The 275,173-nt window shown below is 43.7% G+C and overlaps 7 protein-coding genes across 17 annotated transcripts; 2 read left to right on the top strand and 5 right to left on the bottom strand.

The window, feature by feature from the left end:
• Positions 1-2,130: 2,130 nt before the first annotated feature.
• Positions 2,131-11,698, top strand: LOC137147589 (myb-related transcription factor, partner of profilin-like). Its single transcript, XM_067539915.1, has 3 exons — positions 2,131-2,198; positions 3,755-4,731; positions 6,723-11,698. Exons 2-3 carry the CDS (start codon positions 3,762-3,764, stop codon positions 6,929-6,931), a joined length of 1,179 nt encoding a protein of 392 aa, XP_067396016.1. The 5' UTR covers positions 2,131-2,198; positions 3,755-3,761; the 3' UTR covers positions 6,932-11,698.
• A 5,349-nt stretch (positions 11,699-17,047) lies between these two features.
• Positions 17,048-43,234, bottom strand: LOC137147591 (somatomedin-B and thrombospondin type-1 domain-containing protein-like). 4 transcript variants are annotated; one of them, XM_067539919.1, is made up of 5 exons: positions 40,043-43,234; positions 27,031-27,216; positions 24,998-25,088; positions 21,342-21,500; positions 17,048-20,032 (listed from the first exon to the last, which is right to left on the bottom strand). In XM_067539919.1, exons 1-5 carry the CDS (start codon positions 40,296-40,298, stop codon positions 19,927-19,929), a joined length of 798 nt encoding a protein of 265 aa, XP_067396020.1. In that variant the 5' UTR covers positions 40,299-43,234; the 3' UTR covers positions 17,048-19,926. The 4 variants fall into 4 exon arrangements, with proteins under 4 accessions (XP_067396020.1, XP_067396021.1, XP_067396019.1 ...); XM_067539920.1 differs by having other exon boundaries at positions 27,031-27,213; XM_067539918.1 differs by lacking the exon at positions 40,043-43,234 and having other exon boundaries at positions 27,031-29,974.
• Positions 43,235-45,981: 2,747 nt separating this feature from the next.
• Positions 45,982-78,565, bottom strand: SLC25A1 (solute carrier family 25 member 1). Its single transcript, XM_067539916.1, has 9 exons — positions 78,377-78,565; positions 53,951-54,058; positions 53,513-53,612; positions 51,653-51,791; positions 50,208-50,292; positions 49,470-49,574; positions 48,518-48,633; positions 47,723-47,796; positions 45,982-46,851 (listed from the first exon to the last, which is right to left on the bottom strand). The coding sequence occupies exons 1-9, from the start codon at positions 78,486-78,488 to the stop codon at positions 46,737-46,739; spliced, it is 954 nt and encodes a 317-aa protein (XP_067396017.1). The 5' UTR covers positions 78,489-78,565; the 3' UTR covers positions 45,982-46,736.
• A 13,187-nt stretch (positions 78,566-91,752) lies between these two features.
• On the bottom strand, positions 91,753-141,856 carry LOC137147587 (clathrin heavy chain 2). 4 transcript variants are annotated; one of them, XM_067539907.1, is made up of 33 exons: positions 141,669-141,856; positions 131,495-131,702; positions 125,849-126,117; positions 125,294-125,455; positions 124,039-124,152; positions 121,414-121,587; positions 119,976-120,173; positions 119,214-119,414; positions 118,917-119,069; positions 118,009-118,131; positions 116,976-117,113; positions 116,476-116,640; positions 115,695-115,875; positions 115,109-115,272; positions 112,949-113,074; positions 112,250-112,392; positions 110,212-110,446; positions 108,070-108,192; positions 107,344-107,489; positions 106,610-106,793; positions 105,837-106,029; positions 105,118-105,275; positions 104,788-104,952; positions 104,044-104,151; positions 103,289-103,456; positions 103,043-103,192; positions 101,780-101,911; positions 101,234-101,344; positions 100,275-100,445; positions 98,714-98,935; positions 97,113-97,133; positions 94,681-94,756; positions 91,753-93,181 (listed from the first exon to the last, which is right to left on the bottom strand). In XM_067539907.1, the coding sequence occupies exons 1-33, from the start codon at positions 141,708-141,710 to the stop codon at positions 93,066-93,068; spliced, it is 5,040 nt and encodes a 1,679-aa protein (XP_067396008.1). In that variant the 5' UTR covers positions 141,711-141,856; the 3' UTR covers positions 91,753-93,065. The 4 variants fall into 4 exon arrangements, with proteins under 4 accessions (XP_067396008.1, XP_067396010.1, XP_067396012.1 ...); XM_067539909.1 differs by having other exon boundaries at positions 125,849-126,114; XM_067539911.1 differs by lacking the exon at positions 141,669-141,856 and adding an exon at positions 140,864-140,883.
• A 17,986-nt stretch (positions 141,857-159,842) lies between these two features.
• Positions 159,843-175,421, bottom strand: SNAP29 (synaptosome associated protein 29). Of its 4 annotated transcripts, XR_010918252.1 has the most exons (8): positions 175,224-175,421; positions 173,691-174,084; positions 170,224-170,420; positions 167,686-167,771; positions 166,351-166,455; positions 164,200-164,385; positions 163,416-163,505; positions 159,843-163,302 (listed from the first exon to the last, which is right to left on the bottom strand). XR_010918252.1 is itself a non-coding variant. In XM_067539906.1 (7 exons), the coding sequence occupies exons 2-6, from the start codon at positions 173,940-173,942 to the stop codon at positions 164,228-164,230; spliced, it is 798 nt and encodes a 265-aa protein (XP_067396007.1). In that variant the 5' UTR covers positions 173,943-174,084; positions 175,224-175,421; the 3' UTR covers positions 159,843-163,505; positions 164,200-164,227. The 4 variants fall into 4 exon arrangements, 2 of the variants coding, with proteins under 2 accessions (XP_067396007.1, XP_067396006.1); XR_010918251.1 differs by having other exon boundaries at positions 163,416-164,385; XM_067539906.1 differs by having other exon boundaries at positions 159,843-163,505.
• A 213-nt stretch (positions 175,422-175,634) lies between these two features.
• PI4KA (phosphatidylinositol 4-kinase alpha) lies at positions 175,635-265,227 on the top strand. 2 transcript variants are annotated; one of them, XM_067539903.1, is made up of 55 exons: positions 175,635-175,872; positions 180,680-180,796; positions 182,026-182,119; positions 183,768-183,856; positions 184,393-184,465; positions 184,837-185,096; positions 185,809-185,875; positions 188,074-188,222; positions 188,880-188,945; positions 190,801-190,897; positions 191,327-191,518; positions 192,811-192,911; positions 194,067-194,196; positions 196,171-196,300; positions 197,177-197,272; positions 198,045-198,228; positions 198,754-198,857; positions 201,644-201,812; positions 207,465-207,515; positions 223,578-223,686; positions 224,363-224,499; positions 225,384-225,517; positions 226,769-226,851; positions 228,330-228,400; positions 228,519-228,643; positions 229,389-229,470; positions 230,197-230,280; positions 230,634-230,723; positions 232,073-232,192; positions 233,680-233,772; positions 234,265-234,421; positions 234,707-234,834; positions 235,867-236,025; positions 236,283-236,434; positions 237,460-237,567; positions 238,279-238,406; positions 238,490-238,609; positions 239,250-239,329; positions 239,486-239,679; positions 240,428-240,518; positions 242,726-242,893; positions 243,531-243,584; positions 244,847-244,967; positions 245,255-245,384; positions 252,797-252,867; positions 254,762-254,834; positions 255,198-255,268; positions 255,911-256,020; positions 256,685-256,789; positions 257,221-257,346; positions 257,662-257,782; positions 258,976-259,135; positions 261,297-261,386; positions 262,292-262,375; positions 264,538-265,227. In XM_067539903.1, the coding sequence occupies exons 1-55, from the start codon at positions 175,741-175,743 to the stop codon at positions 264,587-264,589; spliced, it is 6,282 nt and encodes a 2,093-aa protein (XP_067396004.1). In that variant the 5' UTR covers positions 175,635-175,740; the 3' UTR covers positions 264,590-265,227. The 2 variants fall into 2 exon arrangements, with proteins under 2 accessions (XP_067396004.1, XP_067396003.1); XM_067539902.1 differs by having other exon boundaries at positions 196,168-196,300.
• SERPIND1 (serpin family D member 1) lies at positions 210,475-222,827 on the bottom strand. The gene is made up of 5 exons (XM_067539904.1): positions 222,567-222,827; positions 219,489-220,372; positions 213,682-213,955; positions 211,898-212,042; positions 210,475-211,473 (listed from the first exon to the last, which is right to left on the bottom strand). The coding sequence occupies exons 2-5, from the start codon at positions 220,354-220,356 to the stop codon at positions 211,282-211,284; spliced, it is 1,479 nt and encodes a 492-aa protein (XP_067396005.1). The 5' UTR covers positions 220,357-220,372; positions 222,567-222,827; the 3' UTR covers positions 210,475-211,281.
• Positions 265,228-275,173: the final 9,946 nt, after the last annotated feature.

Here is a 275,173-nt window from a genome sequence, read left to right as displayed (position 1 = left end):
GTGAGAGGGTTGGGAATAAGCACAGGAGCTGATTCCTTCTGAGAACATATCACATACACAAAATGAGGGCGTCCACAACTTTCCTCAGCATCCCTCTTAGTGGGAACTATAGTGAATGAATCTCAGGCTGACTGACTCTCTCTTCTTGTCTATCACCTATATTTCAATGAAACATCTAAATCCTCTTTAGGGAAGTGAAATACTTAAAATACACACTCAAAGCACCAGCCATGGCAGGAAAGCGTTAGTCTCAAAATGTTTTGGAAATAACATTTTTAAAGCTTGACATTCAGATTAAGAGTCCGACATTTTAAACAACATTAGGCCATTTAAATTGAGAATTAAGGACAGGAAGGACTGGAATTGAGAACTAAGGTCTGGAAGGAACCTCCCAGGACATCAAGTCCAGTCCCCTGCTGTCATAGGTAACCCCATCATTTCACTTCCCGACTCCTTATCCCATTTATATGGGATCCAAGGTGCCAACAATTCCATTCATAAAATATAATCCCAGTCATAAACTAATCAAGCTCCATTTTAAAATTAGTTAGGCGTGGTCTACCCAACAGAGATAGGTCAATTAAAGCATTTGACATCAACCTAATTATGTCAGTGTCTACACTACAGCCTTGCTCCTGCCAACGTAGGTGCCCTACTACACCAACATAACACCACCTCCACTACAGGGCTTATGTCCTTGTAGTCAGGGTGAGGCAGTGTCTGTGTAGCCACTGCATTATTTACATCTGCTGCTGTTCTTGTCAGTTTCGAGGCTCCCCGCTGGAGCAGTTTTAGTCTCTTCTCATAGGATTGGCCCTCCATTCCCAGATCATGCTAGTGGCCCTTCTCTGCACCTGCTCCAGTTTGTATTCAGCTTTCCTGACCATGAATAACCAGAATTGTCCAGTTTTTCCAGGGGAGATCTTTCCAACTCCTGGTACAATAGCATTTATACATCCTTATCTCTCCTTGAAATACCTCACCTGCTACATCCTAGGATCACATTTGTTATTTTTATGACTACAATATGTCATTGTTTCACAGTCGTCCTGTAATCAACCAGTACACCCAGGTCTTTCTCTGTCGTTCCCAACTGATGAGCTCCCATCCTATAGAAGAAATTCTTTACCAGTCCCTAAGTGCACGACCTCCCACTTTGTACTATTGAATTTCACCCCACATCTATTACTATAGTCCTCTCGGTCAGCCAAGGCTTCCTGTATAATATCCTGCTCGTCCTCTATATTGACACTGCCATCCAACTTTGTGTCATCCGCAAAGTTCATGAGCGCACTCCTACTTTTTGTGCTCTAGTCAGCAGTGAAAATAGTAAAGATCAGTCCCAAGCCAATCCCTGCAAAGCCCTAACACTTTTCTGAGTTCCCCTTACGTTATCATCTCTGCTCCATCACAGACACACTCACCCCACTAACCCCTGAATGGCATTTGCTGGGTCCTGACAGACAGACAGACACAGACCCCCTTGCCCACCAGGATTCCCTTGCTGTTCCCTTTGCTGCTTGCGTGCAGGTCCCAAGCATATTTTTTTCGGGCCCAATACAAACTTTTAACAGGGCCCCCCTCCCATAATGGGGGGTGCAGCCTGGGCCGGGTCCCCCAGGACCCTTCCCCCACATGTGGGAGCCCTGCTTGTGCCTCTCCCCGGTTTCTTTTCCCTCCTGCTCTTCTCCCCCCGCCTCATTCTGCATTAAATAAGTGTTGGATCCACCCCCCCCCCCCCCGCTGCCGTAAGGCCAGAACACCGCCTTAGCCCAAAGAAAGTGTCCCGGGGAAGCGCGAGGCGGATCCAGAGGCTGAGGCTCCTGCTGAGAAACGTGGCCGGGTGGCAAAGGAAAACAAAGGGCCCCTGGGGGCCAGTCACCGCCCCTCCCGGTGCCCAGCTGGGCCGTGCGGCTCCGGGCCCGGCCCGCCCCCCGAGCGCCGCCGCACAGCGCCGGGGTTGGCCGGGGGCAGCGATCAGCAGCGCGGCGGTAGGAACGCCGGGCCGGGCTGCTCCGGCGGCGGCCACGCACCGTAGCGGCGGGGGGCTGGGCAGGGGCGTGGCCACGGCCCCGCGTGTCACTCACAGGATACGTGGCAACACCCCGCCGCTTCCTGCTGCCGCCTGGGCCGGGCTCGGCCGCCTCCCGGCCCCGAGTCCCCCCGCTCCCGGCCCGGCATGCGAGCGCCGCAGGCAGGTAGGTGCGTCCGAGCCGGGCCGGACTCCGCCCAGATGGGCTAGTGCCGCCCGCCGCGCCCTGGAGCCCGAGGCCCAGCCCGGGCAGAGGGGGCCGCCCGCTCCTCACCCGGCATCAGCCCGCGGAACTCACCGCCACTAGCTCCGGCGGCGGGACAGCGCAGTGGGCGGCCGACTCCAGCGGCGTAGAGCAAGGGGTTAGACCAGCCCTAAAACTAAGCGGAGTGACCGTCACCTGGAGAGAAAGAGAAGGGATCGCAACCCCCCTGCTTCAGGGCATCAGCCAGGCACTAGGCGCAGAGGGTCAGGAAGAAATTTCCCCTTTCAACGGGTAATTGGCCTAAATGTGCGTTGGAGGGGAGCTTTCGTTACACCTTCCTCTGGAGCCTTGGTGCTGGCGCCCGGCAGAGTCGGGACACAGGGCCAGATGGACCCTGCATGGGGAACCAGCAGAGCAGATCCAAGCTCCCAGCTTTGAGCTGGTGTCCTCGTGGCTCTCTTTGTGGCAGGGGTGCGTGTGGCGCTGGCGTAGTCCCTGCCCCGAGGACTGTATGCTACAAAACAATAGAGAGCCACCGCACCTCCAGAGCTGGCTTAGGGACACAGGCAGCTTGTGATTCTCCAGCGCAGAGTCACAGCGCACTAAGTGCCCAGATCCAGCCTTCAAAGACAGCTGGTGCCCGTGTGAGCTACCCCTTCTTGATCCCAGCAGGCCCTAGCCCCTGCAGGCTATATTTCCATTGGGGAACTGGATTGGGAACCAGGAGTCGTGGGTTCTAGTGCTGGGCTTGCTCTGTGACAGACCAGTTGCTTCATCTTCCTTTGCAGGCATGTAACATGATTAATTATATTTACCCTCCCGCTCCTTTCTGAAGCACCGTGACATCCTATATTGCTGTGTCAGGCAAGTGCCTTATAGCAGCAGTTGTCACAAAAGGAAGGATTTTGTGCTCTGAGATGCAGTCTCCATGATGGGCCTTGCTGGATCAGGCTGCAGCGTTGCAGGCCGGGACCTGTGTTCTGCCAGGCCTCTCCTTGGCATTAAAGGCCAGCATGGCTGCAGTCAGCTCCCTTGTATGCAGATCAGGTGCACCTCTTAACTGTGGCTGTTTGTCAGTGGGGCCCTGGGTTAGGTGAAGTTCAGCCACTGCTGAATGCTGGCACCCAGATGGATCTGTGGCTAAGGCACGTCTGCAGGTTATCTAATCTTAGGGTAATCTTATTTATGTGCTTAAATCACCTTCACTGAAAGCTGCAGAGGGTCCTGTGGGTATTTATGGTTGAAGTATAGTTATCAACCACTTGATTGCTGCCCAAAAGCCCAGACTTGGTACAGTGCAATAACTGCACGTCAGGATTTAAGGTGCATTTGCAAGGCAAAACAGCGAGGATGGAGTCGTGATTCCCCTTGCACAATATCCTCTTCTCCCCCCATGGGTTCAGTAGAAGCTACACGCGTGCAGGATGATCAGAGTATCTGGGAAGATATCCTTGCAGTACAGTTAAGTGGGATCTCATAGTAAATAGTGCCATAATGTGACTGTCATTGAATCGCAGGGGCAACATGACCACAGCCAAGCCAAAAAGACTCAAGTTTTCCGAAGAAGAGAAGTTCATCATCCTTGAAGAATTCAGCCTGCGCAAGGATATCCTGATCCCGAAGAGCGGGCGCTACAAGAACACGATGGACCGTCAGCGAGCGTGGGAAGAGATCACTGCCGCTGTCAACTCCCTCAGCCCACTCGTGCAGCGCACGCCTGACGAGATCCGCAAGAAGTGGCATAACATGGTTATTGACGCCCGCAAGGAGCTGACCACGGTGAAACACCCCTTGCTGAGACAGCGGCCCCAGGAGAGGCTCTTCCACAACATCTTTGCTCTCTTCAATAAGACAGGGCCAGAGTTGGCAGAACCGTTACTCCCGGGCTCTGCTTTCAGAACAAAGCCAGCCAGCGGCCCGGCTAGAATCACAGTGCCTGTCTGCGCAGCTGGGGTGATCCTGGAGCCGTCGTCAGACTTGTTCCACAGCCAGAACGATGGACTTCAGCCTAACCAGAGGCATGAACTGCTTTGCAAAAGGGAGGTCCTTTTGGATACAGACAGAGAAATGGCAGCAGGGACTGCCTCTCCAGGAAATAGTCTCATCCAGGCACCAGGGGAGCCACAGCCCTGTGAGGACACTGACTCCAAAGAGGATTTGTGCCTGGGCGAACCTCAGAAGAGCGTGGAAAAGAAACTGTTGGGCCCCAGTAAGGACCCACCGCTGACCTGTGCCCCCGGAGCTGAGACACCCCCTGTGCCAATCCACAGGACTACCTCGCCACTGAGCCCTGGACCTGAGGTGCTTGCTCCTGGCAGGACTCCGGTGCCACTGAACTCCTCACCAGACTTTGCACTGACCTATAAGATTAAGAGCCCATTGAGCCCTGTATTAGAATGGCCCTGCCTCGGGGTCACGTCAAGCCCAGTCACGCAAAGCAGCAGGACTGACAGCCCCAGCTCCGAAGGCATCCATGCAGCAATGGATGATAATGGTGAGAGCCACACTCGCTAGCCAGGCCATGCAGTGCCGGGTTCCCGCCTCCTTCCCAGCAGAATTCTGTATTGTAATGTGTGTGTGAAAGGAAGAGGATGGTAGTTACTGGCAGTAGCCTGGCATCGGGGCCAAATCCTGCCTTCTGTTACACCAGCATATATCAGGAGATGCTACCTGCAGTTCAGCAGAGTTACTCTGGATTCTTATCAGCGTAACCAAGAGCAGAACTCAGCCTATTATGAACAGGTGCCATGTAACCTCTGCCAGTAACTCTCAGCCCTGACTAGTCACCGCTTTGGTCCTGTCCGGGGTGCAGATTTCCACAGTGCCAGATCACCTGGTGGGTGGGAAGAGGCACCAATCTCATTTCACATGTGACCTAAGCCAGGATTTGTACTTGGCCTTGCCAAGGTGATGGAGCCACCTGTGCCGCTCTGCCCTCTGTTATGGAGTGCCAGGAATACGCAGCACCCCTTCCTAAGCAGGCCATTCTTGCCCCTAGAGCAGCATGTTGTTATCAAGTGACCATTTATAACATAGTTTAAGATGCACAGAATTCCTTTCCTCGCAGCCAAGTAGTTTGGGCCAAAAACGTTTCCCCTGAGAATGGCTCTGAGTCAGTGAGCAATGCCCCCAGGAATGCAGCTCCGGTCTGTCAGTGACCATTTTTCTTACCACCACTATTAAGATGCCTCTACAGAAATACAGCCCTGCACTCCCCAGCTCCAGCCATGGTAGCAGTCAAGTGACAAATACTATTTCCATCCCAGGGCCCAGAGATGTAAACACCTTAGAGCCATCTTAGTTCCTTACTATTGTAGCAAGAGAGGAAATGTGGGTCAGCTGGAAAAGGCCAAATCCAGCAAGGAGGGACAGCTTACTTTCAAGCTTTGAAGAGAGTGGGCATACAACTTGAGGGAGGGAAGAAGTTGCCTGTGTCCATTTTTGATGTTACTAAACTCTTCTAACGCTCCTGATCATGTGTAGAATCTTGCCACAGATCTGCCCAGGATTCCCACTCATTCTCCACTGACTGTCCCTTCTTTGCTGTCTCTGTGATCTAGCTCCAGCCTGAAGCCAGAGTGCATTTGACGTTGGTGTTAACGTATCACTTGCTCCCTTCAGCCCACTGCAGTGAGGGCTTCTCCAGCGCTGCCTCTGTCCATCATCCCAAATGGTTGCTTACATCTTCAGCACAAGTTGGCAGTGGTGCGCCCTGCCCATGTTAACAAGCGCCCCATTGCCATGGCCCGACAGAAGCGGCTACTCCTGAAAGGAGGCATGCTCCCTCTGGGAGGGCAGCTGCAGATCTCCCATTACCATTAAGACAGCCCTGTCCTCAACCTTACATTTGTTGGGGCAGCTTGAAAGACCCTTCATCTGGTTCTCACCACAGAATCACGCCCTGAGTACACAAACCCATGTCGACTGCTGGACGCTCATCCCCTTGGGATTGCATGGGAGGCTGTCCCATGGCCTGGCCCACTGGCAGCACTAAGAGAAACGAGGTGTAAGGTGCCGGTACAGCATTAAATGCCAGTTTGTAGCATCAGACCCTACAGGCATCGCCATTATTTGATGCTTGTTGTGACTAGCGCTTCTAGGGCATGACACCAGAGCTACCCCATGTCTCGTGTCTAGGCAAATTCTGTGGGTGATGGGGGAGGAGGGAAGGAGGCCAGAGGTAAGCAGGGAAAGACACGAGAGTAGCCAGGAGAGTCTGGGTGTTGTATCAGAAAGGGCATCTCTTGTAGAGCTGCTTCCCGTAGCCTGGACTAGCTTTCCTGGATGCAGGATAGGGCAGGGTTAGGTCACTGGTCCTGGTGGACTGGGGCATGACCCTCATTTTGAGGCGGTTGGATCCTGCTGTTGGTGGCTGGTGGGAATTGCTCCACGGGGGCCAGTTTCTGGGAGGAACTTTGCATATCTGTCTTCTCTTGACTCCATTTGCGTTAACCATTTTGGGGGTTGTTGTTTTGGTTTGTTCAGCAAGCGCATCTGTGACCGAAGACTCGCTGCTGGGCCGGAGGGGTTGTGTCGGGCCAGCCAAGGAGCTTTGGGAGAAGCACAGCCAGCTGCACACAGAGATCCTGGAGCTGCAGAAAGAGACCTTGCAGCTGCAGAAGGAAAAAATCCTGCTGGAGAAAGAGAAACTCTTACTGGAAATTGTCAAACTGCGGCGAGAGCTGGACACATGACCATCTGCCAGGGAACAATCTGCACCTGCCCAGCCAGGGGGCTCAGAGCCCCGTTTGGAGCCGCTCGGCTCCAATTCTCTGTTCCTTGGAGCTTCATGTGCTTGAGCGAATAAAGAATTGCTTGCTCCTCCCAACGAGCAGGAGAGAACAGAGCTGATGCGGAGCCTCACCGACATGAATGGCAGGGACTCTGTTTCCTGTGCAGAAAGGACTAGAGAAATCACTCCCCAGACGCTCTTAACCTGTGCTGAGATCTGCACACAGGACATGGAGGGGGCACGTGTTGTGGCTTTGGCGGCGTAGTATAAAACTCGCACAGGGCCACAGCTCCAAGGAAGTAGCTGTCTGGGCCTACGGTGGGCCCCTCCCTTAGCGGGGTTCCAGAGCAGTCCACAGGCTGGGGAAGATGGGCTGTATCTGCCCAATGCCTCATCTCGCTGTGTGCGCTTCACCTGCCGTATCGCACGTTGCGGAGAAGACTCAACATGTAACAGCATCTTTGCTTCCTGCCTCTGTGGGTCCTTCTGCTTTCAGCCACGAGCAGGGAATTTAAAGCAATCTTTTCCTTTTTTTCCCACGTTGATATAAACTTACTCACTAAGTAGGAAAGCAGCGTAGCGGCCCACTCCCTTTCCAAGCCAGTCCCCATCCCTGTACTATCCTTGTACTATAGCAAAGCCAAAGGGTCTTTCTCAAGGCAAATTCCTGGTGAAGGGAGCGGGAGTTTGACTGGGTAAGAACTTAGGGTTTGGCCTTTAATGGTTAAGTATCAAGTTAAAATAAACAAGTGAGCACAGCCAGGCTCATTCCCCATTGGCACTGCCTGCTTTTCTGCGCTTTTCTCTGTGTCAGAGGCAACCGGAACCTGAGTGCCAGGGGTTTGCTTGCTTTGACCTACACTTCTGAGGATTGTCTCATGCCTAAGATGAACTGCCTGTTTTCTCCCAAATACCCTATGGGCACACCTCCTCCTAGCCACGTCCTCTTCTCGTCCAGCTGGTCCACAGTTCACAAATGGCCTTGTCTGTAGATTATTTCTTAGCGTTAACTTTCATGCTTGGGAAAGTGCCTCGCTATGGACACTGCCTAGAGCCAGACCCGAACCAAACAGATGCTGCAAGCTTCCCACACAGCCCTGCCAAAGAATCTTCACTGTGGTCTGCATCAGCTGTGCCATGATGGTACCAGTCCATCACTTCTGCTAGGCCCAAAACACATGGTGGTTTTGTGATGCAAAGCAAAAGTTCCAGAGGACTAGCTCTGAGACCAGATTTATCCGTGAGGACCTCTTTTCATCTGGGCACTGAGGCATGCAGAAGTGAAAGGTCATTGCACTAACCTCCTGCAAGCACTTCTACCATCTTATCAACAGGGGAAGGTTCTCCCGCAGGTAAAACCTGCGCTCGTTGCAGTGGGAGCGTTGCCTGAGTCCAGACCTCAGGATTTGGCTGGCTGAGCGGTGCAGCCAGCGTGCTCAGCCCTGGGACAGGAGATAGTGAGCACGGTGTTGGTTTGATGAACCCAGAGCAGCGTTGATGGGCTCTGTTGCAGGTCTTGCCCAAGCAGGGGAGGGGAGTATTTTAAATGCTGGGCATGCATGTTTCCCTCGAGTTTGGCTGCATTCCACGCCCTGGCCATTTGGAAACCTGATGACTGCTGTAGCCTGTGAGGTTTTTTCCCCCCAGCTCAGCTAGTGCTCTGACGAGCAGCTGTACCAGTACCTGGGGTGGGTGCCTAGCTAAATAAATTTGATCTCTTCCAAAAGAAAAACCTGTGAAACGTCTGGGGTGGGTTAGGCCAGGTGTCCTTACCTGCACACTGGGGAAAGACTGAAATCTTACTTCATTGCTGAGATTCACAGAGATAAAATATGTTCACTGCACCACGGATCTCTTCCGATGGGAGCATCCCCACGGGAAAGACCAACTGTACAAAGCCAATTAATTTTGTAGGACTCTGAACATCTCCTTTGCCCTGCAGAGGGCACTAGTCCCTAGGCTGATGTCACTGACTGGCACTTAGGCCTTGTTTACACTAGTGCTTATGCCTGCAAAAATGTTGTCAGTCAGGGGTGTGAAAAAACACCCCCCCTAGGAGACGTAAGTTTTGCCAGCATAAGCACTTGTGTGTACAGTGCTAGGGATAGCTACCGCCGCTCGTTTCGGGGGGAGAGCTCTCCCCCACTGGCATGATGCAGCTAACGAGTGTGCTTACTGCAGCCCAGCTGTAGCGGTGCAGTTCTCCACAGATCTGTAGGCTGGCAATACTGATGCATGGTTTATGAATCCGTCTTTATGGCAGCACCATTGTCTGAACAACACGGACAGTCTCATGCTGTTTGCCTTAATCTCCATGCACAAAAGAACAACGCTTGTCCCACCTGCTTGAGAGGGACGCTTGGGAGGAAAGGGCTTCACAGGCAAACTATGACAAATGATGGAAACAGGTCAGTTAAAACCATCCCTTCCTCCATTGCCCTTTGGAATTCAGAGTCCCAGCTGATCAGTGAATTAGGGATTTCATAGGCTCCATAGACATTTCATGCCTGCCCCTCAGTTTACACAAACAGACCCTCTCCACCCCTGAGAGGGGGTGTGAAAGCCCCTCCATGTCTTTTACATTTGCTCAACGTTCTCTAGGCCAAGGAGCTGCGAGGGCCATGGCCTGACCACTTTCAAGCAGCAGTTCCATACTAACGTGCATGGCTGCTGCCAGCCCAGCCCAGCCCAGCCCATCCTGGCAGAGCGGCAGACAAGCCAACTTTCAGTGCCAGCGGGTGTGATCTGGCACATGGGATCACAGCACCAAGCCCAGCTGGCCTGGCCACTCCTCGATCCAGAGGTGGCTGGGCCAAGTAGTGCTACTGCCTGGCACACGGATTCGGATTCGGTTCAGCAGAATGCAGGGGAGCCTGGCGAGAACTCGACTCCTGGCAGCACCCGCTCCGATGCTGTGCAGGTAGGGCAGAGGGAGGCTCCCCAGCCCAGGAAGACCCATGACCCCTGGGAGGGAATGAGTGAGGACAGGAATGGGGTGCCTGCTCGAAGGGGGGGGACTGGAATTTGCTTCCCCCTCCCCCAAAATATCTGACTTGGCACCACTGGTTCAGACTCAGGATCTGAAGGTCCCTGGAGTTCAGAGGAGTTTGGATCAGCCCGACAGTCCACAGAGGGCTCAGCCAGAACCTTTGGATCCAGATTTGTTTTCTTATGAATTTTCCACCATTCCAGGCTTTTGGCTCAGATCCACATTTAGTGTGTGTGCTGAGTGAGGAGCAGTGGCCCTGTCTCACACCTCTTCTCAGCTGCACAAAGCACTCCTGGCACATTCCACCGTGACAGCATGAAAAACATGCCTGCTCTTTGCCCACAGCTATCAACATTTGCCTGGAAAGCCATCCCAGCTGAGAGGTATTGTCCACTCCCCAAACAGCTGGTACCAGTCAGACATGCTAAGCCAGTCCCACAACTGTGGGAGTTAAGCAAGCATTCAAAGCCTCTGGCCTAATTAATTCACAGCCTAATCTTGGCATAGGTTTGTCACATGAAAGAGACACTGGACGTCCCTTTGTCGACAAGCAGAATGAGTGAATCAGACAGAGGGGAAAGAAACTCTCATGCACAGTTGTCTCTCTAAGCTATATTCCTATTACCTTTGATAAGTGACTGAGAGAAACCGTCCTGCTGGATTTCTAGGTCAGCTTCTCAAAGCAGAAATGACTTGTTTTTGTGTAGTTACAAGACAAGGTGCACTGCCCTGCCTGCTTTCTACCCTCCCATTAGCCAGCCTGTGATAGTGCAGAGGAGCACTCAATTGACACCAAAAGGCGCGGGTGTGTAAAGTGGGTGGGCTAAAGCTATCCTGGGTGTAATTCCAGTGGGGCATTGCAGCAGGAATGCATTCAGCCCAGTGAGTTTTTGGCAAGGAAAAGCATTTAGGAAAAAAACAAATGTTGGCAACTTCAGGGAGCAGCTTGGTCACTAGCACAAAGCAGCTGGGAAAAAGCACCACAGTCTTAGCCAGCTCCCAGGAGAAGCTAAGGAGACTCACCAGTTCAGAGGGAGAAGAAATGCAGCAACCGGTGCAAAATGGCTCCATTAGGGCTCCAGGTGCTTGGCTCTGCCCTATTTAAAGGGCCAGCCAGTGAAAGGCATGCTGGGAAAAGGCTCCACTAAGAGAGCAACCCTGGAGTGGGGTGCATGAGTAGGAGACAGGGTGCCACAAAGGAAGAGGCCTGAGGTTGCTATGGCAGGGTGCGTCCAGCCGAGCAGCCATGGTGTTATGCCACATAGTACTTTGGCTCTCACGCACTGCGCAGCCTCAGGTCAATGGGCTACGCTCCAAGCAGGAGAACAAGGTTTTTCTCCCTCTGAGGAGCCAGCTGAAGGGAAATCATTTCTTAGCCAGAGCCCCCCACAGACCAGGACGCAGGCTGCAGTAAGGGCAAGCACGTGAACTAGGCATGGTACCGATGGGTTCCTTTAAGGCCTGACTCTGTGCGGCCCAAACCCCTCTCGGTAAGCCGGGCGGAGTGCAGTGCCCTTGGTGAGCGGGTTGGGCCCACTCCTGCTAGCCCCAACCTGTCAGTCTCCGGCTCCTCGCACGCGTCAAACTCCCGCTCCGAGAAGCCCTGTGGAGTTCCTGGCTCTGCTGAGGCTGCTTGCTTGTCAAAGGGTCGTTCACTCCGACGGGGACACCCCCAGCAGGGAGGGAGCTGTCCTGTGTAAAAGGACATGCCTGGGATGCTAATGAGGTGCTGGGATAAGTCAGGCTTGAGTGTCTCTAAACCCCCAGCTTAAAGACCCTCTATCCCGTCTCAACCTGCCAGCTGCGGTCTGGGCAGTAGCTAATGCCCTCGCCCCTGGCATCCACAGCACAGCCAACGCATGCAGGCGTGAGCATTTGGCGGACACAAGATGGGTGCTGGTTCCTGAGCACCGTTACCCTCTCGGGTGCTCCCCTCTGCCCTGCAGGAAGCCCTGGGAAGGAGTTGGGCCTTTGGGGGTACAGCCACGCTGGTATTTAGGTGATGCAGCTCCTAGTGGCTCTGCTGTCTGGTGGGATGTTCAGCCCTCAGCTAGGGAGCCCAGCTCCCCCGGCATTGCATGGGACGAGTCAGGCACCTAAAGAAGGGAGGCAGAAGCCAGCAACCTGAGGATTTGTCTGCTCTGCCATCGGGGGGGAGGGGAGGAAGAGGCTGCAGCTTGCACAGCTGCATCCTGGCATCGAGCTCGCCTGGCAGCACGGGCTAGTCACACTGGTACAGCCAAGGCCCTGGGCGGGCTGGGTCTCAGGAGGCTAGCCCACGCTGCATAGCTACACGGGATCAAAGCTAGCTCTGGTATGTCCGCAGGGGCTGCAGTCACATCCCTGTTGCAGTGTAGACATACTGCAAGGGGGGAGCCATATACATGAGCCCATAGGAAATGCTGTGGAGAGGCTGCAGCCCAGCCCTGCCAAGGTTGTTAGGTGCCTGACAGATAGGCTAGCCCCTAGGAGACACCGATCGCTGCTTGCGTTTCTCAGCTGTGCGCCCTCTTCTGGAGTGAGGCACTTAAGTCAGGGCCACCCTGTCTCAGGGAAAATAAGAGCAACCCACCCCCACCCCCTTAGAGCCAACAGCCCCGCACACGCAGCTGGGATGTGGGAAACCCAGCTTCAGAGCCCTGCTCTGCCTGCTTTGGAACAGGGACGTGAAGCCACGTCTCCCTCCTCCTCAGTGCGTGCCAGGACCACCAGACTATGGGCTACTGCAAGGGGGTACCTCTCTCAATCAGTTCTGGGAAAGCTGGACTTTGTATAAATAATTAAACAGTTACCGAGCGGAGGTGAGGGCATATCTGTGACACACAGGCATTTCCCTGGCTCAAATCCCTACTCCAAAGCAGGAAGAGTGGAGATTCAAACCTAGATCTCCTACAGCCCCACTGAAAGCCCTAACCCGGGGGCTATAGACAACACCCACCCCCTCTCTAGCTTCCCAGCCTGCTTGCTCTTAGCAGTCTTGTGCATGGTAGGCATGTTCTGAGGGACCGTGACGTACCAGATGGCTTTGCAAAGCCAAGCCCCATGGGAGCTCTGACTGGCGGGAGCTTTATGTGCTGTCATAATACCAAGCAAGATAGTTAGAACTAAATTACCTGATAGGCAGCTGCGTCTATCTCCAAGCTCTGGGATCCGGGGGAAACTGAGGCACAAAAAGGTGGAAGCCCACGTTTTCAAACTTGAATGCCCACCACAAAATTCACACAAAGGCACAAAAATGCACCTAGCGCAGGGGTCTGATTTTCACAGAGGCCTGCATTCAGCTTTAAGAGCCTACAGCTGTGCATCCATCTGAAAATGTTGGCCCACGTGCTCTGTAACTAGTGTTTGAATAATGTTCACAGGTCCTGCTGTGGTGATAGTTTCAGTTTTGTCTGGGAACACGGCCCTGTTAAATGGACTGGAATGCTGGACTGGCTGGAGCCCGTAGGGTCATCAGCCAGTGGGACTGCCAGGAGAGGGATGTTGGGAGTATTTCCTCACCTCTTCTCCCACCAGGCTTTATGAGACCTTGTCTCCTTCACACGGCCCATGTCTGAGGGAACTGCTTTTGGTTGGAGCGCAATTATTTACTGCTGGAGACAGAAGCAAAAAGCTGCCCGGCTATCTGACAACATAAATCTGCATCTCTCTGTGATGTGTCGCACGACCCGGCAACTTTGCAAACGCAGATACGAGCCCCTGTGCAAAGCGAGCATCAGGGAGAATCCCGTGTGCGTGAGAACCACTGATGGGGGGAAACCCTGAAAGGGACGGCAGCTGGGACTGGTTCTGCATGTGTACACCACGCAGCCACCAGTCCCCCACACGCTTGACTTTCCTGGTCCATCCCTTTGAGAGGCCGACTCTGCCTGGAAATCAAACATGCTTCTCAGACACAGCCCCCTCTTGGCTTCCCCTCCTGCCAAGGTCTCCCTTCGCTTTGTGTTTGTCTCTTTAAGATACTTGATTTCTGACATCCCACTCCCTTGTTGTTTCCTGTGTTAGGACTCATCTCTCTCTTTCACCCTTCTGCACTGCCCTCCGCCATCTATCGTCCCTCCTCCCCTCCCCCCCCCAGCTGCGTACGTTTCAGTACACAAGGGGCTAACCCAGCTCTCTGACAATGGCCCTGAGGACGGGAGTGTCCCCTCCCCCGGTTCAGTGCCACTGATCCCAGCAATCCCAGCTGTCAGGGACAATCAGGCACTGAGCCAATGCCAGACAGGTTGACCTTTTCCAAGCCGGAGACAAAGCCACGGTGAAGGTGATGGTAGGCTCAAGGGGCACAGTTCACACAGTCCGTTCTGCCAGGGGCCATTTCCGGGCAACAAAGCCTTGTGCGGAGCTGGCCAAAGCAGGGGGAAGCCAGATGCCATTTGAGTGGCGTGTAGAGCCCCACGTGCAGGGCGCTCCGAGTGGTTGTGACATGTACACCCTGGGGGGCGGGTGGTTTTCTTACTGCACATGGCTGTGATTGAGGGGGGTAGTGTGTCAGATATGGGCTAGCAGGACGCATGTGGCCTTGTCTTTGCCTCTTTCCCAAGGGGGAAAACACAGCACCTTGCTAAAGCCAGATCTGGAAAGGGGGACCTCATGGAGCAGCAACCATCCCCTCCCCCTCCCCGAGGATACTCACTGTAACAGACCAGCCCCTTTGGCCTGCAGTAACCTGAGAGGCTGCAAAGGACTCTCCCCCAGCCAGGGAATCGGGGGTAGCGGAGGCCTGCAGTGTTGTGGCGGTGACATAAGGTGCCTGGCCAGGTTTGAGTCCGTCGAGGACGTGGGCTCCCAGGGCCGCTGCTCTAGGCACAGAAACCCAGCGTGGGGAGTCTAGGTCTCACCCCTCTCAGGAGCCTGGTTGTAAGCTGCAGCACAGGCTGGTTAATGCTGTGGATTCATGTCCTTTGCACGGTGTTTTCCTCCCCGGCTGCCATGGTGCCCTTAGGCTGAGAGCAGCCAGCTTGCATTCTCCAAGACACAGGGACGCCCATCTATGAGCCCCTTGGTGACTTCCATTCTTCTCAGCTCACCTCCGTCATGACTTGCCTTTCCTGGTCAGCGACTGAGCCCTGCCGCCTCATGGGCTGACCTAGGAGTGCACACGGCCCTTGGCATGGCTCAGCTCGCCAGGCTTACAGCCGAGGGCTGGGCCATTTGTGACGACAACACCTTGCTCTCAGAGCTCACTCCACTTCAGAAAGTCACCGAGCAGCTGCCTCAACCGCACGCCCTGGCAGGCCGCTGCTCCGGGCTGGAGTTGCACGGGTGTTGGTGGGGGCAGCCCACAGCTCTCGGCCTCCCCCTGGATGCAGGTCCAAGATCTGGCACGAACGGGTGTGGCAGGGACAACAGTCGGGTCTTCTCTTCAGTTAAACACAGTTGCCATGGGAAGCAAAGGGCCCTTTCTGCGAGCAGTGTCAAAGTCAGGCAAGGACCCGGGGCCGAGAACAAGCCTAGAATTAGGCTCCTATGTACACATTTAGGCATCAAAATAAGGGGCCTGATTTTCAGCAGCGCCAAGCTCAGAGTGCAGCGGGCTGCTCTGAACATCAGGTCATTTATTTAGAGCCCACAGGCCATACGGGCCACCCAGACCCTCTCAAAAAAGAAGGGCTGGTACTTTTCCTCCCCCTCCCCTCTTTGGCTTCCTGAAGGCCTAGGACTGGGCTTCCTGTAGGTGGCAGACGCATACTGACTTTTTGGTTTTAAACTTCTTTAACCTTCCTCTAAGGGGGCGGAGACCCCAACAGCAGAGCCAGAGGCCTGTGCTCCGGCCTCAGGGACTGGAGCAGCACCTGTCCTCTCCGCCGGGGAGCACTAGAGGTGTACAGCCTACTACACCACGCGTGATCCCAGGCACACAGACATCCCAGCACCAGAGTTGCACTGGGACTGGATGGACACCAGTATGGGTGAAGAAAAGATTGGATTACAAGAGAATGTTAGTCAGAAAGAGCTGACTAGGGGCTGGACGGTAACTGGTTCCACATGCTTGGGTCATGCTGGAGGGTAAATCCATTTGAGGATGAAGTAATAAATAGATTAAATGTGGTCTGGAAACTGGCATCCCCTAACAACTCATCTGATACTAGGAGATTTTCAAGGGCTTGACAGTCTGAACGGACCATATAAAAATGCCCTTTTAAAAGCAATAGCAATTGCAAAAAGAATAATGCTGCATAATAGCGCTTGACGATCACAGTCGGGTGCCAAAGCAAAGCAAACAGGCGACTTTCGAAAAAACATTTATGATAAGCCAGAGGAGTTATGCCCATCCCTTCTCTGCACATACCATTGCCATCACGGCACTATTGCCTAGCAAAGGTGTGACACAGAGCTATATTTATGGCAAAGCATCCATGTTGTCAGGATATAAAACATGCACCTGTCATCCCCATCCCGTAGCCTTTAAAGAGAAATTAAATCAAGGTGGGGGATATTTAATAAATGTTATAATAAACCCCAAGCCCCATTTAAATGAATTGAATTATAGGTATTTCCCATAGGAAGTTACACTTCAGTAGCAGTAATTCAGTTATAAAGTAACAAACATACCTTGTCTCTATCTCTGCTCCTTTTGAAATCATCTCAGAAAGCAACATGGGAGAAATCCCATGGAATATCAAAAGGTTTTACTTTCACCTGGTGATCTAGGGGTTAAATGTAATTCAGATTAGATTAATCAAAACCTTAGGGGTGTGCAGTTTAATTCAGGCAAAAAGCATTGCTAGCGCAAACTACTGGACTAGGCAAATCTATGCTCTGCTCTAGCACTAGGATACAATGGAATAAATTATGATACGGGCTGATTGGATTAGTTATGTTTGAGAAACAAGTCAAGAACTTGCGAGGAACCAGCTAAGTGACTAGTGAGATGGCCTCTAAGAAAACCACATAACAATAGTTGGAGTAAATTGGCATTTTCCTAAACTTCCAACATTAACCAGAATTCACATACAATATTTTCCTAACATGGCACCCTCTAGATCGGTGCCATCTGCAGTCACATGATCCATCTTTATCCTAAGAAGAAAAGGGATAACGGCCAAGAATATTAATCCACCTGTGAAATGTATCCAGCCATGAATCTTAGGTTTCTACTGTCTTTATTCCAAGTAACTCAATTACATGTTGTTGCACAACAGCAGACATATGGCATATGATATGGCTGTCCATACATGAAGTGATAAGGTTCAGAACAATTATCACAGCATTCAAAACTGGAAGAAGCCATTCACACTTTCACCCCACATGCTTCTTGTTTCACTCCAGAAATGTTGGTTGGTTTGTTGTTTTTTTTTTTAAAATTAAAAGACATGGAAGCAACACTGTGAATTCAAAATGCCAGTTCTCTGGTCCATACAGAAATGGAGACAAGCTCTTGTGCTATACGGATCTCAGCAGAGCTTAGAGCAACAGGAAAAGCCAGTGGAAGTATAAGCAGTCTGTTGGTCAATGCTTAAAAATATAATATTTGGTCGAGATGGATGATAAGGCAGGAAGTTGGATCATAATGGTCCTTCTGGCCTGAACATTTATAGCTGGGGATTTCAAAGGAGCCGAACTTCCACTGAAAGTCAACAGGAGACTGGCGTCTAATTCCCTTAGGCTCCTTTGAAAATCTCTGCCTATGAACAACATCCATGGAGGCTCAGGTTCTGTCATCTCAAGACATGGGGCTTTGTGGACCTTTTCTGGTACCGCACTCAGATTATACAGTAGCTTTCCGTGGTCATGGGGTGACAGTGTTTGATAGTTGGACCATACAACCAAGCTCTTATTAAGGATTTGTGGCATAGAAGAAGTGGCAGCCCAGTGGCAGGTTGGAAGCATATACATACGTGCTTTCTAGGTTGGGTTGTTTTATTTTACCTCTAGTTTGAACCTGACTTGACGAGTACGGATTTCACCAGCACACACAACTGCGTTAAAAAATGAACATGCCCCCTGAATTGGACACGGACAATATGATAGAGGAGGATTTAGGAGCCATCAACTCAACTGGATGAGGTGAGCGAATATCAAATGGACAGACAAAGGGAACATTGCCATCAGATAATGGTCTCACTGCTACATAAACAGCAAGGCAAAGCCAAGACACACATTGTCAAAGCAGAACCACTGATCCTCGGATAATGTTCCACTGCAGTAGTCTTATTTCTGTTATACCAAAAGACTAGGGGATCATTTTATCTGGTATGGAACGGATTCAGTGAAGGGACAGCAAAGAAGTAAACACAGGGCCTGATCCAAAGCCCCCTGAAGTCACTGACAGCCTTGACAAGGACTTCAGCAGACGCAGGATGGGCCCAATCCTGTGATATTAATGAGTGTGAAGGGTGCTCCGCATCACACAGAATCAGGCCCTTATCGTGCTACTCAGACAAGTCGAAAGCAGCGCATTTGTAAAGCCAGAGGTTGTAAAAGGCCAACTGTGCGTGTATGAATATACTATGGTGCAGCTAACAATTGGTTTAAGAAATGAGTTCTCTCTGAATAATGGTTCGTTATCCAGCTTCGGATTGGCTGGACTCTTCCCATCTGGTAGATGTTTTATTTTTCAAACAACAACTTACATTAAAGGTAATTTGCAAAAAAAAACAAAACCACCTTTTGGACTTTTGTTCTTTCGGAAGAAGCAAGCACAGTATGCCCTGGGGAATAAAGGTGCATTGTAAAAAGCCCACAGAGTGGAGGGAACTAGGTCAGGAAAAGGATCAAGGAAGCATGCTGGAAAAGGAATCTGATCCGGGAGAGTAACCCAGGATTCTGTAGGTCATCACATGCCACCTAGGAACCAAAAATATCCTATATTGTTTTTCCAGACATAAAGCCAACCCAAGCTCTCAGTTGTAGTTATTTCAAAGTTCCCAGGCTCTGGGATATGATGATCCATCATCAAAAAAGCAGCAACTGGAGTCCTCTATTAACCATCTTCCTTTTGCTTTTAATGTCCTCTGACTTGGGGGAGGCCACTCTAAAGGCTTCAGAAACTCAAGACCAAAGTGCACTTAGGCCTATCCCTATTCAATAAATAGAAAGCTGGAAAGTCCTGCATAGTGTGTTACCGTCAGCCAAAATATGGGGCAGAAGCAGAGGATGCTGGTGAGATATATTACTGGGAGAAGAGATCATATATATATTTAGATATAATATATCACTCAGGTTAAAGCATTAAAAACAAGTGGAGAAAAATATGCTATTTTCTGGACTTTTCACAAGACAAAAATCCAGATTTTTCATGGTCTTTACTCTGACTGAGTAGAATCACTCAAAGTGTCAAGAGAAAAGCAACAATCAACTTTAAAAGCTTGGAAACACAAAAAGAAAAAAAGTGGCATCTTTTAAGAATTCGGCCAATCCTAAATGTGCTTGTTTCATTCATGCATTCCTCTCAAAAAGCAGCTGAAGGACTCGTATTTTTGGAAACAATGCCACAGATAACTATGACATCATTCCCATGTCATCCCAAGTAACCATGACATTACTTCCTCTCTCAGATTTGGCCTCATTCCAATGTTCTTCCATTATTAACTTTGGCACTGGGATTCTAGCAAATTCCTTCTCTTTGTGTTTAAAAAAAAAAATCTTTAAAAATGGGGATATTGCAATTTTCTTTTTTGTTAATAAAATCTGCAAAAATAGTGGAAAACACAGAAAAAGAGTGGTCTTCCATTCTAGCTGCAATGTTGGGAGGTAGGTAGCAAGGTTTCAGAGGTATAAAGTTAAAAAGAATGAAGACATTCTTGTGCTTTGAAACAATACATAGTTATGTGGCCAAAAAAATAATTGCATAGGAAGTGTGAATTTTTAAAGAAAGTGATATGAGGTAAAAAGTGTAGCAAGAACTTCATTCAGAGTTGGTTCATTCTTCACTTCTGCCTGTTTTCTAGTGATAGCTGTGTCATCAGCTTAGATCTGCCACTCTCACTTTCTCTGTGAAGGTTCATGACCCAGGTTGACGAGGGTTACACAAACATGAGCGACAGCAGAGGACACACACAGTTTTCTTGCACGGACTCCTGGATCCACGAGCCCTGGCACCCGGCGATGGAGGTAGCAGTCCAGAATGTCCTGAAATTGGAAGCACAGCCAATGGCCAGGACTGGGTTAATCTTCCATTTCTCAGAATCCACCACAGCTCTCATGAGCAAGGATGGCCCTTGAGTGGCTCTCCCAGCATTGTCAACTCCAGGCATTCAAAAAAATCATGAGCCAGACCCCCCAAAATCACTGGTTTAAAAATAATAAGATTGTAAAAATTAGTAAGTTTAGGGATCTTTTTATTTGCCTTCTGGTTTTTGAACACTTTTAGGAGTCACATTTTCAAGCTTTTCTCTGCAAAAATGAAGGTCAGAAGTTTACGTTTCTTAATGAAAGCTGAGAGTCTCGTGTGATCACCTGACTCCAGGAGCTGGGGTTTTGAGGAAACCACCAGATAGCATGAGACTCATGATAAAGCCACAAGAGCTGGCAAACACTCTCCCGCACAGACTCCCACACAGCACAACACGGGTCAGAACAGCTGCTGAGATTCCAGATGTTGAAACCCTGGGGCGCTGAGTGGAACAGACAGGCTCTAGGGGCACAAGCGGCATTCAGCCCTACTTGGCTGGGGGAGCGCTGCTTCACTTCTGGGCAGGGAAGGGAAGGGAAGGGAAGTCTAAAGAGGAAGATCCTCGAAGGCTCCCTGCAGTAGTTAACACAGGCACATTTCCAAAGCTTTTCCCTGTGCCGTGTAGCAGGGATGAGCCAGCCTCAAGCTGGGAGCATCACCCTCATCTTCATTCAGGGTCCCCTCCATGCCCTGGGCTGCTGAGACAGGCACAGTCTATGCATGCTGCTTGGTCTACGTCATCCCCCTCTTCAGATGCCCCCACTGGCTCCCTGCTGCTTTCCAGGTCCAGCTTAGCTTCTCGTCTGAGCCATCAGGCCTTGCATACTCACAACCCTTCCCTCTGCCTATGCATCCTGCCTCCCCCCAGCTGCCCGTCCTTTGTGCGTAGCTTGGGAGCATGATCCCAGAAACACAGCTCTGCCATGAGGGGCTGGCGTGTGCAGGGAGCACGTACCCCCGCCCCCCACCAGGACAGTGCAGATGCCCACTCTGCAAGGAGTCTGAATTCTGCGCAAACCCTGGGCAGGGCCCAGCGGCCAGGACTAGGGCAGGCGCAGGGCACAGTGGAGGTGTCTCCTCACTCTGCCCGAAGGTAGTTTGTGATTCTGGCCTCAGACTTGGGGGCCTCCCAGCTGGACAGAAACTGGGGCAGAAGAGAAACCAACTAAGGACAAAATCCCTGAGTCCTCAGCACTGACAGTCCCTTGGGCTGAGCTGACTGGGCGACAGCACTGATAATCACTCCTCACTACCCCGGCCACTTACCTGGCGCCCTCTAGCCCGTCACCCTCGCATCGGCCCCTGCTGCCCACAGCTTCCCTCTGACACTCCACACAGACTCTCCTCTCTCGCATCAGCTGGCTGCTCCAGAAGTGCAGGCGGCAGGCGGCTCCCACCTGCTTCAGGCGGAAATAGACGCAGTAGCTGGAAAGAGAGAGGGAAAGAATTAGCCCCAAAGCCAACACACCCCTCTGCAATGGGTTTTTGCTCCCACGGGGAGCGGAGCTGGCCAGTGGTGAAAAGAGAGGTTTGGATTTGCTGGGGAAATGCTCTGTTTTCTTAGAGGCCCAGAATGCCAGGGACAGGCAGTCTCACTTTCCTATCCACAGGGGACATCCATGAAACCCCTAGACTTCAAACCAGCTGCTTGAATAACCCGACCAGGATCCATGCTCCACAGGTGCAGACAATAAGAGGAAAGAGGCTCTCACCCAACTCCCCGACTAGCAGAGGCTCGATGCTAAAAGCAATGTGGCAGCCTTGCCAAGGAATGAGAAATCGCAGGGCAGGATGGTCACCCACATCCCGCTGCTGCCTCTCAACCTTGCCACACGTCCCTGTTGAAAGGGCCTCGTGCTCAACCTTAGAGGAGCCTCGCCTGGCCTCTCCCATTGAAGGGGATTGCATCCCTGCCACTGCCCGGCCCTGGGCCACGCCTGAGCAAAGACAACGGGACTCCACAGGGTTCTGTCCTGGCGTCTTGTCTGGCCTGGGCTTCCGCAGTCAGGCGCCCACAGTCCTGCCCTGGGTGCGGGATTACCAGGAGATGCAGAAATTGCCAGCTCCCCTCTGGTGACCATGCGATGGCACCGCAACTGGGCATGGGAACCCACTGCCACTTCCAGCGCCATGCGGGAGGAGGGGTGGCCAGGTACAGCCACCCCCAGGACGGCTGACCTGCGGCTCGAACTTGTGCCCAGGGCCAAAGCAACCCCTGAACTGGGGAAACACAAATGTTGCCAAGCCCCTAGAAGGCAGCATTTCCTTTTGTGCAATGGATCCACAGAGATGCCCTAGTTGATCTACTGTCTCTATGAGTAGCTGCTTCAGCAGAGATCTGCTCAGGGACAGGTGCTCAGGTGGGGGAACAACTATTAGAGATTCATCACTCCCCAGGGAATTCATTATCCAGCACCTCTTATTTGGGTTCCCTCTGCTTTTGTAGTTTCCTATTTACTGACGAATACCAGGCAGAAGAATACACCAAAGAACAACTGACTACAGAAATGGCTTCTAGGTTGTGTCCTCTTTATCCTCCGGCAGAACATGGAATTCTCCCAGGGACGACTTTTCTCCTCATGGCAGCTTCAGCAGTTCCATACACCCAGGCTGCTCCATAGCTCGAAGCTGAGAGCTCCGTGCACACCTGAACCTCAGCTCCGATGGTGCTGATCTTCTGGGTGAGCGCATTACAAATTCTGCCCTGTGCCTCCATTCTGCAGGCCAGACCATGGGTAAAACAGACACAAAAGGACCCTTTGTGGCTGCGCCGCAAAGATCGGCCTCCCTGCGCTGGCTGTACGAGCACAGCCCGGCAACTGGGCCAAACATGAAACCCGGGGCCCAAATCACAATCAACGCTGAACTTAGTAAATGCGTCACCTTGCGACGGGGGCTGCCTGCTCTGCGCTGCCAAGTCAACGGAGCGCACTTTCCCCAATGGCGACGAGACACAGCGCAGATCCAGCCTGCGGCTGGGGAGATGCGTCAGGGCGGGAGAGGAAAGTAATTCTCCTCTCAATAGAATCTTTGACGACTGAGCCTGCTGTGAAGTCCAAGCTCCATTGGCTAAAGCTAGGGAGGGGGCTGGTGCGGGTGGCAGAGAGGAAAGCCCCAGGAAGCCAAGACGAAAGAGCAGCCCCAACACGTGATGAGACCCCTCTCTGCTGGGACAGTGACGCATGCCAAGAGTGCAGGGCTGGTAATTAAAGAGTAGGACGAGATGAAGGCGAGAATGGGGAATACTAGACTTGACTCTGACTAATCAGATTACATCACTGCGGATGACATACACTGCCTTTCTAGCATGGCAGACCCTTCTGCTCCAGTAACATGCAGAACTGCAGAGAGAGACTCCAGCGGGGAGGATGCAAAGGGCACACGGATATGGTAGCTAAACGCCTGCCATCGTGGTACAGAAGTGACCTGGAAGGTGCTCCCATGGGTTCTGATGAGAAGAATGAAGGATTTAGAAGCACACCCATGGTCTACACCTGTCTGCCGGGACCCAGAGCGTAGATAGGTTAGATTAGCAGTCCTGGCCCTGCTGTATAGAATCACAGAAATGTAGGGCTGGAAGGGACCTTGAGAGGTTAGTTAGTCCATGGCCCTCTGCTGAGGCAGGACCAAGTAAACGTCGACTATCCCTACCAGGTGTTTGTCTAACTTGTTCTTAAAAATCTCCAGTGACAGGGATTCCACAGCCTCTCTTGGTAACCTGTTCCAGGGCTTAAGTTTTTCCTAATATCTAACCTAAATCTCCTTTACTACACATTAGGCCCATCACTTCTTGTCCTACCTTAGACCTCCGTGGACATGAAGAGCAGTTGATCACGGTCATCTTGATACCAGCCCTGACATCTGGAAATTGTTATCAGGTTCCCCTCTCATTCTGCTTTTCTCAAGACTAAACAGTCCCCAGGTTTTTAACCTTTCCTCGTACGTCGGGTTTTCTAAACCGTGGATTATTTTCGTTGCTCTCCTCTGGACTCTCAGTAGAAACGTGGGTGGAGGCTTGAACAATCTCCTTCTCCAACATTTTCTAACACAGGTACCTACAGTTCCGCTTCCACAGCCATCATCTTTACCTGCCTAAAGAAGTGGGCTGGTTTTCAGAGACGTCGAGGACTTTTGACTCTCACTGACTTCTCTGGAGGCTGCTAGGACTAATCTAAGTGAGTCGCCTCTGACAAACAGGCGACTAACTTCAGTGCGCAGTGCCCCAATTTAGCAAAGCACTTCAGCACCTGGCACCAAAATCAAAGCAGACTTAGGCACATGCTTAGGTGCTCCACAGGGCTGGGACCCAGATATCAATCTAGATGCCTCACTTGAGGCACAGAGAGGGAGAAAGCATCGACCTTCCTCTCCAACCTGGCTGTGTGCAATGCCTCTGAAGACACCCCTCAACGAGCATCATTCCTTTTCACAGAGGGAAATTCATGCAGCTGTATTTCCCTGCAGGTCCCTGAAAGAAAGGAGGAGGGATTTGCTCATCTTTTCCCTAGTTTAACCCCATCACATCTATGGGAGCCCTAACTCTGCCCCACTAATGGCCACACTCACAGAAGTTAGACACCTATTAGCTTATCTAGTCCCTCTCCCGGTGCCTGCTGCAGGATCGGTGCCTGGGACACATTTAGCAGAGCTTGTCCAGTGCATTTTTCAATGTTCCCGAGAAGAGCACAGATCCAAGATGGGTTTCCCAGCAGAGGAGTACACGGGGAGGATTTCAGTGTCTGTCACTCTCTCACCCTCTCTGTACAGGAGAGGGTGGCGGCGGCAGCCTGCTGGCATTTACTGTACAGTTCTCACTTAATAGATGGGCAGAGCCGAGTTAGCAGCGCTTGGCACAGAAAGAATCACCCTGAGAAGGGGACACGGTGTGCACCATGAGCGCCTCAGTAACATGCCTCACCTACCTTGGCTGTTTCTCTTTCGCCAGCATGTGAGGTCTTCTCCAGGGGTCCTTAAAGTCCCTTTTAAAGGAATCTGGCAAAATCTTAGCCACCTCTGTCAAAAGAGCAAAGGGGGTGGGGATGGGGGGATGCAGAAGATTAAAAAACAATGCCCGGCAGAGGGGTTCAGTCACAGAGACAGAGCTAAGGGGGTACAGAAAGCTACTTATGAGGAGCACAGCCTGCATGTGCACTAACACTTACAGCCTGCTCCCCGGCTCTGGGCAAGTGGGGAACATAGACCAGAAGGAGGGGAGGGGATAACACAGATTGCAATTAGCTTTATTAATGCTAATAGTGGGCATGATTCAACGCTCACTCGTGTCAATGGGAGTCTCCTCACAGGCTTCCTCGACTGAATTTGGATCAGGCCCATTTTTGTTACTGGCATTAATAACAGTTTGCACTTACACCGTCTGGCAAATCTCACAGCACGTCGCAAAGGGGCTAAGTATCATTATCCCCATTCTACAGATGGAGAAACAGAGGCATGGGGAGACTGCGTGTCTGGCCCAACGTCACACAGCGAATCAGTGGCAGAGTCAGGACTTAAACCCATCTCTCCTGACTCCATGACCGCTGCTCTAACCACTAACACATTCCCCAGCCTAAGTGTAAAGACAAATTCTCAACAGACCTGCCAAAAGGAACTGGTCTCAAAGACAGGAATTCCAAACAGAGTGAGGGAAACAGATGCTGCGCGGACATGAATCCATTTCCCCTTGGTACGTTTGCATGATGCGAAAGTAAAGGCAGGATGGTCTCCAACAGAGGCCACCTTCTCCATATCCCTGCATGTGCGACATCACAGTCACTCCCATGACAACATACTGCAATGTGATAGAAACTCAGAATCACTGTGGCTCCACCAGAGCCTTGGCCTACCTGCAGCTGGAGATGCAGGCTCTCAGCTTTGTGCCCACAGAGGAACTGCAACAGGAAACGTGAATGCAAAATTTGCAGAGGCACTAGTGTTTGGCCCGACTTGGGCCACGTTAGCCTAGAATCTTAACCTTTAAATGTGGCCCACAAATTCTTTAAAGAAAGTGAAATCTGGAAAAAGACAAAGGGGGGTGGGTTGTAGAAGGTTTTAATAAAACCAGGATTTTCTTGCTGAAAACATGTTTTCTCTTGAGAGGAACAATAGTCCAGTGGCTAGATCACTAGCATAGGACTCGGGAGACCCAGCGGCGAGTCCCTACTCCTCCACAGGCTTCCGATGTGACACTGGGCAAGGCATTTAGTCTCTCTGTGCCTCAGTTCCCCATCTGTAAAAATGGGGATCATGATACTGACCTCCTTTGTAAAACACATTGAGATCTACCAATTAAAAATGCTATAAGAGCTAGATATTATTAATTATTACTAATACTAGGGCTAAAGCCCTTTTTATCCAGTTAGAAGGAATACAGTTAAGGTCCCATCCACACTGCAAATTGGAACTACTGTAACCAAGTCAGGGAACTAATTTGCTGTGTTATAATCAAGTGTCTTGACTGATCTGTAATTCACAGCATCAGTGGGCCATATCCTACGGTTTTCCAGTTTTGTTTTAACACAGGTTTGCGATGTCCAATGGCCAGGCAAGCTGTGTTTAACCTGGGTGCTAACAGAGACCATTTTTTGCCCCATATTAAAAACAGTGTCCTCGCACAGCTAAAACTGTCGTCACTCCCTCACGGGGACAGCGCTGTGATCGCAGAGTGCAAAGCGGCTGCTTTTACGTCTGAGCTGTGCTGAACGTCACAGCTGACACAGGACCGTGGGAAAGTTCTATACAGCTCCTTGCTGTAGCAAGGATTCCATGTGTCCTGCACTTTTGATCTCCCATCCCTGCCAGCAAAGATAAGGAGAGGCTAAGGCCAGTTCCTCAACGGCCTTGAGGACTGGTCACGAATTTTCCTGACAGACTGCCAGGATTTCCAAGAGACAACCAAGTCAGATAATACACACATGCAGATGGGTGCGGAGACATTTTCCCAAATGCTTTGCTTTACCTTTAGCTGTATCACAGATCTGGTTCTCCCCAAAGCACCCTCTCCGCTGCTTGAGGTCTGGACAGGGGGTCCCTCCGTTTCGAGGTGGGACTGTGACTTGCCGAGTCCTGTCTTTGCTACCAACTCCACACAGGGAGCTGCACTCACTCCAAGGACCCCAGGGACCGACCATGCAGTGGATGGCTGCTAGAAAGTGAGATAAAAGGTGGGGAGGTGGGGGGAAGGGATGGAGAATGAGTTCAGGGAGTGAGAGACAGTGGGGAAAAGAGTCAGATGGAGGGAAAGAAAAGGTGAGGTATGAAATAGGAACAGAGCAAACCAAAATGAGAAAGAGAAACTTGAAGAGTAAAGAGTGACAGATGAAGAGAGGGGGAACGAAGAAGTGTGTGAAAGAGGAACAAAGAGGGAGAAAAAGAGAGTGACGAAGAGAGATCAGTAGGGCAGTAAAAGTTGACATAAAACATTTCCCATCCCCCATCTAACAGAGAGTAGAAGCCTTACTTTCCTAGCAGCATACTTGGTTACCAGCTCATTTCTGAACCAGACAGCACCATACAGAGAGGCAGAAATTAAAACCCTACGGATTTAGAGGCGGCCGAACAGAGCAGGAACCCAGTCCATCAATAAGTCTTCTGTCTCCACTGGCAAAACATGCTAACTTTCCTTCCTTCTGACTCACTACATCCATCACGCTGCATCTCTCCCCTCCCTCCGACTGTTCCCACTGCGCTCAGCCCTCCAGCCTAGTAGAGCTCCCCTCGGGTCCCACATGGTGTGTAATCTTTGCCAGGAGACCCCCTCCCCAGAACATCCAGCGGTGTGAAATGGAAACTCAGGAAATATTTGCCTCCTAGCAAAAGCTTGCAATGCATCTCAATTCCAGAGCATCAATTAGCACTAATCAACCCAGCAGGCATGGGACCTGCCAGCAGTACCAAGACAGGAGGAGGCAATAGAACTGGAAATGGTCACACACAATGCAGCAAATCCAGGAGTCAGTCAGTAGTAACCACCATGTCTACTCCCAGATGGGAACAGCTGTCCTATATAGACAGCCCCTTGAGGACCCATACAGCAGGAGTCCCCTAAATTCAGATCTATCATGCAATTTACATGGGGGGAGGGGAAGGTTTAAAAACAGTGCTGCCAGCTCTCATGATTTTACCACCAGTCTCATGATATCTGAGGATTTTCTGAAAGCCCCAGCACCTGAAGTCCTGTGATTGCATGAGACTAGCAGCTTTAAAAAAAAAAAAAAAAAAGTCAACATCTAATCCTCATGGCTGCAGAGAAAAGCTTCAAAACGTGCCCCTGGCAGGAAACGACACCAGAAGGCAAATAAAAAGGACTCAAAAGTTATTTCTAAAAATCTCATGGGCGGGGAGGGGGGGGGGGGAGAAGGCTAACTCATAGTTCTGGATTTAGGAAGAGATAAATAGGCCTACCTCAGCGCTGCATTACTTTCATTTTTCCTGTGAATGCAACTGAATTATACTGGTGTAAAACCACGGTGGTGAATCAAGCTCTATATTTGTAGTTGTTGATTGTATTAAAAACTGTGTCTGATTCTCTGCAAGCGTAAGTGGGCACAGCTCCATGCTCCCCTGATTTCAGTTTAGTTGTGCCCATTTACCCCAGCAGGGAATTTGTCTCCCAATCTGCAGAAACACTGAACTAAGCAAGTGTGGTCCATTTGGATGTTCCAGACAACATACAGCGTGAAACTGGTATGCAGTAGCTAAATGACTGTCAGACACTAGGCTGTGTGTTATTAAATGTATCATACACTACCTGTCGAACACCCATGATGGTGCTGAAGCAGACATTAAATGACAACTGTACCATCTCAAATGATAATGAGGATAACATCTCAAATGAGACTTGAGTTGTTAAACATTGAGGAGAAGGAGATGAAATTGTTATGGGAAGGCCTCAAAAGGTTCTGTGGCTCAGTCAACTTCTCATGATATAAAATGAGAGAGAGAGGCAGGCACACAGAATGCTGCAAAAAAATAACCTGAATGTATGTACAAATCTGACAACAAACAGGTAACTCAAAACACCTAGATTCCCTCTGACTGTAACAAGATGCAAGGAGACCAGAACATGTCCCCAATCCTGAAGTACTAGCTCAGATTAACTATAGCTTCCTACGCCAGCTCTGGAGATCTGGCAAATAATGGAAGAACGAATAGTGTATCGGGGTTTCTTTCAGAGGGTGCATTGAAGAGAACTCTCAGTTGCAAGGGCTGCACAGACAATTAGGTGGTTGATTCTCTGCTGAACTTAACCTCTGGGTGTGTGTGGAAAATAAACTGTGCAAACTTTGCCTTCATGCAAAATTTTTGGACGAGATTTTCATAGCTGCTTAAGGGATGGACATCCCATTCCCATTAAAATTAATGAGAACTGGGCACCACATCTACATGCATATAGAAATCTCAGCCTTTATTTGATTTTAACCAGTCTGAGTGTGGGGAATGCAAATCCCCAAACAAGGCAAGACTGCTGTGGTCTCATCTGATCTCACAGCTAAACCACAGATATGAGGTATGCAAAATCAAAGGGTCTCATACAGCTGAGCACAGGTTCTCTCAAAATGTTTGAGAACCAGAGTGAGTGTATTAGTGAACCTGTCTCAATTTTGATTTTGGTAACAAATCCCAAAACTACCAGCTCTAAGTCTATATTATTTTAGCCAGGCTAGTCCATAACCTGGGATTCATTTCTATAGGTCCCCCTGAAATCCAAAATGCAGTTGTTAGCTTGAACTAGGCAACTGTTCCCATGTTGTGAATGGGGGAATGTCATTGCAGTTCATGGCTCTATGCAGGGTGCACTTGGAGGCTATATCTGGCCTGTGCGTTTCCATCCTACCTGGGTGTTTGCTGAGGAAGGGACCTTGCTATATACATTAGTGTGTTTCCTGGTTAGAAATTAAAAACAAACAACACAAATAAAAAACTGCTTGCCCCTTCTGCATTCATTCCTCCACAGCAGTTACCCAGGAACGCTGTGCTTCTTAGATCGCCCAGCCAGTAAGATCATGGCATCTCAGACCCTCTCATCACCTCCTCACTGTCCTTTCAGAGATCACTTGCAATGTGATAGCCACAACAAAGCCTCTACTATGACAGCTGACTTGCTGTGCCCTTTCCTTCCCCCATGGTCACAACAAGGCTGGAAAGGGGTGTGTGGAGCCTGGTTGGTGCCAGCTGAGAGGCTGCACAGCCTGAGAAACATTCTCGAGTCATGTTCTGCCACCTCCAAGAGACCTGCTATCGCCCTGGCAGGTCAGCTGGCCAGCAAGGAAAAGCTGGCTTTCTAGGGCATGGAAGCTGCCAATGCTACATCACGTCATCTGCAAAGACTTAACCACATGACTCCTTGAAGCCACACTCCCGCCCCCCCCCCCCCCTCCGATTCTGCTCTGAGCGGCTCTAGAGGGTCAGATGTGGCTGGGAGCCTGCCACGGAAAGCTCCTGTGCTACAGCAAGAAATGCTGAGATTCAGCAGGTGGCTTTCTTCTCTCGGACCATTCATCCAGCGCCCTAGTTGGCTGGCAGTGGCACTGCTGCAGATGTGTGAAAGTGAGCAAGATACAAAACCGAGTCCAGGAACCCTCGCTGCCAAAGCTGTGGTGTTCGAATTGGACCAGGACACTGGCGTTAACTCAAAGAATTTCACTCACTCTACCTAAAAATGTCACTCGTGGTTTGAAACAAATATGACTAATTATTTGTATTGCGCTGGTATCTAGAGGTCTCAGCCGAGCTCATCATGCTCCATCATGCTGGGTGCTGTACGTATATACAGCATGAGACAGTCCCTGCCGAGAACTTACAATCTAAATAGACAAGACAAAGAGTGGGAGGGGAAACAGAAGCACAGAGAGGCAAAACGACTTGCCCGGTCAGTGGCAATGCTAGGAATGGAACCTAGGTCACAGGCTCCCAGGGCAATGCCCTATCCACTAGTGGTATCTTCTTTACTTCCTGTCCTAAACTGTTGTGCACTGATGACAGTGGCCATGTCTCACCCCAGGAATGGGTGCATGTCACTGTTCACTGAGGTGATCCCTACAAAGTACATTATACACACACGCACTCTCTCACACACACGTGCTGTGCACAGAGTTTGTAAGTCACTTCGTAGAGAATCATGAGATCCTCCCACAAGACGCTGTATATGAAACTCTATATCAAACGCAAGTTATTCATCCATCTCTATAGGACAGTCATGAGGCTACAACTCCCAGAGGACTCTGGGAATTTACTCCATAGCAATAGGCGTCTAGCTCTCCCCATTGCGATGGGCAGTCAACTGCCTCCCCCCACATCACACACACAGTTCTTGAAAGGCACCTTAACTCTGACATGCAAGACAAGCCTACAAGTTACTGGGCTCAAGACGGGGTAACTGGGTGATATTTAATGGCCAGAGATCTACAGGAGATCAGACTAGATGATCGAACGGTCCCTTCTGGAATGGCCTTAAACTGCACGAATCTGTGCCTTGTACTCAAGGGGAATGAAACGCAGCTAATAAAGCTGGGCAAAAAAAGTCCAGAGGAAGTTTTCTGTTGGCAAATGCTGATTTGACAAAGCAAAAATGTTCCGTGGGAATCTATAATTTAGTTGAAGTTTCTGGTGAAAAGTTAATTAAGTACTTAATTTCAGTTAGGTCAAAGCACTTGGTTTTGACTTTACCATTTGGACTTTTGCAGTATATTAAGTGGAAATGAAGCACTTTGATAACTTCATTAAAACTAAAGTGTTTGGAACTTTGTTTCACAGGAAATTTAAAAATGGTTGACTTTCCATTCCGATTCAGGACAAAACAAAAAGGAAATTTGGAAATGTGAAAATTTCCCACGAGATAGAAATTCTGGTTTTTCCCAGCTCTGCTGCTAACACACCTCCTTTAATCCTTTGCTATTCAGCCTTCGACAAAGACTTTCATTCCTACCAAATTGCTTGGTGGTTTGAGTGCAAGGGGCACAGTCAGCTGTGAGGATGTGACCTGACTGCTAAGCTTGTTTCACTTCAGATGCTACACAGTGGTAAGCCCTCCAGAGGTGAAAGGCTGTAGATATGTAGTACACTTGAATGGTGTGGTCCCCTGCTGGTGATGCTTTAAATGCTGCACCTTAAAAGCCTTTTTCATTGTTTACTCTAACTGCTTCTCATCAGCCCTAGGCGAAAGCAGAGGGGTTAAACACAGGAGTGGGAATAAGAGTCACCAGGCAAATAGGACTATAGATTCTGCACTGTGAAAAAGTTAATGGTTGCTTGGAAAATGCAAAACCCTTGATATGGACCTAGTTATTGCCCCAGGCCTATTCATTATGGCCATCAGATAACCACTAACAACACTGCACATACAGATCACAGACCAGCTATTGAAGGGTCTCAAAGTCCTGCCTTGCTGAGTTCCAAGTGAAGCCAGTCAGCCAGAGAGAGCCAGAGTCCCTCACTGCCACCCCTTCAGCCTACCTGTGCCTGCCAGTGCCTCTCCAGGGCAGGCAGCCTCACAACGGAAGAAACACTCAGTGCCCTTCGAAGGAGAAGGGCATATTCACCCTCACACATTGGGAGTCTGACCTGACAGCCCAGCCAGGGGCACATCCCAGGCTGACAGCCGTTTAGGCCTAGCATGGACAAGGGCGGAGAAAAGCAGCTCCCTTTCCCGCACCCCTTGCGCGGCTGCCTCCATAGGAACCAGCTACCCTGAGGTTTCTTTTCCCCTCAGGGCTGGCAGGTTGGGGTGTGACTCTCCATTGATTAAAGGAGCAGCTAACAACTCTTTTAGGAGCAGGGTGGTTTGATTTCCCACTCAGCAGCATAGGAACAGCTCGGATGGGACAGGAAAGCCTCTCGGCAGCAACCCCAACCATTCCTTAGGCTCTGCCCCTTTCCGAGGCCCGCCGGCCAGAGAAGCGAAGAAGAGTCAAATCCAAGACAGACTGGAACAGAAAGCTGCAGCGGCAGCGCCATGGGAGGGAAGCAGGAGCCAGGGAGAGAGAGGGTCTGTCTGCACTACGGCTGGTAGCGTGCTTCCCAGCTCGCAGGGACAGAGATGCACTAGCTCCGCTCGCGCTAATGCACGAAAACCAGCAGTGTGGCCATGGCGCCCAAGTACACACCCACCCAGCCCCCTGGGTACCTGTTCTGGTGGCCAGCCCTAGACACCACCCAGACTGCCCTGGCCACAGCATGCTGGCTTGAGCTGAGCTACCATGTGTCTAATCACACTGGGAAGTGCTCTCCCAGCTGCAGCGGAGAGGTACCCAAAGAGAGGCAGATGGAGTGGGAGCTAAAGAGACAGAGACCAGAGAGGAGAAGGGGGAAGAGGGCACACAGGCTTGTTTTTCTTTCTGCACCACTTAAATATGCAGGATGGAGTTAGTTGCCAGCTGTTTTGGGCCCAGATTCCATTTTCCATGTGGCTGCAAGGATCTCTGCCCAGCATCTTGTTTATCCAGTCAAGATATTTCTGGCATTACCGCCAGAAACACCACCACTGATTAAGAAAACACTAACAGCAGGCAACACTTGATGTCCAGAGTCTGCTCCAGATGGACAGAGCTGGAATTCAGGTCACATGGGCTTCTCCCAGGACTGCAGAGTGGTTCAGGTAGGCAAGAGCATCCCCCAGCCCCTAGGGGAGGTAGTGCCTTTATCAGAGAACCCAGCTCCTCCTCCAAAAGGAGAGGTCCACCACCAGCAAAATTTCCTTGCAGAGGGATGCTAAATAATCATGCTGTGGACTTAGAGAATCCTGCTGCAAGACTGGGTCTAGCATCTTAAGCCTGTACAGTGCCCCAGTGACTTCACATGGTGACCCCCCGGACACCCCATGCCAGGCCCTGAGATGGGAGGCCCCAGGCTTGGGAGCATTTCCAGGAGCGCTCCCTCTCCAGCAAGAGGAGGGCTTCCCTGAAATGAGCAGAGCCCAAATTCAGCGGCTCACAGCTGAACTGGTCAAACCTTTTGACATCCAATCCCTTTCTAAACCAACAAGGTGCTGATACATTGTTTACAGTTTCCTGACTCTTTTATTCTTGGGCAGATGCCATTGCTCTGTAATCCAGCTGAGTTGTGACTGGGCTAATCTCCATGGAGATTAGGGGGCACTTATTGGCACAATTTTCTCCCATGAGAGCAGTGACTGACATGCCCAACACGGGCCCTTGCTCCACCCCTCAGACAGCTTTGCATGCCTGGGGGAAGGAGGGGAAGGGCTCCCCTCTGCTGTGGGTGGAGTGGGGCGGGGGAGTTGTGCATCACCGCAAAACGCTGCATTAACCGTTCACCTCTGCAGGCCTCTGCTTAAATCCCACTGACTGGTGCGCTCAGCCTCCGGGCAGATCATATTCCCTTCCCAAGGCCCGGCACAGCTCTCAGTCTCTGTTCAGCAGACCGATGAGATTGCGACAGGAGAGGGAGCGCTCGCAGGGCATGAATGGGGGGGAGACAGCCACCAACCACCATGTTTATTCCATCCCGCCTGCCACCCCTAACACTGCCAACGCTGGGCCAGATCACATCCCAGTGCAGCAACCAGCACACGGATTTCTCTGAAACACCCCCTAAGGTTCCCTCTGTGCCCACTCTGGAGCGCCCATTGTTACTTCCCACAAGGGGATGAATTAAAGTCAACCCCCCCCCACCCCCTCAACACTCCTTCTACCCAGTGAACCACCAGCGTAGCTTCACTCACAAATCTCCCCAGCCCTCACCCACTTGGACACATGGATCAGCCTGCAGTGTTTGGGCCTCTACAATTCCACACCACTTCTAGTGAATTTCTTCTCTCTCCCCCATTGTTCCCCACATTCATCTCATTGGGGGGTAGAGACAGTGTTTGCCCAAACTGCCACTACTGCCTGTTCTGCACTTGACGCCGTCCTCTGTCAGCGTGGGACCCATGTGCGAGAACCAAGCTGCTAGCCCACCGCATGCCATTCACCAGCTCTGCAGAGACCACTGATGGGCCGGTGAGGGGACGAGAAGATGGGAGGGTGGGTCTTGGGAAAGAAGGCAGCTTGGTGGGGTGAGGATTTCACACCATGCAAGGACTAATCGCACAGCTGAGGGGGGCAGGCCAGAATACATGGTTGCAGCAGAGGGACCCAAAGTAGCAGGCAGTGTTGGAGGGGAGGGATTATTCCTAACTCCTGGCCAAGCTTATACCCCGAGCTCTCCCTCTCCCTGGGTACCCAGGAGCATTACACACTACATGAAAGATAAGCTTCCTTGAGTATTTCTTCAATATGGTGCCAAGCCTGTGCTAACCACAGTCCTCACTCTTGATATGACACAGAGCTGCCAGGGGAAATGCTCTTGACTTATTCTAGCTATGGGGCCCTCTCATCCTCTGTGCCTTTGTCACTCTAGGCAACCCCTCCATCCGATTGAGAGGACGGGTCCACTTCCATCTGCAGAGAGTCCAGCTCCCTACCCAGCCACACTGTGGAGCAACTGCCTTCCACACCAAGCAACAGCACAGGCTCTCCCCTCTGGGAAGCTCCTGGCTGACTGGCACCAAGCATGGCATAAAGGAGACATTGGGATTCAAATGCTCACGTTCCAAGAAGAAGGCAACGTAAATGTGGCCAGGGTGGGGTTTTTAAACTTGTTAATATTGTTTGTAACCTGAAAACTGTGAGCATCGGCCTCCTAGTCAGTCTGTCAAATCAGAATATCTAACAAATATCTCCTGTTTAGACATTGGGGAATGTTTAAACAAAGGGCCCGCCTGCCTCCAGCCCACTTGAAGACTTTTTACCATGTTTGGTCCCACCGAAGCCAACTGAAAAGGGAGCTCAGGCTCTTTATATAGCTGTGAAACTTGAAAAGACACAGAGAATAAGCATCAGGAGCGAGTGACATCAGAGGGAGGAAAACAGAAAGAATTCCCAATTGCTGGCAGCTCTTCAGACCTGCAGGCAACTGCAGCTCAAAGTTTCACTCCAAAGCAGGGTGCCCCTGTGTTGGTCACATTTCCACTCTCAGGAGGGGATGTTCTTCTCCCACCAAATTGTAACCCTGGGATCCGTTTCCCTCCCCAGATTCTGAAGACAAGGGGGACTCTTGACACAGACTTACTGTATGCCCCCAGCCAAGCCACTTCATCTCTCAGGGTCACATTTTCAGAAGCACCTCAATTACTAAGTCCTAATTTCAAAAGTGATTTAGGTCACTCAGTCATTTCTGAAAATTGTACCCTATGTGCCACTGTAAACTGGAGAGAATAGTACTTCCTACCTCACCGGGGCAAAGGGAGGATAATCACACACTGCAGACTGTGAGGCTGACAATGGCAGCCATGTGAGTAACTTACACAGATTCAGATACCCCACCACTACAGTGTGCCTGTGTGCGCACGGTGATCGTGTGGGTTACAGGCACTGGTGCATCTATGCTAGAACAGGAACGTTAGCAGCGATCACCAAAGACAGCTATTGGCAGATTCAGGCTACTCTGCTCAATTCAGGCATAAAAAACCACCCCCACAAAAAACAAAAGTCTCTCTTGCTCTTTGGTTACAATACAGAGAAAGCCATTGGCTGCCAGTTCATCCATTGAAGTAGTCACAGAGAAAGTAAGACTATTGCTGGCTAGTCTCTGACAAAAGAAAATAGCTTAAACTTCAGCACCAGATAGACCTTTTCAAACCCCATCAATAGTCTCACCCTGTGGTTCAGTTTAAGGTCCCACTGTGATTAATTCAATGAACACAAGAAGTTCCTGCACCCTCATTCATTCATTCATTCATTTATTTATTCCTCCTCCTCCTCTCTCCCCCTTCTTACAGTCTCATTGAGCTCCATTCTGCTCTCATGCCAGTGTAATGCCATTGACTTTGATGGAGAATTAGTCTGGGTTTGCACCAGTGTGAGAAGAATCAGACCCAGTCTCTCTTCCTCTAACACCTCTACAAGGACAGAGCTCCTACCCAGATGGTCAGCTTCCTGGGGCTGGGTCCTGTTGCCCTTACTCATGTGAGCAGACCAACAGGGCTACTTCCATGAGACAGAACAGCAGGTCACACCCCCAGTTATGCCAGCACACTTCAAACAGGTTTAGGGCTCAGATTCTCACCAGGTGCCTGATACACAGTGATTTAACCAGGATCTTGGCAGCCTTCCTACTGGGGTAACAGGTGCCTGAGACTTTCTATTATCCAATTTCTTCTCTCCCCCCAAATCCCTCTCTTGAACTTCCTGGACACTGTGCAAAATCATCACCTGTGCTCAGAGCCTGTCCTCCTCACAGGCCAACAGAACAATGCCAGGACGTACAGCCAGACGTACAGCTCCTCTCACTGTGCCCATGGGGAACAGACCCCCAGCCCCACAGAGACACCCTGTGTGGAGCTCCGTTACAGTGGGACCTGCTTAGAGTGAGCTGCGGTAGAGGGTAATCTCCAAATCCCGATGTATTTCTTTGCGCCAAGTCCAGTTCCAGCTCTGCTGTCACCCTCTGCTCGCAGAAAAGCTGGTCTGGGGCATGGACCTTACTAGGATGGGCATCCTGCAGTAAAACCCACCCTGCAGCTGCATTACCAGGTGCATCTCAGGAATGTGCCACTCCTGAGCTTCCAGTCTAATCACTGGAACCAGTGGCCCATTGAGAACAGCCTCCACGCTGGCAGCGAAGAGCCTAACAGGAGAAAATGGAGCTGGCGTGGGGCAAGGCGCTTGTCTTTTAAACCTGTTTATTCCATTGTTCGGTGTTCCCTGACGCTGGTTCCCTTCGCCGGAGCAGCAGCCGTGGTTCTGAGCCCCTGCCCCCTGGTGAAGGCATTGCAAAGGCGGTTGGCCCCCTCCCTGCCCGCAGCTGCGACTGCCCACCCTCCCCACCAGGGGGTGGAGACAATGAAAACCAATTAAAAATAAGGCCTGCAGGCTTTTGTTCCTGCCTCCTACTCCTAGATGGGTTTGTTTCTGCACGCCTTCCTACTAACACTACTTTGCCCTACACCACCACCTTCAATCAAGAGATCTCAGAGCACGTTGCAAACTTTGAGCCTGACAAACTCCCTTAGCATCACCTGCTCTTACAGATGGAGAAACTGAGGTACAGCCAGGGTAGAGCCCAGAAGGGGCTCCCATTTCCATGTTTGAGCCACTAGCACACACTTCCTTTTGCACACTTCCTACCTCTTCCTACACTTCTACAGCCTCAAGTGTCCCCTCTCACCTCCTCCCACTTCTGCTCAGGTTGTCTTACTCGTTGCTGAACCTAACTCAACTCCATGGGGCAAACAGCCTGAGAGAAAGCAATTAAAATACCATTGTAGATCTATAGCTTCTGCCTTCAAGTTTAGGACCCAGATCACTGTAACTAACTTGCAGTGAAGCCTAGTTAACAGCATTATTACATGTGACGTAAGGTCACACAATTTAATGCTACTAAGGTACAAGGCTTTGATTAGCAGCCGTCTACTTCATAGACTGTAAATTCTTCATGGCAAGTATTTTGGCTTAATATTTACTATAAGAGCTTAAATATAATACACAGTGTAAATAACTTATTATGCTGGATAATCGTTAATAATACAGTTTTACTACAGAGACTACCCAGTAATCAGAGTTTTAATTATACAACTAGAGTTACTAAACCATTACAATTCATGTCTTGCATGATTCTCAAAATGCAATGCACTAAAACACCAGGATATACAAAAGAGAACCTTAGTAGAATTTCACTGAGTTTTTAAAAACCTTGATTATGAGAATTAAAATTCAAGGGAAAACAAATACAAAGTGAGACATCACCTAAGTGGGAAAAGGTTAGGTTACTCTTGCTGAGATGTGTGAATAAACAAAAAAGCAGCATATGTTACAAGAACAATTGCCACAGGTGAAATTCTGATTCCCTTACTCATACTGTTATATATTAACTAACTATTTACATATACCTAGATAAAGAGCAACAAATAGTATCTTGCACCACTAGTGTAACTGAAATCAACTGGCCCATTAGTAGAGTAAGGTGTATTTTGGGTAGTAAGGGATTAAGATTCAGGATATAAATGTATTTACACTTTTTCCATTTTAAAACTGAATTCTTTTAATATTTCAATTTAAAAATAGATACCGACCAACTGAATTCTGCTCTAACACACTATCAATACTGGATCAAGCCAATGGCCCATCTAGTCCAGGGTCCTGTCTTCAACTGAAGACTCTGGTGCTAGCCTCAGTGGAAGAAATCCCACAGTGAAATAAAGCACACAGTCCACGGCAGATATTCTAGCGACTCCACTGTGATGAAACCAGAATCAATGAAGTTTTAATGCAGTCTTGGTCCTGGGAGAGCCCTGCCGTTTATGGCAGGAATGTCCCTCCTAACCAGTCAGCCCCCCTCGGGAGAGACTCTCGAACTTCAACTTTCCTCTTTTCTAATGTGCAGATTCTTCCCCCGAAAAGCCAGCGTGCCTCTATCCGCACCTACCACCAGTCCCAGGTACCACAACCAGCCGCAAGGGATCAGTGCTGTGCCCTTCGTTCCGGGAGCCGGACAGCCACAGTCACTCCCACGCGTGTCCCCAGCGGCTCTCACCAGCGGAGCCCACAGATGTTCTCAGGCGACCGGCCCCTGCCAGGTGACTCTCCCAGCGGCCGGGCAGCAAGGACAGAGGGGAAAGCCCAGGCCGGGAGCAGGGCTGCAGCCTGCTCCCACTGCCTGAAGCCCGCGGGAGCGGAGCTATTGACGGCAGGCGGCGGCAGCATCAGGCCCCCAGGGAGCAGCAGCGAAGCACAAGACGCCAGAACCAGCTGTGGAGCCCCATAGATTTAACACACCCCACCTACACACACACACCCGTGCAATGCACGCAGCGCGGCGCTGCTAAAGCAGCTGGAAGCCAAGCCCGGTTGACACGGACCCAGCCCCTCACAGGGAGCGGCCACGCATCTCCCCAGCGACGGCCTGTCAAAGCCAGGCCCCCTGGCGGGCTCCAGGACTCACTCCGGAGTCACCCCGCCCGGGGAGGCACTCACCCGCCCGCCGGCACACGCCGGGGTAATCCGCGCAGCAGTCGCCCGTCTTCTCGCAGTACGCGTCGCAGTAGCACGGGGCCCCGGCGCCGCTGAGACCGGCGCACTCGTTATTCCTGCCGGGGCAGCAGCGGGGGCTCCCCCGCCGGCCGCAGCCCGCCTCTGCCCCTCGCAGGTGCCCGGCCGCCAGGAGCCCGGCCCAGCCCAGCAGCAGCAGCCAGCAGCAGCCCAGGCTCGCCCCGGCCCTGCCCCCTCCCATGCTTGCCGCAGCCCTGCCCGAGCCTGGCACCCGGCTGCTCCGCTCCGCTCAGCTCAGCTCAGCTCTGCCGCGAAGCCCACGCGCGGCCCGGCGCGGGCAGCTGCCGCATGCTGGCCCCGCGCTGCTCGGCGCTGCGCTGCGGACCGGACGGGCCGGGCCGGGCCGGGGGTCCCTCAGCCCGCTGCCAGCGTCTCGCCTCCAAAGCGGCCGGGGCCGGCGCGAGCCGCTCTCAGCCGCGCGCGCACGTGGGCAGCTGAGCTGAGCTCGGGGACTCAGGGCTGGAGCCGGGAGCGGGACTGACACGCCCGGCTTCGGTGTCCTTTATAGGAGCAATTAGCGCCAGCGGTGCCAGCCCGACGGGGGCCAGGCTGCACCCGCCTATTGGCTGCACCCTGGGAAAGTTCCTCGCGCTAGTCTGTGTCTGTGCCACCTACTTGCTCCCCCACCTTCTACCAGCCGAGTGGGACGGTTCCTCCTGGGTCTTAAAGCCAGCATTTCCCTCGCCGCCTTGCACAGATGTGCTTTGGCATAGCCAACAGAGTGCGATGGAGGAGTTCATCTGAACCAAAGGAATTTAAAAACAAAACAAAAAAAAAGGAAGGAAGGAAGGAAGAAAACATTGAGGGGCTGAGGCCTGATCTGCACTACAATTTAAGTCAACCCAGCTAGGTGCCACAGGGTGTGAAAAATCCACATCCCTGAGCAACACAGTTACACTGATTTAACCCCTGGTGCATGTAGCACTGACTCAGCAGAAGAATGTTTCCCTAAATGTAGTTACTGCCTCGTGGGGAGGTGAATTACTGATGCAGATGGGTGAAACCCCCCCACCCCGGCCCTGTAGGGAGTGTCTACACTGAAGCACTATAACTGTGCAGCCTTTTTAATAACATGAGAATGACTTTGACCCAAGCTGAGTGCTTAAAATAATCTCCACATCTGTGGGTCCCTGAAATAAAGTGGCCAAATCTTTCCAGATGTTGAGCATCTGCACCCTGTCAGGGGCATCAACAGGATTTAGGAGGGCTGAGCACTTTCATTCAGGTGCCTAAATATGGATGTAGGAGCCCACTATTTGATACCCACGTTTGTCTGTTTTAGCCAGTGTGAATGCTTTGCCCAGATGATTTTATGGAAAACAGGACTTATCAAAGAGATAATGAATTTGAGTGATAAAGGTAACTGTATCGATGTAATATACTTACACTTTTGTAAGGCATGTGAATGAGTAGTGCATGCTATTCTGATTGAAAAGTTACTGTGATGCACTATCAATCAAGCACCCATTCAGTGGATGCAGAAGTGGCGAACTGACCCATCTTAAAAAGTAGTCGTCAATGGGGAATCATCACTGAAAGGGGGGAAGGAGGAAGGCAGCTTTTCTTGTAGGGTTCTATAGGGAGTGGTATTAGGCCCACCACTATTCAACATTTTCATCAATGATCTGGAAGTAAATATGAAATCACTGCTGATAAAACCTGGGGATGATACACATTAGCAGAGTGGTAAATAATGAGGGCAGGCAGTTATACAAAGCACTCTGTGGCCCTTGGTAAATCAGGCCCATTCGGACAAAATGTGTTTTAATACAGCCAAATGCAAAGTTATACATCTAGGAACAACGCATGCTACAGAACCATAGCTACAGAATGGGGGACTGTAGACTGGAAGACAGCAACTATGAAAAGGAGTTAAGGGTCATAGTGAACCAGCAACTCAATGAGTTCCCACTGTGATGCTATGGAAAGAAGAGCTAAAGCCATCCTTGGCTATATAAACAGAGGTGATTTCACCTCTGCATATGACTGTTCTGGTGTCCACATTTTTAAAGAATGTTGACAAATTGCAGAAGATGCAGAAAAGACCCACAAAAATTATTTGAGGGCTGGAGAAAATGTCATACCATGGTAGAGGTAGACTTAAACTAAAGAAATTGAGCTTGAGCAAAGATTGAGGGCACGTGACTACAAGGTATAAGTGACTTCATGGGGGAAAAATATGGTTAGGTAAGTTACAGTGGTGAAAAACATAACAAGCACCAATTGCTGGCAGCTGAACCAGACCAATTCAAACTTGAAACGAGGCACAACTTTTTAAATAGGGAGGGTGATTAACCATTAGAACAAACTAGCAGGAAGTGGTGGATTCTCCATCTCTTGCTGGCTACAAATCCAGATGGGTGCCTTGCTGGAAGATGTGCTTAAGCCAAACCTAAGTTAGTGGGCTCAATACAGGGGATGCTGGGTGAAATTTAATGGCCTGTGGTATACAGGAAGTCAGTCTAAATGAGCTCGTGGTTCCTTCTTGCCTTAAACTCTAGGACTATATATACACCATCTTCTATGCCAGGATTTTTGGACTGGTGTTAAAGGAGCTGCCCTGTTCAATAGGGCTGTCTCTCATATAATGTAGGAGCTAAGATTGCAGCTCTGGCACAATTCAACAACGAAGAGCTTGGTTTACCCCTCTGCTCACTTCCAAAACAAATGGTCACAGGCAAAATATAAAGTTATTTCTACAGAGCCCCCCCCCCCAATTTTACCTCACAAGGATTTACATCCCCTCCAAAACTTCCCTATTGACTATTACACAGGAACATTTCAGACCCTAGCTCTCTGAGGTGCACACAGCAGCAGGGAGATGGCTGTGTCTCTACTGCAAACTTCTGGGGGTAAAAGGACAAGCAACTGCAGTAAGCACCACATTCGCCATGCCTTTGTTCATTTCATGCTGCTTCCTTGCTCTGCTAGAGATGCCAAAGGCATTCCCAGTTAGATAACTGAAAACCTACCACGTCTAGCGATTCCCTGGCAAAAAAGTGAGTGTTCAACAGTACAGCGGCTGGCTGCAGCATGGAGCTCTGATCAGCAGGCCAGACTACTTAATCAGCACGTTTCCCACTCCAGCAGGGTGTCATGCTTATTAAAAGGATTGCTTTGTATTCTGAACTTTGATCCTCCGCATACTCCATTCTTGAAATTAACCAGCACTTTGACTCCATGCCATTCAGAGGCATCTATGACAGAAAGCAGATACACAAGACATCCCAGAAAAGCAAGTACAGGAGCCATCCAGTTTGCAGCAGGTTTCAGTTTATTACGTAATCTCTGAATGCAGTAAAACCTGAGAAAGCAGCAGGGGCTGATACAACATGTACAGAAGACAGCCTTGCAGAGAGCAGCGCACAGGGACTCTGCCAAGACAAAGGCAGAGACACAACATAGTGCACACACTCCTCTGCTGAGCTTTCTCTTAGCTTTGGCACCTCCGGAGGGATAAGTGTCGGGCAATGGCCTGCCCTGCACCCACAGAATGACACTCCACAAGGAGTCTGACCTAGCGCAAGTGAGTAAAGGAAACAGTGGCTCCCACCTCCCAAGGGGAGCCCCGTGGTGGCAGCAGTTCTCGGCCTTGCATTAGGAATCTGTCTGGTCGCGTCTCTTTCTAGCCCAAAGGCAGCTTCGGGAGAGAGCAGCTCCCCCGAAGAAGGCAAACAAGGAGAAGCAACACAGGAAATAATTCATTGGTCCTGGAGGAGAAGCCACTAACTAATATCCAGTAGACAGAGCCTTTCCCAAACGTCCTCTTCCACTCCCATTCAGCATCCACCCCACCCCGATTTTCATTGCACTGGGCTTACAATTTTAGGGCACCATCTTTGCTCCCCTCATTGAAGTCAGCAGGGATGAGGAACCCGGCCTGGCTTTCAGTCTCTCACCACCTGCACCACAAACAAGGGGTCTGTTCACGTCAATGAGGGTTTTACAAGATCAGAGCCAGAGGCATTTCCACTGAGCTCAGGAAACGGTCCAGTTTAGTTTTTAGTCATTCAGAATCTCATGCTTAACATGTGCTACAAGAGCATCTGAGAAGTGTCAGGGACATCAAATCTCATTCCCTTATCAGCACAGTGCTGAGGCAATGGATTGAATTGGACGGTAACGCACAACGGGAAGTTCATGGCCTGTTCGGAGCCTAGTGATGACCTGTGCAATTCTAGGGTAAGTATCCTCGAATCAGAAGGGAACACACACTTGGTTATTTCTGCATTGTAAACCAGACTGCAGCATACATGGGCTAAAGTGTCAAATGATCTGCAGCCAGCATAAGGGAACAAGTCATCATTCCTGGGTAGCTGCAATGTAGCTAGCGGCATTGACGAAATGCATTCAGATATGGTTTGGGACTGGATCCCTTTGCTCATCCCGACTGCAGGGAGGGCTCTCAGTGGCAGAAGGGAAGTGAGCAAAAGGCTTAAATTGCAACAGACCCAGGCTGCCTTTGATGCACATGGAGCAATGGAGACTTTGTTAACAGGCAACTTTGGTTTATTGTTGGGGTTCTCACCAGAGAGTCCCAATTTGGCCTTGAAAATGGCAAGTCACTCCAGTATCCAGCTTCAAGCACAAGATTAACACATTCTACCCAAGCCAGAGAAGAAACCCTGGGACTCTAAAACATTAGCCGGAATGAAAACAAAGCAGCTGCCGGCGTGGTAACCACAAAGTCCAAGGCACTGCCTGGTCAGCCATCCATAAGATTCTGAACAGCAGTGGTTGGGGACAGCTCTTTGCCTTTCTAAAGGTTACAGCATAGTACAATAGGGGCCACAGACACTACAGTGAGACCATGGTGAGCTGCAGGGTCAGGGACTGGTACTGTAGAATATTATAGTAAACCACAATATTATAGATCTACACATCAGATATACACTCACATGCAATGTAAGGGTGGATTGCTGGCTTTACAGATTCTGGTTCGATTCTGAAGAGTGTTCTAAAGCAAGGCTCTTATTTTATTCAAGTTGCAAATGCAATAAACTTAATGGCTTCCGAGCAGAAAGACGGAAAATGACTCTCTCCTGTGCTTTCCTTCTTCACCTGCACTTACGATAGTGTTAAGGCTGCATTTGTCACGGACAGTACAAACAAACAAGAACACCACCCCTGTATCTATTATAGACAGACACTTTTGGCACAAATCTGCACTGGAACCATTATAAGCTCTTGGCACTGGGCAAGGACAGGGCTACTGTCCCCTGGGGATACAGTACAAGTGTTAATAACTCACTGTGAAGTTCATTTAGTCTATCTAAGTACCTGTCTGGCCGCCAGCACTGGACTATCGAGTTGAGGGCAGTTGGGGTGGAGAGGCAGAGTGGAAGGAGGCACAGTTTAATTAGAGAAAGCATTACCAAGGGACTCACTCAGGGGGGTCGAGTGGCAGGCAAACACTTCTCCCTGTCTCTCACTCCCATCTCCCATGTAAACACGGTCTCTGTCAGAGGGGGGAGGAACCTGGTCATTCTAGGCTGGAATTTCACTCGCCTGGGAATGGAGTTTCCTCAGCGATGAAAAGGAACACAAAGGCGCCACAGCTGAGAGCAGGGTCTGCGCTTCACCCGCACTGCCAGGAGCCGGTGCAAGTGGCTGGGATGTAACTGCCATGTTCTGGGCGCTAGGTGAATTTCCTCTCCTCCAGTGGAGGCCGCTGGGCCAGCAAAGCTCCCACGGGAAGGTGCACGTGCGGACCCATGGGTCTGGCTCATACTATCTGACTCAAGGAGGCAGAGACAAAGGCTACATTGCCTCCCCCCCGCCCCCCGGGGTCTCCACGCAGCTTTCTGGCTTAAATCAGGGGGTATCCGACACAGGTCAATCCTTCACAATCAATCCTCTCTGGCCCAGCGACTTCCACGGGAAAACGCTGCGACGGAGGTGGCTGGAGCTGCTCCACCGCCAGGGCTCCCACACAACCCCCGCTAGTGACTCCTGCTTCTCCAGACTGGCTCAGGAGTAGCCGTGAGCTCCTCAAAGCCAGGGCTCCCACCCCATTCCCTAGGGGGCTCCGACAGGTAGAAGATGGGACTGGAGTAGCAGGTGAGCTCCCCACGGCCCAGAACATCCCCACCATTGCAATCACACCCCTGCAGCCAGCAACAGCCCCACACTCACTGCAAGGCCCCTGCTGGCCGAGGCAGGAGGGGGCCGTGAGCTCAGTGGGACTCTTTGCTGGCTTGGCTCTGTTTTCTCAAAGGCAAAAGGAGACCTTGACTGAATTCTAAGCTAGCCGGAGAAATCGTGGCCCCTCTTCTCACTCATGGGCGCTGCGTGATCCACCTCCCACCCCTCGGCCGGCAGAGCGGGCCTTTGTGAAGTTTGTCGATAGATTCCCCCACCCCTCCCAATCATTTTAGCACATGGTCAATAATTTAAACTGCTCCACAGTTCGCTCCTATAAATAAAGGTTGTCAGGGTTTGAGATGGGACCGACTTGCTGGGCCCAGGACTAGCTCCCTTGCTTTCACACAGGAGGGAGACTTAAACCTTGGCACCGCCCATGGTGAAGTGTCCGTCTTGATTCAGCCGGGGTTGGTCATCTTTATCCAGCTGCTGCCTGGTGGCGGTGGAGACGGTGCCACGGCCCCGGACGGCAGGCTCAGTCGGTTTTCCACACCTTATTGAGGACCTTGACCACTTCATCATAGATGACAAAGACGATGGCCACATCCAGACAGACGCGGCCCAGGCGAGGGACGGTGCCCTTGTAGAACCTGCCAGGGGGAGGAGAGGCGAGGGCTGAGCAGAGCGCCCCACGCAGGCCTGGGCAAGGCAGAGTGTGGCCAGCTGCGGGACCAGGCCCACCCCCAACGCTCTCTGGCAGGGCAGGCAGCCTGGTGTAAAACAGCGCCGATGCCCTGCAGTCATACCTGGTGATGCTCCCACTCCACACCCAGCACGAGCACGGACCAGCCCAGTCTCCGCTGGAATGAAAGGGGCTGGGGAAAAGGCTCCTTCCCGGCTAGCGAATCCCGCACAGAGACCCCAACTTCTCAAGATTCCCAGTCAGGGCTTTCTAGTCAACTGCCCCTCTCCTATCACAGGATCCACTCTCCACACCTCCTGCTTCTTCAGATGCCAGGCCAGCTGCTCAGGAGGGGTTAGTCACCGTTGGCTTCCTGACTTTACACTAGCTGAGGCGCTGGGCCTGTGCTTGTGGCATTTGTAGAGAGGCTAATAAAATCCGCACAAGTCTCTCCCCCTGCCCCCTTCTCTTCCCAGTCCTCCCCTCCGTCATCTGTGCATCTCCATTCCTCTCACAGCCAGGCCTCGCTGCTACTCCTGCTGTTCACTGCCTTTCCTACGCCATCCCTTACGCCGGGGGCGGGGGGGGGGAGAGGAGAGAGACACACTCTCTCCCTCGTGTGCCCCAGGTCCTGCTCCCCCTTCTGCAAATCCTACCCCAAGGTGCCTTTCACACAGGATGGCGACAGATCTCTTTGCCGCCTACGGCACTGCTCCCTGTTTCACAATACGTGGCTGAACTGCTTCTCCAGCACGAGGCTGCAGAAGAGGAATCGTTCCTGTTTCTCTACGTTCACCCAGCCCTGAGCCCCCTGCATGGAAATGAGATGCCGGACTCACGCGATGGGCCCTTCGTATTTCATGATCTGGTAGGCGCAGTCCCAGGTGCTCTTGTACTTGTGTGCCTCGAGCCCCTATAGGAAACAAAGAGAAGGGTCACAGCTGTAATGGTGGCATCTATGCCACACAAGCAGTGGCTCTGCGAGATTCTGGAAGGGCTCTGGAGGGCTTCTGTTTACACAGCCGGAGCCGTCACAGCAGCAACGTCCAGGCTGACCCCAAGGTAGTGCTTAGACGTGGCCTAATCTGAATGGCAGTGGCCATGCCTGGGTCCCACAGCAGATATTTCTGGGTGGATGCCAGGTGTGTTCAGACCACTAAGGGGACTGCAAGGAGAGGAACACGCCAAATTCCTCTAGTGTAGGGGAGCCCTGGGCCTAGGAGTGAATCGTTTGCTATTAACTCAGGTACCCAGAGGGCAGCGTGACCACAGCCACGGAGCACAGCATTAGGATGGACGTGGGGCAGAAGTAGAATGGCCTGACTCCGGAACAGCATGGCTAATGTGGACATACGGCCTCACTGGGCCCTACAGTGGGGCTGCTCTCCCAGCAGGCCAGTCAACCCGGAGGTCATTCTCCAGGGCAGGCAGGGCCTTCGTGGGGAGCACTCTCTGTGTCAGCTCCTGCTCCTCTCTCAGGAGAGGCCATATGGCACTTAGCTACGTCCCCATTTCGGCGCTCGACCGAGCGGCCCTGGTCTCGATGAGGCCAGTAGACGTGGAGCGTCCAGAGGTGAGAGGCGACTGACGGGCTCACAGCAGAAGCCCAGGAGTGACGTGACCCCCTGCCGTACCTGCATTCTGGTTTTCACCACGTCCAGGGGGGTGTTGCCAAAGACGCTGGCAGCTCCGGCAAGGGCCCCAAATATCCCGGTGACAATGGGATTCAGGACCTTGTTGGGATCATCCCCTGGGAAGAAGGAGAGCAACACAAAGGGGCAGCAAGAGGTGGAGGGGAAGAGATTGGAGAGCCACAGTGGGACAGAGCCCGAGATAAACAGAAGGGCGGGAGAGTGCAGGGATGGCAGCGAGTCGCACCGCATGGGAGAGATGCCAAGGTTCCCGCGGGCTGGGGGTGGTGAAAGGAACAGGGAAGGGCTAAGGGGGCCAGAGATGAGCTGTCGCCAGGCGGGCGCCGGGAGCAGAGGGGCCAGGTCGGCTGTTTGCCGCCAAGAGTCATTTGCAGAGATTTTAAAGTGAAGCAGTCTCTTCAGATCCCACAGCTGTCAGGCAGGGAAGGGCCAAGCCTGGGCCAGTGCTAAGCCTAGCAGTGAGTGGGTGGGAAAGCGCCCCCTGGTGGCTTAGTTCTGAACAGACTCATGTGTCAAAAGGGGCAAGGCCCCCGGGTGCAGGGCCGGGGGCGTTAAGAGGGGGTGCAGGAGGAGATGCACCCGCCTGCTGCAGCACATGGGTAAGCAGGGGCAGAATGGAGGAGACGCTGCGAACAGACCCTATTATAGCCTCCGCTTACTTGCCGTCTGCATCCCACTGGGCTTTTAACCTAGGCTTCCCTTCTCCCCAGCACTGCCCTGCCCCGGGCCCTTCCACACTCTCGTGAACATGAGCAGTGGTGGGAGCGTTTTCCTCGGAGGGAAGAGCAGCAGCTCAAGTGAGGCTGGAGAAGCCAGAGCCCGGAGCCCACCCTTGTGCCGTAGGTGGCTGTGCAGCACGGGTCTCGCCCGCAGCGGTGCGGAGAGGCTGGGGCCAGGCGGCAGCGTGCCGAGAGAGGGGGCAGAGCGAGGGTACCTTTGTACCAGTTCCTCAGAGCGGTCATGACGAAGAAACGAATGGCCTGGTTCGATCCTTGTTTGAGGACAGTAGCAGTTAAACCCTGGTAGGTTCCCTTCAGACCTGCAGCAAGGGAGAAGAGGCAGCGTTAGAGGAGGGAAGCCGCGTGACACCACTGACCCCGAGCCCACGGGACAACCATCCCCTTTCCTCCATGCATACCCCCACCCCGGCAGGGTGCACAGCACAGAGCCCAGCTACTCCCCCAGCTCCTCCTCGCGCTCCACCCACTTGGCTCACACGTTTATTCAGCAGTAACAGCACGGGGGGGGGGGGGGGGGAATTTCCCCATGTTCTCATTGGCAGCGGGTGAGGCCTGCCCTGCATGACTTCAGTGGCCTGCCAGAAAGCTAGAACCACCCATCTTTTGGCCTCCCCTCCACTCCCGTGGACACGCTGCCCTGGCTGCGCTGCTTTCCCCCAGCCGGGCCGTGAGAGGAAAGGAGCTGGGGCCTGGGAAGTTGGTCTCCCAAGAGCCGTACCACTGGAGGGCCAAGCAGACACTTGGGCGCTGCTGTTTCTGGAGGGCCTGTACTGCTGGCTAACTGGACAGCTCACACACGTCTCCCACGCTGGTGGGAGGAGGCAGTTCAGAGCCCAGCCCCAACGGCCAGCATGGTGAGGCCCTGCACATTGCGTGGGAGGGTAATGCGGAGCGGAGGTGCAGGGTAACGCTGTCATGCCCAGGGCCCTCACCCTGGTCACGGATGATCTCCCGCACACCGTGGAAGAAGCCGCGGTACTTAGGTTTGGGGGAGCACTGGTCGTGGATAAACTTCACCTGGGGGGAAGAGAATGTTCGGACTTGTTGTTAATCCCAACCTGCAGGTGAAGAGACCCCCACCCTCAAGGTACAGGAGCCCAGTCAGATGTCTGGCAGCTGGGCCCTGCTCACAGATTCAGCAGCGAGGGTCGCTGTTAATCTGGGGGAGCACTGTACTGATGCCATTCCAGAGGGGAATGAAAACCCTGCCCAAGGTTTACCTGCAACTGCATGTGTTCACTCTGACTGCATGGGGAGTGTGCTAAAGGGAAGGGACCCGTGCAGCCTAGGGATTATTGGCCAGATGGAGGAAGGATTGCAGCTAGGAACACTTGAAACTCATAAGGGTCGGCACTTCGAAGGGGAGAATCTGGGAGTCCCAGGCTGGGACCAGCAAAGGGCCAGCAAAGCAAGAGGGTATCCTTCCCAGTGCTTCATCTGTTGGTAACCTGTGAGAGCGTCGAACTTCATGTCCATAAATCACAGTCCCATCCCCCTTACCAAGCAACTTTCAACCAAGGATCTCAAAGCATTTTGCAAAGGAGGGGCCATATATTGGTCCCCACTTTGAGGCACAGAGAGGTGAAGGGACGTGCCTGGGGTCAGGCAGCAGATCCGTGGCAGAGCTGGGGACTGACTTCTGCGGCCCAGTCTGATGCTGCTAATGGCTCTCCGCCACCTCTCAGGACTACGCGGAAGAAAATCATGCAAGTGGAGCCCAGTTTTTCAGCCCGCTCCCCGGTTCTAATGTTACACTGCGTAAGAAGCATTTGTGCCCAAATGTCACTCACTGAGGGCAGCACATTTTACAGAGAATGAAACAGGGTGCCCAGGCCATGCCTCATTTGAGAATCTGGGCCTGGGGGTTATAAAGCAAGGAGAAAAAACTGAACAACACAGGGGAAAAGAGCCGAGATAGTGAAGTCATTCACTGCAGGAGATACGGGCTCCAGGAAAAATCAGATCCTGTCTGATCTCTGGCTGAAGCTTTCCACCCACAGGAGAATCCAGAGGGAACGCCCATGTGCAAAGTCTTTCCCTGCACCTCTCACCGTTCACCACTGGGGAGCACTCGCAGCCCGTGGACATTTCGTCTGGGGCAGAGCACAAGTGTTCCCCCTCCCCATGTGCCACCGGGGGTGGATGGAGCAGAGGCTGTGCCCAACGAGACAGAGCCCAGCCAGCTTAGCTCTAGGGCAGAAAGCAGGCATCAGTCACCCCCAGAGCAATGGGGCTCCCTCCATGGCTTCCCCTGCCCCCCAACTCTGCCACACTCAGACCAGCTCCAGCCAGCAGAGAGCTTTTCTCCACCCCGAGGGATGGGGGGAGGGGAAGGAAAGAGGGCAGGCGACAGGAACAGGGGGCATGGGGGTGGTACCTTGATGGTCTCCATGGGACACACCACCACCACGGCCTCGGCCACCCCTGCTCCCAAGCCGCACAGGAGGCCGCGCTTGCTGTCCAGCTGGCCCTTCTCATCTCTCATGTGGTTGCTGAGGAACTCGAACATGCCGAACCTGTCAGGGGAGAAAGGCAGCCCCTGCAAGCCACCGGACGCCGCAGACGCAGCGAGATGCATTCCTGGTAGCCAGCCTCTAGCCCAGCTGGGCCAACCCGCAGGGCTGGCAGCTCCCACAGCACTCCACGGGCAGCTCGCTAGAGAGCCCGGGGTCTGGCCTCTGGATCAACCTCCGGGTGGGGCCGGGAGCACAGCGCAGGGATGCAGGAGTCGAGGGGGGAAAGTGCACTTCTGTGCCCCCCAGAGGCTGGTGCGGGGGCAGCACAACTCAGAGCAGGCTGGCTGCACTCGTTCCTGCCACACCAGGATGACTGCAGAGGCTGCTGTGGCTATGGCTGTGCGGGAGAGCGCTGGGGACCCCCCAAAGGAGGGGGAAGGGCCTTGCGAATAGGACTCGCTCTTCTCTCCACTTCCCAGTACCGGGGGGCAGGCTGCCGCACAAAGTGACTCCCCGGCTGAGCCCCTCCATCGCTCCTTGGCACCAGACACACCCAGTTGCCCTACGCCCATCTCCTGCACTCCCGCTGGGCTAAGCGCAGGTGCCCACACGCCATGCCCCTGGTGCACCTCCTGGGAAGGCACGAAGCCAGAAAGCCAACGAGAAGCGGGGCTGGTGGTGCCCAGGCTGGGACTGCTGACAGCTGTTAGCTACTGGTTCTTCTCTGGCGAGGGGTAGAGAGAAGGCAGCAGAGCAGAGTCTGCAAAGCCGCTCTCACCGGCCCTGGCATCCCAGCCATCTGCTCGGCTCGGCTCCCGAATCATCCCCTCATGCTCCAGAGAAGAGCTGATCTGCCAGGGCTCTACCTGCCACCCCCACCCTCCTGAACTGGCGCTGAGGGTGGGGACCAAACTGCTCAGAAATCACACGCTTTCCTCTGCAGTGGCTCCTCGCTGGAGCAGCTCTGGGCAGCAACGTCCCCCCACTCCCTACAGGGCCCTGCTGCTGGGAGGGGCTCAGGCTGGAATGGCTGGGCGCTCCTGGAAGAGCGGACTCCTAGCCGTGCCTTGGGGCAGCTCCCCACAGCACTGCCCACTGGCAGATGGGGCTCTCCTCTCACAGCATCCCTTAAGGCTGGTCCTGATCAGAGCCGGATGGTTTTCTCCGTCAGCCCCAAAGGTAGCAGCCAGCCAGGGACACAATCCCACCCCTTCCCAGGGAACTGGGCACGCTGTCCAGTAATGACTGGCCAGACCCCAGGGTCCACCTCCACGGTGACCGTCTGCAGATGGATACCAAACCTCCTTGCCCTCCAGCGGGGCCGAGCTGCCTCCTCACTTCTCCAAACATTGGCCCCACACGTGGGCAGAGGCAAGCGATGCCCCACACTCCACAGCAGGCAGCCCTCAGAGAGGGTCGCTCAGGGTGTCTCTGACTAACCCTGCACTGCGCTCCTGTGCAGGAGGTACATCCTGGCTTTCACGGCAGGGCCGTTCTGCGGAGAGGCCGTGCGGGACGGACCCCCAGCCTGAGTGATGGAGACTCCCTCAGCAGCGAGCGGAGGAGGAGGGGTCACTCCGGGAGGGCTCTTACAGGGTTTCTCATCCACTTGTTTGGGGGGCTGGCGGGCGTCAAGGAGCAGGACAATCACCTGGGCTTAGATTGCGCGTCTGCAACTCACAAAGCCTAACGCAGGCTTTCCTATGGACAACGCGTAAGACCTCAGCACCCCCCCGAACGCCTCAAGGGCGAGGCCGGTTGTCACAGCTGGAGCACCTTACCTCACGGCAGCCTTTGGGATGGAGCCATAAACCAGTGAGCTGAGGCCTCGATAAAGCCCCTTCACGCCATGGCCTTGGACAGTCTGCCTCACGCAGTCCGCTAGGGGAGAACACATGGAAAGGGGGGCTTAGCCAGCTGGCCGTCCACCATTCAGGCTCTCCCCGGGCCCTGCGTTCCCTGCTGAGCTCTGGGTCTTCCCCAAGGACATCGGCCAGGACCGAACAGCTGGGGCGATGTGGTGACCAGGCTGCAAACGCACCATCGGAGTGAACGTCTCAGCCCACTTGGAGCTGGCAGGGAACTACTGGGGGAAAGGAGCCATCCCCACGGGTGCTGTGCCTCCCCCAGCCCCTGCCGCCAGGCACTGATCGCCAGCCCCCTTCTGTGATCCCTAGCCCAGTCTCTCTGCACACGCGGCTGCCAGGCTCTGGACTTACCGATGCCTTTGTACCGGGGTGGGTTCGCTTTCTCATCCAGCTGTAGCTGAGTCTTCACGTACTCCGTAGGGAATGTAATGCAGATCTCAATGCCACCGGCAATACCACCTGTGGAGAACAAGGAGGGGGGAGATAGCGATGCTGTGCTGTTATCCCAGCCGCAGTAGCATCTCCCCAATGGGGACCCCCCCAGTCCATTTCTAATGGTCCAAGCCCCACCTTGCAGCACCTGGAGGCAGACCCTGGTTGGGCTGGGCTCCCAGGTGGGCACCTGGGTAAGGGCCAGATGTGCAGACGTGCCCAGCAGCCAACGAGCTCTTTGGAGCATCTCTGCACTCATCTTGGCGCCTACATGGCAGCACTTCTGAACAACGGCTCCTTTGCCAATCCGGCCGCTGGGGCTGACTGCTGGCTCCGGTGAAAGACACATTCTGCCCTCCTCTTTCTGTGCTGTCTGGACGGACAAGGCAGGGACCGGCTCTTCCTGTGTGTTTGTACAACGCTGAGCGCCACAGGACCCTGCTTTCAGTCAGAGCCTCTAGCGGCGACGGTCACACAGTCAGCATGCTGCCAGCAGAGGAGCATTTAGTGCCATGATTTTATAGCGCCAGATGAGCTTTCAGTCTGGCTCTGAGCAGTACATGGCAGACCACGGACGGTGCAGGCAGGGGACAGACAGCCACACACCAAGTCATGGACGAAAAGCCCGAATGCTGATCTGGGAACCAGGAACTCCCAGATTTCAACCCCAGCTCTGGCCACAGAGGGAGTCAGTGCTAAAGGCACGCCATGTAATCGCATCCCGCCTTCCCCCACAACTCGCAAGGTGGGGTGATGGTAATTGCCTGCCTCACAGGGTGGCATGAAAAGTCACGAATGTCTATAAAGCACTTTAAAGATGCACAGTGCTGTGTATGCAGACACCTATCCCCCCCTCCTCCAACTCTCTCCTGCCAAAGCCCTGTCCCGACTTCAGACCCTTCATCCATGCCCAGCTTCTTTCATCCCCCCTCCCGCCCTCTTAGAACAGTTTCCCCCTTAGCGCCCCTCCCCCCCCACCTCCTCCTCCTGGAAGTCCTTCTGCAGACACACTTGTGAAGCAATCTGGCTGCAAAGCACATATCCTGCTCCGTGTTTGCCCAGGCCTGTGCCTTCAGATTGTGAAATCCTCAGGCCAAGCATCCGTGCAGCTCAGCTCACCAGTTATACAGCCCTGTGTGCTTACCGTACTCCCAGTGTCGGGACTTGATTTCTAGACATGGAGACAAACTAGCACCAGGAAATTCTGGTCACTCTCTCACCCCCAGGCCAGTAGCTGTATTTGGTGGGCAAGTAAAAATGTCTGTGTTTCAATCAATCACCATGCGGGAGGAGGGAGCGGGGGGGCAAGTAGATGTAGGGTCTGGGCTGACATTTCCACAGCAATTTCACAAGGCAAATAGCCACCAGCATCACCTTTGGGTTACCGCAGCACAGAACTGCTTGGATTTTCCCTACAGTGTTGCTATTACAGGAGTTTAAAGTCAGACCCCGCATACACACTTAGCACCAAGTCTCTAGCACCCCAGTGCCCCAGCCTGAAGGGACGGGGCCAAGGTTCTAGATTAAGGCCACAAGCGACTATTTGATCATCTAGCCTGACCTCCTGTGTATCACAGGCCACAGTTCTTCACCCAGTTACCCATGCGCTGTGCCCGGTGACTGAAGCAGAGCTTCCAGAAAGGCACCCAGACGTGATCGGATGTCACGGAGACATGGAGAATCCACCACTTCCCTTGGTTCTTCATTCCAGTGGTTAACCCCCCCCCCCCTTGCTGTTAAAAACTGGGGCCTAATTTCTAATGGGAATTCGTCTAGCTTCAGCTTCCCGCCATAGGTTCTTGTTCTCCCTTTCTCCGCTAGATCAAAGAGCCTTCAGTACCTGGAATTAACAGATTAACTGCCCCCAAATCAGCACTCCCCCCTAAAAGCAACACGTTAATGATAAAATCTTCCCGCTTGATTATAAAGCAGGGCGGTCTCCTCCTAAAGACGCCACCTGGGCAAGTCCCTGCCCCCAAGATCACCTGCTGCCTGCACAGCTGGCTCTAGAGATTTTCTTGCCCTAAGCAAACGTCCATCCCCGTTGGCCTGCAGTGACCCACCCAAAGGGCTACTGAGTGTCCCTCTGCCCTAGGGAGCCAGCATGGGAGAGCTGACCACGCCTGCCTTCCGCTCACTAGCCTCACGACACTGGTAAACCCCTTGTCTGGGCACTTCTTCTGTGGTTGGGATTATTCTCTGGCAGGGGCAGGATTGTATGGGGATGTTTTACAACAGGAAAAGCCTGGCCCGTGATTCTTGTGGAGGAGGCAGGGTTGAGGGACAGCTGAGATTCCACAAGTGCCATTTAAATACAATATGCAACAAATGCTTCAAGGGGAAAACCTGCCACACCTGTTGTAAAATAGAGGCATTGAAAGCAGGAAGTCCGGAGTGCTAATTCTAGCTCTGCTACTAACCCGCTGAGTGTCCAATGTTCTTCTTTATTTCTACTAGGCTGATGCTGAGAGGCTCCACCTGAGGTCAGGGCCTCATTGTGCTAGGTGCTGTACAAATACACACAGAGCCAGGGGCTGCCCTGAACAAGGCAGACAAAAAGAAGAAGAAAGAGATAGGGAGATGGGAAATGAACCACGCCAGGTTGCACAGCAACTCAGCCACCAGACCAGGAACAGAATCTGGGTCTCTTGACTCCCAATCTGGTTCTCTACCCACTAGGCCACACTTCCTCTTCTACCCAAGTCACAGCCTCATCTGTGCCTCAGTTTCCCTATCTGTGCAAAGAGGATAGATATCTCAGTGCCCCATGAGGTAGGTAATTAGTGGCTGCAGCATACTGCTTAGTTGGAAAGTGACAAATAATTACTGCTATCTGCCAAATTGCAGAATGATTAGCTAGGTCAGGACAAGAACAAGAGAAGCATTAAGCCAGAAAGAACCCAAAGAAGAGTGGCGCAGAGAGCTCTTCTCCAGACACAATCGTTGCAGTAAAGCGTGAGTGCTGGTGGGCCCCGGCTCCAGCCCATCCACAGCACCAGGGAAGAGATCAGACTATGCTGCTCAGGGCCCTACTTAGAATTCTCCCCATACTCAACACAATAGGGGCCACGTGACCGTGAAATCCTCATGGCAATCACGAGCCTTGCTGGGACAGGCCAGTTTTCTGTTCCCTTCTCTCCAACACTGCGCCAGCCCGCACATCACAGCAGCTGTGCTTCGTAAATGTGACGAGAGCGTAACACTTTCACACAACAGCTTACTGCAGCTCGCCCACTGCAGCTCAGGCTGGCCTCAGGGAGTCACATACAAAGCCTGAGTATTGACTGATACAGAACGTAAGGGGGTGGGGGAGGAATTCGGCAAAGGAGAAGGGTGTTAGCAGCTCAGATCTGCGAGGAGATGGAGTGAGTGAGGCGGAGGGATACACTGAAGCTGTAGCAGACAGCAGGCAGTGCAGGGAAAAAGGTTCTAGCACGCAGAAGTGGGGTCAGAGAGACAAAGAACAGGGAGAGAACAGACAAAATGTCCCGTTCACCACGGAGAGGCCTCTGACTGTCCTGGGTTAAACTCTTGCTTCGCTGTTTTTAAGACTGCTGGTGTTCTATCGGCACCTGGGAACTTAAACGCCATCCTTGGGGTGCTTTTTATTTTTGTGGTTTTTGTTTAAAAGGTGAAAAGGGCCTTGTCAAGTGGAAGTTTTGTGTAATGCTAGCCTATGTACAGTGATGTCTCACTCCTTGTTTCTGGTGGTAAGACGTCTTTTACACTATTCCCGCTCAAGTTTTTAGCCTGCCACCCCGAACGGCGCAGACTGGGTATTCTTTGTACCACGCGCTCTCACAACCCCCTTCGCTTCCCAGACTGTAAGGTGTTGAGAGCCCTGCTTGCCTCAACACACTGAATGATCCCAGACTGCCATGCACACCCCGCAGTGCTATACAAGTGATCAAATACCACAGCCCCACCAAGAGCTTGGAGGCCAAACGCTGCCTATGGAGCACCTGTGCAGCTCTCACGGCAGTCAATGGCAGTTGCGAGTACATGACGGAAGGCAGAATTTGGACATCCAGCAGGATGTGGGAAAAGTGCAGCTCCCTGCTGCTATGTTTTTAGCATTACAGAGAACGGGAACCTTGCACTCAAGTTTGGCCCCCAAGTGCCATGGCTGATGCAGATATGCAGAGCCAGAAGGTCAGTGTAACTGTAAATAAGCCTGCACAGCCTTTCTGGGGTGAACTGGCATCGAGAGCAGTGGGACGTTAGCTTGCTTTGAGTGGAGTGGTTTGAAAAGGGAGTTTCCCTTTCAAGAAATTCCACAGACTTCAATGTGAAGAGTCACTGACATCCAAGCAGCTTGCGACGAGAGAATTTCGGGTCAAGATACATTTTTCACAGACCCCTAAACTCTTCTGGAGAGAGTCAGCAGATCCGGCTTCCATGCAACATAGCCAGGTATTTTCGCAGGCTGATTTAAGCAGGGCGAAGTAGACCGGTTGAGGATGAAGTGTCAAATTTCACCCTGAATTCACTGGATTGTTGGCACTGTGTGTCACAACTGGAACAGCTCTTTTATTACTGAGGAGTATTAAAATAGCTATGAAATGGCTGAAGAAACACCCCAGAGTAGCAGGGGGAAGGGGAAAAAAAAGAAAAGAAAAGAAAAAGCAAGCCTTTCACCACTGCCCAGGGGCAGCAGCATATGTATAAAAAGCATCTGCAGTATTTTTCCTATAATAGTGATTCTCCAACAAACAACCTTAAAAACGAGCCTGGCTCAAGACACAAGGACTCCTGTGCCTGGCTTAGTCACCACAGGCTTTGCATTCAGACTGCACTATGTCCCTTCAGATGCATAAACAGACACCCCAGCAAGCCTGCACAGAACCGAGCCTGAATCCACATGCACTCCCTGCCTCTTTAATTTGGCTCTTTTCAAAAGGCTTGGTCTCTGCTTGAAGTTTAGACTGACATAGCTACATTGTTCAGAGGTGAAAATAATTTACACCCCTGAACACCAGAGCGATGGCAAACTAACCCAGTAGGGAGACAGCTACATAAATGGCAGAATGCTGCCATGACTAGCTACTGCTGCTTGGGGAGATGGAAAGAGGTTTTCTGTTCCTGTGGGTGAGCCATTGCTATAGGAAGCGTCACGGTAGGACTGCTCCAGCAGCATACCACAGCACTATGGCATGCCACTCCAGCGCCCGGAGCACAGACAAGCAAGGAGCGTAATTTGACTCCAGACTCCCTTTGCACAGAGTTCAAGATCCCCAATCACATTCCAGCTGTGAAAAGCATGGAACCAGACAGCATCCAGGATGGGCTCACCCTTCCCTGGCTTTCACTCCCCTTCTACACCCCACTCAAACTACTAACTTGTCCACTCGCTCTCCTGACTCTGCACAGCTCTGCCCCAGCTGCAACTTCTCCCTAACCCACACCTACTCCCTGTGTCCCAGACAAGCTCATCTCCTCACCAGGCCTTCCATTTCCTTCGCCTGGTCAGGATTTCACGCCTTCTTCTGTGCCAGCCTGTATGCCAGTGGCCTCAGTGATCTTCAAGCATCCTCACTTCCTGCCTTACTCCTGAAGGCTCATCTGTCCTCTGAAACGACCCTGACTCAGAGACCCACCCCACCCTGCCCCTGCCCCTTGTGCCTTCACGCTGCAGGCTCATTTGTGGGGCACATTTTACCCACTGCACAATGCCATGTGTGTCTAGGGGCTGCCCTCAGTTACACCTGGCTCTGTGGGGCATGGCAGCAACACACCACTTACCCACGACTCCGAGATACAGAAATAAGGTATGGGCCCCCCCGACTACCCGGGGCAGAGGATGGGAATATCACAGACAGTGCAGCCAGCGAGCTACGTGGGTGGGAGCTCCAGAACAAACACGCTCCTAGATGGGGGAAGAGCGCGCCCGTGAAAACATATGAAGGGGCACTTTGTCTGCACGCACACCTGCAAGAATGAGGAAGTGTCTTATCAGCCTGTCTGAGGTAAGTCACAGGGAGACAGAGGAGGAGGAGAAACCTAAGAGCCCTGCAGATGTGGCCCTCAGCCCCACAGTGTCACTCATGCTAGTGAGAACGCTTGGGGATCAGCACTAGGACAAGTTAAACACTCACATCTTTCAGCCCTGGGGATCCATGGAGATAGACCCACATGATGGAGACTGAACACTGCCCGACTCCGCCCCCCCGCCCCGCCCCACACCAGCCAGCGGTGTGCACACCCTTCAGGTGGAGAGGGGGCCAGCTCTTGCTGCTGGACTCCTGGCCTGATCTTTGATTGACTCAAGATTCAAAAGGGCCCAAATTCAAGCTTGCAGAGTCTGATGAATGGCCCGGGGTGGGGTCACCCCGGAGATGGGCATGGTCCTAGGTGCTTATTTCTCCTCCCCAGCTTTGTGTGAGTGGAGGAGGCTGTGATGTGCCTACACAGCTCAGTCCCACACCCTCTCTCTCTCCTGCCGGGGCAGAAACCTAACTTCCCTTAGTGCCCCAGTCACTTCCCCAGGTCCCTTTCAGTGCGGCTCATTCACAGAGAGCAGCTACTAAGCATGACTCAGCAGAGAGGGGCACTGCCAATCACTGGTCGACCAGCTGACCACACAGACAACACCCCATGAAAGGAACAGGATCTGCTGTGGCTGGGTAGTTGCGAAGTCAGCAGGGATTTGGCACGGCTCATGATGGACACGGTCATGAATGGCCCAGAGGGAAAATATTCCACAAAGAGAAACTTCTCTATGTGGGCTGGCTCTGATGGCAAATTTTATTCTGCTCTGCAACAAGAATAAGGAACTTGAGGTTCGGTCTGTGCTTATTCTGCTGACTTGGAGGAGAGGCAAACAGAAGGCAGACATCCAGTGTTAACAGGACAGGGAGGTAAGGTGGGTGTCACAGGGTTCAGAAGGCTCCCACCACTGTTTAAAGTCACTGCCTATAGCAGAGCAGCAGCTTTCAGCCTTTCGGGACAACTGCAGTAGACAGTGCCCTGAATCTCCCATTCGGACGTGTGGTTTTCTCCCAGATGAGAGTTTAAAGCAGGCCAAGTTCTGTAATAAAGTAACAGAACCTAGCTCTTATACACGGCTTTTCAGCTTTAGATCTCAAAGCACTTTACAAAGGAGCTTTGAATCATTATCCCCATTTCACAGATGGGGAAACGGAGGCACAGAGCAGTGAAGTGATTTGTCCAAGGCCACCCCACAGGCCAGAAGCAGAGTTAGGAGTAGTCTCCTGTCCAATGTTGTAGCCACTAGACCACACTGCCTTCCCTGTGGCAAAGAGTCTGCATTGCTGAGCAGGGGCAGGTTCACTGCTGTGGGGCTCAGCACACAGACTCGCCATTAAAGGTGGGGAAGGGAAGCACCAATACTGGAACTATGGCTCCCAACCAGTAGCACACATTTGAGAGAGCACAGTGCTTGAAGGATTCAGTATTCCATGTACAGTGCAATTCTTCCCTCCATCTGAGCATCACTGCAGACTTCATAGGCCCCGTCCACCCTCTTCTCCTAGACTTTAGGGCAAAATTAGAGGCAACTTTTGAAAATTCAGCCGCAACCTCAGCAGCGTTACATTACTGCCTCCCTCACTGACAGGCTTAACTGATCCAGATTTGCCAATTCCGGGGATGTTTGGGTTTTTATTAAAGCCCCAGCTCCAGGAGGCATGGGATTACAGGAGACACTCAGGTTTTTTTTGGTTTTTTTTTTTTTAAATGTAGATTTCCAGCCCTCATGACCTCAAAAGGCTCAAAATCCAGAAGGCTGATAAAGTAGTACTTCAGAGGTTTTAAAATCTTGGGTGGGTCTTTGTGTTTTTTTTTTCTTTTAAGAGAACCTCTTGGTTTCTAGAGCTGACACATGATATGGGGCGCTGGGGGTTGGCAAAACTGCCCATTCATATTTGCAATGTGCTTCGGACTCCTCAGAAAGAAGTTGCTCTGTCAATGCAAAGTATTGGTATTACTCCAGACATTCCCCACAAGCTGACATGCAGAAATCAAATATTGTGAGACTCATGATAAAACTACATGACTTGGTAACACGGGCAAGAGCCTTAAGTGTGTGCCAAACCTCAGGCCCTACACACTTAGGCTGTGGTTCAGCCAAAGATAACTGAGAGCTTAAAGCAGGTTACCTTATCTTGTATCTCTTCCAAGCTAGAGTAACTAGAAGAAGGGGACGGATCCCCTCCCAGAGATACCGACAGAGTCACGCCTCCCTGCATGCACAAACTCACCCTCTTTTTAATTACCGGAGAAACCAGTTTCATACTCAAACCCGCAAAAGTACAAGCTTCTTTTCCACTCACCCAGGAGGAAAATGGCAGGCAGTGCCTTTCAAACAACGAGAGGAATGCAGCACAGCTATCCCCTGGAGATCAGCCCCCCAAAGTCTCTTCCCTCGGCCAGGCAAAACCTGCAGTAGGAGGAGCACCTGCTCCTGAAATCAGAACGGTCAGATCCATTGCTGGATCTCATCAGCCAGGGGAGAAGTGGACTAGTTTGGTTCATCGTGGACTACAGGTACCTGGAACCTCCCTTGCTAAAGTAAGACAGTCTCCAAACAAGTCTTGGGGCCATAGTTAACTTGTGCAAAACTGCTTGGAGTCTCAGCTGTTTTGGGATAGCGATCGTGTGAGCCACTGCTTAACCAGGAGACTATTCATGCACCTGGCCCATTCTGCCCATTCTTTCGCACCCCGCACCGGATGGCAGATTAGTGAAAGCAGCACTGTCTTCCCACTTGCACCCATTTCCTGACTGCCCCATCCCAGATGTGTGCCTTGCAGAGCTGTATGTCAGTACTGAATTTGGCCTCCACATCTATTGTTTTATTAGGAAGTCATGGGGACATGTTTCTTGGATAACACAATGGAGAGGGCCCACGCAGACTGATCCCCAGCCTAACTCCACTCACGTTACTCTGGGGATGAACTGGGCACAGACAGCGTCAAAAAAACCCCAGCACATGACGGCAGCCTGGGAGGTTTAAGTCTGTCATCCTACAGCCTTCCTGCTGTCTCCCAGGGCTGCTGTTTACCAACTCTGCTGCTGAGTTCAGAAATAAACACTGCTCTGCCTGACAGGGGCCAGACAAAGGCTCGTTTGCATCCTCCTCCGAGAAGTCCAGGGAAATGCAGGGGTCCAAGGATCTCCTGCCTTGGGCTATGGGAACACTGCAGCAAGTCCCCCGCACAGCCCTGCTGAGGCTGTTCACTTCTCTCGCTGGGGAGAACGTCCAGCCCCCCCCCAGAGACCAGGCGGGCGAGGTGATCTCTGATTGCACCAACTTCTCTTGGTTGGAGAGACAAGCTTTCGAGTTTCCACAGATCAATTCTTCTAGTCCAATAGCAGATATTACCTCACCCACCTGGTCCCTCTAACATCCTGGGACCAACACACAGCCCTGTAAAGCACATTGCTGGAGAACTCTGCTCTGACTGCAAGAGACAGCAACAGACGCAAAGGTTCCTTGTTTCCTTCCAACTCCCCCCTCCATCCACATCCAATACGCTGCAACTACAAAACATGCTGAGGTGTGGAAGGCAGACATCCCCAGACTGCCCCCACCTGGCTTAAAGGACTGCTTCATCCACCGTGGCTTTAGTTCACGGGAACAGGTACTGAGGAGGGATACCAGAGACTCGCACTTACCAAATGCCTTTCACCCAGCGCACTCAAAGCATGCCAGGAGTCCCATTTACAGACGGGGCAGGAGCGAAGCATCTTACCCAAGGTCACCTAGGGAGTTCGTGGAAGAGCCAGGAAGAGATCCCTAACTCTCCAGTGCCATGCCTTGCCCACTAGGCTCTACTGCCTCTCAGGGAAGGCATCGATTCCCACTCCCAGACGTCCAGTCTGAGGATGCAAATACTGAGGTCATGAGACCCAGCAGCAGAGTCACTGGGGTTTGCTCAGCCTGGGCTTTCAATGACTTCAGTCAAGTCCAACCTAGGCTTTCAGGGCCAGCTCTACCTGGTGAGTAGCTCCCCGTGCAAGGAAGAGAATAGCAGAGTCCTACAGACGCTCATTAGTTTAGTGGCCAACAAGGGGAGTAGCTAATGGCGTTCCACTGTGCCAAGGAGCCATTAGGATGCACAGACTGACTGCGCTTCAAATGCCCCCACTATCCCGGCAATGAAGGAGCTCTGCACAGCCAAAGTCACCCTCCAAACCCCTCCCCGTGAGCCAACGACTTTGTCTGGCACATTTTAAGAGCCATGAATCATCAGTTCCCAGACACTCAACAGCCTCGATTCCTGCTGAACTGCCAGAGTGAGATTAAAAATGCCAACCAAGGGGTTGGTTGAGAGAGCTGCAGCCCATCTGAGCTGACAAGAGGAGCAGGCTTTTTGTCAATTCCTTGCTGGATTTCCTGCATTTCCAGGCAGCCTCCGGCATCATCAGGAAGGGAACGACACTTGCTATAGAACTCGGTACATCAAACTCTGTTACTGAGAAGAGACTGACATCTTAACTATGAAGAAAAGAAAGAAAGCATGTGGGCTGGATTCTGGTCTCAGTTACACCAGTGTAAATCAGGAGCGACTCCACTTGGGGTCAGTGCAGATACTCTGGATTTACACTGGGATAACAGAGCAGAACTTAGCCCCATGCACTGCAATTCTCCCGCAGGTAGAAGAAACCTCCTTCCTGAGCTGAGAGCTTCTTGAGAATTTGGGGAATGCAGCCAATATCTTTCAGGATCAAAGCCATGCTGTCAGGATGGGACTCTTGACAGACAGGTGGGCTCACCCAGCCAGTGGCTCTTCCTGCTCTGAGAACCAGGCAAACTAAGAACAGCTGTTAGCATCTGGGCACTGGGTAGATGGGCCACTCCGCTGTCTGTCAGCGAGAGCCCTCAGCTAGAGCAGCAAGAGAACGAGCAAACAGGGAAATTATTGATTTGGTTCATCCAGACTTCTGTGACCCCCCCCTCATAAATATAACACTTAGTCCCAGTGCATGTTCTTGCACCCATGTCTCACTAGAATGCAGAGGGGAGGGCTGGAGTAAACAGATCAAAGCATGATAAAGGAAAATACAGGACAGTATTACAGGCAACAGCCAAACCTCCAACACTGAATTGAGACCAGAGGGCAACGTGAAGCAGCAAGAAATGTATGGCTCAGCTAATTGCAGGCCTACTCTGTAGGGGCCAAACCGGCTGGGGGCAGGAAGTGGATGAGAGCTCTCAGTGGGTGAAAAGCTGCTTCTCCCCCGAGGCAGCAGCTTGCAGAGCTTCATCTGCCATCGTTTCGGCCCGACTGCTTCCCTCGGCCCCACCCATGTGGGAAAACTGACAGCAACTTGCTACATCTGAAACCACCACCAGGCACAAGCCAGTCTCTGCACTGCCTGGCAGAACATCCACCCACCAGCCCCTGCACAGGCCGGGGAGCTGGTGCTTGTCAGCATGGCACCCCTTCAGCTGCCGCTCGGATTGGCCACCCAGTAATACTGCTGCCCGCTCTGTGGGACCCAGTGAGCCAAAGGCCTGTGGGTTGTTCAAAACACCACCCCTGCGTCTCTCAGGTTGAGCAGAGGATTTTCCCTTAGGTGCACAAGTGAGCCACGCTACAGAGAAAGATGAACCCACACCCCCTACCAGAAAATACACATGAAGGTGGCAGGCGTAGGGGAAGCATCAGACCTTCTTCACTGCCCATAGAAACAGGGAGGAGAGCATAACCCGAGAACGGGGAAGCTGGAGTGGATTTTACACACGCACGCACGCACGCACACGCTTATGCTATGCCCTACAGTGTATACACCACAGGGGCATCTGCACTGCAAGTAGAGGAGTGACTCTTATTTCAGTAGCTCACTGCTGTGGCAAGTACTGGATTGACAGTCCTGCAGTCTGGGGTGCTATCTACTGCCCAGGACACCTACAGCATGGGCAGCTGCAATGCCAGCTTCCCCCAGAGAACCAAAAAGAGGTGAGCAGTGCTGAAGACATGGGGTGAGGGAGGTCTGATAGTCCAGTTCCTAGTGCACAGGTGTGTTTGAGGCCACCAACTTACTTCACAGAGTACACTATACAGCCACCCTGTGGTAATGAGCGAGTCACCACAGGCCATCGCTGGATTCAAGCTGGCGAGCAAGATGCAAAAGGCTCCATGTTACATAAACAGTCACCTGACTGGGATAAGCAACGCTGATACCTCGTTAGCTGCAAATGCTTTTATTCTCCGCTGGCTGCAGCAAACAGGATCTGAAACACGCCTACAGAGCATCAGGTGTCGGAGCACCGTGGTGCTATGAGTGGGCCATCAGAGCCAGACAGCTGCTTCACAATCAACACCACGCTGCTAGGAAAGTGCCACGCAGTAAACAATTATGATGCTCACTTTTGGAATATGGAAGGAGGAGAAAATTCAGCTGTGTTGTTGTTCCAGTGACGCAAGCTCTTCTGTTGTGGTTTCAGTCGTCTCTGGAACGGCTTGGTGAAATTAGAGAGTCTCATATAAACGTACTGCTTACCCGTCACTCTTATTAAGGATGGCTGTCTGTACCAGGTACACATGGAAGCCTTTTCTAGGCGTACACATCCATGAACAATGCATGTGGGGGATGGTGCCGGAGAGACCAGTTGCCTCTTACCTACCGGATCCACTTCTGGGGTCTGTTAGCAAAGCCCCTTTACTTTGCCTAACCTGGCTGAGGTTCCCTCTACAAGGCCTGGTGGAGGTTTGCTTAGCAGTGCTTGTTTTTCACTGGCTGAGTGAGCACTGAATCCTGGATCCCAGCTGGTGGGGAGAACAGATCGGCAGCTCTAGAAGTGGCTCCTGAGTTCTGGGGAAGAGTTCCCACTGAAATACTTGCAGCTGGACAGAGGGATGGGCAGAGGGGACATACTGCCCACCAATGATGCGATTGTGCCGTGGTACAGACACCGACCATTAAAACACTCTCCTGTCCCTAGAGGCCAACCTATTAATTGGGAGGGAGGCAGGGAGGGGCTAAAAATAAGGTAATATTTACAGTGCCCTCCACCTCTACCATGGCCTCACCCTCTCAGCATGTGCCACTTTATTTATGCAGGACATTTAATTCTATGTGAATGAAGGGCCCCAATGCCCAAGATAAGCCAGTGCTTAGGCTTCAGGCCATTTCCAGATCTCCCCCTCCTTTGAGGTGCCAGTTGCCAGTGAGGTTGCAGACGGCTCCGTAACCTGTTTACCAGGACTTTAACCCCGAGATTCAGTCCTCGGAACACTGCAGAATCAGCAGCAACAGAGTCCACTCTTCTCTAATCACCTGGGAGCAAAAGAGCAAGCCAGAGCAGGGGGAGGGTGAGCGGCTTGGACTCTGTACCAAGGCTCTCAATCATTAGCTGGACACAATGGAGCCAGAGGAGAGAAAGATCACCCCTTCGGTGAAGGTCACAGCTCCCCCACTCCGGCAAGCATCAGTCAGGAGCAGGGACAGTTGGTGCCTTTCTTTCTGGCAACCCAAGGGATTCCCATTTCCCTAGCTGGCCAAGCAATGACATCTCCCAGTTGAAAGCTATGGGTAGGAGGGGACCAGGCACCAGCTGGAGGACGACTTGCAGCACATCTCCCAATAACACGGAAACTCCTTGGTTGAAAGTGGCCAGGGAACAAGCCCCCATGGCAACCACAGAACTAGTGCGTGTTGGGAAAGGAGAGTCCCTCCCTCCCCCAGGAAAACTTAGAATTGTTGTTAAAAAACCCCAAAAGTGGGTTTAATTTCTCGATGGGCTGAAATACCGAGAAGAAAGTTATATGACAAGTCTTCAGGACAAAGCTCTGACTTTTATAGCGCATTGGCAGGATGGCAGCATTTTGCCAGGGTTAGGGCTTTAATCCAGCTGTGACTCATGTAACACACACAACAGCACACGTGCACAGGAGATGTCCCATTTGTTTTTAATTAGTGGTTTTAATGTGCCCAACACTGTGGCCTCTGGGCACATGAAGCAAATTAGGAACATGCAACTCATTAAACTGCCTGCTTGAGACTTCACCAACAGCCCCCACTTGGCCTGTCCCAATCCATGAGAACCTCCTAATGATGGCCCACAGAGAAAACATTTGTTTGACCAAGCGGTCACCCCCTGAAGGTCTGTAACCTCAGCCTGCAGCTGCAGGCGGGGACAAGACAAGCTGGAGTCCTACGGGCAGGAGAAGTGTGTGACACGTGATGACATCTTGTGCTCATGGGATTCCCAAGTCGGGGCCCTAGCAGCAGACACGGAGCTTAGCGTTTAACACAATGTTGACTTGTGGGCTGCCAGACAAACTCAACCATCCTTACAGTTGGTGTAATGCTTCTTCCTTACGCCTCGCTAAGAAGAGGTTGAACACTCATAAATGAAATACACTGCTACCAGTGTGTCACTAGTAGGAACCAGTACTGTGGTTTGAGTTCTAGACATGGTTTGCAATCACATCAGCTAATCACAGGGCTCTGTTTAGAAGAGACACCTATGCCCTTTGGGAAGGTGAGGACATCGATGGCTCTGTGCTGTAACCACAATTCTCTGGGTCATCTAGTGCCCCAAACACATTCTCTCCTCCTTGCGGATCAGCAAGTTTCCTCAGAAAGTCCATTCAGGCTAGGGGAAAAACTAAAATGCTAAGACATTTTCAGGACATGCCAGAGATCAGCTGAAAAACCATATTAGGGAACCAAAGTAGCAACTCCAGACTTCATGCTATAAGACAGTTTACATGCTAAGCCTCATTTGACCCCCCACCACTCTGATTTCCACAGAAAAGCTCCTTTTGGCTTGAAATTTCACATTGTCCATTAAAGCCAGAGGAATTGTTTTTTAAAGCTTTGAGATCAAACTAGGAAACTAATACTGGGCCACTTCATGAACATTAATTAAGTGGGCCTTAAAGACAGGAAGGATTATAACTATGTAGTGACGGCATCCATTCTCTTCAAAATGGATTGCCAAGTGAATTTGATGTAGTTATTTTTTGGGGGGAGGGAATAACTTAATACCAAACCACAGTCTCCCTCAGAAAAGTGTCCATCCAGTTAGATGCATCATGATTAGATGGAACATTTCGTATTTAGCAGCAAGCAAGGATAGTGCTGCATGTTACATTTCATCACTTTCACTGGTAAACAACCCTATGAACACAGCCACATACACAAGACCATATAGTTGGGACAGTAACATCCTCGTACTCTGTAGCAGGGGAATACACAGAACTACAAATATTTGATTTCACTATTCTGCACACTATGTTGTCAGACTGTAAATAGCGCTGTGTAAACAGAGTTGTAGATAAAACCATGGAACGGGATGGAGTAATTTGTCCCCAACTTCACTGGAACCATTGCCTCAGCAGTCCGCCATTTCCCAACAGCATCGCTTTCAAACTTTAACGAGAAAATAATCTGCTGATAGTGAAGTCATTTTATAAGATTCGCAGGCAAGAAAAGGGGATAAACATTAAACTTAAGGACCATAAAACCTAAAGCCCTGGAAGACTCAAAGGGACAATTTTATGAAGCTTTTATTGTTTATAAAGACAACAGAAAGGAAAGGACTGCCTTCCTCCCCAGTTTCCCACACCTCAGTAAGAGGAAGAACTGCACAGGTGGCTGTATTGGGATTCCAGAGCCGCTCCTGACGGTACCGCGCTAGAACAGAGTCTCTTAAACCAGGACAGACTTAGCAAGACAGGGATGTCTTGTACAAAAGCCACTTCCCTGGGCCAGCAGTTCTGGTCTCTGCGTTCCATCTGCCTTTAGTGCAGATTTCTCCTTCACAGCCCATCTAGCCCAGCTCCTTTCTGTTGGTTTCCACAGTGAAGTCCTACCCCAGTGACGATGACATCACTCGGTTGCCCTGGAAGCGACACTGCGATGCCACCAGTGCTGCGAAATGGCATCAACACATGATCAGCAAGCGGAGAGGCAGGGCATGAAGGAATCGCATCGTTACGTTGCTTTAACTTGCCAAGGAAGTTTCTAAGCAGCATGAATGGTAGTTTAGGTTCAAGCCTGGGGGCTCTGAGCATTTCCCTCAGTGTGTTCTTTAAGCAAGAGCAGCAGGAGAAAGAAGGAATTTAAAAATAATCCTGGATGAATGAAAACACGAAAGATGTTGAACCTCTTGGGGGAGTCAGGTGGGGACTCCTCCCAACGCCCTACAGGCCAACCCGATACCATTCATCCCTCCCAAACGCTACATGAAGAACTGAGGGGCCCCATGTATTTTATACCTGCGACTGAACTGCAGTGCTGTTCCTCACACAGCTGGGAGAGCACGGCCCTCAGCAGAGCACGCTTCCTCCCAGCCGCCCTGCCAATGTGCCGCCATGTCAGTGTGGGGGACGCCATCTTTAAAGGCCAGAGGGGAACTCAGTCGCCAGGGCCCACTCTGCCCTTGGCCTATCACCAGGAAAGGCATTATATTAACGTGGCCAATTTTGTGATGCACCTACATACCCACCAGGAGCCAGACTGAATCCACCATACATTTACCAAGCGCACAGGAAGGGATTGATACTGTTAGTAAGAATGAGCCAGAAACTGGATTAAAACAAGCACTGAAAGGGTTGAGTAAGATTTTACAGGAGACATTCTTTGTTTGCCCAGCAGCCAATGAAAGGTACTGAATCCCGGCCTCCGTAAGCAAACAGATAATGATATACCGCACATGAATACAGTGGCATTTGGCCCAAAGGACCCCAGAACAAACAAACTGATCTACTAACTCCATCCAGGAATCCCTTCACCCACCACCACAATGCAATCATCCCGCAGGGCTCCATTTTACTGGGCAAGACTGCTTTAGCTGACGTTTCCTGCAAAGCACAGCTCTGAGAGTCGGTGCAGAGAGAGAAAACAACAGCATTACCTAGAGCACACAGTGCCTTGGCTAATTCACTGCCCTGCTAATTCACTAATGCAGAGCCAGCAGTTCTGATTTGTCCCTCGTTTTAAACTGGATTTTCCAGTTGTTTCCAAAAAGAGACTCTCTCTAAGCACCTTGTTTTTATGTCCTGGACAGGGAGCAACTGTGAAAGCTAAAGATGAAGGGAGTCCGACTACTGGGGTGCAGGCTTTGCTAATAGCTGGGATGCAGTGGTAGAAAAGAGGCTCCAAAATGAACTCCAGCCACAGGATGAGCCCAAGATACACTGGACTGTAAATCCAGGGTCACTATTCCCCAGGCAGGGGCAAGAATCATACCATTTATATTTACAATGCAAAGCCTTCCTGAGGGAGCGGGAGGGAGAGAGAGAGAAGCTGGTAACATCACTCAACTGTCAGCTGGAGGTACTGATTAACTCAAGGAAAAGCCACAGCTTGTTCCACACATACATAAACAGAGAGAGAAGTGCCCTGCAGAATACAAATTCAAGTATCGGAAGCATACAAAACCTCACAATAAATATCTTTAAAGGGCTGGGTTCCAAACCCCACCCACTGTTCCCCCTCTCTTCGTAACACACACACAATCAATCAGAATGGAACTGAAGCACTAGGAAGTTCGGTTGGGTGCAGCTAATCAGCCAGTTGCAGCTCCCCAATCCTGGGGATTTTCTGCCAGCCCAATCCTCAGAATAGTTTGGAGCAGCCTCAGGGCTGCTCTAACCTACACTAGCTAGCAATGGTCCATAGGGGCATGGCTGCTGAGTTCTGGTGATCCCCAGTCGGTGAGCTGGCCTCTTTCTCCTGGCCACATCTATAAACACTGGAGACAGTGAGGGGTCTGAAAGTGGAGTCCGCTACACCAAGTGGGGACAACCCCATGCCATGGAAATCCTCAGCCACGCACAGACCCTGCTCTTACAGCCACCTGATGTCAGTCGGAAGGGTGGGGGAAAATCTGACCCAGTAAGATTTGCTGGATTTCCTTCCCCAGACCTCAGTGCCTTGCCTACCTCCTTCCCACAGCTCGACACCGAGCGTATCAGGAAATGCAATTTAAAGCCCCCCTGCCAACCCCAGAACTGCACAGCCTGGGCCTCTCCCTAGCTGTGATTTGGTGCTAGCGCAGTGACTTTCCCACGTGGGGGTGGAGCAGGCCATTTTAAGCAGGCCTTTGCCAGGTGTTGTTGCAAAGTGTTTAACAGCATGAATGAGCCCAGAAATGACGGATGGAGTGTGTGGTGCAAAGCCTGGCTTTGACTCGAGCAGCTGGCTGGGACTCGGTTTCTCCATCTGTAACATGAGGATAAGACTCCCTTTCCCCAGACGTGCTGTGCAGATCAAGGGTAGGGGAGGTTCACAGAGCCCTACAGCCTCTAGAGAACTACCTCATCCTCCCTGGAGAGCCACAGGAGGATGCTTCACCCCCCAGCACAGAGAATCCCACACGCTAGCCCAATGCTGGGAAGCCATGCGTGGGATTAATCCTTGTCTATATTAACACTAGCAGAATGTTTTACTGCTTTAAGGTGGGACGTGCTTCTGTTCCCAGCGCAGACAGTTCTTGCTGAAGGGGATGATTTGGAGGTCCTGGGCAGGATGCTTAGTTACCTTTTTACACTAACAGAAAATGAAGTGGTGAGAGAGCTAAGCAGTCCGTGGCTCCCTGTGGATTACCGTGCATCACGTGCAAAGGGAACACACTTTTCCAGTGAGAGCCCCTGAGCGGGAGCCCCTTCCTCTTCTCTCAGCAGAGATGCCCCGCATGAGCCGCAGGGCTGTACAGCCAGGTCACACGCATCACTAGAGAAGAGACGTCTATTTCCCAGTGGAGTTTAGCATTGGCGCGAAGTGCCAGATTGAGAGTCCCAAACACAAAAGGTTCCCATATATCTCTGAAAGAAGCATCAAGGAGAACATCCTCAGCAATGTGCCTCCATCCAGGCCTGGGATGATCACTCCTAGGGCTCAGAGAGTAGCTCTTTCTCCATGGCATATCCAGTCTTTGCCCTCTCTGCTGTGATGGCTAACAAGGGAGCCAGTCAGTACCCAGCGATCGAAGGCTGCTGGTAACACCTGTAAGTGGGTAGGCGAAACCGACACAAAGGTGCCCTCAAAGGCTGTTTGTGAACAGCAAATAAGAGATCACATTGCACCTGACCCAGCATTGGGCAGGAAAGCCTACCCTGAGAAGCTCCAGCTCCACTGGCTGGAGTGCAGCTGACAAAGGCATCGGTCTGCTCTAGAACTAGATGAAGGCCCAAACTATTTTGCACAGACCACCACCCAGCCGTAAATCCTATCAACTTGGGCTGGGTTAAAAGTGATCTGGAAGCGATATGGGACATGGAACCTGAATCAGGAGATTGTTTGATTAAAAGGAGCATCATTTTAGCTGATTTTCATATCAGGTGCCCTGATTTCACCACCCCTACATCTCCCCTGGGACCCCAGCCATCTGTGCATCAGCTGCAGGGCTCCCCTTCATTTCCAGCCCACTAGCTAGCCAATGTCTTCAGTTAAGCCACAAGCCAGTGACATGTGAAAAGTGGTTCCAGGGGATGAAAACACGATAGATGGATGCTACCGAGTGAATCTAGCAAGAGGAAGAGGTTAGTTCTAACGGATGAAGCCTCTGCTTAGACACAAACACCCTCACAATCCACAGCAAGGGTGTGCGGGAGGAATCGGAACAAAGGATGAGAGAAGTGGGAATTGGCTTTATTAAAAACACACACCACAATTTTGTTTAAAAAATGTTTGCATGTTGGGAGTCTCGTTACGATTCATAGCCGGTGCTGAGATACTGTGGTGACAGGGCCTTCAGACACTGCATCCGTCCTCCATGGGAGCAAAGCACTCTGTTAGGAGGAGATGCTGACAGGAGTAACTATGATGGAAAGCATAGTGGAACTAAGCTCCCAGGCCAGAGAAGCCATTCCAGGATCTTGTTTCCATCAGGCCTGGTCTATAGAGCTTGCGTACCGGTACAGCTATGTTGATCAGAGGGGGTTGTACTGTTTTAACTATACCTTCCAAATGACATGGTCTAAGTAAGTCTTTTCCCATCTTTAACAGCCCCGTTTAATGGGTTTTGAGGCTACGGAATGCAATGATGTAGTTTATCAGTACCTAATCCACTGATAAACCCTATAAATATCAGCTGGCACCTTTAATAGCACAGGCACCCATGGGCCTAATTATTTTTCCTGTCTAAACAGACAGATGACTCCGTGCTGGCAGAAACAAAGCAGAGTTAGTACCAGGCACCATCCTGATGGATCAGCTTATTTAATGCAATTATGTCCAGGAAGAGGCTGGCCAGCACTGCCTGTACATTACAGATCATTTTAATTTACTGCATGCGAGAAGGGGCCAGCATTTCAATAGGGCCTTTCTTCCATTTCATTTGCTTCACGATTACGAAACTGAGAGCTCCTCCAGACCAAGCAATATGTAACTTCAGGCTACATTAGAGTCTGACCCCGACCAAGGCTGTAGGACAGACACCCCCCCAAACACATACTTGTAAAGTTCTATGCACACCTGTGCCAGGTAACAACTGCTTTCCTGGGACCCAGGATCCACTACACCTTGACAAACAAAGCCACGGATTCCCCAGTGATCTCAGGAGGAGCCCAGGGAATGGCAAATGCCTTTGGCAGGGGTATATTCACTGTGCCATGCAACCTTTCAGAATCCTTGGACTTGACTGTGGAAGGCCCTCAGGCTTCCCCAGCCCAACTTCAAACCCTACAGCCCTGCACTGTGGGCACAGGTCTCTCAAGATGCCTGACATGGGGCCAGTGCCCAGACGGCTGTTTCACCCATGCACGGAGATTTGCAGTCTGGGCACAGCTGAAGAGCTGCGTGCACAGCAGCTCCCAATGGAGTCTGAAGGAGTTGGGTGGGGCTATCCAGGGGCAGGAAATAAGCTGGCCCACAGTGTATGACACAGTTACTTTTCATAAGAACAAGCTGGTAGGATCAGGTCCCTCCCATCCGCCCCGCCCTCCAAGGTTGGATGAAACTCCATTTTCAAAAGACAAGACACACTGAACTATTATAAGCAGATAAGAACCAGCATAGCAAATCAGACCAGTGACCTACTCCAGTAAAGGTTCAAGAAACCCGACAATGGACACTGATGGAAAAGCACACCTTTGGGACAGAAATCTCTTCCTAATTGCAGGCAAACAGCTGCTGGCTTATGCCCTGATGCGTACGGGTTTATGTCCCATACAAAATGTGTACCCTTCCTATCGAACTGTGGCTATCACCACCGGTCCTCCTGCAGATAACCCTGGGTGAACAGGTTAGTAAGAAACTTTTGCACTAGCCAGTTAATTTGAGGCTGCGGCTCCTTGTCATGCCTCACAAAGACGACTCCCTTTGTATTGCAGGAGCTGCATACATTTCATGCTGCTTGAGTATTGATTTCGAGTCAACCTTGCATTATTTCCAGTGGGTTTTCTTTACGACAGGAGTGTGCAGGCATCAGAGAATGTGACATTAACTAATGCATCTTGACTGACAGCAAAGCCAGAGGTCAAGGATGGTAAACAGAACTTGACTGGCAGCAGGCAATGGCTCCGGCAGTCATGCAGAAAGAGAAAGACTGCGAGGCTCACGCTTAGGTCACTGTTAAGCTAAACCAGCGCCTTGCTGTCAGACTCCGAGGAAAGGTGGATAGTCAGCTGGATGAACAAAGGGGTGGACGTGCTGGGAAACACAAAGCTCCAAGGGTGCAGATCATGTCAAAATGGCCATATCTTGTTAAAGAGGAAAGACTTCCATCTCCATTCTGGGAATCTCCCTGGGATTGGGCAGAGGAAAAGTGAGCTAATGAGCCACTACAAGTGAGTGCTACAAGCCTTGCCTAGCACCACTGGAGCCTTGGTTGGGTTCCCACTTTTCAACAGGGACAGCTGTAATGGGCCAAGTTTATGCTTGGAGTAGCTCCACTGAGGTCAACGGAGTTCAACTAGAGAGACTTCGATCCAACGGAATAATTCACCAAGTTCCGGAGAGGAGGGACAGCTGCAGAACTGTTGAGAGAACTCATCAGTGGGAACCAGCCTGAAAGCTGTTCCATCACATCAGGGAGCAATCAGGCAGCAGAGTGGGAATGAACCATGAGGAGAATGACAGTCTTAATCTGTTCTCTTCCCCCTCCCTTTCATTCGCAATGTGATTTATAAGCACCATGTGCTCCCCCCCATCAGAGAGCTGGGTCTCTCTTTTGTGCAAACAAATTAATTTCTAATCACTGATACATTCTGCTAAATGAGTTTGTCCTTGTAGATGAAATAATTCTAGCAAACCTATACAAAGCCTGTATGCTTTTGCCTGTATATTACTTGAACAGGGATCATTAATATTGTAACGTCAAAGTCACAGTTCAGTCTAGACCTCATAGCTATGTTAACTGGAAACCAGCTTTCCAATGACATATGTCAGTATCATTGGCTTGTTACAGTCTACAGGGAGCGGGCATCCAACTGACGCATTCATTTAGAATGCCCAGATTATGTGCAAAGTAAATCAAGAATCCCTGCCCAGATTGGGTCACCCCTTCCCGGCTGCTGTTGAACCACCAGTGTGTCTCTGCAACAGGTTTAAATGCAACATCCCCACGGACGGAATGTCTGGCTGTTTGTTACGTCCAGCCACGCAGAGCTAGTACACTTCCTGGATGTACCAGTTGCATCCTGGAATTCACGAGAAAGAAATCAAGATGTGTCTATTCGGCTCATTAACACCACAGAGGCTTGAAGGGAACATGGCATCGGTAGCAGTCAGACTATACTGAGGAAGCGGGAGATTGAGGCATGCTGTTAACATGCCACCCCACCTACACACCTTTTGGGGAAAGCAAAGAGCAAAGCCCTGATCACTCATCCGCCTGGGGCTGTGCAACTACTCCCCTGGAACTGAACATCCACCTTTCCAAGACACTGAGTGCCAAGCTCATCTCTAGCATAATCAAGCATCATTCCCATTGACTTCGAAGGGAGCTGCGTGGTCCCCCAAGAACTCCCTTCCTGTATTCTTTGTCACCAAGAGACCCCCCCCCAAAGGGCACAACAAACGTGAGCCCTCCCATTTCCTGCAGAGGCAGGAAGGCTATGTAAGTCAGAGGTGGATCGAGGTGGCCATAGAAAGCACCAGCTTGGGGGCTGAATCCAGGCAGCACTTGCGGGCTCTGCAGTCACATTTCTGTGCCCCAATCATTACTTCAGTGGGAACAGCCCAACTCCTGTTCCCGCTTTGGAACATTTCAGTGTGTTTACACGTCCTTGCGTTCCTCTCACCCAATTATCAGCAGATTGTGGATTTAGATAATCAGGAGGGAAAACCTTGTACTTGGAAAGTGAAAGGGCCAGCAGGGTATCAAACCCACAAATTCATGACTGAGCAGACCCTAAGAACAAGGAGCTGTGCGAAGAGCACTGCAGTGACCCTTGCTGCCCCCCAGGGGCAGTGCTGAATACATAAACCATGGAGCGACAGATCACCAGAAGGGGTAAACAGGACGCTCTCTTGCCTGGTGAGGAAACTCCAAACCCAAACTAAAGTCCGGCTCAGCCCCGATCCAAACCATAATCTAGAAGCAGGTTAGAGTTAGGTTAGCAATCAGCATCCTGGTGCAATGCAAACAAAGGTCCCACAGCACCCAGGGTGCCACAGTCAGTCCCAGGATGCAGTTCTCCCACCGCTGTGGGTGGTGGTTTTCCTTTAGACACTCCCTTTAGCTCTGCACCCTGAACCAGATCTACCATCGCCTCTCCAAGGAGGAGATCTATCGCTGCTCCAGCGGCCCGGAGCCCGGAAGAACTTTGAAAGACGGCAGCAAGACATGCCATGAAAGTGGCAGGGCTGCAGTTTACAATTGCATCAGACATGGGCACAGCTGCCACGTCTCTGTCACCATCCCAGAGTACTGCCCCTAGAAGAACGAGGTGGGAGCACGGCCGTAGAGAAGTAACACTTCCAGGGAGGGAGGCTGGGAGGGAGCCGTGCCAAGTGTTGCTGTCAGATAAGGAGCCGCACACTCAGTGGGCCAAAGTTCAGGGCATGCACACGCCACCCGCAGCTGCTCTTTCTCGCAGCCCCGGAGAAACTCCCAGCAGGACCGAGAGCTCGGCGCAGCCAACCGGACAACTCCCGGGGCTGCGGCAGTGCAGCCAACGGGCTTCCCCCGGCCGGCCCACGGGGCAGCCGCCAGCGGGAAGTGCCCGGGGGAGGGGAGGGGAGGGTTGCTCCCCCTGTCCTACCAGTTGCACTCGGGCGAGCAGCGCTGCCAAAGCGGAGCAGCCGCGAGAGCTTAGTCACGGGCGGACGCCCCGGCGGCGGCAGCAGCAGCCGCCAGCCCGATCCCGCCCGTACCCGGACAAGAGCCGGCACCGCGCCCTGCCCCGCTGCCGGCGGCGCTGGCTCCAGCACGCGGCTCCCCCGTCCCCTGCGAGAGCAGCAGGCGGCCGCGCCGGCACTCACCTGCCAGGATCGCCTTGCCGGGGTGGGTGAGCTTCGCTTTGCCGGCCGGGGCCGCGGCGGCCAGGCAGCGGGGGCTGGGGAAGGGGCTGGTGAAAGCGGGGCGGGCGGACATGACTGCGGCGGGGAGAGGTAGCTGAGCCCCGGCAGCGTGGCGCTCCTCGGGGGCCGTTTAAGCGGCGCGGGGGCGGGTCCCCGGGCAGGGCGGGCAGCGCTGGGGCTACGGGAGCGGGGCGGGGCGGAGGGGGCGGCCGCAGGCAGCGGGGCGGCGCGGCGCCCCCAGCGGGCGCCCGGGCTGGCTGAGCAGCTGTCGGGCGACACCCCGGCCCCGCCCGCGGCAGGGGCGGGCCCGCGGCGTCACATCCTCGTGGAAACCCACCGCGCTGGAGGAGGAGGAGGCGGGGCGGCCGGCCGGGGGCGGGGCGAGTAGGGCCAGCCCGCCCGACACGCTCCGGTCGGTGGGTTCAGCCGCTGCCGGCCCCGCCCCAGGGCGCGGCTCTGCTTGTGCAGCTCGGAGAGCGCGAGGCGGGCAGGGGCCGGGGATTTTCCGGGGAGCCAGAGCCCAGCAGGGCAGGGCAGGGCCGGGCCGCCGCCGAGCAGGGAGCCAGGCTGCGGCTGTGCGGGGCGTGCAAGGAAAAGGGAACCAGCCCCCCCCCCGCGCCGCGCCGGGCTGCCGTGGGATCGCTCGCTCGCTCGCTCGGCGGCTCTGCTCTGCCGCGGCATTGGTGCAGCCCCAGCCCCGACTCCTGGTGGATAATTGTAATGGGAGAGCGGCCGGCGCTCCCGCACTTCGTTACTTTGCTAACTGCAGCGGCAAGCGCCGCGGTGCCGGCGGGGAAGTGCCAAGAATAGAGCTGCTGGCGCTGGGTCGTGGCTCAAATTAAAGGCTGGCCTTACTGCATCCCCCAGCGCAGCGCCTGCTGCTCCACAAGTGCGGAGGCAGAGCTAGGGACAACCTGGGTAAACCCCTCCCCCTCCTCCCTCCCACACACAATTGCTGATGGGGGGAGACCTGGGCACAGTAAGATCCGTGCGCCAAGCTGAGGTGGCACGGCCTAGTGGATAGAGCACTGCAGTGGGACTCAAGAAGCCCTGGCTCTGCTACTAGCCGGCTGAATGATTCTCAGCGCAGCCCGTCACACCGCTTTCTCCATCTATAAATGTGGATTATGATAGTGGTAACCTCCTTTGTAAAGCAGGCTGCGAGCAGCTCAGAAAAGCACTGTGAAAGGTCCTTTTTATTAAAAATGGATAGCTGGGGCACACTGATCCAATCCTGTGCACCTTTATTAACTAGAGAAGGTATTTAATGGATAGGAAGGGTTAAGGACAGTAGGCGAGACTGATTTGAAAAGGGGGAGCTAAGGTTCAGTAGCCCACTGACTGTTTCCTAACATTTTTTGGTTATAGAGAAGCATCAGTCCATTCTCTGGTATAAATGCATTTATAGTGCAACTTTTGTCCCACAGGATATGGTTCACATTAAGCACCTCAGTAAGTAGATGTAGGATAAGGACATTAAAGATTGTATATATCTATAGCTACCTCTGTGCACACATATCCCTACCACCTTAAGGAATCACTTCAATGTCCTCCCCCATCAACATTTTCTACCACTCTGTTACTCAAACTCATTAATTAAGGTGACAATTTAATTCCAGCTCAGCATTATCATTAAGCCATTCAATTGTGCTCATGTAGTTTAATGTCAGCATCTGAGGTCCTTGATGAACAGGGGGGGTGAGTTACATTTCTCCATGAATTATACAAAGAAGGTACTTCAAGCATAGCAGCAGCTTTTTTTTTTTTTTTTTTTTTTTTTTAAAGTCATGTGTTTTTCTGACTACTACCTGTATGTAACCTCATAAAAGCTTAAAAAAATAAGTCATGGTGCCTGCTGAATTTTCCTCCTTGGGTATCATACACAGGTTGGTTTGTGAGTGGTAGCAGTAGCTAATCAAAAGAAAGCAGCTTAGTATATATTAAAAAAAGGAAGAATTACATCTGTGTGCCAAGGCATAAAAAAACCACCACCCCCATCAAATTTGTGCCCATCTCATACTGGATGAGCTGAAAAATAAGGATTTCTTCCCCCCCCCATTAAAAAGGTGAGGTCAGAGACACACTGTGAACCTAATACAGGGGCTGCCTTAACATGCTTTATATACTGCAGTGAATCACTAATACTTGGCTGAAAAGAACACTTGTGAGGCCCCCGCTTGTGGGGCTGAGTCTTTTACCAAGAACTAGATTCAGGCCAGTAAAAAAAGGCTCTTCCTCTGGTAAGATAGGTAGAAACCCTAGCTAACCCCCTCTATTTTAGTAAGAGACCACTAAGATTTTCACATCAGCCACTGAATGGCTCTCAGAGGAGGGTACAGTTTTAGCCTATTGACCTTAGTTGAACTTGAAGGGGTGAGTTAGATATGAAAGGCTTGATTATATCCCCATCATCCTTTCCCTTCACTAACTTGTCCTCCTTTCTCTCTATTAAAAAACAAGGCAATTAGCAGAAGTGGTGGTTACTACATGAATACATTGAGAGAAGTTCACTTCATAACTAGAGCAGACACTGACTTTCCTAAGACAGGAGGTTGAAGATCCAAGGTTCTGACTGAGTCCAGTTGAAGCAGAACAAAATCCAACAAATTCAAACTTCACTTTGAAGCTATTCCAAAGTTTACAAAATCACATCATAAAAAGGGCCCTGTAACTGACTTTTCTGCAGAAGACCTAGGGAATTCCAAAAATTTGCAGGGACACCCTGAATCCCCAGAGATGGACTGAGTCACCACAAGGAGAAACTGGCTCTTTGCCATGCCCAGCTGCAGGAGAGGTTTGGTTTTATAGCACCATGCGTACAAATGGGCTCAGTGACTGTTCAGTGTGCAGGTTCCAGCAATAATGGCTGGGGCCTGCTGATTGATTTCAACCCAATCACACAGAGTCTGCCTTTTACTTTGGCTGAATCCACTATGGTGCCCTGTCCTCTCTTAGTATCCAGTCTGTTGCAGGATTTCTCAGCACTAGTAGCAAGGGTACATTCAAAAATGCAGATTAGTGGTAATGTTATTAACTACCTTAACATGAATCTGTGGGCTACAGTGGTTTCCTCAGTCTCTCATTCTACATGTCACCAGTGCCATGGCACAAAGCTGAAGGATGACTTAGCTTTCTAAAGGACTTGTTTTTTGCATCAATATCCATCTTGGCCTCTTCTCTCCTTTGGGCTCATCTCTCCATCTGCTTTTATGAATTATTACATTCAATCTAGAGGAGCTTCTTGGAAAATGAGATTCTGTATTTCACCTATTTTAGTTTAGCAGCTTCCATATAAGAGGTATTAGTGGAGAACTGAGTAAGATGGGAAGCTCAGAACAGGTTATAATTTTATGAGAAAGGAGGTTAGGAGTCAGAGGCCAGACCATACCATCAGATTCCATCCGCTACCTATAAGGAATGGTATAATCCAACCCTCTCTAGAGGAAACACAGTAGATGAGCATTTATGGCATGGGAGGCCAGGCAGAGACAGAAGCAACACTGGAAAGATCCAGCTTTCAAATTCCTGTGCTCAACTCTCACGTGCCCACTCATGGTCCAAACCTTTCATCCCTATATAGGTAACTAGACACCCAGAATCCAAATCTTCCATTTTCCTACTAACCCCCCCCCACTGACCCCAGCGGAGGAAGGAACCATGATATACCATTAGTTTGGTGATGTTATTGAGATGACTTTCCTTTTTTTCCCCCCAATTGCACACTGCTCAGTAGCTTCCACCCTGACTCCCCACATCCAGCTCATGAGTTTACAGTAGCCACATGAAAGGTGCCATGAGCACCGCTCAAGCCACACTCCGGATTTTCTCCAGTTTGGATCTGATAGCAGAGACATGAGGGATGACTACGCATCAGTCCTTTTCCTCCCACAAACCTGACTCACAGCAAGGAAAGAATATAGGCACAGTCATAGATTTGGGGCAGCTGTTTAGTACTCTAGTTAACAGCAATGTTTGGGTGGTAGAAAACAAAGATTGTAAACTTTCTGAGAACAGCAAGAGATTTAAACTGCTGGTGACTTATGATGGATCACCACAGCTCTGTGCTGGTCATGGCACTAAGTTATTATGGCATTTACAGATATATGCCCAGTGCTACTGTGGATAAGCAGGTCACATGCTTTACCCAATCCTCACTACACACGGACTCTCCATTAAGCAATATATTGGCTCTTTTGGGACCTAACTCATCAAGTCAGTTAAGCAATGTGCATCATCTCACCCCTATTCAGCAAAATACTTAAGTGCATTGTTAACCTTAAACATATGTTTACATTCCATTTAGGGCACTGAGATTTAAACAGGTGCTTAACTTTTAAATATTTAATTAACTCCATCCCTGTTCAGCAAAGTAATTAAGTACAACCCAGATTAGAAGCTGCTATACAAGCTGGCCTCTAAGAAATTATACCCATCACCAGGAAGAGAGCAGAGGAGAAGAGTATTCTGTAGAGAACAGCTGACCTTTGAAATACTAAAGGCTATAGAATAAGGTTTAAAACCCATAGGCTGTTTTTACATGCAAGTTTCTGCTACTATCTGAAGCCTACAAGAGTACTCTCCTGGGCTGGTGCATAAGCAAACTTAAAGGTAAAAAAAAAAGAGTTAACTTAAAATTCTACATCTTAAAGTATTGCCTCTTATGTTTGTCAATCCAACAATTTCTACGGAAGCAAACCATCTGGTAAAAACAAAGTCCATTTCCATTATCAGTGGCAAGTTCTCATCTTTGCTGTCATGGAAACAAATGCCAGATTGTCACAAATGTGGTAGAGTGCGCTAGAATAGCCTTTAGTTTCCCTCCTTATGTTTTTGTCCCCTCCTTCACAGACATTAATAAAACTGCTGGGGACCAAAAAGGCAGCTGGCTGTTAGAGTGAGACCCTGTGGATCTCTAATACTGAGTGGGAACGGAAAGCTGCAAGGACTGGTTAACAAGCATTGGCTATAGACCCAAAAAGCACCTCAAGTCTGTGGCCCTTCAGGTGGAAAGATTTTTTTTTTCCTTCCTACTCTAAAATGATCATTTTATTTTTTAAAAGATTCTTTAGAGGCCAGGGTATTTGATAAACTGACAACATGCTTGACTCTGTGTAAGACAAAATGGAAGACAACCCCAATCCTGCAGAATTTACAATATAAACAAGATGGTCACGAAACGCAGGATGTAGTGATGCTAAACATGCGAATAGGGATTTTATATTATTATTGCTGACACCTCCCATGGGCACTGAATGTTTTCAACTAGAAAAATACGTTCAGTAGCATGGTTTTACCAGAAATCTTTAGGTGGGTGAAATGCACCCAAACCACGCTAATCACCTAACCACATTATAGCGCAGCTACTTTAATTATGCAGCAATTAGAAAAGTGTGAAGCCCTGCCTAAATATTAAAATTGGTCAAGATATGCTACCCAGAAATTTACCATTGCAAGCCCCTCTACCTGTTACAGCAATACACCAATTTATGCTATGATGAGGAGGGAGTGAGTTGTATTTCTTCTTTCTCCAGCAGTGAAAGTTCACCAGTACTTCAAAAAGGTTTCCTTACATCAGGTCTACAGTCTCCTACATGTGATCATGCAGACTGAAGATGTAAGAGATGTTACATTAGGGTTTTGCATCAGAGCATCCAGTCAGCTTTAGGTGAGTCCTAGAACCAGCAGGATTCTGAGGACACTATCGTACAGCGACTCACAGGGCCCCAGTTTGAGTAGCATTTGTGAACAAGAGTCTAATGTGGGCAACAGAGATTGAATGGATTTCCTTCCCACACCACCCTGTATATGGTGGCCCTCTAGGGCTTATAACCCTCAAGTATGGGTAGAGCTCAGTTGCTGATCCAAGGGCACAGGCCCTCGAGCAATAGAGCTAGAATAAAATTCTTACCATCTTAACACTTAAGCAGGCCTGACTTCCATCCAGGAGAAGATAATTGTGACACGTTCTAGATAGGACATTACAAGTTGTCACCACTCCACCAGACCATGTTAAGTGCATTCCCCAGGGCATGATCTATGTTGTTGCTCAAACAAAAACAAAAAAAGCCAAACCACAGTTAAAAAGTTGAATCACCATGACTGTACTTACCCTGAATGTGTCCATTTGTACCTTCTGACTCAGAGGAAGGGGAAATCTCGCACAAAAAACAGCATTCCAAAAGATTTAAAAACCCTGAACTTCTTAACCGGGCAACCCACCCACATACTCCCCCAATCCAACATCTTGGGTTTCTTTGCAATCATGCTTCAGAACCTTGCTACAGAACATGCCAGAGGCTCTGCTAGTCTTTTCTGGTTGCCCTTTTTCCAAAAAGGATTAGCATCACTCTCTCAGTTTGAGATTTAAAATCTTTATTAAAAGTCCACAAAATATTTCTCAGCTGGGACAATGAAACACTGCGGAGAAAGTTTGATAGATGGACTTAGAATTTAAAAATAGAATAGGAACATTTCTAGTGGTAAGGCTTGAAACAATTGTTATATTTTACAACACTAATTCTAGATCAGCTGGTTTAAGCCTCTCTTTTTGAGCAGCGTAGGCCATTCATGTATGCAAACCTGATTTTCAGGAGTTTTAAGTACAACAGCTCCAAATGAAGTCAATGGCGCTTAGTACCTCCAGGGTGGGTGTAGGGGGGAGCCGATACAGTGCCTTTAAATTGCCAGTTTAAGTTGAGGAAGCTTCCTTCTGCTCTGTTCCTTGCAATTGCCTAATATTGCAACAGTCTTTGTTCTTACAGGCAGTGTTCAGTGCTCTCAATAATCTCACTGAGGTTTTGGTACAGTTTTTCTAGCTCCTAAATTTTAATTTTCTTGAGCACAGAGATTATCTTCCACCAGTCCTGATCAAAAACTAAACACAGGATGCAGCACTGATGTGTTTGAGCTTGGTTGACAGATCAGATCAGTTTAAAAAGAACATGCTGCTAAGGCGATGTCTACACTATGAGCTAGGGGTGTGATTCCCCAGCTCGTGTATACATGCTTGCAGTAGCTCAATGAAAGCTAGTGCAAGTACACATAACCATGTAACCACAGTAGCGCAGGCAGCAGCAGCGTGGCTTAGCTATGCTAAGTACAAACACTTCTGAAACCGGAGGATACACTCAGTCCAGCTAACCTGTGTCACTGTTGTATCCCTGATAGCAAGTGCAGCTACATCACTTTATACTTGTACTAGCTCTTTGAGCTACTGCAAGTGTGCATTTGCGAGCTGGGCAAGTCACACTTCTAGCTCATAGTATGAATACCTCATAGCCAAAAAACAATCACATGTAGGAGTTCAAATCAGATTTTACCACTGTACTGTCTCCATTTCACATTTGGGGAAAGAATATGCAAGGAGAATGTCATGCTCCTACTCGTCATCTTCTTTGCTAACATTTAACCGTCCCCACTTTCTTCTTCCTCCCTCCCACCCTAAAAAAAATTGTTGAAATGCCCATTTTAGGCTCCAAATTCAAGTTTGTTAAAAAAAAGCAAGGCTTTACAAACATAAGGTCAACAAAATGTTTCCATGTTTAGGCAGTTTTAAAAAAATTCAGTTAAGACTTCTGTTTGGATTTAAAGATTCCCTATACAGAATTTGCAACCCAAAACACTCCAGGATTGTGCTAGTGTGATCGTGAAACTGGCTAGAAACAGAAGTGAAACTAAATGGGCTGATTCTTCACCCATATTGAATAAAAATCAGAACTTTTAAAAACGAACAGTTAAGATGTTAACAAATTCAGGAGTTTTAAAAAAATTAAGCTGACAGTCCCTTTCATTCGTTACACATGCATGGCATCTTTTCCTCAGGATCCCAGAGAAATGTCATTCTCATTCCATCTCTGTGAGGTACTTTGGTGAAGTATCCTCATCACATCCATGTTCAGTAATGACCCCAAGCCAAAGTCACCCAGTAGCTCTTCTGTGATCAAGCTGGCAACTAGTTAGTTACATTAGGCAAAATTAGAGGAATACCATGAAAGCATCATGTACATTTAGGAGTCCTATGGTCTTATATTCTGGCTCTGAGCTCTGTTGTACAGCTGAATCTGCAGAATGTGGTATGGCACCTTACTGGTAGTTAGGTGGCTGCTATGCAAATGACTGATATGCCATGTTGTATTGTCAAAATCAGATCATGCACATGCACCGTTACTGATCTGATGTTACACATGCAACTTCCCAGTCACCTTGGGAGCTAATTGTGCGTTCAGAAAGGAGAACCAGAGTACAGCTCACACACACCCCACATCAAACATGAAGTCTGCTTTCACATTCAGGACACAACAAAGCACAAAGAGAGGTAGTAAGGGCTGACAAACCAGATGCTTATTTTGCCAGTTGCATGCCTTTTCTTTGTACAGGCTTCAGCACCCAAATTAGGTCATCCTACGATGAACAACCTTTTTACCACCCCACTCCCACGGATTCCTCCCAGGGGCACTACAAGAACTTAGTGTTGCCAACTCTACCAGTTTTATCAAGACTTTTCTGCTACCTGGTGTTTTTCTTAAAGCCCCAGCTCCTAGAGTCCTACGGTTAGATGAGACTCTTGCCCTTCATTTAATAAAATTCTAGTCCTCATGATAGAGAAAATATTGGGGGGGCGGGGGGGAAGGAACAACCCCTAAACCTTAAAGGCTCAAAAATCAGGAGACAAAAAAGAATCCAAAGTGCATTTGTTTTAAAAAAAAAATCTCATGATTTTAACGCCAATCTCATCATTTTTGGGGGCCTGACTCATGATTTTTGAATGCTTGCAGTGGACAATACTGGTTTAGTGCAGTGCACTTCACTTCAAAAAACAAAAAAGCCCAACTCCTGGCTGCTTCATTCAAATATTTAAGAGGCTCCAAAACTCAAGTTCTAGACAGGAACCTTGAAGAGTTTAAATCTTGCTTCTAAGTTCATTAAGGCAGGATCTGTGCCTACCTCATGAGCACACAGCACCCAGCACATTGTGAATGCGTGAGAATTGACCGCTAGCTCAGAGTCATTGTACTTCAACGTTCTTTGAAAGGCTGAAAGTTAGCTGCAGGGGGAAGGTACAACAGAAAAAGAGACAGTACATAGAATTACCATCCATTATGCTAGCAAGATGCCCCCGCAGCTTGTGGTAGCAAGTACAAAGCCATGTTCCACAAATTTAAAGATATACTCCAGTGCTATAAAGAATACTCCCATTATTCACACACAGCTATGATAAAGCACCTCATCTATAATTCACAGCATTTTTATTTCATGTTAAAAATGCCCTAAACTCCACTCCCTGTGGGAACAAATGTGATTCAAGCAAGCACTCTCTTGAAGTGTGTTTTAGGGTGAATGTACAAACATATTTAGATTGGGAGCAAAGTGATGACCAAGCTATATATAGCAGAATATGGAGATTACAGCAATGTAGTAGCAAATGCTATAAATGAAACGGGCCCACATTCCATTGTATAATAGTTTCCACTGTAACCTTTAGAACTGCTAGCTGCATGGGACCTGCTGCATGTGGGTTTAAAACCTCCAAGATCAGATTGTTTTCTAAACTGTCATTTTGGATCCGATGGCCTTTTCAATGCAGTTTGGACCCACTGAAACACTGTTTTTAGTAACAGATTTAGTGTTCCTTGTTCTTAATCAAGAGATTAGAGTGGTCAGACATTAAGGGTTAGCTATAAAGTAATTTTAGTTTTCCTAACTGGCTTTACCCAGCTACCCTCATTTATAAAGAGATACAAACAATTTAAAAATGTTCTACATCATATAAATAAGCATCAGAGGACATAAGAAATGGTAAACAACTCTTGCCTATGTTTTTTCCTTTCAATACACTATAGGTCAAGGATTTGTCAAGCTGTTTTTGACATTCTTTCCTAAATGCCTGTTACCAATTGGCTAGGAAAGGACAACAAGCTATTTTTGCCAGGGTTATTTGCACAGACAAAGTTGCATATTGGGTTAAATACTAGCTGTTTAAGTGTCAGAACTGCAGTGGCTAAAGATAACATTTTATACAGAGAATACACTAAACACAGGTTGAAATGAACTCTGGTACCTGGGGGGGTAATTACTCCCATTTTATACCATATGCCTTTGGAACACTGCCATAACAAACATTAAGTCAAACAGATCTCGTCTAGCTGGAGTTCTTCCGTATGTACATTCTGCATTCTCCACTAGAAAGAAGCACTTAAGGGCATTGTGGCATGGCTTCTGCATGACTGATATTCAGCTGTGCTGCAACTGTTGTACAACCTTGGAAGAAGTAAATAAAGCAGAGCAGCTCCCGAAATAATCAGTTCTGTATAGCCAAGAAAAATGGAGCTTACCATTCAGAAAACTCAGGAAGACCATTTCTCGTTTAGCCCACTGTTTTGATGCCAGAGCAGACAGCTGGGCCTTAGAGGAGCCAGCCTTCAGGAGCAAACTTGTTTCTGCACAGGAGGCATCCTTCCACCTTCTCTCTACCTCCAGACTAGGCAGAGCATCAGTTTGTGACCTTCTTGGGACCAGTCAACCAACCTTCATGGGAGGGAGCAAAGAATAGTGATGGTAGCTTCAATGTGAGCAGATGCCCAGCTAGCCCACCCCAACACAGGCCAGATTTCTATCAGGAGCACAGGGAATAGTACACATACCTTTGCACCAGCGCAGGTCCCTTACAGACTTGAGTAAAGTGGACTATTTCCACCTAGACTGGTGAGTCATTTAACAAACAAGCTGTAGTGCTTGCAGGATCCCAAGCACCTTAAGCTAGTCTTTCCCTGCTGAGCAGGAGTAGGGAGAGTATGTCTACTCCCTCTCCTATGGCCTGTTAAGTGGAGAGGGAAACAAAGATCCCATGTGGACTGATGTGTAGTCTAGGCTAATTGCAATGAAGGAAGCCTATGCTCAGATGCTGGGAGAACAAGGTGACAGACACATTGTGAACCCTCTGTTATGCATCATTTTTTCATATCCTCCTGAAACAGCCTCCTCCTCTCATCAATTATTTGTTATCTAATGTGACTGTATATTCCCCTAAAGCAGTAACTGCTGATGTTGCTCTTCAGGCTCTTCACCCACTTCATGTAACTTAGGTGACAAGGAGTGTGAGCCTATTAGAAGAACAGAACACTTCACCCCTTCCTTTGCTGGAACTTTATACATCACAGCATTTTTGGTGCAACTGTTGTAAGAGACACATGGGCACTAGTCATTACTTCCTTTAGAAGAGCACTCATCCCCTGTACAAGATGGGCAATGAAGCCACAGTCCTGCTGTTCCCTGCCTTGCCTTTTTCCCACCCCAAAATGACATGCTTTATTTTAAGTCTAAAGCACTGATCAGTTCAATTTTCTGTACTTCAGCCTCTTTAGGGCTTGGGGGGGGAAATTATTATATTGGAACCTGCACATGACAAACTAAAGACCTCACTAATTTATTCTATTGCTGCTGCAGATTGTAACAAACAGTGCAGGTCTCTAAACTGTAGGGAAAAACAGACATTTGAGGTACAGGTAGTGAAACAGCCTTATAGCATGCACGGTTGTCACATTTACACTGAAAGTGCAGTTATAATGGCTGGATTTGAAGAATAACCCATTGTACATCAGGCACCTTCCAACAGCAGCAATAAACTGTCAGCTTTATGCCCAAAGGATCATAGTGCATCTCTGGAGCCATACTAGAAACAGGCCTTTAGTCCCCTCTCATGCCTGTACAATTGTTGGTAATTTAAAAGCAAATACAAGCATGCCAGGACTGCATTTAAGAGATTACAAATAATCCCTTTCCATTTACATCTACAGAGCATTTAAATTGAGGTTCCCTAGTTTAGGTGCTTGTCCTGCAAATTTTTGCCATAGCAGCAGTGGTAGGAGCTTTGTTTCCAGCAATCCTGTCAGCTCAAGGCATCAGAGCTCTAACTGGAGAAAGCGCAATTCGGGTCTTGGCAGGTATATAAATGTTTGTTTTAAGTGTGCGTTGCTAGTTTAAAATCTTACAGGTTTTTGGCACTGTTAAAGCATAGTTCCTCTCTCCATTTCCCTTGCCCCAAGAACTGCACTAGTTCTATCTTTCATCTAATATTTGTGTTGATAGCAGGTCAATGGGAACTTTTTCCAACCAACACTACATGCGAGTATAGCAACCAGTGATACATTTTGGTTTTCAAGCCCTCTTTCCTTCCTCCCACCATTAAGCCAAGGTCAAAAGCCAGGACCTCCTGCCAACAGCTACTATCACCTTTAATACACCATGCAAACTCAGGGTCCCACTCAAGCCTTTCTCCGCACACATAATCCTGATGACATCAGTATCATTGCTCACCTGAGCTCATACCTCTGAGCTAACCAAGTCACATATAGACCAGCTCTGAAGGGACAGCTACAGAAAACAGCTTAATATTGTGGTTCATTTCCTCATGAGATCTGAGTTCCTAATATCTTAGTTTTAGGATGCAGTGTTTGTGATGTCTTTCACTAAAAGCAAGATCTGGTTTGGTCACCGCCCTAGATTCAGTCCAGTAACAGCTGATTGCAACAAACTTCTATAATGGCACACTTGTTAAAGGGTACTAATAGCTAGGGTTAAACCTGCGATCTACTAAAGCGCTGCACTGGGTTTTCAGACTCCAACACGCTCTGTTTTTGAAGGATGAGACGGGGTAGTTGTGTGCATTATATCCTGTTCTAGAATACTGGAATGTGTAGAAGTGATGGGGAGGCAGTGCTCCAAAATGCACTGAATTACTTACAGTTGAGGATGGTCTGCTAGTTATTTTGGTAGCTTCCAGAGGTTAAGTTTCTCCTTTACTTAGCTCTACTTGGTTTTCATAGCTTCACTTTGTGGAAAGTGATTTAGGACTCAAAAAAGCCCAGTGAAAGGCTAGAGAACAGGATTTAGTTAGGCTGGCTCTTACAGTACAACTGAAGTACAGTAAAGAATGCAAGTCTAGACTGTGAATAAGTTTGTTCAAGGTGAGAATGAACAAATGCATTTACAATTTGCATAGCAGAGAGATCAGAGGAATAAGTAGTTTTGGTCACTGTTCATAAGAAGTTATGTAGTTTCACATGACTTGCAAGATGTGAACTCTGTAAATGGATGAAGAATTGTCTGATATTTGGATTTTCCTCGTTCATCCCTCAGAACATACACTGACCTTTCCCAGTCTAGGGATAGTTTCAGAGCACTTTGGACTAACAATAGTATGGTGCAGGCAATGTAGAGGGCAAGTAGCAATCAAATGCCTAGTCTAGCTTTGACAGTTGCCATTTTGGTGCCATCATTGTTGGTAACTACCAACACCCTCTGCCAAAAAATATCAAGAATACAACCACAGTGTACACCAGTTTTACATTTATAATTGGACTTTTATAATATTCATGATTAGCACAAGGTTCATAACCATAAATTATACATTGTTATCTAATTTCAGTACAGAAAACGTTAATGATATATGTATTTAAAGAGTGGCATGAAGTCATACAGCCCTGTTGGCATTCTCAAAAGAAAAAGGTGTGTGGTGGATGCACCATTTTACTACTGCAGCACAGCAAAACCAAGCATCGCCAAACCCTGTCAGATTAGATGACATTGCCTCTAGTTGCCAATCAGGGTCATGAATTTGAGTCAGCACAACAACATGGTGTAGCAGGAAACTTCAACCCCAGCATTATAATTAATAAAGGTGCAAAACCAGGATTGTATCCCTCCCCTATCTCAAGTATTTCAGCAATACATCCCTCCCCCATCCTGACACCAAATTCTTAAAAAAAAAAAAAAAAAAAAAAAAAAAACTTTGCTACCTTAGTGTATGCTCGTAGTACTTTGGCAACCCATGCACACACATTCCTGTCATGTTCAACTTGCCATACATATAGCGGAAATTTCCTTTTGTACCATTTAATGTCAATGAGTAACATGCTCTCCCCTCGTTAAACAAAAAAGCATCTGGGAAGTATTAGCTCTCTGGTATGATCAGATTTATTTTCTTTCAGTAATTAATTCTCAAACCTACTCCAGAAGGTATAGAACAGGCTCAATCTGTACCCAATAACTTTCTGCAAAAAAGGAAACTTTCCCCAATATTCCTCCAAGCCATTTGCAAGGTACTTTAAATATTCTAAAGCCCATTTTCCTTTTTGTATACAGCGTTGCAAACAAAACGGAGTGGTCAGATTTAAGCAAACTGCTAACAGTCCACCAGTAAGATGCTGCTGAACTCAATTCTGAACATCCATGCTATCTACTTAATAGATTCAAACTACAGTACTTTAAAGCTTTAACGACTTGGAGCCAGGTGATTCCCCGGCACAACCACTGCCGGCAACGGGTTTGCAGCAAGGAACATGCTCCTTCCCTCTGGCCTCAAGCAGTTATTGCTATATTCTGAGTTTTAGATAAATAGTGCCTCAACTTCAGTCAAGAGTCTTGCAATATAATTAACAAAAGCTGCCTTTGAGGTTGAAATGTAACTGGACAATAGCAATAAATAATGGTAACAGGTATCCTCTGGAAATCTCCTCACTGAGTGGGGCAGCAAGAGTGTTCAACCAACTGAGGGGTCATCTGTGCCTTTAGGACCATTGTAAACTTCTCCAAGAAGTTAGCAGGACAGGAAGGGAGAAAAAACAGAGACAGTGTAGGTCTGTCAAAGAATGAGTTACATGTTGAAACCATAAACAGGCGGCTGGGTGAATCCTGGAGCCGTGTATCCATACGGGAAGTTGGCCTGCGGAGGTACTGCGCTGGGGCCTGCTGTTAGCATTAGCTGTTGGCCTAGAAACGGAAGAAGGAGTTTGCTTAAACAAAGTTTTGCAAATGCCTGAAATGAAAGCAAGTGATACATCTATGTTAAACTGCTAGCGTTCAGAATGGCTATATAGGTTCTCCCTTCTCTACATGTCATAATACAAACATGCTTGTTAATCTATACTTTAGAGTCTTCAATCCACTTCCTCCATTGAGGAGAGTGGACACATCAATTATGTGAACAGACAGGCCATGTAGCTGTTGTTGCCAGACAGATTTAAGACCAATTAACAGTACCTAGAACTGGGTGAAATTCTCACCAAACTTCAGGGAGATGGGGGGGGGGGGGGGGAAGGGACGACGACACACGACGGACGGACAAAAACCTTAATGACACCAAAACATTGTGAATGTGTGTCCATTTGTTAATTTAGAAAAAGCCTACAAGAATGCCAAAAACCCAAATGGTTTTGTTTCAACATTTCAGAAAAATCCATTATCTGCCCACCACTGCCAGTAACAAGGTGAGGTAGACAGTCTGGGTGAAAAGAGTATCCACTGAGTTTGAAACAGCTACATAGCCTCCCAATAATACAGATTTTCATTTCAAGGAATCAGTTTACATTAAGAAATGGATATTGTTAGGACTCATGCACGGTCAAAATTTTGACCAAAGTCAGTCAAGCTATTCATTTCAGCAGCATGTGTACATGTAACAACTCCAGAGATTGCAAATGCATCTTACTGACACCAATAGCGCACATGCCTCATGCAGTCAGTCAATTCAGGTATAAAATATCCATTAGGCAGTAGCCAGTCATGTATTTCCCTGCCTCAGAGCTGCTTCCAGGAGGTGCTATGAGAAGAATCTGCCTTTTCACAAAACAATCTATGATGCAGCCTTCTTTCACAATGGACTCCACAGACCTTCCATTTACCTGCCCAACACAAGGTTTTCTAGGATAGGCTATTTAAAACAAAGCCACTTACTGCTCAATTTGTCAAGTGGAAAGGCAGACTTCTAATCTTTGAAAGGTACATCCTGTCTGTTACTACTAGGAGGAATTTGTTTCAGCTGGAAAGCCAGAAGAGACTCTCTGGGAGGCTAGAAGCCATGTATATTTGCATTCACTCAATAGCCCCTACCTCTCCCTTCCCCCACCACTAAAAGGCTTGGGATTTATGATTTGTCTAAGGGAGTGGTACGGTAAAGGGAGGAAAAAGCCAAGCTGGATTTTCTTCATCTAAAGCTTTGCTACTCATTCAAAACGTTTAAAACTTAAGGTGTTGCACAAAACTCTAGCATATTAAGTATAACTCTTGTTAGACTTATCCAGGATAAGGGCTCCATGTAGCGTTCACTAGTTGGTGAGAAAACAAACTGCTTCAAGTTGACGGGAGGTGGAAGATACTAATATTACAGATTGTCACTTTCCTGTGGCCTAACTGATGAGAATATTTTGCTAGCACAAAAAAAAAAAAAAAAAAAAAAAAAAAAAAAAGACCACGCCAAGTCTTTCACCTACCAAATACTATTGGAGTGGGTTCAGCTACTTGTTCCTCTTCTTTCCTTAGGCTTTCAGAAGCATCAAGTTTATCCACCTATGTTACAAAGTGAACAGGAAAGGTGTATGAAGGCCTTGCCCAAGTCATGTGTCACCTCTTAGTGGTATGTCTCATACCAAATACTTGAAGTATTTGAGTGGTGCCTTGCAAGTCTATTTTTGAAGCCACAGAACGTGTGTTCCAAGTTGTCCATAGGGTCTAAAACCCAAAAGAAGAGGGGAGACTAATTCTGAAATAAGCATGAATATTTGCTTATCTGATACAAAGAGGTCCACTATTTGAAGTGCAAACGTAATGCTTATTAGGACTAGCTCTCCATCCACTGATAGCTTGTGTTGCAGCCATAATGTTGCCAATTTCATGTAGAATTTGACACTGAAGCTCTGAAGACCTGTGTTTGGCAGACAGCTACTGCCTAACACCTTCAATAAGAAAGTTTCTGAAAATACTTGCCTTCAGTATGTTTGACCATGAAAACCATACATCTAGCCATTGTGAAGCATGGTCTGATTAATACTCTGTTATACCTGGTGTAAAGTGAATAGATCTAGTACAGCAAATAGTAAGCTGTTTACAATTGGTCACACCAGATATGATCAGCTAACTTTTAGGAATATGCTACAGAGCCAGTACTATAGGTATATTGCTTTAAAATATTGTCTTACTTCAATTTAGGAGTATGAGCTTATTTGCATTAGAAAGCAATGCAAGCTCCTGGAACTTCAATAGGAAGACAACTTCAGCCAGTTCCCCCTCTAGAGCCACACTAAACTAAGGGTGCAGCACAAAGTGTTTATTTTGCTCTATATAAACCTGGTTTGGCCTTCGATATTTTAGACAGCCTCTACTTATCACCACAATACAACTGCTAGCACTCAAACCCCTAGATATTAATTCTGGCGACTAGGAGAGGATAGTAGAGGGTCCTCTACTCTGGAACTAGGAACTTATTTTTTACCATATAGATTCATTTACATGTGCTACAACAAGGGAAGCAAGTCTGAAAAGGTCTAGTCAATTAACACCCATGCCCCCCCCAAATCTTTGATGGCCTACTGAAGTATCATACCTTCAGAGTTTCCATCTCTGGACTGAAAAAGGACCTTCATTGAAGACAAAATGTTTACAGCTTCCTTTTTAATGCAGTCCTTAGCATAATTAACATCTATCCAGAAACATGGATATTATTTCCTCTAGAGGGCAGCAGCAACAGTGTTCAGCCAGCAGGAGTCTGCTACTAAAATAGTAACACTTGCTCAGCCCACTCTCTCCACAATAGTTGTCTCCCCTCACTGGCTCATTAGCCCAACTGTCTAACTTGTTACTAACAAGAGTTGGCATCTGAATGCTTAAACTGGTGCCAAATGGCTTGACCCTTCAGAAGGAGTGGGGTATTCCTCTACACCAGTGATGGAAGCTATGATCAGTGTATATAGCAGGAATGAACTGGCAAAGAGGTACACATCCTGCTGATAAAGAACTAATCTATAGGGATCAAGAGACTGCTTTCCAGTTAGAAGTGCCTACATGACAGGAAGTACAGAACAAATTTAAGTAAAGGAAACCCATTTTCTTATTTCACATTCTCTGTAGTTAATTCCACAGACTAAATTAGTTTCACTGCACAGACTCACCATGCATATTTCCCTTCTGGAAAATTATCTAATATTTAGTAGATAATGGTCACTTGTAAATCCAGCCAGCAGTTTAAAATTACTACTTAAACCCCATATTCTTTTAATTTGGCAAATCCACTGCACCACTCTTACATGCAAGTGGCTTAGTTTTAGGATTTGAAGCTGTTGTGCTGAAATGGAGAAGATTTTGCATACAAGATCAGTCGAAACCAGCTTCTGAGCATGCAGACATGCTTTGCCCTGCCAGATCAGGGGCCATCACTTCTCCAAAAAGCAATCACACTACTCTGTATGGTAAACAAGTCTAGCAGCTTACATGTAGACTGTGGGTAAAGCAGAACACTTGGGAATATCAATTATCTGGAAATTTCCTCCCCCCTCACAACTGATCCTGTGACCTTCTGGTTTACTAGGCTGCAAGTTCCTGATAATGTAGTACATCAGACAGAAGTTAAGGATGATAGAACTGGTGTTTTTTTTTTTTTAAGACTCATTAGCCCAAATGTTTATTAGATGTGTCCTTCAATTAATAGTTTTCCCCAGCTAAAAGTGAGCTAAGTCTGGCTGGATTCTCAAGTGGTGTGTGAGCAGCTGTGTTTCTACAGCATTAGATGTGAATAGGAAACAGAGTTAGACAAAAAGCTAGATTACGTTGTGCTTCTGGCAGAATCTACAAGTAGGTTCCAGTAACAGAATCCTAGGATATATATTAAGGGACACAAATGAACACAAAGTTTAAAATCAGAGACTGTCACCTTATTAAACAGCCCATCAACCTGCAAGAAAGTTCAGAAGGGAACACTTATCAAGTATCGACTCAAAAAACATCTGAAGCAAAAAACCACATCAACACACTGGGATAAGGCAATAAACACTCAATGCTCTAAAAATATCTAAGAAAATTAGGTCACTTTTTTTACAGTGACCAAGTCTCATTTAAATTATGTACATGATTACAATACTAAGTAAGCAGTGATGTCTAGACAGCTACTTATTTTAGCAGATTTGGTAATTAAACATACTTATTTACCATATATAATCTGCTGTGGTTTAAGACATACATTAAGTCGCATGCCATTTACATAATAAATGTAATTTCTCCACCAGTACATAGTATTTGCCATGTACTTACATCATTAATTTTCATGCAAAGATAGTATTTGCATATTTGTGCACTGTAAAAAACACATTACCGAGGTAGAAAAGGGACTTCCACCTTGTTGTGACTGTCCAGTATGAGGGCATGTATCTCCATGTCTACAGGGCAGTAGCACTTATTTTCTTCTAGCTTTATATCTGTGGTAAGTCAGGTTTGATTGATGCTGTGGGATTTAGCAGCTCAAGATTTGCAGACAGATGGTTAAATGATTATGGACAAGATCCTCCACCCAGCTGCTATAAGTCATAATTGCACCACTTCAATGAAGCTATGCTGATTTACATCAGCTGAGGAGCTTGCCCTAGCTAAACATTAGTTCCCCTAAGGAGATAAAATGAATGGAACTTCAGGCTTTAACAGTGGCTCCTTAGCCTCCTGACAGTTGATCACATAAATACGTGTATTAGCAGTCTCAGGAACATTGATGTTACAGTTCAGCAAAATGCTGGAAGTTCACAAGATTATTCATATAGTTTAACTGATTGTCAGACAGTGTATATATACACACACAAACCTGACAAAAGATTCTGTAGTCCCATAGGCCTACACCTATGAGAGAGTTTACATTATATATATTCCCATAGTTGCTGAAGTGGGAGGGCTCCAGAAGGCTAGCTGCTTCATGAAGTACTACTCCCACCATTCCCATGAAGAGATCTAGTTATGCCTCAGGCAAGACGACCCTGGCATCCTAAATTAAATTGATAAAAGGCGAAGAGCTCATGAGCTTAAAGCACTAACTGTAGTTTTATGTATAAATTTGAAGGCAAAAGCTTGACTGAGTTACCTAAGGAGTCAAGGAAATGGTTAGAATGTTGTAGAGAAATAGACAACCCTTATATTCAAGAAAGCAACATGCACAATATTAGCCCTTTTTGCTTGGAGTCTAGATTCACATTCTCAGAAGTATAAATAGCTAGAGAAGGAGAGTTTAGTTTTGTCTTTTCAACAACTAACTGTTATAGCCTCAAAGCATCATCTTTAATTTTGATTGGTTCACATTGTATGTGCTGTGTAACATGATCACGGAGGCATGCTAAAGTTATGTACCTGCACCTCAAACTGGTCTTTCAGGAACAGAGTTCAGATGCTGAACAATCCATGAGCATGGTCCAACCTGAGCTAAGCAAGATAATGCTAAACATGGTACTAGTTTCTTGCACAAGTAGTAGGTGTTTCAAAAAAAGCAATACTCACTTTGGTAAGGTACTCCCTCATCACCTGGATGAAGTAAGGCATTGCAAAGTCCATGATATTATGCCTCCATGCCAGCTCAAGGACCACATCTGGGTGCAGCAAGTCGTAGCATGCAAAGAGAGAGGCTGCAAAACATTCCTGTTTGCCTTCCTCCAGGAACCACTGGAGCAGTTTCTCTGCCAGCTCTGCATCTTTAGACTCTGCAGCATACTGCATGGCATCCTGCAAGTGAAATGTCACATTTGAAGAGTTATCACCTGGCCCATTCAAACTCGACTTCAAATTAGTTTTTTCCTTAGTAAGCCAATTCTGCAGATAGTTTGCCTGATCAAGGCAACAGAATGCCACAGGCTGCAAAGCTATGAATATTTTTAAATAAAGGCCGCTGGTTCTCTGCACTAGTGGTCATAACGCCTGCCGTATCTACCATCATTAATAGATGTCAATTAAACTAAAGCACTTATAGGATAAGCCAAGAATGCCCAGCACAGCTGCACGTACAAGAGGCCAGGTATTCCATGACCATACAAAAACAGACGGTCACGGAGATGCGCCATTCTACCTGGCATAGGATCATAGAATGCACACCTACAGGACAATAGATTAGCTAGGATTATCAGTATCCATTTTAAATCAGATTTGGTTTGCCAACTTAATCCATCAATTAATGGGATTAATGACAATAAATACCATCTGCTGGCATTAAATGAAGCAAGGCAGATGAGATTAAGGGACTTCCTTCAGGAATCACAAATGCTGTGTCAAAGTGTATGGGCATGAGTAAATCTTTTTAAAAAAAAAAAAAAAAAAAAAAAAGCAGTAAGCCTTTGTTTCTGGCATCTCACTGCAGTCTGTACTGGCATTTTAAAATAGGAAGGACTCCAATATTAGGCAACAATGCTCCCCAATATACAAAGTAACTAATATTAGAGTCTTCAACACAAAAACTAGAAGTGGCTTAGCTAGTCTATCATTAGGGTTGGTAGGTTCATAGGGCCTTCAAGTGCATCCTTCTGGGATGTCCTGCCCTAAAGAAGCTGACGAAGCGATTAATTCCATCTTGGATCCAATTCCCAGAAGACAAAGCTATGTCCAGACTTATGCTTTTGAGACAAACTAGTGTTTTTTCCACTTAAGTTATATACAGTGGTGATGGAGGTACAACACAAAAAATTCACTAGCATAGCTATCCACATCACCTACTCGGTTTTGCACTTAGCTTTAATGGAGGCTAGAGCCTCAGTAACTACACATTGATTTGGCTGCATCATGGCTCCCCATCTGAACTATGATACAATGCTGCAGTGAGGTCTCATTTTTACAAGATACTTTCTGTAAAAAGAAAGTACTTCTGTTAAGTGAGCATCCTAGTCAGCACTAGTTTATGTTCCAAGACAACCACCTATGAAAACAAAGGTTCTCATGTGAAAACTCCTTTAAGAGACAAAGTTTGTAGCAGTTTTGGGAAAGCAGGTGCAATCCATGCTGCAGTGACAGTAGGGACAGCTCACTTCCTCTTTTCCTTATCTCTCTTTTTTTCCCCCTCCCCCCGATAACTGACCTTATAGAGACGATCCTTCTTGCAGAGCTCCACACTCTGTTTCCAACGATTATTACCCTTGTACAAGTAGGCTGCGATACGCCTAAATTCAATCAATTCATGTTTCTCCAAGCGCTGAGCTAGTGTGATGTTATCAAAGTTATCATATGCATCAATAGAAGCCCTCAAGCCCTAACGAGAGAAAAATTCTGTTAACTATCAGAACAGGCAAGTTCCTTGCCACTGGAGAAACAGTTCAGAAAAGTATTGCTCGCATCAATTAACTTGGTTTTGAGGCTGCTGGTTTAGGTTATTGCAGTAAGAATGTGGCTGCTTTCTAGCTGCTCCTATTAGGAAACTCAGAGTAGTGGCATTTGCTCCAAAATTACTGAATGTATGGAAACATGGATAAAAAAGTGCTAAGTGTCCCTAGTAGTAGACAAGTTATGCAGCCTTGAACTGGTCTGTTTGCCTTGTCCACTTGACACAGTCTACACAAGGAGTTTTTAAATGGAGCTCCATATAGAGGCACACATTTAGCATGCCAAGGTAATTCTATTCTAATGCTATCCAGAGAAAAGTAACTTTAGGAGTCTGCTATTTACGCAAGGGCTGCTGTAGAGTATTTCTACCTATCACATATGCAGAAAGTGTTTGCTTCATTTAAGGGATCCTTATGTCAGCACATTAAAAAGAGGTACCCTTCCACTTCATCTCTACCCTTGAAGTCTTTGGTCACAGCTGCTGTTCTTCCAGAAGAGCAGAACTGACCCTCCTCCCCCCTTAAAGATACTGGCTGGAATGTAAGTGAACAAATGAATAATTCTTACAATGCATGAAGGGTGGCTGAGTAACAATGAACTCAGATGTGAAGGCTAGAGAGTGTAAATTTGCATACCAGTGTGCAAAAGTAAGTGTCTGCTCTACTCAGATGCTGTAGGCCTACTGTTACTTAACTGTTTTCTGTATGGAAGACTCACCTGATAATCCTCCTCCTCTGTCAGGAGATTGTTTAGAGCCTCATTGACTCCCTTGTTGTTGTGGTTCTGGACTGAACGCAGGTAAGGCTTCACTAGAGGCAGCTGATTAACCTGGAAGCAGAGAGTGGCAGTAAGGACATGTTAGATTAAAAGTACTGCTTTGAAGGCCATAATTACTTTAGACAAACAGGCTCTCCAGCTTAGCACTACAGACTAAGTTTAAAAACACAGCGCAAGAGTCTAGTATGGCTGCCAACAGCTCAGATGTTTAGGCCAATTTGATCTTTTAACAACTGGCATGGAAGAGGAGCTAGACAATCCAGAATACCTTACTTAAATTTAATTCTGACCTATTTCCCATCACCATGTGGACTATATTGACCGTGGGACAACCCTACTCCAAGTGATTTGAGGAGCACTAGCAGCATGCTTGCTATTGCAAGGAGGCAGAGACATCTCCTCTGACTCCAAACTCTTTATGTGAGAAGCCAAGAACAAGATAAATTAATTTATATACCTGACCCATTTGTAATGACTATTACTGACCTTTGAGAAAAAGCTGACTGTCCTAGTATGATCCAGCCGTGGAGATAATACCAGCAGAAGATCATTGATCAGCAGAGGTTTGTAGTCCAAATAGAACTGCAGAGCTTTGTAATACAGCTCCACATTGGCCACCTGGATAGGGGAAACACTGATTAGATCAAAAGTTGCATCTTTGCATCTGAAAGTTTAACTACGTTGGAGGGAAAGTAAAGTAAAACATAAAATTTAAAATTTGCAAAAAAAAAAAAAAAAAAAAAAAAAAAAAAAGTTGAAACATCAGGTTTCTATTTGAGTGCCAGCCATGTACACAGTTACCTTCTAAAAGCAAACGTCTCACTTAGAGGGATAGTACTTGTACAGATACTTGGAAGCAAGAAGCTGACAAGATTCAGGTCCCAACATGACTGAAGTATTTTATTAACCCAGTTACAATTGGGAGTTGGAGGGGGGAGAAGAATCTGGTCTCAGGAAGCCCAGATGAAGCCAGTTCAGCAGCTTCCTGATTTCAGGAGTTTGAACAGGTACTTGGAACCTTGTAGCTGTAAGATTAAAGCTTTTATTGTTTCAATTTCTGCTTTGTAGTCCATTTATAAAGCTAATACAACAGCACTGGGATGTTTAAGCCTCACATTTGTTTTATAGGGTCAGTAGCATTTCAAGAGCTCTGAACAATGCAACTGCAAGCCAGTATCCCTGACTAGCAGAAACTGATTTAACCGTTACATTTTAACATCTTCCATTGGAATTTTCTAAATAAGGCCACACATCTTTGAAAGAACAGATAGCAAACAAACATTTTGAACACTGAGCTATAGTCCTTGAGAACTATGATTCAGTCAATTTAAAGAGGGTGGCTACTTTAACTCACTTGCCTCCGAATGAAATTTTATACAAATCCAGTAAAAGTTTCAGCCAAATAAGATGGACAATGTTTGATTTGGTGTCTTATTTGTAAAGCAGACAAGAATTAAAATTAGTGTCTGAGAATTATCTGGTCTTAAAGCAAACAGAAGTGACCTTTCAATTCTGGTAAGGCAGTAGAGGGACTGTTTACATATTGCAACTTACCAATTATCAGACTTGAAACACTTTACAAATAAATCTTTTGTTACAGCAAGTTATTTTGTCTGTTCATATTCAGTTAAAACTTTAAACTAAATGTCATAAAAAACTAATTACTATTTGGCCCTTCACAATTCCAGAGTATGAAGTGTGTAAATTGTCAAAGCTAGCTGGTCCACTAATTAGATCACAGCTATTTACCTTGGCAATTATGTCTTTGAACTGCCCTTCTTTCCATGCATCAGTGGGATGATTCATCATTGTAATTATTGCATTGTCATACTCTTCATACTTGTCATAAAGGAAGACCAGTTCTCCCCAGAGGTGAGCCTGTTCCGCAGCTCTGAGCACCTGGGGATAGAAAAAGGATAGAAGTGCAGTATTAGGAGTTGCAGGTTGCTCAACACTTGCCTAGCTGCATAACAGTTCAACACAGTTAGTAGCTACCTTTGGAATGTTTACTCTGGACCAGAAGAGCTCTAGATGTTCCCTCATCTTCTGAGGTTTGAATTTGGAGTATAAGATGGCGAGTTCTGTGAACATTCCCATGTGAGCACGCTCCAGGCCCAAAGCAGCTTCCAAGAGTGCAATCAGCTCTTCAAAGTAGCCACGATCCTAAGATGGAGACAGTCAAGATTACTGATTGAACAGCCCTTTTCAAAAAAGGGTCTTTTAGCAGCACAGTAGGGGACAGCATAGCAGGAACAGTGATCTGAAGTCAAGTCTGAGACAGGGGTTCAAAGTTGAGGTTTCTGGGATGTACTAGCCCTTTAACTTACTCCATTGCATGGTGAAGATGCTCTCCAGTTTAAACATAACTCCCCTGTTTAAAAAGCTGAAATACCAAGAAGCATGCAAGTTTTTCCAAGACCAGCACCAATAAAAATGGAAAAATTCTTAGTTGCTTTGTATGCAGTAAGTCACTTACATGTCACCCTTCTCCTTTCCCCACTATTGCACAAGTTTCCTACCCAACACAAAAAAGGGTTCCATTAAGGAAGCTTAGTAGAAACTGAGCTCATTTCACGAGTGGTGTTTAAAGAAGTCCTCAAAGCGATTTGTTAACATTCTGGGAATGTCCATTGTTACCATGGCACTAGGAAGGGTCGCATAGTTGCTTCCATCTTAATGATCACTACATTAGCAAATCCGGCAAATAGGGAGCCTACAATTATTTCCTTCAGTCATTAAAGCAATCTAACCTGATAATAGCTTATCAGCTCTTCAAGTTCATCTGCATGGATTACTATATGCAAACCACATATCTGTGCCAGGCGGAACTCCTTTCCATCCACACAGGCAAAGCACACCTGTAACAAGAGAAGATTTTAGTCAACATAAGCAATATTAGACATCCAGACTAATGCACTGCGTTATCCAAAATGAATTAGAGAACCGTAAGACTAAAAAGAGTTCCTTTATACATAGATCAGAGATATTCCATTTATCAGATGTAGGTCAAATAATCAAGGTATTTGGAAGCAGACTGGAAGCTGTAACAATTCAGTAGAATTGGTCTTGCTCCACCAAAATAAGAATTATCCCATTTAAGACTTAAAGATTCTAAAATGGCCATTGAGGCCCTGACTTCCATAGTGTGGACCCTATCTTATGCACATTGCTCTTGTGAAAGCTCATCTTATTTGTGATGGCATAACACGGCAACTAAGAAATTGCTCATATGGAAGATATTGTGACAGCATATTGAGTATTTTGATGTGATCTAGTAGGTGGAAACATGGCAAGCCAGCACCACATGACAAGCAAGTGCTCTGAAGGCTAGTAGTCCAGATTGGTTTAGGAATAAGATAGCAGTTCAAACTAATATGAAATCAGACATTTCTGGGAGAAGGAGCACATTGTATTCTCTCTAAGTAGCACCACATGCTGAAAGGGATTCTACAGAGAGGCTTGACAGCGTTTAAGCTAAAGCCAAGATTAATTACCTCCTTCCAAGTCCTGGTACTGTTGGCTTTGCGGCCACTGTCTACAGCTGCCTGGTACTCTCCAAGATGCACCAAGGTAGATGCCAGACGGGCAAAGTTAGATACATTGTTGTATAGCAGCTTTGCTGCATCATACATTGCCTCCTCATAGCAGCGATCTCCAACCTAGGAGATAAAACCAGGATAAATGGGGTTAGACTAATGGGGCAGAAAGGGGAATGAGCAAACTTTGAAAGCTTGTCTGGTTTTCTTTGAGAGTGTCAGGAAATTTCTGGACTGACAAAGCATTTGTAAAGGGCCTTCCTATTTTATTAGGAACATAAGACATACCTGCTGGATGTGGGCATTGTTAGGGCCACTGACAAACTCTTCCAGCTCTGAGAGGCGGTTGGTTTTTGCCAAAGCAAAGATCAGTTCAGTCTCTACGTAGGACTCTCTAGCCTTTTTTCTGGCCATTTGCAAGAATTTAACCAGGTCCTCCCAATTATCTTAAACAGAGAAAAGACAAAAGCTTTCCTATCATACCACTTTAATTCTGATTTCCCATTGTCTGAACTATGTTCTCTAGAGTAGTCACTTAAGGAATGAACTACTCTGCAGGAGGCTGAGACACGAAAGAGCCATGTTGCCCAGCTGAGACTGGCTGACCCCACATCCAAATAAAAACCATTAGATCAACGCAAGGAATAGTAACTAGTCTTAACATTCATACATCTCTTCTAGATAATGATTACTCAAAGATGAGTTGTGTGCAGTTAGTATTTGTTCTCATTTTACGTAAAGATTGGAGAATTTAAATCAGTGAAACCACTTGACCAGATCCCATGCTGAAACACTGGATCTAAAGACTTCACATTAGTCATTTGGGACACTGACCAGCACAGTTATATTTATTAGCTTTGAAATCCTTTGTTAAACTGGTTCAGTCCTCCCACCCACTGTTAGTCCTTCAAAAGTTTCCCCAAGAATTCCTGTTACTCAAGGTAAACCATGTTCTCATTACACAACAAACCATGCCTAACTGCAGAACAGATGACGCCTAGGCTTACTGTTTCTACTAGCTGCTTGAACAACTTCCATATAAGCAGAGGGATCATCCGCCTTGATATAGGAGTCAATGGCTTCCTTCACCAAGTCCTTCTGGAGCTGTGCTCTGGCCAGTTGGCTCCATACAGCTGGTTCATTACATCTCTCTGCAAATTCATAGGCCCGGTCCAGGTTGCCAATGTGCTCTATCAGCACCTGTGATGTTAAAAGATAGTTACCAAATATTAAGTGCTGACACTCCAGTCTTAATCTTCAAATGCCTAGAGCTCTTTCCCATACCTAAAGACATGAGAAAGCAAAAGTTTCCCCACAATGATATAAAAGTATACAATCCGGTATGCTGGATTTAAAGCAGTCCTTTCAAACTCATCTGTAAGTGGTGGTGTTTCAAGATGAGAATGTCCTTAACATAAAACAAACAATCTCCTTAATGCAAAGACAACACTGACTGATTAAATTTACTCTCATGGAAACTTCAAGAGATTGTTATCTGAATTCTTCATTAAGATGATTAACTAATATGTTACCCACGTTTAGATTCATGATTTGTCTTTCCCTCCCATCCCCAGCCAACTTTCAAGTACTTCAAGAGCAGCTTTTTCCACAGTTTATAACATACATGTTGGTGGTAACTACTGTAGTCTTATCTACATGCAGACAGAATCTCTTTGAGAAGTCTACCATGCCCTAGAATTATTTACTTTTTTCCACCTGTCCCTGTGACCTGTACTTCCACAGAAGGAAGAATAAGTTCATAGCATGACTGCACCCTCACCTGTATTGCAGAAGTATTAACATCAAATTTCCTGAAGATAGCAAAGGCTTCTTCATATAGCTCATTGCTGATGGCTATGTTTGCAATATCTGGAGCATCATAGTTATCCAGACGATTGATGTACTCCATTACACGAGTGCGATCAGCTTTAATGGCAGTCAGGATCAGTAGATTCTGGAGGTTCCTTTAAACAGGATAAGCAGGACAAAAACTATGTACATAAAAAGGAGGCATTAGATGCTACCTACCATTTAACCTAAAAATGCCACCATCTGGCAGTGAAGTCCAAAAGTAAGGTTTTGAAATGAAAGTTTTACAGAAGTCTAGTAGACTGAAAGTCTTTCTCCTGCAATAGCAAACTGATGAAATCTGATTGCATTTCTCTCCTTTTGGCTATAAAAACAGGCTAGTTACCAGTTAAACTTTATCAATTCACTTTAACCAAAGAGTCAGTGTTCCTTTGTATTAATATACTGCGCCACACTGCTTAAGTTGTATTCAACCATATGAATTAAAATCCTGGAGAATACCACAATTTAATCACTACTGTGGCTGCTCACCTTCTGTAGCCGTATACATCACCTAATGCTTTTTAGCTGTGCAAAAATTAGATCTAGCAGCAAGATTGCTCTACAGTCTATACTATCTTTAAATGGCTGTCAGCTATTAGATGTTTAGGGGACAGTATTCCTCCCCCCCACCTCCCCAACAAAATGGCACCACTTTCCACCTACCTATGCTCACTGAACACTGAGTTGTCCAAGACAATCTTCTCAAGCAGTTCAATTAGTTCATTGGGCAGATCAGCAGTCATGAAAGCTTTCACAGTAACAGAAACCTCTTCAGGATCCTGTGTCTCAGATAAGGCTGTTTGGACAACCTAGTTTTGAAGACATTTGGAAGGAGCAGTTGGAGGGCTTTTCCTAGTCTCAGTTTAGATTAATAAAGAAGTTCAGTCCACTGAGGTAGGACACAAGTCAGAACCTCAGTTTCTGAAACACTCCAATACCACCACATTTCTTGTCAGAAGAGTCTGGCTACCAACGATTCCATTCAGTTTATTAATGACATGCTTTGAAATACTGATTAACTAGTATTTTGTGATGTTGGGCATTTTACACTAATGTAATGAAGCATACCACTGCACTGGTCTTACAGTATGACTAGTTAAAACTAATGGAGACTATCCCACCTAAGATTCAAATTGCTTTTACAGCTAATATTGCATTAAAAAGAGACCAGGCAAGTGCTAATTATACTGGGCACCTTTCCCTCATGAAAGATACTGTATAGAAGATAAGTCTACACTGAAGTAGAGGGGCAGATGGGACAGGCACAGGTATTTTAAAGGCAGGGGGGGGTGGGGGGGGGGCAAGAAGGATTCTGCAGTCATTCTGAAGTCAGAAGATACCAAATAGCAGCTTTCATTTCTATTTGTGGAGCCAGTTACTTTACTGTACCTGATCAATGAGCTGTCGTCTGAATGGACTGTTTTCCTCAAGAACAGTTGCCCAAAGTTCTGGGTCCTTCCTGCGTACCAAATAGCGAGCTTCACTCTTGAACAAAGAGTTCTCATTGCAAACCTGAAAGAGAAAAAACCACGAACACTAAATATACTTATAGGTAAGGGAACACTTAGAAAGAGATCCCACCCAACATAAGGTTGGCTTTTTGACATTAACCATGAACCATGCTCAAACAACAAATAGTTGTGACGACGACTAGTTTTTGGCCATCACTAAGTGCCACACTCAGACTCAAGCTTGGATTCTTACCCACTCTCTGATCTGGAAGGCTCATGACAGACAGGATCTCTTGCAAAGTTAGTATTTCTACGGGGCAAAAGCAAGTACTAGTATGATAACTTCTCATGGTAGTATTTCTACTTCTGTCTGAACCACACAAGCTTTGACAAATCTCATACCTAGAAAGGGATTCATTTTGGAGTGGATGAAGTTAAGGTCAATTTTATTTTATCTGAATTTTTCACTCAGGTTCATGGTCAAATGTCTTAAGATAATGAGTGTCAAAGAAGCACCAGTATGTTTCCATTTTGTAAATCTGTTTTGAATTTCACAGAATGTTTCCACAGCTAGCAGCTTCTAAGTAACTATTTGTGGGCTACAGTTTTGCCTAATTAGGACATTTTGTGCAGAAGTTTATCAGTGATAGAGGAAGTTCCCATAATGGTTTTGTATGTTTTACTGATCCTAGTTGCACAGTTTGGGTCTAGTAAAGTCACTTTTGGTTACATTTTATCAGCACCAGCTTTAATAGACAGCAAGATATATTTTGTTTTTCCATCCATTTTAATAGGAACCTAGAATCCATTCCTTCCTTCCATTACTGCTTAAGACTAGGCTGTTACTTAGGAACCTTAGGTACTAACTAATACCAAGGTTAACACTTTCTGACTTTATAGAGTGCCTTGCCTTAAAGGGACACCAGTCACAGAACCATTTTAACTGTAACAGTTGAAGTCTACCCAGAGCTGGTCTCAAAGTCATGAAAGTGCAGATACAGCCTGGCTACTTCACCTCTTAAAAGCATAAGTGCAGAGAAGATAGGGTTACATTTCATTTCTATGCAGTTTTCATAGCAGTGAGCTGCCCAAACAACAGATGGCCAGAGTAAGATTCCCTGTTCAACCTAGGAGAGGACTTCTGTTAGAAGAATCAATTTCCGTAGCAGAAAATTTGACTGTTGAAAGATAAAAGCCCTTTGCAGAGCCCATCGGTTAGGAGAAAGCAAGTGCACCAGAGTTCACCTTGAATACAATACTGAATTAATCTATTAAGACCGCCACTTGTGGCCATGCTCTCCCTTCCATACTCCCCTAAGGCAATGTATAGTAGAGTCTGGACACAGTGGACACAGCCAGCTTTTCATGCCGAGTCATTAAACTAGTGCAGTGCAACACTTATAGGAAGGCCAATCCTTTAAGAAACTACACCACATTCTAGTAAGCAGTGATTCCAGGCTGGGATGTGTTATGGAAGTGTGAACTATAGGATGCTCCATATGCTGATGCTACTCAGCGGTTTCCAACACAGACGTGGCTTATGCACATGAATAAGTGATCAGTTTATGAAACTAGAAGATGGATGAAGTTGAGTTGGTTGAGGCTTAATCCAGATAAAGTGGTGTTGATGAGCTGGCAGAAGCAAAGGGAAGAGCTGGCAAATGATAGATCTGTGCCACGGTAGATGGATTCCATTTTCATTTGGAAACCAAGACAACCTATCCAAGGCCACCAATAAGAGTGTCAAACGTATTCATAGGCCTTTCCAACTGCACCTGGTACCTTTTCCACTGTGGACTCTGACTATACTACAATAGTAGTCTTTACTTAAGGCTAGTCAAACATTAATCTCACATCAGCCGTTCCAAAGCTTAACATTACATAGCCATATTTTGCTAGCTTCAATGGGATTTTAAGTCAAGAAACTTAGGACTTGGCCAGTGTTAGAAAAGCTCATGGGTTAAAAAAAAGTAAATCAGAAACTTGATTACACCAATATTGACTTTTGAAAACACCACTCAACCCTCTTAGCATTAGAATACAGCAGATATTTGTAAACACAAAAGCAAGTTTTGCTAACCTTGATGAGTTCAAGGTCACACTGCCCCCTCTCATAAGCAACACAGGCCAAATGAGGATCCCTTTTTTCACAGTATTTGCCTACAACACAACTGTCATAGTATGGGTTCTCCCGAAGAAACCGCTCAGGGTTATTATTACTGTCAATGTAGATTTTAGCCAGAGCATTATGGGTGGCAGGTTCTTCACAGCCTTCATGAATTCTAGATTCCAGCCACGGCAGCAGCAACTTAAGCCTTTGGGGGGAGAATAAAGTTTGTTAAGTTTGCAGACAGACATTTCACCAAATGCACTATTTAAGTTTTAAATTTTATTCCCAATAACCCTCAAGGCCCAACTTCAAAGTGCCAGCAAGCTTTAAGATCAAGCTTGTTTCCCCAGAAGACTGATGCCACTATATTGGTCTTCTGGACCAAATCATTCTTACCTGAAAGCCTGACTGGTCTACAAAGTAATTCATTTAAAGCTTTAAAATGCCCTAAGCTTTTCATTGTTGTGGGGCACGCAGACAGACTATTTGGAGTTTCTCTGATCCTTTCCAAGAAAGTCTTGATAGGAAGGACAGAGGGGAGAGACTAGGGGAAATCAAGTCAGAGCTCAAATAAAGACCATACTACTGGAGCCAAAGGAGCCTCAACAAAGCTTGCTTAGAGTAAAATTTAACTGGAGTAGAGCAGAGTCTGCATACAGGTGGTGTGCGCATAGTAAGTCCCTCAGAGGAGAGTTCACTTTAAAAATGTGAAAAGTATAAGTAGAATAGGGCATGTGGAACATATACATCAACTAGAAAACTGCTCCAAGGAAAGTGTTAAAGGGGCTGCATCGGGAGAGCAGAGCCAGAAAAGCATTGGTAACTCAGGAAGTAGCAAGGGTAACTGTACACAAGTGCAGAGTAGCTTCAACCTCAAGTTTAAAATTGGGAAAGCTAGAGCAGAAACATGAGAAACAAAAGCAGTAGGAAAGGAAGTGTTTTAGCATCTGACTTTTGGGTGAAGGACTACTGCAACTTCTCCTGAGATTAAGGACAGAAGTTACTAGAGCAGTTATTTTCAGTGGGGTCAGATCAGAACAAAATTAATTTTTGAAGTGTTAAGAATGACAGGATTTAGTAGGAGAGAAGAATAATTTAAGAGTGAAAGGCTACTTCATGGATTCCATGTTTATAGCATTGTAGAAATAGTTTGTGGGAGTTTTCAGAACAAGAATTTAGCAAATTCTTGCTTGTGATTAAGTGTCCACTGGGCTCAAATCAGATTTTTATAGCCAGTGCACCCCTTACTGTATTAGTCTCCTGGTCCCACTACTGACAGAAAACTGCAACAATAAAAAAAAAAAAGTGTCCAACTGGCAGACAAACAATGCTCTGCCATGGCTTTTTAGGCTTCCCTGTCTTTTTTTTTCCCTCCCTTCCCCTACTTAATTTTTCCTGAATTTGAGAAAGCAGGACAGAGAAGCCCCATTGTCCCAACATTTGCACTATCTTGCCTTCTGCGTTCCTGTTCTACTAAGCTGATCAAAGTCACTGGGTTTTTCATATATATTTGCACATTTGTAGGCTCCTGATTTCTACCTGTATACAGGCATACAGTAGCTACAGTTTGTTCTCATCAAGCACTTGTGTCAAAACCCAAGTCTAGATACAGGGCTGTTTTTCCCTCCCATTACACAAGGCAGGGTTATCTTCCTAGTTCCCATATTCCTGAATGGGACAAACAAGTGAGCTATGCTCAGATCTGGAGATTTCAGTACATGGTCTGAATTATTAGTGCATGTGATGCTGTGAAGCCCTCTTATATGCCACACTCATGTGTTCTTGAAGATTCCACAAGACTGGATTCCTTCACTTTCCCTCATATTAGTGAGCACCATGGAAGGCATTAATATGATTTTTACTTCAACCTTTCACAATGTGATCAACTTATAGCAATACCCCCGGGGGGGGGGGGGGGGGGGGGGGGGGGGGGGGGGGAAGGGGGAGCCTTTTATTGGAGCCAAATGGAATGACTTTATACAAGTACCTTTATATTTTCTATTCTTACCTATTTCTTTTTTCCACTTCAGCCACCAGCTCATCAGTTGAGAACTGGCCTCTAACCACCATGATCAAGTTCTTAATAACATCTTCAGAACAATCCACATCAAGAAGCCCTCCAATCACTGCTGGTATACGGCTTGGATTCACCTAGAATAAACCACCATAACAATGGTTTCTTGACTGTCCCATAACTGGAGAGATTTTTTAAAAAGTTTATTCAATAATGTTTAGAGATGCAGGCAACAGAAGGACTATCTAAATTATTCTTACGTGAGACTTAGCAAGTACAAGTTAATCACTTTACTAGCAATATTCTATAAAAACCACCAAAAGAATTTCCATAAGTTACCTGAGACAGGCACCCTCTTCTCCCCAGAGAATCAGGAATGTACTTTAGTGACAAGCTTCCCCAGCTTAAGTGCTGGGGAAACAGCACTCCTTGGTTTAATATATCAGAATGATCAATAAGCCTAAATAGCTTCTGCACTGCAATAGCAGCGCACATTTTTTTTGATGAATTAAGCACCACTTTATTGAAATCTTAGTGTTTCATTCTGCTCCATTCTCCAATAAGAAGGTTTAAATCACTTATGGGGGCCGAACCACTTCTGAACTACAAGAACAGAGCCTCAGTAAATCAATGGTCTCACCATACATGCTGGGCTCTTTTGCCAAGTTTATTCCTTACAATATTGTATTTTACCTTCTGAACATAGATCTCAATGTACTTCTGCAGGTTGTTGCGGTATAAGTAGAGAACCAAGTCATGAACAAAGTCAAATCTGTCACAAACAATGATCAGAGGAAGCTGATCTGTGAGCTTGGCCTCCTGTATTGTTGGGGGGAAGAGGGAAGAAGAGAGAGAAAGGAAAATGGGAAGAAAAAGCAGAAGTCAGTCACTCTACAAAATTATGCAGGTCAGCATTGTTTTCCTAATTTAAGAACAGCAAAAGGCTACCATGCCAATGGTTGCACATGCTAAATTGACCCATTGTACTCTCAAACTTAAAGCAGAAGTGCACCTGATTTGGCTGTCTAAGGGCAAGATTTTTTAAGTAGCGACTAGCAATACCTCACTCTGTAGTTTGATGAGCTCTGCCCCCACCTCCTTGGTCTGGCTTGGGAATCAACTACTTGGAATTGACATGAGCAAGCACTGGAAGAAAAGATGGTTACTTACATGTAACTGGTGTTCTTCCAGATGTGTTGCTCATGTCCATTCCAAGACCCACCTGCCTACCCCTCTATCGGAGCCAACCGGCAAGAAGGAACTTGAGGAGGTGGAGGGGTTGGCAGGCCTGCTATAGAGTGCCATAGTGGTGTGACTCCAGGGGGCACCAGGGTCAACCCTGTGGGTACTTCTGAGGGAAAACTTTCTAGTGGACTGTGCACAGTGCATGCACACCTACTTGGAATGGACATGAGCAACACATCTCGACCACCACTTACAGGTAAGTAACTGACTTTTCCAGTGACTCGCTTTTTAGTAAAAATCAGGCTTTGGTGGTCATTCTGCAAGAATGAGGATATGCAACTGGGCTAAGCTATATAAACTTCACTTTTTCCTTTCTTGCTTGAACATTGACTTCCAGATTCTTAACCTTGGTTTAAGTGATTCTGGATATCCAACTTGAAACTTCTTTTAAGGGGCCCCCCGACTCTCAAGTGCTGAGCATCCACTCTCAGCCAACTAAAGACTAATTCCATTCTTGGGTGTATTCACAGGTGAATATTCATATTCATATAGTGTGGTATGCAAGACATGGAGATAGTTGTCCTGCTCTATTTGGCACTGGTGAAGCCTAGACTGGAGTATAGTATCCATTTTGGGCACTGAACTTTAGGAAAAAATGGAGAGTCCAAATGAGAGCAACAAAAATATAGTCAGAAGCCTAGAAAACTTGATCTATGAGTTAAGAAAAAAGTCTGAGCACATTTAGGCTTAAGACAAGACTGAGGGGGTAACCTTATAACAGTCTTCAAATATGTGAAGAGAGGTTATGAAGAGGATAGTGATCAATTCTTCTCCAAGTAATCAGCTTAGTCTGCAGCAAGGGAAATTTAGATTAAATATTAGGAAAGCTTTTTAACTACCGATCGGTAAGCACTGGAACAAGCTACCAAGGAAATTTGTGAAATCCTCATCACTGGAGGTTTAGGAACAGGTTAGACAAAAAACAGTTGTCAGGGATGGTCTAGGTTTGCTTGCTCTTGCCTCACTGCACAGGGCTGAGCTAGATGACCTTTTAAGGTTCCTTCCAGATCTATATTTCTATGATCAAGCTCCCACAGGAAAAAAAAATTTAAAAGGGAGGGAGAATTTGGCTAGTACAGATTCAACCAACATGAAGGTTCGAGACTAAATGTGCATAATTTAAGAAACTGTTCTATTAGTGTTTATGCCAAACCAAAATTTGATCACATTTGGGAGGAGATATACAGCCCAAAATAATATGCAGGCTACTTTGTCTTAAATAATGCTGCCTTGTCATCTCCAAGAGTAGCCCTCTTCAGGTTTTAATAACTTCATATTTTTTATATGAAATAAGATTAGTTTGCACAGCATCTAGCACAATAGTCCATCCCTAGGACCACTGAAGCAACTTACAAAACTAGAGCTCAGCTATCTTTGGCAATGATTCTGGTTAAACATTGAGCACCTCACTGCTGTGTAGAATTTATCACCCAAGAATTTAGTACTCCTTGTGAAAGGGAATTTGAGATCCAAAAATGGATGCATCTCTTGTACTTTAACTTAATTCTGTAAGGACGGTATGATTCTTTGAGACCAATACCTGCACTTTTAGCTAATATTTTGGTCCCTGTTCCATTGGCTAGAATAATAAATGGCCAGGAAAGATACCTTCAGAAAATTCTTCACACGTTCTGGGTTATAGCAGTTACTTTCACGGCAGATCCTTTCTACTTCCTTAATTTGACCAGTCTTGCAGGCTGCCTGGATATATTTGAAGTGGACATCTGGATCCTGACTGAAGTTCACAATAGAACCCAGGAAATAAAACAGTCCTGGAAAGCAACAGAGGTTATGAATGTTTAGAGTTGCATCATCTAGCTGATACTAAATACTGAGTCAAAGCATATAAATGTATGAATCAGGAAGGAAGCCACTATAAACAAGCGGTGAAACAGGACAGGTGAATTTAAAACAGTCCCCCAAGAGTCTCCTAGGAAAGCTGCCATCAGAAAGACAGATTGTGGGCTACCTATATGGTTGCCTTCCTCCACCCAGATATGAAGCGCTGTTGGAGACCACATACAGTAACTAGATATCTTCTACAAAAATAGTTGCAAGCACCAGCCTATAGTAAAATCTAATGCTTGGTTCTAATGGAAAGGCTGAGTACTAGTACAGAGCTAGTACACCACTCAACTCTATCTCCAAAGAGATAGAAAGCAAGCCCCTCCCTTAGAACATAAGAGCACCTCACCTTCATAACTTTTGAAAGATTCAAACAGCTCCACGAGTGACTGGGTGCCAAGCTGCTCATGGTATTTAGAAGCTACTTGCACACAGAGTTGTAGGTTTTGTCGGATGTTGGCTGATAGCATAGCACGCAGACATTCCACAGAGTCCTCAACTGACAGAGAGCCAAAGAAGTTTACAAGCCACTAAGAACAGAAGTTAAAATGATTTTAGTAGTTATATACAGTCACTCAAGTTCAGTAGGGGAAGTAGTAGTTCCATTCTGCACTGTTGTCAGGTGGAAACATATGTAATGTTTCAGATGGGCAAGAGGAGGGAGAGTGTATTTGGAAGAATTCAGGAACAATAGTGCTATCTGATCTTTTTAACCCTCTGAAAAATTAATGATTGCAACAAGGATTCTGCCACACATGACCCCATAGATCATTAAGTCAAACACTCGGTTTTCAACATCTATGTGATGTTCCCCAGGTAGGTGTCTGAGCTGCCAAGCAATTGATTTCAGGTTTAAAATGGCTACTGGTAATGTATAAAGTTTGAATTTAGGTTTTTCTCAAGTTAATTACAGATGCATGGCTGAATAACTATTGGCCAGTCTCTGAAACAGCTCATTTGAGCAGGTCTTGGGGATTTCATTACATGTGCTTGCAAAAGGCATGTATTACTTTAAGCTTTCCATCTGAAAAGGGGATGGAATGTCTCCTACCATGTTGCTTATAATCCATAAGTTAGTCAGTCAGTTATATTTAACCCACCAAGTAAGATTCAGGCGCAAGTAGTCTTACCTCAGGGTTCAAGAGGTGAGTATGAACGACAGCACGTTTTATATCGTAAAGATCAGTGTAGTGCTCCAATGCTCTCTGCAACAAGCCTGCCTTTTCACATAACTGGGCAATGTGAGCACGATCATAGTGTGTAAACATTTGGTTTCCAAGGATGGCATCTGCAACCTAAGAGATAATACAATTCGTTAAGCTTCCATCGACACATTTGCAAACTACATAAAGAGTTTCTGGGAACTCAGACCACAGTGAGTAACAAAGTCAGAAGTGCTATGTAACTCTATAGATGTGTTTGTTCTAAAAATATCACTTTACAATAGGTATCTGTGCATCCACATTTTCCATCTCCACAGTAATGCTTCATCTCAACTATGCTTGTAGCTGGAGACTGCTAGCATCAAAACATTTATGGCTCGAGTTCTAAAAATATGCTTGTTAAAGAAAGGGGTGAAGGAAATGGTGAGAGATTTATTTTAAGGAGAGCCTAGGTTGAGGAATCTTACCTGTGGTGCATGAATCAGATTCATTTCCAGCAGACGTGTCTGAAGGTGTCCTTCAGCAGGGCGATTATTCTTTAAAGCATCCAACAAGAAGGAAGTGCACTGCTGAATGAGACTGTTCTCCATGAATACATCAACAATCTGAAGTGGACAGTAATCGAAGTCAGTCATTCACCCACATAAAATTCTTATAAAATTTTAAGTATGTCAGGAGTCTTTCAGCTGATTGTCAAAGACGCATCTCATGACACAAGCACTTCTATGTAACCAGCTTGTTAACATTCATTAAAGCCCCAAGCACTGTACTACTGCAATAATCTTGTTTCTACTTTACATTTTACCTTTTGAGAGCCAGTGTTCTCACCAATTGGCTTACTATCAGTGAGAATAAACACATTAAGGTGATTTCAAAGTTGTACTTTTAGTGTCTGAATTTGACATGGAAGTTACTTTAGCTGATGTGTCAAACAGTAAGTGAAGCAAGTTTGATGGAATACTATGTAAATGTTAGACTTATTTACCAGTTAAGTATTCTATTTACACACACACACACACACACACACACAAAAGCATTTCCATGTCAAGTGCCCATTTGTTTTATAATAAAAACCTAATCCAGATCAGCCTTTGGGGACTAGTTTACCCAAAGAACTGAAGTCTTTCTCTGAACATGCTATCCTTCCCTCTTCTCCCCCAATTAGGGAGAACAGCAACCTTCATGACTCTGAAGCTTGGTAGTCCATCAGTCAGCATAGCAAACTTGTCCTAAGAGATGCTGCTCTCTTTGTGAAAGCCAAGATCTGCAGAGCTCAAACTTTGGAATTGGTTGTAGATGATACAGTAGTTGCGTTAGCAGACCAAGAGCAGGCGACATTGCAAGAACTATTATTAGAAACACTGTATGCCCATAAACCAGTCCAATCAAGCTAATTCACATACTAGGAATATAGCAAAGTTAACTGGACTGGACTTTGTGTTACAAACACTATTAGTTTCAGTTCAGAGTACATGTCCATTACCAATTGCAAAATTTTACCTGGTTAATATTGGCCAGGGGCTCCTCATCCTGCACCAGCATCTGAGAGAACTGCAGGCCTTGTTCTGGGCTGACTCTCATCACACTTCTCAACAAAAAGATCCAGTCTGGTGTATAGCCAACCTGGAACATTACAGTTTCAGTACAGACAAAGCTCCCTGGAAGTGTTCAGGAATTTACAGATTTTGCTTAAAAGCTCATACTTGAGACTAATTCAGTGATACCTGTTGCTTACATGTTTATTCCCACCACCATGCAGCCTAGTCACACAAGATTATCCCCATCCCAAACGGGGAGAAAATAGTGACTTTAAAGTTTCCATAAACCCTGATAATTAAGATATATGCATTTTAAAAGCTTGTGCTAGCCAATACTGTTATGTTCTCAACCAGGGAAGACACAGACACTCAGTCTCTACACCTGAAGACTAGCTGGTGGGGAATGCTTTAAATCAACTGCTGTCCACAGTTTAAGATTGGGAGATAGCAAAGGACAAGCAAATTCCTGTATTTGTGACCACACAAATAAAGCTGCTGACATTATCTTTCAAGTTCAGTCTCCATTATGTGGCTGGTCTAAGGCCATGTTCTCCAATGTTCCAAAATTGAGAATTTTGTGAGTTCAGATTCTTTATGGGCTAAACTGATGCTTAGTCCTGCTGCGTGACAGACAGAATTGTATCATGGTTCATTTAGAAAAAAAAAAGTGTCAAGACAATTAAGAAAATTGAGCAAGGTAGATCTCAACTGATTATCAGCTTTATGGATTTTAGAACATTTAAGGCCTAGTCTTATCTCATAGAGATACCCAGAGTACATACAGGTTAGAGTCCCGCACACAGCTACATATCAGAAGTCTAGCAGTAGAGAGATATTACACAATTTTACACCTTTAACAAAAACATTTACCTTTTTGGCATAGAGCACTATTTTCTGGAATTGACCCGTTTCTGCAAAGCACTGAATGACTTTGTTTGGCACATTAGCACGAAGGTAAACACTAAGTGCAAGGGTTGGGTCAGCTGTCTTCACCAGGTCTCCTAACTCCTCAGAACACTCCAGCTGAAAGCAGAGAAAATAGCATTTGATGATCATAGAACAGAGTGCAGATGAACAAAATAGTAATTCATTAAGTAAACAAACATGTAGCAGTCTATTGGCATAAGACACTCCCTGCAGCATTAAGTTCAACCAATATTTGCCTACCTTATCCTCCTTCAGCCACTTCTCTAGGAGCTGCTTGCGCCCTTGTTGCAAGACAGGACGGCAGAGTTCTAGAGATTCAAATTTGTTCAGCTGTCCTTGATCAAGCAAGATACCAAAGTACTGCAACAAGGGAGAGGCCTGCCCAGGCTGGGCTGGCACACTCTGGAACTTCCTGATAGTATCACTGGTACGCAAGATTCCCTGAAAGGCCAAAAGGAGAAGAGACCCAAGACATTAAAAAGCAGTTTTAGTTACATCCATCTGGATAACCCTTGCCTTTTTCTGTACTTGAACAGTGTGTATGTAGTAGCCAACTCAAAAACATGCTGGTATCTTGAGTATTTTTAATCTGCAATCAGTTTTGATCCAACAAAGGGTGGCTTTTGATTAAGCTCATCAGGATACTATGCCCAACCCAGAATGTAGCTATTAGTGAAAAGCTATTAATCTTTTGTAGGGTCCACAAAAAAAAACTAGATTCCTCAACCAGAAAAAAACCAGAACAAATAAACCACCAACCATGACCACCAAACATCTGTACCACTTTATTCTTTGTACATCAAGTTTAAGCCATGATCATTTGGTTCTCTTTACCTCAAACATATTTGACTGAAAGTATAGTAACTGCCAAGTTAGTTGGGTATTTGGTTATTAGCACAAATATTTTGTCAGAATTTTAACATCTGTTATGAGATAGAGAAAAGTGAAAGATGTTTATTCCAACATGCTTAATCCTTAGTCTTCAGCTTTGAAAGCACTCACCTTCGGTGCAGATGCGGCTACTTTAGCAGCTTCTGCATAGCTTCCTTGTGCAAAGAGTGTATTGAACTTTCTAGCAAACAGTTCCTCTGCCCCAGCTAGGTTACTGCGAACAGCCATACGCAGACCCAGGTCTGGATTCTGGAGAACGTTAGTAGCATAGTTCACAATGTTATCTTCTTCGACACAAACTGAAAGAACCTGGAAAGCACAAAAAAAGCCTGACAGGAGCATTCTGTTGAAAACAACAGCTCAAAGTAATAGAGCAAAGGAATAGTGCCCAAGAAGCTCATAAATAAAGTAGATAGCAGCAGCACTATAGCTTTTTGTGGTGTCTCAGACTTTTTTTTGTTTTGTTTTGTTTTGTTTTTTAGATTTGTTGCGTCTTTTAGACAGTGGGTGGACTGGCAAGCTATTTCACCACATTGTTTCTTCCTACTATTCTGAAGTTTTATGCCTTTTAAGGCTAGATAAGCTCCTCAGGGCAAGGAGCATCTGTTTGTACAGTGCCCAATGGTGCTGAGGCCTCTAGCATTACTAGAGCGTGTAATACTGCAGTGTGTAATACTAATCTGAATTGAAGTTTGCTGAATGCCCTGTTTAGGTCTTATGACTCACCTTGCAGGTGATATTAAGGTAGGTCAGAAATGAACACAATCACCAACACTATTGTGGCAAATAAGTGTTAGAACAGTTTCAAATGCTAGATTTCCTTTAAGATTTAGTTAATGGAAGTTTCACATCCTAAATCTGGAGATTCATTTTCTCAAAGCAGCCATTCAGTGACACCCCTTTTGCACATTAAAAAGAACTCTTCCATTCCAAGTATATGCTAGTGTTGCAAGTTGGCAGGCTGAGTGCCTTGCCCATGAATTGTGGCAACAATTTTCAATACATACATTATATATGATCTAAATACAGTCAACTGAAGTCAAGGCAAGTTTCCTTGCCATTTCCCATTGCACTAGAAAGGAAAGGAGACTGAAGTTGTTGTAAAAACCACTTCAAGAAAAATAGTGACCAGATACAGGGAATGTCATTGTGTTCACTAAAGAAGTTCAAGGTGCATGCTTTAGGCACTTTAGCTGCCTTATGAGAACTGCTCTACCAGTTAAGAAGATTGTTTTACAAGTTCAGCAAGGAGTTGCAGGGAACAGAACATTCTCCTCTGCATTTAAAGATTGTATTCCTCCTGAAGGAGGACACAAGTTTTACTACTTCAAAACATTGTTGCACACTTTTTCCTATACCGTTGTGACAGTGTAAATCAGAGGTCTGAGATCTTCACAATATGTCAAAGAACTGTTTATAAAAAAAGTGTATGGAACTCTTGATTACATAATGGTATGAATTATGCTTTTAGTTGTCCTGTGCAGAAGTCACTAGGGTATTCCTGTGCTCAGTTCAAAGTTTAAGAGGCTCAAGAGCAGATAGGACTTACCTGTCCTTTTTTGTTCACACCAATAATGCCAGAGGAAGGTTCATAAGGAGCAGTTACAAAAATAGTGTCAGCACTAATACGGTTCATGTAAATGCACACTCCAGATTCTAAGTCATACATGTGAATGTATCCATACTTCGTGATCAGGTAGATAACGCCATGCTTAGTTCCAATCTGCCAAAAGTGAAAAGACAGTTAAGAACCTTTGAATAGTTTCACTGAGCAGTCAAAAATACAAGTTACTACAAACTTAAAAGCAGTGTCGTGTAGCAGGAGAATATTTTCACTACCCTGTTTGGTTGGCAAAGGTGAAGATGTAGCTGTCAGCTCTCAGCTTGCAAGGAAGGAGTGTAACAACCCTGTTGGTCAGTTACAGAGCTGCAATTCCATACTAGTGGCAGGCAGAAGTTAAGATATTTGTCTCCAGGACAGAAATTAGATATCTCCTGCACCCCAAAAGAGTAAAGGTTGCAAGTGAAGATTCTTTGCATGGCTAAGCTAGGATGTTAATTAAGCAAGCTTTAATATCTGCATTAAGAACTGCAGTTATTAAACAGGAAAACTAGTACTACAATCCCATTGTTTTTTGTTTTTTTTTTTAGGAAGGCCAGCCAGATTTCAATAGCTAGAAGTCAGTCAACTAAGCTAAATCCTAAAGATTTCAGTGTAGTTGTAAAATTATGCAAGTCAATTGAGATATGTTAAGCAGGGGTGTTTAGATGGCTTCATGACTGAGAGTTTCAGTGGAGGTAAAGTGACCAGCAACACACTATACAACTGCTCGCTGAAATCTTTAAATCCATTGATCCTATTAGGCCAAGAGGCAGCTCTTAAGTCTATCATTACCCAAGATCATACAGCCAAATTACTCACTACAGCTTGTCATCTGACATTAAACAAATGTCTTCTGCTAAAGTTGGACTACAGTACTAGCTAGGAATTTCACATCTACAACAGCCAAAGCTGTTATTTTAGTGCTTTTGTATTTTGCATTATGCTGTTAGGATATACCTTATTGCTGAAAACTGTATATGTTCAGAAACAAAAAACCTCATCAGTCAAGAGATGATTTTTACTCCCCTTATGCAAGTTCTCAAGTCATGAGAACTCTACCGGATGTACGGCCCACTTCTTATGTTAAGAGTAGAGATATTTAATACCACCCTCTAGGAAGTCAGAGTCAAGGGTAGTTGCTTATTTATTTTTGCATTATTATGTGCCTATCAAATCTCTAGGTGCAGATGTATGTATTTGGCCTGTCAGCAGGACACACTAAGCGGCCAAGAACTTATTCTTTGAGACCCTCTCTCATTAACTTAAATCTTTGCTATGAGCATTGTTTTCCATACTGTTCATATCTCATTACCACCTTTACTCCCACTGCTTGTTTTGTCTACCTGTTGTCTCTTGAAGACCTTGCAATGTAAGCATATGACAAGACAGAATCCAACTTTGTACCATACCTAATATCTAGGGATCCAAATCCTAGATCAGGGCCCCATTGTGTTAGCCTGAGAAGATTGCTATCTGTACTGCATTGTTACTGAAAGTAGTTACTGTAAAGTTTATGCAGCCATTATACTGAAGCTAAAAAACGAGATCCAACTTCATCATCTTGAAGTTGACTATAGCACTAAGATTTCGACTTTCTACTAAGGCCCAAAACTATCCAACATATTTGTAGGTGTAGGAACAATACTGAATGACTCCCCATCTTAGAGGAGTAAGCATTTGACCCGGCTCAGGAAGCAAGACTATCAGAGCCAGGATTAGGGGTCTGCAATTCTTATTCCCAGCTCTATTGCCAAGTCACAAAACTACAGCTCATTTCAGCAGACTTTATAGTATGTCTAAATTTGGACAGGTAATAGAATTTCTGAAATAGAATACATGTATAACAGCAACTTGAGTTTTTGTATCCAGTGAGTCATTTTTTATTGCTAGTTCAATTTTTACAGAAGTGGGCTGGAAGCAGTTTCAGAATACTGAAATGTAGGTACTGACCCACGTGAGGTGGTCTTTCCCCATGCTGCACTTTGGATCTCTCTACTTTCAGTGTGATCTAGGCTTCCAGTGCTGGTTGTGTTTGGCTGATTTGCCTGTGACATCTATGAAGCAATGGTGAAGTCACACCCTTTATAGGGAAGGCTCTGACTGGTAATATTTAACTTAGTTAAGTGAGGTTTATGATTCTTAAAGCAATCATAATTAGTTCATAAAATGGAGAATTAGATTTTCCACACAGACTGAAATTTTAGCCAAAAGTGTGTTTGGTCAAAGTCTGTTCTTGCTCAACTTAAGTGCTCTGATTTTTAGAAGACTGAACATTTGGGGGTTTGAAAGCAAAACAAAAAACCACCCACCAACCTTTGAGTTCCTTGGAAAACAAATGGGTATTTTTCAGGCAGTTCTTTATGTGCAAGTCTACATAAAAGGGACTACCACCATTGAAAACATGGCCAGGAAGTGAATACACCTTCTTGGACCAAGAAGAAGAGAGGTCATTTATTCAGAGAGATATTACAACCACCTATCCTTCACCACATAGGTATGTTAAATACATGCCTTTGTTGGCTAGTCCATGAGTAGCTTGACACAGGTTTAGTGTGCACTCAGATACCTTACCTGCATTGCCACAGGAAAATCTGTCTGAGCCTCAGGAGGGAAAAACACATCAACAGCTTTCTTTACAAAGGGCTGGTTTCCAGCAGCAGGTTGACCTACTTCAATTATGTGCAGCTAGAAAAGGAAATTGCATGTCACCAAGACAAAGTTCATAAGGAAAATCATGCTAAGGAACAAGTTGATCTCGATCCACTGAATGCTTCCCAAACAGGCTATAGTTAACTGCTTCAATACCTTTTGTGCAACTTAGCCTCGAAGATTCAGCCAATATTTATGATTCTAGAACGCCAAGTACTTTTATTAAAACAAGCATCTAAGGCAATTCTAGAGGATGAGAACCTCTGTGCTTTTGATAAAAACTGTTTATGAACTAATGATTTGGAAAAAAGTGAGAAAGCACTGCCCAGATACCACATACTAAAATTGTGCCAGCCTTGTTCTAAGAGATCACTGCCACCACAACTTGGATCAGGCAGTTTCAGTTGTCTTCAGTCTGGAGCAGTTCAATGCAACAGTGAAAGGTTCGCCAGGGACAGACTGCTTTTAGACTGAAAACTTAAAGTGCTTGCTTTAAGGGAGGCTGTATTTTAAAGATCTTGAAATGTTTTCAAACCCATTAAAACCCAAGTAGTTATGCCACGCACTTGCTAAGCTGTCCTATAGTGTAGAGAATATCTACTGTATTCTGTCATCTTTTAGAAAGTTTTATCTGAACTATCAACTTTATTTTAAGGCACAAGAACGAGAACTGAACTTCAGAGTCTCAATACCCGAGACTCAGTAAGGTTTTAACTTCACCAGGGCGCTATATTTATTCCCACCATCAATGCAAGACCTACAAGAGACAGGGTGAGCTTGTTCAACTGAGAACCATGCTATAAGATGCAATAGCTTTATTCACACTGGGAGTCAAGACCCCTTTAAATGCAGATTTCACTGCCTTCTGTATTTACATTAAGTTTATGAAGTTCCCTAGAAAAGCAGAAGATTACTTCACAATAAAACAACCTTGAATGAACAAACAGCACCCACTTTTTACAACTACCATTACTCAAAAAAATGAAAGGGTTAACATTCTGCCTAATTTCATCAGTGCACCCCTACTGAAATCAATTGCATTAACTGAATTAGAAGAAAGCCCAGGAAGAGTATTTAACTGGTTAAATTTGTAAAGCTTTAAGTGGGAATTGAAAGATTTAGATTCCTGATAATTTACATTAGCATAAAGGTGGTCAGTAGCATTTACAGGTTTTACCTTGCCTCCTGCAGGGCTCCGCACGGCAAAACAGAAAAGCGTGGAAGGCTTGGCATTTCCTTCTATTTTGAATTCAGCAAAGGCTGCTGCATGCCCCTCTATTGGTTGGGAAACCTTCCTATCAACTGAGTACAACTGCATTGCACCAACCACACGATTTTGCTAAGGGACACAATGGGGCAGGAGAGAGAAACAGAGAGAAAAAGGGGGTTTATGTTGACTTCTCCAGGTACTTAAGAGTTGCATATGAATCACGAGCATAGGAATCCACCCACTAACACTTTCAGCACAATAGAGAAGCAATAACAAATTTTTACTAAGCTGTACATCTGTCTGAAAGGGAAGACTGGAAAGCATTCTTGTGGAAAAAGGTCTCCCACCTACTGCAGAATGTTCTTGAAATAAGGGGTTGCGTTAAACATAAGAAACTACAGCCACTATAAGAAGCAAACAAGTGCTTCCTCCAATTGTGTCTCAGCTTCCTGCATTGCCCTCAGATTTACATCTGCATCCATAATGTACTTTTTCTGCATACTATTCTGAGGAATCCCTTACCTGGGCAGAAATTCCTATTAGGAGTAGCCATTTTTGGTGTTCATCTGTCCTGTAGTTGATGATTTGGCAACCTGCAAGACTGGCATGCCTGTCAAACATCTTTTGGGGCTGAGATTCTCCCTCCATGCTCCAATGGAAGACAGCTGTCTCCGTCACCAAGGCAACTGTGTTCACGGATATCCATTTCCAGAAGATCACTTCCTCTGCCATAGTATGGGCTTTCATTTTACTTTTCATCTCAATGTTAAAAATCTGAAGCGTCTTCCCTGCTGGTATGGGAGATACAAAAGAATCACAGACCTCTGGACATTAAATGATACTCAGCCCTCTAATTTGCATATACTAGGAGGCATGTTTAAGAAAGTTGTTTAGCTACAATAAGCTAGTTCTGCAGTTTAAACATTCCCATAAAGAGTAGATTGAAATCATTGTTAGGGCCAAATGATGGCTATTAGAGCACAGGCCATTTCAATGACCTTGTGACAGATGCTGCACCACACAGATTTAACATTAGTTTCTGCAGAGGCAATGTTGATGTAAAGTGTCCATGTTTTATATTTAAACACATGCAAAAAAAGTGTAAGTTTCCTCTTTATTTGGTCCTAGAGAAGAGTCAATGGAGAAAGAAAAGTCCTGACCAATGAGGTAAGACTGGGAAGACCAGATAACACCTTTACTTCAAGTGATTGTCATTTAATCTTGATGAGGTAGTTAAGTGCCTATAGCTACATAGATGTGAAGTTACACCCCTGTATACATGCATATTTCTTTAAGTGTGCTAGAATACCCAGTGAGCAAGTAGCACTGGAGTATCAAGATAGCCAATAATCAAAATTATGAAGTAATTTCACTAGACACTAGGTCAGATGTGCGGCCTTCCAATTAGCAGGTGTCAGTTTATTTGGTATTTGCTCACATTGGAAAGTTCAGAGTCAGCATAGATGCAAAGGTTCTGACACTACAGTAAACTAAACAGCTACTTCAAAAGGTAATCTTACTTTAAGAGAAGTTATGCAGGCTCTCCATGTGTTGTTTAAGTGGTCAAATTAAATATACCCAGTTTCTCCAGCTCCATATTTCTCATTTATATTCTACACTAGTGTTTGCCCATATTCTACTTAATAGAAATGTTACAGGTTCTACAAGCTGAAGTCACCTGCATCTTCCCTTACATTTACAGAGTCAGCCTTGCTCCAAAATGCCTATTTATAAGAGCACAATAGTTGGATGGGCTGCAATTAGTATAGAATGCAAATATTTTAGCTTCTACCAAGCAAGAACAAAACATTGCCAGTTTAGGGAAACTGGATTTCTAGGACAGACCTACTACACTAAACTGACTTGAGGGGGCCTTAGACTTTTAGGAAGATAAACTTTCATGCAGAAGTCTGGTAGGCCTGGTTTTATCTTCATTCCAAGAGAAGCAGATGAGACATTTAATTTCTTGTTTTAATTACGATACCATTATGGAGCTGCAAGTTGTTTCCCATTCCACTAAGAGGGTTAGTTGTATTTAACTATGCTATTAGCTAGTAAGCAGCAGTTAAAGGAAAATTTCCACTTTAATTGCTGTTTAATATGTGAGGAGCCAAGACAGCACTGTCTAAGACAACCTATTGCATAAATGTGGGTCTGTTGGGAACAGAATATCAGATATGATTATCTAGGGACTAGAAGTTGTAGTTTAATAACTGGAAATGGAGTTATTTTTCCCAAAAATGAGATAGTGGGCTTCCCTTTACTCAAACCGACACACAACACAAGATTCCAAAACACAAATGGCACCTTACTGACAAAGCACCCCTAACCATTTAGAATGGAAGGTATTTGAAAGCATGGCAATATTGTCAAACAAGGCATTACCAGAAAGACTTGCCCTACTGCTTACTACAAAGCTTAAAGACTTTGTATTTCAAAGCTTTCTGCTTAGCTACATATGACACCTAGACTGAATTAGCCTAAGTCACTACTGAAGATACCAGAAGCTGTATAGACTACAGCAGCAGTTCCCAACCTGTGTGGTCTGCAGACCCCTGGTGGTCCACGAGGCTACTACAGGGGATCTGTGGAAAAGAAAACACATCCTCACCAAGGAAACGTATAGTTTTATTTGAAATTATTAGCATGTGGTGGTCCTTGAAATGTTTGGAGGTTGAAAAGTGGTCTGCACACTCAAGAAGATTGGGAACCGCTGGACTAGAGAGATTTCAGGAAGCGGAACACTGCTCCATTATCTTTTGTATGTATGTTAGAGAGCAGCTTCTGCCAGAAGTGGTAAGTGGTTATGAAAGCATCCTTCTCTGGACAGGCCCCTTCTGAAACTTCACATTTAGGAGGGCTACAGAGACATATGAATTGCTGTATCCTTAACTGAAGATATTAGTAGGATTAAGGCAAACTGGTTTTGCTAATGGAGTCTTCATGTATCATGTACAGAAAAGGACACCCCGATTTTATTTTCTGTGCTTTTAAGTTTCCAGCTGAAATCTTTGCATCACTAAATCAGAATGAGGGGATCTGTATCAGTTATGTCTAAAATTCATTTTTAAGGTCTACTTCTAGAAGCAATTCTAACTGCTATGCTCGAACATTTGAAACAGTACTTATTTAGAAGTGCAGACTACTTAGCCAATAGATCTCTGGATCTGACAGACAGATGAAGAATTAGGAGTCATGGTATTTATACTGTAGCTTTGAAAATTTCCTTTTAAGAGTTTTCTTCCACAGACCCTATCACAGTGGAACACAGACTTGTTTAGGAGAGCCTCCTCTTCTTGTCTTCAGAACTGCACTAAGGGGCAGCTTGTAGCAGGGTGTTACAGTTTCCACTTACGATCCAAGTAACATTTATTGGAATGGTTAATGTTCCGCTACAAGGGATTAGAGTAGAGGCAAGTGTTATCACAAGATTTTTACTTTTCTACCCTAATCTCCCATGACTTGGAAGAAAGACATTAGTTTACTTATCTAGGACTCTGACAATTGATAGCCTCCTCAAAGGATTAGGCCAAAACTCAAGTTTTAAAAACTTAATGTGAGAATTTTTTTTAAACCACTATCTGCCATTCAGTTGCACTTTTTAATGCAAGTCTGAATTTCATTAGTGTACTTACAGGAAAAGTTTTCTAGTAGTGGCAGAAGAATTTAAAATTTCTGTAAGACTAGAGCATGAAATTGCATTTTTACATTCCCATGATTAACGTATGAAATGCCTTCTGAAATGATCCCAGGTTACTGGGGAGTGCTCTTGTGGTACAGAACATAGCAAGAGAAAAAAAAATACATGGATACAAGGAAAAGAGTGTCATACTTTGTACACTGAGGAATGCCACATGCAATCCAGAAATGCAATTTTTATGCACTATACCACACCCCATAAATTGCTAATTTTAGAAATATTTCATTTCCCATTGGAGACAGATTGTACACTGTTGCTCATAATTTGAGAATTAGTGAGCAACTCCCAGTCATGGCGCACACTTTTATAAAGAGGCACAGTACATAACAACTTAGACTGCAGTCTCCACAATCCATCAGCAGGGAAAGTTTGATGTGCTCCACCCTTTAGTCAGGCAGCCAACTATTAAATGCTGGAGAAAGTCTGAACTAGTCTACATTTTTGGGAAACTGAATTTTTTTGCAAGATTCACATTGCTATAATTCCATAATTTATACACCATTCTCCAAGGATAGCTAAGCAAATGACAGTATCCCTGGGCTTTAAACATTCCTTTTCCTCCCCTCTACCCACATCCATTCTGGAGATACTGGATCTCCTGCCTCACTCAACAGGTTTGTGGGACCTTGACATTAACAGATCTCTTTATTTAGTACACTGGCATCACATATTATTTAATTACATCTCTGGTAAGACTACATTAGCTCATACACTCTGCAACAGCAGGACAATATTGATTTTGACTAAGTAATGTTGGTAAAAAAAGCTAGATTGTTAGAAGCTGGATGACACTGAACCTGTTTTATAATTAGTAGGTTAGTTTCAGTTCTGGACAGGCTAACAGTTTTCCATTTAAGTGCTGGATGAAGTTTTATTAATAGACTGGAAGCACTTTCCTTGCCAATAGGTTGCTTTACAGGGGTCCAAGATCATGATTAAGGAGAGTAGACTCTAATCAATCTGGTATTAAACCTCAAAAATAGTTACAATTAGCAGTTTAGGTTTTGTTCAGCACTTCTGCCCAGCTCTCACACATGGAGGCTTTTCATAGCAGCCTGAAGGAAATGCATGCAACAGCTAAAATATAATTTGAGCTGGAGTCAAAATATTGCTTGTTTGCTTTAAAAACCAGCCTTGACCTCGTGTCTAGGCTGGTAGGTTCTAGGTTTTCTATTCCAGTTTTGAAGATGGTATTTTAGAGAGATTTCTTGGACCCCTAGATAATATCACCATGACTTTTCAGACTAAATACAACACTTAGGCAGAAATGACTGGCACACAAGACATCATGCTAGCAAAAGGTCTCTCATAAGAGTACTGAGACTCAGGTTTTGTCTACCAACTGTACTACAGTTATACACATTAATATGGTCTCCTTTAGTTGGTACAGTCAATAGTCAAAGCAACCAAGTGGTCAATGGCACATCAATAAAGAGAGAATGTTTTCTTCCCACTGCAGTTACTAAGTTGAGGATTCAAATTCCCAATTAGTTGTAGAGTAAATAGGATATCTGTAAAGATTTCAGTACTTTTTATGAGATTAGACCATTTTGTACCATTAAACATGAAATGTCAGGACAAGTTAACTCACCATCTGTTTAAGACAAGAGTGCAGGAAGAAAAGTACATAGTAACAGAGTGAAGCAGTTATTTCAAGATTAAACACCAATGAGTTAGCAAGTTATTCTGCTTTTCTGAAAGGCAGGGAAGCTTTTAGTCATGGCGCTCAGGTAGCTCATGAGGTAGTACCCAGAAAGTCAAGAGCAACTTAACTAGCTTATAGTAGTTTTTGTGAGTGTCTAATATATATTAGACATTCACAAGTTTTAGCTGCAGAGACAATTTCCACTTTAAGTCGTGTGACCTCTGCCAACTGAAGTTTAAATGTCTATTAGACAAGTATTTAAGCTTACAATAAGCTACTGGCTGTCTTTATATGTGATTTAAACAAACATATTTCCAGACACATTTTAAATATCTTATATTTTAAGATTAAGACATTAGTACACATTTAGATTACATATTAATAAAACACATTACAGTGGGCTTCACTCAACACATTCATTACACTGCAATGGTAGTAAGATTTATTCTCTATACAAGTATGCTTTGCAGACCATAGTACGCTGGTCTTGATAATTGGAGGTATTTACAAAGATTTTTTTCAGCAAATTTGTTGAGAAAGAAGAGCTCAATGTTTATGGACTGTCCAAATCCAGTGCCCCCTCCCCCCGTTTCAGGATGGAACTTAGTCACATTTCTACAGGGAAATTAGCATACTACCACTCTGTGCATGCAAATTTAGCTCAACTTCTTAAATCCAAGACCATACAATCAAGAAACTTATGAGAAAGTGAAGTCCTGAGTAAAACTAAGTTTCACTAGACTCAGAGCTGCCTTTTGGACGAGTTTTGCAGTACATTTGGGTGCATGGTAGCTACTACTGAAGAACAGCATTAACAACTCACCTTTTAGAGCAATGACTTTAGACGCTGGATTCATTATGGCACTTTCTGCAGAAATTGGACGTCTGATGGGTGTAGTTGGATCACTCATATCAATTATCACTACCTGTGCTTGTTCCCCTACTTTCTCTCTGATGCAGATGAACTTATCAGATTCCATTGTTAGGGTGCTGAATCCAATGTTCGCTGGGTTAATTCCCAGGTTTTGGAGCTAATAAAAAAGAAAGTTGTTTATGCTTTAACAAGTACTTTATTAAATAAGTTGATTGCTTGTATAGCTTCTCTGAAAGATTTCTCTTTACTCAAAAAGAATCTGAAGGCTAGCACAAACTAAACAAGCAGAACACTGGATAGAGCAGGTTGAAGAGAATCCCCATTAGCTAGGGTGGTTTTGTTGAAATTTTCAACAGGAAAAGACTGATCAAACACTATTTCAAACTGACCTTTGAAAATAAATCAGACAAAGGGAGGTTTCAACTGAAACTAAGATATCACTCAAATTTCCTCTATTACTGAATTGTCTAAGGCAGGGGTTCTAAGACTTTTTGCTAGGAGACCCTTTGAAAATATTTCAGGCTGTGATGACACCCCCCTCCCTGTCATGCCATAACAGCTTTACCAGCATGCATGGGGGCTGACACCTTGCAACCCCTGCCATAACCACTTCATGACACCAAGGGGGGGGAGAGGGGGGGTCACAACCCCCAGTTTGAGAATCCCTTGTCTTAAGGAAGTAGGAGCCTCAACACTTCTATTTCAACCTAGACTGAACAATGCAGTGTAGTGCAGCTAATAATTCTGCACCATATCTGGGTAAGGTAAATTAGTGTCAATCAATGGGCTGTGTGTCTGGGACAAGGCATATGTACACTTGAGCAAAATCCCAGTCTAAGTCTTAAGGAGCAGCAGCTCACTCCCCCTATCAGCCTCAAATTAACTTTCAGGAAAATATTAGCACTAAAAAGCAGATAGCCAGGCTCTGAAGTTTAGTTGCCAAAAGCATGTGACAGTTGTTTGTGTCACTGAAATTCAGTTATGTCCAGTTATGGATCAGTTATGTCCAGTTCTGGTTTAGTTGTAGAGAACTGAAAAACCCCTTCAGTGCGAGAAAATATCAAATCCAGAGAAGCAGTAACTGCAGTAATTGTGGTCAGTTACTTGATTATGTACAAATTCATCTTCATGCTACGTAGTTAAACCTATCCAGAAATGACACAAGATTTTAGGTTATGTACTTTAAGTTGCCGATAGACTATCACTAAAGTAAAGAGTTGAACAGAGACCAGGAGCCCAGAACTAGTGATAGTTTGGTTAAAATAAATCCCAATTTGAGTGATGGTTTCCGCTCTGCTAGAACGGCCACCTATAATTAATGTCAGTCAGTCATGGTAGAAAGGGACTGTTTTGATAGTATACATATTTAGTTCTCCCTTTTATGGTTCCCTGTCCAATGACTCAGGTTACTATAAAGCTGAGACATCTCCTATAGAATTGGTTTAGGGATAGTTTATAACATTTGATGCCTTCTGTTTTCTTCTTCAGAGCCCATCTTTTTGGAAAGGTAGCCTTCAGCAAGTTTAGTTTAATTCTCATTAATATGCAAATAGACAAAATAATTTTGGTCTGTATCTGAATTTAAGTGGAGCAAACAGCAAGTCTTATTGTCTTCACTAGTAGCTTTGCTTATGGATTTTTAAATCTTATTGCTAATCTCTTAAAAAGCTTCAACTAACTAATATGGTTCCCTTTCCGACTGAATAAGATTGAAACCAACACCCTCTTCTGATTGTACTGGAAGTGAAAAAACTCCTAGAGCCAAAACACTGGGGGGATACCATAACCAACTTATTGTTCAGGCATTAAGCCCTCCTCATCCATTCCAGCAGTGCTTTTACAGGTCAGACTAAGATCACCACAGCAACAAACTGGTCACATTGATGGTGTCATGTACACACTATTAAATATGTTTTGATCTGGTTGATCATAGCTGGCAACAATTGAAGTGAGACACTCAGTGAGCCACACACTGGGTATGTAACTGACAACCTATTACATTTGTGTTTAGAGATCTCAGCTAAGAGGATGGGACCTACAGATGCCTCAGGATTCACCTCTGTACTCAGATTAAATTGTTACAATGCAATGCTGAAGTGCACTGCTGTAGTTCTGGGCTATTCCTGACAGACCCATGTTTGCTTCAAAAAGCTGAGATGTAAAGCAGAAAGCAATACAGGTGTAAAGACTTCTGGAAAGTCATGGAGATAGAATGGCAGTTGCCATTCTAGGGATGACACCCCATCATGTACATGAAAGCATAATATCTAAATATGTTCAGGTAACAAATTAATGTATGCATCATGGGTCATTCATTCCAAAAGGTGTTCATGCAGAGTTTAAGCACTGGCAGCCTCTTTACTATGAAGTTTTGGAAGTTAAGAGCTATAAGAGAAGCAATTAGAGACTTTAATGCATACATAAGTTGTGCACTCAAGTCAGATTTCAGGATTTTGAATTACGAGTTTTGAGGAGAGTTCTGTGTATGCAATTAGTATACTTGGCAAAGTATAAAACTGTAAATGGCAATCAGTTGCCAGTGTAATATGCCAAGGCCATGTTATCTGTAATAGAGATTTATAGCATTAACTATTTGAGTCTTATATTTGCCATTCAAATACTTTACATTCCATGCATTTCAGACATCACTTCTTACAATAGCCCTGTGAAGAATTACCACCCTTTAATAAGTGGTAAAGTTACATAGCTTGTGTTCACCTGTGTGGCCTTTGACAAGAGCTGGAATTAGGACTCAGGAGTTCTGTTCCTAGTCACATGCTGTGACTTGGACTATGCTCCCCTTAGTGTATAGGAAATGGGAGTGAAAGTCATTCTACATAGATATCCTGTTAAGTACTTTCCTAACTTGTAGTTTAGCCATCATATAGATTATGAAACTGACTATTTCTGTGCATACAGAGACTCTTCAAGACATACGAGCTGATTTAGAAGTAATACTCCTGGGGATTTCACCTCAAGCCTCCATATTTAGCCATACCAGAAGGGTTTAGGCCAAGTCAGGTGCCAGCTTTAAAAATGGTTTTTTTGGGACTCCATCTGTTATTTCTATAATGTTCATTGTAGCAGTAAGCCAGCACTGAATTTCGTGTCCCCCTATATTCCCCTTCTTCCCATCCTCTTGGAATTGGTTTTGTATCTTGTAAATTTACTTTATTCCACTGTTCACCATTTTTCACAAATGGGTTTCCTTTGGCCCTCCCCACTTTGAGCATATTCTCCATGAGATGCCTTCCATTAACAGCATAGACTTCAAGAGACATTTTTAGTAATTTGAATTATATAGGCTTTCATATGCTGCATGTACCTGAGTCAATAAAGAATCATGCCCATGGCTTTGATGGAATGCACTGGTTTAACTACTGTTATTCAGCAATCACATCACCAATTAGGTGTTCTTCCTTCCACACTGCATACCCCTGTGCCCCAACAGCCCTCCCTTTTAATCTTTAAGTCATACACCAGCTACTGTAGAGAACTCTTGAAATAAGTGTTCAAACAAAACTTAACCCAAGGAACTAGTCACTATGAGAATCGAGTAAGTGCTTGCTCGAATTTTGTCCCATCTTTCTGCCTTGCCCTCGAACTCTTGACAGTAACTGTAAATTCATTTAGTCACTTGCCCACTCTTTCAAGATGATATTTTATTGTCTAGATATGAGGACTTCCTCCTGCAGACTCCCATGTGGAACCTGCAATGCTAAGTGATTATGGTATACCTTCTTTAATTTTCACCAATGTATAGTTTCCCCAAGTCCAAGTTACTGGTATTAATATTTTAGTGCTTTAGAATCCAAACGAGGTTTTAGACCTTAATAAAAATATTTCTACTGTTCTCAAATGAAGCCCTTATGAAATTAACAAAATGCCAGATATCTCCTCTTTACAATATATACTTACTGCTTGGCAACAAGGAACACAACCTCCTACAGGAGACCTGCATCTTCTTTTCAGAAGAGACAGCAGTGAACTAAATCTGTCCCTTTCTTATCCAGGATACTCTACTTCCTAACTAGGTTAGCAGATCAGTTTTCATTTTAGTCTTATCACGACATTTCAAGACTCTTGTTAGGGGACTACTCAATTAGCATTTGGGTTTTTTTGCTCTACCTATCCATTCACCCCGCTTACACTCTAAGCGAGAGCAAAAGCCCCTGCTGACTTATTACTCTCTATCCTTTAGTATATCACCCTCCTCCTGATTAGGCTTTAATGGGGTCATTTATACAGCTTCTCAGCCTCTCATTAGTGTGATTTCACATACAAGATAAAAGACTCCTAAAGACTTTGCTTACTTTTTCAAAATCAGCTTTCTGAATTCCAAATTTGTTTCATCCAGTACCACCTTTCATTTGAAACCTGCTGGGTACATGTTCTCCCCTGTTCCACAAGCAAATGTCCCATTATTTCCAATAGATCCATGCTCAGATTAACTGGTGTTCACTATCTCCTATTAGGCTGCTTGATACTGTCTAATTCAGCTTCCTAATTCTTTAAAGCATTGCTTTGTGACTTAAATAAAAAAAAGCAAAAAGGAGTTGAGCTATAAAGTTATTCAGAAGTTTACTCCTCCTCTCCCCACCTCCTGCCAATGTTGATCAAGAAAGTTAAAAATACTTAGCAATGCTAAACTCTGGCAAATCTTAATGAAAAAAGAAGCTTGTGATGACCTTGGTAATCAGTCTATAGCTTCAAGTACAACATAAAAATACATAGTTGTCTAAGCCAGAACTTTTTCCAAGGTTCTTATTTGAATGCCCTTTCATACATATACATTTTAATCTTGCTTCAGCTGCCCAAAGTCTAAATCATTCTTCCATGCTTCTGCAAGTATTCCGTTTAGAAAATGGAATCCTCATGTCCCCAACCCACCCTGAGGAAGAACAAAGATAGTTTAACCTAAAAGGTATGATTCACACCTATTCAAGTCATAAGGAAACTCCTAACCTGAGACTATTTGGCAGAAGGCAAAGGACTGCTATGTACCAGCTTGTAAACATGAAATACAATGTTTTTATAGGCTTGGATCTTTGAGCAGGCTTTATACAATGCCAACAGATACAATACAAGCCAGCCTATATCATTCTGCCACTGGCTACAACTCACTATACGTTCAATCCTAACCTCTTCTGCAAGGTGACCATTCTATTGAAATGCAGTATTTCTTATAAGTTGATGCAAGAACTTCTACTTGATTGTACCAAGTTCACTGCTTTACTTCTCTTGTGGCAAAACATCCCACTTGAGCCCTAACCTTGCAAGAAGCAAGGAAGTCAGTCAGTGAGGTAATGCATATCAGAACATGTTTAGCTGCTATATGTAAAGGAGCACAACTTCCTATTTTGCAGAAAAGCACATTAATAGAGACAAGTGTGATGAAAAGGGTGATCATACTAGTCAACTAGTGGCAGTTTATGCCTCTAAGTTACACCACCTTTGGAGGAAAACCTGGAAAAAGTTACTTTGTCACAGTCTACTTTTAGTTAAGCTGTTCATGTTAAAAACCAGTTAGCTTTTCCTGAGAGAGTGACTTACACCACACCAACTGGTAAGCCTCCTCTCACATTTCCTCCCTATGACAATTCCATTTACGAAATATGGTACAAGTCACCTGCCATTTATATGCTACCACTTAAGGCAATATGCATTTTTACACTACAGGACTGACAGCTAAAATGCAACAAAAGGAACCGCTTGACAGACTTCATAAATGCTATAAAGTAATCCAGACCCTAGACTAGGCTCTTACTGGTTCACAATTGGCAAGACCAAGTTACCTGGGGTTTCAGAGTCAAATTCTGATTTAAGAAGTCTTTACCTTCTGCTAGGTTTCTTCAGACACAGCTTTTTAAGTTGATTTTATATAAATCCTGTCTTAGAAGGTGATATAGCTACAAGTAAATGCCTAGAGTTTTGTTGTATACATTTGAAAATTTTTGCAGTTTATTTTGTGTGGTGAGAAGTGTCGGGTTTGAAGAACTCACATGCTAAGTTATATTAATTCATTTTTTTCTGCTTCTTACAGCAATGGAAACTGATTGTGTGATCAAAGTACCATTATTAAAATATTACTTCCCCTCTATTATGCCAAAAACAGGATGCATATAGTTTAGTAGCAAGTCACACCTGTCCAAATAAAAAAAAAAAAAAAAACCTCTCACCACTTAACTTCATGACACAGCATAATGGAAAATATACGCTATTTAGGTAAGAAATGTAGAAGCAGGAAAAAGAACTCTCAGACTTGAGTTATGTCTACTCTTGCCTTATTTGATGCATGTAAAGTATTTGAACTAAACTAGCCTCTATTAGCTACCTTGTGCTTCAGACAAAAAAATAAGATTCCGTCCCTAAAAGCCATAAGGTTATCCTAGAATGCTTGATTATGGTTTTTCCATCCCTATCTGTTAAATAATCTCAGCATGGTGTCAAAAATGTGACAAGTTTACCCAAAACCTAGTTAATATTGCCATATGACTTACAGAACTCCTGTAATTTCAGTCCTAGGTCACTATATGCTCTGCCAAAAACATCAAACCAAATGACCTATTCCAAGTAATGTGGATTGAGGTCCCTTGTTGGCAAAGTCGAGATCAACCACCCAATAGCACAATATGTAGTTTAGATCATAGTTTCTCAGCCTGTGCTACATGTACCCCTGAGGGTACATGAGACACAGCCAGGGGGTATACGGCAAAAAAATCCAGTGTAGGGTAGTGAGTGGCAGTCGCCAACCTCTGTGGAACCCAGGTTGCAGCCACCTGCTTCCCACCCAGTCCCAGCCAGGAGGTAGATAGCTTCCCAGGACTGGGGCAGCTGCTGAGCAGCAGCCACTAGCTTTTTGGGAAGCCAGGCAACAGCCGCCCAGTCCTGCCACGTCCCAGCTCCCAGGTGGGAACCCAGTGGCAGCCTCCTGCACCTTGCAAGCTAGGCACCCAGCTGGCTGCCACCCGCACCCGGCTGGCTGCCACCCGCACCCCAGTTCTGAGCCAAGAGAGCATTCCATGCCCTGGTTTGAAGATAAGCAGCAGCTGCTTGCTGCCTGCCCACATCCCCAGGTTCAAGCCTGTGGGGAAGCCTCCTCTGCGCCAGCTTGGAGCAGGTGGCAGTCACCCACCTCCCAGGCTGGCAGTCAGACCGCAGCCTACTGCAACTTGCCCAAGGGGGCAGCTCCCCTCAGCTCAAAGCCTGATGCCCAGAAAGCCAGGTGAAGAGCCCAGTGGCTTGCCCAGTCCTGGAGCTGGGCTCTACTGGCAAGCTTAGTTGTCAATTTCACTGCTCTAGTTGAACAGTGAAATTGACAACTATGACAGCCCCAGATTTAACCAGTATAAAAGTGTTAAGAGGGGCCCACACATTGTGATTTGCCCCAGACCTACATCCTAGGGACAGCCACAGGGAGCGCTGCTATCCACTCTAGTGGGCTGCTAGTGCCTGCTCATACCTCAAGTTCCCACCTGTGTGATGAGAATACCATGTGACCCTGCCATCAGGCCATAGTGATTGGCTGGCATTGATTTCTGCTCCTATATGGAGGAAGGAGAAGGAAGGAGGGGAGAAACAGCAGGAGGTTTTGTGATCTGCCACAGTCACACAGCACTGCAGAACTCAGAACTCTCCTGCTTTACGAGAAATACAGTCGTCCAGCGGTAAAGGGGAAAGATTGTATTTCTCAGAGTGGAAAATTGAGTATTGGGGTACTTAAAATTTTCAGAAGTTAGGGGGTACTTGCTACTTAAAAGGTTGAGAAACCCTGGTTTAGATTAGTCTTCTTCACTTAGAAACAAAAATGCAACTGTGTTAGTTACCTAAAGGAAAGTCTTGAGAACCTGTGGGTTACAAGGCCCAGGTATGCACCATGAACTATTTAGAAAAACATTTGAAGACCAATTCCCAATCACAGTTCTACTTCCATAACTTTTGCACTCAATAAATTGTGACCTTTAAATTAATTCCCCTCCAACAATTCCTTCCCTTTTATAAAATACATTAAGTTACACCTACAATGTACTTCAAAGTTCCTGAATAGTTAACCATTTAGTTTAATATCGTTTGCACTCAATCCTGTCCCCACAGCAACTACTGGTTATCTAAACTGGCTTTGTTACATACAATATTAAATAGAAAAAGGGCTGGCAATAACAGAAAAGGAGCCAGAGTTAAGACAGGAAGGAGTGGTAATTTGAGACAAGTGTGCTTGCACACAAGTTTTAAACACTGCCCTCCTGAACTAAAAAAAAAGCATGCCATTCAGAAGCATCTTCTAGTGTAGCTTGCTCACAAATAGTTAAGTAATGACAGACAAGAAGCTTTATACAGAGGGAGACTTATAAATGTCCTTAATTTAGAAAAAGGTATGTTGTAATCATAACTTTTTTGTCCATACCAGCTTGTTTCCACTTCCTGTCTCAGTATGATATTCAAGATTTCATGAACACAAATCACGAAGAGCTGGTTGGGATGGAAAGAATATGCTCCATTAGTCCGTGAAGCAAGAAAGAAAAGGGAAAGAATCTGAAGGAAATTTGTCAGTTTCTGAGCCGTCCTTCCCATTTTAAAAACAGTATTTCTAAAGAAGGCACAATATTATTAATAGTAAATAGAAGTCTAGAGATCAGTGGGGGACGGGGGCAGGAGAATAAAAGTAAGTTTAAATAAAAGAAAGGGGGTAGGGAGGGATGTAATAAAGTCAAGAGATACTTCAGATAACATTTAAAGTGAAACAAGCCTACACTGTAGCAGACAATTGACATTTTGAAGTGGATGCTGATTTGACAGAGAGAGGCAGTGCAAAGACAAGCGCACTTATCAGTCCACTTCCTGTTCTCTCATTCATTTAGTGAATTCCTTTAATTCCTGCCTTGAACTGCCTGTTCAGATGCAGCTATTCTCCCTCACTCAGTTTACAAACATCCTCCCCAATAACCAATTCACAGAAAAATAGGTTAACCTGTACATCAATGCTGAAACTATTCCCATCATTCAAGCATGTTTGCCCTTTTAGATTCATGGATGTTTTCCAATGCTGCTATTATTCCTTATGCAGGAATAAGAAAGCTACAGATCAGTTTTGGGGGAGGACTTTAATCTTACTTTGTAGGAAGATGAGCAGAGACCATTCAGCTTCCAAGCCCAGATTTTTAATCTTCCCCCTCCTCCCCCCCCCCCTTTTTTTTTTTACTCCTTATCTAGTAAACTCTCTTCCAATCTGCAGCAAGGGCTGCAAAGTCCCCCAGGAATCCCTGTGATCTGCAGACTGATAGTCATTTACAAACATCAGTGAAAAATTAGGGAGCCCACCTAAACTGAAGAACCTGTTCCCAACCCCAGAGACAAATAATGCCAATCCTTGTTCCTCAGGCTCTCCAGGGCGAGAGTAAAGCCGACAAGCAGCTCTGAGACCTCCCACTTCAGCCCTAAAAAAAGATAGTCACTCAGGCAGTGAGTGACTCTGCACAAATAGCACAGGCTGTAAGGAAGAGAGCTATCAATGAATGACTGGGCCAGTTCTGGAGCCCACACCTAAAGCGGACTTGGACCCCCTCTCCCCACAGGCGAGTTTCAACCAGAGCCCTCCCCTGCACCAGTCTAAAACAGGGATATTCGTGCAATGAAGAGGGACAGACAAGCCAAGAGACAGCACCTTCTGTGTGTATCATCCACATGATCCCTCCCAGAGGGGATTGCACACGGGGACTCTCTCCCCCTGCACAGACACCCACAAACCTGAACACTACTGGCCCCTCCATGGGGGGGGGTGTCTCTGCTCCCCATCCTCCCCCCCCTTCCCAGCTACTGGCCCCTCCATGGGGGGGGTGTCTCTGCTCCCCATTCACTCACTCTCACACACACGCCCCCTTCACCCCCAGCTACTGGCCCCTCCATGGGGGTGTCGCTGCTCCCCATTCCCCCCCAGCTACTGGCCCCTCCATGGGGGTGTCGCTGCTCCCCATTCCCCTCCTCACAATGATTTTCTCCCCCACGCAGGCTCCCCACAGCGCTGACCCCGAGGCTGCTCGGCCGCAGCCCCTCCCCTCCGGCCCGCAGCCCCCGCCCCAGGCGCTGGGCAGAGGAAGCTCAGGCGCCCCCCACCCTCGCCGCTCACCTGGAAGTGCTCCTGGAAGCGGATGGGCAGGATCTGGGCCATGGCTGCGCGTAGCCCCCGCAGGGTGACCAGGGGCAACAGAGGCGCAGGACCCGGCCGCAGCAGTCAGAGGGGCAGACGTTGCTGCTCCCCGCACGCACACAGGCAAGGGGAGGAGGCGTGAGATCCGCGCAGGCGCAGACGGGCACTCAAGGATCCTACCGTACGCTCCTCAGCTCCCTTTTCTGGCTCAGCCCGCGGGCCCACTCACCCTGTTTGGGATCACTCCGCTCCTCAGCCGGCCGGGGTCTCCAAACAAATAGTCCCTTAACAACCCCTCCCCCCTCCCTCTGACACCTTTCTCTCTCCGCCCCCATTCCCACTGGGGAGAGGGTGTGGACAGGAGGCATCACCGCGTTCACAACGGTACTGCGGAGGGGCTTCATCCCCTTTAGAGATGCACCGCTGAGGAGAGCAGAGACAGAGGCACTTGTGAAGCCCTAGGTATCCTTCCGCAGGAGCCTGGATCCAGTCCGGCCAGATGGTATCACGTGACTAGACGACCCCCCCCTCCTCAATCTAATCTTTCTTCCATCCCTAGCTCGCTGTTCCAAGGCCAGGCTCCCTGCAGTGGGACCAGCACCAGCCTCAGGGGCCTGCTGCTGGCGGAATGTAGGCAGAGCTGCTCGTCTGAGGGCGAGAGACTGAGGCTCCCTTGGTGGGACGCAGATTGCATTGCCTTTACTGTAAGGCAGTTTTCAGAAGCCGCTTCTTTCCTCTCCCCACCCCTGTGTATTTCATCCAGACGTTTGAAATCTCCCTGGCCCTTTCCTCTTTAAATCTCCCATATTCAGATGGTCACAGCTGAGCTGTCAGCAGCAGCAAGAGGGTTTCCCTTGTGATTTAATAGTAAGGCAGTTATTTTCACCCCCACTGCTTTGGGGCTTTGCTCCATTTGCAAAAAAGAAAGAAAATGCTTGGGGTTGGCAAAACGCTCCCCTGTCCCAATCAGATTCTCCCGAGTGGATGATCAAATTGTTCACAAGCAGGATTCCCACCGCTACTCCATAAATCTCTCTCATAATATCTACGTCATGTGCGTTATAAAGGCCAAAACAAAAATTTCTGACACCAAACTGTTAATTTCTACTAATCGCTATTTTGTTCAGAATTCAGGCAACCAGCTTGTTTTTCAGAGATAATGAGCACTGAGGGGACTCTTGCCTGTGAAAATCAGGCCCAAAACTGGGTGTATCCCATTTAGTGTGGACACTGTTCCCTTTCTGTGATGGCTAGGCCACAGCTAGTGTTTCATGAGCTTGGTATAGGGTTAGCTAACAGAGCTGGGTTATTTCACTCAGTCAGCAGCGGCTTTGGCTATTAAAAGTAGAGGTCGAGTCATAGTTGGAATCCCTGGTGCCCTCAACCTACTTTGGGGCAGGATATTACATTGGTAACATGCTATGACAAATGATGCTTCATTAAAAATGTGGCTCAATTGTTTGATGACCAATTATTATTTACGTTAAGCACTGTGGTGCAAAAGCATTTTCCTTCCCTTTCCCTCTGTCCCTCAGAGGATTATCATCAGTTGGTAGAGAGGTGAATAATAAGATTGATAGCTGTAGTATTCATGCTCAACTGCAGTAATCAATTATCATGCTTTGGGATGAAAGCTGATCGCTCGCAGAGTTGCCAACTTTTGCAAATTTTATCAAAAATCTTGTGATATTTTGTTTTTCCTAAAAGCCCTGCTTCTGGAGTTATGTAACTATAGGAGAATCTCAGCTTCATTTTTTTAAAAGTAAGTTTCTAGCCCTTCTGGTTGCAAAGAAAAACTGAAGAAGTGACCCTTCATGACTCAAGACCAGAAGCCAAATACAAATATCCCTAAGTTTATCCAATTTATAAATTTCATTATTTTAAAGCCAATCTCATTTAGGGCTTGACTCCTGATTCTTTAATACTTGGGGCTGGCAATGCTATTGCAGCAGGAGTGAAGAAGGAATTCCCCCCCCTCTCCACATACCACATTTTACAGTTGGTCAGGTACTTTATGGGGGAAGTTCCTCTGCAGTGTTAGGCATAGGCCACTGCCTTAGGGCTGGGGTCTACACAAAATTTTTGTACCAATATAACTGTACTGGTTTAGAAACAGATATAGTTAAATTATTGCAATCCTCTAGTATAGACACACTTATACAGATAGAAAGGTGCCGATAGTAGTATTTTCCTAAGCTATGCTGATATAAGCCCCTTTATAGCAGTATAACTGAGTCCACACTAGGAGGTGGCAGCAATGTAGGTTTCTAAACTGACGCAGTTAAATGGGTCCAAAAACTGTGTCTAGACAAGCCCACATGCAGGACATAATTGGTCATTGAGTGAAATAAATCATATATTCCTAGTTCTATCTGTTTGATCCATGTCCCTCTCACTCAAACTGTTGATGGTGATTGCCAAAACCTAGGGATTGGTGCACCCACCACTGTTCCTTAAATGGCAGTTTTGGAGCATGTCCTCTCCTGTTCCTTAAATTTGCAGCTAATCAGCTCTGGCAAAAAAATGATGATTTTTTAGTGGGAATTCTTCAGTTCACTAAAGTGGCAGAGTCATGGCTGCTGCATGATCAGCAAGTGTCATTTCTTTTGGACTCCCTGATTGCACAGTCAAGCTGTATGGAATCAAGAGAACAACATTTTAAATATTCAGGGTTGGAATCGTAGGCTTACAATATCAGTCATTTTACAAATAGAGTAGGGACTTGAGTCATTTTAAATTTTAAAGAAACTAATAAAAGAAACTTGATTAAGTTTGTTTTTGAGAGTTTTATAATACTCTCCAAAATGCAAAGAAGTCCACAATAGAGATTAATGTAACTTCTTCTAGCGTCTACTTTTAAACAGTATACTATACCCAACCCTGATTATGGCGCTGTGACTCCTGAGGACTGATGCAAGAAATATAAATCAGGGGCTCAAAACTTTGAGAAAGTACAAGTATTGGAAGGCTACAGAATCTCAAGCTTTACAAGCAGAAATAACTTTATTAGCAAAGAATATAAATAAACAAAAATATTTACATGTTTAGTGACAAAGACTCTTAGAACAAACGGGCTCTTTTAGTCTCTCTCTGCTCCCCAATACAGCTTCCTAAATCCAGCAATTGTCTAATGCTTCATACCAATGGACACTCCCAATTAGCCAGCTGATTCCAGCATTCCATGCTTTCTCTTGGTAAATGGACACCCCCCGAGAACATCATGCTCACTGTTTAATAGTCAAGAGAAAAAACATCTTTCTTCATGTGGGCTCTGTTGCAAGTCTATTACCCTTCCTACTGGGCTGTTGCTTTCTTGGGGTACTTAATGGTTTAAATATCTGATTTTTTAAATATATAGACACACTAGCTGCAGGGTTTGATCCTTACTAGGATTGACTCAGCTCTTCTTCCTTCCAGGTAGAACTGTGTGAAAGTTTCTGAAATTTTAACAAAACAAAATAAAAATAATGTTGACTTTTTGTGAATTTTTTCTAAAATTGTCAACCTACTTGACTTTTTTAAGGTAGATACATTGAGTTCCATACAGTTTACTGTATGTGCATTTCAGAGGAGACTTTGCAAATCGAGGTCCAGTCTGCTCCGTGTGAACATTAAAGATCCTATATGGTATGTTTTATAAGAGTAAGGATTTGCCCTGGTGTCTCTAGCTAGAATTTCCTGTCCTCCCAACCCCCGTGCCTTATGCTGCTGTGGTGATTGGCTGCCTAGTGCCTTTCCACTCCAGAGATGGTGGCATTTCAGAGATGGGCACAGTGACACCTGTGTGTATATAATTTGGGATCCTTCAGGGGAAAGGCATTATTGGCATGATCCAAAGCCTATTATAATCAATGGGAGTCCTTTCATTTACTACAGTGCCCTTTGGATCAGGCCTTATAAATGTAATCTATTATTATTATTACTACTCTCTTCTGACTGTTTAAACTCATGCTCTGTGGTTCCCCTTAAATGCAGAGTCACTGCACCTAAAAGCTCTTAGAAAGGCTGCATATAACCCTGCAAAAACCTTCCATACTGTGGATGGAAAGGCCAATAATCAATGGGGTGGTCTTGCCTGTCATTCACCAAACTGCTTCCTCCTCAGTTTTGGGGTATCTGCTCTCCTCTGGATGCTGCTTGTTCTTTGGCCTGTTGGGTGCCACTCTTTCACAGCCCTTAGAAGAACAACATTTATCCCTTTATTTAAATGGAGAAGCTAATCGCTCTGCAAGACACTCCACTCTCTTTCCCAAAAAAACAGCCGTCTAAGTCTCTCTTTAGAAGATGCATATATACCCCTTTAAAGTGCTCTTTCTTGAGTCCCCTCTTCACTACAACTCTTCAAGGTCACTTCTTAGCTAGAAACTGTTTAATTAGCAGATCTCTAGTCCCCTTTGCTATTTTGGTGACAAATATTGAAATAGCACTCACAAATGTTCTGGGTAGTGCCAGTGCCCTCTATTGGACAGAATGTTGGACCTGCTTGAGCGAGAAGTCCTGAGATTGACTCAAGTGGTAGGAGCCTACTTCAGAAGCTGAGGATCCTACTCTCTCTGTTTATGAGCACAACGTTCTAGGAAACTGCAGCATGCAGTACAGTGAGGACTACTGAATCTTTGGTGGCTGTGGATCTGTTTCCATTCACATTGTAATCGACTTTTTGGAATCAATATTTGTTAGGATTTTAACAAACAGGAATGCCAAAATTTCAGGAAAGTAAAGGGTGTCAACGCTTCATGGTATTCACCTGTATGACACAGCAAGGATCAATAACATCAAAGTAGTGCCAAAATTCCTGTTCTAACAGTGCAAAGAAATGTGACACCTTGTCCCACTTCATTTCAGGATTCAGTTAAAAATTGTCTTGCTTGTTCTTAAAATCACACTTACTCCATGAACTTATTTCCAGCCTACGTCCTGGAGACTTGGGAGCTTGTCTACCACTTGCCTCTTCTCTCTCCTTCCCCACAAACTCATCACTGCTGGTTCAAGAACTTTCTCCTCTGTATGTCTCCTGCTATTTAGAACCTTCTTGTTTACTTTTCCGTTAATGACTCTCCATTTAATTGCAAACCTCCACTGGAAACTAATTTTTCTCCTTTGCTTCTATCTCTTATCTCCTCCTCTGCTCTTATTTGTTACTATTATTGAGTGTTATAATTTTGTCTGACTCTTGAAGGCATTAATCCTCAAGCCATGGCTCTGGAGACCTGGAAGGCACTTCAGAAGCCCATGAGGCTTTCTTCTGAGCTTTCTAGAAAGCAGTAGTCAGGATTGAGCACAGTAACTGTTAATTTAATGCTCTGCAAACAATTTGGAAATTAAAGATCCTCTGATAGGATAAAAGCAGATGCATTCTCTCTCTGTCTGTCATACATATACACACATATATACGTTTAAGAAGAAATATATTACAAACATGTGCTAGGGTTCTCGCTTTCCTTTTTAATTTAATTCCAAGCATAATATTGGTATAGCTCACTTTATGAATTGATACCATTCCATATTTCAGGCTCACTCCTTAGTAAGGCAAAGCTCCAGCTTGAAAATGTTCATAGCTGTCACTGTCATCATATCTGACAAATTTTGATGGCATTTAAAGTCTAAGCAAATAGCAATATCTCTAGAGCTAGTTACAATGCAAGCAAGAGCTGTGCAAGCATTCCCGCACAGAGCTAGCTCCATGATGGTATGTAATTTATTCATGACTTGCAAGCAATATTCCTGACTTTTTTCCCAGAAGTGTTACCACTTAATGAACACATCTTTGTCCTGCTTTGTAGAGTGCACCACCATTCAGGCTCTCTGTAGTATTTGTTCTATAGTTTGGTAATTCATCACTGGATACTACATTCTCTAGGGCTTGTAGCACAGATCCTGAATTACTTGCATTGCTGTGTATTAGGCTGCTGAAATTGCAGCTTCTGTGGCCTGGCCTTATAAAACAGAGGTCCACTGAACAGTGACGCAAAACAGAGTAAAGGGCATGGGAGTCAACGTCTGTGTTCAAAATCACAACAGATGGGTCATGGCTGCTCACTACGTCAATCCTTTTAGAAGCTGGATTCCTCCAGCGTGTTTGCAGTGACAACCCATCCATCAAAAGGATAGAGGTTGAACTTGCCCTTTGAAAATATAATTAATGAAAAGATATGATGTAGCTAATATATCTCAAGCATGCATCTATAGCTAATTCTTCTAGATCTAAAATGACAGAAAGCCAGCTACAGTTATTAGATGGAGATACAGCAAAAGGCTGAGTGGTTAAATATAACTCAGGAAAAAAAGGGGAAGTAAGTATTCATTGAAGGAGCCACTGTTTTCTACCATAGATAAATACGTGATTTGGGAAATAACATATATTAGATGTTAGGCCCTTGCTGAGGAGGGAACAACAATACTCAGATTTGGTATGCTACTCTGATCAAAACAGAAAATCATGTCAAGCAGTTGGTCACATTACATTTTAAAGCACACACAACAGAAACATAGATTTTCTATATTACCCTTAAAAAAAATCTAACTGAAACCAGTTCTCTTTTGCTTTCCATTAGTCATGGAAAAGCAGCATGGCAAATTAATAAGTAAGACTTCTATTGGTATGAGGAAAGGAAATTTTTTACCCTTCTTAAGTTGAACCCATATTCCTGGTTTTCATCTGAATTCTGTCATTTATTTCCCTTTGTCCACATTGATGTTACGGGTAGGCATAAATACAAATACCCATGAAAAATGACATGTTCTTATTTCCTGAACTATATTCATCCTCCCCCCAGAAAAGGAGATTTTTAGACAATAAATACAGAAATTCATGATTGTTTCTTATTAAACAAAATACCTTGAGTACTACAAGCAATAGTACAGGTAGGTCTCAGTTGGGAGCTAAGTGCTATAAAAACCACATAAGTCATGATCACTGTCTCCAGTAACTTGCACAGTTTTAAAATTGGTTTGGAACTATACAAACACATTGGTAGGTATCAGATAGAAGTTACCTATATTCCCTTTAGGTTATATTTTAAACGTATGTTTGATAACTTTTACGCAGCTAAGTAAAGCCAAAATAGAAGACATGCTACTGTGTTCAGTAATGTTCAAAATTCTTCTTCTCATGTGGTTGAGGAGAAAAATTACAGTAACACTATCTCATCTGGATCATATCCAAGCAGTTTTTAATCGCATCTCTTGGCATGCAGTGGTTTCTCTCAGGGTATTAGTGAGCTGGTGGGCACCAGGTGTATTAGTCCCAGGCAAACTCTGTAGGTGTTCCACTTGCTAAAGCTCTGTGGGCCTTAATATGAGGTGGGCTGCAATATATACCAATCAACTCTCTTTCATACCTTGCCTCTGTGACCTGCCCTTACCAGGTGCCCTTCCAACTGCCACAGAACCTTCCCTTCCTGATGACCCAACACCCACCTCAGCAGCAGCAGAATCATCATTAGCAAATTCATTATATTGGCCCTTGGATGATCGACTACTGCTCAGCAGATTCAGCCCAACAGCTCTAAACATACAGCGCCTGCAAAGAATTTACTAGTTTTTATTTAACAATCAAACAAACAATGTTACTGGCCAGATAACTCTGGGCTAAAAACTGCTAGGATACCTGGTAAGTGACATGGAAAAGGGTATAAAGAGACTGATGGGTGTGGGATTCAGAACTTCTACAGGTGCTAGACCTTATCCTACAATAGTAACAATGTGGTAGCTTGGTGGGATTCTTTATTTGTCCCTTACCGATAAAGGGACAGGAAGTAATGGTTCAGACTTCTCATTCATCTAGATTAATTTCAGCGTGATCTGTGTTACGCCCCACTGGCTTTTCCTCTCAAAATAAGTATAGCTGGTTGTCATGAACACATGTAGCAGGGTACAGAACTGCTGTCGAGAGAGTCTTCACCAAAACAGCTTGTTTAATGTAGAGTACTGGGACCAAGTATACCCTCTATTCACACCCTATTGTAATAATCTTTATACAAAGTATGCCTTGTAAGGTATCATTTGAAAACTCAATTCACTGGTCACTAATATGGTGAAATGTGTGTGGCATAATTATATGTAAAGTTATGAATTCCCCTCTCCCGCATTTAGGCAAACTGGGCAAAACAGGTCGAGCAGGTCTTAAACAAATGGATGTGTGTTTATCTCAAAATGTACATATAAACTGTAAACAGAGTCCTCAGACAACGAATGGGGGAAGGCAGGGGACAAAGGAGATCTGCATGTCAGCAAACGGGTCAGAAAAAACGGCATGGGACTTTTCACTAAGAAACTTCATGATGCCTGGCTCTCAGCTGGAAAGAACTTTTAACCTCTAAATCACTCACAAGAACTTGCATTTCAAAGGGGAAAATGATCTATAGACGTGAGGGACAAACATCCCAAGACATCCCTCCAGCTCCCTTCCTCCCTCTTTCTTTTTGCACCCAACAAGACAAAATAAACAGCTTCAAAATAAACTTCATGGGAGGGGTCCTAACCAAAAAGGTTGGTCAGTAGTGCCGATAGGAGCATATGGGTAAGAACTTTGCCTTAAATCAAGCCTAGTTTGTTACGTTTTAGCAGCAGAAAGCATTTGATCATGTAACCATTTCTAATTGTAATGCCCATATTTGAATTAATTGAAAATCCTATCTTCTTTTGTTAATAAACTTGTTTTATTGTTTAATTAAATCCAGTGTGTTTACATTAAACTGTTTGGGTAATTTCATTTAAGGTGGTCAGCTGTTGTATGTTGTACCCTTAGAGGGACAACAGACCTAATTTATCTGGGCTGTCCAGGAGAGAGCTCAATAATGCAGAATACACATTTTGGGGGAAATTTGGAACTGGGGGTGTGTTGGGGTCACGCTGCAAATAGTAACCCAGGATGATGGATGCCACAGCGTTGCTGGTGTTTGCTGATAGGATGATGGGATCAGAGGTTCTGGACCGGGGCTGTGGCTGCACAGACACTTGGGGAATGAATTAGATGCCAGCAGGCTGTTTGTGAGCAACTCAGGGGAGAGCTACAACAGCAAGGTATTGTAAGGCACCTCTGGTTGCAGGGCAGGTGGTGACAGCATCTCACTGGTCTGGATTGGATCCCAGGAGCTCACAAGTACATCCTCTATCTTCCCTTATAAGATGAATAGAAAATTATGACGGGTAAAAAAAGCTGGGGTGACTTCTATATTTCTGCCAGGTTTCTGACCAGGAGGGAACCCTCCAAGCTAATGGGAAGAAACAAGACCTCACCATAAGCAGAGTCCACATATTTTCTCCTTTCTCCCACATCATTTGTGGATTAGCATTCAATGTCACGTCTCACTATACCTCCTCCATACCCTGCATCTTAATGAAACACACATTCTAACTGTAGCAGGAAATATCTTTTCTATAATTTAGCTCTGAGCTGGGATTCTAAGGACAAGTCTTCCTCACACTTGAGATTTAGTTCTCAAGGAGGCTCAGCAGCTAGGAAACTTTGTTATTTGAGTTTTGATTTTCAAGAAGTTTCAAGCCAAACTGCCAAGCAAGAATAAAATCGAGTTAAGCACACATGTGCAATGAACATCCTCACACAGGTCTGGCCTCTACACTCTTAAAAAAGCATCCCACTGGTTCTCACACCAGTGATAGAGATCTTATGGACAAGACATTCATGTTTTAGCTACTGTGCATCTAGAGCTGCTTTGAGCAACTATAGAGGACAGTGATTAAGAAGTTTGTGCCCCATCTATACTAGCGCTTTCAATGTTAGTAACATCTCTGATAGCAATGGCACAAAAAAAAAAAAAAGTCTAGTGCAGACACAGCCTGACCAAGATATTGGGTCAATTTAGTACAGAGGTCTCTTTAAAAGTATTATTTTCTTTTAAAAAAAGAGTTCTCAGCACGTCCTGCTTTTTGAAGGAGTCCCAGAAGGTACCATTCTGACACATCAGAAATGCAAACCATGGTATTTGGAAGGTTTCAGAATGGCAGGGCTTCAGCACGTGAGGATGTTCAACACGGATTTCAGAGAGGGGAAAACATTTTTAAAGAGCTAGTTAAAATATTTATTTGACAAATAGCCTGGTGAATGGAGCTGTTCATTACAGAAATCTGCACTTACCTCAATCTTAATTTTTGTTTTGTAGTTCACCTTCAAGTATTTGGTTTGGCTGTTGCATGAGCTAGCTCATCCTTACTTTCCCCACTCTCTCACTCAAGATGTCCAGGTGGGTGGCTATATGGCCACAGTTTCGTGCTTATTCCCCTCTTCATCATGGAAAAATTATTCAAGAATTTATTTATTTCAAAAGATTTCATGTAGGTCCTCTGGTGAAGCGGCTTGCAGCTGGGCCACCGTCTGTCAGCACTGAGCAATAACCGCACTCGAGAGGAAAAGGAACGCAGGGGGGAAAATGTTCAAGTCCTACTTTGACCTTTCAGAATTCCATCTGTTCTGTTGTGACCATCCACACGTCACTCTCTGATAATGGGAGCATATTAAAAAAAATCTGCATCAAGTGAGGCTGTGTAGCCAGAGTGTCAGAAATTAATCTGCTTCTTTTTATGTCAGGCTCTGCCTATTTTCATTTAATGAAGGCTGAAATTTAACTGTTAGTAGTAAACAATTCTTCTATTCTCATAGGAAGTCTCAGTCCTTAAACTGATATTTGGTTGGCTTTGAAGAGAAAGGGTGCTTGAAAGGAGGAAATTAATTTTGACATGAATAGTTATTAACATCCAGATCTTCTTCTAGCAGCTCTGACATGAATGGAATAGCTTAAGATATATCACTGTGGATAGTTCTCTGAAAACATCCACTCAATGTGCAGCGGCAGTCAGAAACCTAACAAAATGTTGGGAATCATTAGGAAAGGGATAAATTATAAGACAAAAAATATTGTATCGCCTCTTTATAAATCCATCTTGAATACTGCATGGATCTTGAATACTGCGTGCAGATCTGGTCACCCCATCTAAAAAAAAAAAAATCTATTGGAATTGGAAAAGGTACAGAAAAGAGCAACCAAAATTATTCATCCTTGTATTACAGATGAGGGTGGTTAGTCAAGGCTACAGATCCCAGAATGCTTCACTCCATCCTGATCCAACCACAAGCATCATCATCTTAAAGATGAGGTAGATGCAATATGATGAATTCTGTGAAACTGGCTGGGCCCCCAAGATCCTGGCAAATTGCCAGCAAGGCCCTCCTCTTATAGTCAGATGGGCGTGTTATCCTTTCAGTTACCAGGTTAGGAAGAAATAAGCTAGTATGTACTCAAGAGTTTGTCTCAGCTGTCACTGTCTGCTCATCTCTACTCACCATCACATATAACACGCAAAATTGTTTTCAGTTATATTTGACCTACTCTGAGTCTAACTTTCCAACTATTCTCTGTATTGTAAAAAAATATGATAGTGCATAGAAGCGATTTGTCTCCTTACTTTAGGAAAGATATTATGATCATCAATATGGACAAGTTCCTGAAGATCAGACTCCAATTTCTCAGTTTCCTCACACATTTCATAGTCCATCTGTTTTCTTTAGATAGTAGCTGTGTAAAGCAACAGATAAATTCACTTCAGAGACACTACAATAACTGATGTTTATGTTGATATTTCTGGTGAGTTTCAATATTTTCCTTCTTTTACTATATGCCAACATTGCATTTAATTACTTCTTGTCACAAATTTTTCAAGTTATCCCTCCCAGCTGTTCTTTATTTGCTTCTTCTTTATTTGACAACACTCCACTCATAATATACTACAGAAAGAGGTATCAAAATGGGAAAGCAGTTGATGAAATTCAAAAGAAAACCAAGTCAGGTAGGACTGCTCTAGTACATAGCCAATGGCTAACTAAATAGTTTAAAAATCATCACAGAAAGTTAAGATGCCAAGAATATACCTCAAGAACTAATCTCTTTTCTCTGCTGAGACTTCTCATATACTTTCCCAACAAAAGTACTCAACAATTCTACAAAGCTTATCAAGTTTCACTCCAAATCTTAACATTGTTCAAATTCTATAATATGCCATTACTCTCAGGGAGAAAAAGATGAAGGGGAACCACAAAAGGGCAAAACACAAAAATATGTTCTCACAAGAACTGCCCTCACAGTGTTGACACTCACCAAGCCTGATGGCATTGCATTGTTATGACGGTATGGGATGATGAGCAGTGGCTGCAGAACTTTCATATGCGAAAGGTCACATTCATTGAACTTGTGCAGAGCTCTCCCCAGCCCTGAAGTGCACGAATACTCACTTGAGACCTGCTCTGACAGTGGAGAAACAAGTGGCCATTGATTTGTGGAAGCTATCAACCGCAGATTACTAGTGGTCAATCGGGAATCAATTTGGAGTCGGTAAATCCACCATGGGAACTTGCCTACACTGACAATGTAAGTCAATAGAATACGACTTACGTCAACCACATAAAGTATGCGTCTCCACTGGCATGTCAGTTCCACTGACCTAAATCACAGTAGAATTTGACTTAATAAAACCAACTCTGCAAGTGGCGTAGTGCTGAAGTCGAATTGTGTGGGTCGAATGAGCATCAGTGTAGGCAGAGCGCAATGTAAATCAATGTCATTGGCCTCTAAGAGGTATCCCATAATGCTCTGTTGTGAATGCTCTGGACATTCGCACTCTGCTGCACTACTGCCATATGGACAGGAAACAGCCACTCCCCTGAAGCCCTAAGAAAGTTTGAATTCCCATTTCCTGTTTGGTCAGCGGGGAGACAGCGTTATAGCTGAACTGCACATGGTGACTGCACACCTTAAATGTGCTCCAGCATGGAGTCGACCTGAGGTCTTGGATCTCATTAACCTGTGGGGCGAAGTCTTTTTTGGCTCAGCTCCGAGCCAGCAAAAGAAATTTAGATATCTAAGAGAAGATATCGTATGGTATGGTGCAGAAGGGCCACAACAGGGATGTGCAGAAGCACTGAGTTAAAATCAAAGAGCTGAGGCAGGCATATCAGAAAACTAGGGAGGTGAACAGTCATTCTGGCTCCTCACCAAAGACGTCGCTTTTATGAGGAGTTGCATGCGAGTCTCGGTGGTGACCCCACCACTGTGCCACCACGCAGCATTGATACCTCCGAAGAATCCCAGTCCAGGATGAATGAGGAGGACTCTGTGGACGAGGAGGATGAGAATAGGGGGCAGGAGAGCGGGGTATGCATTCTCCCTGAGAGGCAGGACCTGTTCATTATCCCAGAGCAGCCCAGCCAGACACAGGACAGCGTTACTGACCGAGATTTCAGGAAAGGCACATCTGGTGAGCGTGTATAGCAAATCACATTTCTGTGGTTATGTCCCCAGTCCAGCTTCTTATCTGTGGGGGAAAAAGGAGTTTGTATTTTTGTGCAGATGGGCTTCCTGGGTGTTGGTCCACTGAAGCAGAGAGATACCTGTGGAACAGACTATTTATATGCACAGGGAGGCTCCAAGAATCCTCTGTGGATATCTCCAGGTAACTTTCATGTAGGTACTTTGCGATCCTTTGCAGAAGGTTTCTGGGGACAGCAGCCTTATTTCTTCCACCACTGTAGGACATTTTCCCCCACCACTCTGCTATTAAATGAGCAGGCATCATTGCAGAACACAGCATAGCAGCATAAGGGCCAGGCCTGTACCCTGATGCTTGCAGCAAATCTTCCCTTTCCGCCTGCATTGCCCTCAGGAGACTGATAACACACAGTCACCTAGGGAAGATGGCGCAAGTTTACAGTACCTGACCAATATAGTCACTGCGTGTTATTCCCCTGCTGTGGACAGTGCCCTGGGCCCCAACACAGACAATTCCTAGCCATGATATTGTTGGCATGAATGTTAGGGGTCCTGGAACAGGTGCCCCTACCTTTTCTCCAGCAACACTTCACCTGCACCCTTCTCCAATCCCTTCGGACCACCTCCTCCTAAACCGGTGTTGGGATGGTAAAGGGGAGCCCAATGATCCTTCTGCTTGGTTAAGTGTGGATTGGGGAATTTAGTGCTACAGAGACTTCCCTATAATGGATGCAAGGCCCCCTTACTTCCCATGGCTGGAATGCCACTCCGACCCGTGCAATAGGCAGCCACTGCTCATCAACCCACACCTTCATAACGATGGGATCCCATCAGTCACTGCTTGTTTCACGGGACCAGAACAGAGACCACCAACTGAAGATGCTGCGTGACAGTATGCAGCAAACGGGAATTGTTTCGCTCTATGGCTTGTAGCAGGGCAGCTTCAGTAACATCGCAATTTTGAGACCTGTGGCTTCTGTCTTGCCCCTGAAAATACTGTAGAATAAGTTGGGAGGTGTTTGTGATGCTCACAATGATAGTGCAGAGCTGAGCGGGCTCCATAACTCTCCGGCACTGGCATGCGCATGGCAGAGATGGGTTTGGAAAAATGGCGGAAAAAAACATTCATCTGGTGATTTTTGGACAAGAGGGGAGGGAGCACGTTGCATCATGGGAGGAAGACAACCTTCCCAAAAGGCACTGTGGGTAGTTGCACTGTGGGATAGCTACCCACGGTGCACTGCTTTGGTTATCGATGCAAGCACAGCTGGTAGGGACACAAATTCCCGACACAATGCACGTGGTGTGATCACACGGCTCCGACTTTGTAAGTTTGGCGGCTGAAATTAAATCGACTTCACTCCCCAGTGTGGACATACCCCCGGAGATTAGTGAAGATGCAACAAATGCAGGTGCTAACTCAGCACATAGGTAAGCATATGCCTGACTAAGGATGCGAATAACCCCTTCACTTATATGGGACTATCCATATGGTTTAAGTTAGGCATATACCTTGCTGAATTGGGGTGACAGCTTGCTGCCTTCTTCATCTCTATTAGAGGTGCAGTCCTGAACATAGCACTGTTCCCTCTTAACCATAATGAGCTTTGTTATTGGCTGCCAGCCACCTACCGATTCAGCTGAAGTCATGTGATACACTGCCAGTAGCCAATGGGGAGGGTTAGGCTTGTTGCACTGTTTAGCTTCCTCATCTGGACACAGGTGAAGTCCTCAGGCTCCTGAGAGCATGTCAACATAAATCCAGCACTGGAGCACACTGTCTGGAGTGGGGAAATAGTATAGAGCAGCTGCAGATCAGTAAAACAAACATTTTGAAAAACATTGTTTATTTAGCTTGAGATTGGTCAAAGGAAATACCTTTCAGGAAATTCTAACCTAGAAATGCTAGGAAAGCCAGTGCAGCCAGAGTTTCTATGCACCTGAGGATCATCTGCATCTCTTGCTTTCAGCTTCTGTAATGAAAGCCCAACTACAGGGTTTGTCTTCCTAAAAAAAAAAGAGCTGGGCAGTGGCTGTGGCTGAAGCACTTTTACCCTGAGACACCACAACCCAACCACCAACCATTCAATTAGCTAAAACAGCAGAGGGCTCCAGCCAAGAACAGATGAGTATCTAGCACTGACTAGCTAGCTAGCTATGACCCCATTACAGTAGCATCCAGGCACCTCCTGATCATTGATGAATTTATCCTGACACTATCCCTGTGAAATAGGGGAGAGTCACAATCCCCATTGTACAGACAGGGAATTAAGGCACAGAGTGATTTGCCCAAGGTTATACAAAGAATGACAGAACCAGGATCTGAAATCCGTGTCTAGTGAATTCCAGCCCAGTGTCTTAACCACAAGGCTGAGAATTTAGACTCAAGGGAGGGGCAAGGGGAAGAGAGGTCTACTTAACAACAGCAGAACCCTTTTCCTTTCCACTGGGGTAAGGTGGGTAGGTTCAATGAACGGAAGGAGATAAATATTGGGGTGGAGGAATAGGGAGGAAGCTGGGGATCACAGTGCAGAACTACAGGGGAATGGAAAGTGGGGTACAGGGCCAGGATTAAGTTAGAGAAGGAGAATGCAGAGTTAAATAACCATAGGAAGGGATTAAAACCAATGAGTAAATAGATGGGTATTGGTGAAACAAACAAAACCCTAATACATAAACATTAATCCTTGTTTGTTTTACTTTAAACACATCTGAACAGAAGTGGATAACAAATCTGGGTTCAGCTATTATATAAATAAAGGCACATGCTAAATATTTTTAAATGAGAGATTTAAAACATCTCATGAAACATGCTTTCTTTCACCCACTGCTGTATGCATGCATACTGTCTATTTAGATTATAAACTTTTAAGGGTAATCTCCAGCACATTCTAGGGACAATGTACATTTTGGTTACATTGTTTATAAATTCCAACCCCTCTACTCTCCCTTCCCTGCTGTGATGAAGGAAAAAAGAAACCCAGAGTGTCTCAGTAGCATATTTCACATTTCTGGTGCCCCAATTGCTGTGAAAGACAATAGGAAGTCCAATATACTGCTAAGACCAACCAAGCACTGTTGGAGGCAGAATGTAACCTGCTTATAGAGTACTTGTCTCATCTTTGGATAGAACCGATTTACCATAAACAGGAAAATCATATTTCCAAGTAAACTAATAAAGAAAGTTATTCAAACCAAGAAAAAAAAATGGAATTGGATTGTCAATGAAGTCAGTTCTCCCACAATAAACAGCAATGGGAGGTTACTTGCTAAGGACCTCCACTTTGTCTTCAATATAGTCACAGCCTGATTGCTTTCCAGCTAGGTCCTTTAAAGCTGGTGCAGAGCTACCAAGTCACTGAATTTCGACAACCCCTGCCCCTAGTGGGACATACAGACAGATTCCTAATTATAGTTTAGCACCCATCTAATTTTGGGCCAACTCCATCTTTCTTTCAGCCCCAAAAGATTCAACAAACCTTTTGTTCCCTGGGGTAAAGGCACATTGGAGGAAATGAAAAACGGCAGAATTCCTCTTTCCTGCAGGTTTATTTTGGGGGAAGGGAGATGCAAAAGAGGGTTGGGAAGAAAAGGATAAAGGGCTGACAGCTGAAGTTGGTGTATCTGTTTTTTCCAAAAGGACACTCATTCCATTTCTTGCCTACATAAATGCATCATCATCTCATTCATCTCCCCTTCACTTTCTCGCTCCCAAGAAAGCCATGAATTGGGTTGTGGTCAAGGACGCACTTTGAGAGTGCACAAAAGGGAGAAAATATCTGGCCAGCCCTAAAGGCAAAAAACCCTGTATCTTCACATGAAGCCAGTTAGATTTCTTCCACCATTGCTAGAATTAAGTCTGCACATAAATACAGTGAGCTGAGAGCCAGACCAGGGACTAGACTACACAGCGTTTAACTTCTCTCTAACATCTTTGCTGTGCCCTAGGATTTGTCTGTCCCCTTTGCAATTTGGGAGGACAGAAGCGTTCTCACCTCCTATTTGTAGGAGATTCATGCTGAGGGACTCAAGTGGCAGCAAGAATTGTAGTAGATACTTGAATTCTAAGAACCAATCTGATTCCTCTAAGAACTGGCTTCTACCAAGAATTTCTTGTGATAACACCTTCAAAGACTCTTTCCTGTGGCACTGAGGTATTTAAATCCCTATCATACAGAGACTTTCAAAATCCACATTATTCTCCCCAAGTACAAGTACCAACATCACCATGGTTACAGACACTTTGGAAAATTCTGGTGTGACCAGACTGAGAACCATGCCCTAAACTACAACCCTGCTGGTTGCATTATCCTAGGTAAGGGGCAGCTCTTTAGGAATGTAGCCAACCTGTGATAATCACTGCTAGACTCAAACACTGTGGCAGGATTTTGATTTAAAAAAACCAAAAAAAACAAAAAAAACAAAGTCTGGATTTTGTTACCAACAGTTAAAGCTATGCATGTTAATTGAGAGCGTGCCAAACTCCAAGATTCAGGGTCTAAAGTGACCATCATCACGGTCAGGTAGAAATTCAACTCCTTCACCCCACCCTCAAAAGCATCTGCAACTAGGCACAGCAATCGCAATAGGCCCATTCATTGGAAATCCTAGCTTTTCTATATAGTGCTGAGTGGCTTCGGTCAGCAGGAAACAACTGGTGAAATTACATAATTTGCTCCTTCCGGAGTTGTAGTTCCTAAGAATGACACCACACTGTAGCAACTTTTGGGAGTGGACAGGACAGAATTTATAATGGAAATATCCTTAGTTAAAAAATATCCTTTTATTGGAAAAAAATTAATCAATATACCTTGAAGATATCCAGCATCTGCTGATACTTTCATCTGGAAATAAAATGCAGAAATCCTTCATGTACAATAAGCACCTTTATTGAACATCTCACCATTCAATACACATTCCATTCGACATCTTAAATTGCTAAATTACAATCCAGTTTAATCTTTCAGTAAAGAAAGAAAGACAGACTTCAATTTTGCTTATTAAAAAAAAAAGTGTTAGATCTGTGTGGTGTGTAACTACAGAACCATTAGAAAAGCTAGGGCTGTAGTCAAATATGTAATGTTGATGTCACACAAATTTCAAAGCCAAAAAACAGTCTCTTTCCTATGGAATTATCCATATAACAAGAACAACAAAAGTCAGTTTGTTTTTAAGGCTGAAGGCTGGTAAAAGTGTTTTCTATTTCCTAGTTTTACATAAGGTGAACACTTCACAAAAGTTATTAAGCAGCAAAATATTTTACATGCATTTCAATAATGTAAAAAGATCCAAAATTTTAGACAAACTAAATTTTCAGAGACAGCGTTGTTTGCTTACAATCTAAATACAATAGCCTCAATACAGCAAGAGTTTCCTCTAGACATTCTGTACGGCACGCACAACAAAGTCGTTGGCCATAATCCTGCACTGAGTAGCAAGCAGGCAGATCCCTATACCTAGGCAGAGCCTGAGTGATTTCAGTCAGGCTCGGCCTGTGCAGTTCTCAGTGCGAGATACTCTTAGAGCCTACAACTTGGCTGCCCTAGGTTATTAAGTGCAGTTTTGGTTCAAGGCTCGAGAACAGTTTTAAAGGTACAATTTATAACAAACCACTGGCCAGATTTAATTTTTTTAAAATGGGCTGCTTATTGTCAGATCTATGCTCAGAAAGATACCATTATTCAGAATTTTGAATACCCCTACCACATTTAAAGAGAGAAATCTTCCTAGGAGGGAGCCTGTCTTACTCTACAAAGATGCCCGGATAGAAGGTTTTGCAATTTGATTGTGACGTTTCACACTAACTGCCACTCAAGCCAACAACTGTTGCTTAGTCTATAGTATTACCAGTGATGCTCTGCTGTAAAGAAAGGGAGCTGACCCTGCTAACAGGCACACTTAAGCAAAATAGTCAGTTTAACCAGCACTCAAGGGTAAACTTGCAGAATCATTTCCAAAAAGCTTAAGGCGACATGAGAGGATTAGCTTCTCAATAGCATCCAACAGAAAGATGATATGGTATGTTAGACAAAGGCGCTAAAAGACTAGTTACAGAAATTAAGCCTTAGCAGCATGGGAAGACAGACATTTCCAGCAAAGAAAAAAAAAAGTCAGCGTTTCAGTTATTTTCTTTTGTAAAATAAAAGTTTTTAGTCAGCATGAGTTTCATCACTACTATAAAATACAGGATTGCTATCTTCATAGTTAACATTTATGTTCTTTAGCAGCAGACAATGTAAAGCATTTTCTATGAAAGCTAGGAAAGGAGTTCAGCTTGCAGCAGATTTTGGTTTATGCTTAAGCACAACTCTCATTCCCACAAAAGAGCCTTAATGTGGAAAGCAACCCTTTAAAACAGGACAATAGAAGTTAGTAGAGCAGCAAAGCCTAACCAATGAGGAAATAACAGCAGATGTCACCAACTGGCAAGGGTGAATGGGGCTCAGTAAAGAGAGGAGAAATTAGGCCTTTGTAGAACTCCCACATAATTCTGCGTACTGGTTTGAAATGTGTAAGGATCAAAGTATTCTAAAAGAAATAGTAGATTTCTTATAGCCAGGATCCCCCTAAGGACACAATCAGCTTTTAGTAAGGCTGGTAAAACTACATTATTAAAAAAACAGTCTTGTCTGTTTTGTGAAATAAATTCTTCTATTTCTTCTTAAAACTAAATTGTCATAAAGGCATCCCTGTTAAACTAACAAATCCACTGCCATCATTGTTCATATCCAAGATGCATCTTCCTCTAATTTTTTGATATACACAAAACACATAGCTGGATCTTCCAGCTACATTTTTTCCTCCATTAGCTACAACTCAATGGAGAAAACTATTCAGCCTGCACACTAGATTACCAAGGTCTTGCTTTAGAAAAAAAAATCTAGTTGCGGGGTAAGCATACAAATGTGAAAGCAAATTTCAAATAAATCTATAGTGTTACTAACTGGTCGCGGAATTCTCCACAATTTTTAAACTCAGGATATAATTATATATGCGCAGCTCGGACCCATAAAAGAAAGATGCCTATGTCAATCGGCACTGTGTTCTGGAAGTTCTACAGCAAGAAAACAAACACCCTTCACACTATTTTTTCTGAAGAGTACTTAAATAAGCCATCAAAAGTAGGTAGGACAAATGTTTCAATCTTCCTTCCCTGCACAGGCTTTCAAGCTTTTTACAAGTTAATGATATTTGTTACTTCCTAAATAAATGTCAACATTAAAAGGAGACAGCTAATCACTCATGAATATCCTGGCAGTGAAGGAAAGAACTAGTCATGGTATGTATACACGAGGGCAGAAGATAAGTAGGTAGTAACAGGCTTCTTCAAACTTCCAAATGGCAGGTAAAAAAGAAAATTAAAGGTAGTGAAAGATGCACAGCAGAACACTCTTACAATTAGCACTGGTAGGTTTCCTGCTGGTGGTAGCCACTTTCTTTGAAAAGTGATATTTGTGACACCAGCAGGGAAAGGTGCAGCATAAACTAGTTTTCAAATCTGAGAAATTTAATTACCAGGGGCCCTAGAGAAGTTATTTTCCAGTAACATTGCCCCCAAAAGCAAAAAAGTTCAGATGGTTTAATGCTTTACTTTCTTACATGTTCCATACAGCCTAAGAGGGGTGAAAATTCTCTTTAAGTCCTTTATGCACTAGAAGAAGTGTGTTCACACCAAGTCAGAAGTTGTAATTTTTAAGTGTTTGAACAACTTTTTTTAAAAAAGGTAAAAATGTGTGAATTTAATGCACATGAAAGGTACTGAATCAACAGATCTAGACACCAAAGTGTTCCATTTATCAACAGAATATGCAGCACAGGCAACTGCATATAAATGCAAACTTCTCCATAGTGCCAGTTGATGTACCATAACTATCTGGAGGGACCAGCTGCAGTGAACAGGGTTTTAATTTGCTGGCATCTCTCCTGGGACTGCCAACAAGATTCTTACTGTAAAATGTGGTGGTGAATTTTGCGATATGGACACTTGTCCAGTAGGATCTGAACAATATTACCAGCTCACTTTAGAACAGCCATCAATCAAGCAGATGATCATTTGTTGTTACCGTCCTGAGGCTGCAGAATTAAAATGATTTTTGTTCAGTGTTATTTACAAAGGTATAAGAGGAAAAAAATAGCAGGTGGAAAGGCCAGTTTGGATTTCAATAACTGGAAATAATTAAAACATTTGTTGTTATCTGTAGGAACTGAGAACTGCAAAGCCAGAGACCATGTAGGTGTACATACAAAAGTTTAATTTCTCAACAGTGGTGATGGGGTTGGAAGAAATGGTCATCACATAAGACTATGGTATGAACTCCTCCGCTCCTCCTTTCCTATTTGAAAAAATTTAAAAAATTTAAAATTTAAAAAAGCTAGCCAATGAGCTGCTTGTGAAGTGCTAGTCCAAATCTCCATTTTTAAGAAATGCTGCAACTCAAATAGTTACCTACTGAGTAGGCTGGTGAAAAGCAAAACATAAAAAGGGACAAGCACCAACATCAGTGAAGGAGGATTTTTGACCACGCAGAATCAGGGCCTAAAATGCAAACACAGATGCAAGTAACTTTATAATACAGGAAAGTTTAGAGGATTGGCGGCCTTTAAAAAAAAAAAAAAAAAAAAAAAAAAAAAAAAAAATCAGTATTTTGCTATAATTTTGACAAGATTGAGGTGGGTCAGTTGACATTTCCCCCTAAGCAGAGGACTACCAACAGAGTTTTAATACCAGCATCATTGCATGTCACATTTGACCACTAACCCAGTTATTTGGAGACCTCTGAGATTCTTTAGGAACAAACTCAGAAATGCCAGGGGACATCATTCAGAATTATTTTTACATCTGGTAATCTGTATGTCTACCTATAGCTATTTTTAAATTCTTAAACAATTAGAATTAGCTTGCAAAACAGCAACAAAATTTAGTTATTTTCTTTGCCACAGTTCTAAGGGTAAAGGCATTGAAACACAGACTGAAAATTCCTATCTGCACATGGCACATCATAATACAAATGAGCTAGGGCATGGACCCCAAGCCAGATGCAGAAAGGTGTGCCATCCAATGTACACTTTTGTATACATTAAGAAGTGTTTTAAGATCTTATGTTGCATTCAAGATTCTGCAATTTTAATGATAGCTAAGTCACTGACAAAGAAAGAAATGGATATTGCCCAAGATTTAAAACCAAAATAAAAAAAAAATGCAGCAAGATGAATATCCAAGAAGATCTCACACTGAAGGAAAGAATTTTGGAGAAGTCTTTAAAGTTGTCGGACTTTTCTTTCAGTGCTTGCAATATTGACATCCAGCGTGTCTACTTTTTTGGTTAGCCGGTCAAGAACGTCATCCTGCTGATCAATTTCTGTCTGCAGACCAAGAGCCAGGTTTTTCAGACGGCCCAGCCCAGAGGACATTTCATCTGTCAACGGAGAGAGCAAATATGAAGATTCACACAGCAGGAATTACAAGATATAGGGTGCCATTTAAATGGATTCAGCCAAAATTCCACCCATTCCCCCAAAAATCTTAAATTAAACAAAATGTCAGTGAAAACTGTTGAACTATTCCCTTCCAGTATTTGCAACACAAATGTTGCAACACTGGTAATGTGTTAGTACCAGAAAAGTGACTAATTGTTTTCGTTGCTCAATGTGAATGTATTGTAAACTAAAAGACACCATAAATGGTGAAAACTAAATTTGATCTTTCTTAACTAAGGTATTTGTCATGTTTAAAAAATATTTCAACATGTTATCTTTCTCCCTTTACTTTAAAAATAGATTTCTTTTTCTTGCCTTAGTACATATGATATCCTGACATGAGCAGTATGTCAACATAGTTTGTTCTTTAAATTGATATTTATTGTCAAGAAAGATCAAAATATATAGCCATAAAAAATGATTAACTCTATAAATCCCCAACCCTTGCAAAAACCCCACTTTCTGTACATGGATTTTTAGAGTATTTCCTTCCAGGAGGTACAAGTGTGTTTAATGTGGATGAACAGGTTTATTTGTTCCCATTTCCTAGAATGGGTTCTTTGAAGAACTTAATTGCAGAAATAAACTGATTGCACAATTGGCTGTGAAATGTTTTGGAAATTAACAAGTTTAGGGTTGGGGTGAGAGTAGAACAGTTGTTATATCTATCCTAACGCTTGCGGCTCAGCATCCTGATCTTCATGCATTTGTTTTCTTCCATATCACTCTTTCCATATCAGACAGAGCAGACAACTACGTGCTGAAGCAGAGGTATTTTATACCGAATAAAACAGACTACAACTGTACTGTCTTGAGAGGTACTAATATATGCACATTAAGGATTTCCGCACATTAAGGATTTCATGTCTTCCGATTTTTTGTTTTCTCCAGAATTTTAAGCTAATTAAATATAAAGTTTTAAGCATTTGTGGATGAAGGCTTCAGAATCCAAACTGATGCACTACTGACCTACTGAGGTTTAACTGTCATTCATATAAACTCAAACATACTATGCAAAATAAATGGTACATTCCACATCACAGAAGACTATGGCAATCATATTTTTGTTATTTAAATTCTAACATGGGTCCGTATTTCTTTACTGATATTCTGATCAGTAATACCTAGCTAATGTGCTTTTTCAGAATAGCTGGATGATCCTGCTTGAGCGTGCTATTCCATTCATTTGAAAGGATGCTGCACAGGAATGTCTGCATAGCAATTGGTTAATCATACAATCAGATATTATTTTGATGTATTCAAAGGCGAGACACTTAAATTATGTAAAGTGGCAATTGGTATCAGGTTAAAAAGTTTTGGGATGACTGTGGTGTGGCTTTCTTTTAAAAAATTGTTCAGCAGTTCACTAACCAAACATTTTTGAATAATTGTTTTTGTCTTAGTGAAATCTAATATTGAAATAAAAGCCATAGGAGCACAGAGAACAGAAAATATTGAGACCCCAGCAGCGATACACCCTTGCAGATGTTATAAATCTGTATGGAAACTATTACTGCAAAAATCGTAGCCAGTTTCAATCTATAGCTGGTTTTATGTGAAAAGCATTTCTAACCTGTGTGGGCTGCTCATGTCAGCTGTCCCTCCACACTCTGCCATCTGGTCAAAGTCCATTTTGGACAAGAAGTGGACTACTAAATTCATAGCATGTGCAAAAGATGATGGGGTTTAATGATGAAGAATGACCTGAAGCAGATCCACCAGGCAGAACCTTTTGAAATAGAGACTGCATAGACAGAAGATCTTTTATGGTCAAAGGTCTGTGTGTGAACTAAATGTAAAGTTTTGAGGACACAGCTGGCTGGGAATAGACTGCTCTGAATCCTCTCAGGCTTTAAATAGCAAGGTATGGACATTAAGTCAGATAGCTTCAATTTCTAACTCACCTAAGTTGCTGTCAATTTTCTGGTGGTAAGCTCGGAGATGTTGATTCTTTGGATAAACATCAGGTTGGACAGAAGAATCTGAATTGGTTCCACTGAAATCATAGTCTGTTAACAACATAAGACATTTCTAGACTTCATTAAGAACAAACAAAACTAGAAGGAATGTTTCAGTACTAGCAGAACTGTTAAGAATTACTCTAGCTGACTGACAGCTGGCTTTCGGTCATCTGACCTCTGTTAGTGAGACCTAGTAGATTCAAGCCAACATCACTATCAGTAGGTCTGGCTTTACGATATGCAGAGACCCATGTTCGCAAGTGGATTTCCTGGTTGTAAACTGAAGTAGTAACAAAGTCCTGTGTTGCTTTCTGTAGTTCTGCTACTTAGATGGGAAAAACACTCGGCCAAAGCCACCAAAGCCGAACAGTGCCCCTTAAGGGTAAGTCACAAGGCAGCTGCTTGTGCCCTCTAGTGGTCAGCTTTCATATGTTGTCAATAGAGATCTATTTAGATGTTTAGCACAAGAAACCCCAATTTTTTTGTTTTTTAATTAATTGAAAGGTTTCTAGCCTTCCTGCTCTCAATTAATGCTTTGCTATCTTCAGAGTGAAGCTCTCTCATCTGTTGGCAGACAAACAATGTAGCACCAGAAGTGTAATTTCCGCACCCCATATTTTACAGGGTCAATGCTAAGTGGTGACATTAACCATTTAAATGCAAAATACCAAGTTCACAGTTATACTCAATTGTTAAGTTTTCAGTGTGTACTAGATCAGTAAGGTGCACAGTGTTTCTTTATTTATAGATTACAATTTTAAAGACTTCAGTATTTACTAACCCCAAATATAAATGGAAAACTAGTTATGAAGTGGGCCCCTACTTAAAGCACACCATGACCATTCAGACAACATTAGCTGAAGTCTGATTAATATAAGAGCAAGGGACAGAACAAAAGCCTACATGCTGCTTTGTACAAATAAAACATTTGTCCCCTGGATGAGGATTAGCTACATCTGTACTGATAAGCTACATCTGTACTGATAAGCTATGTCCGAAAGCTGTGGTAATACATAGTTCAGATATGCTCCTTCTGGACCATTTTTTAACCATTTGACAGACACAGGGTATGGCTATACTTGAACACATGAGGTAGGCTCTTGTACACTGCTTTCTTCCTCATGTAGATGCAGCCTAAAGGTGCTGAGTCTTGCAAGCTCTTTATTGTTAGTGTCTGTGTGTGATGGAAACTTCTTACTGGGAAGGCTAAATAGACACAGATCTAAATTATGTAAACTACACCCAAAGTGATGAGTAACATCAAATAAATTAACAAACCTGAATTATGCAGCTTCCTTAAATTTGGATGACTCTCCTGGTATTTTGGCTCCTGTTCTTTACTAATGACCATGGCTTCTTTTAATCTGGTGACACAAAAAATAAAGTAGTAATATTCTTGGTGCCCATTGGTACAAATCTGTACCTGTTGAACAGGATTAGGCCACAAATTCCTTCAAGAATAAACTCTTTCTTGCTTAGAACTAGTCCCCCTTGTTTTACAGAGACTTATTGGCATTCGTTTTTAATCTTACAGGGCTAAATCATGCACCCACCGAAGTCATTAGCAAAATTCCCACAAAGTTCAATGGGAACAGAATCAAGCCTTCAGACTTTACCAGCAGAGGCACTTGCCAAGACATATAGGCAAACACCCTACACTCACCTGCCCTCACCTCAGAAACAACTACATGCAATGCTGCTGTGATATTCACCTATTTCAGCATTGAAGGTGAATGTCACATGGTTTTGCTCTAAGAAGTCAGTTAGCTTAACTTATTTGTTTTTATTCAGAGTTATTAGTAAATGGGAAAGAGAAATCACAACACCACATGATATTCAAGTGGGAGTTTTTCCAGGGTGTTTAAATATGGCAGGGCTCTGGATTTTCTAATAATTTTTTGGAAGCAGGTATGCAGATTTATAAGACTGTACAGCTACAAACCTCTACATAGTAAAATAATTTTTTAAATAAGAGGAAATTATTTTTACCACAAAATACAAAAAAAGTGAACAATTAAAAAAAAATTTTTTTTAAGCAAAAGTATCAGAATAGGGAGTCACCATCTTGCTAATTTACAACATACAGTTGAAAGAACCTCCTTTCTCATTACAAGTCATAGGAAAATTGGAACATTTCTGTACTATTGAAAGGCAAATTCTATAACTAAAACAAAAATTGTTCAGTTAGACTCAGACTTTAAGGTCAGACGGGACCATTAAGATAATCTAATCTAATCTGACCTCCTGCCCAACGCAGGCCACAGAACCTGACCCATCCATTCCTGTAATAGTTCCCTAACCTATGACAGTTACTGAAGTCCCCAAATTATGGTTTAAAGACTTCAAGGTACAGAGAATCCACCAGCAAGTGACCTGTGCCCCATACAGCAGAGGAAAGAGAAAAAAACCCAGGTCCTCTGCCAATCTGCCCTGGGGGGAATACCATCCAGACCCCAAATATAGCCATCAGCTAAACCCTGAGCATATGGGCAAGACTCACCAGCCAGACATGCAGAAAGAATTCTCTGTAGTAACTCAGAACCCATCCCATCTAACATCCCTTTGTGGGCCATTGGGCATATTTACTGCTAGTAGTCAAAGATCAGTTAATTGCCAAATTAGGCTGTCCCATCATACCGTCCCCTCCATAAACTTAACAAGCTCAGTCTTGAAGCCAGCTAGGTTTTTTGCCCTCACTGCTCCCCTTGGAAGGCTGTTCCAGAACTTCACTCCTCTGATAGCAAGAAACTGTCGTCTAATTTCAAGTCTAAACTTCCTGATGGCCAGTTTATATCCATTTGTTCTTGAGTCCACACTGGCACTGAACTTAAATAATTCCTCTCCCTCCCTGGTATTTATCCCTCTGATGTATTTAGAGAGAGCAAATCATATCTCCCCTCAGCCTTCCTGTTAGATCACCCATATTTAATATACTTTCTTACCCTCCTGTGATGATACTGATTTTCTCTAGAGTTCATGAAAAGCACTTAGCTCACAGACAGCACTTTTGTCTTCAAATGCTTTAAATATTCAGCTTTCTATCACCCTGTGAAATAGATCTGCATACATCAATACAAACCCACAGCAATATGGTTTCCATGACTAAGGCTTAAAAATATTCTTTTGTCCTTCCAAATTTTGAAATCAAATTAGAAAATTAAACATTTAGCTGCGTTTAACATATAATCAACAAGTTATTTTGTAAACAGTTTTTGTAATATTTGACTGAGTGATACTTAAATGGTCAAAGACATTTCATATTTAGTAGGCAAAAATGCATGTCAGTTTGATCCAAATTCCAGAGGCAGATAATAGTTGATATTTATTAATATAGAGTGCCTAAGCGTATCCTAGGGGATCACAATACAGATGAAATACTTGGTCCATGATCTGAGGAGCTTAGAAACTAAAGCCTCAACCCTGCGATCTACCCTGTGCTGACTCTTGTCCCGCAAGTGCAGAATTGGGGTTCAATTTCAGACCCGGCACAACAGAGTAAAAGTCAACAAGATGACCATTACTCAGTGAGGCTAGCACACAGCATGGAATAAAGGAGAATGGAGGTTACGTTACTTAAACTAAAATGTGTTGACTTCTAAACTGTGCAAGAAGAAGTCGGTTTTAAAAAGAGATCTGCATAGAGAAGGGGATAGTGGCAATCATCTGAAGAAAGCTATTCCACTTGTAGGGTGGCATGGTGGAGTAGTGTTTCTTTTTGTCTACATCCTGCTGTGCACGGAATCAGTTTGCAAGACTTCTCTGCTAAGAGGCAGGTCGCCCTGCCACTACCACTCTTCACATTCTCATTTTACTCACCTATTGTTTGCTTGGTACTCAGGGGCTCCATTCTGCTCAGGCTTGGTCTCTGGAGGTTTGGATTTAAAGTAATTTACAAAACCACCAAAAACACTTTTAATGCTATTTATGTGTCTCTGACTAGTTTTTAAATCGTGTTCCATTTTATCCACCATTCGTTCAGTGCGCTTCAGTGCCTCACCCTGACGTACAAGTTCCTGAAGGGAAATTAACAGAAAAACAGAAGTTAATCAAGTCCAGGGGTAGATTGTGGTGTCAATGGTTTTAACATTTAGGAATGAAATTTCAAGAGAAGCATTTCCCCTTTTCAGTCTGTAGTGGGCTGTGTTTTATGGATAATTAGACAGAATTACTATACATCTCCTTAGCATATAAGAGCTCCTCTTTGTTTATCCTACATGTACTTAAAGTGTCTCCGCTTTAAGATATTGGTCATACTTAGGAGAGCCAGCTAGAAGGAAACAGGAAGCCATTAGACTGAAGCCCTCCTTGCTTGCATATATTTAGACTACTGGACAAGTTATATTCACCCCCCTCCAGGACATGCTACTTCCAATATTTTGTAGTCACATCCTTTTTCCTCTCATTTATATTATATGCATGGAAGTGTATATAGAATTTCCATTTCCTGGCCCATTAACTACTTTATAGCACAACTTTTGTGAACTGCATGTAGATTTAAGCAGCTATTTTATTCTCATTCTACCTGCAGAATTTTCATTAATGTCAATGGGAGATTTGCACAAGATTCAAGAATAAATATGGTGTAAGTTTTCTTACTTTTTAAATCCATCATTCTCCTGGCTCTAACCTTCCTTTAAGCAATGGTTATTTATTATTATGTTGGTGCCTAGAGGCCTCAGCTGAGCTTGGGGCCCACTGCACAAGGTGCTGTTCGAAGTCCCTGAAGAGTTTATAGTCTAAGAGATAACACAAAGGGTGACAGGGAAAAAGAGGCATGAAGAAAAGTGACTTGAACAAGGTCACACAGCAGGTCACTGGCAGAGCCAAGAACAGAATAGGGGTCTCCTAGGTCCCAGTCCAGTGCCATATCCATTAGACCATGCTGCCTCATATTTGATTATGCATGCAGCAATTCCTAATGTGGATGAAGAAAGTGAGAAATAGCAATGGTCCAGATTTGAACCACTATACTTGCTAGTAGTACAAACGCTTGTAAATCTTTACCCTCCAGTTATAAGCAGGGTATGATCAGGAATCCGAAACAATGGCTCGCTAAGCCCTCTGGCTCAGCGCCCAAAGGGACTACTTCCTATTTCTTAGCACGAGCTCAGCATAAAAGTGGAAACAAGATTTCTTATCAATTTCATTTTGTCTTCAGCATTAGATGCATGCAAGCAAAAGTGACAAGAACTTGACAATTACATTTCAGGGTGATAGCAATTGTGAAAAAGGATGAACAAAAGCTACCAGGAAGAGGAGCAGAGCCAATAAAAAGAGAAAACAAAAAATGCAAAAACACAAAAAAGACAGAAAACGGACATGCTTGAACAAAAAAGCACCTCTTTCTCCCAGAAGTATTTCTGGGGCGTCTATCTCTGTGGCACTCAAAACAAGAGCTGCCAATTCCAGCTCAAGGCAACTGTAGCCTTCATTAGCTCTTCAGTTCTTATCACTAAGAAATGTCAACTTCCTGACTTCTGCTGTGAACAAGATCTAGAACCTTGTTATATCCACCATTTTTATCAGCCCTAACACCTTTATCTGCCCTTGCCAAGGTATATTACATTGTACCATAGAAGTACAGAGCTGAAAACAGATTGCTGACACAGAGTCTATGGTAATGAGGCAAGCAGTGCTGTTAGAATTATTTCAATTCATGGTTGATATTTTCACTGAACAGGGGTATTATTGTCACACTATTAGACTGCAGTAGGTCTTTGGAAAGGATCCACTAATGAAAACAGATGAAATAGTGTTATTTTCTTACATGATTCTTTCCTGCATTAACTGCTTCCCACAGCATGTGGTTTTAAAATTCTAACGCACACAGGTATGCAGTTTGATATTTCAATGGCTTAAAGATATGCAGCCAGAATCCACTGGCTTCCAGTTGCATTAATGAAAAACAGAACTGCTGTCTATATTCTCTCCTAGGTTTACCGAATTTTAGATGAACAGTCTCACAGTGTCTTTTTTTTCCTTATGTTTCCCACTCAAAGCAACCAGCTCTGTGCCATTCAGATGCTACCATTAATCCCAAATGAAAATCCCAAATCTCCAATTTCTTTCAGATTTTCAGTAACAGACCAAATGGTTCTGTTATCAGGACTGGACTTTTCCTTCCAATATTAGAGAATATTTTTTACCTCCCAAAGTGTATATATTGAAGAGTTCACTATCTAAATCAAGTTAGTCACTCAAATTATTATAAACAATTATATGACTTGTGGATATGCATTCTCTCAGGATAATATATGCAAACAAATTACTATCATCTGAGTAAACATCCTTCCACAACAGATGATGCAGCCTAGAAGACCTAATTAGTGACTCTAGATACCCGGAATAGATATGATCACTTATTCTCAAACATCTGCATCAGAGTAAGAAAATGGTTAACAGGGATGACTCCAAGCACGCTGCGCTATATTAACTGGAGGCCAAAATTTAACAGGGAAAAACAAGGTCTATCAGACTTTATACAGGTAGAACAATCGTTTTCATTAAACAATTGTGGTAACAAAATACCAGGTTAGGTTTTTGCTAATTTTAATTGGCATTTTAAATCAAAATACAGTTACACAACAGACTGACATTATCAGAGTCTTATAAGACCCCATAAAGGAAAGCTTTATTGTAAGAACTCAGGCATACTTTCCTCAAGACTTTAAAGAAGCCAAGGCAGCTACAACTTGGATTTTTTTTTTTTTTCAAAAACACTATCAACTCTCATCCCTTGCAACAATGAACAGTTTCTACAGATTACTAAGAGAAACTAATAGCAGTGTCTGATAAAAAAACCTATAAAGCTTTCATTTTAAATATCCCTTAAAAACAGTTTATATAGCTGTTCACCATGACAGGAGGCAAAATATTGGCAGGCACTTTTAGTTAGGGCTTTTTAAAGTATTGAACTAGATTTTTTCCTGGTTCCAGGTGTTTTTGATTTTTGTGACTACTTAGACATTTAATAAGACCCATAGGCCAATAAGGACTTTTTTGGTATGGTTAGTTAAAAACTGACTATTTTTTCACACTAAGTGGCCTCAATCAAACTTGTGCCCTGATCCTGTACTCATTTAGCCCCATGCTACTTGACTGCATAAAGTTACATACATGCTTAAATGTTTACAAGATCTAGGCCTTAGCACTGATCTCTTTATGTTTAGAGTTAATATTGTTGGTTCAGTCTAATATGTGACTAAATAAATCAGAAGGGCACTTATGTAAAGTTTTGATTATAACAGGTATAAAAATCAATAATGCTGTAATTAAGAACTTACCTCTGATGTAGCTACTCCAATTTGCTCAGATTCATAAATGAGGGAAAGAGATCTATTAGTGCTGTCCTCTGTGGCTTTAGTCCGCCTTAGAACTTCCTGCTGAAGATACCTCTGTTTATTTGTAGTCTCTCTATGTTGTCTTTCAGTAGGGTCATCAAAGATGTCATCTCCATCATTCCACTTGGTTGGCTTTAAACCTTCATCATCATCATCATCATCAAATGGATTATAGTTTTTTGTGTAAGATGACATAATGCCAGGTCCTGTTTTCTCCCTTTAATATATTACGAGTGAAGCTAGTAAGTGAGGTTAGAGTCACACTGGGATTCCTCCAGACTACAGCAATTGCTTAATTTCAGAGGGATTCAACCTCAACAGGATGAAAGATCATTACCTGTAAAGGAAACAGGTTTTTTTATTTACCTTCTATAACACTGAGTTAAGAACAATTGTTCATTGAGATATAAAAATATAAATTGTCACGAGCCACAGAAAGTACGTAAGAGGTATTCATGTGCTTCAGGGCTGGGGACAGCTCTGTGCGAAGTTCAATGAAAGTGGCCTTTCGCATACGAAAGCTCTGCCACCATTGCTCATCTTCCCATGCCTTCATAATGATGTGACCCACTAGTCTGTGCTTGTTTCCCAGGAGCAGAACCAGTGCTCCACCAACTAAACATGGTGTGTGACAGCCTATAGCAAATGTGAATTGTTTCATTCTATGGTTTGGAGCAGGGTGGCTTCAGTAACATCACAACTTTGAGTGCAGTGGCTCCTGTCTCCGCCTTGAAAATACTGCAGGATAAGTGGTGAGGTGTTTGTGATGCTCACAATGACAGTGGACAGCTGAGTGGGCTCCAAGCTTCCCCAGCAAGGGCATGCGCATGACACAGATGGGTTTGGAAAAAGGGCATGAAAAAAGTTCGCCCCTTTGTTTTGGGCAAGGGGGTAGCACACTGCAACATGGGAGGAAGACAACCTTCCCAAAAGGCACTGCGGGATAGTGACCCACGGTGCACTGCTCCGATTAGCGATGCAAGCGCCGCAGGTGGGGACGCAAACCCCCGACGCAATGCCCATGGCGTGATCACGCGCCTCCGACTTAGTACATGCAGTGGGTGAAAGCCGAGGGAAATTAAAGAGACAGCCTTGTCCACTCGCCGGGAAGCGCTCAGGACAGGCGTTTACACGCTGCAATCGTGGGGGCAGAGGGGGCGCTCCGAATGCACAGACCGACCACACCCCCCTCCAGTGGGGCCAAGGCCCGCCCCCGCCTCAGCACCACCCCGGGGGTACGTGGGCCCCTGGCCCCTCCCCCATATAGGAACCCCACCCCCACCCCGCGCCGCCCATCGGGGGAGTCCCCAGGCCCCCGCAGTGACACTCCGCCCACGAGCGCTCCCCCTCGCAGCGCGCCGCCCCCAGCCCCGCGGAGCCAGGCTGCCGCTTCCCCCGGGGGGCTCTGTGACGGAGGATCATTCACCTCCTCGCCTCCCCGCCGCGGGGCCGGCTCCGCAGCTCGCCCTCACTCACCGGCTGCCGCCCGCCTGCGACCGCCGACGTCCCGGCCGACTCCCCACCCAACTGTGCCCGACGGGCTCCGAGGTCTCCTTCGCCACCCCGTGACTACTGGCTCAAACCATTCGCTTCCCCCGCCCCCCGGTCCCTGCGCAAGGGAAGCGGCTGGGAGAAACCACCATCACGCGCTGATGGGGGTGTGCGTGCGTGACACCATTCGAAACCGGAAAGGCGACCCTGGCAGCCTTCAGGCCGAGGCTAGGATAATCCATGTCTAACACCGGTTTGGGCGGGGGGAGAGGGGTGGTTTGAGAATTGGGATAATCCATTGCCCGGGAGTGGATGGGTATCCGGCCCGGAAGTGAAGTCGATGTAAGCGCTGCCATAGGTGTTATTTGATTGGAGCCCGCCAGCTCCCGCAGGGAAGGAGACATTCTCGCGAGAGGACGGAGCAGCCTGTGAGGGAGTCGCTCGGGGCCGGGGAGAGAATAACGACGCAGCGCCCCGCTCTGCCTTTTCCCTCGGCCGTAACATGTCGGTGGCGGCGGCTGTAGCGACTGCGAGGAGGGGAAGCGGCTCGGGCTCCTCGCGGGGCTTTTACTTCAACACGGTGCTGTCCTTGTCCCGCTCGCTGGCCGTGCAGAGACCCGCTCCCCTGGAGAAGGTAACGGGGGGGTTGGAATCCTCCCTTTGCTCCTCCCGCTCCCCTTGGGGCGGTAGGGGGGTGTCACGCGTCATGCATGGAGGGTGCTGCGCGCCCTGTGGTAGGTGTCATGCATGGGGGTGCTGCATGTATCGTACATGGTGGAGGGTGGGGGATGTGTGCTACGTGAGACTCTGTGTGTGTGTGTGTGTGTGTGTGTGTGTGTGTGTGTGTCCCGTGGAGAGAAGGGTGTCACGCCTGGGGATGGAGTGTGTCACGAACGTGGAGTGTGTGTGTCAGGATGTATATGTGTGGGGGCTGGATCTGTGCATGGTACTTGCGTGGCTCATCTATAGAGAACCAAAGCTAAGAGTTTGACAGCAATGAGTTTCTGGGTATGAACGTTCATAAATGTTCAGGTAGATTTTCAAAATATTCCGGTGGTTTTGCTTTTGAAAAGGACTTGTCCTCCCAATCTGCTGAGAGAAAGTATTTCCGAGGTACTTAAGGAACCTAGTTTTTAGGGGGAGTTAGCAGAACAATAATTAGGTCTGTTTTAATGGTGTGTATAAGAAATCAAGTTATTTTTCCCTGTCATGTTAAATTAAAGTAATACTCATAGTTTAGTGCATAATATCAGTGTGTAGTGGAACTAGGAATGTGTAAGGCTAGATTGATGGCAAGTGTGCTATTGCAGCAGGTTTTAGCACGGTTGCACCAGAAATAGGAAGTCTCACAAGGATGCTGAGTAGGGCATGCTACATGTGAAGCATCAGTTTTGTCTAGGTCTATAAGTATGTCTGTGCTAGGCTTCTTACTTTGTGTTAATTGGCAGTCAGTTTGAAAATGTCTAGTGAAGGCAAGCCTATGAGAGCAAAGCTTAAATATGTGAATGTTAGGCCTGGAGTAACTCCTTGACAGAGATGTTTAATGCTCGTGAAGAACAGTTGGCTTGTGAGAGCTCTTTTTGTTTCAAAGTACATAACAATGATAAAATGAAAAGATATAATTTACTATATTATTACTGCACATAAAACTATTTGAACTAACCCATAAATTAATGGGTAGTTGAATTTTCCTAAATGAAAATCCTGCACTAATGTAAACAATAGTATATGAGTTGTCCCTAGGCAATTTTTTTGTACATTCTTAGCATTAATTTTGTTTGGTGGATCACCAAGAAGTCTATCTCTGATGCGGTAGACAACTAAAATAAAGTCCTCTGATTACAGATTCACTGGTATCCAGAGTACTTTAAGGGAACCTGGATTAGGAGTTATTTGATTTTAAGGGATGCTGTCAGGTTAAAAATTATAAGTAAATACATTTGTTGTGTTAAAAACTACCTGAGATTATTAAAATAAAATAACTAAATTTTGTTTTTTACTGTTTGTACTATTTTATATGAAGCAAGAATATTATTCATAGTGTACTGCCAGTTACTATAGTTAGGAGATAGGGATATGTTTGCAGAATCAGTGGCAACTCTGTATGGTTAAGGTTCCCAGAATTAGGTAAATTCATGGAGGATATGTCCATTAATGGCTGTTAGACAAGATAGGGATGCAACCCCATGCTTTGAGTGTCCCTAAACCTCTGACTGCCAGAAATTGGGACTGGACGATGGGATGGATCACTGGAGAATTGCCCTGTTCTGTTAATTCCCTCTGAAGAATCTGGCATTCGCTAGGATACTGGGCTAGATGGACCATTGGCCTGACCCAGTATAGCCATTCTTATGTTCTTACAATGCATAACACTCTCAGGTGGCAGTCAGAAGATATAATGCATAACATCTTAAAAAAACCCAACAACACTTATTTAAAATGCAGTTAGGTTAAATTAACAAATTTCTTCCACAAATATAAAAGTGGACAGTTGACAACCATTCTTTCCTTTCTTACTAAACATCATTCTTCACTTCCTCTGGGATCTGATTATTTTCATTAAAAGACTGACTTTGGTGTGGACATTTGACTGTAACTCGCAAAATGGAAATAATGGTGTGAGTAAAATGCAGGCACTTTGTTAATATAACAAAATTTAAGTTTATGCCTATTTTCTCTACAATAATTGCCTTCTGAAGTGCATATTCAGAAACTATGCCTCATCAAAGACTATGAAGGCTAAGAGAAATCAGAAATCTCAGAATATAATATAGTTCCATGCAAAATATAGTTCTGTGCAGAGTAACAAACCACAGCGCTTACTAATGTGAGTGCTTACTTCTTATTTAATAAACTGCTCAGTATTAAGCAATATGCCTGGTATTAACTGTTTGTAGGGACAGGCTGTTACACTGTAAGCTCAGTGAGGTAAATTCCAAGCCCTCCAGTTTTCTTTACAGCACCAAACACACTGATGGTGCTTACCAGACAATGTCTCCTTCAATTTTGACCCAGAATAAAAAATTTGTAAAAATATTTCTCCAAAGTGCTTAAAACAAGAACATTGTAGCAACTAAAGAACCTGAAAGTGAAATTCAATGCAAACAAAAGTGAAACTAATTTATTTTCTGTTATCCTTAAATTGTGGGAAATGCAGGAAGTAAACAAAGAGCATAAAAATAACAAACTGAATTTTTTTCATTTCATTTAACATCCTAAGGTATCCTTTTAAGAACATCAGTCAGAACAGTGTTGTTTGTGTGGCTATGATAAAATATTTTAACAGTAAGCCATGCTCAACCTTAACCATCACACAATGTGACAGAGTTCTATAAAATCACGAATGGTGTGGAGAAAGCTTTTTTCACTGCCACTGCACTTTGAGCAGATGTTATCAGAGAACTATCAATGATGCCAAGATCTTTCTTGATTGGTAACAGTTAATTTAGACCCCATCATTTTATATTTATAATTTGGATTATGTTTTCTAGTTTGCATTACTTTGCACTTGTTAAGACTGAATTTCATCTGCCATTTTGTCACCCAAATCAGCCAGTTTTGTGAGATCTCTTTGTAAGTCTTTGGAGTCTGCTTTGGATTTAGCTATCTTGAGTAATTTTGTATGGTCCGCAAATTTTGCCACTTCACTGTTCACTCCCCTTTTCCAGATCGTTTATGAATATGTTGCAGGGCAGATTCTTGGGGGACACTGCTTTTGTACTTCTGTGATATAAAGGAATGGATACTGTTTGAGAACCTTTTTCAGAACTGTTCAGTATTAGAGACGTTTGGATGAGAGAACCATGAAATACAGTGATTTGAAAATTTCTATAGCAAATGAAATAACACTTATCCATTAAGACATACTGAGCATTATTATGTAATAGTTCATAAAAATAACTTCCTTTTTGATTTTACAGTAGAAAAGACTCCTTTTTGGATGTAAATATACTTGGTCAACATTTTTTTAAATCTGACTGCCTAAAGTTAGGTCCTTAAATAAGAAGTGACCTGATAGTCAAAGGTATTGAGCACCCCTTATTGATAGCGTCTGTTGACATCAATGGGATCTCTGGGTGCTCAACACCTTTGAAAATCAGGCCATTTTGATGACCTATCTTTACATGTTTCTCCTTTTAAATAATTTTATAATATCTGTTTTTGGTATATAAAGCAGACATCTGTGAGATATATTCTGTGGATACTTATTCAGCAGATATGGAAGCAGGTACTACAGTAGTAGGCAAGGTAATGGTAAAATAATACTTCACTCTGGCAACTTATTCTGTTACATGATTACAAGGGGTTGAACAATTTGTCAGACCCGGCTAGCAATACTGCTTGCTTTAGCAATACTGTGTATGAAGAAACCACTGGTGTAGCAATGACAACATCCACTTCCACCCATGATTAAGAAAAGTTATCTGTATTCAAGGGAGATAAGCAAATACAATGATATATATCCCTATTGCACATCCAGAAACCCAATGAATTCAGTGGAAGGGAGTTTTCAGTGCACAAGGAATACAGGATCGGGCCCTGTCTTACATGATGTTTATGCAAAGTTTCAAGATATCCAGAAAGACTTCCTGGAGACGTAAAGACTGTACAGTTGTAGAAGAAATTTGTTAATTTACCCTAAGTATAAAAGTGGACAGTTGACAACCATTCTTTCCTTTCTTACTAAACATCATTCTTCACTTCCACTGGGACCTCATTATTTTCATTAAAAGACTGAATAATAGAGGATGTTTGGTGTGGACATTTGACTGTAACTTGCAAAATGGAAATACTGGTGTGAGTTTCAGATGGAGGACGGATGATTTCCTTTTTGAATTGACACGATGGAGTAAGCTCATTGTTCTGCACTGAAAAACATTAGCAATGACACTGGGGGCTACCCAGAGGAAATTGTGAAAGCCTCATTGACTGATACGTTTAAAAGACTAGAGAATGTATTATATGGAAAAATCCTGCTTTGTCAGGAAACTGGCACAATGATCTTTTAGGTCTCTCAAATTTTTGTGAATGAAAAGCCAAAGCTTTTAATTTGGTTTTCTTAGGCTATGTCTACATTACAAGATAGAGGTGTCATTCCTGAGCTTGTGTACACATACTCACAGTAGCTCAATGAAAGCTAGCAGTAATATTAATAGTAGCGTAGGTATGGTAGCATGGGCAGTGGAGACAATTTCAGGTGGGTTCGTACTTGGCATGGCTCAGCCAGTATGTCGTTGCCCATACTACTGCAACTATGCTGTCTCATTGAACTAGCATGAGTGTGTACATGAGCAGGAGAATCACACCACAAACTCATAGTGTAGACATAGCAATAGGGTCACTTGTGAGTATTGGCAGCCACAGTTTTAACGTGTGCATTATGTGTTCCCCAGTGCTGTGTTGTAACTTTCTATTTTTTAATTTTTTTTTTCTTTCTGCAGGTACAGAAGCTGCTATGTATGTGCCCAGTGGATTTCCATGGGATTTTTCAGCTAGATGAGCGCCGCAGAGATGCTGTGATTGCTTTGGGAATTTTTCTCATTGAGTCTGACCTTCAGGTGCAGCTTTCTCCCTCATTTTAACTATCTTTAGCTGAAATACTTTTGAATAACTCTTTAAATGTGGTTGCTTGGTGAATGAAATGTAGTATGTAGGCAGTTCCTTGCTTGAACTAAGAGATGACAAAATATGAAAGTGAACAAAGCCTCTATCTAGGCGTATTGGACCTGATATTCAGAAGGGTTTGCACAAAAATGTATGTGAAATTGCTTGCTTACATTTTCACACACACTTCTATTTGAATATATACCCGAATCTGAAAATCAGGCCCATAATTTCTTTTTTATGCATGGGAAGGATTAGGATGAACATATATATGTTTGTTCATTAACATTCATCTTAAACGCCTACCCTCTATGGGACAGGCAGCCATGATGTTTCTATGAGGTGAAGCAAAAGCTTTGGCCTGACCTAAAGGTGGTATCATCTCTAGAAGGAGGGAGTTGTGATGCATTAAGTGCCTGATCCAAAATCAGTTGAACTCAGTGTGAATCTTTTCATTGACTTCAGTAGATTTTTAGATCAGGCCATAAGGCACTTCTGTTTTAGCCTCCCTTTCAGTTGATATAGATGAATGCAATATTAGCTGCTTTGCTGGGTTTTATTGTTTTTAGTTTCGTGACGTAAACTCTTTACTAAGGACCGGGCAAACCATATCACTTATTAATGGAACTTGGCATTTATATGATGCTTTACTTATTCAAAGCATTGAACAAGCATTAATCAATCAATGCCTGTGAGGGAAGTTAGTACTATCCCCAATTTATACATTAGGAAACTGAGGTCCTATACTGAGAGATTAAGTGATTTGCCCAAAGCTATGAAGTGAGTCAGAGGCAGGGCTGGGATTAGAATTTGGTAGTTTCCAATCCTGTTTTAGCAATCTAGCAAAATGATTTTCTGCTTCTTGTTAGACTCAAACCAACGTATTAGATACAAAAGACCAAGACACATAATCAGCCCCAAATTGCATGATAGACCAACCATATTCTTTCTCATTTAGCAATTGGTAGAATGGAACAATTTTATCTGTAGCATTAGGCTAATTAGGTGATTAACCTTATGTGAATTAAATCTCCTACGCAATATTTAGGCAGCCTGTAATAATCATTAGATGACTTGAGTTCTGTATATAGTCACTATACCCTTCCTCTGCATGACTAATGTATATTGAAATTGTTATTCATTTTTTTTATCCTCTATTTCAAACAAATGTTTTCCCTTTCAGCACAAAGATAGTGTGGTTCCTTACCTTCTCCGGCTTCTGAGGGGTCTTCCCAAAGTACAATGGATAGAAGAAAGCACTGCACGGAAAGGCAGAGGTGGTTTTAAATTTGTTATTCTTCAGAGTATGTGCCAGGGAAATAGAACTAAATTGGATAATTCCAGACTGAGTGCAAGAGGAAGTGATCGAGTCCCTTGTGCTCTTAGCTGTTGACATAACTGCCTGCACTGGAAAGATACAGCAGTAAAATTAATTCTTCTTGAGAGGCCAGAAAGGAAGTTGAATAACTCTCACCTTTCCTGATGTCCAAATAATTCAATATCAGTCACATCTTCAGGGCTAAGTTGTTAGGGGACAGTATAATGGCTAGAGCTGGAGAGTAAAGGTTAAGATTCTTGGGTGCTATTCCCAGCTTTGCCACTGCTTTGTTCAAACTCAGGTAAAACGCTTAACTTCTTGAGCCTTAATTTACCTATCTTCAAAATGGGTGTAAGAATGCTTCTTAACAGGAGTATGTGAGGTTTAGTTTGCTAATGTTTGTAAAACTACTTTGGAATTCTGAAAAGCTCTTTATTAGAGTGCATGCAGTTGTTGTTGTTTTTATTAAATTATGCTTGATGTGCTTAGAATTTTCCCTTTTTACTGACAGGGCTATAGAAACTGGAAACTCCTATTTTTCCCTTTTACAGGGAAGGTTAACCCCACCTGTCTGTTAGCTTTTCATAGGGCACTTGGCTCTCCTTTCAAATCTCACTTTCCTACCGGCGAGAAACTCTGAACTTTGTAGTTTTCAACTTTCTGACATCAGCTGGTTTTGTTTTTGTTTTTGTACTTTTCTCTCCTGCTTAGAATGTCCAGCCTTCACTGTTTAAATCCTCTTAGAATGAGTTACTCAGGTTCTTTTCAGTTTCAAGCTTAGTTTCAGCAATGACTGATAGGGACTCCCTATTAAAATCTTTGCCACCTGAAAGTTGCATTTACTCAAACATCTTTTGCTTTTTTGGTCCAAGAGATTCCAGTGATGCTATTGTCTTGTCTGCACTCCAGTACATTATTGGCACTAGTAACAGTATATACTGTGGCAGTTGTTACTCTTCAGCATATCCTGCCTTGCAGCCTATGTCAGTCCTCTTCTAGAACCTGATCCTGCAACCCGTATGCCTATTAAAACAATGTTTCCTCCTGCATGTTGTGAAGACTCTCTCTTTTCTGAGACAAGTATACTAACCTTATAGGTTGTTGCAACAATGACTATTCCAAATTAGCAAATATTTCTGCTTCTGTTGCACTTACCCCTTTTTCTTTATTGTATCCTTCATTAATTCCCCGACTTCAGATTTGGAATCAGTATGAGCTGGCTCTTTCCAGTGTGTAGGGGAGGGGGAGGGGAAGAATTTGTTCATTGTCTGAATGTTAATGCCAAATGACTGCTTTATTTTTAGTCTTCGTCTTCTGCCATGACTTACAGATGAACCAAGGAACATTTATTATTCCCTCTAAAGCAATATATTTCTCTCTTGTTTTTCACTAATTACTGGTTAAAGGGTACAATTTAAATGTTCAGATGTATGTCAGTTACTCATCCTCTGACTTGCTTGATTTAGCTGTGCCATGGGGCATTGCTGAGAGAATGCATTATGACTTCTTGTAATATTTTATTATTGTCACTGCTTATTTTCAAGTGACTGAACCAAGTACTGTTGTAATATTGTCTCTCCTCTTCTCCCCCTCTCCCCTTTCTGTAGGTATGCTTCCAGTTGCAGAAAACTTCAGCTTCTGCTTGGTGACTTTGTTGTCAGATGTTGCCTTTAGGGATGCCACTCTTAGAGAACAGGTAGAATTAAATGAAATTTTCCAAAATGCACTCTCAGACTTCTGTTGCTTAAATAACTATCTCACAGGTAAAAAAGTGTTTATACTAAAGAATACCATGGCTGCTTTTCCTCACAAAAGGCGTGATCACATAAAGACTGCAGCTGAATACTTGTGTGAATAGTCCTGCTGTACTCAAAAATTACTCATACATTTGTTTTAAAGTTTTGAGCCCAAAAACATTGCCCTTAACAAAGCCAAGTGACTTAGAATTAATGTGTTTGATACCAGAGTTGGAGATACAACTTTCTCAAAATGTTGATACCTACAAGTTTCTTAAGGATATTACTTTAGCTAAGGAAGGTCCTTTAGTTGAATGAGTTAAATAGAGAAACACATTTTTTTATCATATAGTATCAAAAATCCATTCAATTTGAAATTTATGATGCCCAGTTAATATATGCAAGCTTCATTTGACTTAATGTAATGGTCTGACATGTGCTAGCTTTAAAGTGTTCACTGAAGAATATTTTTGTATGTCTTCCTTGATTGTTTTAGGTTTTAGAGGCAATTCTGCAAGTAATGCAGTTCCTGCTGGGAATGTGCCAGTCCCCACAAAACCAGGATAAAGGTATTGGAACAGTTCTTTAAATTGGTGCTGCATCTTTATTGTAGCTCCATCTGAACATAACTTGCTCTCTAACCTTCACCACCATTCTTTTTAAAAGGTGTGTTATATAACTAGCATTCACCATTTGGCCTGCAATTGGTAACAGAATGCTTTTAATTGGTGAGAGCATTCTGTCTTTTGTGTGGAGAAACATATTTACTACTTATATGATATACATTTGCTGTTCTTCCTCTAATAATGCAAGTCTGTTTTTGTGATGCATATGTGCTGTAATGCTTTTAGTGAGCTAGTAGTAAAGCTGGGAATGGGAAGTCGTAAGTTGCTAGTAGTATACTGCAATAAGAAAAATGTGGCCTAATTTTATTTTCCAGAATACTTGTGCAAATATGCAGTGCCATGCCTGATTGGAATTTCACGAGCATTTGGTCGCTACAGCAATTCAGAAGAGTCTCTCCTCTCAAAGCTTTTCCCTAAAGTTCCTCCACATTCCCTTAGAGTTCCAGAAGAACTTGAAGGAATTCGCAGACGTTCTTTTAATGATTTTAGATCAATTCTTCCTAGCTCTCTTCTCACTGTCTGTCAAGAGGGATCCTTAAAGAGAAAGACCAGCAGTGTGTCCAGCATCTCACAGGTTTGTGTGGTCACCTTTACAATGAAGATAGCACTTTAAGCCATTTTGTGGTTTTGGATGGAATTAAGAGATACTCAAACTTACGTCCACTGACAGTCTTTCAATGCTGTACTTGAACGGATTCAAAGCTTTCTGTTTTTCAGTTGTTCAGCTCTCCCTGAACTACAGAATAATTGATGACAGTTAAGCTAGCTACCTCCATAGTAATAGTTTGCACATAGAAGACCTCAAAGAACTTGCAATTGTTAAGCCTCACACCATCCCTGTGAAGCAGATATAATAATATATACATGTTTAACAGATGGGAAAGTTAGAGAAGTTTGAGTTTTCAGAGGTGATGAGCACCCAGAATGTCCTTTGGCTTCAGTATGCTATGAGTGTGCAACATCACCTTTGGAAAATCAGTCTTCAGATGACCTGCTCAGAATCACAGAATGAAGTATGAGCAGGGTTGGGTAAACCCCAGGAATCCTGATTGTCATTACATTCCTTTAGCCAGGACACTCTCTCCCTTCTTCATCAATGTCCCATTTTGTTTGAAGTTGTGGTCTGACTCAGGCCTGATTCTAAGAGTTACTGAACACTCGGAACTCCCATTGACTTCAGTGGAAGTTGGAGATCATCAGCACCTTTCTGGATATATTAATTATATCATCTTAGACTTCTTCACTGATTTTTAATGATAAAATGCAACTATTGCCTTTTGTTTCAGGTCAGTCCTGAACGTGGAGTTCCCCCTCCCAGCTCCCCTGGAGGATCTGCCATTCATTACTTTGAAGGTAAAGCTTCAGCTTCCAATCTTGACTATTCTGTCCAGGGGCAGTGTGGTTTTTGTCACTCTTTACCAATAGGAAGGCTAGTGAACCCTAACCCTCCATGCATTCTCTTTGCCTTCAGGGTTGCTGCTGGCAGTAATTCTTTGACATCTATGTCAGGTAGAGTTCTGATACATTTTTCATTAACAAGTTGTTGGATAATTTTTATTTCCAGCAACTGTGGTTTCCAACAGTGTTTTCTTGGCTTGCTTCCAAGATGGACATTATTTTCTGAAGGCTAAGTAGTCTGTGCCTAGTATTAAAGAGCTTAATCCCACTAAGGCAAAACATAGTTTAGAAGATTAGGTGGAATAACTTTACATAATAAGTGTTTTATATTGTACTTCACTGTACAGCTAAAATGGCAGACTAAGGATTGGAAACTTGAATCCTGTTTGATGGCAGGTTATACAAGCCCAAAGTAATCAATTTGGTATGTGTAGGTTATAGGAAGTTTTACTTCGGCATGCCAAAATGGTGAACTGTCATGGAAAAGTCTAAGTTAAAACTCATGAAAGGGAGATCTTGAAAGGCTGTACTGATTGTGTGTACTCTTTGCCATTGATACTGAAATCAAGTGGTAAAATTCAGGCTGCGAATAAGATGGGCCTGTCACCTTTCAGTGGGCTGCTTGCAGTGCTGAAAAATTAAATTGACAGCCTGGGTAAAGTGGGAGGAGAGTGAGCTCTGTACTTCCTTTCATTGTGTCTGGCTTTCTCTAGCCCTTGTAGGGCCTTACTGCTTGGACTCTTCCCAGCCTTAGATGGAAAGGTGTTCTCCCTCTCTGGGCTCCCTCTGGACAGCTCTGGCTTAAGTTTGTCTCCTCCCTTTTATGTCCTTTCTGTCCTTCCTATTAGTTATTTCTGGAGGATTCTCCCTTCAGGATTGATAGTTTGGACAGGGGTTTCCTAGAGGAGGGCTGGCTTGATTACCTGGGCACGAGGCAGTTCATTTAATTCCTTCCTGTCTTATGTCAGTCTGTACAACCCATCATACCAACCTACACCACCTCAGCTAGTAGGTATTCACGTTTGGTTTAAAAAAAATAGGAAAGAGGGAATGAAAGACTTCTTTCTTTATGCTCTTAATGAAAAATATAGATGAATGGGACTGTAGATTGGGCTACATGTATGTGGAACTTAGGGGATCCCTTTTTGAACCACAAGAACTATAATACTGGAACAGACCAATAGTCCCTCTACTCAGGTATTTTGCTTTTAGCGCTGCTTTTATCAAATGCTTCAGAAGCAGATAAACCTTGCATTATCCTCTATAATGCACCTAGACAATCACACACTTGTATATTATGTTTTTCCTGACCCAAGTTTGTAATAGTCTTACTTCCTGACGCAAGAGGATTGATGGCCTTTGTTATTTTATTTATCCTATCCTAGACAAAGGAGTTGGACAAAAGAACTTAAATACTTTTTTTTTTTTTTAATCAGTAAATAATACGGTTTGAGAGTCAAGAAAAACTTTCTTTGACTCACCCAGCTGAGGAGTTACAAAAGGCAAGATTGTGATGCCAGGAAGAGATGGAGTCAAAAAGTTCATATCTTGTTCATCAAGAAACCATGTACTTCAGTATGAGAAATATATATTGATTTCTCTTGTACCTTCAAAGTGTAACAATATCTTGGTTTCTATTTAAAATAGAAGGTGTATGTATGCGTAGTAGGCGTAGTAGTATGTCTTTAATCTTATGTAGGGGAGAGTTTGCAAGATATTCTGATTAACTTGTCAACCAGTATTGCTACATTTCTATCTAAAATCATTTGCGCACAGGGTGTTTTGAGGTAAATACACTTCAGAAGTTGACCAAAAGTCCTACCAAATGCTATTTACAAAATGAATGAAAATAATTTAACAGAACTTCTTTTTTAACTTTGTATGTATCAAATGGCTGAATCTGTAGTTGTTGTTATAGATTACATTAGATTATAGATGGATATCAATTATAGTTTGATTCAACTGCAGTGGGAACTGGATTAAGCCCTTTCTGGTTTATCGGGGTAGACCGTTACTGTACTGAAAGTTAAGATCAATATACCTTCTTTTGTCATAGTTTAGCCCCAGAGTCTTTATTCAAATTTAACAAAGAACACAGTGAAAATTTTTGAATAACCGAATGTTGTTGTATTTTTGTCTGTTCTTGTCTGTAGGGTCCTACCTACCTGATGGGAGTGCATTGGACCCTGATTATTACTTCTCTACAATCAGCTCTAGCTTCTCAGTTTCTCCTCTCTTTAATGGGATTAGTAACAAGGAATTTGATATTCCACTAGAAATGCTGCGCCAGCTGCTGCTCATGGTATAGTATGAATTGCTTAAAAGATCACACTAAGGTCTGGGTTCTATATTAGACACGGGGGTTTAGAGTATTTTGAGAATGAGCAACTTTGAGGTGTATAAGAGGAGCTGCCGTGTATAATTATGCAATGTAAGATGTGTATATATACTGGTTGTGTGCATGCTGTGTTTACCTTGACATATAAATGGAAGGATATTTTTTTCTGTGTTGTAAACAGCAGGCCTTAATGATTAATATAGCCCAGAAAACCTCATGAAATGTTAGTAATTTAAAGTAATAAAGTTAGTAATGAAACAGTTGCACTGGCAAAGCCCTTTTGTTTGCATCTGACATCAGATTAATTTGCATATGTCTTGTGCACTGCAATGAGAACAGAGCCATTTTCCAGTGGGGATGGTTTATTAGGACTGCATTTAATGGCAGAGCCTGGTGGCTCTAGGCACATCCTGTCTTATTGCTCAGGGCCTCTATGTACTATTGTAATACAAATGATGATGATAGGAATTACTGCATAACTTTTCACTGTCTTAATTTAATCTGATGTTTAATATTCAAATGATTAAATACTTTCCTTGGCCAACCTAAATTGTGACTGTAAAACAAACCCTCTACCAAGATAATGCCAATGATAAGATCAAATTTCTATTTTCTGTGTAGGTGAAACAAATTGTTGGAGATTCTGTTCTCAAAAACTTAGATGCAGTTGTAGCTGAAGTTGCCGAGGTATGTTTTAATGTCATTTTAAATGGTTTAAAAAGCACATGGAACTCTCTTTAAGTCTGAACTATTGTGAAATCAAAGGTAAGAAATGTGCGAAAAGACTGAAAATAAGGAATGTGGTAAGGGACACTCAACTAATATTTGTTTTACCCCTTTTGATTCATAGGAATTAGTTTCAAAGCCTAAGACCAGTAGAAATATTTCCATTTAACAAAAAAAAAAAAAATCTTTGGAAACATTTGTTTTTAAACAAAAAATCTTCTACAGCATTGGTGTCCCTAAGCACTTCAGCATGGAGAATTTTAAACTAGTTATTAAAATTCTTTTGAAAGAGGAGTTTGTATGCATGTGTGGTGGATGTATTGAGTCATTAGAGAGTCAGATGCATTTCATAACCAAATATTACAAATTGGTGGATCTATATTACCAAATGATCGCTTGGTAATCCTCCTGGTGCTTCCCAGCGGAAGTGGTGACACAGTTTGACTGATTTTATTAAACTGAGTGAAATATCTGGTTATACATATTTAAAATATTTAAAAGACCAGGCATGTCTACCAAATGTTAATATTCCAAAAAAATTGGACAGGTGTGCTGGAGTTCCTTCTTTTTTTGCAGATGAACATACTTCTCTGAGTATTGAATAAATGGTATCCAAATATCTAAGTATCTATTTGTCCTCCCTTTTCTGGGTACTTAACTGTTGCATTAATTATTACATTACAACCATCTCCCATGTTTGTTAACCATTCCTCTACAGTTGGAGTAAGCCTCTCACTGGAAAAAGAGACGATGTGAAGCCTAGCAGCTACTAGCAGATGAGAGATTAATAATTCCTTTGTTGTACTGACGCTCATCCTGTAACATGGTAACACCCTGTTAAATAGAGAGTTGATGATTATAATACTATATAATGTCTCTTTTAAAAAAAAACCTCACCATAGTAATTATTGTTTTGTTTCTGATATATACATGACAGGGATGTGTAAGCCTATTAATACTTCCTAAATAGAATAAACCAAGACTTTTTTTTATGGTGTAACATAGGTAAAAGCCTTTAATTTAATTCCCATCTGTTTCATTCTCACTTCCTGAACAAAACAAAGATATAGTAAATTCTTGTAAGCAAATGTGTTGCCCTTCATTTGCTTTTCACTGCTTTCTGGCTTGGAAGTTCTTGATACTGTTGTATTTTCAAGATGTCAGCTTTCAAGTTTAGCTGCTTCTGAGCCAGTGAATGACTACTTTCAATGGACATATTTTGCATGGAATTTAAATTTTTATAGGACTAAATGATTGCTCAGACTGTTGACAATTGCGTAGCATCCTCTATCAACATCACCTCTAATGGGTCTCCGAAATTTTAGACATAGACTCAATTCTGAACAGTTCTATGTTCAGGGCTCTGGAAAATTCTCATGTATTTTCATCTGTGGAAAAGAACTATGCTCTTGGATACAGCCTTTTTTGCTGGTGCAAAATGTAGGTTTTGATGGAAACTACTCCAGTCTCTGTTCCTGCTTTTCCAAATAAAAGTTGGAATCTCTCATTATACCGAGATAATTTTGTTACAATATGTGCCTTAACAAATAGATGGGATAGCTAAGTACTATTTAATGCATTGAACGGTTATGGTTTTCATCTTGATTAACTGTGAAGGCAAAAAAATAAATAAACCCCTTTTTGTATGGTATGCGATTACAATATAAATAGTACCCATTATCACAATTAGATGTCTAGGATAGAAAATGACAGTTACCTAATCTGAATAAGGAGTTTTATTTGTTCTTCATGTTCACTATTTCATAGGAAAATGTTGTTTCCTTTTGAAACTTACAGCTGTTTTTTAACTTTACAGATGAGTCCTAATGCAGATCTCTATTATAAAACATTCAGTGACCCTCTTTACCTTGCCCAGTTTAAAATGCTGAGAGACACATTATACTACATGAAAGGTGTGGTACTTGCATTAATAAACTTTCTACTAAGTAATATGATGGGGGAGAATATAAAGTACTGTGAGTATTGTAGGCTGTGCTCCAGGTGGCTGGGGAGGGTGCAGCATTTCATGGGTGTTGCATGTATGCTATACAGTTTGTGAAGCACTTTGGTATGAAAGTTGCCCTATAAAAGTAAACTTATTTATAGCTGTTGAAGTCATCTGTGCTATGGGGGAAGTACGGAGGGGACAATCAGCATAAAACTTATTCATTTACCAGTCGTCTTTGCTGTGAAATTATTTTACTTCTCATTTCGGAAGAAATATTTCATGAATGATTTATATTCAATATAAAAACAGCATATAAATGAAATCAATCCATTTTTCTGGGGGCGCACAACTACTATCTTTCTGCTAGACTATATTTTCCTTCCCATTCCTGCAGATCTTCCAAACTCATTTGTTAAGGAAATCCATGATTTTGTGCTGGAGCAGTTCAACAGCAGCCAAGCAGAGCTTCAAAAAATCCTGCATGATGTAGATCGGCTACACAATGAACTGAGCCCTCTGAAATTGCGTTGCCAGGCTAATGCTGCCTGTGTGGATCTCATGGTGTGGGCTGTGAAAGATGAGCAAGGTGAAAAATGCATGCTTCTGTCTCTTCAGAATGTCTTTTATCCTGCAGAAGTGTTTTGTACAACTCATTCTCCATTGTCAGTAGTTGATGAAGGATCATTTATATTACATGATGTTTGCCATAAAATACATTTAATGATAAACTTCAGGAATTTTTTTGCTAGAGAAAGCCAAAGAAAGTCAAACTTGCCAAAAAAATTCCAGGGTCATTTTAAAATACTTGTAACTCACAAACTAGTTAACTGACTTAAAGTTCTCAGAAATTCTTTCTGAATTCAAAGAATAAGTACTCTAAGTTTGGGGAGAATGCGCTATATTACTGCACCATGAAGTGCAAATGTAAATTCATCCTTGCCTACAGCAGTGCTTTGGCAACTTCGTAATGCAGAATCTGTTAACTGTAGTTGCTATAGATCATTCTAAATATCTCTTCTCTAATATAGATCTGATTCAGGAAAGCACCTAATCACATGCTTTAAAGTAAGAAAGTGCTTTCCTGAATAAGCACTTGGATGGATAAATAATACAGGATTTGTGTTATGTTGGAGGATACTCTGATTTTAGTGGAGAGATTCCCCTAAAAGTGGTATTTGTTTTAACTCTCTCACATACTGCATATATTGCCATTAAATATAACTATACAGTATCCTGAAATAAAGATGGGAACATGCAAGATCTTTGAAAAACCTTGCAAAGTTACTGATAGGATTGCTCCAGTGTATATTGTGTATTTATTTCCTACTTGTTGCTGGGTTTTTTTGCTTTTTTTTCTCTCAAGTGCAATTTTGAATGTCTCAAAAAGATACTTCCACTTTTTTGTAGATATAATTGTCAGGAAGCTTTTCCTGATGTTCACCTACATTTTCCTCCTTTCTTTAAATTTAAACTTATTACTTAAACCCACTAATATATTAAACATTTGTTTAAATATTTAAAATACTTGTAGAAGACTATCAAATTAAAAAAATCCAAAAGCTATCTGAGACCTATAGCAATCTCAAGTCAAAATGTTTGAAAGAACTGTTTATTGCATATATTAATAAGATTTTCTACCAAAATGTTACCAACAAAGTTTTAAAGAATCATGAACTATTCAAACCAACCAAATCAAAACACTATGGATAACATTCTGTGAAACTAAAACTATTCTCAGTCTTTGAACTCTGGGGTAGGTGGATACAGCAAATTCTCTACCTGTTTTATTGTCTACAGTAAGCACATGGTAATACCTAGGCTAATAAATTCACATACATTCTTCAGATCTGTTATTGATTTTCTTCTTTTGGAACAAAGGTGCAGAAAACCTGTGCATCAAACTATCAGAAAAGCTGCAGTCCAAGACTTCCAGCAAAGTCATTATTGCCCACTTGCCGCTGCTGATCTGCTGCTTACAGGTCTGTCTTTAAAGGACTGATAAGAAATATTTTGATTTCAGCAATCATTTAGTAAAATTGCTTGGAGATTTACAAACTAGTTTAACAGTTTTCTCATCTTCTGGTTATATTACTACTTGTTTGTGTCTTCTGCATCTGCATTTTAAGACTTGAAATCACAGTGGGATGGTGCTTCTCAGACCCTACTTAGCTCTGATTTTCTGTGGGATGCAATCAACAGGTTATTGTACTAGTCATTTATTTTTGACAACCCTGGGTTCATACTTGCTTTACCTAACCAATTAAAATATTTAGTGGGACTGGGTGGCTCCTGGGATTATAGGGATATGAAGCCTTTCAACTCTTGTTCACCAGTTGAATCCACACAGGTTGGTAATGGTAAAAAACTGAGACCATCTGATGATGCTTCAGTAGCCTGTGTGAAATGAATTAAATTGAACTCAGACCATCCTAGAAGGTGAGGTTTTCTGATCACAAGGGCCCTACCACATTTGGAACTAATTATCCTCTTTGTTGGTAGTCTGTATAGAGGGCAGTGTGGGAAAAGTTCTGGAGATTGAACTGCCTTCTCACTGCTGTGATAATCTCTTTTCAAGGCAGGGTTGATTCATATTGGCAGGTTAGTGTGTGGAAACTTGCCCGTGCTGCACACGATCTGTCGACAAATGTATATGATCATTTAGGATTATCAATGTGGTGTTCTTCTTGAGTAGTAAATTCATTTTAAAAAGGGCAAAAGGAGTATGGTGTTATCAGCCTCATTCCAATTGGACACTTTATCCACTTTGGAAAACCAGTCCACAATTGTCATTCTGTAATCAAGACTGGAAGCAAAGATACATTACTCCTCAAAGCTCTTTAATTATTAAAATGTATTTATCCCATAACTTCACTTCCAGGGAAGCCTGTTCATTTGGTATATTAGATTCTATCTCCTGTGAAACCCCCAGGAAGAAAGGGGAAGAAATTGCTTTCTTGTCATGCTAACAGAGTGATTCTTGAGATCAGAGATTTGAAACACACTTTCACTGGAGTACAAATCCCTAAGCAGTAATTTTTTTAAAAAAGTCATGAGCGCACAGTTGAAATAAAAATAGGTCTGTTTATGCAGCAGGAAAATTAAAATATTCTAATGCAAAAATTCTTTCCTGCTAGGGTCTAGGTCGTTTATGTGAGAGGTTCCCTGTTGTGGTTCACTCTGTTACTCCATCTTTGAGGGACTTCCTTGTTATTCCTTCCCCAGTGCTGGTGAAACTTTACAAGTACCACAGCCAGTATCACACAGGTAAATGAAAGCAATACTAGCTCTGTGTATGGTCCAGTCATGTTGTGTACCACAAATAACATTAATTTGCTGTTAAATTTTCTATTATGATTGCAACTTACTTAAAGGGTTTTTTTCCATTTTCTACCAACTTATTTATTTGTGGATTCTGTTTTTTTGTTCTCTTTCGATGGAAGAGAGGGAATGCAAACAAAATTCATGCAAAAAATATATTCTCATGTCTAGGAGCTAAATAACCATACAGAAATAACCAAGTCCATTGCTTCTGACACTCTCAACCTTGCAAAGTCAGTTTTGCCTAATACTGTCTTATTTTATAATTTCAGTAAATTTCATTCTCTTAACCTATTTGCGTCCACTCCCCTCCCTTGGTATCAAGGTGTTAAGATTTGTTCCGTATATATATCTGAACAAACATATCAGCAGAAAAATGACTTTTGAAACTAGCAAGATTGTAATAGAAGGTACATAAAAAGTGTGTGTTCATGTTGATCAAATCTAGTATCTGTAATTTTTTGGTTGGTTGTTCTAAATGGCCTATTTTTTGTGTCACATCTTAAGATGTTAAGCCTGTTTTTGAAAATTGCTTTGACATCTTGGTTACACTTAGAATTTAATCTGTTAGTGCATAATTTGAAGTGTAACTAAAGAATTATGTTCATCCATCCTCTGTTTCATACACAGGAAGATTAGATATTCCCCCCCCTCCCGCCTTTCTCTCACACTCTCACACTCACACACACAGCAAAGAGAGAGTTGAAATCCCATTACTTATATGCAATATGTGTGCAGCATGAATTGCCAGCAAACTGCCTTGGACTGTTTTCCGCCTATATGTTAGGTGGATGAAACAGACCAATAAGTTGGGGATGGGTTGGGAGAATGAGAACCATAAACCTAACCGTTTAATGAGAAAGCAGAAGTGTATGCTCACTGCTGTATATTTAAAGACACACTTTGTTGACCATCTTGCATATAGACAGCAGTGAGCCAGTGTTAAGACTCATAAGTTCTCTGACCACCAAAAATTTAATCATAAATATGGGGGTTTTTTTACATATTGTATATTGCTGTGATTACTTTCTGAAAAGTGACAGACTGACAACATGAAGTTCAATTTTTATTTGTTCTTCAGGATTTCCATATCAAATTTGTCAATTACAAATCAAATGTTGATTTTTCCTAACTGCAGAATACCCCTGAATCTGAATGTGAATCTGTTCCTTCTGCCTCTTACAGTGCCACAACTTGTAAAGATTCTGCAGCAAAAAATTTAGATGACAGTTTTGTTAATGGTAAAATAGCTTGCTTTCCCTAGCCTTGTTGTATGCAATGTTAACAGGAGTCAAAACTTCTTGTGTCAAAAAAAATAAGTAGCTAGGACTTGAAGGTGAGCAGGGATGAGATATGTCAAGTAGGATACTTAATTTTTATCTAGTTGTTATTTATATTATAACCAGGCTTTAAACACAGTAGGGGAAATTAATCCCTTATGTAGCTCTGTTTACTTCACTGGAGGTGCACCAGGAATGAATCTGGCTCCTGGTATTTCACTGTTAGAGCTACTAAGGTAGATGCAAATATGAAAAGTAAGGCAATGTAAAACCAGTCTAAAACTGTTTAACTCATATTCACATTCAGCAGATTTGATTTGAAAAATCCTAATGTTAAATTTGAGTATTCTGCTTTGAGACTGGCAATTGATCTTAGCTAATACTAAAGCAATATTCAAAACTATGCAAAGTGAGAAGGGTGAAGATTTCTTAAAGCGAAGAAATCAATGAAATAAATTAATAGCTCATGTCGGTAGCCATGCTTCACATGGTACCAAAGTTCTTGAGAGCACCTCTCTCACCTGTGTCCTAGTCTGTTTTTCATTCACTTGCCAGGTATTGCTCTGCCTATGTATACACAACTCAAGGAAAAATATAGCAAAAGACACGGTCTCTTATGCTTCATCTCTGTTCTTAGTAGGTGGCAATGACATCAAAATCAGCGTAACAAATGAGCATTCAGAATCCACTCTAAATGTAATGCCGGGCAAGAAAAGTCAACCATCCATGTATGAACAGCTTCGGGACATTGCCATAGACAACATCTGCAGGTAAGAATTGTGCTTAAAAACACGGAAGGACTAACTTATATGCAGTTTAAAGATACAGGCGCTGTTCTCACTGAAGTGGACAAACATCACGATGAGTTAAATGGAGAAACTGTTTAATGCAGAGTTTTTTAGATGGTCCCTGCTACTCTTTGCACATCTGGCTAGTATTTGACTAGCCAGTGGACCACTTGCTTTATGAACATGCAAGAATGCTGAACTCGTGAAATAATTGAACTGCATCTTCTGAATGCCAGGGTCTCATGAATATTTTAGGGCAGTGGTTCTCAACCAGGGGTACGTGTACTCCTGGGGGTACATAGGTCTTCCAGGGGGTACATCAACACATTAGATATTTGCTGAATTTTACAACAGGCTACGTAAAAAGCACTAGCGAAGTCAGTACAAACTAAAATTTCATACAGACAATGACTTTATACTGCTCTATAAACTGTATGTTGAAATGTGAGTACAATATTTATATTCCAATTGATTTATTTTATAATTATATGCTAAAAATTAGCAATTTTTCAGTAGTATGCTGTGATGCTTATGTATTTTTGTCTGATTTTTGTAAGCAGTTAGTTTTTAAGTGAGGTGAAACCTGTGGTACACAAGAGAAATCAGACTCCTGAAAAGGGTACAGTAGTCTGGAAAGGTTGAGAACCACTGTTTTAGGGGATGCCAAGTATGTGCTAATGTGAATATACTCTTTCATAGGAATCATTTTCTGACTGAACACAGTTCAGATTGTATCAGGTTTATGCGTGGTATTTATGCTTTGGTATTGGACACCTTACTCTCTCATAAAGTGAGATATGAAAATATATCTGTTGCTCTTTGGCTGTCCTGGCAACTGATGTGTTTACTGTTCTTTAGGTGTTTGAAAGCTGGCCTGACTATAGAGCCAGTGATCGTTGAGGCCTTCCTAGCCAGTTTGTCTAACCGTCTGTACATATCACAGGAGAGTGACAAGTAAGTTGTTAGGCATAATACCAATTCTTTTCGGTCTTCAGTCAGTTTAACTTGAGATCCACTCCTGCTAAGACATCCAAGCACAAGGAGCTGTTCTGGGTGAAATGCCACTGAAATCACTGAGATTACATGTGGAAATATGGATCAGTTTATGCAGTTCTCTTTGTGGATTTGGCCCTTACTTTGGTACTGAGGGGCCTATGTACTTTACTGGATAAAAATACTGTTTTCATGTCTACAATGAATATTAAAGACCATTTGAATTACTAAGTGAAATGAGGTTGTTTCTACTAAGTCCTCAAAGGGCTGCACAAACCAATCACTTAATGCTTGGCACAATTGATTGCTCCTCGTGGAATCTGAATTGCCTCTCGCCTCTTGAAAGGTTGGTCTGCCAAGTCAGAGCTGAGATAGTTGACAAGGCATGTCTAATAACTACAGTTATTTGACTGTATCTGTGCTGTTCTTTTTTAAAAAAAAATTGAAAGTCGTTCCAGACAAGTCTTTTATCTTTCGTCTATAGTGAATGGTTAACAGATTGGTGTTGGTATTGTAAAAACAAATGTTTTATTTCCTGTACTATGTATGCTTTTGATTATAATAGGAGGGAAAAAAACAGCATCAAAGGGTTAAAATGAAATTAAGTGATATTACAGTGTACTGGATGCATCAGTGTAAGTTGTTTCTCAGGCAGATTTTAGTTCAGCTTGTACAGCTAGATGTTTAATTGTTTCTGGATGTTTATATGAATATGGCTTGTTTGTTTTGTTAGGGAAGCCCATTTGATTCCTGACCACACGATTCGAGCTCTGGGGCATATTGCAGTGGCACTTAGGGACACTCCTAAAGTGATGGAACCAATCCTGCAGATCTTGCAGCAAAAATTCTGCCAGCCGCCAACTCCACTTGACGTACTCATCATCGACCAGCTGGGCTGCTTAGTTATCACTGGAAATGTAAGGAAAGGGAAACTGGCCAAGCGAACAAACCAGACTAGAGAGACCCCTAAATCACAGCTGTCTATTAATGTCTTTCAGTTAAAGGAATGCTGTCAGCTTTGTTTGTTTAAGCCCCAAAAGCATTTCCTTAAATGCAACATTGCATCATTTATCCTGTCTTCAGAACGTAAATACAGTTGTACAATCATTTGTTTCCATGTACATTTTTTGTACAGTATCACTAGAAATGAGCAAAGCCAGGCCTCTCCAGCAAAGAAGTAAGCTTCCCACAGATATATACGAAAACAATTAGGAGCTTTTCCCCCCTCTATTAAGTGACTTAGGCTCACCCAGGTCCTATTTAGGCCTGAGGAACCTAAATCCTTTTTGAAAATGGGACTTAGGCACCTAAGCCCAGATTTTTAAAGATACTTAGCATTCTATATAAAGTTTTTATTTGGTTGGATAGAATTTATTTTTACAGGTTTATTCCTTTAACAGATATTGTATTCAGTGAACTCTACTTAGTTTGTTTTCTTGCAGCAATATATTTACCAAGAGGTATGGAATTTGTTCCAGCAAATCAGTGTAAAAGCAAGTTCAGTTGTTTATTCTGCCACTAAAGATTACAAGGATCACGGATACAGGTAACATTTATAGTTAGAACTGCCTCCTTAGAATATGTGACTCTTTAAATCAAACATCTTCCTTATGCTATGTTTTGAACTTTCACTTTTTTTCCAGTAGACATTACAGCTTTATTTCTTTCACTTGTTGTTGTATTCCAGAGGTTTGTTTGTAATGTTGCTTGTCCAATTCAGAGAGGGTGGGTGTTTTGAATGTATGCAGATCTCATATAGTCTCCTATTCCTGTTTTATTTAAAGTAACACTTTTAATATTTAAAAATTACTGGTGTGCATTTCTCACTTCTATTAGCTGGATTTAGGAATGAGCAATGTGCTTGTGATTTTATTTTTCTCTTGATGAGCAGTTGGCAATTATTTCTTCGCAGTAATGCTTTAGCCCAAAGGTGCTAGAAGTTGGCACTGAATGATAATAGAGACTCCTTGATCTCTTTCACAAGCTATTAGCATCAGGAAGTACCAACTTCGGTCACAAAAGATTGATTGTGTGCATTGGTGTTGTAGCTGTGTCAGTCCCAGGACATCTGAGAGACCAGGTGGTTGAGGTAATATTTTTTATTGGGCCAACTTCTGTTGGTGAGAGAGACACACTTTTATGCTTACACAGAGCTCTTCTGCAGGTCTGGGAAGCTTATACAGATTGTTTAGCCTAAGTAGCTAACACATTTCCTGTGACCATTCCAAGGAAAAAAAGTCCAGGATCTACACCTTAACACACTGAAAACCGCCTTCACAAACAAGGACACTCTTGTAGATTGCATCATTCAACAGGTCACCCAGATAACATGAGAACTTTTTTCAATATAGAAATAAAACCCCCTCTGACCACACGCCCCTAGCTGTCACCTACCATCCCATACTTGATGAGGACCCCATCCTGAAAGAAATCTTTTCTGAAGCCCCCACTTCTGGCCTTCAAACAGCCCTTCAACTTCTCCATGCTCATCATCATCATCATCAAACTCCCCACAGACCAGGACATGCTAACTCAGAGGCCCCAGACCCTGCCAGAGGAACATATGCGAAACCTGCCGACATATCTCCAGGGGTATAATTATCAGCACCCCCACACAATATGCTTTCAAGATCCCTGAGTTGTACACGTGCATATCATAACGTTTGTACCTCCTCCAGGGCACTAAATGCACCAATAGCAATTATGTGAAACCAGACAATCATTACACTCTTGAATGAACTCACACAGGAAAATGATATAAGACAAAACACCACATTACCTCTTGGTGAACACTTCACAGACTCCATTTCTGACCTGTCCTCATCCTCAAAGAAAACCTGCTCAAAAGATGAGCCTGGGAGCTTAAATTCATAACACTTCTAGACACTAAAAATCATGGACGGAACAGAGACACTGGATTTATGGCTTATTACAACAATCTGTAATTCCACTAACAACTGCCTTCATCCTGTTCTCTTCTACCCCCCCCTCCCTCCCCCCCATCAGCTGCTTCCCAATTCTTCCCAACCCCCCTTCCCGCCTGTCTCCCCTTTCCTCTCTGTAACTGGATGGGTATTAAACGGGCCACTTCAGCTTGAATGGTCCCTTGAAATATGTGTTAACTGTTTATGCTAAACAATCCGTTCCATCTTGTATTTAGCTGTGACACTCTGAGTAAGTATCGCAGATTGAAGAGGAGCTCTCTAAACTCGAAAGCTTGTAAAAGATATTACCTCACCCCTCCTTTTCTCTCTAAAATATTGACTGGTAAATTCTAGTTGATGTCAAAAACGTCTAATGCATTAGCTGTAGTTGCCAGCTATCCTCTTCATAGGCCTGATCTACAGCCGAGTGAAGTCCGTGAAAGACTGTCATTGGCTTCATTAGGCTTTGGATTTGGCTCAGTACTCTTAAATTATCCTTAAGGTATTCAGTACTCCTTATCAAAGAATGCTGAGTAACTAGGCACACAATCCAGTTCCTGTTACAGCTAACACAAAGAATTCCAATGACTTCACTGGGAGTTGGATAAGGCCCTATCTGAATAAGATATTGAAGTATAAAACTGCATAGCACAGAATTCACGGTATTCATCATATATGATGAGTTAATTTTTTTTTAAATATTCAGGAATGTGAAATGGTCATTTGTATCAGAGTTGTGTTGCATTGTAATTTTAGCCTTTAAAAAGCGGCTTGAATTCAATTCTGAGGAGAGTGAGGGATTGATAGTAACTACAAACAAGGATCCTGGCACACGCGCATTATACAGGCTTTCATACACTGTCCTGCCCAGTGCGCGCCAGTAATTAATTGCAGCTGTTAATTTAAATCTCTCTGCCACCCCACAACTTTTCCAATCCAGAAATACAATATTTTTCTGCTGGTTTAGGTTTTCTATACCTAAAATGGTCAGTCCTGGTGAATGGGTGATAGTGGCAGCACAGCAAAACGTTCTTTAGAGACAAAGTTGAGACCATTAATTACATTCTATTTCATTCTTCACACACCAACATTAATTTTCGCCCTGTGCACCAGTTTATTCTCCAATCCTCTGTCATTTGGTGCTGCTTCCATCTGCTCTCTGTTTTTGAGACCACTACATGCATTTTAATTATGATGCAAGCAATATTTAACTGGCTTTTTGAATTGGAACACTAGTGCATTAACCCAGTGTGCCATCCATTCTCACGAAGTCTTCGATGTACAGAATGTGCCTGCCACCATCAGTATTATGCAGATTTGCTGCTGAACAGTGTTAGTGAGAAAATAAAGACAAACCTTTTCATCAAAGAGTTGGTTGTTTCTAATTTCTCTCTCTCTCTCTTGTCAGACACTGTTCCTTAGCTGTCATTAATGCCTTGGCTAACATAGCTGCTAACATTCAGGGAGAACACCTTGTGGATGAATTACTAATGAATTTGCTGGAACTGTTTGTACAGCTTGGACTGGAAGGAAAGAGAGCCAGTGAGAGAGCAAGTGAAAAAGGGCCAGCACTAAAGGTAAGGAACAGAATTAATTGTGTGGGTTTTAATTCAGTATCTCTTTGCGTTGATATGGCTAATGTGAACATATTATTCTTATCTCCTCTGAACCAAGTGTATAGACTTTAAAATTGCACATTTAACTACTGAAACAAATGAGAAACTGATGTGTTTCAGTGCGTATGGTATATTAATAATATAGTGCCTAAATGACCTTTCACATATTAATTAAGCCTCACATAATATCAGTAAGCTAGGTAAGTAGTAGTGGTACACCCATTTTTCAGGTAGGTTAATTGAGACATGAAAGATATTAAGTGAATTGTCCAAGACACACAGCAGTCTGATGACAGAGCTGGAAACAGAAACAGGAAGTCCTGACTTCTGGGCTCCTGCTATAACCATTTCCTAAGAAATAGTGAAGTGTTGTTATAAATTTGCAATTTTAATCTTGGCTACCACTTAACTTATCCTGAATAACTACTATGGTGGTTGCACACAAGTGGATTTTCCAATATTAGAGTTGATGGAGGCCTACGTAACTAAATTCACAAAAGACTACATAGAATGGAACAGCCTGGTATGAATTACAGATGTAGTGAAATCAGTGCAGATTACCCTGATTGAATAAGCATTAATTGGAATTGATTGTTTAAGAGAAAGTTACCTTGGAGAAGAGAGAAGTTCTTACATTAATGATAGAGAAACCATACTGCTTTGGTGATTAGAAGTGCAATCTCGTATGCATTGGAAGTGAAAGAATTGCAAAGCAAACTTGAGCAGCTCTGATATGTACAGTACAAATTCTTACCTTATTAAATGTAATCTCCAGCTGTATGTGTTCACATCTACAAATCCTTGTGATCATTCTAGTCTCTCATGTTATGGGAATCTCCCCAGTATGTTAACACTACTTTGTGGGGAGAGGGATGGGAGGGCGAGGGGGGGGAGTGATAGCAAAACAGCATACCTAATTTATATTCGGAGGGTGCAACGTGATATAGGAAAAGAAGTGTTAGACATTGTTGCATAATCAGAAATGTTAATTGACTGGTGGTGTCAGTGATCTCTAATAGAAAAGCAAGTGGAAGTGCTGGTTTTCTTTGGTATTGGAAAGGAAAGTGAAAAAATTCAGTGACCTGTTCTCCAGGGGCCATTACTTGTATTGCTAATAAAATTAAAATGAGAGGTTAATGCTAATGTTAGAACCTGGATCTCCAGCTTCCAGGTAAGTGCCCTGTTGTATTTTCAAGTCTTGTCTATTCACAAACTAACTGTTATACTCAAATTGGTTAAGTTAAATTGATGCCAACTCCTGCACTGTTGACACTTTAATTTTGGTTTAAGAGCAGCTTGTTTAAGTTTATCTTAAACTTGTTCATAAGTGATTTAAGATAAATCAAAATAAACCTGGATTAGATTGAAATTAAAGCATGCACACAGACTTTTGCACTAATCTAATTGAATTGGTTTAAAATCACACCTTAAGTAAACTACTTCAACCCTATATGTAGACTGCTTCCAGATCTTTATGATCAATTGCCTGTAAAATGTAAACTACTCCTTAAAGAAATACATGCAAGGGTCTAGAAATGGAATCCCTTAAATAGGTGCAATTAAATGTACCTAAGTTGTTGTTATAGGGCCACTTACACAGTAGAGCTATGTTGTTTTCCCCCTTATAAGCTGTTGGGTGCTTTTGTAGTTCTCCAGTTTATTCTTGTAATTGTGTTTTTCTTTTGCTTTATCTTCATGTTAGCCGCTTTCCTGTGGCTTTATAAATGTCTTGAGTATTTGCTTTACTAATACTCTTTTTTAAAAAAAAAAATGTAATCACCTTTTCCCACAATCCCTCCCTTCCTCTAAAGCATTCAAAAACAAGTTGTTAGCCCTCGCCTGTGTTCACTCTAAATCCATTTTATCACTTGGAATAATATTTTGCTTTTGTTCCTAAAGCACTAGAAATTTCAGCCTTCATTTATTTTTGTTCTTCTCAATGTTAATATACCCTACTTTCTTAATTTTTAATTTCCAATGGATTCACTTCCTTCTAGGCCAACTGGACCGCTTTCCACCCTGAAACATATACATTTCCTAAAAGGAAGAGGAACCCAATAAGCCATTTTAATACTTTTTCCTGCCATATGCTGTTTTCTCTTTCACATTTTTTCAGCTGCAGCAGGTCATAATACAGGATGCAGTCTGTTTATCCTTCCAGAATTCCCATTTACTTCAGTGAGTTTGAGTTGTGCAAATATTGGGGCTATAATGTATTAAATATGTGTTATGTGACATGAAAGGGTTGTAGACTAGAAATCAGTCCAGCAGCTGACTGTTGTCTAATAGCTGCAATATTTAAATTTAGGAGTAATCCCTAAAGATCTGAAAATAGAGGTTTTTAAACATACTTGTGTAAATTTCAATTTTGTTTGAATAATCTATCATAATTTAATTTTATCATAATCTTTCCTGATTGTGAAACAGTCTCTTCTAGTATTTATGAGAGAGATTTCCAAAGGTGAGGTGAATACAATTTACATCACTTATGACATGTTCTTATGGTGCTATGCAAATTAAACTGTGAAATCAAACGGACACCACTTAGGATCAGGCACTTATTGACATATTAAGGGTTTATTGACAGGACAGCTAGGTGCTATTTACAGACCAATACATGAGAAGAGTGTTTTTCTTCGTATGACTGGGAGGATATAAAAATATATTATAAGTTGTGAACTTGGTTTGACTGTGAACTGAATTGCAACACTTCCAATTCGGGGGTTGGAGGAGGGAGAAATCCTATTTTTGATTATAGACAATCACACTCACTACTCAAGAGTGGAGTTAATTGAACATTTTGCTTATCCGGGATGAACTAACACTTCACCATTTGTGATTTTATATGGCTATCCGAGACGCTCAAACATCCCAAATTTTGATGTGGAATGACTTTTATAATTTAAAAAAAAAAAAAAAAGGGAAAAATTACTGAGAGAAGTGGAATTTCTTCCCATAACCGTGTATATGTATATATTCCATTTAAATTTAGTGCAGTGTTTGTGGCTAAAATTATACCTAAAGCTCTGCTAGCAGTGCAATAATAGAGTTGTTTTTCTCTTTTTAACCTCCAACACAACACCCGTCCCCCCTCCCACACACACATTTCAAATTTTAATAGTGCAAAGTTCCTTTTATGGGATTGGTGAACTCTCTTGGCAAATCTCTTTGAAATGAATAGAATCTCTGTTTGCTTTGAAGATAAACTGCAACTGTAACCAGTAAATGCCTTTTATGTCACTGACCAACTCAGTAAAGCTGCTGGGTTATTTGTTTCATAAGGATATGAGTGTCTAATCTGGGATGCCAACTCAGCTCTTGTGAGGGAAACAAGATGAATTCACTGTTTGTTGTTTCAGCAAACCCAGTGAATGCCATCATGGAAAATCCTGCCTATGTCCAGGTTTCTTAGATTCTGGTCTCACAGATAAGTGGCTGTGATGTATTGCTTATAATAAGTATAATTCTGTTGTAAAACAGCGCCTTTATATTGGGTTCCATCATCCTCATCTCTGTGACATCCCAACCATTTCTGTGTTCCACCTCTCAAGAACTAATATTTGAGCTGATTTCTTACTCCTGGCTAATCTTCTTTAAGCTTCGTCTTTGCCAGGAAATGATGTTCCTTTATCTTAAAAATATTAAACGGTTGTGGCTATAGCACAATCTTGATCTCAGTGTTCAGGGCATAATCTGCTCAAAATGATTTTGAAAATTATTCCTAAAATTGTGTTACTTCTTATTCTTGAATGTTCGTTTTTAAAAGTAATTTATACTAATTTAGGCCCTGTCCATGCTGGGGGTCCAAACTGTGTTGCGGAACCATTTCTATAGTTGACAATGGTGTTAAAAGCAAAATACTCTTTTGTGATAGCATTGAGTGGGCCATCATGGTCTGTTGTTTGTCAAGTCTCCTGTGCTTCTCAGCAGGTCTTTTATTGTTCTAGGATCTCTTTACTTGACTGTTGAAACACTTCTGCATTGATTCTTTATGCTTAATTTCAGGATTAACTAGCTGTTCAGCAGATTTTTCAGCCAGGCAAAATTTGAAAAGGAAATTAACTTGTTTTGCTACTGTTAGCACTAATCATACATAGCCTCTGATTTATCAGATGTGCCAGTGTCTGTCTATAGCCATTGCTGTTTTGTTCAACTTCAGTGCTGCGCATTATTGTAGACTGTCTTTGACAAATATTTTTGTAAAATAATTCAAGGTGTTAACATTAATTTATAAAACTGTAGGTGGGCTGGGTTCTGTGGGACATCGCTTCTCTCTCCATATCCCATGTTGACAGGGGAGATCACTTGTGGTGGAATGTCATGAGGCTAGTAGCAGAGTTCTCTCAGTGGAAGACTGTCCGGTTCAGAATGCTCTTCTTCATTGGTGCAGCAAAGCTAGATGCTGTTCACCTTTTAAGGCATAATGCAAGGCCTGTCTGTTGTCCCAGACATTGCAGGAAGAACAAAATAGAATGTGATTTAATTGGTCCACAGCTTTATTTAATAACCCATCTGGGAGCTATGTGGCAGTAGCTTGTCCAGTGCAGGTCATCCTTCCTTTGTTATCTATGCCATCTGTTGGAGGACTGTCATCAGCCTTCTTATCCCTCCGCTTCACCTTGTGGAAGGCTGCTTTCATCATTTCTGGGATCCCATCACCCTGCCCTTTTATAAGGGTTAAGAGGTGGGGATGAGAGGATTTTCTTTCCACTGCTGACCCAGACAAATTCCCCCACCCCTTTGTGTGTGGGGGAGCATTTTCTTAAGCCTTTGTCTGGCAGGGGACTTGGGGCTAGGCTACATGTGTCTAGTGTATCATAGGGGGCAAGAGGCTATTTATGTTGACTCTAGTGAATATGTTGTAGTTTTTAACTAATGACAACCACAGTTGTCACCTTTAATGTAAAAATCAATTAAAATACGTGGAAAAAATGCTTTGATTAATAAGATTTATAAAGGCAATTAAGTAGGATGGGCAATGTTTTCTGTTGGAATGAGTCCCTTAAATTCCTTATCCTTTACAGATTCATAATCTTGGCGTTAGTTCAGAAGTAAAATCTGATTTCTGACAAATATTTGATAGTTAGCTTTGGGCATGTATAGTAACATGAGACTTTTCAGTTCCTAGACGTTTCAGAGTAGAGATGATGATTGATGTATCCAGTACTGAAAGTGCAATGTTTGATTTGCAACTATAACAGAGTGGTGTTTGTGGAAAAAGACCCCCTCAGCTTGTCCATTGGATTCAAAATAAATGTTTTTCTTTCCAACAGGAATGCCCTTAGGGAAAAAGTGATGTATATTGTAGAATTATATATCTCAATCCTGCTACTGGGTCCGTGTGGGCAGGCTTTGTCCCTGTTTGGAAACCCCACTGGGGTTTCATATAGGCTGAGTCCTGTACCGGTGCACAGCCCATTGATTTCAGTGGTGCTTGGCGTGGGTGACACAGGGGTTTTGCAGGTTCAGGGCTGCAGTCTGCATAATGCATATATACAAGTAGCTACGGAACATATGCCATTGGAAGTGAGCTTTGCAGTAAATATTACTTCAAATTGCTTTGTGTTTCTTTGGCATTTTCATACCTTTTTAAAAACCTTTCTTCTTTTTCAGGCCTCCAGTAGTGCAGGGAACCTGGGAGTGCTTATTCCTGTTATTGCTGTGGTGAGTGTTCATGAACTGGGCATTTGCAAGCCGAATAATACATTTCCCAAAAAGCTCAAGTATCTGTACTGTTGGGGGATCAGATGGATCTGATAAATAAGCATGAAAGACATGCACACTATAACTTCTTACATGCTAGAAGGAAAAAACAAATGGGCATTTGTTTGATAATGACATCTCTCTCAAAGCAGATAATCTTTTGTTATTCAGAGAGAGGGTTTATTGTTAGTCATGAATTCAAGAGATTCGTGGTCCAAATAACACTACAGGGAATATTATCCTGACTAATACTTGGCAGCCAATGTAGTAAGAGGTATGTGACTGGAAAAGAAACAGTGCCTGGAGAGAGGACTGGAAAACAAAAGTTAATGGGGGAAAAAAAAAATAGTTAAAAATAAATTCCAGCTTAGCAGCATAACAGAAAGTCTGTAAAGAAGGCAGATAAATTACAAGGAAGGAAAGAGATGAAAGACTCCATATCTTCTATGGATATGAATAAGCTTTTCTGATATAAGCATTTTATGAAATGTTCAAATGCACTGATGTTTGAAGACAATTCAAAACAAAAGACAAAACTTAACTAGCGCAAGATAGGGGTGCACATATACAGTTTGCCCTCTTGGACTGAGAGGCTTTTCCGAGCCAGAATCATTTTAAACCAAGTCCGACAAGTAATCCAGCCAGAGACTGAATTGATGCATGTATTTTCTAGGCAAACAGCTGTGAATTTAATAGTCTAGGCTGGAATTGAAAAGCAATGGGAGGAGTTGAGTGCCTAACTCACCTAGGCCTTTTTGAAAATCTGAGCCCTACTAGACTAATGGACAGATTCACTGGAGTACCAGACATGGCTGAGATTGTCTTCCCTTCTCCTATTGTTGAATTATCTGTTTTAGGAAAGTTATTTGTATACAGCTAGTGAGAAAAAAGGGGAATGTGACAAATATTTGCAGAATGGTGATCTACAAGTAGTTTTTGCAGGTCTGCTAACACACTTGAGGACACATTTACTATTGTTCTGGCATTACAAACTTCTTGGCTCAGATTTTCAAAAATAAGAGCCTAAAATTAGCCTCCTAAATCTGTCTTTCAACACTTGCCTGACTTTCAAAAGTGCTAAGCACCCAACATCAGCTCTCACTGAATTCACTTATGATTACAAAGTCTGGATCCAAAGGTTACGGGAACATTTACGTAAATGTCTTGGGCCTCCACTAATTTGGAAGCTATTGCTACAAATGGTAGCTTGCTCAAAAACAGAGCAGCTTTTAAATGGACTAATTGTAGCCCTATTTGAGGCCAGTAAGCCAGTAGTCACTGCTGTGCTGCTTTGCCCTTTCAGGTCCTGCTCCATCCTCCATTGAAATCAATGGGAATTTTAGCATTGACTGCACAGGGTGTAAGATTAGGTCTTTAAAAATGCAAAAAATGGTTTCTTTCATTGGAGACATGCTGCAAGGGGCTTAGAACTATTTTCTATTTCACATGTTGGTTGATAGAATGCATTCGATTTAAATACTTTGTGCATACTGCATTTTTCTTCACTAATGTGACCTTTACGTGGAGTAAAATAAATAGTGTCAGAACCTGTAGCAAGAGTTAATGGTTACATTATGGGTGCAGAAGCAAATATTTGATTTTCTTGCACAATGCATAAAGATCATGAGTTCTGAGCTGCAGCTACATTTGCTTTTCTGTTTGACCTCTTTCCCTTGTTACAGGAATTGGTCGTGGCCTCAAAAATAACTTTTCAGAATTTTGTTTCTTGCTAATTTAGTCTTTGATAAACTAATTCTTGATTGCCAAAAGTTTCTTTTAGCTCCTTGATTTGATTATTTTCTTTAATATGTGCTCCACATTTGTGAAGAACTAGATAACTTTCCCATACTTGAATTTATTCTTTATAATAATTCTGTGGCAAAGCTTTTCAATACTGAAAAAGTATTTATGTGCAAGAAACTCTTGAACAACGACTATGAAGTAGGAATATTAAAAAGGGGAAAACTATTTATTGAGTTGAATAATCTGACATCAGCTCTTCACCATCTTATTTACTATATAATAGATATTTTTCATTTACATTAATGTTTAAACAACTTCGTGTATAGTTGAACAAGTAATTTCAATGGGTACAAAATTGAAAATTACACTGTGTAAAAGCAAAACAGGATCAATTATAAATTGCATTTTAAAGACTTAATTAATGACTTGTAAATCCATAAAATAACTATTGGTAGACATGTTTTCTGATGCTACCAGAGAAAATATGCAAAGTAAAGTTTAATACTGAAAATATTTAGATTTTTTATAATATTTGATATTGCAAATAATACATTAGACTTGTGAGACTACAATGTGTATTCCTTAAAAGGCACAGAGAAAAGGGAAGGTTTGAAATGTGAATGTGTATGTTGTAAGTGTACTTATTTTAACAGTTGGTTTAAAAAAAAAGTGTATATTTGTTCCTCCTATCAAATGGTAGCATTTTAGAATGGAAGTAAGTTCACACATCGATTAAAATTGCATGTTATATCTACATGGATGATGAGGATAATTAGACAGTGTTTATGTTCCTACTGTAGAGACTGAAAAAATTACCAGTAGTTTACTGGTTTTTTATCAAGTTTTTCTCGTCAAATTTCATTAGATTGAGCCTGAGGTGAGTTTTAGTGCCTTTATTTTTTGCCTAAATGCTTTGTTTTGTGAAATGGAGGAAATGATGTCAGACTTCAGGTATTGGGGGTGTGGGATGAAAGAATATTTCCCTGTCTCCTTCATTTATATAAAATTCCTTTTTGTATATAAGCTGTGTTACGGATCTTATGCCTCCCCACAGATGTGTGTCTATACACAATAGGCTACATTTGGTTGCAACTTACAGTGATATGAATTTCCCATTTGGCCTGACTCTGATCTCACATTACTGGAAATCAGGAGTAACTGTACTGAAATCATTGGAATTATACCAATGTGTAGAACTGGTATGAAATCAGAACCAGACCTATTGATACCTTATTTTTCCTAATATAAGCTGCTTTTTCTACAATCCCTCCTTTCTGCCTCATTGGTTTGTAAGTTTAATGTTTTTATAAACATGTTGAATGTGAAATCAGTGCAAGTTACACTACTTTACTACTTACACCTCCATTTACATTATTGCTGGATTTGGCTGTGACTTCACTGGGAATTGTGCCAGTTTCCCTTAGACTGAATTTGGCCTACGAGATATCAAAGGGCAGAATCAGGCTGTGAGGGCAAGATTTTCAAAAATGGGTGCCTAAAGTTAGGTCCCTAATTCCATATATAGGTGTCGTTTTAAAAAAAGAACTTCAGAATTGTGAGGTGTTCAGCCCTTCCTTAGGCCTGCTTATTTGTAAGTGTCTAAATACAGATTTAAGAGCTTAACTTTAGACATCCACTTTTAAAAATCTTGGTCTAATGTTTTATTTGCTGGTTAAGTTCAATGCACTGAAATATAACACTAAGTGTAAGTTATTTAAGGAGATTTTAATAAAGTTATACCAGTGCCTGGTGTTACCATAATAAATTGCAGTCAAATTATCTGCTGTGAGTCCATTCATATATATACATACACACACATGAATGGACTCATATATAGCATGTTCCTCCGATAATGGTGAGTCGTGTAATGGAGGTGACCTCGATGACTAATGTGACAAGTAGAATTTTTCTTTCAAAAATTGCAGTACTAAAATGTAATCACACAGCCTGGGTATAAAAGCACCCAGAGAGCACACCTCTGTTTTTAAGACTTGCTGGGGTTGGCGACTCTGCCCATGAACAGCAGGCAGCTGGTGCGATGCTCGTAGATGAGAAACAGAAAGGGGCGGTCAACGACGAAGCGAATCTGAGTGGATAGGGGCATGAACCCTACTGTGGTCACAGCTGCAGCCTCTGTGCCTTCCTCATTCACAGTAATCTTGCCTTGGTGATTGAACTGTAAAAATGGGACAAAATGCAGAATCCCTTTGGTAAGACTTGGAAGTCTTAGTATTTTGTGTTAGGTGAATTGTATTATTATTAATTTGCTGAAAGAATGGTCAACTTTTAATTACAACATAATATCTTTTCTGTCCTGCACATAGCTTTCTTCTCGTGTTTTCACTGGTAACTCCTATATGGCATCAGTTCTTTGGCTTTGAAGAATACCCTTTCCTGACTGGCCATGACCTGACCCCTCCCAGTGATTTAAAGGCATAACCTCCATAGTTTGTATATATAGTGTATATAGTCTATCCCTATGTATGGAAAAACACAGACTCCCTGTGTTCCAGGAGAGGCAGGAATATTGAGTTATCTGCTTACTTCAGATGCCAGGAATTAATAAGTAAGGAGAATGAATGTAGAAGGGGAAGAATTACCATATCAATGATGACTTTCTCATCTGATATTCCAGAATAGTCGCCACTTTTGTCAAACAGTGTTTCTATTCCCATGGATTTCAGATAATCAGTCAGGTCATAGCTCTTCTCCAGCTTAAATTTAGGCAGAACTACCTCTCTTGTTCTAGTAAGAAACAGAAACATTAAAGGTCTTAGAGAAATATACATTACATCACATCACATCCCTTCACTCTGCGTGTCTGTTCCATTCTTATCAAGCAGGCAGGACACTAAAATGTACAAGAATCCTGCTCTGTTCTCCCAGGCTTAACTTTCTAAAAGCTAGGGCTATGTCTGTTTAAGCATTTTTTTCCCCTAAATCTAAGGTCAAAGAAACTATAATTGCTACATAATGTATTCCCTTGCAATACTTCACTTAAAAGGCTCAGCATCAGTAATATTTCAACAGCACATAGTTCATGTTCAGATGTACATAATTCCATATGCTTATAATACATATCTATTATGGAACTCCCTGGCACAGTAGGCTGGAGTTCTATCAAGCACATGAAACAGAAGTAATTTGTTTTTAAAAATTTTATGGTTTATTCATCAATTATAAGGCCAGAAGGAACCATTATGATCATCTAATCTGACCTCCCACATAATACGTCGTAGAGTTTTGCCGGATGATTCCTGCATAAGGTCCATAACTTCTGTATGAGCTAGAAGATTATCTTTTAGAAAGATAGCCAAGCTTGCTTTAAAGACTTCAAATGATATAGAATCCATCACCTCTATAGATAAGTTGTTCCAATGGTTAATTTCCCTGGAAAAAATGTGCCCCTTTTTTCTACTCTGAATTTGTCTAGTTTCAGCTCTCAGCTATTGGATCTCATTTATGCATTTGCTACTAGCTTGAAGAGCCCTCTGCTATCAGAAATCTCTCCATCGGTAGCTATGGACTGTGATCAAGTCACTTCTTAATCTATTCATCTTAAAGAGAAGGTTGAGTTCTTTAGTCTCTGAATGTAGGGTGGGTCATTCTCTATCCCTTTTGAACTCTTTCCATTTTTTTAAACATCTCTTATGAAGTGTCAACAGCGGAAATGGACACAGTATTCAAGTAATGGTCTCACTAAAGCTTTATACAGTGGTAACGTCACTGGACAAGTTCTGCTCTACTCAATATTCCTCTAATTATACATCCAAGTATCATATTCACCACCACGTAGCACTACAAGTTAATGTTCAGTGGTTATCCGCCATGACTCCTAAGTCCTTTTCTAGGTCTCTGCTTTCCAAAATACAGTCCCCTATCCTATAACTGCAGTCTACATTGTTGGTCACTAGATGTATAACCTTTGTACTTAACGATATTAAAATGTATATTGTTCAAGTAAACCCAGCTTACCATATGATCCAGATCATTCTGTAGAAAACACTTGTCAGTATTATTTATCGTGCCACCAATTCTTGTCATTTGTAAACTCTACCACCTACTATTTTGTTTTCTTCCAGATCATTGATAAAGAGATTGAATAGCATTGGGTCAAGAATAGATCCTTGTGGGACCCCACTAGAAACTCCCCCACTGGATGAGTCCCCCGTTACAATTACTCTTTGAGATCTATCATTTAACCAGTTTTTAATTTATTTAATAGAGGCTGCATTGATTTTGTATAGTGCTAATTTTTAAATCAGAATGTAGTGCAGTAGTATCTATTATGGCAGCATTGTTACTTTTGTCATTTAAATTTATAATCTCATCAAGAAACTATATCAAGCTTGTTTGACAAGACCTATTTTCTGTCAAAGTATACCTGTTTGTCATGCTGTTTTGCCATCTCTCCACCACCTGAGGGGTCAGTTGCTTCTCCAGTGCTTTCATGCCAGATAGTTTGTTTGGAAGCACAATCAGCATGCTGATGTTCCCCACGTATGGCAGCTGTAGCACACCACAGTCTAGCTCATGGTCTGCAGCAGCCAGGAAGTTCCCTTTGGTCTGCATCATAGGAACCTTGATTGTTTCTTTCTCATTAAGTCGGAAGGTCCGTTTGTTTGTCATTTCCACTGGAAACTTGTTTTCCCAAGTTCCTGTTAATATAGCAGAAAACTTCATCCTTATTTCTATATATAATTGTAGTTTGTAAATGAAAGCTGTTTAAATACAATTTTAGTGATGAAGACTTATTTACAAATATTACAAAATGTAGACTTGCTGTTCATTTTAAGTTGTGGCTGGAATAAAAGGAAATTCATTGCAGCAACTTAAAAATAAAGGCCTATTTTTAAAAAATGAACATGTAAAAATGTATGCACGTGATTTGCAAGTGTGTGCAGATGGCCAATTAGATGTTTGTCTGACTTTGTTTTACACATCTAAGGGAGTTAAAATGTACATGCTCATTTCAAAAATCACTCTAAAATATGAAGTTGAAATAATTTCTGAGATTTTTGAGAGAATATAATTCTCTGGGTAGTTGTGCAAATTACAAACTTTAAAGGATCTGAAGCCGGTGTTTGCAGATCAGTGTAATTTTAACGCTATGTAGTGCTCAAAATTAGAATTCATGTTCTATTGTGTTGTGTCATCAACATAACTAAATATAGCTAAATTTTAATTTCCATATGAAACAAAACATTTACATTTTGCATACAACAGACTTTGACTTCATTAAACTGAAAACATTTAAACAAATATGCTGCCACGCAGACCATCAATGGGGGTTAACTACCCAGTTTTGTGAGGTGCTGCTCACTTCAGTGAAGCTGAGAAAGTTCAGTATCTGGCAGGATCAGACTCTAAGGACCTGATGCAGCTCCTCTTAAAGTCACTGGACATCTTCCTATTGCGTTCTATGGGATTTGGATCAGGGTTGTGTGAAGATTTGGTGTGTGTGTATTAATAGTGCAGTGAAGGTACTATTTTAAAAGAATGTAGTTGATGATCTGCCTTTTTAATGTAGTGTTGTATTCAGAATGATGGCTCTGGAAGGAGTTAGCCTTGGTTTTTTTTGTAGATGGACAGGCACAGTTAAAATTTTATATATTATATTATATTTTATATTGGCTATTGGTATCTCCTTTTAAACTCATGGGTATTAGTTGTAAGTGAGCAAATAAGTGTGGAACATGATGGTAAGTACATGGAGGAGTTAATATTGTATAACCTTTTTTAAAAATCCTGTAACTGTGTCCAGTATTATGAAGTTTATATCTTCATTTCACTGTTGCAATTACACCCATAGAACACATTTTTATAACATAAATCTCGTTTAAGAAATTCTGATTGTCACCTTTGACCTTCATCTAGAAAGGCTTGGATAAGTCTCCTATTGTGTTTGCTTTTGCATGGCTAGTAATTTGGAGAGGATCTGATGCCTCACCTTTCGTCCCAAAATGTGTAGTCCTATGCCAGAGAGAACCTGGGACTGCATGCTTAATTTTTATCTGCAGAGTAATAATGCATTGTGCAATAAGTGTCATTAGTTAAGCTTTGTGTTCTAATATTTATATTAAAACTTCTTTTCTGTAACTCCTCTCCATCTGCATGTTTGTACTATAGTTACAGTATGTCTACCATTTTGGAATATTTTAAGACAACAAAAATTGTATTAGAGAAGCCTCATGACAGTTCAATTAAAAAAACAAAAAAAAAAAAAAAAAAAAAAAAACCCAAACCCTGGAGGGGGATGAGTCTCGGGAAGAAACAGGAGTTTGGGTTAATGATTGCAAGTATTGGGACAATAGTAGGTATCCCTAACCCTTACCAGTAGTATGCTCCACCCTAGTGCTTTAGAGGAAGCTAGATTCATAGGCCTGGGGACTATAGCCAGCCAGTGATGCAAGAGATTGCCCTTGGGAAGGGAAGGCTCCGTTAACACATTGATCTTTCAGTGAGTGGGAGAGACTCACCAGGACTTCCTAGGATAAGGGAGGACCTAGATATGGAGGAGGTATTTTTCCCCTCTTGAACTCACTCTGGCAATGGCACTTTGTTTTTAATTCTTGCTCTGAGTAAAAGAGGTTTCTGTCCAAAACCAACTGGAGTCTTGTCCTCCTTTTTAAGCCTGGGTTATAGCCCAGGGTGTACGTTACTGACATGACACCTAGGCCCTCCTCTTGCTGCCGAGCCCTCCCCAGCAGCAAGACTCTTCTTTTTCTGGTGTTGAGAGCCAAGTGGCTCTGATGTATCTAGCAGATCGTATCCTCCAAATATTGTCCCAGAACAGACACCAAATTTGCAGGGTCTGCAGGGGAAGAGTGTGAGCCATGTACTGCTAATCTACCCAATGCTGAGAAACTATTTTCTCAATTCTTCTACATATGTAGAATAGAATGCCATACAGCATCAGTCTATGGGGGTTGTTGCATTTCAGATCCCTCTATAATGACACATTTGGTTTTTTATCACCTTTGATTAGCTTCTGTCTTCCATGTCTGATGGAACCAGTGGGAAACAGTGCTGGACATACCAGTATAGTCTTAGGGTATGTCTACACAGCTAAGAAAAACCTGCGACTGGCCCACTTCAGATGACTCAGGCTTGGGCTGGAGCCTGGGCTTTAGGACCCTGTGGGGTAGGAGGATCCCAGAGCTTGGGCTGGAGTCTGAGCCTGAAAGTCTACACAGCAATGAAACAGCCCCACAGCCTGAGCCCTGTGAGCCTGAGTCAACTGAAGTGGGCCAGTTGCAGGTTTTTCTTAGCTGTGTAGACATACTCTTAGTTACCACATCATGTCAATCGTATCCAAAGTTGCTGAGTTCCTGCATGACTAAAATAATTAGCTGATAGCTGGTATAAAGCCAGCAAGAGATCATTCATGCCCCTCTCAAGAGTGGTCTCAATTTCAAAAGAAGACTGGAAACCAACCCACAATATGTTTTGTTTCCAACTGAAATCGGATGGCTTCCACCACCTTCTCAATCACATTCTTCATGAAAGGGAGCTCTGAGCCTGGTGGGCAATTGTCCAACGCTCCAGTGCTGTGAGAGTGAACATCTTCATGTTTAAGGATGTACATCAGTTTCCATCTAGGAGGTACTGCAGCACCAATATTGTAAGTAAGCAAGATGGACAAAAGTTGGAATCTGTAGTAGTGAGACTTGGGGAAACTCAGAAGCCCATGAATATCTTCTTCAAAAAAAAAAAAAAAAAAATTCAAAACTAATCATCTTGAGCAAACAATCCAGGAGCCATGACTTTGATGAGGAAGAGGCCTGGAGAGATCAGTGCATGACTATTTCCTACCTTCAGGAAATATAACAAACTAATCACAGTAGTTAATAGAAGAAATTGCTAAAGGGGCTGGGACTTTGGACTAATTGGATTACATGCTACCTGGCAAAATAACATTTTTTGTTTTTAGTATTAGAGAACCAAGATTTTCAACATACAAAGGGGAACTTAGTGTTGGCGAAGATTTTTTTAAAATCACCCAAGCATTTGATCGTCTCTCAGCATATACATTGTAACAGAACAATCCTTAAAACTTGACCTACAGTAGATTGTTTCTCTCAGTGTATATTTCATGTTGTTTTTAATCTCTTCCTTTTCATGATGGTCCTTAATGTAGGTGCAGAGATTTACAGCTCTAAAGCAACTCTCCCATTACTCTAAAGTTTCACTAATCAGCTTATTAGGGGTCCACTTGGATAGAGCCCAGTACTTACTTTCTCATAGGAAATTTGGTTTTTAAACTCAACTTTGCTAATGTAGTAATGGAAATCACATTTTTAGTTTTACTGTGTTAACAAATGAATTCTGAAGTTCCTGCTTAGAGTGTGGCGATTAGTAATTTCTCCAAAGGAGAGCAGAACCAGGTGGGTTCTCATCCTTCTTTGAGCTATGTACTAGCAGAGACACTTAATATAGCATCTAGACCAGTGTTTCTCAATTGGTGTTCCGCGGGAACACTGTTAGGGTTCCGCGAGAAAGTGACATCACGCCGCCGAGAGCAGCTGTTCTCCGCACCGCCGAAAAAGGGAAGATGTCCCGGATTTTTCGGCGGAGGGTATCAAGTATGAGTGTAATTTCCCCGTGGAGTCTAAAGGGTTCCACGGGGAAATTTAATTGAGAAACGCTGATATAGACCATTTCCCTTGGGTGTGCAATATTACTGAAGCAAAATGTGCGCGTGTGTATGTGAGAGAGAGCAAGAGATTACACACAAAATCCTATGTTAAAAGAACATTGAGGTTGCAAAGTCAATCTCTCTAAAGTTAGGAGATGCCAGGATTAAGGTTGCCTGTGTAGCGGATTTCTGTAGGTGGTCACAGTCTTCTATAGACCAGCTAGTAGAGGGAGATGAGACATATTTTGCTAGGGGTTTTATAGATATTTGCTGTAAGGTGAGGAATGTTGAGATGTGGGAATTTTTTATTCCTTTTCAGTTTATAGGGGGAGTGTGCTATGATGGTCACTGATACTTCTGTCCTGTTGCCTCCAGCCTGTCCCGTCTCAGTCCTGTCTTTTCCCACTGGCTCCTTGCCCCAGTCTCTTCCTCCATTCCCATCAGCCCATCCGATCTCCGTCTTTCCCTCCCAGTCCCCCTCTCCAGGTTCTTTATACCATTCTCTTTCCTCTTCTCCCTCCTCTCCCCCCCACCATTGGGACTCTGCCCCAGTCCCAGTATTTTTAACATGGACAAAACAGCATATTTCCCCTTAACTTGCTCCCTGAAACATCTGAACCTTTTTTGCTGAAATTAAAAACAAAACAAAACAAAACAAAACAAAAAAACCCATAAAAACACCCAGCCTGCATCAGATGCCCAATATTGAAAATGTCAGCCCAAACAGTTAAAGTTTGGCAACAGTTATAAGAAACTGAAAACAGGGTCTTGTAATGCGATGTATTGGGCAGCCTTAACTCCAGGCAGCACTACCACTCTACCCATAATTAAAAACCTTACAAGAAACCACCTCCTATCTTGGATGCTTTGGGCGAACAATCACAATGAATGCTTTTCTACTCTATCTTTATTAGAAGACCATTTTTTTTAAGCTAGTAAACTTTTGTCAGGACCTTGAGTAGACCCTGGATACAGATCACTGTGTATCTTTATATGTATACATTAAGCTCAGAATCTTTGACCCTGGCTGATTCTCTAGATACTGAATACTTTAAAACTCTTTATAAATGTGTTGGACTGAATTCAACTCAGGTGTATCTCTACTGAAGTCAGTGGAGTTACACCTGGTTATGGTAGGACTGAATTTGACTATTTACTTATAGCACACACTGCAATGATTCTTCCTGAAAGAATAACTTTGCATAGAGTTCCTCAGGTGTGATTCTGTTATTCATCTGTTATGTTCTGTTATGGTTATGGTCTGTATTCATCTATTGCCTCTTTGTATTGTATTTGGATTGCAAGCTGTTTGGGGCAGGGACTGTCTTTTTGTTCTGTTTGTAGGGTGCCTAACACAGTGAGGTCATGGTTCATTGTAGCAATAAATACAAATTCTTAGTATCCAGTGGGACTATGAAATAAAACAATTATTGTGGCCTAAATTGTAGACTAGATTTTGATTCATTCTTGGTTCCTCAGATTGATATGTGCTGTAAAATACAAATTAAATTAATCCATTGCTGAAAATTGAAATTGAAATTAGGATTCTTTACCTTTAAAGTAAATACAGTTGAGAATCATCATCAACGTTGTTGGACTGACATCCATCAGAGCTTCTTTTATTAATCCTTTGGTCAGTTTCAGAATGCGCTCATTGGTTTTAGTGATGAAGTCAGGGTCTGAGAAATCAGATGATTGGGCCTCAGCAAAGTAGTAATTTTTCATGTTGTTTCTGAAATCATCCAGAATGGAAAATTGCTTCCTAATATAAAGATCATTGACTGACCGCAGTGTGTATCCGAAATTGCGTCTAAAGAGCCGGTGAGTTAGTTTACGGAAGAGGTTGTGAATTGTCATAATCTCATACTTGGAGCTGGCATTAATGAAGTCTCTGAAGCCTAAAACAGACAGTACCTCCTGGTGTGTTGGTCCCTTCAGCCCCAATGAAATCATAGCCATTGCAGTGGAAATACCAACAGGCGCCATCAGAATATTATCTGAAGAATTGGCTCTGTCCTTCAGACTCCGATAAAGGTTGAAGCCAAAGTTTGCATTGAGGATGTTAAGACGCTGGATTCTGGTTTTACCATGGAAAAGCTCAAGAATATTTCCTTGCTGAATTTCAGAAACGGTATATGGAACAGCATCAATTATGTCACTATAATCATAATCACTAAATATCTTTTCCCAGTCTAGATAATCTTCCTCTCCCTCTTCCCCAGCAATCAAGTCATTGGTTATAGTGTTTTCCTTATGGAATTCCGGTGGAAAATTAGGCATATCGTGAGTTCCATTTTCATGGGGCGCACGGGGATTTATAGCTTCATTAACATTTCCAAAATGGTCCTTCAAGTCTTTGATCCCACAAAATGCAGATGTTGTGACAACAGCGAGAACAAACAAATGAAATAGGAACTTCATTGTGACAGATCAGAAGCTGGAAGACACAATATATCACAGTGAGAAACTGCGTTGTACCTGAGTTCTAATAGGTTGCCCCTTTTCTTCAGTAGGTCGTTTAATTTACCATTGAGTCCTACATCAGATAGTTGGCTGGCTCCTACATTGGGTTTTTTGTTTTGTTTTTGTTTTTTTGTGTTAGCCTTTTCACTTGAGTGGTACCAAGTTTAATTAGTTTGTTTAATTCATACTCATATAATTTCTCATGCCTGGACCTGTCCTCATCTGAGATTTTTCAGGTCCATTAAACAGCAGTTGATTTGTGTCATTGGAGAAAGTGTCATTGCTTTCCAGCTTGTGTACACACAGATAGTCATCTACTAAAATGCCTAGGCCTCTTGTATATTATAAAGGTTTAAGCTGCAAGAATATGTGTACTTAAAAAAAAATTAAACAGGCTGAAGTCTGATAGAAAATAGCTTCAAAATGTTGGCATTTAGTAGGAAAACATTCGTTTGGAGCACATCAGAGAGATGCAAAGAAAATGTGACAGATGCTTTTTATCTGAAAAACGTATTTTAAACACCAACTGGGATTTTGATGGGCAGTGTCTGTGAAAGGGTGGAATTGAATGAGGATGGAATAAAGGAGATGTAGGGACGTAGCACAATGCTGCAAGACGTGCTCTTGTTTAACTTTACTTACTGAGAGTAGTACCATTGGGACATGCGTGTAACTTTGCCAGATAAAGGCCATATTTAGGTGCACGTTTCTTTAATTGCATAGCCTTTTCTGTTCCAGTGCACTCCTTCACTTGCCCTCTTTTTGCCTAGAGTTTTGGGGGAATTGTTTGATTTTAATTTTTGGGTTTCTGGGTATTTTACCTATTTATTTGGTTTTGTGTAGGATTATACAATATACGATACTCCTTTTCCAAAGGTGGGATATCTATATAATTAAAACTAGAGCAGCAGTAGCTTTTATAATTATTGGAAATGCCAATATCTGTCTTAAAAAAAAGATTTAGGATCAAATTAAAGTGACAGTAGCCCCAGTTATTTCCTCCGGGAAGGTGCTTTGGTAGATCCTGTTTTTCTTATGGAAGATTGTTCCTCAGTTATATTCATGCAACTCCAATTAATTCCACTGAGTGGCATGAATGTCTCGGAGAATAGAATTTGGCCTTATGGCTTTAAAATCAAGAGCTTTGCTTATATACATATTGTGTGAGGAGACTAGGGACCTGGCTTGCCAAGATACTGAGTACTCACAGCTCCCAGAAACAGTCCCTAGGTATTTAAGCACATGATCATATTGATTGCCTTAGTTAGTGACCTAAAATATATGCAAAAGCTGTAATTTGTTGCTATGATATCAACTAAGGATGGAATTCAAGGATTTGATAATCTGCTATTCTATGATTGAAAGGAGTGAAAGCAGTTTGAAAGTCAGACTCTGATTTCTAAACCAGTTTCCTGTGGCCACACAAATAAACTCAGATTCTGTTAAATCCTGTCTGGAACAAGAGAAATAATTAATTTTATTTTTGTTAAAGGTAAATGTTTAGAAATTGCAATGTAAGATAGTACCATTGAATGCCACTATTTCAAAGACCCTTTTTAAAAATTGACAAAATGTTTAAAAAAAATATGGGGTGGAGAGGGAAGGGAGCCTTTGAAAAGGTTTTGGAAGAAGAGACTATTAAGCTGTTCTTAAACAATAAAATAGAGAACTCAGAGAGAGGTGGAAAGAGAAATATTTAAACATTTTTGTAGCATCCAGGTAGTAGATCAGTTACTCTCATTTTCCTGTCTGTTAATGTACATAAAAGAATGAAAATTAATTATCTTTGAACTTGGAACCTTAAAACCATTTGAGATGAATATTCTAGTTTTGAAACCAAAAATTCTTTAATCCTTAAGCACCTGTAACAGAACAGTACTAAAACCTGTGCTATATAGTGAGTGAAGTATTGTAATTTTAATAACTCACTTTTTTTTTTTACAGTGACATTTTCTGTTCCATACTGTTAGAGGTTAAGGCACTTCTGTGCAGTAATGCTAGTGAAAGACAATGTTGTCTGTGGTTCCTAATTTTATATTCTCATCCTCTCCGTAGACTAACTGTACTGTTTACCCTCGTTTTATTGTGGGCAAATCATTCTCCCGCTGTTGTAATATATTTTTCTTTAAGATTTCAAATCCAGCTCAAATGATAATAATGTTCCTTACCTTCAAGCCACTGAGTAGAAAGGGATGTCTTGAACAGCTTCAATAAGGCAAATGGCAGGGTTTAAATCTGAACTTTGATGCTAGTAAATTGTGTATCTCCCAAAGTAAACAGGCTCTAAATCAAACACTGTTAAATTTGCCTCATCAGCCAAAACTCCTCTTCTTGCATAGTAGTCTCTGCCAAATGATTTGTTGCTTCTTTCATGGATGTTTTGTTGAGGTTTTTATGGTTTCATGGGGTGCTTACTTGCTTTTGCTCTGTCTGTGAGCTTTCAGGGTATGAAAGATTTTCCTCAAAAATTGTGTGTAAGAATGTGTATACATTTGGATGATGTAATTAGCTAGCTCTCTTTCTGTAGCTATGTTCTGTATAAGTGTGTGTGTGTGTGTTTATACTACACACACAGAACAGAGTTAAAATAACATTATTAAAGTTTCAAAGTCAGTCACTCAAAAATGACTGCTGTTTATTACTTTGGTCATACTTGTTTCACTGTGACTTTCTTCTCTGTCCATCTATTTGTTGTATCCACCAGTTGTGCCTTGTCTCTACTTAGATTGTAAGCTCTTTGGGGCAGGGACCATCTTTTTAGGGTATGTATGTGCGTGCGATCCCTGATTGGGGCCTCTGGGTGCTACTACAAAACAAATAAACAATTATAATAATATTTTGATAGATGAATTAAAATGGCTGCTTGTTTGAGTTCATCAGCAATAAAGTAAATTGAACAGCATTGTTCGCATCTTACAGATTGAAGGAGGCGAGATGCTCTTTAATCAGCTTGCAAAATTAGTAGTGGCTAAGACATTCCAACACAATTAAATGGGTATTTTTACAGTATCAGTAATTTTAACAGTAACTACATGATTTTTATTAATATACTGAAACAGATGGAGAAACTAACTTTGGAAATGCTAGAACAACAATAAAATATGAGGCTATATTGACTGATTCTTAACAAGTGATTAAATTATTGCAATCCCCTAATTATTTTCTCCTTTTCATGTTAGCTCACCAGACGCTTGCCACCTATCAAGGAGGCCAAACCCAGGTTACAGAAGCTCTTCCGTGATTTTTGGCTGTATTCGGTGCTTATGGGATTTGCGGTGGAGGGATCAGGTAGTATAATTTCCAATGGGAAAAGATTCATTGATGTTCTGGTAGACTTAGGTTTACCTAGTTTGTACGTGCATATCAGCTGTTTGGCACAGACTGTAGAGATCTAGAAGGACTAGGGGTAAGTGGGAAGGCACCACAATGCAGGCATCTTATTAGGTACTTCTCTGATGACAGATTGCAGTTGTGTCCAAAGTGCCCTACTTTGCCATGGACTAGACTACAGAAGTGTACAATTTATTATTGTATACCTCGTCTACTGTTCATAAGTAGCACAGCTAATTGTGATGGCTGTGATCGAACATGGGAAGGTCAGGGATAATATATACAGGCAAAGTAGAAACTGCTTACGCATTAAGAGGTTTCACCTGCAGCGATCTGAGCGGGTTTGATACATGCTTGGAAAGTGGGCCATTTGTTTGGAGTGTATATAGCTGAATGTGTGAAAAGATGGTTTAAGAGAGAGCACAAAACTTGGTAATCCTTTTTTTCACTGAGTGACTCTTAATATCTTGTTAGCGATAACCAATTGATCATCGGTAGAAAAATCACTAAACTAATTTTAGGTTTCTTTAGTAGCAAGATTAGTTGATACACTATAAAGTGAGTGTATTAGGATGTTTCTCCTAGACATGGTTTGTCTTTCTCCCCTCCCTGTTACTCCAAATTTCTACTATAGGTCTTTGGCCAGAAGAGTGGTATGAAGGTGTATGTGAGATAGCCACCAAGTCTCCACTACTCACGTTTCCCAGCAAAGAACCTCTTCGATCTGTCCTTCAGTACAACTCTGCCATGAAAAATGACACAGTGACTTCTGTAAGAAACAGTTTCTTCCTTTATGCCACTTCCGACATTAAATAACACGCTGGCTAGTAACCAGTAGACGCTGCTTTAGAACAGCAATATAATAGTAGCTTTACAAATGCTCTGTTGCATCCTGTGAGCTGTGCATGGCTTAACAGAACAAAAAGCAAGACCATTAAGTAGTACAAGTGTGTTTATGTTAGTAGCCACATTCCTCTATTGGCTAAATATAGAAACTAGGCCTTTGTGGGAAGAGAAACCTAATGATGTTTTTGTGTTTTCTCCTTTTGTATCTGGCAGATAAAATCTGCAGATCGGTGATTGGATGAATTTGTTTTTGGAGTAAAATGGCATTCTGTCGTTCTCTCTATTAAAGTGGCTCCTAGCTGAGCCTTCATCTTTTGCCATTGACTATGGCTTGGTACTTGTCCACTTTTCTCTCCCTATGTTTGCATGATAGACTGTAACAGAAGAATGTGTGGTATTGTTCACAATGTAAGATGAACAAGTAAAGGATGAATGACAAGTGTAAAACTGAGAGCCAAATTCTTTGCCGGTATAACTTCTTTAGTTACTCCAGCACAGTTTATCCCTTACTTTTAATGAATTGTGTTGAGCTGTACTTCTTGAACCTGACTTCTTATGAGTAAAAGCATTGATGTTTTCTGCTGCTGAACTAATGCATCTTATGCACTATTCAGGTACTTCACTGTGTGCCACAAATAAGTGGTTTTTTTTTCTTCTTTACTTGGATGCACAATTACAGTGTGAAAGTTTTTGGTTTTAAAGGCATAATATAATCAGTAATAACCTAAATTAAACCTTTTCAGAATGCAAATAAAGATAGTGCCACCACTTTGGATATCTCTCTTTATACTGAAGTTGCTTACCTTTAGGCTGAACTGAATGAGTTACGGAGCACCATCATAAATCTCTTGGATCCTCCTCCAGAAGTGTCCGCTCTGATCAATAAGCTGGACTTTGCCATGTCTACCTATCTACTGTCTGTTTATCGTCTAGAGTACATGAGGTATATTTTTTATTACTGCATGTTGGTTTTGTAATCTTTGGTTTCTGGCATTTCATGAACCCTTCGGCCAAACTTGGACAAGTAGAGTGAAATTCTGATTCTGTTTGAGTCATTGGGAGTTTTGTCATTGACTTCAGTGGGGCCAGGATTTCACGCATAGGGTGAAAGCTTTATCAATGCCCAAGCCCCTCTGAGACTGATAAAAGGGCTGGAGTCACATACGGCAGCCCTGAAAGCCCAGTTCCGGTGGTGTGGAGGGAGGAGTTCCCTGGTGCAGGAACAATGGAAGACAACCATAAAGCTTCCTTCCAAGGACCCTCTTGCAAGTTTAAACAACCTCAGCTCCCTGTCCCCTGGACTGCGAGTCCTATGCTGAGCTTCTTGGAGGCATAGCACAGAATCTTATCCATGATGCTTAAGGCTGCAAGTCTGTCATGGAGGTCGTGAAAGTCCTGGATTCTGTGACTTCCAGAGACTTCCATGAAATTATGTTCTTCAGCTTCCACCCCGTCAGCTTCTGGTTGGGCTGCAGGTACCTGGGAGCTCTCAGCCGCCACAGGCGGCGAGGATCCCCAGAGCCCCAAGCTGCCGGTAGTGGCCAGTCCCCACAGCTCCCATCCACTGGGGTCAGCGGGGGGGACCCCCAAGCTCTGTGTTGTGGCAGGTGGGGTGGCACCCCGCAACTGTCAGCAGCCGTGGGTGGCCAGGGGACCTCAGAGCTGCAGGTGGCTGGCCTCCGCAGCTCCTAGCTGCTGCTGGCGCTAGGGGTGACCAGGATCTCGCAGCTCCCAGCCACCATGAGACAATCCTCCAGCCCTTAGCCACCGCGAGTGGCCCCGCTGCTGCCCCGGGTGGCAGCGGTCCCCAGAGCCCCGAGCAGTGACCCCTGCAGCTCCCAGCCACTGTGGGGGGCCTACCACCCAGACCCGCCATCGGCGGTGGGGGACCCCACAGCCTCCAGCATCAACTGGTGGATCCTGCAGCTGTGGCAGGGTGGATTCCTCAGCCTCCTGAACTTTGTGCAAGTTCTCCCACTTCTATCAGCTATGTGAACTGTTTGCCTAGTAGCAAAAAAATTGTTTTCCTCCAATCCTTGTTAGTTGAAAACAAACCCAAAGGCTCAAGTGCTAAATCTTACTGTAGTTTTTAAATTAATCATTCTTGGTGCATGGGTATGTACTATAGGGATAAGGAACTGTTTCTATGTTTAGTTTTGTGTGAAATGTGTTTAAAAAATTATTGCCCTCCTAGGGTATTGCGTTCAACAGACCAAGATCGCTTCCAAGTGATGTTTTGCTATTTTGAGGATAAAGCGATTCAGAAAGACAAATCTGGTAAGATTACATAGGTTATGTGCTACCTGAGATATTAAAATTTGTCTGGGTAGTAGCATACAGAACAAAATGAATGGAATTAGGTTAATTTCAAGTGAACCTGCATTATATGGATATGCTGTAAAGCAAAACATATTTTGAATTGTACATGACAGAGGGAGTCTTGGCTTTATCAGAGGTGGGCCATACATTTTGGCTTGGTGGCCACAAAGCCATTGCAGAGAACTCTTTAGACCAGAGCTGACCACTAGCTGCTTATTTCTTTTGTAGCATATTGCCTACAGACTATCTGCTTGCGCACTCAATTCTTTCTTACACTTGTTCCCTTTGGGGGCAAAATGCTCTGTTATGTGCTTTCTGTGGTGCTAATCTCTTGTCCCTTAACCTGCGGTAACCCCGGAAGTAAATGAAAGAAAGTAGTTGAGCTGCTCTGCTCCAGGGTAGGGCTGTTGCACAGCTTTTGTGTTTAGAGCAGTCTGTTCTTTATTAAATGTTTTTACGTTAGTCAGTGCAGTATGTGCGTACCCAGGGAGATAGTCCTGGTAGAAATAATCTTATGTAGTGGATGTACTCCGTGTTCCAGCCAAATTTCCTACAAATTGTCAAATTTTTTTTAATTTGTTGAAAGTTTATGCTATCAGCTGACACTAGCTGAAAACCATGAGGGGAAGAGGACTAAATCAGACAGGACAGTTTTCTCCATTAAAATTTCACTGATGAAACAGCATTCTGGTCACTCGACAGTATATGCATAAATAGGTTTTATTGCAGTTTATTAAACTACTCTCCGGTTCTCAACATGTTTTGTGTTGTCCATTAAATCAAAACCATTGCCAAAGATTTGTATTCAGAATGATGTTTTCTAGCAACTCCTGCTCAAGTGCAGGTTTCTGAAATTCCTGCAGTTGGTGGTTGGTTCCATCAACCCCCTTTGTTATTGGGTTATTAGCTCTAACTTAATATGCAATGATGAATTGCAATTATGCTTCCACCCCCACTGAGAAATGTACCTGTTTTATCTCTTTTGTCATTTCATCTGGATTATATAGAACATCAGCAAGTTTAAGGTATGCAGAAATATGCAGGGAAGGGCTGAGCCCCTTCACTATAAACTCCCCTGATTAAACTGCAGTGTAACCTGTAGAAACTACCCTTATCGAATAGCTAAATTATGCATATTTTAATTTTCAGAGATATTCTATTGATAAACAGAGTGACTATTCTGCAAAGCTGTGGCATATAGGAGCAGGAGGATATTGCTAAATGCTACTTTGAAGTGGTGGTGGCTTATTTTCAATTTATTTTAGATGTTTTAAAAACTTGCTCTTTCTGGAATGAACACTAGTTAGAATTGTAAAAGCAGCTTGATTCAGCATTGGCTGGGTATAAACAAACATGTTCAACTGCTAATGGTGCAGTATACAAGGAAAATTTAGCTCTTATAACAGAGCACACAATTTTTCTTGATTCTTCTCCAGGGATGATGCAGTGTGTGGTAGCTGTTGCGGATAAGGTGTTCGAAGCTTTCCTTACAATGATGGCTGATAAAGTAAGTTACATGGGAAGGAGAACTCAAGTGTGTTTGTGTGTGTGTGTGTGTGTTTGTTTTCATTTTGTGAAAGTCCTTTTTAAAAACAAAAGTGTCATGTTTCTCTTGGAATATCTAGGCTAAAACTAAAGAGAATGAAGAGGAGCTGGAGAGACATGCTCAGTTTCTACTAGTGAATTTTAACCACATTCACAAGAGGATCAGGAGGGTTGCAGATAAATACTTATCTGGTCTTGTAGATAAGTGAGTATAGACATCCCTGCTATATTACCGTTTTCATACTGATGAATGCAATTGAATAGGGCATTCATTTAGATTCCATGGCTGCCAGTTCTGTTGAGCAATCAGTTTGTATATAACAAAGATGAAAATATCCAATTGATTAAAAAAGGCCTAGAGGGCTACTAAAATGTTATCCTGGTTCTGAAATCCTTGCTTAGTTACTATTCCAATCCTCTTTCTAGTATCCACACAAGATGATCCAATGCAGAATGCTCACTTATGTAAATGCAAAAATACACTCTGCTTTATCATACTGTGTGTAATTCTACAAAGCAGTCAGTGCCCTCTTCTGGCCAGTAGTGTATAGTGTATTTAGTATGTATGGTGACAAGAGAAGACTGAAAATCAAGAACAAAACAAAATGTAGGTTAAAATGGTAATCTGCTCTTTAGTTCCCTTTCCTCCTTGACACAGTTGGGTGAAACGGAGCTGAAGTTGTCTAGCCTGACCTTATTGCACTGACTTGCAATACGAGTTTTGTACCCGATTGCCTCTGTGCCCTTGGAAATCTACCCCCTTAGCGTCTGCCTTCAAAGAGAGCCTTTGACAATTCCAGTCTGTTGTGAGCCATGGTTAACTTAATCCTTTGTGTTCGTTATAGTTTTACAGGTAGATATATTGTTCTTTGTGTATCTTCTGCACCTTTTGGTGAAGGCATAATCTTTTTTGGCTCTGTGACTATTCGTGTCAACTTATTTTATTTTAGATTCCCTCATTTACTGTGGAGTGGAACTGTGCTGAAGACCATGTTAGATATCCTGCAGACATTGTCACTATCTCTTAGTGCGGTGAGTACTTTCTTATTAACCCTTTTGTTGCTGATAGAAAGTGCATGTATACAGACCAAAGTTTTCTAGAGATACCAGATACAATTGCTCGGAGGTGCATGTATACACAACATATCTTATGCATCATTCAGCAATGAAGTGGCTAAGCAGTGTAGTGTTCCAACTCTTTTTTTCTCTGAGTTAAATTATTCATTTTGCAGTGATAAGGATTTTGCCTGAAGATCTGTTTATTTGAAGTTTTAAGTTGCTCAGTAATATCCAAGAAAAGACACCTTTCATAGTAACAACTTATATTTCTGAATCCCTTAAATCCAAAGATCATAAATTATGTTACAAACATGAATCATCAGTTAAAACTCAGAACTCCCATGTGAGGTGAGAAGTGTGCAGTCTTGCTTGATTATTTAATTTAGGATTAATGCACTATTGTATGTAAAGTGTTTTGAAGATGGAAAACGGCTACAGAAGTACTATTTTATTTATTTTTTAATGGTTTTTTCATTAGACCATAAGAGAGTTTATAATTATGGTCATGTTGAAAATAAAATAAAAATGTAGGAGTCTTTTAAATAGCTATTTAATCTGCTTTTGTGGGATGGATGATGTCATTAGCAAACTGACTTAGCAAAGCAAGCTGTGTTTGCTAAAAGTGTAGCCTATAGTGAACAAATTAATCAGAGATGAGTGAATAGCTTCTTACTGAGACTTTAACATACTTTATTTTAGGACATTCACAAGGACCAACCATACTATGACATTCCAGACGCCCCATATAGAATCACTGTCCCTGATACATATGAAGCCAGAGAGGTAGGTGTTACCTCTTTGCTGATTCAACAGGTGGCAAAAAGAGGTTTAATTGACTTGATTGGGTCAGCTACTCTGAATAGTTTTGTAAGGCTCCTGTACTGTAATTTAACAACCAGACGTTTGACGTTCATTCTGAATTTCCCTGTTTCAGAATCACACCTTACCAAAGAAAAAAAAAATTCTCTGCTTCCCAGAATACTCTCTCATAAATAGGCTGCAATATCCTAGTGTCGTTAAAAGTCTTTTGAACTGTCTCCTCTTGGTGCTCTTAATGTTGCTTATTATGCCACTAAGTGCAATGCTGTTTGTGAATTATTGACTGACAGACTGGTGTATCAATGCACTTTTCCTAGAGTATAGTGAAGGACTTTGCTGCACGCTGTGGGATGATTCTACAAGAAGCAATGAAATGGGCTCCTTCTGTCACAAAGTCCCACCTTCAGGTAACTAAATTGAATTTATGAAGAAATAATTTATGGTCCTCGGTAACAATACACCATTCGACTATCAATGCATTTAGACTTGCATTGTAACCTTTTGGCTATTCTTATTTCTTATCTTCCCCCACACAATAATGGAAGCATCACTCAAATCAGTATCATTTTGATTTTTGTTTGTGATGTGGTCTTCAAACAATACCTTGCAAAGTTATTCAAGTTAATATTCAGTACTTCAGCCAGTCTGTTCAGCTTTGATTTTGTGTAAAGAATGCAGAATGTGGTGGCTGTTTTATTACTCTCTGATTTGGTGTTATGAGAGTAATAAGTTCTGACTAATGTGCATAAAAATTCATATATGTCTAAATTCTCAGCAGGTGATCAGAATGCAAGATCTTTGCTGTTTTGCTATTAGATAGAGAAAATTTTCTCAGACTTTTTGTTATCTTATAAATACTGTAGAACCTTGAAAACTTACAAGATCATTGTAAACTACTGAATTTTGTGACTTAACAAGTAAGGACTCGATTCTGCTGCTAATACCTTTTGCTGAGCCCAGCAGAATGTGTTTGCAAAACACAAATCAGAGACTGTGTCACAAAATGTACTTTCATTTATTTACTGAATTACAGCTTAGTTTTGATTATTTATCATTTGCACCAGTAAATGTGCTGTAGTATATTTAATAAAATCAGAAAGAAGTCTTGGTAGTATGGGAGCAGAATAACGTAACTGTTAAGATTATTCCCACCTCTCAGCAAAGGGTTAAGTGCAGGTTAGTGTTACTTTAGAAACTTGTATTTCTGTTATCTCTCTTCCACCCTCAGCACTGTTGTGGCAATTTCTGGAGTGGCTCAAGAATAGGCTTCAGCACTTCAGATCTGCCTCTGACTTTTTTATTCCTTCCTGTAAAAGAGGAGTGAAAACTAGTTTTTCAGTCTTCTTCATTTCTAAGAGCAAAGACTGTGTTTCCATCTCTCTCCATTTTACATGGAATCTCAAATGCATCTTTTTGCAGAACATTTGTGCTTGGTTCTTACAACCATGATCTCTGCTTCAAACTTTAGATCCTCATTAGGTTTGCTTTATCCCCTTTACAAAAGGAAGAAAAAAGCCTTTTATTTTAGGCTTCTAGGATGAGATTTTCAAAAGGGCCTAATGTCTTATGAACAGAAGTCCTGCTTTCCTAAAGCTGAGGGAGCAATGTTTGGAAAGGAAAACAAGGACTCTAAACCTAGTTAATTAGATTGTCAGATGTGTGTGTAATAAATCTTTTGGTAATTCAATATATGTAGTACTTGAAATGAACTAACTACTCTTGAAAATTAGTCATCTTCTAATTCCTTGTCTCTTAGGAGTACCTAAACAAACATCAGAATTGGGTGTCAGGCTTGTCTCAGCACACAGGGCTGGCTATGGCTACAGAAAGCATTCTCCACTTTGCAGGCTACAACAGACAAAACACCACCTTAGGGGTGAGTATCAGGTAGCAGCAAAGTAATCCTCCCTACTGTAAATCATACATATCATAAATAACATACCAGGTATCCACTCTGGAGCATCCCTTGATTTGAAATGAAGGGAAATGTGAGTCTTTTAACCATTTCTTCCTCCTTTGAATGGTTGGAAGGTAAGAGATATACTACAAGTTAAACTGTAAATCTTGTGTCTTTAAGCACAAAACTCTATATTTGAGTCTTGAGTCTTTGGTGTACTTTTAACAAGGGTTTACTATCATTTTAAAATAAGGTATTTCCCTTTATATAATTACTTTTTGTAGAGTCTGAAAAGGCGAATAGACTTGCTTTCCAGAATAACAGTGCAAGGTTGGCCAAGTGCTATTGAATGAATAATATTATATTTCCACCCCAAAATGTTTTTTCACTACATGTTTTCCATTGATGGTAGTGACTGCCCATGTGTATGTATGTGCACTTTGTTACACTACCGTACTCCATGTGAATGTACTGTTTAAACTGCATTTTACTCTGAGGATGATCAATACATGGGAAATCTTCTTCTTTTAATGATAATCTGAGTGACTAAGGACCTGCATATCAAAATGAAATTAAAACCCTTTTGTTAATCAGAAAGGCTGACAATCATTTCCTTATCTCTTGTTTTATTACTGTGGACCTTGGTTCACTGCTGTAAATAAAACCATGGTTATTACACAAACACTACATCCAAAATATGTAATACAAATAGTTGTCACAAGTTTATATATCTACCAGTGAAACAAGTAAGCCACTAGGCAGGACTGCAGGAGAGTCTGATTTGTAATCAGTGAGAATTTTGGCCCTTTTGAGAAGGGGAATATAGAGAAGTAATTGTATTTTTCCTTATTTGTTTTGAAATTACACTACAAGTAGTTCTTGGCTATATCAAGACTTGTTGCCCTGAGTATGGGGTGTAGATGTGCTGTCCCAGGAGATCCCAAACAGAGTTGCAACTCAGAGTCGCATTTCCCAGGAGTGCTTGATTTATGCAAGGGGGTAGGGGAACTGTGAGTGCATGACGGCCTATTGCCAGAGGCAGAAAGCTCCCTCCTTTGCACCTTGCCAGCTCTGCAAGCTGAGCCATGGTTCAGCATGCTCCTTTCCCCTTTCCCCTCTTCCAGGCTATTTACGAGAAGAGGAGTCGCAGCCCCATGGAGCCTGCTCGTCCCTATATCCAAACTCCTGATCCAGGAAAGCCCTATGTGGCTGCAGGTGTTAGGGGAGGAGTTTTGTCACAACTGATTCCTTTATTTTCTCATTAACACTAGCATGATGCAGTATTAGGAAGATCAGCCTTATATGCTCTTTGATACTGTTCTGGTAGCCATAGTAATATTCCAGTTATTCCTTCTCTCAGTTTTTGACACTGAATGGATGGTCTGTGTAAAAGTCCAGACACTGTATGTGGATAACATAATTTTTGTGTATTAACAGTTGATAACAATTATAGCTGTTGTTTATAGGCAACCCAGCTAATTGAAAGACCTGCCTGTGTGAAGAAAGATTACTCCAACTTCATGGCTTCTCTTAATTTGCGCAATCGCTATGCAGGAGAGGTAACTATAAAATTTTGCCTGAACTCATTGGGTTCATCAAGTGGTCATGTTGCTTTTCTAACTTGTACTTGCTTTCAAATGGAGATTAAGTAGAATGCAGCTATGTATCATGTCTAGGTTAAAAATAATAGCAAAGAGGCATCATCCTTTATGTCTGAACAAGGAATGCAGTGAACGTTATATTTTCTAGTTTTAGGGCTTAATTTTCATAGTTCATTGAGGAGATCATTTCACTTCTAATCTGGCAAAGATTTCTTGATACTTCAATTACAAATGAAGCCCTCATTCGTCTTTGTGTTTACACTTTGCTAAAGTTACTTAGTAGTATCAAGAAGTGATCATGAGGCCTGCTTTGGGTCTCCACATTGCACTGTAAATACTCTGATTCCTAGAAATCTTCCTCCTTTAGACTGTAACATGTACCAAACAGAAAAAAATGTTGGCCATTTAGAGTTTTCTCATCACCATTGACCAAAGAAATATGTTTTACAGGTGGCTGGAATGATTCAGTTTTCAAATGCTACAGGTCGGGCATCTGACCTGAATAAACTGATGATCAAGCAGCTAAATGATGCACTAGAACCAGGCCAGCCTGAACTCTACACCCAGGCCATGTTTAAGTTGACTGCAATGCTAATAAGTAGCAAAGGTAATAAAAAACAAATGGAACTTTGTTTTGTACTTCTGAGTGCTGATTCTCTTAGCACTAAATTACAATTATATATGCAATAGACACAATCCCAGTGAGTATAAACTGAAGCAGAAGAGTATTCTTTCCAGTCAGTTTAATTCAGGAAAAACCTCTTGAAGTCACCACTAGAAGTTATTTGTTTGGAGTTGATTGTCACAAATTGTGCAGACCAATTTCCTGCTGATTTGAAAACTGTTTCTGATTTTCTCTGTCAAAGAAACTTGTATGAGTGTTTGTTTTCAGATTGTGACCCTCAGCCCTTGCATCACCTGTGCTGGGGCCCCCTGCGAATGTTTACTGAACATGGCATGGAAACAGCAATTGCTTGCTGGGAGTGGCTGCTTGCCGCTAAGAATGGAATAGAAGTACCGGTAGGGAGCTTCATTCAATGATTTAGGATTTTCTTTAAGGAAAAAAAGAGAGGAGTGAAATCACATTTAGAATAAATCAGTGCAAAATAGGCATGTTAAATGCAATTGTTAATCTCTTGTAAAGTTTTCCTAGTGTCCTAATGAGTTCATGTTAGCATGTGGATAATCTCAGTCATTGGATGTACTGCTGGAGGTGGATTTTATTTAAACATCTCATACTATACTTTCAGCCAATTTAGTTGAGAAGGTTTTTCACTTTCAGAATATGTGGATGATTAAGCCAGATGTCCTGACAATTTTCCCTTATGTAGCATTAATTACAAACTCTAGATATATAGCTTCTGGCTCATGTCTGCTCCACACATAAAAGTTGCACCAGTTTAACTTAATTAGATTTTAAAGCAATTTAATTAAACTGTTGCAACCCCACTATGAACACTCTTATTTTGGTTTCAGAGCAGCTGATTTCAGTTTAGCTTAAATAAACCTGGTTTAAATTGAAATAAGAGTGTCTGTCTGTACAGCCTTTTGCACCAGTTTAACTAAATTAGTTTAAAATCACACACAAATTGGTACAACTTTTGTACGTAGACTTGGCCTCAGTTTTCATTTTTCTTGCTTCACCCATAACATCTCTTTTGGGGAGTGAAAGGAATTTGCCTAGCAATGCCATTTTGTCTTTGGCATTGTTACCCTAAATGACAAGATATGTTTAAAATGTATTTTTTTCCTGTAATGGGCTAAACAGCTGTACTTCCTGAAATGTGACTAAATCTAGCAGTAATGGTGTGGTAACCACTGCAATGTAGGGCAGCCAGTGAAATGCTGAAACCACTGTATGTGGAAATGGCTACGATGACTGAGAACCAACAGTTTAAACCAACGTTGAAACAGCTGATTACCATTTAAACAGCTAAGCTTTTACATCCCTAGTTCAGATCCAGTGTTCCATGCTAACAGAAAAAAGGAGATTAGGTCTTGCAAACAAGTAAATGCATTTGAAGTAACAAACACTAATCTTTGTTTTCACAGTTCATGCGAGAAATGGCAGGAGCTTGGCAAATGACAGTAGAGCAGAAATTTGGCCTGTTTTCCACCGAGCAGAAAGAAGCAGATCCTTTAGCTGCTTCAGAAGAGAGTCAGCCAAGGCCTTGCCCTCCAGAGGTCACACCACATTACATCTGGATAGATGCAAGTACCCTTTTTCTACAGTGTTACTTATGATAATGATGGGATGGGAGGATGCAGGCAACAGGCACCAAGACTGAGCTGGTCTGTATCTTTGGATTTCTGTTCTTGGACCAGTAGCATTGTTTATGGTTGTAGTGCTTTTGTGCCTAGTGTATGGTGACCTTTTCATGTTTGCAGAGGTGCATAAGAATGGGAGAAATGCAAGATAGTTTTTGGTTTTGTTGGGCTACATTCTCCTTTGGTTTTTGTTTCCTCAGTTTCTGGTGCAGAGATTTGAAATAGCTAAGTACTGCAGTTCTGACCAGGTAGAGATCTTCTCCAGCCTGCTGCAGCGATCCCTGTCTCTGAATATTGGAGGGGCAAAGGGCAGTTTGAACCGACACGTGGCAGCTATTGGACCCCGTTTCAAGTGAGTGGTATTTATTCTCTGATAAGGGGTGTGGGTTAAGAGGAAGAAGAGCTAAACACTGAATACAGGACTTATTCTTAGTCTCAAGGGATAAAACTTTCAAAAGTGCCTAAAATGACTATTTTCAAAAGTGACTCAATCGCTTAGGAGGCTGTACATTAAAAGTCAATGGGACTCAGCTTCTTAAGTCATTCTAGGCACTTTTGAAAGTCTTTTATCCCAAACAGCAATAGTTCTGTTTTGCACAAATCTCTGATGTAATTCATACGTCACCCCGGAGATCATTTGCACAACCATTGTATCCATTTTTCTGGATTACTAGTCAGAAGATTTTCATGTCCAGTTGTCTTCCAGCCATAGTTTCAGGAACAGGCTAATGGTGAAGAAAATGTGGTTTGCCCAGAGTGGCTGCATGAGTGATACCTGGCTCCCTTGAATCTCTTCAGATAATTCGTCCTGCATCAGTGCCAGTGAAATATGAAAACCTACCATCACATTCCAATTACGAGAGGATAAAAAGATGATGCAATAAAGCACTGTCTTTGACTAAAGCTGCCTTCATTCCAGAAAAACAAATCTGCAGCCATTATGTAACGTGTATGTCTTATACCTTGCCTAGTAGCGTGCTTCATGGACAAACACTGGAGAGTAAAAATGTTTCAGGATTTTGTTTTCTGCTTTTATTAAAATAAGGAATTTTTCCTTTTTCTAGTTAAAGTTTGCATTTCTCCGAAGTACTCTACAAACAGAGCCCAATTCAGACATTTATATATTTAACTATCCCTAGACCTGGTGTCAGCAACTCAACTTTGAAGACAGTTGAGTTGCACCCACATACACCAGGTTTCTGTTCAGCCCATGATATGTGGTTTTATTTGACTTTGTGTGATGACATAGTCCATCTTTTGCTTAAAGAAATTCATCCCTGCTTCACTTGGGCAATACCATGGCTACTAGTATGATATGGTGTCAGCCGTTTAGAGCGCAAGGTTGTCTTCCCATACTCTGTATATATTGAACTTCAGGTTGCTGACACTGGGGTTGTCTCTGCTGCATGCTGATGTCGTTCCAAATGCAACCATTCGTAACGTTTTGAGAGAGAAGATTTATTCCACTGCCTTCGATTACTTCAGGTACTATTTTACTTTTCACCAGTTCCCCCAATAAATGTGTGATTTTCATAATTCTTCTAGAATACTTCACAAAGGAGCTCTTTTTCTTCTGATACTTAAGTATTTTCTCTGTTTATCTATTAACACAAAAAACCACTTTCCATATCATCTGTGCCTCTACACTGTTCATTATGTGTACTTAAGAGGTCAAAAGGGAATTCATGGTTTATTGTGCTTGGTACCTTGTTACTAGGGAAAACTCTAATTTCTCTGAACCTATTTGGTTTTGAAGATTACAGATCGTACTGGGGTAAATTTTTCAGTGTAGCAAATTATTTTAGTTGTGCAATTCCTGTGAAAGCCACTGAAAGTGTGTGGCTGAAATTTACGGTTAGCTTTGAAAATGTACCCCTAAACAATATGTCAACAAATGTTCCTTTTTAACATCTGGCCTGGGTGCAATCTAAAGTGACAGCAGCATGTGACAGTGTTAGGATGTCGAGAAGTATGTCAAAGTTTTTAATTCCAAATTATTTCTAGACACCAAGAGGCTGCTTTTTCACTCTTCAGAAGTTGGCAGGAAGGTAGCAGATCTTACTGCAATAGATTTAAGATGTAAGGATAAAACACAATGAGATTTAGTCTGTGCTCACTCATTGCCCATGATCTGAAAAAAAAAAATAAAGCATTTTAAATATCTTGCATTATAATCATTTATGTAATTTCTTTAAGTTGTCCCCCAAAGTTCCCCACACAAGGGGAGAAGAGGCTACGTGAGGATATCAGCATATTGATTAAGTTTTGGACTGCCATGATCTCCGATAAGAAGTATTTAACAGCCAGCCAGCTTGTGCCTCCTGGTAAGTTCCTTATGATCAGTCTCAAAAATCCTTTATTTCTTTGATTATTTGATTCTGTGTCTAAACATTTTGTTTTATTTTAGATAATCAAGACACCCGGAGTAACCTGGATATCACCGTTGGATCTCGACAGCAGGCCACTCAGGGATGGATAAATACCTACCCATTGTCCAGTGGCATGTCGACCATCTCCAAAAAATCAGGTCTTTTTCTTTAATTGTCCCTAACTATTAGTGTCTAACCATAGAACGCACTTCCATTCGTTGTCATTTAAGGCCAATATTTGCATGTAACATTTGGCTCAGGTTTTACTGATGTTACACGTGACTGTGGAAAGGTGTGCCTCTCTGAAAGCAAGGAGCAAGGTTTTGAAAATATCAGTTTTATCCTCCAGACCACTTAGTTGTATGATGCAGATAATGTAAGACCAGAGGCTACAGTAGCTTAAATTCCTGAAAGGAATTGCTTATTGTTCATCTGTGTGCCAGAGCTCTTGGACAGCAAAATGGACGTGAGCTTGTGAATATGTTTGTACATTTGCAAGTTGCAGGTTATTATTTGCATAAGTTATGAAAGTTAATGTAATGCTGGTGAAGGTCCCAGGTTGATAGCTCTGTAGACTTTAATACTTGGTATAGTCATAGGACAATCATACGACATGCAGCTGCAGTGCAGGCTTCCTTCCTTCACGCTGCCAGTGTACTTAGTCTCGTCTTAGGAGCATTCACTGCCATTTCAGTCCTCCTCCTGTGTGCTGAGGCTGCCAGGAAGGGGACCGTTTGAAAGCTGCGTTTAATGTATTTGTAGAAAAGCAAGTGAATGCATTTTCTCCTTCTTTTCAAGGGATGTCTAAGAAAACTAACAGAGGTACCCAGCTACACAAGTACTACATGAAACGGAGGACACTGCTGCTCTCGTTACTGGTAAATCATCCTTTGTTTCACAAGAGCCTGGGTGTGATATGGATTTCTAACACTTTGTAATTATTGCAGCACAAATAGACTAGACTAGCATTTGAGAAAAGCTTGGAATGTTTTATCTACATCCAGAAAGCAATATGTTTTTGTGTTTGTCCTCAGGCTACTGAGATCGAGCGTTTGATCACCTGGTACAACCCGCTCTCCTCCCCTGAGCTGGAGGTGGATCAAAATGCAGAGAACAGTGTGGCAAACTGGAGATCTAAGTACATCACTCTAAGTGAGAAACAGTGGAAGGATAATGTGAATCTGGCTTGGAGCATTTCCCCTCATCTTGCTGTGCAGCTGCCTACCAGGTGAGCTGCAACTCAAAACAAAGAACCAACATAATTCCCTCTGTTGCTCTCAGAGCCTGAAGAGAGTACTAATGCATAGTAAATAATCAAGGCAGGCATTCACATTTACCTCCTCCTTACCCTTCTTGCATCCCTGCTCTGTTGGCTGAGACCGTTAAACCATAAGAATCAGACTACTAAAGATCCTAATCCATTTCAAGAGTAATTAGGCAGCTTTAATGGAGCCCGGGTTCAATTCTTTTACCATAAAGCCCAGATACAATGTTTGAAGATCATTCCAACTAAACCAATTTCACACTGTTTCACCAGCCAGTGGGCACAGGGTTAAAATCTGTGTAAGAAACCTCTTTGAAAAGCGTGTTTGAGCCTTAAACCAAGTAAGATAACAGAAGTAGCTTGCTTAGCCCCTGAAGGAAAGGGAAGTACTTTGCCTCTTGCAACACAAGCACAGTTCTGGAGACAGGTTCCAGAGAGTTCCATAGAGAATCCTTCAGCCAGGAAGTTTGTGACTGTCTGAGCCTATTAGTGGCATGAAGAGAAACACTAGCAGAATGAGGTTAGATCTTTCTGACCAACTTGTAAGTTTTGCCAGCATGTTTGTCCCTTATTGTACACGAATTTACAGGGGGTATTTCTATCGTTAAAGCATATGTGTTCCTGTTTCTAATAGTTCTCGTCACATAACTAGAAGTGAGAATTGAAGCTTGCCATGACCTGCTAACACATACACATTCCTGGTTACATTTAGATTTAAGAACACTGAAGCTATTGGAACAGAAGTGACCCGCCTGGTTCGGTTGGATCCAGGAGCTGTTAGTGATGTACCTGAAGCAATAAAGGTAATTAATTTTAACAATAATTTATATTACAGCAGTGCCCAAATTCTGCTAAGAGCTGTACAGACATACATAGAATCATAGAATCATAGAATCATAGAATATTAGAGTTGGAAGGGACCTCAGGAGGTCATCTAGTCCAACCCCCTGCTCAAAGCAGGACTAACCTCAGCTATATCATCCCAACCAGGGCTTTGTCAAGCCTCAGCTTAAAACCTGTAAGGATGGAGATTCCACCACCTCCCTAGGTAACCCATTCCAATGCTTCACCACCCTCCTAGTAAAAAACTTTTTCCTAATGTCCAACCTAGACCTCCCCCTGCAACTTGAGACCGTTGCTCCTTGTTCTGTCATCTGCCACCACCGAGAACAGCCTAGCCCCATCCTCCCTAGAACCCCCTTTCAGGTAGTTAAAAGCCGCTATCAAATCCCCCCTCACTCTTCTCTTTTGCAGACTAAACAAGCCCAGTTCCCTCAGCCTCTCCTCATAAGTCCTGTGCTCCAGCCCCCTAATCATTTTTGTTGCCCTCCGCTGCACTCTCTCCAAATTGTCCACATCTTTTTTGTAGTGGGGGGCCCAAAACTGGACACAGTATTCTAAATGCGGCCTCACCAATGCCGAATAGAGGGGAATAATCACTTCCCGTGACCTGCTGGCAATGCCCCTCCTAATGCAGCCCAATATTCCATTAGCCTTCTTGACAACCAGGGCACACTGCTGACTCATATCCAGCTTTTTATCCACCGTTACCCCCAGGTCCTTTTCTGCAGAGCTGCTGCCCAGCTCGTCGGTCCCCAGTCTATAGCTGTGCATGGGATTCTTCCTTCCTAAGTGGAGGACTCTGCACTTGTCCTTGTTGAACCTCATTAGATTTCTTTTGGCCCAATCCTCCAGTTTGTTTAGGTCACTCTGTATCCTATCCCTACCTTGCAGGGTATCTACCACTCCCCCCAGCTTAGTGTCGTCCGCAAACTTGCTGAGGGTGCAATCTACCCCATCCTCCAGATCATTAATAAAGATGTTGAACAAAACCGGCCCCAGGACCGACCCCTGGGGAACTCCGCTTGTGACCGGTTGCCAGCTAGACATGGAGCCATTGATCACTACTCGTTGAGCCCTATGCTCTAGCCAGTTCACTATCCATTTTATAGTCCATTCATCCAACCCATACTTCTTTAACTTGCTGATAAGAATACTGTGAGAAACCGTATCAAAAGCTTTGCTAAAGTCAAGGTATATCACATCCACCGCCTTCCCCACATCCACAGAGCCAGTCACCTCATCATAGAAAGCAATCAGGTTGGTCAGGCATGACTTTCCCTTGGTGAATCCGTGAGCACACAGTCATGAGCACACAGTCCTTACTCTGAAAAACTTGCATTAGAATTGTAAATGTGACTCAGTAAGTGAGAGCTCTAGTCCTAGGGAGGGAAATAGGATGAGCAGATGAGGGTTACAGAAACAAGATTATGTGGTTGCTGAGTTTCATTCCAGGGGAAAATGCCTCCTTACCCAGTGCCCTCCTCTTACCATCCAACCATCTGTTTTCTTCCCTTCACATGGCAACATGTGAAAATGTTGCTGGACTAGGCTAGAGTGCAGGCTAGCATTTGAGATTCAAGCTTATTGCCTTCTTCCTATGTCAACAGAGTGGAGGAAATGCATCATGCTGCTCTGCAATAAGCCCTCTAGCCAGTTCAGGAATGACACTGGCAGAGGTCTTAACGTACTACTGTTTTTTGACCAAAAAACAGTTGGAATATCAAGCTTGGAAGCTGGATGGTAACAAAATAGTATGTTTGGTACTTTGAAATGGACTCATCCTTCCTCAGTAATATAGCTAGTGGGCAAGCTACCATAGGGAGGAAAACATTTGATTAGACAGCTGTATCAGTGCTTTTATTGACCTGAACTCCAGTTCAACATGTGTAAATTATTGCATCTGGTGATTTTGACCCTCAGACTATTTAGTAGTTAAATGGTACCATGTTTGTGCCTGAAAATTAAATGCCTTATGCTGTTTAACATAGCGCCTAAAGATGCAGCACATTTAATTTGCAAATATTGACTCATGCATCAATTTTTTTCTCTGTTGTAGCAGAGTAGGTTATGGTTTTATACATTGTGAGACAAATTTATCCCTGGTGTGTGTTGCACCAGAGATGATTTTGGCCCTGTAAGTTCATACTGCTCTTTGTTCTGCTTACAGTACCTGGTTACATGGCACACAATTGATGCCGATGCCCCTGAGCTCAGCTATGTTCTGTGCTGGGCACCAACAGATCCACCTACTGGCCTTTCATATTTTTCAAGCATGTACCCACCTCATCCTCTAACAGCTCAGTATGGAGTTAAAGTCCTGCGGTCCTTCCCTCCGGTAAGAGACTATGTTCCAGGAGAGATCTGGAGAGAACATATTTGTGCTGAATTAGGACTTTGAACTTTTATGCCCACATGTCTTAATTTCATTAGTTTGAAGAAATAAAATTGTGTTAGTAATAAAAGAAAATTGTTAAATTGACTCCTTATATTGGGAAGATTAAGTAGATGAAACTGCAGTTAGAGATCAACATTGATTGTCCCATAGAATCTTGATTCAGTTGTTTTGCCGTGTGTTTGCTGTCAGTCCTTGTTCTATGCTGGTGTACTCGGTCTGTGTCTCAAACAGCTCCTCTGAGCCAAGCCACTCTCCTTCAGAGAAAGGTGTTTTTTCTGGAACTGTGTAAAGATGAGGTTTTTTTTTTTTTTTTTGATACTTGTCAGAATGGTTACAAAGGTCTATAAAATACTAAGTATTCATCAGGCCTTTAATGACATTTCTGCAGGGGCTGGATGGGCAGAGAGAAATCATTAATGGCAAAGTCAGCATGTGATGGGCATGCACTTTCAGCTGAATGAAGACTGAAATTCCTGATGCCAGTGCCTTTTTATTTTATTTTTTTTAAAGGTTTTTTTTCCTTGACACTATCAAAAAAACTAACTGCTTTCTCTCTGCTTTTTTCCCCTTTTTTTAGGATGCCATTTTATTCTATATTCCACAGATTGTGCAAGCACTTCGCTACGATAAGGTGAGGACGTGTAACTACTGCATGATCCAGGCATTTTGTTCAGAACATTTTCCAAAGACTTTTTATTGGCTCTGAATTAAGAGAAGCAGAATAGCCACCATTTAGGATTAGAATGATGCTGCTTCATATCCAGTATTTATAAGAAAAGTGATGGTCTGAAGAGACAGGGGTGTTTCAGGATCACCTGTTTAATCTACAGATAAGTTTAATACACATGAGCTATACGGCCTTCAATAGATGTGAGGCTCTTTTCATCACTAACCCAAAATAGAGGCTGAGAATTCTGCACGAGCAAGCTCTCTGTACCTCTCTGCATGAGCAAGGCTCTCTGCCATGTAGTTGGCAATAGTTATGGCTACCAACAGAGAGAAGCTGGAGGTTTAAAAATGCACAGTCTTCCATTCCATTGCAAAGTGATACATATACAGATGTACTACATAGATACCAGCTCATATCCTGATCATGTTGGAGCCTGTGGCAAAACTCTCATTGACTCCATGGTGGACCCAGGAATTGGCTCCCGGATATGAAAGCATTCCCACCTGCCCACAAATTCTGTGTCTAGGCAATGTTCTTACATGTAATCCTTTTAAACCAGTAGTACAGGTGACCATGTATAGTTGTTGGTGTCAGTGGGTCCAGATCTCTTACTATTGTTGGTTGTACCATGCATTGCATTAATGCATCATCTCAGGAAATCTTGCCCCTAGAGGTCATAGGACTCAATGCCACAGAAAGCACTGTGGAAGGGACTCGGGTGCCCTGAACATGTTAACTTCTTTCCTGAATAGATGTCTCTACTTTCTGGGTTTTCTGTACTCCATGTGGAGTAGACTATATTATTATTATATATTACCGAAGCACTCAGATACCACACAAATTCTCGGCCCCATTGTATTGGACAGTGTTCAAACACATAGTAAGAGACATTCCCTAGTCAAGAGTTTAAAATCTAAATAGAAAAGACACAAATAGGGTGGGGGGAGTGAAACAGGCACAGAGATTAAAATGACTCTTCCAAAAAACCAGGTCAGTGACAGAGCCAAGAATAGAATCTAGGCCTCCTGACTCCTAGTTCAGTGCCCTGTCCACTAAATCGTGGTGCCACCCTTCATATTGCTAGAAAAGCACTCAAGGATATCACCATTGTCTTCTTTTTCCAGTCTTTAAATATATTCAGATGTGAAGGGTAGTGGCTGGTGCTGGTGGGATTGAGTTGTGGCATTAGTCTTCTGAGTGACGGTGAATTTGTACTGTTGCAGATGGGCTATGTTAGGGAATACATCCTCTGGGCAGCTGCCAAATCCCAGCTTTTGGCTCACCAGTTTATTTGGAACATGAAAACCAATATCTTCCTGGATGAAGAGGGACACCAGAAAGATCGTGAGTACTGTATGCTTGGGCCCATTAGCCTAATTTCTCTCCTATTCCTTATTTCACAGATTGAATCCCCCCATGTTTTTTCCCTCAGGAGTTACGGATCTTTCATTTGTGCAGATAAGACCCATTTTTGAGGGGTTTTTCCTTATGGAATTCAGTGAAGTAGGTGCATGCGTGTGTATGTTTGTGATTCAAAGGAAAATCTTCCGTTTTCCCTCTTGTGGTTTGTGTCTTTCTGGATAAGTGTCCAAGGTGTTACTCATGCTTGCTTCTTTTGGTTCCATATGCAGCTGACATCGGGGAACTACTGGAGCAGCTCGTAGAAGAGATAACTAGTTCATTATCTGGGCCAGCCAAGGAGTTCTACCAAAGGGAATTTGATTTCTTTAATAAAATCACTAATGTTTCAGCCATCATCAAGTAAGTGTGGGAGTTCAGGAGATTGAACTGTTGTATAGTTCCCTATTCTGCAAATAACTGTTGTCTTCAATAGGAAGGTCAGCATTGGGTGGGATCTGGGACCATGAATTCCTAAAAAGATTTAAAAAAAAATTTTTTTTTTTTTTTTAAAAGATACTGGTGTATCAAAAATTAAATAAATTTCCCCATTGATTATGGATCTGTGCTAGTAAGATGCACAAGCTTGTTTTGCTTTGTACTTTTATTGATTAATATCTGATCTGACCTGAGTAAATTGTAAGTGAGCAGTGACTGTTTTAATAGCCCCTCCATCTGAAATATGCATTGCAGTTTGGGCCATGAAGAAATGGTGACATTGAATTTTGGTTTTAAATTAATTTGATTTATCTTTGTTTTGCAAGCAAGCATGGGGAGTTCAGTGTTAGTGGAATGACACTGAGTAGGAAAGTGGAGCTAGGCAGAAATGAAAATGGTAAAACAACCAGTGCTTTTGTGCCAGGAGAACAAATCCCACAGGCCTAGTTAGTGTCACCTGCCTCATTAAAATGGGCATTTGGATAGGTTAGAGGCAAAGCTTGCTTCACGCAGGAAAAGCAGTACTGCAGTATGTAGGTCTGTCAGGGTTTTCCATTATTTTCTTCAAGTTACAACTTGCTAGAAACATTTCGTTTTGGATTTAAAGAACCACAGATATTCTCCAGTAGCAATGCATACTATATTTTACTAAATTCTCCATGAAAATGTCTGTCTCTTCACAAAGGCATTTCTGTGTATACTGTAAATAGAAGCTTTATCCTGCATACATAGCAGTCTTCTGTCTTATTCTTAAAGTGCTGTTATAATTCATTGGTTTTGTAGCAGCAGACCAGATATAATGGAGATAGACTGTAATGTCTCTCACACTGGATTTTGTTATCACTTAATGAATGTGAAACTTCTGTTCACAGAGGTTCTGGTAACCAACAGGAATAACGGGAAGGAGGCGTGGTGAAAGTACATCACGTAACATTTTTGAAGTTTGCCAGAAGATGTCAGTGGCTTAGCACACAAGCGTGTAGCTCAAGCTTATGCTTTTGTTACACATTTTGAAAACGTTCTCAGACATAGAATATAGCTGAGAGTAACGCAAAATATCTTCCCTGTACAACAAATTGGTTTTACTTTTTAAAATGAAATTTTGATAATTGTTTGTTAACACTATAATACAGGAAGATCTGGCCAAGGGACAGCTGTTGCAAGAGTCACCAGACATTAGGTGACCTTTGTGTGTGTGCTTGAAAGCTTTGGCGCATCGGGATGGGCTAAAGGAACTGTTTCTGCCTTAGCTCCTGAAAGTCTCAGTGTCTGAGTGAATGTCCCACTCACTTTTATTGTTTTAAAGTTGTGAGTAAGCAGCCTAATAGCATTGGCTTTAATTTGGTAGGCACTTTGCAGGCATTTCCATCTTCTACTCCATGCCACGCACTTCTTAAGCAAAGATTTCAGGTAGAGTGAATGTGAATGAAGATGTGACCTAGCATGATTTGATTCTCCTAAGTGCTGTACTCTGGTCTCCAGAGATGAAAAACTTTCTGCCCCAAAGTTCACTTTATGAAAGAGGCGATGCATCCAGCGTCAGAACCAAACCCAACTGCAAAGTTCAGAATCCATGAGGAGCGCCCTTCTAGCTGCCCATGATTGAAAGTGCAAGTCTGGTGAGAAACGTCATTCTTCACCCTCACCATTAGCCTCCTTAAAGCACTCAAAGTCTTGGTCTTCTCCTAAAAAGACTTCCAGTAAGTCCTCTGGTACCAGTTCAAGCCACCACAAATCTAGAAAACCAGCTCTGTCTGGGGCGGCACCATCGACTCTAGCCCCTTTGGTACTGTTGATGCTGGTTTCTTCACCCTTACTGGGTTCCTTTTCATCATTCCAACCGATCCAGTCTATCTCAGCACTGCCAGACAAACACTTATTTCTTTCAATACTCTCTGCTCTTCAGGCCTTCTTGTCAGCAGGGGATCTTCTGTGTCTCCCACTACTTGACCTCCTTTGCTACAACTGGCATTGGTGGTCCACTTGGTGTTGTCGGCATTGCTGACACGCTCAGCATTGTTGGTGCACTTAGCATCATCAGTACAGTGGTGCATTCAGCACTCCAACTCCTTTGAAGACAGCACCATCTCTCTGACCCATTATGCTGGCACCACCAGCACCGATCGCTTTGCTTGCATGCCAGCCATATCGACCCTCGGTTTTGTTGGATCCCTGGGTGTCGCTCCTACGCAGACCACCTCAAACCCCAGTGGGGACTGCTCCTCCCTATTCTGAAGAAATCTACACTTATTTTTCAGACTCTAAAAGGGAACCATTCATGGTCTTTTTAGATTGCTTTATAGACCTCCTGTCAGGGTTACAGGACCTGAAGACCAGGATTGGTTTTCTTATGAAGAGGCTCTTGCATGGTGTCTCCTACTGTGGATGACTCAGACAATGCAGTGTCTTCCATGGCCTTACTGGACTTGGGCTGCTGTGAGGGATTCTGGATCTCCATCACAGTCACATTCTAAGAGAAAGTCTCTGTGACAGGGCTGGCGGAGCCCTGAGGGTTAAGCCAGCCCCCTGCCACTAGAGCCCTAATTAAAGGGGGAATGGAGCCAGCTGAGTGAGCCTGCAGTGACTGAGCTAACAAGGAGCAGCTGTGATGCTCCTTGGACGGGTCCTATAAAGGCTCGCAGGAAGGCGTTCAAGGGGCTGACCAGAGGCTCACCGAAGGGAGGTAGTAGCAGCAGTAGCTGGAAGGGGCAGGGGAGTCAGCTTGAAAGGGAGAAACCTCCGTTGGAGGTGAGCTGTCCTGATCTGGTGGCTGAGCCTGAGCTGCCGTTGGCCTGAGATTGCACCTGTAAATAGTTAGTAGAAGAAAAGCCTGTAAACAAAGAGCACTAGTGGGAGCACAAAGCTGCATCTGCATGTGGTTTGTGGGGAAAGAAGCCCGGAACAGCAAGGGGGCGAGCACGGACCCTTTACAATCTCCTCCTCCCCAAGTGCAGGAAACCTCTACCCAGGATATTGTTACCATCCCTCCACCCACTGTACTCAACCCTATGACATAATGGAGGAATCTCTGGATGTTCCCCTCTCCCCCCTTTCCCCCTCCCATATTTCATCATCATCTCAAGATGAAGAAGCTACTCAAGAGTCAATATCTCTATGCCAGAGGAGTTTAAGATCTTCCAGCCTCATGAGGAGGATGGTTACTTCCCGTAGTAGTGCAAGGGTACTTGTGCAAGGAAAACCCACACAGTCTCCATAATATTTTACAGACTCCTGCCCTGGGAAGGGTTGCTCTTCCTATCAATGAAGCCTTGCTGGAGCTGGTGAAAACCCTGTGGCAGACCCTAGCCTCTACACCACCTATGGGTGTATGAGGAGACAGATGATATCAAGTCCTTCAACAAGGTTTTTTATTTTTATTTTTTTAACTGATCCAGTTCCCAATTCCTTGTGGTCACAGCTGCTAATGAGTGGTCTCGTCAGTACTATCATAAAGCCACTCCCAAAGGAATTCAAGAGACTGGATTTATATAATTGAAAGAATTATTCCATCATTGCTCTTCAAAAGAAAGTGGCGAACTATCAGGCTGTCTTGTCTACATATATTTTTATTCATTTTTTAGCAATTTCTAATTTTGCTGACAAGTTGCCAGAGGAACATGAGGAACAAGTTTCTGGCTTTAGTTTGAGGCCACTTCTTGGCCTGAATATCCCTTCAAGCAGCCATTGACATTGCTGATATGGACTCATGGCCAGTGATGACTGCGATTTCCATTTGGTGCTCTTCCTGGCTGCAGGCTTCTGGCATTCCAAAAGAGCTGCAAAATGCAACAGAAGATTTACTCCTTGAAGGATCTAAACTGTTTTCCAACAGAACGGACCATGCTGTAAGACTCTGGTGCAACACTTAATTCAATAGTTTACACTCTAGTTAAAAAGAAGAAACAGTTTAGTCCACACTCTTCCTATAGATTCTCTTTCTTGCAGAGGTCACAGGATTTGTTGAAGAGAAGATCATGACCTTTTCAGTGTCACCAACCTCCTTCATCTACAGCAAGCCCTTTTCATCAGATAACCACAACTTCCAAGCAGGCATTCTGACTGCTTGATTGAGGACAGCATGCTAACCATATTGCCACTGTTCATAACATGCCTGTTCTTATTTCACTGTGCTTGGGAAAACATCACGTCAGACAAGTGGGTGTTCAGCACAGCAAAGGAAGGATATGTTCTCCAATTCACCTCCCACCCTTTTCTCAAACCACTTTCACTGTCCTTTTCAGGGACCCATCTCACAAGACCTTCAAGAAGTACCTTCTCATCTGGAATTGGGAGATTTCGAGGAAGTTCCGTACAAAAACCTGATGGTCTTTGCTGCGTTGTAGATTTAAGGAACTGAACATTTTCATCAAGAAAAATCATTCTTCTTGGAGTGCTTGCTCATGTCCTTTCCAGGAAGGGGTGCGTGTGCCGCATGCACCGGTGCTGGAGATTTTTCCCTCTGTGGTATTCGTAAGGCTGTCTCTAGTGCCCTTTGCAGTGGCGCACAGTAATAGACATGACCAACCTGAACAACAGATGCAGGCGATTTTGACCCAGTGTAGTCCATGGTCTGGACTCCATCACATATGCCTTCCTTCTCCCTCAGTCCAGTTATATTCTACGTGCTTTCTCTCTAGTTCCTCTCATTCCAGGGGTATTCAGGAAGCTGAAAAGAGACAAATCAATATTAATCCTCATGCGTCTAGTGTGGCCAAAACAGTATTTGTCCCTGGATCTACATCACCTCTCCCACTGGTCATCGATAATTTTACCTCTAGTCAAGAATCTCCTCTCTCAGAACCAGGGCACATCTCTTCATCTAAGCCTCCTCTCTCTCCACTTCACAACATGGATGTCCTCTGGTTAAATTCTCACGAGAAATCATGCTTCCAAGACATTCAGACCATCTTGGTGAACTGTAGAAAAAAATCCTCTAGAGTCATATGCAAGAGATTTTCAATTTGGGCACAATCTCAACACTTATTGTCCCATCACCCAGAGGATAGATGTGTTGGACTATCTGTTGCATCTGATATCATCAGACCTTTCCATGAGTTTTGTGAGAGTCTGCCTGGCTTCCATATCTGCACTACATCTTCCAGGGTTTTCCATTTTCTCTCACCCTCTGGTTTCCTGATTCTTGAAAGTTTTATTCAACACTTACCCTCCCAGGTCTGATCCTGTACCTATATGGGATCTCAAACTAGTTCTCTCCAAACAGATAGGATTCTCCTTTGAACCTATGGTGTCAGCCTCATTGCCTTTATTGTTTATGAAGATGATATTTCTGGAGGCAATCACTTCTGCACTCGATTCACTTGAGTGCATTGAGTGCACATACACCTGCAGTGGAATGTAGATCTGTACAACACATCTATAAGAACAACAGTTATTTTACAGGTAAGAAACTTTTTTTTTTATATATCTGTATAATCGCATCCACACTAGGACATGGTTCACGTATATCAATATAAAATCACTCCCCACACCAACCGAAATACTTAAATTGCTACAAAAACTGTGTCTAGACAGGCCTTCATTAGTTCCTTGAGCAAGGAAAGAAACATCAGAATGTCTTTTATTTATTTTAATCCTCGGTGTAACATCCAGACCAAGAAAAAAAGCTTTCATTAATCAAACTGTTCAAAGTCTCCTATTGTTCAGATTGAGATTTCACCCATTAAGCAAAAATTTCTACAGTGAACAATGAAATACTCCAGAAGCTTGGCTTCAGTTCTGTTGGTACCAACCTTTTCTGTTTTTGGCATTTTGCTGCTAAAATAGAAGACAATTTTAAAGTCATATCACCTTTTGTACTATGTGTTGTTACTCAAATTGTTTAGCCGTTTACTATGTGAAATTTCTGTGAATAATCATAGTTTTAGAGGGGATCCTCTTGTTCAATATATAGTGTACATTATGTATATCTTGTTTCTATAAAGAATCATTCTTATCTTGCTCCAAAAAATAAAATGAACTTGGACTATGGGTTTTTTTTTAAATGCCAGAATGTCATCTTTACCATTATGTAATACTTCTAACCCATAACTTTCCCTTCCTCTCTTTCCCCGTAGAACCATAATTCCAGCACGATAGGACACGTAATATTTTCATATCCTTCACCCTCCGCCAGTTGCAGTACTTAAAAGTTTTACCCTGTAGCATGGGGTTCTCAAACTGGGGGTTGTGATCCTCAGGGGGTCGTGAGCTATCAGCCCCTGTGCTTGCCAGTAAGGATGGCATGGCATGGGGGGAAGTCATCACTTTTTTGTTGGGGGGTCATCACAGCCTGAAATATTTTCAAAGAGGGTCCCAGCAAAACAAGTTTAAGAACCCCTGAGTATAGCTGATGTGGATGGATTGTGAAAATTCCTGGGATGTTCAGAAATGTTTTGTTATCTTAGGAGTGCAATGCTGTCTGAGCCAAGCTCTGCAGAGGGGGATGCAATGTTTCTCATGGGGTGGATGAAATCAGCAGTCAATCAGAAATTGTGCCTCCCCTCCAGTTTTCCCCACGTTATGCCTTATTACTCTCATTGTCTCAAATCATAGCCATGATCATCCTTGGCTCAACATAACTCTGGAGCTTATAGGTTAGTTGTTTAGTCAACCAGAGTGGTTGTTAAATGTTGCAAAGCATTTGCTTCCCCTTGGGCTGAGTGGGGGCCTAGATTGAGAATTCAAGAAGCTTGGTTTAGAGTGTGTGTATTATTTGGCATAAAGGCAGATTTCTTATTTTGTCTGGGCAGTTTCACATTAGTCATGTTAAATTGTTCTACAGAGCTTTTCTATGATTGTCAGCAACAGACAATTTATAGTTGCACACACTTTGGTACAGTATAAACAACAAGCACTGAGAAGGCTTTTGAGAGGGCTTTGAGTCCAAGGATTTCCTGGCCAGTTCTGAAAAGGACTTGGAGCCTGCACATATAAGAAACTGTTCCTCCTGCAATCATGTATTATGGGCATGTAGCTCAGCCATTTAAAGATGCTAGCTTCACCCTCCCACACACTCTTGGAAAATAAAATGATTCTCCAGGTGGCCAGTCAACTAGGGAGAGAAGGGAAGTAGACCAAGGCTTGTTGCCAGCTACCGTACAGTCTGTGATCTTTCATATCCAGTGATGTTCACAGAGCTAAAAGAAGAACTATTAAAAAGGCCAAGACTTTAACCAATATTAGTATAGGAAAAGGTTCAGGATCCATACTGAATGAGTGTGTATAAAGCTGAAGCAGTGCACTAAGAGATTGCTGTTACTCTAGGAAGAAACACATATTTTGTTTATTTAAATGTGAAACAGATTTCAATAAGTAAAATAAATTGTCTTTTTTCCCAGACCATTCCCTAAAGGAGATGAAAGAAAGAAAGCTTGTTTGAGTGCTCTGTCTGAGGTGAAAGTGCAGCCTGGTAAGAAGTGGTCTGATCATATTGTATGTTCCTTTTGCATTTTTCATGAATATTGATTTTTTTATGAGTGATTCATGGGACAATTGGTCTCTTCTCTGCCTCTTTTAATATTTTTGCTGCCTGGGGCTGATAAGTGACTCACTCTGCTGTTGCCAGTGTTGTTCCGTGTTAAGCAAAGCATGAACATAGTAGCACAAATATACCAACAGTGTGCATGGCATGTCACAATCCAGATATGAAGATCATAGAATATTAGAGTTGGAAGGGACCTCAGGAGGTCATCTAGTCCAACTCCCTGCTCAAAGCAGGACTAACCTCAGCTATATCATCCCAACCAGGGCTTTGTCAAGCCTCAGCTTAAAAACCTCTAAGGATGGAGATTCCACCACCTCCCTAGGTAACCCATTCCAGTGCTTCACCACCCTCCTAGTAAAAAACTTTTTCCTAATGTCCAACCTAGACCTCCCCCTGCAACTTGAGACCGTTGCTCCTTGTTCTGTCATCTGCCACCACCGAGAACAGCCTAGCCCCATCCTCCCTGAAACCCCCTTTCAGGTAGTTAAAGGCTGCTATCAAATCCCCCTCACTCTTCTCTTTTGCAGACTAAACAAGCCCAGTTCCCTCAGCCTCTCCTCATAAGTCCTGTGCTCCAGCCCCCTAATCATTTTTGTTGCCCTCCGCTGCACTCTCTCTAACTTGTCCACATCCTTTTTGTAGTGGGGGGCCCAAAACTGGACACAATATTCTAAATGCGGCCTCACCAATGCCGAATAGAGGGGAATAATCACTTCCCGTGACCTGCTGGCAATGCCCCTCCTAATGCAGCCCAATATGCCATTAGTCTTCTTGACAACCAGGGCACACTGCTGACTCATATCCAGCTTTTTATCCACCGTTACCCCCAGGTCCTTTTCTGCAGAGCTGCTGCCCAGCTCGTCGGTCCCCAGTCTATAGCTGTGCATGGGATTCTTCCTTCCTAAGTGGAGGACTCTGCACTTGTCCTTGTTGAACCTCATTAGATTTCTTTTGGCCCAATCCTCCAGTTTGTTTAGGTCACTCTGTATCCTATCCCTACCCTCCAGGGTATCTACCACTCCCTCCAGCTTAGTGTCGTCCGCAAACTTGCTGAGGGTGCAATCTACCCCATCCTCCAGATCATTAATAAAGATCCCTGCTCCAAAGAGCTTGCAGTCTAATTAGACAACATACACATCAAGGGAGGAAGGAAGAGGAATGAGGAGAGCAGTGCAATTGAAGAATGAGGTTAAGAAACAATTTTCTGTGTGTCACATGATTTTAGTAATGATGGGCAGGCTATGCCTGTGAAGAAGTAAGTTTTTGGGAGTGAGACACATCCATCTAACTGCCCTTCCCTCTCTTCACCCTCTATTCCCTCTATACATATCCCATACTTTGAAAGTCTCCACCTCTCCAAGACACTTTTTTTCTCTGACTCTCACCTTTAAAATTGTTAGAAGGAAACCTTTCCTGGCCTCTCCCTAACCAATCCTTATTGCTGTACCATCTGTCCATTACGAGGGGACTTCACCAGTCCATTGGGCTGTGCTATCAGTTCTTATTAGGCATTTTTGAGAGTGAAGTCTTATCTGCACCTTTCTGTGGTAAAGATCCTGCTGTACACATTTGAAACTGTAATCTATTTTCTCTGGCAATCAGTCACCAATCCAAAAGGTATTCGGTGTCCTTTATAGAAGGCAAGCTACAGCCTGTAGACTGTCCTAGGTGGCACACAGTAATGTATACATTTCTAACTTCAATATAGATTTTAAAAATACATGAATCAATGTATTGTCAAACTTCTAGCACTTTACTTGGTTACGCTAGCGGGTGAATTCACTTTGTGTCTATCAAGTTCTCTTCTCTCCTTTTGTAGGCTGTTACTTGCCCAGCAATCCTGAAGCTATTGTTTTGGATATTGACTACAAGTCTGGAACGCCTATGCAGAGGTAATTTGCTGTGTTGTAGCCTTGTTGGTTCCAAGATATGAAAGAGACAAGGTAAGCGAGGTAATACCTTTTACTGAACCAACTTCTGTTGGTGGAAGGTACAAGTTTTCAGGCTACATAGGGCTTATCTTCAGGTCTGGGGAAGGAAGCAGAGTAGTAGCTAGAAAACTTGTATCTTCCACCAACAGAATTTGGTGCAGTAAAAGATAGGTGAGGTAATATCTTGTCTCTTTCATATGTAGAGACCAATATAGTCTTGTTTTGTCCCTCAGATAATTTTAGTCTCAATATTTAGGTCTTTTCTAGGAATTTTTGCTGGTTGAATACATCAAACTCAACTTCCTTATGTGTTCGTATTTTCAGTGCTGCAAAAGCGCCATACTTGGCCAAGTTTAAAGTGAAATGGTGTGGAGTCAGTGAACTTGAAAAAGAAGGTCAGTAAAATAGTTCTTAACCATTTACACAACTAGTTAAGTCAGAGATTCATTAGAATTTCATGTTTTTGGTGGCTTGTGTCATTACAGTAAAATTAGGTTCAGAATTTAATTGAAGGCATGATTATTCAATCCAGTAATTGAATTCTGTAAATTGTGGGGGGGAAAAGCTTGTTGTTTGAGTTTCAAGAGGCAAACCTGCTATTTTTGGAAGTAATCTTGTAAAAACAGGGCAAATATTTGTGTACTAAAGAAATTTTGCCAAGGACTTTTAGCCCAGCATGTAAATTAAGTGTCTTTGGGTAATTTAGAAAACAAGGAAACTCAGGTTAATGCAGCTTTGCAATGATTTTTAAAACATAAATTTCAGAAGGGTTTTTAGCTCCTGTGCTTGACTCGTACATGCACTTCTCAGGCAGACCATGAGGGCTGTTTTGAAATATAATTTATATGTATAAATTCCACTTGTATTTCAGGAAACATGTCATCTTCAGGAATTCAGTGTTAGTTTAATTCACCCTGCAGTGCAGAAAATTTCCTGTAGACAAGTGAAGTGTTGAGTTTCCCGTACTGTCAAGTATTGTGATTCAAAGCTGCTAATTAAGCTCCATGTTCGAGTTTTGCTTTGTGCTCTATTTGCAGGTCTGCGTTGTCGCTCTGATTCCATAGATGAAAGTGGAGAAGAAGGGGTTGACAGTAAGAAGATCTGTTGGCAGGCAGCTATCTTTAAAGTGGGCGATGACTGCAGACAGGTACAAGGCCTCTGTAGTAATCGAAAATTGATTGACGGTGGTGTTTTAAAAGGGAGTCAAATTAACACAAGTACACTTCTGTGTGGGGCTCTTGGAATAATTGTTTAGCTTATTACAGAGACATAGTGAAGAGGAAGAACTACATTACCCCATCCTGGAAAAATGGTGGAAAGAAAAATCTCATACGTTCAAGACACAGCTTTGCCCCGTGCCAAAAATGCCTGTTAAAATCTCACACTCCAAACAACAAAATAAAAAAAAAAGTTTAGATAGTGGTAGCGACGCAGTGGCTTCTAAAGTTGTGTGTTATGTATTCAGACCTGTTTCTTTTTAACTGAGAGAGGGAATATTGGCTACTATGTTGGAGTTACTCATACTCCCCTCAAGGAATGCCAGGGATTTTGATACTCACCAGAGGCAAGCAGACAAGTCTGCAGTGTTAACACCTTATCTGAATGACATCTGTATACGTTGACTTGCTGCCCTCCCAAACTGCATTTTCCACCCGTTTTCCTCTCCAGATACAGTGAGTGCAGCACTAAGTACACATCTGCTAACTCTCTGTGATGTTTGTTTGCCCTGTAGCTCTTCAGACCACTTTCATAACCAGTTGGATTTTGTTGCATGACCTCTCTAATACTTGTGCATTTTTGTTGTTGAACAGGACATGTTAGCTTTACAAATCATTGATCTCTTCAAGAATATATTTCAGCTGGTAGGCCTGGACCTGTTTGTGTTTCCCTATAGAGTGGTGGCCACAGCCCCAGGGGTAAGTGGACGATTAACTATTCAGACTGTAGAATGGAATTTAGCACTGTTAGAAAGGGTATCTCTCTTTCAGCCCATATTCCTCTAAAGCAGGGAATTTTTATCCCTAGATCACCTTCCCCCAAGATTCTGACTATGGGTCCTTGCTGCCTATGACACTCCTACCCCCCTCTCGCTTGAGAATAAGTTGTGTGAGCAGCAGAAGGTGCCAAAGAAAATACCTCTAGGAAGCAGTCATGAATCTCCTCATCAGTTAGTTACAGGAAAGATAGAAAGTTTGAGACATTCTTTTTTATGAATATATAGAAAATATATTTTCAGTGTTCCATACATTTTTATCCATATGTCCCATGGGCTCTATATAGCTGCCATCAGCAATGAGAAATATATATTGGGAACGTGCTTTACAGTCTTGTTTGTCTTCCCCTTCAGTGTGGTGTTATTGAATGCATTCCTGACTGCACATCCCGTGACCAGCTGGGCAGGCAGACAGACTTCGGAATGTATGATTACTTTACAAGGCAGTATGGAGACGAATCAACCCTTGCTTTCCAAAAGGTAGTGTACCAACTGGCCAGACATAGCAGAATCTTGACTTGAGAAGCATTCTGGCTATAAGAAGTACCGTGACGCTAAATGGTACAATTATTACCATGATATTGTATCTGGTGTCTGATGCAGATAATCCACTTCTCAGCTGTGAGCAGGCTGTGCATAAAGCTGTTGCATTAGTGGTGAATGTCATTCATTTAAGAAGCGGATCACTGTAACTATGAATGGAAGAAATTCTTTATCAGGTTATATCTGCTCCTGGGATGGTGTAGCAAACTAGCTTTCCTCTTCTGAATTTCTTTTAATTTCTCATTTATGCAGGCTCGATATAATTTCATCCGCAGTATGGCTGCCTATAGCCTCCTGCTGTTTCTGCTCCAGATTAAAGACAGACACAATGGCAACATCATGCTGGACAAAAAGGGGCACATCATTCATATTGGTCAGTTGTGTCCTGTTGGTCTGTATGTCTCTGCCTTCTCATTCTGCTGCAAGGTATTATTTAAAAAAAATGAAAAAGCCAATTCTCCTCATTTGAAGTCATTCTCTGTTCTGTGATTTTATGATTACCAAAAGGATGGGAAGATTTCCTAATGTGTGAAAGAAGTGTGTATTTCAATACAGCACATGTGATTGTGTGCTTCTCTGTAATCCAGCCTTGCAAATTTCTAGCAGCCTTAAGCCAGCACTTGCTTGCGACTTTTAATTTTAGATATGCTAGTGAAGTATCATTTGATTTCTTTCATCGCTGTATGGATGGGTTTAGATTTTGTGCTTTAACCAGTGAGAGTTTACATAACAATCTGCCAAGGCTGTATAATCTCTGCACAGAATTTGCATTTATGGGACTCCACTGATGTTTCAGTGAGAAGCTTACTTAATGCACCCTAAGTTGTAAAACACCTAATGTTAAGTTTCATCTTTACTGTTGTATTCATGCACTCCAAGTTCACCTGCAGACACACTTCAGTGGAGGATAAATCAATGTACAGTGTGTACAATACATAATCAAAATGTGAGGTCTTGGGCCCACCTCTCAGTTACCCCTTTCACTGTTCTCCCTATTGTAGGGAAGCCAGATTGGAACAGCTGCATGATTGGTATCCTCATGGGCAGAGAAACCATGGATTTTTGTACCATACTTTGGGACAATACCAGGAGGTATAAAGAGTATTTCTGGGAAAGGCAGGATACTGAGGGGCATTTTTGCACTAATTGGTGCTTCTGGGAGGTCTTGAAGGTAGCCCTAAGTAATGAGCATTACGGTAGTCTAGCCTGAAGTTGCCACCAGGATGAAGGAGGTTTGAGGTCTGCATAGGAGAGGAATGGTCACAGTCTCTGGTCACATATGGCTAATGAAAGGGACACGATCTGTCAACATTTTAGCTAGGCTATTGTAATATATTCTACATAAGACTTGAAACCACAGAGAAACTCTAGGCAGTAGAGAAGACAGCTGGCCCTTTAGGGGGTGAGCCAAGATGAGCTGATTCCATTTCCGCTCAAGTCTCCACATGGATTCCTGGTCTCATTTTTTGAATGCAATTAAGCATTTAGTTTCTACAGTGATCAGTGCCCTATTAACCAATACAGTATGTTCACTGTTTTATTATATGTTTGTGTGTGTGTGTGCAGATTTTGGTTTCATGTTTGAAAGCTCACCTGGTGGAAATCTGGGCTGGGAACCAGACATCAAGCTGACCGATGAGATGGTGATGATAATGGGAGGAAAAATGGAGGCCACCCCTTTCAAGTGGTTCATGGAGATGTGTGTCAGGGGATACCTAGCAGTCAGGTGAGAAGGCTTCACATCTCTTCTCTTTGCTCATAGGCAGAGGTGCTTCCACCTCTATTTAGAGAATCAGCAGCAATTAGTTTTCTTTACTGCTTAATGCATTTGAATCTCATGCCTATCTGAAGGCCGCATCCTGTGCAAATGGAATCATTGCTCCCCAAAACAGTGAGATCCTCTCTCAGATAATAGACATGACTCCAGAATCTGAGCTCTTTTTTTGAACTATGAAGAACTGTGAAAATTCTGCTCTTACCATAAGGAATCAGCCTGTGTTCAGCAGATTATGGATATGATCTAAAATCTGTGAGGGGAAGACTAGTCTGTCTTGGCCCTGAGTCTATTCCAACACATATTCCTCTTCTATAACAATGCCAGAGTGTGTGGCAAGGTGGCCTCTTACAAAGTTTGCACTGACATCTGGTTCTGATTGGACTTCCTGGTTTCTTGTTTATTTCGTGCTTGTATGTCACATGGGGGAATTCCTGCCAGGACGATCTTTAAGTGAACTTTTTCCTTGCTTCACTGTACTTAGTGTGGGTGGCGTTAATAATCTGGGGTATGTAAAAAGCTTTTGAGTTCCTCTGGGACCTCTTCTGTCCGCACTAACAGGACAACCACATTTAGCTCCAGCTGATGTGGTGCATACAAGGTGAGCCATAGAAAGTAGAGCCAGAACTTCCATTGTAAAGCACGTAAGCAGTTTGGTGAGCCAAGCTGTCACAATGAAGATTCCTTAAATTTTTACTTTAGTGCTAGCACCTGCCTAGCACCATCAAACTTGGGCTAGGGAGGCAGCATTGCCTACTGAACAGGGCATGGGGTACTGGCGGTTAAGAGAATTAGGTTTTGTTCCCCGTTCTGCCACTGTGTAATTTTTTGGGTAAATCTTTAAGAGGTATATTTTCAGACAGGTTGAGGCCACCTTTATGAAAATTTGCCTTTTTAATCTCTCTCTCTGATTTTTCCTCTCTAAAATGTGTCTATTTCCCACCTTTTATAGAATGCCTTTGAGGTGCTTCAGTGGGAAGCACTGTGAATATTGTCTTCTCCTGCTGAGTTTACTTAGGTGATCAGCTCCTGGCTAGCCTACTACAAGTCTGAGCAGCTGCACTGCAAAACCACACCCAAGTTACTGGTGCTGCACTCACTCGTGTGTCGCTAGGGCTTCTGATGGCATATCTTGTTTTCTGTGCTGTGCTGAGTGGAGCTAGTTCTTATTCATTGAATTGTGGGGGAACTTGTCTGCCTTCTAGGCACATTAGGGCAGTTGGGGGAAGGCACTGGAGAACCATCAGCACCTGAGTGATTTAACCTACATCCTAATTGTAAAGTGGGAAGGTTACCAGCCCAAGTGGAAAGCTGCACCTGAGCGTTAGCCTGTAGTCCCAGGTGAGCCAGCTAGCCTGGGTTGAAAGCACCACCCTACTTAGGTGAGAGAGTTTCATGTGTGGACAGGAGGAGGGTTAGGAGCAACACCTGAGTAAATAGCCCAAATTAACCGTGCAGTGAAGATGTGCCAAGTATTATTGATGCTAACTTACAAAATCAAAGCTTCCTCAGTTAGCAGCCCAACCTGTGTCCATCTGGAAACACTAGTCCTGTCAGCAGAGTTTTATCTGTTAATTTTGGCAGCCTAGGGAAGGTCTTAAATTGAGGCAAAAATGTCATCTGAGTGTTGGGAGTATTCACACAGTGGATGGGGGGAGGGGGTAAGACATGGCACTGTAGTATTGGGCTATGCAGAGGAGTTAGGAAATAGTGCCCCATCCATGGATTTCCCATGTTGCTGGCTTAAGAGAATTGTGCTGCTGGATCCAGCTGATTACACTTGCACAGCCAAAAGAACATTACTTTACCCAAATACTATTTAGTACCATTCGCCCGAGGTTGTTATCCATCTCACACCATTTTGTTTATCTGCTGCCAAACACTGGGGAATGAAATTGCTTTTGTCGCAGTAATTTAATTAGGGTGACAGACTGTGAACAGCAGTGCAACTCCATCAGCAAACATAAGAGGATTATGCTGTGTAGATTTAATTACAGTAAAAGGTGTGATCCATTTCCCAGCAGAATTCCTCAGCTTGTGCTTTGTACCCAGCAAAGGCAGGAAAAGTTTGAGAACTCTAATTACCTTTTGCTGTCTGTCTCTCTCTCTCTAGACCCTACATGGATGCTGTGGTCTCCCTGGTTACCTTGATGTTGGATACAGGGCTGCCCTGTTTCAGAGGGCAGACAATCAAGTTGTTAAAGTAAGTCTTGCAGATATCTGTTAACCCTTTCATTATTTTTTCAGCATAGGAGGATTGCTTCTGCTGTTTGTCTTAACATAGCAGCAGGTTTCATTTTACCCTAGGCAAATATGGCCTAATAAATGTTTTAAAGAAGTAGAATTTGGTTATTCTATAGCATTTCTCATGCCATAAGAATTTCAAAGCACTGTGCACAAAATGAGTTAAATTCAATTAGTGCTGTGACTGTGCAGGTAAATAGAGTAAATTAAACTGCTCAGCATCAGCAAAAACATAACCAGAGAGGAGAGAACCTGTTTGAATAAGGAGAATGTTGTCTAGGGTCTAAGATGATCCCCTGCACTCTTCGCAAATGCCACTGAGATCTTTAACGTTCACCAAGACAGGCACCAAGAATCTAAATGTATCATCCTTACAGGACAGCACTCCCCTAATACTGCATTACAACATCAGTAGTTTGGTATATGTACATCTTCTAGTGGGGCACTTAAACCCAAATCCGCAGCATTCTGACTCCAGCGTTAGCTCTGCAGTCACCATTTCCAACAGACATTCATTCATTCCACATGGTGGCGAACGGACTGTTTGAGCCCAACTGACCTACTATCCAAAGTACAGATGTTTGAAGGACAGGAGCTGAAAGATTAAAGGAGTTTGTTTAGGTCTCTCCCCTTCTAGAGTTCTCACTGGAAATCCAGCCAGAATCTTACAATATCCATCCCTTTTCTTGTGAGTCTCAGCACTCAGGTGATTCTTCAAGAGTGATGCTTATAGTGTCGGTGGTATAGACTGAATGCTAATAATTATTACAGGAGAAAAGCTGTACAGAACTAATACCCAACTGTTTGTTTTTCCCACTGTAACAACCAGACTAACTAATGTGTGCTTTTCCACTCCCCATACAGGCATAGGTTCAGCCCCAACATGACAGAGCGGGAGGCAGCAAACTTCATCATTAAGATCATACAGAGCTGCTTCCTCAGTAACAGGTCTGGCATCTTCTATCTGTCTTCTCCTTGTCTCTTCCCTAGATCTGGACACTAGTTGGTCAGTCTTTGAGGGGGTTAAAGGTCTTGTTTAACTAATGAGCCATAGGTGGCATAAAGCTCTGTAGTTGTTGACCTCATGGTAATGCAGGATAGTGGCCCTAACTTGTGGCCATACTGTACCTTGCCATATATTCCCTTTTGTGGAAGTAGAATACTGCTGAGCACAGCCTGGCACTGCATCAGTTTGTTGGCTGGTGTAAAGAACATGGAGTTTTCTACGCCATAGCAGACCACTGGCCTAATCAAGTTCAGCATTTTGCCTCCAGCAGTGACCTATGCCTGACTATATTGCACTCAGCTAATTGTGCCTTACTGTTTGAAGCATGGGACTCCTTTCTGATTTATGCAGAGATGAGGTTGCCAGAGAATGGTATTGGCTGGCAACAGGGACCTCTTGCTTACTTTTCCGAATGAAGAGAGATTGTGACCTTCATGCTTGCTGCCTTTTAGGAAGCTGGGAGTATATTTATAGAGGAAGCAGCTTGTACAGCCTACTGGATTGAGCACGAGACTCAGAGACAGGAATGCTGGGGTTTACAGTAATCTTTGCAGCCCCTGCTGTGTTGCCTTGCCCAGTCACTTAATCTCTGTAAAACAGGGAGAGTAATACCGCCTGGGTGTACAGCAGTTTGAAGATGTAAAGCACTACAAGTGCTAAATTAGTATTTGTGGAGAAAAGTATAACCAACCCTTCTGTGATAAGTTCCTGTCTTTCCAATCAAACTTTTCTTCGTGCCTCTGTATCACATTGGTGCATTAGTCATCTCACTGTACTCCACATGCCAACGCTACTCATTGCATAATGTTACAATGGCTCAGAAAGAGAACAGCATCTTGGAGAGTAAAGACGGTAGTTTGGCGGCTCGGCTCACCCAACCAGTCTGGGTGGGCTTCATTTTCTTGGGTTATGCTACTTAGTGTACTGAATAGAATAAAGCACAGCACTGGCTTCACAATAAGCAGATAAAAATGTCACCTCGTTAACTAATTACCCAGTGGTAACTGTGTTCTTGCCTCCAGGTACATAAATAGTTTTACAATGTCCTATGAAAGATTTAAAGAGAAAATTAAATTAAATTTAAAACATATATTTTAAATATTAAAAGTTTAGTTGCTATTGTAAAAACTGGCATTGTCATTTCCTCATCCTTGGTCTCCTCAATTCCTTGTACAGTGGGATGAGGTAGAAGATCATATCAGATTCATCTGTGTGTCACAAACATAAGTGTAACATTTAGGTTTGCTTGCTAACTGCTACTCTTGTTACTTCTATTTCCATTGTTGTTCCTGTTCTGACTATTTTAGATTACTTGGATTTTTATGTGACCCTGCCCCTATGCAATACTCTGAATGCTGCTTAGATAATTATGTATTTCTTTCCCCTAAACAGAAGAGTTGTGTATCTAATCTGCCTAAGGTGCCTCTTGCCAGTCTAAGCACTGAAAGTCTGTTTGCCGCAGTTGCATAAAATAGTAAAGCAATTGCAGCCTTTGCCCACTTTTAATCTTGCCATAGGAAAGTGCAAGGAAGTTATTTTCTTTTAGCATAGCAATAATGGAAGGCTAGTCAGAGCCGTGCTTAGCCAGTCCAGGTTGGTGAGGATGTAACTCTTACAATGTTATAAGTCAGTTTCTCCTTTTTACTACTGCTGTTGCTGCACCAGTCCCAGTATCAGTGAACAAAGGGTTTCTCAAGTTAGCCTAGTAGTCACTAACATGCCCAGCTGTCATGTAGTATCATAGTTTCCACTGAATGTAATTCAACTCAGGATTAAGAACTGAAGAGGGAAGTAGTATGAACTGTTTTGAAACAAAGAACCTGCTGATCTAATGGTGAAATTATTGAATGATTTCTACATGTACTTTCCGCTGACTGGCATCAGGGCCAGGTGAGCTCTGCTAGTCTAAACAAGAGCAGGCTATTACGCATTAGTCATCATGACTCTCCTTTCACAGTGCCTTCAAAGTGGAGGTCTACGTTTTTGATTAGAAGTTACCATCCATGTATCTTGCATTTCTTTGGGATTTCACTTTTGCCGTTGATCTGCTGTTGCATTCCTATAACCCCTCTCATTTACCCAGGATTCTTCTGTTGTTTTGTAGGAGTAGAACATATGACATGATCCAGTACTACCAGAATGATATCCCATACTGAGAGACGAGGAGGATGAGTCTGGGGAAAATACTACTCGTCATATCCTAATTCCCTTTTTCTCCAGACTAGTAATAGGAACTGTTCAGTCATGGCTCACTGTCTCCAGTCTCTCATGTGCATGTACACGTTTTACTGGATCCTGCAACAATCAACACATCCAGTTAGTTCCTCTCTCTCTTTACTGGGATGTATATTTTTCTGTGGTTTTCCTGGAGTTGGCCACAATCGTAAATGAACCTCCCACTCTGGTTATGAATGTGTAAGCCACAGAGATGAAGCTGGGAAGTACGGGAGTTTTCGTGCAATGCCAGGATTTCATAGTGAGTGTAAAAACCCTTAACGCACCACCCAGTAGAATCCTCTGGAAGTAAAGGGTTTGGAGTTCTCTTTGGAGCAGTGACGAAGTGTTGATTTGCTCTAATTATGCTGTAGAAAAAGTAATGATAATCGACCAAAGTGGTGATGTCTCTGCATCTGAGTTAAGACTTTGCACTGTCTGTGGTCCCTGCTACATGGTCAGTATTTCATATGTACATGAAGAATGTATTTTTTCCTTTTGCGTGTTTAAAAAAAAAAACAAAAACCTCTACTGAAGATTTATTTAATCTATAAAAATGTAATAAAGATCTTAGACTTTACTGTGCCTGTATTACAGATTCTTTGAAATCTCCCCTGTCACCCACGGGTTGCATGCAAGGAGAGCTACTTGGGTTTGGTCCAGCACATCATTCTGCAAGTTCACACAGTGACTACTGTTCATGTTCATTGTGAGGTTTTTTCCCCCCCATCTGTCTACAAGAGGAGTCTCAACCCTTCTTCAGCCTCGGGCATATTCACTTTTAAATGGTAGATTATTATTTCTATAAAGATATTTTCTGTATAGGATTCTTGCACCTGGATTCAACTCCCTAGCATGACATAACAGAGCTTCTGACATGGTTATGGATTTTTGGTCTCTGAGGGCAGCAGTTGTGTGCGTCACGAACCAGGCCATGGGTGGTCAGGCCTAATGTTTGGAGCAGAGGTAGTCAGACCAGGAACAACACCGAAGGTCAGAGCCAAGGGTCACAGCCAGAATCAGGAGCCGAGCAGACTGGGCAGGACAGTAGCAAGCTGAGAACAAGTCTGGACCAGGCCTGGAGCAAGGGAGGAACAGGGCAGGCGCAGGAGAGACTGTAGCTGCGAGCAAGTGCATTGAGCAGCCAGGGATCCGTAGTGGCTGTTGGGCTTATGAGCAGGTTTGCTGGCTTCCTCAGACAGTCGAGCAGAGTGGTCAATGCGGTGGCTCAGCTGTGCTCATAGGCTGCCCGGAGACTGGGCAGCTGCATGTCCTCATTCCTGACAGTATGTAGGTTCACCAATCAGCCCTCTTCCCCCTGTGGTCACCACAGAACTTAACTGTGACCAAGGAATTTCCAGTGAGTGCTTGCTTTCTTTTCGAGCTCAGCAAAAGAGCTCCCATGTCAGCCTGCTCAGGGTCAGTCCTGCTTTGAGATCTGAGCAGTGTATGTCCCTTCCTGCTTTCCAGTCCAGTCTGGATCGGGGTTATGGCCTTCCCTCACAGGCAGTGCTTGTGTACTCTGTTTCCCTAGGTGAACGATTGGCTGATCAAGGACACTATTCTGCAGAGTGTCAAGATCAATCCGTCTTCTCACCGATGTGTTGGCATTACCAAGATTTGTGGTAATGTACTTGGAGTACCAACAAACAACTAGGGTGCACAGGAGCCCAGCTACCTGTAACTCAATTAAAACCTTTGTGCTCCAGGTCAGAATCCAGGGCATCACCAATCTAGCAGAAAGAAGAGTATGCAAGAGCCAATAGGTGAAAGCTTAAACCATACTGCATAGGTCGGGTCTCGTGGCTGCACCTATGTTCAGAGGCTGACCTGTGACATGGATGCAGAAATACCAGTGAAATGGCATCCAGCAACAGAAAGATCAGATGGCAATCAAGGTTGCACCAGTGAAACACCAGGAAAGTGGGAAGGAAACGAGGAAGAACTGTCACGTAAGGTCATGTGTTTCAGCAAGTGTGTGTAATGTGAGAGAGTTCCAAACCACTAAATTAAGAATTAAGTTAAATTCTGCCTTATCCCTGTAAGTTGTTTGATATACTTATTCCTCATGAAACTGATAAATAAAGAGCACTAACACAGAATTAAGGCCAAGGATGATGTGGCAAACAGTCCTAAAATCTCCTGTCTGATGTTGGGTCTGGGTGTGGCAGAATCAGCACTAATTTAGCTGGTGGTGGGTAAAGCTCTGTTCAAATGCCAGCTGTCTGTCACCATTTATCTGATCTGCACGGTGTAGTTGCTTTGCTTTCCCAGCGTCTGGCAACAATCAAAGCTCGGCTGGGAGCCAAGACAATCGTCATGGTCATTCCAGCTAGACAGAAGAAGGTATTTGTCCTTTGACTGAGGTGACGCTCACTCTTGGGATCCTAGTACTTCAGGATTCCAGAATTGCACTTGCTGTCCAGACTTTTCATTTTCCTCCATCTCTACTTGGCTAGGACGCTTGTTGCTGCTATTGGACATGAAGACTTTGACACAGTTACCTGTGCCTTTACTACCTAGTGTGAATTACTGCAACACACTCCATGTCGGGCTTGCCATTGAAAACCATGTGGAAGCTGCACTTCATGCAGAATGAGGCTATTTAGTGGCATCTGTTGCAGGGTGATACTAAGACTGTGCTCTATAAATTGCAATTTAAGGTGCTGGCTTGAATCTGTAAAGGGCTTCATTAGTTGAGTGTTTTAAAATACACTTCTACCTGTCTTAATTTGACAGGAAATTCAATTAGGCTGTAAAACTAACAGGCCTTAGATTAGCATACCCTGGAGCTGAGGCAGGGCATTCCCAGTGAAGGTCCCTAGCCTCTACAATGTGTTTCCCTCTAGGGGTTGATTGATCTTTGTAGCAAGATCTATTTATTCTGCCTGGCTTTTTCGGAGGAGCTAGAATGAGAAGGGAAGGACTTGGATTTCCTCTTTTTTTTTTTTTTTTTTTTTTTAATTGGAGGGGGATCAGGGAGTTCTGCCATTGAGCTAATTTTGGTTTTATTTTTATTGCTTGTGTGTGTGTGTATTTTCCTCACCTGCACCTGCGGTGATTAAAAAATGCACTGCGTAAACTGAAAGCCTAAATAAAAATGCCACAAGCAATGTTATAAAGAGCGAGGAGCAATTACCGTTAGCAGTAAACGGAGATGACACAAGAAGCAACTGTCTCAAAAGAATGCAAGGCAAGTTTAGGCTAAGGAGTAAGAAAGAGTAATGAAAAGCCCTGGCAAAAGACAATTAGATGATGGAAGAAGCTATCCTAAACTAGTGGAATTATTAGTAGAGATCCAAAGCTAGACACAACAAACAACTGCTGGGAATGCTGTCAGGAATAATGAACGGAGTCCTACCATGTAGAAGCTAGTTTAGCTTAAAAGGTGACTTCCAATCACATATCTGGACACAAAAAAGATGCAAGAATGCAAATAGAGCATTCAGTGGTGTTGCTTAGAAAGAAAATGAGCAATTAATTTGACCAGTTTTGGTAATACTAATGAGTAAATTGATCAAGCTGCCCTGAAAGCTGGCACAGGCTCCTTTTGTGTTTTTTTGTCAGTTGTGTGCAGAAAAATAAAATCTATTGGAACACAATGCATTCTCAAGGACATCTGTTGTATTCACATGAATTCAGCTCACTCATATTTGCACTATATTTTAAAAAGAAAATGACCTGTGCTTGGGGTCACTTAGATGTAGTGTATTTGCTGGCATGAAATCTGGTGAACACAATGAACTCCTTTAACAAGAAAAAACACTCCGGTGACTTCCTTTTTCTTTCCATTTTCCAAGCTACCGTGCATTCCAGCAGCACTTGTGCTCTCACAGCTGCAGATCTCATTTTCATAAGTCAAGTGTGCATCCCTCCAAAAGGGTAGCTGCCCCTAGCAGTGTCTTCAGGCATTTCTCTGGCTTAGACTGACAGCACTGAGATGTGAAATGGAGAGGATTCCTCCCAACTCCATCCTCTCCGAGCAGTGCCAAATCATTCCAACTGTGTCACATTCTGTACCTTCACTTTTTCTAGAGGAGACTATGCTAGGCTGAGGCGCGGCGGAGAGGAAACTGATGCCCAAGAATATTTCAGCCACTTCTGAGGCATTGAATCAGTAGTCACATGGGACAGATTTCATTAATGAATGCATCTACCTGCCTGGGCAGGCTATGTGGGTAAAATTTTCAAAAGTGCATGTGTGTCAGTGCTTCAATAGGCATTAAAATTTATATATATATCCCATCCAGTCTAAGATGCCCCCTCTCCTCTACCCTCAGGAATTCTGGGTCCCAATGAGATATGGGTTTCAGGGTCACAGTCAGCCACAGTTCAGTCTGTGTTCGCAGCCCACGAGAAAGGAGCAAAATTTATAGTCACTCATTTGCATCTGTTGGACCCAGGGTTCAATGCTGCTGGTAACTTGATCGGCACTATTCAAATGCTAATCTCATTATGTGTGTGAGAGACTGAAGCAGAGCAGTCTGGCCCCATTAGTGCAATGTGGCTGTGTGATGTTCTGGCTGGTATGCGGTGTCGGATACCCCCTATGGATAATCAGCACATGCTGCAGCATGTCAGGAAAGTGCCTGGAGCCAGTTGAGGTTGATACACTAGGAGAATAAGGATCCATGGGGTCATTGGGGAAGCTGAAGAAAAAAGTAAATACGGGAACAGGAGCCAGATTCCACTCTGTAAAGTGTTCAGAAGAAACTCCGGCTGTGTTGCTGCCAGTATGGTTTGGATTACACCTCTAGTTAGTTGATGCTGCTCTGTGTGTAGGGAAGGTGTTACCAATAGATTTACATACACACCCTTTGACTTTCCCCTGATGTAACCATACACACACACACACACACACACACACACCCCCTTCTAAAATCACCATTGTCAAAGTAGGAAGTGGGTCAAAACAAGTGTAACAAAAGGATGCTTTGAACTGCAGGCTGAATTTGGAAGCATTTATAATGATACTTGATCTGTAAAGGAAAAGATGCAGACCCAGATTCTGATCTCAGATTGGAGTATCTCCGTGTACAATGGTCTGACAGAGTTCAGAATCTGCCCCACACTACCTTTCATTCCAAAGGATCCTCAAACTGAGTGCACACAATACCACTGACCACCACCGCTAGCCTAGAAGGTGGCAACCGACCAATACAAAACAGTGTCAAGGGGAAGCTTGTGGCCAAAGGTGCTGGTGGACCCTGTTGTTCAAATGGTCCTAAGGTCTTTAATGTCTGTGTATAACAGACACAACCTGAGTTTCCAAGGTGTCATCTGAAAGAGCCCTCACCTCAGCACTATTGGCTTGCTGTAGTGTTGCAGTGCTGGCACTGCTTTCTAGTGTCTACAGTAATTTCCCCCCCTGAATGCTGCATTTTTGTGGTGAGTGAGGCTGAGAGCTTTTGCATATGTATAGCTTGAAAGTTCTGGGCAGTGCCTTGGTGACGGTTGTAAACAATGCACTTTAAGTTGCTTGATAACAGCTCCAGCACTTTGCTGGTTGGGGTCTATCAGCATTGTCATTTTAATATGTTATTTTCAGGTGTCAGAGCCATCCCAATGTGCTTTGAGCTGAATCCTGACACCCAGGCCAGGCAGGCTAGGTCCATCCAGGAAACACTGTCCTTGAAGCATACCCAAATGGCATTCATTTCATTTCAGTCTCTTCCCCCTTTTAGAACTGAAGCAAAATCTGGTGCCTTCAGCTTGGCAGACAAGCAAGGACAGGTATAAAATTGCAGTTCCAGTGCCTTGCTACAGAGTAGCACACTCCATCCAGGGCTCAGTTGGATGGTATTTCATCAACAATATTCAAATCAGGCATCTTCTGAGCCTGTGTGTGTCCACCTGATGAGTCATGAATAGCAATTAGGCGGTGGTACTATTCTGAACAAAAATCCAACTGCTTCAGGATGCTCAAGTGAAAGTGACTCCCACACCCATTAAAAAGCAGTTCCTAGCCCATGGGTGCACTTTACATGTACGGCAGCCAGGTGTAAATTAACCAGTAATCTAAGTACATGATGATATTTATGGATGTTCTCTCAGAAGTATTTTTATTACTTTAATTAAGTAACAAATTTACAAGAACAGCTTGTGCTCTGAGCAGAGGCTCTGGAAGCCCTGAACTCTTGAGTTCCCATCCTAGTTTTAATTAACACTGGCTGTCTGTGCTAGTCTCGTGGGTGAGTCACTTAACCTTTTGGCCTCATTTTGCCCATGTGTTAAATGGGGATAATGCTTGCCTGTCTCACAAGGCCAAGTGAGAGGGTTCTTGGAGGTGGGAGAACGTGTGACTGTAAAGCCTTAGGGGAGGTTAGTGGTTGTAAGTCTATGGAGGGTTCCTGTGTTTTCTGAGACACCAACACACAGGTGAAAACTGTCCAGCTTTCTGAAGCCCCAGCAAGGGATTCCTGTTTCCTGGCCCAGTGTGTTGGGACAGGATGTCAGCTCCCTTCTGAGGAGCAGGGGTTACTGTTTACAGCTCCTCCAGAGCCCTAAGGCAGGAGAGGGGAAACAGAACCCACTGTGAGAAGAAGTGCAGTGGTCTTGGGGAAACAGCAACTGGATGCCCACTGTGAACCCTCCTCCTACCAGGCCAAAAGGGGGTGTGAGGAAACAAACAAGCCGAGGAGCTGCTGAGGAGGTGGAGTCAACAGTTAGATCAAATTGTTCGTTTGCACTAGCACAAGGCCTGTTGGCTGACCTGTGAAATCATTGCTTGTTATGGAATGGCTGTCTGGTTTTATACCGATGTAGCAAGTTTCCTCCTCCTTGTTGAGTGTAACCTCAAAGCAGCTACACAAAGCTGCCAGCAGAGGACACTCTACAACAAGCTATAATAGATGTGAAAAAAGCAGTGAAGGAAGGAAAAGATTCTCTGGCTTTACTGTGATGAGGGAGCCTGTGACCTTCAATGTGACATGTCTGCCACAGCAGGCATCAAGCTGGTGGCGCTCAGATCATGAAGCTGTCCCCCAGGTTTGGAATCACTAGACTCCTTCACATCATAGAGTTACAATCTTAGTGTGGTCAGATGGGCTTGTTGCCCTTCCAGGATAGATAGAGGAGGTCCATGCAGCTGACTCTGTACTGTTTCACACAGGAGACTTACATGGGCCCTGCCTGCCCTGTGTGAATATGAAAGAGTCTAAAGCACGTTTACAAAGAGCTGGGTTTTGCCTTGGACAATGTGATCAAAATCTCTCCCTCACCATTGTGTTGTGTGCTGGTTGTCCATCTAAGAACTGCCCTCCACCCCAGAAGTGGCTGCATTGCAGTGGTACTGTATGTGTATATTTTGTAAGTGCCCTGGAATGAAAGGTGCTCTATAAATGTAAGGTGGCATTATGTAATTGTTAAATTGGTTAATAATCATGATTAGCTAATAAATGCTATGCTATGCTATACTTGGGAGATATTTGTTTTCTTTAATCCCGCACCCTGTAATAAAATTACTACCATTACCAGGGGAGGGGGATTTTTCCTCAATTCTAAACCCTATGTCATGATGTCCCCGCATTGGAAGGGGTGAGATCGGCTTGTGAAATCCAGAACATCCTGAAATAAATAGAGCAAAGGCTACAGGGTGCAGGAGTAAACAATTCTGTGTGTCCCAGGAAACATAGAAACCCTTTGAATGATTCAAGATATGAAGAGCTCACAAATTTAATGCTGGGAAGTGGAGGGTTTCCCCATGTTATGAAGTGTATGTTGAAATCCAGGCCTGAAGGTGTTAAGCCCCCCGCCCCCCAGTTCTATATAATCTGGCTGAGATCAGATGTTTGGAATTGCCTGACATGAACATGACACCTGATCTGTGCTATTATCATGCTTAATACCTTCAGCTAGGGATGGGCCCCAACAGCAACCTTGGATTTAGGCAAAACCCCTTCCCCCACCCCACCCCCCATGCCCAACCCCCAAAACCTTTGGGCAAGTTTGGATCTGGATCAGAATTTTATGCCTTGGGCCTGTGTCTGTTTTCATCGTCAAGCCCTATGCCTACACTGTGACAATGGATTGATAAAGGGGAAGCAAATACTGCCGCAACCTGCCAGTGGTGTCTAGCTACACAGCTAAGAGCGCCAGGGAGAGGTTCACTACAGAAAGTGTGTGGGAGAATGCCAAAGGTACTCTACTGTGAAGAGAGTGAGACTAGATTAGAAGGGAAGGTCAAGCCACAGGTAGGAAGGCAGAATCAGAAAGTAAACACCTAAGATAGCTCCATGATGATACATTTAAAGGGACATCAGGACACTGAAATCCTCGTCAGTTCAAATACCAAGCTGAACTTTCAGGCTCTTCCCCCTGCTTCCCAGTCTCGCTGCCAATGTGGTGGTCTTCCAATCCAGTTTTGCTGTCTTTTAATGTATTTTTCTTTCCCCTGTTGCTGGGGGGATGACCCATGCAACCCCTGGGGAAAGTGACTAAGGCCAGTGTTTTCAGAAGTGTCCAACCTGAGATACCTTGATTTGCAGAAGAGTTTACCTCTATTTGACACTCCAATGGGTGCTGTGACTTTCAGTGCTTATGAAAATCAGGTGCAAGGTCCTCCAAAAATCAGCAGCCACCTTTGAAAACTCATGTACCTGGTTGACTACATGGGGGAAGCCGTCAACACCTAGAGTGCAAACAGAGGCCATTTTTCCCTCTAATCTCTTTGTTACAGGGCTCTTAGGTGTCACTTGAAACAACAGCAGTAAGTATAATAATTCAGAAGCATTGTGACTTTTAATCTGATGACTCTAAAATGGATTTTAGCTTGAGCTTGATGCAGACGGCTTTCCTTCAAAGTTACTGTAGGAGACTGTGTGCGCTGATTTCATGAAAATGACAGGGAAAGCTGAGTCTGCCCCTGACTTCTGGTGAGCACTGAATGATTTGCACTGGGAAGTTGTGCCACCTCTCGAATAATTCATGCACTTCTAGAGAGATTTATTTACTAAAAGTGCAATTACAGCCCACTTATGCAGGGTGTGTTGGGGGAGCGTATGGTGCACTTACACAAGCCAGTGCAATCTGTCACCACTAGGTGACACCATGGGCCTGTTAACTAGATCCAGATTAAAGCTTTGCAAAGCACCCTAAAACCAACAAGGTTTTGCCCAGTTTGGGGTTTGTTACAAACCCAGAATGCGGGCTGGATTTACAAACCCTTCAGTGAACCTAGGTCAAGTTTCCCATGAATGCAGGCTGAGGTTTGGCCATGTTTGGGCTAATTCCAGGTGACACAGTGGGATTTATGATTTGGGGTAGAAGCCATGTGAATGTTGGATTTGAAACCAAGCTGATCGTGGCTGTGGTTTGCTTGCAGGGCCTGCATGCGGTTGAAACAAAATCTCACGCTGAGATTTAGGGAACATGAAGCCAGAAGCAAAAACCAGAAAAGGTTTTACACAACTCTACTATAAAATGCAGCAATGAAGTGCCATGAGACTCTCCTATTAAGAAAAGGTGGGCCTAGTCTTGAACCCAAACCCTGATCCAGAGGTGCAGTTTTGGGCTCCACTTTACTGTTAATCAATTTTCTAAAACTCCTTCCATGAACATCTTCTCTTTGTTACAGCTCCTGAGATTAAGGGGGAATTTTGTTCCTTTTGGAAAGAAAAAGTAACTGATTTAGAGCCTATTCTGCCCCTCTACTCACACTGAGTAGTAGCTTATTCTGTGAGTAGTCCCATTAATTTCAGTGAGGCTACTGGCAGAGCAAAGTACACGATTATAGGTCACAGAATGGGGCCCTTAGTAATTAGAAGAGGCCAGAGGAGTGTCAAACATATTCTGCAGAAGGTTAAGAGGTATCAACCCTATATGAGGGGGTTGCCTCATTGAGCATGGATGTGCGTAATCAAATTGCCATACAGGGACATGTTGGAGAGAAGTGAAGCTGCACAGATCTTCCCCTCACTGACCACAGATTAGATTTACCACCTCCCAGTCCAGGCTTTAGCTAAACACTGGGGAGCAAATTCAAACATGCAGTGAGCAGGTCTAACTCCATTTATGCTGCATCAATTCTAAAGTTGGCCCTGGTCCTCTGCAGCCTTCTAGATCAATAGCTGCCCTCTGGAAAAACTCACGTGTGTCTCCAGCATCCAAATGGGTCTGTAAGATTAAGGGACGTCCTTTCTGTGGAAAAGCCTAGCTACCTGCTGGCAGATAGCCAGGCCCCTAATTTAAATACATTTCTCCCTTTCTGAGAAAGATGCTGCTGCTGTGAGAGCAAAACCATCTCATTCGTGGGGATCCTTTCCAGAAACCCAGGCTCTATACATTAGAAGGCTGTAGAGTCAGTGCAGAGAGGCTTGCAGCTGGATGATGTGCCATATATTGAGGCTGTTTTAGAATTTATACTGACAAGATTATCTGCCGAGCCTTGCAGCCTTCTCTAGTCTTTACTGTAGATATGGAATAGCAAGTAGCAGGGAATAGGAAGGAAGAAAGGGCACTGCCTCCATGCAGCTTTGCCAAGTGCATTAGGAGAGGTCATCTTCTTGTGAAGCACCCAGGTCTTAGTT

This window comes from Emydura macquarii, unplaced genomic scaffold (assembly GCF_026122565.2).
Source record: "Emydura macquarii macquarii isolate MOO-44397 ecotype Brisbane River unplaced genomic scaffold, CSIRO-AGI_Emac_v2 contig_554, whole genome shotgun sequence".
NCBI classification, from domain to species: domain Eukaryota; kingdom Metazoa; phylum Chordata; order Testudines; family Chelidae; genus Emydura; species Emydura macquarii.
This window is presented reverse-complemented; position numbering and strand designations above follow the sequence as displayed.

Bases quoted from the DNA above. Each gene is read 5' to 3' on its own strand.
- LOC137147589 (XM_067539915.1), top strand. From the start codon at position 3,762: ATGACCACAGCCAAGCCAAAAAGACTCAAGTTTTCCGAAGAAGAGAAG. The intron at 4,732-6,722 runs GTGAGAGCCACA...TGGTTTGTTCAG, and splicing joins TGCAGCAATGGATGATAATG to CAAGCGCATCTGTGACCGAA.
- LOC137147591 (XM_067539918.1), bottom strand. From the start codon at position 27,508: ATGGGGGATGGGAAATGTTTTATGTCAACTTTTACTGCCCTACTGATC. The intron at 21,501-24,997 runs GTAGGTGAGGCA...CTCTCTTTCCAG, and splicing joins GCGAAAGAGAAACAGCCAAG to CTACTGCGTCTATTTCCGCC. The intron at 20,033-21,341 runs GTAAGTGGCCGG...TTCCAATTTCAG, and splicing joins GACGGGCTAGAGGGCGCCAG to GACATTCTGGACTGCTACCT.
- SLC25A1 (XM_067539916.1), bottom strand. From the start codon at position 78,488: ATGTCCGCCCGCCCCGCTTTCACCAGCCCCTTCCCCAGCCCCCGCTGC. The intron at 53,613-53,950 runs GTAAGTCCAGAG...GTTCTCCCCTAG, and splicing joins ACCCCGGTACAAAGGCATCG to CGGACTGCGTGAGGCAGACT. The intron at 49,575-50,207 runs GTGAGGGCCCTG...CCCTTGCTGCAG, and splicing joins GGAGATCATCCGTGACCAGG to GTCTGAAGGGAACCTACCAG.
- LOC137147587 (XM_067539907.1), bottom strand. From the start codon at position 141,710: ATGGCCCAGATCCTGCCCATCCGCTTCCAGGAGCACTTCCAG. The intron at 104,953-105,117 runs GTATGTCTTATG...TTTATCTCCTAG, and splicing joins ACAATGCCCACATCCAGCAG to GTTGGAGATCGCTGCTATGA. The intron at 101,912-103,042 runs GTAAATAGCTGT...TCCCCTATCCAG, and splicing joins TCAAAGACATAATTGCCAAG to GTGGCCAATGTGGAGCTGTA.
- SNAP29 (XM_067539905.1), bottom strand. From the start codon at position 173,942: ATGTCATCTTACACAAAAAACTATAATCCATTTGATGATGATGATGAT. The intron at 166,456-167,685 runs GTTTGTTAATTT...TGTTGTTAACAG, and splicing joins AAGGAAGCTGCATAATTCAG to ACTATGATTTCAGTGGAACC. The intron at 164,386-166,350 runs GTGAGTTAGAAA...CTCCGTTGACAG, and splicing joins GAAAATTGACAGCAACTTAG to ATGAAATGTCCTCTGGGCTG.
- PI4KA (XM_067539902.1), top strand. From the start codon at position 175,741: ATGTCGGTGGCGGCGGCTGTAGCGACTGCGAGGAGGGGAAGCGGCTCG. The intron at 192,912-194,066 runs GTCTGTCTTTAA...CTTTCCTGCTAG, and splicing joins TGCTGATCTGCTGCTTACAG to GGTCTAGGTCGTTTATGTGA. The intron at 242,894-243,530 runs GTAAGAGACTAT...CCCTTTTTTTAG, and splicing joins TCCTGCGGTCCTTCCCTCCG to GATGCCATTTTATTCTATAT.
- SERPIND1 (XM_067539904.1), bottom strand. From the start codon at position 220,356: ATGAAGTTCCTATTTCATTTGTTTGTTCTCGCTGTTGTCACAACATCT. The intron at 213,956-219,488 runs GTAAAGAATCCT...CTATATTAACAG, and splicing joins CAACTGTATTTACTTTAAAG to GAACTTGGGAAAACAAGTTT. The intron at 212,043-213,681 runs GTATACTTTGAC...GTTTCTTACTAG, and splicing joins CAAAACAGCATGACAAACAG to AACAAGAGAGGTAGTTCTGC.